Below are 288,358 nucleotides of genomic sequence, written 5' to 3' on the forward strand. Positions count from 1 at the left end.
TTTTGTATGATTCATATAAATTATAACTTATTTAATGTAAGCTAATTTGGAGAGTGAATGCAAGCCTGACGTGCGTCCTGGCACATGTTTTTATCACTGGAATATCTGCTCCTTCTTTCTTGAAACAGCAGTTTTTGAGGGCAGCAAGGCTGTGCAATATTTTAAGAAAAATACACTTCCTTGATGAAAAGGAATTCAACACGGAATTACAACAACAGAAAAAAAGATAACTGCTAAACTAATTCTAGGTTGCTTCAAAAATTATACCTCTTTTACATCCCAATGTCTTCTTCAAAGCAACTGCTCCAGACTTTTCTGGCTGTGGTTTAAGGGGTTCTTGTGAATTCCTTTGGTCAATGAGAAATTGAAGTATTCAGTAGCTCCTCAAGCTGATCTGACTTTCAGCTTCTCAAGTGGGAGAATAATGGAAGATTGGTGAGGAATATTGTGAAAATGGTCAATTGGCTTGCAAGCTGAGGTGTCAAAAACCACATCCATACATCATACCAGTTGTTGTTTAGCCTCATGTGCTGGACAACACATGTGTTCAGATAACATAGTCCTGAGACTGATTTAGAGGTATCCTGCTGAGCACAGGTGAGATTCCTGTCCTGCAGTGAGAACAATCAAATGGTAGTAAACTACACACGCATGAATCTCCAATATAGAGGAAAAATAGAAGGTTTGGTGATCCCCCAGCACTCACAGAGCTCCATGGTGCCTGCATCCCTGCCTGTGTGCCTCTGCCTGGGTACTGCTTTGGGAATACCCCCACTGGCATAATGATTTAAACCAAGACAACAACCAAGCACCAAACAGCCAGTCATTCACTCCCCCAGCAGTAGGATCAGGGAGAGAATCAGAAGGGTAAAATCTAGAAAACTCATAGTTTGGTTTCAACAAAATGAAATTTTCTTTCCATTTCATCCATGCTGTTGTGGTTGCTCCTGTGTCCTGCCTGAGCTGGCTCACACACCAAGGAATACTGACAATAGAGAACTCAGGGAAAGGTAAAAACACCAGAGGATCACCCCACAGATTAAAGTCCAGTTCTGAACACTGTGGAGAAAATACTGACTGGAGTGCAGAATCACAAACTGGTGGAAACCATCACTGTCACCCAAGAGGGCCCTGCAAGGGTGGCTCAAGCACTCCTGCCCAAACTCCTGTGGCACCATGGTCCTCACCACTCAGCCTGGGCCAGTCCTCTCTTGCTGGGGTAGCAGCTCTCCGTGGATGGCTGGACCCCATAACCAGATTAACCACCAGATTAACCACCAGACCCCATAACTGATTGATATGCAGTGTATAGAACAGAAGCAACCAGCCCTTGCTGCTGGGCTCTGGACTCCTGTAGCCTGAGGATGATGAAGCAAGTCTGCAGGGGCCTCTTCTTTTTCATACTGACCTCATGTTTTGCAGATGAAAAGACCCAGTATAAGCCCCTAAGTATGCTTCCACTTTGTGAACAAAAAAAACCACAGATGAACAGTTTGAATAACTTGGATATGGATTTCCTCTTTTTCTTTTTATTTTTTTTTAATATATATTGTTCTATATGCAAGTATTTTTGTTTACTGCTGTAGCTGTTAATTTTCTAACCTCAGTTAAACCCCTGCTAATGGGGTTGCAGGGATGCAGTTGAGGGGAGAAAAGAAAGTACAAGGTCTGTGGCACTATGCCTCAGCTAATGTAATCAAATACTTCAGCAATCAATACTCATCTGCCTTGCCAGGGTCACAAACACCACAAGGTTATACCAGGACAATTCTTTCTGCTGCCTCTCCTAAAAGCAGGACTTGTAAGGACTTAAGACAGGAAAACAAAGAAAAATAATACTAAAGCCATAAGAGCAATTAGAAATGTATTGGGCAGATCCAGGCTGGTAGCAAGCAGGCAGCCTCTACTGTGGGTTATTTCACATTATATATACCCTACTGTGAGTATTTCACATTATATACTTACTATTTAAAATGCATGGAGAGGTACGGGCAGAAGAGGAGCCACAACCTCAGCCTCTAGGATAGCTCAGGTATTTTTCTCAGGGAATTTGTAATGTGCTTTCTCAAAAAAAACCAAACAAAAAAAAAAAAAAAAGGCAAAAAAGCGCAACAGACTCAACAGGATGATTTGCATGACTCCCTGACAGTGCCCTTAGAGCCAAAGTGTTCTCTTAGTCGAGAGGAGATTCAATTTCAATTTCGGATTGCAGTCCCTGAGGAAGTTAGTGAGTTCAGTCTCCCCCACACCCCCAGGGGACAACTCTATGTTTGTGGTTGTCCTCTATAGGGTGAGTAAGAGCGAGGGATGACTCTTGAGGAGCACATAAGCGTAACACAGATTAGGCACACCAGGGAGATTAAATGTTCAGACTTTTTTGGACCCGGATGAGCTGGACATTGGGCCGGTCAGATGCCTCTGAACAGTGATTTGAGGATTAGGAGCAAGGCACAGCCGGCTGAGTGAGACCACATGGCTCATAATCCAGCAGAAGGAGGGTGAGCATTTTGGGTGAACAGACTGAACCTAGGCAGTGAAAATGTTCTAGAGATTTTTCAGGCTAAAAGAAATCTTTACTGATCATGGAGATCTTGGAAGCGACATGGTGACTTTACTAATGAAACATGACACCATGACAGAAAACAAGGCAGTTTTAAAATTCTGAAACCATGCTGGCCACAGCTCTTGTAACAGAGCTGAGTTCAGGCAACCACTCTTCAACATGTCAACAGTGGTTTTGAGCATAGATTTTTAAACCCTTCTTCAATTTTTTTGTATCTTACTGTAGGAATATCAGGATAAACTGGTATTTCTATTATGAGACCTCTTATGCAAGTTTCTGATGAAATAAAAGAGGAAGCAAAAAGAGGAAAAATCATGGGATAATTTTTCTGAAAGCATGAAATACATTTTAGAGATAACTGTTGCTTAGCTGATGATAGCATGCTTCAATTTGTTCATCGTCTTGGTCTAAACAGAGACCTGTGGCACCATAAATAGGTATTTGTCATTTTTGAACTGCACAGCGTGCTATATCTGAAAGTCAACAGGCTGAAGATTGGACCATGATCTTCTGATGCTCCTGCTCATTGCAGGGAATTGGACTAGATGACCTTCCAATCCAAACTATTCTGTGATTCTATGGTTCTATTATATGCTCTCATTTACACCAGTTCCACACAGCTAAAGAGCATACAGATGAAGCTTGATCATAATTATGTTTAGCTGCCTACAGGGATTTTGGTGGTAAAAGCAGTGATTGCCTCCTAATAACCTTAGAATTAAATAATAAAAAGGTTACATACTATTAACAGGAGCGCTATCAGTGTAAATACCCAGCTTGCTAACTCTTGTTTACTTTAATTTGTTTTCTGCCAAGACAGACAACTCTGTGGGAGACACATTTCAAATCAAATGATCTTCAGTGACCCATGAGTCATGAAGGGAAAGAGAGGTCACTTCAGAACAATTCACTAAAGAGCCATAGATTTTTCAAATAAAAAGTTTGTTATACTTAAATCACCTATAAATAAGATCCTGTGGGTTTCAATTATCTTTTTAAAAATAACAGTAATTACTAAAATTTGTCTCATTAGCTATCAGGATCCCATAGAAATTCTGAAAGATTAAAACACCTAGGCTGGCTGAATCTCTCTTGTTTTGAGAACTCTTTAGTGCAACTGGCCATGTAATTATTTCCCAGTAACATCCTTATAACAGTTGATTGGAAAAGGATTGAAAAAGGCCCCTGGTAATTGCCGACTTGAGACATAAAAACACCCAGAGGAAGAACATTAAATACCACAGGCTGGAAGAAGTCAAGCTAGAAGTCACTTCACCCTAGGTATGGAATCAACTCCCCTTTACCCAGGACAAGAACAAGCAGAACTTCCTTGGGATGCTTGGGATTTGGGCAAGGTTCCTGAGGGACAGACTTGCTCTCAGAGATGCTCAGCAGGTTTCAAAAAACCAGCTGGTTTTCTTTTGGGTTCTGGAGGGCTTTGGGAAGCCTCCCTCTCCATGTTAGCTGCAGGTAAGCACCCTGTGCAGAGTGCTGGCCAGCAGGAGCACAGGGTCAGTCCCTGCTGTCGGCCCCAGGATGTGCCTATGGCTCTGCCACCTGCTCTGGGACCAGAATCGTCTCTCCTTGGGTTTGGAGAGAGAGCAGTTCCAGACCCCACCTCATCCCAACCTGTGTTCCATATGGACAACTAGACTCTAAAGGTAACCCTGATCTTGCTTGTAAGGGAATTGGAGGCAGATACGAACATTTTGTGCCTGCAAAAAGCTCTGTTCCCCCCTTGCCGCAGCTTGCATATCTTGTTTGAAGCACAGGAACATTGTCCCAGGGGTTGAATCAGCAAGCAAGAGGGGAACTGGGTCTTGATGTCCTGCAGTGACCTCTGCTCTGCTCTTCTTTAATGATAATTGCTCCTTAGGCTGAGGGAAAGACTTCTCTGCTTTATGCAACATTTCAGCTCAACTGCACTGCCCAAGTAAGCAAAACCTTGGAAAGACAAATAGTTAAGGGGGCACTTTCTAAAAATACATCCTCCACATTGAACGGAGAATTTCATGGCTATTTTATTTCTTCGATGTAAGAACTTGGAACAAAGAATAATATCCTTATAAGAATTAAAAGCTGATGTTAAAAACAACAGGGAGAATCACTGATGATGCAATTACATGAGTTGTGTTCACTGTGCCTCATACTACTCTTGGTACCTTAACTTCTTACATGTATTATTTAGACACAGCAAACTTGGCTAAACAGACCAAAACAACTGTTGTCCATTGAAGTTCTATATCTGGACTTAGAAGAGATTCTCCTGTGCCTGGACAGAGATTACAGTAAGAGGACTGTCCTTAAAATCCTTTGATTTAATAATCCTGTGAATTTGCAGAAACCGTAGCCAGAGAATAGGGGTATTGGATGCAAATATAAGACACACACCACACTGCAGAGGTGTCTGCAGATGAGGTTCCTAGTGAAGGCACTGCAGTGCCAGAAGAGAGTTGCCTGGCTGCAATTCAGAAGATCCCAGCTTCCTGCTGAAGTTCCTGGCACAGGCAGAACAGAGGTGAGAGATGAAGGCCAGCACCATCTTGCCCCATGAATTATTTCTAAAGCTAAATGGTAGCAAAAATTACTTGCCTATTCATCAGCCTTCACTGCTAAGAATAGTTTTACCATCATTATTTATTACTAATATTATTTCCACACATATAAGGACTTGATATAAGAATTGTACAAACACAGAGCAAAAACCACCATGCTTTTCCCAGGGATGTCACCATCTAAGGAAAAGACAAGGTGAAACCATCCATCTGGAAGAGGGCAAGGAATGAATGAGGCAGCATTGCCAGAATGACAGCTAGTGGTCTGAAGAGATCAAGAGGTCGGTGAAGGTCAAGTATATCACTGACACCAAAGCATCTTGATCTGGTCAGATCTAAACCACTAGAACTAGGCAGCTAATACCAGATGACAGAGACATGAGGATTAAGGTACAAATCTCCTTGGAAGCAAGAAAGTTTATATTTGGTACTACAAAGAATTCAGGATAAGGTAGCAATGGAGGGGGGATGACAGCACAAATAAACACCCTTTGTGGCAAAAATACCAATGGATGAAGGAGAGGAGACGACAGCACTGGAAAATTACTGCAGCACAAGGAGGAAACACTTGGGTGAATGTTTTATTAGGAGAATGTCTATGGGAGACTATATCTTATCAATTATGCAGAAGGCAAGATAACATTTTAAGGAGTGCATGGACAGTGACAGAGATTGCTGATGGGTGACCAAGGGGGAGTGAGGATGGGGTACTGATTTTGAGTCTTGAGCCCAATAAAGACATTGTGAAGCAGCATCGCTTGAGTGAAGCAGGTATAAATTCACTTGATGGGGAGCCAGAATAACACTTCAAAGCAGTGCTCCACAATGTGATTTTTTTAATGTGCATTCAGCAAGCTGTGAAGCAAGAAAGGGACAGAACACGAACAGCACAGAAATAAGTTTGCACTAGGTAACAATGTTTAGGGAGGAACAAAAGGTTAAGGGAGGGTATGACAAGGTGGTTCTGAGGAGATACAATAGGATGGACTCAGAAGAGGAGGAGAAGAGGTCTGCAAGAGCATGGTTCTGTGGAAACCGTGAATCTCAATTTCCAGAGTAGACCTCAGACAGACCCTATTCCAAAAAATTACTCTGTAAATAAAATACAACAGGCTGAATCCACATGCATGTACTATGCAAATATTTGCCACGACTCTGATCAAAGTAATTAGGTGATAATGTCCAGCCTTGAAAGTGGCCTCGAACAGCGTTTATTAAGGTGTTCCACTACTACAGCTATTGCTAAAGATCAGTACATCAAAGTGTACCATCAATCAGCCTTGAACCTTGTGCAGAGGACTGCCACTGAAGCCATACAGAGTATAATGTATCTGGAGCCTGACAAATAAGACATTACCAGCACCATGGAACCACTATTACAATTTATGTTGTGTCAAAAATATGCTGGATAACAAGAGGTAGCTAAAGGAATACAGGATTTTACTGCTTCTTATGTTTATCTGGGGAATAATTCTAATATTTTTCAGGCAATTTTTTTTCATAACCTAAGAGTCTTTATTTCTAGTTCCTAGTTTCAGTGTAATAGTGATTTTTGTAATGAGTACGTGGTAAGAATATGTAATGAGTATGTGGTAAGAATACAAGAAAGAAAGGGAAATAATGGGTGCCACATATGAAACTATGCTGTAGTCTGAAAAAATATTAAGTTTGTGCCGCCAAAGACTACAGGAAAATAAGATTAAAAAATATTTAAAGTCCTCTTTTGAGAGTGACAGACACCCAAAGTAAGAGTCAGTTCACAGGTTATGAAACACGAATTAAATTTTAAAACTCATACAGATGGTGGAGATCTGGCCAGCACATGCAGGCAGCTGAACACCAGCAGCTGCCAATGTGGTGTTACTTTAGGGTAAACCAAATAAATCTCTAAATTGACATGATGGCACTCACAAGGGGTTTGACTCATTTGTCCCCACACAGGAAGTAGAGACATTTGAAATACCCTGTAGTAACCCATGTATCTCTGGGCTCCCTTCATACAGAGTTACAGTCCCAAAAGTCAGGTGTTGAGTCTGTTGACCTCATGGTGTCTTCAGAAACTGAAAAGCTCCAGGCATCTGGCTGTGGGATAGCTGCCTGATCAAGCCCTAAACCTCTACTGAACAGAATGGGAGCTGGGCATTTTGCTCATGCATAAATGTACACAAGTAGATACCTACATTTAAGTACCCTAATCTTTGAATTGAATCCCATTCTCAGAATTTTGAGGACCATCAAAGAAATGCAAGCTCTGAATTCAGTTTTGTCATCAGCTTTCAAAAGCAAATTTTTATTTCAACAAGAACAATAGCTATTAAGCATGTAAATAATAAAACTGCCTTGGAGATTTCTGCTCTTGATTACATTCTGAAAGGAGGTCCTGGAGAGACAGTGGTTTCGGTTCAGGAATTGTATCATGTAATTTTTGCATTAACTAGGCTAGTCAAGATTGCACCAATCTGAAAAATAGTTCGGCCAACAACTTCTGAGGGAAAAATGCAAATTGTAGTCACTCAAACCAGCTATACAGGGTTCATATTTCCTGAAATACAAATTTCAACTGGAAATCAGAAAATTAATTCTTTCCTTCCATTGTATTCAAAATGACACATTCTTGGTTTTCTTCCATTTAAAAAGTTTTCATTTCAAAATTACTTCAAGTTAAAAGATTAAAAGATGGAAAGCATATGATTTTATTTAATTTGATCTATACTGGCTTTCACAATGTTTTGGTTTACTGAAAACTCTGACATGCTTGACTTAGGTCAAATCTACTAAATGGCTATCATCCAATTCTTTCTGGAATTAATTATTTTCATAGCTTCCCTAGTAACTAAAACTTCTTTTCAATCTTACCCATAGAATTGTTAACTTTATCCTACCAGGATAAAGTTACATGATAATTTAATGTATTGAAATCTATGAAGAACTCATACAGCATTTGCTTTTGAAAATATTTACCAACCAATTCTTTGGAGTTCTTATACAGTAAAAGTTCCCCAAGACACTTAGCACAGGTTTGCTTCCTTTCTTTTCAATATCAGAAGAAACTTAATCTAAAACTTTCACCACAAGAAAAGAAATCATTGTGTACTGCTCTTGAAATTCTCCTCTATAACGTCGGGAATAAGAAAGTGACTTTGTATATTTCTATTAACTTGAATGAACAGAAGAGATGTATCTGAGCAGATTCCAAAAATTATTTTCTATCTATTGCCGTATGCACAAATACAGATCCATCAAACTAGAGAGATGTTTATCTCTGCTGACATTAAATTTTAGTATGCAGTGTCTCATGACTGTCACAGCCATAAGGCACAAAGCAGTTAGTGAGATGCATGTTGCACAAAACATTTAAAGTAAATATTCAGGTGCAGTACTGCATCTTGGTTTTCTACTTTAAAATATAACAGAAAAGACCAGTTCCCAAATTCCTAATCACAAGTCAAAGTCACTGACTGATACCTTACAATACTACATTTTTGGTTTTCTATTTATTTTGATATGCTTCTACACATTTACATTTCTGCTGCATGAAAATTTTATTAACTTGCTTGCTTATGCAGAGAGCAAAAGAAAACAGTCTCAGAAGGTAAAAAAACCCCAGAAGGTAAAAAAGAGAAAGTAAAAAAATCCTGTCCTGCTCAGCTCATAGATGCATGTCAAATCTACTTCCATTGTTACTTCCCCCTCTCCAACTCTGAAAGAAATTACATTCATTAATGACATAATTCAAATAAATAATTCTAAAGAAACCAGAAGAAAACTGGAAAATTCTTCTTGGTAAGAGTTCTACCCTAAATCTCACTAGTATACAATAAAAAACTAAGTCATATTTAAAAAGTTCCTAAAGTCATGATTCTAAGACCAAAGACTATGTTTTAGTCTTTGCAGCCATTCTCTTTCTTAATGCCTATTCCCAACATTTGTGAAATAAAGGGAAAGAAATCCTTCTTCAAAGAGTTGTCACTGGTGACAGTGGTCCCAACAGGTCCACACACATCTTTCCATTTGACATGTGCATCACATCTGTCTTTTTCCTCTGCCAGGCAATTCATAGACTCAGAACAGTTTGGGTTGGAAAGGACCTTGGAAGATTATCTAGTCCAGACCCTCCTCTGCAATGAGCTGGGACATTTTCAACTACATCAGAGCCTAGTCCAACCTGACCTTGAATGTCTCCAGGAATGAGGCATCCACCACTTCTCTGGGCATCCAGTTCTGGTGTCTCACAACCCAGACCATAAAAAATTTCTTCATCTCTAGTCTCCTCCTTTAGTTTAAAAACTTTACCCCTTGTTGTATTGCAACAGGCCCTGCTAAAAAGTCTGTGCCCATCTTTCTCACAGGCCCCCTTTAAGTACTGAAAGACTGCAAGAAGGTCTTCCTGGAACCTTGTCTTCTCCAGGCTGAACAACCCCAGCTCTCTCAGACTGCCTTCATAGGTGAACTGTTCTCCTTTACTCTTTTGTGGCCCTTCTTTGGACTCACTCCTCATTCCTGTGTGGAGGACCCCAGAGCTGGTCACAGCACTTCCAGGTGAGGTTTCATAAAAGCAGAGTGGAGGGGCAGAATCACCTCTTCCTTTGATGCAGCCCAAGACACGTTTGGGTTTCTGGGCTGCAAATGCACATTGTTGGATCATGCCTAGCTTTTCATCCACCAGCTCCCCTCAAGTCCTTCCCCACAGAGCTGCCCCCAATGCCTTCATTCCCCAGCCTCTGTTGATACCAAGGGTTGCCCTGACGCAGTTGCGGGACCCTGCGCTTGGCCTTGTTTAACCTCTGATGCAGTGTTCAGAGGAAGGTCATAAGAAGTCACTTGCTGCTCAAGATTTGCTTTGTTTTGTTTGCCTTTTAACTTCCTTATCTATAAAACTCATTGGATCACAGGATAAGAACAAATTCCTGCTGACTTCTACAACAATTTCATCTGTTCTGCTTTAGAACACAAAGGAACAAGAAAAAATAAAAGAAAAACTATAGAAAGGGGAAGTTCTCCCAGGTTGCATTATGCAGTTTTTAGCATGTCACGGGTTGACAGATCAGCTGCAATGATGGCTAAAATCACATTACAGGGGTAAAACTGGGATGGTAATACTGCCAAAGTGCCCTGAACTTAAGTTACACATGATAATTGTCCACTTGGTCAAAAAAGTCAAAAGTATTTGATATGAAAAATTTAGCTTAGCTATGGCGGAAAAAAAAGTGCAGAGTGTAAACAGCAGAATCCATTAGTAATGTTTACATGAAAAGTGACAATCTTTCATTACTGAGTTGAGGAAGAGTTGTTTTCTTTCCTTCTGTTTTAATATATTTCTTCCAAATAATTTCTTAAATATGGACAAAAATATAGTTCTCAGAAAGAAGAACTATCCTTGGAATACAAACTAACAGGATCAGCCACCGAAGCACCTCATTACTCAAGCAGAAGCACTAGCTGCAGAAGACCAAATAAAATGGATGAGGTGCAAAATAATAGATGAGATCCTGACAGTACAGAAGGAAATTTTGTTGTCAGAAGACTCCCTCAGTTCAGTGGCGTGTGTTTAAGAGGGCAAGAATAGAAAAAGAAGGAATGACATTTATCAGAGACGTGCAGCCGCCTTCATGGGAAGTATAGACTGAAAGCTCTGTGGGTGCTAAGATAGCTGGAGTAAGAAAGCAGTGTCTTTCATTGTCACTCACATCTGTTGGAACTTTTCTAGGAGAAATACCTGATATGAATTATAACCTATTCCTCCCTCAGAATGTGAAGATAAAGAGAGGAGAAAGAACCTCCGCCTAGTCATTTGGCAGGACCATAATTGTATAGTTATGGGGTTTTTAAACTCTGTGTTGCAAGAATTAAATATTCTTATAACTGTGAACAAGCTTTCTATAACAAAGCTACAGAATCTCAAGTTTAGTGAATATATTACAAAAATCCATATTATTGACTATCACATTGTTTCTCTACAGAAAAGAGACTGGTTTGTTCATCTAATAGTATCATGGAATCATGGAAGGGGATGGGTTGGAAGAAAACTCAAAAATCATATTGATTTCAAACCACCTGCCATGGGCAGGGACATCTTCTATAAGTCCCCATCCAACCTGACCTTGACCACTTCCAGGAATGGGGCATCCACAATTTCTCTGGGCATCCTGTTCCTGTGCCTCACCTCTCTCACAGAGAATGCTCTAACTTCTTCTACTATGCAATCTAAACCTACCTTCCATTTGAAGCCATTCCCCACATCCTGTCACTACCTGCTCTTATAATGAGTCCCTCTCCATCATTCCTGAAGGCTCCCTTTGGGTATTGGAAGGCTGCAATGAGGTCACCCCAAAGCCTTCTCTTTTCCAGGCTTAACAATCCCAATTCTCTGTGTCTTTCCTCATAGGAGAGGTGCTCTATCCCTCTGATCATCTTCTTAGCAAGTCTATTAGCTGAATGTATCTTTCTAAATAATAAAAACATCTCACTATTTTAACAGCACTTAATAAGTTGTTACTGTGCTTGTACAAAGCCAGCAGCAGTCTCTGAGCTTGGATACGCTACTGTTCTAAGAAAACTCATAAAATTAAGTGCGTGTTTGTTGGTGGCCTTGACTATGAGTAAAGGCCATTTGGAAATCACTGGCTTTGGGTCAGCTCTACCTTCTCTGCTTGCGCAGTCGGTTGGGTAATAACACCCACAGAGACAGCAAAGGTAAACAGACCTTGCCAGGTTGACATGTTCTGATACTAGATATCAGTCAAAGCAATAGGAGCTACAGCTGATGGGAACAAAAGCACAGTCACAAATCTGATTTTTTATTGTTTCGAAGTTTTATTGCAGTAGGACCTGAAGATTGTCAACCAGGCAACCACTATTTTTCAGAACTGCAGTCATGCTGAGAGACATGAAACCAGCCACAACAAAGCTAGGATGAAAGCACTGAACATAAAGTTCATTATTCTCATGGGTGCCTACAGGCAGGTCAATAGGAATTGCATAGCAAGACAGAATTTAAAGAGACTTTCTATACAGGCACAAAATAATGTTTAGATGAGTAAATAAATGAAAACCTCTGTGTGGAAGAGGTCAGTGCAGGTTAGAGAAGAAACATGAATAGTCAAAGTTCCTCCAAAATCCTTTCAAGGTTCTAGTTTTCTCACATTTATTTATTTGCTGACACTATGACTTACTCCACATCCTTATCATATATATGACCTGAGCTTCTTTCTTAACTTGGGCCATGAGATACTATTACAAACACACAAAACTCAGACAGAACTCTAGCTGGGTTTGCCAGGCTCTGCAACAACAGGAATACAGAAAATACTAGCTAAGTCAACCTTACATATTATTGAGTCCTATGGTGGCAAGGTGTGTGTGGTTTATCCAAATTTTTCCAGTCTTAGGATTTAAGAGAGAAGTGGGGAAAAAAGTGAACCTGAACCCTGAGCAAGTCTTTTTAAGGTCTAATTGTCTGATCTCTCCACTTCAGTCCTTTCAGCAAGCAAATCCTGGCTTACAGTTTTTTGTGTAGTGTCCAAGGTTACCAAACAGTTGCAACCTGGCTTAAGGTCTGTGTCTGTTTCCACAAAATACAGTTTTCAGGAATTGGCCTTAGAAAATGAAACAAATTACTGGACTATAAGAGCAGGAGCAAATAGTTTAGTAAAAAACTTTTTGACATAACTATTTGCCTATATCCTATATGCTCCGTCCTCCACTTTCAGTGATTCCTTTTAGACTACAGGATTTGAGGGCTGCTATGGGAAGAAGTCCCGCATTAATAACAATATGCAGAATATGATTTTATAGTTAAAAGAGGTGAAAGCATACATGGCAAAACATCAAAACAAGAGCACCAATACTAAAAAAGTGATAAATAAGTAAGTGGAAACTACTATTAACATGTATTGAGATACTAATTCATGGATAAAGAGTGGTAGCACTTTTCTGCATTCAGAGACAAAGTCATCTCTATTGAAAATTTCTCAGTTTCTTATACCAAGAATCAGTTTGCTAAGAAAAGAATTCAAATGCAAATAGAAGTAAATATGTTATCTGTGTTTTTCTCTATTAACTGCAAGCTTTCAAAAAAACTAGTACTTACACTTTCACATTCAGGCTGAGGTATTGGTTGGCAAAATCTAGTTTAAAACAGACTAAATTGTCATGAGAGACTGTAAGGACATTTACATTGTGAACATTTGATTAATGATGACTTAGTGTTATTTGATTAAGAACAGCCATAAGATAAACAAAAATTAATTCTTTGCACTGAAATGGAAATTTGTCTGTGGTTTATACAAGGCAAGCACTGAAGTTCTGAAGTTTTCATGGGTGTAAAACACAGTAGAAAGCTATTGCCATAAAAATATTCATGAAAACAAAAATTTAATTTGGAAATCAGAAAATTTATTTTGTCCTCAAAGTGCAATTAATTGGTAGGGTTAATGTTAGAGCTAGTAAACACTATGAATGTTTTTTCTTTTTCTTTTTCTAGAATAGACAATCAAAATTCTTATATCAGCACCCAGTATTCTATGAAACAAATACCAATTTCATGGCCCTGCATAAACAGTCCCTTCCATTCAAACTTCAGCTAGAAACATCAGATTAGAAAAATGACTCATGGCTATTCCCATTTGTGAATTCTTGCCTGCTAGTATTTAAATAGTCTAAGAGCTCACCAAATTAATTTGGACTGAAAAAGGTTTATAAATGCAAAACAGTAGGTCTTCCAGAATAATTCCCTGAAGGATTTTTTAAAATTTATTTTTAATACAGTTAAGATTTTCTCTCTTGGTTTATCTTAATGCAGTGTGGAATAAGAAATCTACCTTCTCATATACCTGAAAAAGAGCTAAACCACATAGCTTGTAGATCACATATTAACTCCAGAGCAGACAGCTCCCAGTGAACAGAAAAGAACTCTCCCCATTTCTCAGTTTTAGATGAAAAAGTTTTTAAACATAGTTTCTTTGCTTTAACCTTCAGATGTGCTGCCAGGGAGCTCTTTGATTATGGGCAGAACAAGACCATTACTAAAGGAGAATTACAACTAAGAAGTGTAAGAAGTTGAGTTCCAGTATCTGAGTTCTTTGATATTCAGCAGACTTTTTTTGGGAGGCTTGTAATGGAAATTTGAATACATACAGTGATATACGTAACATCTCCAGCCCTTTGAATATGAAACATACATCAGAATTTATTAATTATGACTAGAAAAGGGAAAAGCAAGTTTCTTGTCAAAAACTAAGCCATCTTTTTTTACTTTATTTTACATCAGTACCGAACCTAAATAAATTTGTTTTAATTAAAAAAACTTACAGAAAGCCAGCATAACAATGAGATTTTAACAAACAAACAAAACCCCAAATAAAACAAAAGAAACAAAAACCAACAACAAAAAAAAGAAAGTTGATTCTTAAGGCTGCTTCATTCCAATAGTTCAGCTATTGAAAACTGTGTTTGAATTTCCCTTTGAGAATACCTGAATTGAATTTCCAGCTTTGTACAAGCTTCTAATTAGTGCTATGCTTTCCTCCCTGTGAAGTAACTGCCCACTTTAAATCACCTCATCCCTTTTTTCTTCCTCATAAGCTACCTGTTTTGAGCTTTTTTAAGAGAAGAAATTTAACTTGGGACCAAAGACTCAATGGAAATGCTCTCTCAAAAGAGAGGTCGTTAAGAAGCAGAACCAGCACCATAAACTCAAACTTGATCAAACTCACTAAAACAAACACAGGGATTAAAATCATCTCCCAGTCACAAAGTCAATTCTGTAAACCTCAAATAGGTGTAGATGGTTGTGCTGCACTGTTTTCATCTAACCCCATTCCAGGACCAGAGCTTTCCAGGCTAAATAGAAGCAGCCCCACTTTTATTGTTTTCAGGAACCCGTTCCAATTATACCCATCGTACAGAAACAGCAGAATCTGACTGCTTTTGCCTTGCCATTGATTCAGCATTTACCCCAGACCCTTGCTGCTGTCTCACCTGCCCAGAGAACAGCACATGCCAACGCTGAGGCCTGCCAGCTTTAAGCAGTGTGAGCAAGGGGGAGATGCATCTGTCTCTTCTCCCTGCACAGAGTAAGACAATTTAAAGACAGTGGGAGCTGTAACTTCATGCAAGAAACTAAGCAGGGAGTTAGCAAATAGCACCTCAGAGTAATTGTGTGCTCTTCCTTGCTTCATTTAATATTGGACAGATTTTCACCAAAGAGCAAGAACAGCATGAGATAACTGCTAATGTATGCTAATTATACAAGTGTGTCCAGTAGTTTAATTAAAGCAGAATGTTTGCAAACATCTCAGTGGACTGCTGAGGGGAAAAAAAACCACAAAAAACCCAACAAAATAAAAAAAACTAACAAGGCTGTGTTTATCCAGAATAAATTATTACTGAGGAGTTTTCTTTAAGGAAAAAAAAAGCAGATTTTGATTATTTGGCTCTTTTGTGATAAAGAATTTCTAGGAAAGTCAAGCTGAGGTGAAGCCTGAGCTTTTCATAGGCTGTCTATAAAAGCACTGTTACCTGTATTTAATGGAAACTGAATGGAACCCCCAAACCTTGCAGCCTTACTGTGAGAGAAAGATCATCTTCTACCAAGTTCTTTCTCCCTTGTAGCCAGTCTTAACTGCATATCCACATAGGTCTGCACTCAAAGGACAGTCTTGTGCCAAAAAGGCCAAGATGTTAGCTATAAGTAACAATTTATAGTAATAAAAGCTATGACATAAAATTATGAGATGGAAGATTCCATAGGTTTTCAAGTACAGAGAAGCACTGAAATATTTAAACATAAACATTGACACATTTTCTTAGTGCTTGACAAAATAATTTCAACTTCTGGGATCCCCAGTTACTCTCAGCTGCCATTAAACACTGAAATTTAACAGGTATTTGAAACAAAGAGACTGTGATAATATGTAGTTGTAGGTTTTGGCATAAAAGGGAAAAAACAATTTAGTTAACACCCTTTCTTCATACATCACTGCTTAATCAATAATGGTCTTCAGAAGTAATAAGCAGTGTAACTTTACCTATATTCTGAACCTAAATATGCCCAAACCACAGACTGCCCAAAATCAATATCATGAACTTTGGCATTGCATTTATATAGAGAATTGTTAGTATATCGGATACAAAATACATGCATAGTACATGACAACTCCCTTATGTTTAGGCTTAAATATTTGCACCCAACACAATCACCACTTTATCACAATGTAAATTTGGAATAACACAAGAAGACTTGTCTGTGATCTTAAACATAAAACTTTAATTACTTAGCACATGAAATGAATTATGATTAAAAATCATGCAGATATTCAGACTGCAAAACAAAATACTTCAAATACAACTGCATGTTTAAAATCTACTCAGTCAAATGTCTACTTTGAGGTAAAAACGTAAGAATATACAAAGCAATTATAACCTTAACATAAATAAACAAGTATTGATATTTTCAGAACAAAATAAACATGGAAAACAACAATTTTTAGCACATATTGGTACAAGAGATACAGGCCACCTATTCTCCTTCAGAGTGTGATCCACTCATCTGATAGAAGTCCAAAAATACTAAAAAACTGCATACTACTAAAGCACAGCAGCCAGTTTCCCCCAGCATAAGACTCCTACCTGCTTACTGCAGTGTTGGGGCAAGTTTTTTTAAAAAATATGTAATTTCAAAGATGAAGGGGTTTAATTATACAGCTTCCAAACAAGCACTGTGAAAGCTGCACAACCAAATCCCCAGTGAATACTACAAAATACCTTTGGCCAAAATTCCAAATATAAACAACTGAAATTCAGGTCAAAAATATGTGACCAATTAACACATTTATGCTGTCACTTGCATGCACAAAATTAGTCCAGTTCTGTGTTTGTGCACCTCAGTGTATTTTTGTTTGGGGTTAAGTAACTGTTTGTGTAAGAAATCACGCTGTTGCACAGGGTCCAACTGCATACTCAGATTCATGATGACCAGAGGCCTCCTCTAAATCACATCATTTCCCCAGATGACAGTGGTTGCTCACATTTCTCTAACTTTCAAGAAGAAAAAAATTCATATTTATTTTCATCACAAGTAGTACAACTAGAATACAAATAAGAACATTCTATTATAGTGTGCAACAGCTGAGGTTTGCATCTCCTGAACTCATTCACAGCAACAATACAAGGAAAATGACATAAAAACTAGAATATAAATATTATACTACACCATGAAACACTACAAATAGAACGTACAAAAATTATATTAGGGCATTAATTATCTGTAAACCTATTAAAAGAACATCTTAATATTAATACAGTTTTCAAGGTAAACATAACCTACAGTCTAAGTTTTCAAATGGCTGTTTGTCAATGCAGCATAGAACATTTCCATAGTGCAAATCTTACCAACTCTAAGAAAGATACTGTCCCCTTCAGAAAAATGCTCCTTTTCCCAACCCCCTCAAAAAAATGAGTCACAAAGTCCTATCTCATTTCACATTTAGTATAAGATGTGGTTTGAAACATATTAACATACAGAACCTTCATTTTAACACTGAAAGTAACCTGAATAATATTGAGAAATCAAAATAAAAAAGTTAGATATGTTATAGCTGGAAGACATGAAATCCAAAAATATGATCCCTGGAAAAGAGGAAATAAAAAGACACTGATATCTCCCTTCTTTCATCTGTTGGAAACATATTGTATGACAGTAGAGCAGGGTCCCTATGTTGTACAACAATCACAAGATCACTTTAATTGCTGAAGAATCACAGTGTTAAGTATATCTGCTTCTTGTAGTGTCAAGCTTTCATCTGTTAGCTCTTTATTTGGAAAGGTAGTCACCAGAACAAAATCCGTTGTTGCAAAAGCTGGACGGGACTGGATAATGAAATCTCGAATATGCTTAATCCTGTGAAAATGATATGGACATGAAAACTCTGTATGATTCCATCTGACATACATCTCTGAACATTAACATGATCGGAGAACACAAAACCATTAAGCAGACTAAACCACTAAGTAAGTTCTAGATTTCATATTTCTTTTTGATCCAGATTACTAATGATTGTAGCTTACAATTATTTGGTTCTTGCATTAAAAAAATCCCCAGAAAAATTATAGTGAATGTTGCTTGTTTTCTCAAATAACAGAAACAGAATTTTTAACATGGAAGCATACTGTGAACTGATACCTAAACAGAGGAAGTCGAGTAATCTCAATATCACTGTCAAAAGTTTCATTATTAATTAGTATATTCCAAAAAGATGCAATTATTAATGGAAGAAAATCTTAAAATATATAATGACAGGGAGGAGGAAGCAGACAGGAATTATTAATGCACTTCAATAGCAAGAGCTTTCCCCTATTTTCACTTGGCAGTGAACTTCTTAACAACAGCTAATAAAACAGTCACATAAACAATATAACAAGGATAATTTAATTTTTAAGACATGGACAAAAAATAATATTTTAGAGATAAAATCCTGAAATTTGAGGTTTTTCTATTAAGACATTAAGCTGAGAATAAATCTGTGAAGATCTTTTGCAATTAATAAGCTGGCAAATTTACTGTAGCCAAATAAGCAGTGATTTCTGCTTTCTATCAGTCTTCAAGGCCTTTGACATAAGTAATGCACTTTGCCATATATATGATCAAAATCAGCTGCTAAAGATAATCACAAAGATTCACAGTCAAGAAAAAGTTAATAATAATTAAACAATCTCCTGTCAACACAATCTAGGTTGTTACAGATGTTACTGGCAAGCTTACCACTTCTATCCCTCCATGCAAACAGAAGAACACACAACTCAGCTACAGAGGCTCCCAATAAGCCCCATGGTCTGTATCAGTCACTTCTCAGCAGATGCAGAGAAGAAAGGATCTCGGCCTGCACTCTCATCATATATTATCAAAAATATAATAAACTATATTAAATAAACTATCAAAAAATACTGCTGTATCTTCCTCCATACTGGTATCTCAGCCAAAATGTCCTCACTGTGGTCTGTGTAAACTGTCAAGTAAAGAAAGCTACACTTTGTCCTTATTCTGAGCCAGGAGGAAAAAAGGAAACAGATGAGCTCTCCATGTAACAATATTAACATGGAATTGGGTCCATGTACACCACTTCCAAGTCCAGATTCAAGCTGCAGCCATGTTCTAACACAATAGTGCAGATTTCAAATTAAGGCTGGCTTTAACAGTGCTAAAGCATGGGTGGAACTGTCCTCTGCCCAAAGATCTCTCAGCAGTGGAGAGCAGAGCTTTGCAGAACCTTGCACTAACATAACCTCATGAGGTTGGCCAACACTGTTTGTGGCACTGCCCCAACATCAATAAAACTGGTGCCAAGCTCTAATAAGCAAAGCTACTAACAAATCTAAAATGTCCATCAAGCTCACACACTGCCAATTCTTAGGAGATGACCATCCAAAACAGAAGTTAGCTCTCAGTATTATGTCCAACCCACATGCTGAAATTGCAAATGAGCACAAAATGTCTATATAACCTTCTGCATATGGACTGCAGTCTACACTTACAGACCGTGTCATGTTTTGTCACAACCTTAAGTATAACAAGGTAGAAAGCTGAAATTCTTGATTATGGGCCACAGGATTTCTCTGCCCATAGTGTAGACTATATTCCAATTGAGACTATACTCCACACTTCACAATAAAGTGCTTTCACAGTGTTTCCCAAGTCATCCACCTGGTCCTCCCAAGGAGGGCCCAGGGCTGGGATGACTACATGGTGGGGCTATACAGATTTCAGTTGCCCTGGGAACAATTATGACCTCTCCTATGTCCTTAAAAAACAAAGGACATAATTGGTTATAAAAGTTTGAACAGAAATTGCAGTTATCAAATATATTGTGTTTCCAAGTACAGAATTTCTGATAGTCAGTTTATCATATATCCATGTAATGAAAGTGACACAGAATGATACATTTCAGCAAGGCTGGTATTTCCCCCTTTTTGATGTTTTGCTGAGACTCATTTAAGAACAAAACACAAACTTATTGAAAGTTACTGTTACCTGCATTGATGCAGAATCTATTTACCTGTGTGTTTGATTAAATCTTTGTATTAACCGGCTTCCATCTGCTAATCTAATTTGAATTTTAGTTGCTGGCATGGAATCATCAATCAGAACAGGTTCATTAAGAATGGATTTCTCCTCCTCCTCTGGGGAAGAAGGTGTGCTGACTATTTCAGGTGTAAGGCTATAGGATTGAAAAAAAAAAACCAAACCAGATGTTACTAATGGAACCATGACAAAGTAGTCTGAAATTTTCAGTCATAGGAATGAAACAGCATATGAATACAGAGCACAGAACATATTAGCTTTCTTCACCTTCCAAGTTTTTGCCCTTCACCACTGAAAGCTTTGAATCGCAGTCTGGGCTTCACATATTCCTGTTCTTGGTGATCTTCCATATCCAAATTTACCTGGCCACCATGAACAAGTCGCTGCAGTTCCAAAGGAATTTCCCTGAATTACAAAAATAATACATTACAATAATTACACTTTCAATTACATTCTGAACTGCAAAAAGAAATCATCCAAAAACTACACACACAGGAGGAGTCAATATTAATATTATGTATACTTTGAAAGTCATATTCAATTGTTTTATGAATTGATTTCATCCTAAAAGAAGAAAAAAAAAAACAGTGAACATACTGACATAGAATATACTGACAACTGAATCACAGAATGAGCTAGGAAAAAATTGTGAATATAAAAGCTGTTGTAACAAGTACCATTCAGAGTTAAACCACCAAAAGAACCAAAGTATTGCAAATTTTTAAGTGTCCCATGCATCTGGTGACAAATACAGACTATATTTTATGGGTTCAGGCAAAGAAGAAGTCTGAAGCTTTTGATAAGTATGTGGAGAAAGGATTTTTCTTCACTTCACTTCACAGACATACCTCAAAAAAGTTGTCATTTAAACTTACCCTCTTTTAACTGACTCAAGAAATTGAGCATTTGTTGGATCTGAATAGGATCTCAACTCGCCATCGTCTAAACTGAATCCATTCCTCCACAGTTTCAGCAAAATTTGAACCTATGAAGTAAAACAAGTTTAAAAAAAGTGAAGAAAGACAAATAAGGCAGCACAATTTTGCACAGACTAGTTATAGAAATTTTGATCTACACTAAACAGATTTTGTACAAGACCACAAAACAAGAAGGCAAATGACAAAAGAAGAACAATACCTTGCACTGTAACTGTCACTGTTAGATTATTTTTTAAAAAGCCCAATAGTTATAGACTACTTTCTTTTTCTAGACCACTTTCCTACCTTGGGAAAAAGAATCTCTTAATGTGCTATCCATGACAGTATGATACAGTGAGGGTGTAGTGATCTTCATAGTGTTCCAATTATTTCCAAAAGCAGTAAACATTTTTATTGAGAAATTAAGAAATAAACCCATAAAATTACAAATTACTGCTGATACATCAGTTACAGAAAAACCTACACTTTTCTCAAATTATTACATGCTGAGCTCCAACAAAGCTGAAAGTAGCTCCATTCAGATCAAAAGCTAAGAATCCTGGAAACCAGCCTCCTTTGCTCCCTTCTTATTTTGCTACATCCTACATGAAAGGTCCAGCCAGCGCCTTCCAGTTAAAAACCTGCATCCTCTCTTCCTTCTAAGTGCTTTACCATCTAGGAAAACTAGGCTTTCCCAGCAGTATAACTGGCCTTCCCTTAGAAAACTATTTATACTTCCAATTATGGAAAGCCCACTCCAAAAAGATTCTGGCTGGGTACAGCTGGCTGTTACTTGGAGTAGAAGGTTTCCTGGAGACTAGAAGGTTCCTTGTGTGGCACAACAGCACCCCCTAGCCAGGACCACATCCTCTGGCCTTAGTATTTGTTTCTAGACAAGCTGAAAATTTGCTTTAGCCATCCACAAAAATAGCGAAGTGCAGAGAACTTCTTTTCTCCTCACCCTCTCCTTCACATCCTGCTTTTTAAGTGATGGGAAAGAAAGGCCTCAAGCCTGCTGCTTCACCTTCCCTAGGACACATCCATGCCATTCAGTTTGAGATGGGCTACTTTGCAAGCCACAAGAAGAATCAATTTCTAAAAGCATTAAAATGTTAGCACAGCTAAGAGAATCCAGGACAACACTAGTGGAAAGTAACTGAAAAGAAGGTGTGCTAAGAATTTCAAAGTAATTTACATCTGACAGTTCGATCATGGAGGCCTTAGGGGTATCCAATAAACATCTCTTCAGAAACTTCAACAATTTCTACTGAACATGCAGCTAATATTTAGATATTATTTTCTCCTCATAAACATAGTTTCAGTAATACTGGCATTTCAAGCTGCAAACATGATTAAGCAGGCCTCTGTTGGAGGTTCTCTTTTCTGCTATGAATTTTACTTACATCCTGATTTTCTCCATATATGTATTCAGAGTGCTTTTGTGATGAGTCACCCAATCTATATCCACCACCAGAAAATGACTGAAAAAAATTACAAATAAAAGCTTATAAAATAATTATCTAAAACAGTTTATTAAAATTCTTACCTAGGCACAAAAAAAAAAAAAAAAAAAAAAAAAAAAAAAAAAAAAAAAAAATATAAAAAAAAAAAAAAAGCTATCTACAAGCTTGCTTCTGTGATAAAAAGCAAGTACTGTTCTATCATATATTTTCTAAGTGGAAAATTATATCTAGCAGCCACAGTCAAATTAAAAAAGCTTTGTGACACATTTCATCTTCTGTACTGTACAATTTTTCAAACATAAGAATGATAGAATACTTCAGGTTGGGAGAGACCTTTAAAGGTAACAAACTTGAATGTTTCCAGGAATGGGGCATGCATTACCACCCTGAGCAACCTGTTCCAGTGTCTTACCAGACTTACTGTAAAAAATGTCTCTTATACCTAGTGTGAATCTACCCTCTTTTAGTTTAAAACCTTTACCCCTTGTTCTACCAAAACAGGGCCCACTAAAAAGTCTATCCCCATCTTTCTTTAGGCTCCCTTTAAGTACTAGAAGGCTGCAATAAGGTCTTCTCAGATCCTTGTCTTCTCCAGGCTGAACAATCCCAACTCTCTCAGCCTTTCCTCATAGGAGAGATGCTCCATCCCTCTGATTATTTTTGCGGCTTTCCTCTGGACTCGCTCTGACAGCTTCCTTCTTGTCCTTCTTGTGCTGTGGATCCCAGAGCTGGATGAATCACTCCAGGTGTGCTCTCACCAGAGTGGAGTGGAAGAGCAGCATCCCCTTCCTCACCCTGGTGCCCATGCTTCTTGTGATGCAGCCCAGGACATGTTTGGCTCTCTGGGCTGTAAGTGCACATTGTTGGGTCATGTCCAGCTTTTCATCCACCACTGTCTCCATGTCCTTCCCCAGAATTGCTCTCAATCTTTTCATCCTCCAGCCTGATACTGGGGGTTGCCCTGATGCAGATGCAGAATCCTGCCTGTGGCATCGTTGACCTCATGAGGTTCCCATGAGCCCATTTCTTTCATCCCTCTGGATGGCATGCAAGACCTCAGGCACTTCAACTGCAATACTCAGCCTGTGTCACCTGCAGGCTTGCTGAGGGTGCACTTGACCCCACTGTCTGTGTTACTGATAAAGACATTGAACAGCACTGGTCCTTCTACAGATACCTTGTCACCAACCTGCATCTGGACACTGAACTGTTGACCACAACTCTCTAGGAGCAATTCTATAAGTAAGATTTGGGATGCAAATTTAGTCTGATTTCTTATTTAATCAATTGTAATTAAAAACAAAGCATATAATTCCAGTCCCTGATGATTTCTAATTATTCCCTACGAAATGGTGAGGTTCTTTCTCTTTATTTTCTAGAGCAAACTGTTTGAAAACAGACAATATAAAACTGTTTTGAACAAATCTGCTATTTGTAAATCACAGAAAGAGGCACATGCTCTCCTGTGGTTTGATGAATTTCAGAGACACAAATGTAAAGAGAGATCAACACGTTTCTTAACTTTTACCTTGGCTTTACTGAAATCACCAGATGCTCTTGAGGCTTCATCTAATGGGACAGCCCCATGTTCTTTTGCTTCCTTGAAGAGCTCAGCAACAATTTTACTCGGATTATTAGAAGCCCCAGAAATCTGTAATCCTCTATATTCTGAGTCACCTGTATAAAATCTTTAGAATAGTAATGCAAATAAGCAACAATGCTTTAAATAACAAGCACAATTTTTCTCTTTCCATCAAAAGAAAAAAAAAATTAACAAAGAGACAAAATAAATTAACAAAGAGATAAAACCTTTTCATTCTGATAAATGTTTCACTTGGTTCCAACCTTCTCAATAATCCCAGCAGCACTATACTAAAGACACTTGACTAACAAATTACCAAAGTGCCTTCTGGAACAGATGCCAAAAATCAGAGGACAAGCCATAAGTTTTAAGTGAACACAGTCCTGATGGAGCTGGGCATCTTATATGACTGTCACCCATTCCCAGAAAGATGGATTTCCTCAGGGGTTTTCTGTGCATGGGACTGTGCCTGGACTGGATAGAATATAAAGTCACAGCTAACACCACCTTAGCAGAACGAATATAAAACTGTTCAGGTTTTCCAGGTACAGTTGCCACAATTTGTTTTTTTAATTCAAAGATCTAGCATACTTCCATTCCCAACAGTATCAGAAACGGAAATTTTTAAATAAATATAATTAACTTTCAAGGCATTTTAAAACCTGCAGAAACTGTTGTGAAAGCTAGTTTGTGGGTTTTTTTTCCTTCACCGCACCATTACTAGCTATTGAAGACAAAATGCTGAACTACAAATAATCCTGTTCAAAACTGTATCTGTTTGATGATGAAGATCAAGATATTCCTTTGAGAATTATCTTGAGAAAGGCACTACAATCTCTAAATATCATTGGAATAGATGCTGTAAAAAAATCTGTACATAAATCAAAATCTGGCAAACCTGATTGTTTTGCCTTTGATTACAGGAAGCATTAATAACTAATAACTGCTTTCCACTTTCCTCAACTTTTACATTTAACCATCTGGGATAAGGCAAATCAATTAATCCATGTGAAACTGTCTCTCAGACCAATGCCTTCACAATGTGTTGATTCCATCATATTTTACAATTACCAGAAGAGAATATTTGGTATGAGGGTACTTTACAATAATACTGTTTTTATAATGCCACATAATTGTCAATCCCTGAGTAACATGTCTCCCTTGTACATAAATCAGTACTCATTACACCAACTACCATTTATATGGAAAATCTTTAATTATTAGATTTAAAAGAATTATAGTGGTAAGGATATGAAACAGGAATTCTTATCAGAATTTGTATTCAAGAAAGAAAGAAAGTATTCAAATATTTGAGCAATAGATACACAGAACAATTCAGGATATTCAGAAAGACAAAAAAGTTCTTGAGTACAAGTGTAAGTTATGACCTTTAAACCATACAGGTTAAGGCATCTACAGGTCCTACATCGCTCCAGCCAGATTCTGATAAATATAATTTTACAACAACAGTGTTCAGCTAACACTGTAGTAAGTCCCCTAGCTCTGTGCAGGACAAACCTAGCTCACATGCATTTTGAAAGAACATGAGGGAGCAAAGTGTGAACGTGACACAAACCCCAATTACTTTCACAATTGTTAAATTATTTTTTTGTTTTGTTTTGAAAATACCTTTGGTTTTCTTTGTCATCACTCATGCTTCTCTCTGGTTTTCTCAACCTTTTAAGAGAATCCAGTTTAAGACTGCCAAGAGAATAAAAGAAAACATTTGATGATGACTGGCACATAAACTTCATATCTAACTGCTAATTCTTTTTCAAAAACTAAGAATATTGAGTTGTGTTTTCTGGTTTTGGGGGTTTTATTTGGTGGCTTGGTGTTTTGGGTTTGTTTTGGTTTAGGTTTGTTTTGCCAAAGTACACAGCCATGAATGCTTCTCAGCAAACACGGAGGAAAGCGCACAAATATGGCAGAGTCATTTTGCATTAACTGTTGGACTGGATGGCCACTATAGGTCTATTCCAACTGTATTTTTTCTAGCATAGAAGAGCAGCACCGTTTCCATGCAATTAATGCACTGTTCTCATCTGAGAGTAAACTGAAGTCTACTAATTCATCTCTTCCTTCTCACACAGATTCCAGTATGAATGCCAGCAAGTAACAAGTATTTGCCAACTATCACACTGAAGTATTTGAGATACAGTACTGCAGCATCTCCTTTGCTTGGGAGTGGGAAGTTATAACTTCATGAGATGTACTGGCAAATGAAGCTGTTTGCTTTATTTGTTTGTAAACTTAGTTCTATGTAGCTGGTTAGTCAGCTTAGGTGGGTTCACCAAAAGAAATAAAAAAACCCTCAAAACCCCCTATACTTCCAAGTGTCACATACTCTGCTAAAGTCTCTCTTCCTGAAGAGATTTCTGCATTTACAGTGAACTTGAAGCATAACTGGTGACTAAGATCTTTTCTGTTGCTTGACGTCCTTTAACACTGAGATCCACACTGGCAGCAGTGATTCAAAAACAAGCCACATACAAGGCTTGTTATGGCATCACTGTCAGTAGTTTTAGAAATATTTCTCTTCTTTAAATTATTTTTTAAATTAATTAAAAACTAGCAAGATACTTTTATAAAAACCATCCAGGACTATGTTGAATCTTCAAATGTTATGTGAACAGGAAACACTGCAGTTTAGGAGTGTTTTAGGAAAAGCTGGACTGAAATATAGATATGCATCTTTCCTTCCACCTGCCCAACCCAGACAAATTCATTAAGAAGCCCGTCTTATTTCTGTCACCCCACAGGAATCTACTAATAACTTTTAGAATCACTGTTTGTCTCATCAGGCACTGCCATAAATACAACACTGAAAGCAGTTCACTTGGCAAGTTTCACACAAGCTGCTAGTTTACTGAATTTTGAAGAAACAAAGAACTGCAGTAATTTTCTGATACAGCAAATTTCCTAATTATGTCTGTGTAAAAAAAGAGCAACACAGCATTTTGCTTATAGCATCTCACATGAAATGGGTTTAAAGTGTTTTGGAATATCTGGAATACCAATTGGTAAAAATGCTCCTAAATAAATTTTAAAAGCATTCTGAGAAGACAGACAATGCCTTATTGCAGGGATTCACAATTTTTGTTTATGAATTGCCATAGATTGCTTTTAATACAAGGAGGGATCAAACAGGAATGACGAAGTTTTGTGAGCTAATAAGACACCTATCTAAGCATTTCTGAAAAAAAACCCCACATCTTACCTCTGTGACACCTTTGGGTTACTGATCTTTGTAGCTGTTGGCTTGTCAGAACACAATGACTGTCTTTTAGCTTCATCTTCATATAACTCTGCCAAGGCCAGCTGCAGGAAACAAAACTCTTTTTTGTAAGTCTATAACTCAAGAACTACATATAGAATAGAAATAAGACAAAAATTAATGTGAAATATCCATCTGTCCAGAAGAGTAGAAATATCAACATGAGGAGCCCCAGCTAAAATTCAACTTCCCTTGTGTTTTATTAAAAAAAACCCAAACTGCACAATGCTTAAATGCCATTATGACTTGGAACTTGCACTTTGCTATCCTTTAGTTTCTACTGCTTCACCAGCTACATAAAATCTGTATTAGATTCAGTCACGAGAGTAAATACACAAAGAGATATTAAGCATCAGTTCATTAATGGTAACAAATTGAAATAAAGCAGCAACCTAACCCTCTGACAGAAGCAAACAATAAATTTTACAAACATTTGACAGAGAAATGTAAAAAACATAATTCAAATAAGCTTGTACTGAGATGAAGAACAAATCCAGCCTTGCTGGCTTGAATTCAAGGCATCACTCCACAAAAACTTACACAAACCCCAATAACTTTTTCCCAAGGATTCCCAAAATATTGCCATATCACTGGCAAGCTCATTTCACTCTTAGAAATGTATGTAAGAGACCTGCAATGTCATTTCAGCAATCTTTCTTTTGTCCTGAATAAGAGTCTATTTTGTCAAATCATCCTTAGCTTTGTCCCCAAACCAGTCTGCTCACACTATGTGACTGACATTAATATTTTATCATATACACCAGAAAAGGTACTAGGCTACAATTTCATTATGTTTTTATGCAGAGGGGATACACATTAAAATGAAATGAAACATCATCTGTCCTTGAAAACACATTGCTTCAAACACAGGGTATTAAACCCAATTTTGTTGTTGTTTTTATAATATTATGAGGTATTTTCTGCAAGGGAAAAATAAATATGAGGAATTATATTCATTAGGAAAATTAAATTGAGAAAAGAGAGCCCAAAAAAATGTGCTGAAGGCCTCTATTCCATCTGAGGATAGAAGAAAATTCCTTTCAGATACGTAAAGCTGATGGGTAAGTCATAGACAACATACCCTGTACCATCCCTAATCCAAGGATTGAGGGATGCTGAGAGAGCACGGAAGGGCACGGCCAGGCTTCTGTGCTTTCCTCATACCCCATCTCATATTGTGGCACAGACGCAGGAGGGTACTTCCTTGGGGTTTAACACTTTATCAATAAGTATCTAGTCAGAATGCCAGCCTGCTTCAGCCGCCTAAACCTACCAACCAAAAGTGTTAACACAGACTTTGTTACTGTTACATATTGTAGCAACAAAAAAGCAATCCGGATAATAACACAACAGTAACACTGCAGAGGAGAAGGCTCCAGAGAGATCCCACTGGGGCCTTTTGTACTTAGAGGGGGTTTAGAAAAAAACAGGGAGAGCAACATTTCACATGGGCAGATAGCGATAGGACAAGGCAGAATGGTTTTAAACTACAAGAGGAGATTTTTAGATTAGATTTTAGGAAGAAATTCTTTACTCAGAGGGTAGTGAGGCATAAGAAAAGATTTCCCAGAGAAGCTGTGGATGCCCCATCCCTGGGAATGTTCAAGGCCAGGTTGGATGGGGCTCTGAGCAAGCTGGTCTAGTGAAAGGTGTCCCTGCCATGGCATGGGGGCTGGAACCAGATGGTCTTTAAGAACCTTCCCAACTCTAAGCATCCTATGATTGCAGCAAAATTAATCTTAAGAGGAACCTATGAAAATTCCAAACAGTAATCATGAAAAAAACTATACCCATCTTTTTCTGTCAATTATGTGTAATTAAACAGAACAGGGACAGTTTCAGTTACTAAGTTTCATCTGTTTTCCAATCAATTTCTTGCTAAAGGATTTTGAACTGTCATAAACTGTCAAATCACACAAAAAAAAAAAAAAAAAAAAAAAAAAAAAAACACAAACATAGAATACTGCTAAGAGGGTTTGTGATTAAGCATTTAAGTACTGATGCTGAATTACATTTGTGATCACACTCTACTTTTCCCACTTAGACCTGGGAAAAGATCTTGTCCTTAGTTTTACACCACATCTGCAGAGACTGACATTCTCATACGGGACAAGACATTCCTATAAAATAATCAGAAAATGCAATGGCACTTCAATAATTTCAAGGACAGTTAAAACCCAGCTATGAAGTGTCGGGAGAGCCCTTCCCGTTCCCTGTGGAACTGAGCACACACCGTTTACTAAAGGGCCTAGTGCTCTTCCAGAGGCGTCCTCCCCTCCCCAGCCCCAAAAGGGAGTGGGAGCTAAAGGAAGAAAGGCCGAGTGGGCTCAGAGGGCACATCGGGGCAGCCCCGGCGGGGGTCCCGCACACCGCCCGCTCCCCTCAGGGCCGGCCCGAGGGAAGGCCTGGGGCGGCCCCAAGACGACGCGGCGCTCCGCCCGGCCCGGCCCGGCCCTACCCCGCCCCCGGGAGCGGGAGCGGGAGCGGCACCTCCGCCATCTCACCTGCAAATCCCGGGCGCTGGGCGGGCGGCCGCTGCTCCGGGGCTGCCGATCCCTGCGGCCGGCGGCGGCCGGAGCGGCGGGCACATCCCCGTCCGGCTGCGCGGGCGCTGCCCCGCCGTCCGCCATCTTGTGGGGGCGGTGGCGAAGGCCGGGCGGGGCGGGGCCAGCGCCGCCGGCGCGGCCGCCATGGCAACGGGAGAGGCCGTGCCGGGCCCGCTGTACCGGGCCCAGGGCCGCTGCAGGCCGACGGTCCGGTCCTCAGTGCTTTACAGTGCTTATGTACCTCAGCAAACAAAGCCGTTAGCACTAATTGGTGGCGAATTGCATAGCTTGTCTATTCGTAGTCAAAGCCCTGTTTGCCCGTTGTATGTCTTGCTTCTCATGCTACTTAGTCTGCAGGTGCAGTTCTTCCCTCCATTGGAGTCTGGGGTCCATTTGGGTCAAATAGTTGGTGGTTGTGGTCGCCCACTGCCAGAATTACCTATCACAGAACCAAACAGGCTGGAACAGACCTCTGAAATCATCTTGTCCAACCTGTGACCAAACACCAACATGTCAACTAGACCAAGGCACCATCCAGCCCTCTGCCACCTCTGTGGGCTGCCTTCCAATGTCTTATCCCCCTTTCTGTGAAGAAATTCTTCCTAATGTCCAACTTAAACCTCCCCTGCCTCAGTTTAAGACTATGTTGTCTCATCCTGTTGCTGGGGAGAAGTTGCCAGCCCCACCTGGCTACAACCTCCTTTCAGGGAGCTGTAGAGAGTCATAAGGTCATCCCTGAGAGTTTTTTTCTTCAGTCTAAACAACCTCAGCTCCCTCAGCCACTCCTCACAGGACTTGTGCTCCAGACCCTTCACCAGCTTTGTGGCCCTCCTCTGGATCCTTCTCTTCCCCCAGTTACTGCTCACTTCTGCTGACTTCACTCCTGGTGGCTCTTGTCCAGACAGACCTTTCATCTTGGGAGTGTCCTCTCTTTTCCTTAAAACAGCTCATTTTCCTTAAAATTTAGCGTGATGCCATATTTTAAGGGGTGTCCCTGCAGTCGTTTGCGTTCAGCTGATTTGTCTGTGTGCCTCCCCAACTCCTTGTGTACCTCCAGCCTCTCACTGGTGGGGCAGGGTGAGAAGCAAAAAAGGCCTTGGTGCTGTATAAGCCCTGCTCAACAATAGTCAAAGCACCGTTGTGTTACCAACACTGGTTTTCAGTCACAAATCCAAAACACAGCATTTATGGAAAATTAACTCCAGCCTAGACAGGATGAAGAACTCGTGGCTGTGACCAGAAAGCTGAATTGCAGTACTGTGAAGCTGTAGCTGTAGCCAGCTAACCATCCACAGTTTTCTCTAGGGCTGCTCAGCTCAAACACCCGCTGCTTTCTAGTCAATCTTTCTAGACCCTATTGACGCTGGATTACAGTCCAGAAACACTGGTAATAGTGGCAAATGGAGCTGGGATCTCATAGAACTGTTTAAGCTGGACTATTAAACTCTGCACTTCATGCCTTCATAGTCAGCCAAACTCTCAGTGAGAATGCAGACAGAACATTCTGCCCCAGCCCACAAACAGTGCAGAAAAAGCATATGATCCGGTACCCAGATCCATGTCAAGGGTCGATGGTGACACTGGTGACACTGGTCTCTACACCAGTGACAATATTGTTCTTGTGGAGTATGTAGATATGAATGATTGGTTTTTTCCTACAGAACTATATTGTGTCCTTGACAAGGAAGAATGGCACCACTGAGGAGATAAAGTCTATGTGTACATATTTATATAACATTGCATATATAATACATTTCATGCAGCTCCCACATTCAGAAATTTATATGCTGGTGACGTGTTCTTGCAAAGAACTCTTTGCTTGATTTAGGAAAAAATGGGACCTGAATAGAAATAGGATCTTCCCTCAGCTGGCTCCTGTACTTGAAGCATTTGTATGAGGACTATGCCAAGCACAAAGCTTTAGTCGCGTTATTTCATTCAGCCTTCCTTGGGTTGATATGTGGTGTGCAGCTTCTGTCTAAGTCAAAATTTTCTGTGGTAATGCAGACTGAATTAGCAGAGAGAATGCCTAAACTGTAATCACTTTAAAAGCCAAATAACTTTATTATAAAATCTGTTTTTTATAATTGGTGTTCCATATTTTGACAGGCATATCTTCCCTAAACATTGGCATTATTCCTGTCTGTCTTTCTCTGTGATTGCCTTTTCTGCTTAAGGCTGTCAACAACATTTCACGAGATCACCTGAATATAGATCAGCACATAATTATTTTCTCAGTGAAATTTATATTGTCACAGATATCTGGAAATTTAAATTTGTACAATACAAGCAGCTATTTTAATTTGCACAACATTATTCTTATGACCAATGTTTTCTCACACAGCTGTAAATTTAAAACAGTTAATTATTACCTGGCAGCTCTAGTTCTTTAATTAAATTTGATACTGTATTTTTCTCTATGTCTAAAATGTGCTTCAACTATCCTAGGTATTTTCCTCCTAGAAGCTAAAACTAGCAGCATTTAAAACCTTCTTTTTTGACAGTCAGGTCTTTTTTTTCCCCAAAATTTCACTACAGTGTTGGTGCTGTCCAGAAACAAACATACAAACACAAGTAAAAATAAAATAATAAATAAAAAGTACGTACATAAAGTGAAAAAATTCTCCATGCTAGAGTGTGAAGAATGCAGACAAGTAAGACAAAAACTTTTAAATGCAGTTCTGAAGCCCCAGTGAACTAATATTTTCTTGATTAGTGAACTTGTGTCCCTCTTTCCCAAGAGGCAAATGAGTAAGTGCTGACATAGCATTTGTATTTAAATTATTTTTCTTTTTTTTTTTTTTTTGCCAAAAATGCATTGTCCTTTAAAACTGGTTTTGTGACTAGTGGGCAGCAGGGAATTCACTGATGCTATTGCTTCTCCATGAAGTTTGTGCTGGAAAGAGAGGAATGCAATAAAGAGGAGGGCATCTGTGCTTTGTGGTTGTGGAGTAAACTGTGTTAGAGGGAAATTTCCCACAGAAAATAATTTAGGAACAAGAAAAGGCTTGGGGTGAACACAATGGGTTGTCATGGCCTATGGTCACAATGTACCAGCTGTTTTGCAACTGATAACATTGTATGATAAATTAAAGGAAATTTCTTAGGGGCTGAGAGATTCACATTTGTATTAAAAAAATAAAATCACCACCAAGCACCAAAATAAATAGAACATAGTCTGTTAAAAATCTGCAGGTATTTCTAATTTCTAAAGCACTACAGTTCTTAAACTCAGTATGTTAAAATAGGGATTTTGTTGCTGTTGAGGTCCAATGTTCTGCTATTTCATCATCATTTCAACCTAGAATTACTTTGGCCTAATTTTGCAATTTCTATTGAATTTTGTTACAAACTTTGTATTACAGTAACTGTGAAAGAGCAACAGAGTCTTCATTTCCCTGCTCACTTTGGTTGTCTCCAAATGTTTCATCATGGACAGCATTTTGCTGGTTATATTTATCTAGGATGAGGAAAAGATTTAATAATGTATCATTCAGTTATGGGATCTATTAACGACAAGTATTTGGCTTTTACTTGATAAGAATTACACATGGCTAAGTTTTCTATCAAAGCCTAAACAGCAGAATAAAATTAAAGATTAAGACGGGAGAGAAAAAAGGGGGGAAAAAACCCCAAGCAAACAAAAAAAAACCCATCAAAACAAACAAACCTATGGCTTCAGGTGTAGCATACAAGAGCAGAACTGAACTGCTTCCAGTTACAGTGGACAAATGGGGCTGGTCACTTCAATACCTTTGAAAAGTACAAGTCATTAGAATCCCTGACAACCTTAACCTTGCAGATCACACAATGTGAGCAAAGGGTTCAAGAACACACAGGAGGCAACAGAGGGCTTTAAGGATATCAGACAAACCTTCCATATACAATACATATGAAATAAAAAGTAAGGTAGATATTTTATTGTATTTTTAAGGCTATTTTGAGATCAAGCCTTTCTGCTTTTCCTGCAGATACTCTGAAAATCAGGATATTTAAATTCATTCTGCCAATGCTAATGTATGTTTATTTCATTTCGATGCTCCAGTAGCCATGCCCTTGCCTCCCTCAGGGGAACTAATGGGTGCAGAGACATAGTACAGACAAAGATGAAGCTTTCAGAGGTTTGACAACTGGGCTGTAGTGCAGCAACTGCTGCAAACCAGATTTATGAGACTGCAGTAAGAAAGTATCTTGATGAGGAAAAGCAGTGAGGACATATTTACATCAATGTTAGAGCAAACCTACAGGCAATGGGTCTGCAAAAGACCTTCCACTGCTTCTGCTGTGGGGGAAGCAAGAAAAATAAACATATTGAACAGTTCAACAGAACTAAGGAAGCCAAGTACCTACAAATCTATATCCTGCATTCGTAATTTCCATTTCTCCTTGTATATGTCCTCCCATTGTATCTCTCTCCAGTTCCAAGACAAAATATCAGCTTCTTCCTTTGTGTCCTCCCTAAGGCCACTTTAGAACCTCCAGCCTCTCCTGTAAGTGCCATTAGCATTTTTATGTCCCCAGTATCTTTGCACTGCAATGGCCCATCTCCCCTGCCGTGTGCCTTAGATACCTATTTTGATCTCTCACTTGGATCATGGACATGATCTGTTGAGTCTTGTCCAGAGCTGAATGTACATCTGACTGCCTCCCAGAAGAATGAACAGACTTCATTGTCCTTATATTTCCCTTTTCCAATGAATGTATAAGATATCTCCACTTCACTTGGGCATCCATTTGGTAGATCTGACTATCTAGCAAAAGGAAGTAGAATTCAAGTTCAAAATGACATAAAAATAGTGATATATTTTGTCAGCTAAAAATAAAAGATGCACTCTGCTGGATTGGAAACATACTCCTGGGTGTGACTGTGTTAGGTGAGATGAACCCTCCCTTAGAAATGTCTCAACAGGTGAATCATACTGTGTGTGCAAATCTGTTCAGAATCATTCTCTGTGCTGATGAATCAAATTTTGTTTCAGTTCCAAAACATGATGAGCTAGATAACATGTGAAAAAATTATGCAAACCAGGAGTCAACTCCCTGGATCCTTTCCGTTGGTTTCAGAGCAGGGTTTGTCTAAGTTAGGATTTAAGAGATTTGGATAAACCTCTTTCTCTGTTCTCCTTAGATGAAATAATAACATCAGTATAAATTGTTCTGTGGGGTCTCCAAAGAAATTGGAGAAACAACAATCTTTCTTTTTGACACCTCCCCAAATATTTTTAGAGCTTAAATGAAATGTTAAGGGAAAACTTTCTGCCAGCATTATAATGGAAAAGATGTGACGTACCAGCAGGTGGTGCTAATACAACAAGTAAGCAGGATCCGCGGGATCAGCTTTAAAGCCATTTCAAGACTTTTCCTTCCAGCTGATACCATCACCACGTCACTTTCTAATTTTAAATATTGACATCTTATTGCTGTGAAGGCTAAGAGCTGTGGCTGTGTATCAGTGCCACACAGGTCTAAGTTCTATATACACAGAGAAGAAAAAGACAATATACAGCATTCTGTTCCTCTGCTGGTTCAGGAAAACAGGTTAAAAACATGTTACATGGCAGTCATGGAAAGTCTCAGAAGTTTTGACAAAATGCTACTGATGAACTATAGGTCAAGTTGAGGTGGTTTCTTTACCTTCAATTCATGCAGGTTCTCACCTGCATGAATACTTTTGTATTACTGCAAACATAAAGAGACATGCCTGAAATGTTGCATTGTATGGCAGGCACTTAAAAAAGAATTTGTGGAGAAATACTTTCTGCATAGAATAACGTCCCTACCACTTCAACTTTTTATCTGAAATGGGATAATTTACCCTGTAACTTATTTAAAGAAAAACATATTTCCCAGAAAGTCCACTTAATACAAGTGTCCCATGGTTATGCTGTTGGAGAAAGCATCACTTGTCCTTGTTATTTTTTTTTTCCTCCTTCTGTCAGAGCAGAACTTTACCGTAAGTTAAGGTCAAATTTTAGGAAACATCATTTAAAGTTCAGGTAACACGTTACAAGGAATTTAATCCCTGGAAATACTAATTTGTTCTTTAATTTGCTAGTGGTAATTGCAGTGCATGGATTTGTTAAATTTCTGTTTCTTGTAAGTAGAATTACACACAGTTCTCATGCTTACTTTCCCATTATTTGCACTGAGTGTTATAATATTTGATTAAGTCCCAAGTTCTTTTGGAAACCACAGCAATTCTGTCTTTTGTTAGTTGTTTTTTTTTGTTTAAATAAAGATCCTAGTTGCAGAGTAGTGCTCAGAAAGACACATCTAGTAAAAAATGTCCACATTCAACTGTGTTCTTCACTCTAAGGGATGCTTATTCCTTTTGGTCTTTGTGTCTTTTATCCTTTGTTATGTCTTAGAACATATTTTAACTTGATTTTTTTTTTTTTTTTGGAAAGTGAAATGAAGAATGTAGCTGGAAATAAGGGCAATACTTCGTCCCCATTCACTTAAGCTTCTGACCTTCAAAGCAATGCAAGCTCTAGAAAGTTATCTACAGGCATCCTGTCCGTGCAGCCTTTCCTTTCATTTCTGAATTTTGCATTTCTCATCTTTGGCAGTTCTTTAATCTTCCCTCATTGCTGAAAGAGTAAATGGAAGCAATGAGGAGGGAAAGAAGAATTAAAGGAGGTGAATAACAAGATACAGCTGTTGGCTGCTACTTCCCAGCAACAACAGTATCTTCTAGGCTCTTAGAGACAAATGACAGAAATCTGAATCTACAAATCACCCTCCCATTAATCTGCATTAGTGGGGGCAGCCCATGGTGGAGTCCTAGAACCTACCACACCTTGCAAGCTGAGAGGTGATGAACACCACCTGTGCCATTTTAGTGCATGTGAACTTTGGAAAAAGACATCACCTGAAAAATGTCTATAAGGAAAGAATCCTGGGAAAAAAGACATCTCTGCTGAGTCTTTGAAGTGCTCTGCACAAAGCAAAAGCAGAGGAGTTCAGGAAAGGTCACTTGTTATGGCATAAATTGGTAGATTGATGCTTGCAGGGTTCTGTAAGCTAGAGTAGCTGTGAGTCAACTGCAACTTATTTTTGGAAGTAAAATTCCATTAATTTACTTTTTTAATTTCAGGTTTGGCCCTTGCTCAAATTAAGATGAAAAACTGAAATCTTGAAATATATTAATGAATAAAATTATATAGGTCACTTTTTAAAAAAAGGATTTCTTCATTATTTAGTTTACATAGCTTGAAGTGTCTTGAATTTCCAAATAAGTAGCTTAGTAGATTTGGAGTATCCCAATTATTAATATGCTAATAGATATTTTGACATATTCAAAATTTACTGGTTTTCCCCAAAATATTTTTAGAGACAAATTTTGTGGAAACCAAGGCCCTTTCCTCACTAACATGTCAGCTGTGGCAATCTGGCACTGTGTAGTCAAAAAATCCCTGTAGTGAGAAATTTCTGCTCAACTGTATTTATAAAAGGGGAGGGTTAGGTAGTTCTGCAGTCCTGCTGCTTTGGTTTTCCCTGCAGATAACTCAGAAAATACTCCTGAGGTTCTCCAAGTTCTTCACCTAGTAAAGTCTCTCGCCTGAGTCCAGGCACTCTCTTGTTATGTGCCTTGCTGTGGCACTACATTTCAGACTGTCTGATGTGAAATCATATTAACAAATTGTTGTAGAGCTAGTGAAAGAGTTAGGTAAGAATGGTCCCAGATTTGCCAGTGAGGGAGGTTTGTGTGCATCCTGGTGATGCTGGATATCCTCCCATTCACCACGAATTAGGGAAAAAAACTCATGGTTGCTACAGCACTGAAAAGCAACATTAGCAGTACTTACATTATTAAAAGAATTTCTGAGAAGTTAATTCATACTTCTGTTGTGATTTGATACTTAGGAACCACAAGCTGTTCATGGGTCTGTCTGTCTTCAAAAAAGAGGTTGTTGGGAGTTTCCTCTAGTGTGTTTATGTAAACCTTGATTTCTCTCTCTGACTTGTTTTGTATTTAAGTGAAAAGCACTTTAAAAGAAAAGGGTCTTCAACACCCCTCTTTTTCATTTTACTGGGTAATTTTACATGATACACTAGTAAAGGTGAAATCTTCCCAAGATGGATATTTCAAGGTCACACAGTTATGATAGAGCCAAACTCCCTAGAAAGACTCTTCCACATGGAATGTTTTACAGAGTCCAAATCTCATAGGTGTCTGCACAAGTAGGCTGTTGGGCCTTTTGGTTCTTGTTTGAAATTACTTGGTGTTATGTGGTATCAGCTTCTTACTCTACTGGATTTTTATTCAATTTGCTATCAAAACTTTTCAGATTTGGTCACTATTAGGAGCTGTTGATTTGTTACGGGTTGCTCTTATGTTGCTTAACCCTTGTGACTGTAGAATTACATTCAGTATTGCTAGCTTCACCAAGTAGCTGTCATTGGCACAGGAGGCAAAGATACTAGCAAGGTGTAGCACTTTCAGATGTGCTGACATTAGTCTAGCAGAGCCAGAACAAATGCTGTGGGTGAGCTCTAATGGTATACCACTTCCAGGAGAGAAACAATAACACGATAAAGATCTTTGATCAACAGAGAGATTTCTTTTGTAGTGACATCTCTGGCATGGCACATCTGTGAGGCAATTATGCTGCATTTGTATTGGGAACCAAATGAACCTATTTTTATTGTGGAAGAAAAGCGAAAAAATACAGTGAATTGCTCAGCAGAATATTGTTGGATTAAGTGATTCAAAATAAGCATATTTTAAGCCATTGAGGGACTTTTCTATATTTCTCTTATTGGCAATGACATTTAGCTCAAATTTCTTGTCTAAATATACTCTGAATTTTCAAAATCCCTCTGCTTCTGAATGTGAGTGGAGTATTGGATTGCATAGCTGAACTTCTGGATCATTTCACTCATAAGAAGCTGCTTTCAGTGCTAAACCAAGGAGGCCACTGTGTGGAATTTGTATTGGAATCTGGAGGTTTGATTGTGTGGAAAGTGCTGGTTTAAGGTGAAATGTGGATTACAGGATTCACAATTGTGATCTGTGATTTGATGAGTTGCTACTTGTCAACCACATGGAGATAGCTGTTCATGTGTCTTTTTAGTGAGTGACAAAAATGAAGAAGCATTACTTAGATTACCCACCTTTGAGTGAATGTTGTAACCTTACAAAAAGTTCAAGTTAGAAAGTTGTGTGTTTTTATTTAGGTTATGATACCTTGGAAAGCATTAAAAATAAGAGTGTTGAAAGAGACATAATGTAACAGGAGCAGTTCAGTCATCAGAAAAATTATACTGATAGCAGAGTCCAAAACTTTTTCACATGTGGAAGAAGTTGGAGAGCCTTCAGGCTGTAATGTGATCTGTGCAGGTTAACTGTCCTGACATAGTCAATTATTGTACCTTCCATTACAACTGAAAGTGAAGTTTGCCAGAAATCAACCACTGAAGACTGCAGAAAGCAAAATTCAAAACCTGAAGCCTGTGAATGTTGGGAATTGAGATTTACAAGGAAACATTCTTTGTATCTTAACTTACCAAAATTGTCAGTTGAATGTGTATTTTATGTACTTCCACAGCACCTCTGAGCAAAGTCAACCTTCTCCACAATAGAATTTTATGACAGAGAGACTGCTTTTTTCTAAGTTACCAAAGTGGCTACAGACACAGAAAAAATGTTTAACAGGATTTGGCATTTAAATACTTTAAATAATCTGTTCATAAGGGATTTGCTTAGGATTACAGTGCAAACCTGTGAAGGAGACTTGAATTAAGGTTTTAGGAAAGGTCTCTCTGAAAAAGGTTTTTTCCAGAAGCATGCACTAATATTTGCCAGTTTTTTGCAATGACTTTATTTCCATCAACTTCTGACACAGTACAGATTCTCTTTTGTTTAGCTTTGCTGAAATTGGGGATGAAACAGCTTCCTTCCTGTTATAACAAACTACCTCTTTGCATCCTGGAACTCACTTCTAATATAGTGTTTCTAACTTTGTTCTTTTTCTGAATATACATTTAACTCATTTGTTCTTTGACTTTGAGAGACCATGGCATGAGGTCAATACTAAGAAGCGGTCAGAATTTTAAATATAGACTACAGACAGAGTTCCTGTTGACATTTGAAAAATCTGAGCTCTTCTATTAGCCGTATGCATTATAGGTCAGTTAAAAATTAAGGCAGGATAGAAGTAAATTACTTCCTTCTTCATGGTTTAAGAAAAGGAAAATGAATCTGAAATTGAAAGCTTTTTTAACAAACCAGTCTCATAGGGCTGAATAAATTAAACTGTCAGACTTTAGTCATTACACATCTTCCTGTGTGAAGCATGGAAATTGGAAGCACAGACTGTGCATATTATGCTAATACTGTTTACTCTACTTGGTATCCATGACGTATCCTGGCGAGTCTATGCTACAACAGAATTATGCCTTACAGAAAAGAAAGAGAAATAAGGTTAATGAAACAGCATCTTGGCACTATTGCTAAGTAAAACACATCTCTGACTAGAGTGCTGAGCAGTACTGGGGGTATTCATGAGCTATTCTGCAGATGCTATGGCTCACATTAGCATGTATAACACCAAATCATCCTGTCAAAGAACCCTTTTTCTGTTCAACAGCTTAACAAGGCATTGATTGTGATTGTGGGATTATAGAGTGTGTCTACTGAGATTTGTGCAAGATGTTAAAATGACACAAAGGACCATATTCTTCACTAGAATCTAGAAGTCCATCTTTCATAAAATACATTGTCCCCAAAATATAAGGAAAGACTGCATTTAGAGTGACTTTCTGTTTCATTATGCTTTAGTATTCTGGGTGTCTTACATGGTGTTTCAATTTCACAGTAAACAACTTCTCACTTCCACCAAAGAGATATTTATTTTAACATCATTTACAGAAAACCTATTGATTTTCCCCAGGATAAAGTTTTATTTTGTCATATTGAGTGACATCCTGAAACCTGGGGTATTATTTGAGAGTGGGCAATTTCTTTTCAGGTAAGATGAGAAAAAGTTGATGAGCATTTTAGTCTGCTCTACATTGCATTGACTTTGACAGAACAAACACCAAAGCACTGTTGAATATTCTTTTATGCTATGTTATGTAGATCCTATATAATGCAGAGCTGAAACTTTGGGAGTTACTGGCTATCTCTAGGGCTACAGGTAGCCTCCCATCCTCCATTATGCTGTCACTAACTAGTTTTATTTGGAAAATCTTAGCATTAGTTCACTAATACAACATGCATGCAAGCTGTGGTATGGATATGCAGGTGATGCTCATGCTCTGGCCTTAGCACTCCAGCATCTTGTGCAGCTACATGGTGATTTGCAGCTGGAACAAGAATGACCTTACTACATTTGCTTTGGGGTCAATTCCAAGAGTCATAGCCCATGGCAGCGAGGAGTTGGAGCTAGAGAATTCCTAAGGTTCCTTCCAACCCTTAATATTGTATGATTCTATGATTCTCTATGAGTGTTCTAGCAAGAGTGAAATGGTGAAAAAAAATATAATTTCAGAATGACAGAAATGTAATTTCTATTTTCATTGTATTTTTTTCTTCACAGTAAAGCACAACAACCATTTTCCACCACTTGGGTCCCCAGACGCATGGGCAGTCAAGGCTGTTGCATGTTAACTAGGAAAGTCCTTAGCTGGTGTTGCTGAGTGTGAGAGTTCCAGATACATCCATGGACTGGCCTAGAGATGTGCAAAAATAGGTAAAAGGTCAAAAGGTTAAAAAAAAGGTAGAAAAATATATATAGTGGCAGTAATTGTGGTGAATGGGAGATGAAGAAAGGAGGGAGACATTCTTGTGACTTAATATGGTCCAATATGTCCTTAAGAGGGGCTCAAAACTCAAGAATTTGGTTTGAGAGCAGTTGAAGTCATGCTCATATCTGCTAATAACATATTAGATGTCAAAGAAGTTTCTGAAAGAGGTTTTGAAGGCAAGTGCACTGACAATTTTCTTGCCCTTGGTATGCATCTTGAAGGTTGCACTATGATACAATTTGGAGGCAGATATTTCTGCTGAAAGACAGTAGAATTTTCTAAGCCATTGGTCACAGACACAAAATAATGTAACATGAAACCTGAATTATGGCTCTGGTGCAATAAAATATATAAGAATCTATTTAAAAGTGACATACAGCACAATTTTGAGAAGATTCTAATTTATTTTTTTAATTAGACAGGAAGTGACTGATGAAATTATTTGCATTTAACTCTGTGGAATGCAGTGAATTAATTTATACATCACATTAATATTTCTGTTTAAACCAGCATAACCTATTCTTAATTTGCTTTGCTGATGAAAATATACAGCTGTAATAAATTTGAGGATGAGAGGAAATTACCAAGTTCCAAAAGGCTGTTTCACAGCATGTTTTACCAAGTGAAAATTTGGGTAGAGTATCTAGAGAATCTATAATCCAATTTCTCTTTATTAACAGTACAGCTAAATATGTTACTTCATTCACTTTAGATTCAACAACAAGTAAGAAAAAGTTATGACTGGATAAATTTAGCATATGAAAAGAGGAAAAACCCAAGTATAATTAAATATAATATAGACCCCAGGATAATACCTTTGGTAAAAGACATGGAATGATAAACGAAGGTAGGTGTGGGAAAATGGAGGGAACCCTTTAGGGACACCCCAGATACTTTTGCTGTTGACTTGGTGGCAAATATATTTAATATACAGTTAGTTAATTTTGCTATTTCATTTTAAATTTTAGTTTGAACAGGTGGTAGGAAGTCATAAAATTCACTGGATAAGAAATATATTGCTGCAGAAGAAAAATATCTGAGAAAGTAAGATTTGCAAAATGTGTGCCACTTAGGAAGTTATACTCTAATTAAAAGAATTAATCCTAGGCAACTTTACATGAGAAAGGAAGAAGTAATGGAAGCTCAGTGTGGTTTTTTGTGCAATGTTAAATTTATTGGACTTTATGCTTTTGTCCAGATGACATAAGTGGGCTGTAGAACACAAAACAAGGCTGGAAAAGTGCGGTGTATCTGCTTCCCTTTGTTCTGAGGGAGTGACAAATATGCTTCCCACCAGACTTCAAAAGACCAATCCAAGTGGCTGAAAGATATGAAACCCTGGAACTGTATAAATACACATTAAGGATTAAAATAAAATCCAAATAACAGGACCTTTCTATAATCTACAAATATTGCAGTACATAAACAGACCCCCTCAGAGTGGTGGAGAATAAAAAGGGAATGAGCATCCCTTGAAGGAAGGCTTTTGCAGAAAACTGACATTTGAGTTAAAATTGCTCTTTGATTCAGACTGCACCAATCTGACAAACCTCACACACTGTGTAAGACACAACAACTCCTTATCGAGCAGGGAAAATGTCAAAAAACAACATGATTTATTTGCCAGCAATACAGGAAATGCACTCTACACTACAACAGGCTTGACCTAAGGCCCTTTAAATTTAACAAGAGAATTTTATAAGTCCTGAGCAACTACACCTTCAGGAAATCACAGGCAAGAAGAAGCCACTTCATCAAACTCTCCTGACTGCACTGGTGTGGTGATCTCCTTTATATTTTCTCTCTCATCTCCATCTGGTACTGGTAGTAGCCAAATGTTGATTTACTCATTTTCTTTCCTGCTGGAAAAAAACAACCAGTTTTACAGCCCCATGTCCTCCTTTTATAACAGCTCCATCAGCAGTGTTAAGAGTTCTCTGAAAGTGCTGGGCAAACCTCAGCATCTGCACACCACTGCAATCAAAATGGGCCACTTGTAGCCATTGCAGCCAGTTGTGCTCCAAAGGTGAGAGTTTTGGCAAACAGTTCTTGGGAAGAGAATGAATTTTTATGTTTCTTTTGCATGGGGGAGGTTTTTGATTTTTTTTTTTTTTTTGGTTTTTTTTTTGGGGGGTTTTTTTTTTTTTTTGTTTTTTTTTTGGGGGGTTTTTTTTTTTTTTTTTTTTTGTTTTGTTTTGTTTTGTTTTGCACAGGGATGTGAGGCTCTGCCTTTGAGAAAACACCCATGCACAGAAATGAAATACAGGAACATTTTTTATATCCTCACTTAAATAACAAGTTGCTGGACTTCATTCCCAAGGCAGTGGGAGCTAGTGGAGCTGAAGCAAATAGGCACGTGACAGAGGGAAAATTTTTAAAAATGCCAGATCTGGAGGTCTGGCCGTGCTATTGTCTGTGCTACATTTGAGAAATAAATATATGAGGTTAAAGTACAGTGAATGGCATTTTCCAAGCATTAAGGGATTTTGGATCCCATGTCTTGCAAATCCTCAGCAGCAGGTGTGATTTCCTGGCTGCCCTTGAAAACCCAACCACTGGAGATATGTGCTACTTTTGGAGAAGTAGGAAACATCCTACCTAGATTATAAATAGTATAGCTTTGAAAAGAGTACAATGAAATTTTTCAGGTGGTCCAGCCATGCCATCTCTTGTGTCTGGGTTGAGGTAGGGTTTGAGGCCTTGCACAATGTTTTGTGTTGATGTAACAGTTAAGTGTTGGGTCATGCAAATAGGTGTGGAGAAGAAACGTCTGCAGTCTCACTTTTCCCTAGGTACACACAATGCATAAATATTTCAGCTCCAAGTGCTTCATCAGACAGTACTGTCAGTGTTTCCTTTGTGAAATGTGGTAAGTCAGAGGGATTTCTCCCATGAAGCACCAAATGAACCCTGCTGCTGTAAGTGACCTTTTAGATATGATTGCTTGGATTTATTTTTCAAATATTATGATTATTTATTCTACAAGGCAAATTTATCTTGCCAGACTGAGGTTAGAGTCCAGGTAGGACTGAACCTTGACATTTTAACAATATTTTATTTTATAAATTTAAGGCTATGTTTGGTGAATTTTATTATGTTACAAAACTAGAAGGAAAAGAATGGATGACTTTTTTGCCTCTTCATGGAGATTTTTATATCGAGATTCATCAAAGGCAGCAGACCCTTAAAAGCCCATACAACAGCCTATTCTACTCAGTTCCAAGAATATGTCATGTGGTTACATACTGAACAGAGCTGTGTGCAACAGAGCAGACTTAGCTGAGCTGACTGAAGAAAATGTTATCATTAGCTTTGTAGGCAAACAACATTAGAAGACAGAAAACACTTGTGGAAGCCAATATGATTAAATCACTACTTGCTAGTCAAAATCATGTTGCCTGTCATGTCCAAAAATATCAATGCAGTTATTGAAGGTAGGACTAACAAAGAGTGCAAGTGTCAAATCTTTGAGGGGAGAAAAAGTACCAGGCTTATCCCTTCCTTTTTTTTCCAGGCTAAAAAAGAAAAAGTCTTGATTAAAGGAAATGATATCATGGGATTTTCTAAGCAACATTCAAGATACTGAATAGAAAGATCAGCAGTAGAAATGAATCAAAACGTCAAGTAGATATTGTTAGGAAGTCTAGCTTTTGCAAATGGTTCCTCATGATTTCCATACTAATTAACCAATAAAAGATGATCCTTTTTCTCTGGCAAATTACCATACTTCAACAACAATCACTGTGGGTTACGAGGTATCAGGCAGTGACTTGTAATGAGTCACCTTAGGACCAGAATTTATCTCACAGTGCAGTCAGCCCTGCCACCCTACACATCTGGGCTGCATCTGGCCACCTGCTGGGACAATCCACCAGTGCTGGGCAGCAGTGCTGCATGGACCCACTCAGGCATCTGAGTTCCCATGACTCTGAGTACCTCTGCAAGTCTCTCCTTTTTGTGATGTAGATGTACTGCCAGTTGCATGTAAATGGATGTATGAAAGAGGCCAAGTGGCACTGACTTGCTTGTATCCACGGTACTTAGCATTCCACCACTCTAGAGCAGGTTTTTCAAGGAGAGACCCCGTTGAAACAGGCCAAAAGAGAGCAGGCTAGCAATTAAGTAATACAGGCACTCAGGGCTTTGGTTTCTGAATTCACTTCTATGCCCTCTTTTGTTTAACATTATAGTCCTGACCATGCAGTGCAAAGACATTCAGTTAGGTTGTTCTAGCTCATATAATCTGCCGCCTTATCCCACTGCACTGTCCTACTTGGCGTGTTACACACAGATGTGTAAGTTATTGTTACTTGAAAGCAGCAATGATTAAAAAGGACTCATTCCTCCCTGCACTGCATGTTTTATATTAAAAATTTGGTATATAATTTGGTTCTCAGACAGTGAAAGTTATGTAAACGGATGTGTCAAAAACTTCAACCTATGAACAATATCAGCTATCAGAAAAAAAATATATGCAGGTTGTGTTATGAAGCTTGGAGAAACAAAATCAGTTACCAGGCAGTGCTTTTAAATGTATCCATTGGTAGTGATGAGACTTTAAAATCTTTCTGCCGCCACACAATGAAATGAACTGTATTGGAGCAAATGTAATAAACACCAGAAATATAATAAATATTGTAGCCTGCTGCAAAAGGAAATGGTTTCCCTAGCAATAAAAAATGATACCAGAAAAGCACTGTTTCTCTCCTATTTCTTTCTTGCTGAGAATTTTTAAATTCTTATGTTTATTGGCTGAGAACAAGAATCAAATATCTATTATCTAGCTTCAACTGATATAAACAGATGCATAGTGAATAGATTTCATGCTGATTAGTGACTGGTAAATTTTATTATTTCAGGCACTATTAAAAATATTTATGATTTTAACATTAGTGTGCATTTCCTGATGGATACTATGGGAAAACATTGCATTATATAACTGGCATGACATTTGAAATGGTGAACATTGGCATATCATCTACAGTGATTTCAGTTCTCGCACCATTAGGTCACATGAATATATTTAATGTTTAAATCAAACTCTCAGGTTTTGTACTTGGGGGAAATGGTTAAGAAAGGATTTATGCTCTCTCCCTATCCTAATATCTATTAGGAAATAAATACCTTTCAGGTACAATTAATTTTTGTATTCTTCTGTTGAAACTTCTTATGAAAAATCAAGCAGAGATTCTGAAAATCGGATTCCTGTAGGACCTGATTCTTCTTTACACTGATACCCAAACACTGTTCTGACAACATGAAAGGACTTGAAACCGTACACAGTTTATTCCCAAGATATAAGAAAAACTTACTTGTTATTCCTGAGCACAAAAAAGTATGTGTTTTGTAGATAGAATATATAAATCTGTAATTCAGATTTTTTAAAATTATATTCTCCAGTAAAACAACTACATACAAATTTTAAAACTCTGTATTGCTCTCCTTGAATGAAGTAAACAAAACCAATCCATTCCCTGCAAGTCTCTTGCCTATAACCTTTGTGACTTAGTTGTGAACTTTAGAGCACTGTGTTGTGGGACGTGCAGAGCTGGTTTTTGAAATAAAGATCATAAAATATTCTGAACAAAGATGAGATGTGCACAGCATACATTGCTACTGTTTTGAAAACATATTCAAAAATGTAACAGTCTGAAAGAATCTGTTCCTAGTGGGGTGGATAGGGCAAGGGGCTAAAGAATAGATAGGTGAGTGGATGCTGCACAAAGCAGTAGGACAGTCACACTGAATTAAAATGCTATGGGTGGTCTGTAGTGTTGATGGTCAGGAAGAATATTATGCTTCCACACTGCAGGTGTTCAATGGCAAATTGGTGGATCACACACAATGTCAGTGAGTGATCTAAGTATAACTTGAGTATGTGCAGTGCTGCTCAATGTTTAACCTCCACTAAATGCACATTTCAGTGTCACCAAAAAAGACTCCATACCTCAATAAACATGAGAAATCTTGACTGTAGTTTTGCTGAAATACTTACTATGGCTGAAAGTAAATCCAGCATTTAAGAGATTTACATTAGATTCTCATTTCTGCCATAATGTGTCTTTGTGTGGCTGAAAGACAGTACTTTAATTCCTTTTTGGGCAATGGATTGGATGGCAAACACGTAAAGTACATTGGCCCTTAAGCCTTTGAGACACTTGGGAAACGGTTTTGGTTTTGTGGTATGAAGTATAGATAATATAGTTTAATTTAAAAAGAAAACTTTCCCATGAAAAGCTGAGCCACAAAATATCCTAAGGGAAATGATCAGATGAATATTATCTGCTTGAATTTCCTATTTTCCTGTGTGCTCTGTCTTCCAGACTAGCTTGGAGCAGACTCCAAAATTTGATAAATTCACATGAAGTCATCAGTCCCAGAGCCTCTCAGAAGAGCTTGACACAGAACACCAGGCTGTTGATATTACCGTATTGCTTTTGAAAGGGTGAAGCTGACGACAGCTCAGCCATGTTTCAGGGGATGTGAATGTCTCTCATGTTACAGAGAGGTCATCAAAGCAATGTATTTCTAATATAATCTCTTTGCCATGAGTCTCTGGTTTCCCTCTCCTGAATATGGACTTCAGTTTCTCCAGCGCAACATTTTAAAATCATAACCATTGAATCTTACAAAGTTAGTTCACCTTCTTTTCCCAGACTCTTATTCCATGCGTTCAAGGCAGCTGTCACTGTTGTTGAGTCATGTCCACATATGGATATATATTCTTCATAGTAGAGGGAAAAAATGGTTTTATCTTAATGGTTTCATTCGATACAAAGCCAAAGCATTCTATGGCTCTTTAATCTCATTAAGACTTTATTTTTGTTCTAGCCATCTAAAATTACTGTGTAACTCTTCAGCTGATCTCTGAAAGGGAGAGTCTTGGTGCAAGAGATAGCACAAGCTATCTCTTATGTATATATGCTCTTAGGGATGCTTTCCCTCTATTCATTTATGGTGCCTTTTCATTTCCTAGTACTCCCATGCTCTTAGCTTTATTGTTGATAGTTTTTGATACTATGATATGTATTATTCTATGAATGCATTAAATATTAATCAAATAAACTTTTTTTTCTGAAGAACACTGAGAGTTGTACATCTAGTGATTTTTGATAAGTCATATAACACCAGCTTGCAGTGCTCCTTCTTTTTCCTGTGCTTCTTTTTTTTCACCACTGCCCTGCATTGGAGTTGGCCAAGGATTGCTATGTTGTTGTAAACCTACAAAATATGTGAGAATTGAATCACAAAAATAATTTCAGGCTGGAAAAGAAGTCCCAATTTTATATCACCTTTTCTTCTTCCAAATATCCCATCATAAATTATGGGATGTAATGTGTGTTCACAAGGTGTCCTAAAAGTGCTTTGGAAGGACTGGTCACACTGAGTGAAGAGTGGGGTAGGTTCACTCAGAGAGGCATTTCTGTCAGACAGTTAAAGGGTGAGGGGGCTATGCCTGGTATGTCACCCCAGAGCAGACACAAACACAGATGGCCAGTCCCAACACAGCTCGTCCCGTAGGAAATCTCCCCATACAGCTTCATAGACTTCCACACCTCCTCCTACTCCAAACTTCCAGTCATATGTTTTACCTGCTCCATAGGTATTTCTGAGAAGTAACTATCTCTTTTTGTCACCTCTCTTGCTTTATTACAGGCCTTGCTGACTTTATAGTTACTATCCCACCTCCAGCTCCAAAGCTGAGTGTCCTGTCCCAGATGGCAAGGAAGGAGGCCACCGGTCTCACTGTAGAGGATAGTGTGTTGGTAGCAGTGCTACGGCTCCACTCATCAGGGGAGGTTGCAGCAGCCTGGAAGGTGACCACACACAAAATAGTGGGTCCAGGCATGCCTTCAGAATCCTAGCAGATTTCACATATTCCCTTCCACAAAGGTCCTTGATAAGGTTTTTGGAAGGAAGTTGAGGAGAGAGGGTGATGTGTCAAGGCACTGCTGAGGTTGCTCTGGTGGCTGAAAAAACACATAATTTGCAAAATATCACAATCCATCTGTGGTGATGCATAAAATTTCCTTTGTGCCTTCTCAGACAGTTCACAGCATCATGGCAGAGCACTCAAAGGAAGTGTTCATCATTACTTGCAGTGGTGATAGTGCTTAGATTGGGCAGTGGCATTTTCAAGTTTTCCAATGAAACTTAAAATATCACAGCTGGCAGAATTTCCAGCATCAGTTGCTAAAACTACTGTGATAAACTGAGTTTTCACTTCTCCTTATTGCATTGAATAAATTGAACTCCCTTCAACTTGCTACATGCTGAATATTCAAGACCAGACTCCAAATGCTGTGTTTCTGTCAGAGCAGCACTGACATTAAAAAATCTCCTTGCTAATTTATGAAGTAACTTCACCTTTCTCTCCTCAGCAGCGAATTCTCTGTCTCCAAATACTGCATCTGTGAAGTACCACATGAACTACCACTAGTCTTTCACTCTTCAAGTAGCTTTAGGTTAGAAGTTGTGTATCATTAAATTACACTTTGGCATTCTTTTGTGTATGAGGACCTATGGACATGCATTATTCAAAAAAGAAAAAGCTTTTCCAAGACTTAGCTAGGTTTAGCTGACTGCTTGCTCTTCTGGAAAGGACTTGCAGAGTAACCATGACTCAAAGCAAGCATTCTCAGTGATGTTGTCTGATGCATTGCATTCAGCAGGCAAAACTAATGCAAAACTCTAGTTAGCATGAAGTCACAGAGCATTGCTGCCACACAGCTTCTAGAGTTTCTCTGTTGCCAAGGTCTTCAACATGTTTTCCACTTAGTAAATGTTTGGCTGTTTGTTTGGAGATTTGGGGAAAAGGGGTTAGCTTTTTTTAAAAAATACTTTCACTGCCTAGGCTGTGTTTAAATTCACTGAAAGTGGGTAGTACTGCAGTGAAGGCAATGGGAACACATTCTGATGTCATGTGAGGAAGTTCACTTTCAGGCCACATGAGTCTTTTCCTGAGTGCGATCTATAATATTTCCTGTGGAGTTATTCCTGCCTGGCAGAAGGACTCCATTAGGACATGATGCTATTACAAGCTCCTTTTTACCTTCACTATGGTCTCAGAGGGACATTCTCTTTTCTATTCTCCCAGACTTCCTTAGGAACTAATTTATCTTTGCAGAGCTTGTCCTGCTCTTTGGAAGGCAGAGGCTCTTATAATTAAAAATCTGGCTAAGAACTGTTCTGGGGAAAGAGATATGCCTCCAGAATACAATTTTTAAAAAGTGTATAGAATATGAGTTTTTTCTCCCTCTTTTTAAAAGCACTTATCATGGTGAATAATTAATATGATTTGGGAGCACATGGCAACTTCTATCTGAAGTCTTCTATTCCAGGCAGAGATAAGCATTCTGATGACAGAAGAAGGAATGAAGCACTAAGAAGCTTAATTTGGGACAGATAAAGCCATACAGGTCAGAAAAGATGCCACATGGAGTAAAAGCAGTTTTGGGGAAGGAAGTAGCCACTGAAAACAATGAATAGTTTCTTTTCTGAGTGTCTTTCACTAGGGAGAAAAAATTACAAGCAAAATGCTGAGTGAGATTAGAGCAATCCTCAGGTCCAGGACCTAGAAGTTCAGAGCCATATGTCAGCGTAGGCAGAAAGCAGTTATCTATCTGTGCAACACAGCTAGCTCTCTGTACGTGAGCTGGGTACTTCAGGTACAGCCAGGCATCCTAGAAGTGCCTGAGTTTATTCCTTTCCATATGCAAGAACATCATTTTGACAATGGAACTTAGAAATTGAACCATAAAATGTATTTGTTGAAATGCAGAAATGAGCTTTCTCCAAATTATATAAATTGCAAATGGTCATGAAGGGAAGCCGATTTTCTACATGACTGAATATCCAGTTTCAGGAGACTGAAGATGAGCTTTTGCAGGGTAATGGGATCCTGACAGAAGCCTGTAGTTCATGAACACTGTGGTGAACCTTATGGTTCATATGACCTTGTTGTCTATGAATCAGCACGTTACAATCTGCCAGGCCTTTTTTTTTTGGTTGGTTTCTAAAGTCATTGCAGCAAGTTAGCATTTACATCTAACACAGCTTCCTAATCAAAAGAGCAAAAAACTTGTCTCCTCTACCAGGGTTTTCCACAGAGATGAAACATGCCAACAAAGTAGATAAGCAGATGCTCTCACTGAAGTCCCAAGGCTATGGAAGGATTATCTCTCTCTACTTAAGTCAAACACACTGCAGTGAAATAGTGGGTTTTTTTTTTTTGTATAAATTCTGAAGTGTAAACTAAAGGCTTCTCTCATGTGCAAAGAGCCTAAGAGCAAAGCTAACTTTGCTCCATTCACTGAACAAGGAATCCTTAAGGATATGTTCTTACAGTACTAAACTAAAATTCTCTGGACCGCTTCCACAGTAGTGGCAGCTGGAACCAAATCTCCCATGTAATATTCAGCTATCTGGTAAAATCGGCAAGCTGCATGTTGGGAGTGGTCCTTGCCTTATACTATCTCCCACACAGTGCCCAAGAGCTGTGAGAAAAAGTGCAAATCAGTCAATGCCAAATACATTCTAGAGACCCTTCTGGTGTTTAAAAGTAAATATTATTTCAGTTCCTGTGCCTGTGAACACTCCTCAGTGTCATTTCGCTTTCTAGAAGAGAGGTTTATAAGGAGTTCATTTTTTATGATCTATAAATGTATATTTTTAAGAGAGGCTGGTGTTACACACAACATCTACACTGAAATTTAGAACAGCTTTTTTTCTCCTTGCTGGCTATTTAAATGGTTTAATACTGTCTCCAATGCCCAGCTCTTAGGCTGAACATTTTTGCAAGTGCAAACAGATGTAGAAAGAGAGGTAAATGCTTTTGTTAGCAAACAGGCTACCACTTCTGTAATGCCAGACAGTTTTTGAAAGGAATTTTATAGTACTCATGATTAAATGGATGGATATACACACTGGGATAGCTTCTTTTTCCTAACAAAGCTAATCCATGGATCACTTTCAGATGTTTCTGTTTATTTTTTCCACACTGTTTTGGCTTCCATGAAGATCTACTTTAGAAAATAACTGTGATCAAAAACAATTAAGTACTGATCTAACATTTCCTATAAATAGGTATAGGGAAAACAGGTGAACCTTGAGAAAAGCTAAAGAGGAATTGTAGTGAAATACAGGCTTTATCCATTAGATTCACACCCTTCCCATAGGAATGTACATATGTTAAAGTAGTCTCAGGAGAGCTGCTATTCCTTGCAAGCAGCAACATCATGCAGTGAATTACAAATAAAAACATACATGGCTCGCATAGGATTGTTGAACATAAAATATCAATCTGTCTCTGAACACACCTAGAAAAAATACCATTCCATTAATTTCACTAAGGGCCTTATACCAACCAGGGGATTGTTTGGAAATAGTAACAAGAATACAACTGAAATTATTAAATTTGGTTTGATTCACCTCATCCAGTACCTTCCACCTTATCTTATGGTAAAAGTTGGTAAAGATCAGGACTGTTCATTTTAATTAAAATAAACAGATCCACATAGCTAGAGGAACTGCTTTATTCGTAATTCTAAAGAGCTACCATTTCTGCTAGACTGGGTTTATAACTGCAGTAGGCAGAAACCAAATTAATGTTAGGTGATCATCCCTTTAAAAAACTTGGGTTTGGGCCTCTCTATGGAAATCAAACCAATTTGGATGAATTCAGATAACTCCAAATGCTCCAAGTCCAACATACATACCAGGTTCCAGGTTGGTAGCCAAATATCATTTTAGTATGGTGCAAAAAAGTACCATTTTATTTTGAGATCAGACAAAAGAGTGGTTCACAAACCTCTGAGGCATGTGGCAAATATCTAAAACATTAATGCAAGTACTACATGGGGAGAAAGTCTTTGTCAGATGACATAAAATCTTTAGGTTACAGTCTGATGGTTGAAAAACCTCAGCACTAGCCTTTCTAAGCAGTAAGTGAGAACTTCCTGTTCCCTCCTTGTTTTCCTGGGTCAAAAAAGGGACAACAGTCACAGAAATAAAGTTTTTGACACCCATGCATATGGGTGCATGTAATACAATGATAGCTTTGGCCATAGGGAGTTAACAGGTGGGGTCCAGATATTGTAGTAGAATAAATCTCAATGGTAAATTGTGAGTATGTGTGCAATTGTGGGCAGGATTGAAGCCAAAGTTAGAAAAAAAGCACAATTTCAGTGATGTTGCTGTGTCTGCATACAGTGCAGCGACAAAAGTAATTTAGACCATGGAAGTTAAGAAGTTTTATTGATGAGGTAGATCATGTTGTACTGTTCCCATGTGGTCCTCTAAGCACACCATCAGCCAGCTAACCCAGCTAGCAGCAAGTGTAACTCAGATGGATTTAATGAGATATGTTTAATAAGTACATTCACAATCAAGTTCAACAAGCAGGATTTTTTGTTTTCCCCAGGCTTCTGACAAAGCCTGTGACCAGCTGTGAAAGTTAATTGTATGTTATGCTGTAACTGTCTGGGGCTGGCAGAGAACCTGTATCCTATGGTATATTTTTGTCCCTTGGCAGCAACACAGAAGGAAGGAAGGAAGGAAGGTTGAATTTCATTTTCCCCTGGTTTGATGTATAGCTAGTATGGCAATGTGTTGGGACATGTTTTTATGCTGCAGTGAGTGCTAGATGTGCTCTTTTAAAATTTTGTCTTTTTGCTTCCGCAAAGTGGAACGTAGACTCTCAAGGTTCATTTTCATTGAGCACAGGTAAATCCTACAATAGTGCTTGCCTAGTTTGCCACTGGGTAAACACTGAAGGAAATTTTCTGTATTCTTTTTCATCCTTAAAAGGCTTTGTTTTTTTCATCCAGGACATCACTTGGTGGGTTTTTTCCTGCTTTGCCCTCTCACACCTTATAATTCCTTTATTAGTGATACTTTACAATTCCTTTATTAATACCACTGTGACATCCATCTACTCCAGTTGTGTGGCTGGTGGTATTTGCATTCTAAGCTATCCTATTTGGCTTTTACTGATTGAGTTATTTGAAGTCATAGCAGCCATTTTGAGTGGTCTGTTCCAACAGCAATTATTACAATAAAACTACTTATATCAGCCAGATGATTTTCAAAGCCTCCTTTTCTTCAGTTTTGTGAGTAGTCTCTACTGCATTTTCCTGTGGACTACACATTCACATCAAAACCAGAGAGCAGTAAATTATTTTTTCATGGGGTTTATATTAAGAATGTGCTCGGGCATTCCTTATCTCATGGTGGGTTATGGGTTTGTTTTTTGCTCCTGCCAACTCATAGATTGATGTCTTGCCAGAATGAGTGAAGAATTCTTATATGAAGAATTTTAAGATATTTTCTCCTGAATTTCTCTGTTTCAACCTGCTCCCTATAGATTTAGGTATCAGCTGAGGGGCTTTACAAAAAATAAGTTCAAAGTTATTAAAGACAGAATAAAAACAGCCTTCCCAAATTCACAGTTGCATGATTTATAATACAATAGAATCATAATTTGTTTAGGTTGGAAAAGATAACAAGATAATTGAGATAATTTTAAGATAATTGAGTGCATCTATTAATGTATTATTGACAAGGCCAGTGCTTAACCATGTCCTGCGTAGCACATCAACACATATTTTAAATATCTCCAGGGACAGTAACTCCACCTCTTCCCTGTGAAGTACATTCCATTGTCAGACCACCCCTGTGGAAAAGTAAGGTTTTTTTAATATCCAATCTAAGCCTCCCCTTGCACAACTTGAGACCATTTCCTGTTGCTTCCTCATTACCTGGGAGAAGAGGCTGACCCCCCCTGGCTCCAGCCTCCTCACAGGAAGTTGAAGAGGGTGATAATATACCCCTTGAGTCTCCTTTTCTCCAGGCTAAACAACCCCCAGCTTCCTCAGCTGCTCCTCATAAGATCTGTGCTCCAAACCCTTCACCAGCTTTGTTGCCCTTCTCTCTTTTGTTAGTCTTAAAAAAAAAAAAAAAAAAAAAAAAAAAAAAATAATCCCAGCAGGCTTTCTGGCTGCATTTTGAACCTAAACTGAACAATCATCAGTTTGATCTAAAGTGTATCCTCTTAGATTGACTTGTGGTTTGTTTGTCTGGCTTTAGCTCTTCTGCCTGCTCTCTCTGCAAACCTGTTTAAGCTGTGCTCTTGCTCCTGCTCTTGCTCTGGCAGCCCTGGAGCTGAGCTCAGGAGTTCCATGCAAAGGATGTCGCTCCTTGGTGAAACTTGGTTTCCAAATGTGTTTAATTAGCTGGTGAGGCTTTAGGAATAAAAAAGAGAAGGCACCTGGGAGAAACAGGAGTGCTGCCTGGAAGTAGTGACAGTAGTTTATAGGGTGTGGGGACTTCAGCTCACATTGGCTCCTTCAGCATGAAAATAGATGCATTGGGCTGGCATCACCAGCACAACAGGAACCTTGGTACCCCTCTGCAGTCCAAGTCCTGCAGGCAGCTCTACTGTGCTCTCAGGTGTAAACCTGCTGTGGCATGGGACCTGCTTGTCAGGCAAATGTCTTGCTGCTGATAAGGGGATGCTCTGTGCCTGCTGGCTCCTAGACTGGGAAAGTAATTCATCTTCAGCTGCAGGTGGGGATAATAAAAATCAGGCCTCGTAAGGGTGATAAATTACTCATTTAAAAGTTACACTGGTAGTCTAGTCCTAATAAACTTTATCAATTCTCACCCACTGTCATGTTGCTACTTTCCTATAGGAGGCTGATAGAAAGATAACACTGCACTTGGGGAAGTCATCCTCTCACACTAATTAAAATGCAACACTTCACCACAGATACCTTTTAGTATTTTCATATAAAAAATGTTATTGGATTGTACATTTCCTGTGACCAGTTTCACTTTTGCCAGTTGGCATTCCCTCAGTTCTTCTCTGAGCACATCCCCAGCTGCATCCTGACATGTATGTACTTAAGATATTTTCTCTTTTTCTGTGTGTTCCTTTTTTCCTGTTCTAAATATTTGCAGTTGATAATTTCCCAGATTGCCTCTCAGAGCCCTCTTGTTGATCAGCTTCTGCTATCCCTTCCTGACAATGACTGCTTCAGACCACATTCTGCATTCTGTATATCTGCTCTGTGGAAGTGCAGATTCTTCTTTAGCATCGCAGAAGATACCTTGAAAGGATCATTATCTCCTCTGGATAGGGATCAAGCACTTTACAGAGCTGCTTATCCTTGATGTCCACCTGGAAGCTTTGGCCAACATAAGACATGCTCAAATTCTTGTAGATAGAGTGAGCTTTTGTAAAATCACATCTGCACTGGCTGTGGACATAACCTCAATCTGGGTTCAACCTGCATACCTGATTGCCTCAGCTTCTTAGTTATAAAGTAGAAATCCAATGCTTATCAGGTAGTTTGGAGTAAATGTGTTCAAAATTCAGAGCTGGCCTAAAATGCTAAGTAATTTATATGGTCATGGAGTATTTAATCTCCAAATTAGCTTTAGAAACAGCTTTGAGCTAAGCAGAAACTGAAAAAAAAGAGGCCTCTTGGAAATTCTGCTGCTTAAATATTGTGAAATATATAAGTATGACCAAGAAATTACAGAAATGTTGTTTAACATAATAGCACTGTGACTGTAGTTAACACCCGAAGGAGAAACTACAAAGTGTTGTTAAAAATTTAATCATCAAGAAGAAAAAAATCACCCATTTTATTTCCTAATGAGGTCTTCCAAATAGAACCCTACATAACCTTTACTCAGTAGGTACCTAACTTGCAAAATGACCACTATACTGTACAAATATTATAAATAAGCAAATGTTACAGTGTATACCATAGAAAAATGCATTTCTTCCATTTATTTCCTATTACTAAATCTTTTCACAAAATTGCAAGTTCCAGAATGAAAGGTCAAATACTGTAAAATAAAGACTAAATACTCCTAAAGATTTCTCTCTAGAGCTACAGCTGCAGAGTGGGTTTCTTATAAATTCCATAAATGGAAAGATTTTTATTTTGCTGCTCTGTTTCCTGTATTAAATGAGGGAAGGAGTCACCATAACAACTGTTCTACCACCGAGAAAAGCAGCATTTTCTTAGAGCAGTACATCTATCATATAAATAGATCTATAAATATATATTTGGGGTGTATTGCCTAAGATTGACAGCAATTACATCACTGTTGACACAATTAAATGAAGAAGCACACCAACATCCTGTGTCCTAGCACCCACATAATTTGGCCTTTTTAGTTTCCTCTCCTTATATGCTTTTAACCAGGTATATTCAGGAATATTTTTACATTGCACCACACAGTTCTAATGCTTCTATTTTTCCTAGTGCAAAACCTATAAATATATATTACATGGCACTGACAAAGTTTAGCAGAGAGCAGGATCAGTTTCTTTTGTTCCAAGTGGACCTGGACTGCTTGGTCTATTTGCTTACATAGAGAACTTGTCCTACTGACCATGGCATTGGAGATAGGTGAGTAGTCCTAGAGGATGTCAAGGCCTGGAACTTCGAAGTAATGTTAGTGTTTAATACCACTACTGAGCTTCCTGTGTTAAAAGTGTCTTTACCTCGTTATCAACATCAGTTCTTTCTTCCCATTATAAAGAAAACAACATTTGATACAAACGAGAAAGCAATCAAATCACAGTTGGAGTATTCCCTAGTTCATTCTAAAATTTAAGTGTAGCTGGATAAAATAATTACAACACAGCAGTGTTGGTAAACAAAACTAATTTACATATAATATCTCACTCCATGCATCCAAAGAGCTCTCTTAATCCCAGATGGCATTTTCAGTCACAGGATTATGCATGTAATAGCAATAGACCTTTTTATCCCTCAAGTCTTCCGTTTAGCCTCTGGAGGCAGATAATATCTCATAGCTTGTCAGTGTGACAAGGAAAATGCTCTAATCAAACACTCCTGTGGACCATTATAGCACATAATAACAGAGGCTTTTGATGGCTTTATCAGACATGCATTGGAAGGTTCCCTTTCAAAAGACAAACAAATTATTTTAATGCAAGGCTTTGGGATATACATACATTAAGAAGGATAGAAACTGAGAGACAAAATGGAGGGACAAAACTATTACGTCTCCAGTGACACAGAATAATGTGGTTTGTAATATATTATGTTTAAATTGAAATGCTCTCATTCTGATTCCCAGGGTTTTCAGCATGATTTCCAGCTCTGGGAGCTGGTAGTGTGCAAAAATCTGCAAAAAAAACCTTTGAAGTTTAAACGCTGTCCAGAGCTGCCCACTTGAGGGGTGATTTTTTCAGGACTTGAAAGAAGGAAATCAAGCCAGCGTGGAGGGAGCCGGTGTGTCAGAGCCCTGCAAGGAAAGAAAGCCTGAGGGACCACATGGAGCAGTGTGGGTCACTTTCAAGCCATCCTGTAGAAGAAATAGCTGTGGAGGGTGTTAGACTGTCTAGCTGAGCTGTCTGTACCTGCAGAGGGAATCTGGTGAGTTCCAGCAGTCTCTGAGAATCTGTCATGAGCATGAGCAAATTTGCATGTGTACATTTGTACATGCTACAATTTTGCTTACAGGTGAAAAAAGGAGAAGGTGGAGCACACTGCTGGGGTATGGAAGAGCACAAATAATTATGCAAAGGAGTGAAATTATGTCAGGTTGAACCATGAATTAATGAACACTGTGTTGTTAAGCCTTTGTCCTTACTATTTTAAAGGACTTAAAATGTGTGTTTCTCTTTACTGTTTCTCAGCAGCTTGTCTGTATTTTCCTATACAAGAAAATGGTGCTATACTTCTTTAACCTTATGATATAATAATATATTTTAGGCTGGTTGATACACTCTCATTTTTTTAGTACCTCTTCATTTCTCAGAGAGGTTGAGGTTAGATGGGACCTCTGGAGACTGTAAAATTCAAACCATTTGCTTAAACATGATCAGCTAGAGCAAGTACCCAAGGTGGTTTGAATATTTTCAAGAATGGAGGCTTTACAGCTTCTCCCTGGAAGAGTTTGGCAATAAGCATCCAATTCCTTACAGCTTGTCTTCCTGCACTAAAGTATAGCTTTCCCTACACTGCCAAGTGATGATTTTTTTAATCTGCTCATAAAAATATTACAGACAACAATTGTTTCCAGCTCCACAGCACATGGTTGGTTTATTAAGAGTCAGAGACAACCACTTCCCAGAGACTGGGTAGTGCTGTTCTTGTTACAGTCCAGACCACCAGAAAATTTGCTAGCCAGCTTTTCCAGAGTGCAACTACAATGCAACTGTCTGCAAGGAAGCTAAGGAGCAATACTGTGAAACTCTGGCATGTGTTAAATTATCTTATTCTGAGAAGTTTCACCTGAGAATTCTGCTTCTAAATATGTCCCAAAAGACCAGGTTAATGTTGAGGAATGGGTGCACCTGCTTTAAACTCTTACAGGCAATGTGCAAATGGTACTTCATTTATATGATGCAAGCTTGCCATGCTGATAGTTTTAATAAATCCCTTTAAGGCAACAAAGACAACTTTTTTAGCAATTCATTCAACATAAGTCCTCATAAATAATGTCTTCATATTATGCACTGTCTCAAAAACTCTATGCCATCTGATATCAGCAGATATCTAAATTCTGGGACTGCGCCTACCAGCTGGTGCAGCTGTGGAGGCAATGGCAAGCTTGATGTCACAGCAAAGATGCCAGGCACTGCACTTAGTTAGAATGCCCAGCAGGTGGATTAAGTCACAATAAAGCAACCATCTCTTAGGAATCTATTCACCTTTTCCTCAGAGCTGAGGTAACCCAGGAAAGAAAAGTGATGGCTTCAACAAGTACAAATGCAGTCTTGAACAACTTAATTCAATAGGGAAGGTGTTATTCATTCCATTCACATAAGGCAATATTCACACTGTAATGAAAACAGTTATAATAAGCCATTGTATTCAACAGGACAAGCTAGTCATGAAAATACTCTCTCTATATCACATGTTGGCACTTTTGGAAACATAAATTGGTTATGATTAACTCTAGAAGTGTTGCCTTGTCTTTTGCAAAACAGATGAGTGGATTTAGGAATTCATCCAGCAAAAAGGCTGCCAAGGGCTTTGCTGCTGCCAACAAATACTCCACAATTTCCTCCACATCACTCTCACACTTGACCTCACCTCTGAACTGCAAGGACGTCTCGTGCTCCCCCTGCCTCTCTGTTGTTTCGGGGTTTTTACTTACCAGATACTCTCTAGGTTTATTAGAATTTGTTTTCTTGTTTCTGAAATATCAAGAAGTGTTGTCCAGGGATGACACTAAAACCAGCAGACTGATTTCTGTGGCACTGCAAGAGAGGGCTGTGCCTCCTGGCACAGCAGGCAGAAGTGGGCTTGCAGAGGCAGACTCTGACAAGACCTGCTCCATGCACTACTCTGCCTGCAGCTCGGTGCTATGGTTGGGATAAAACCCACAGCAGGATCTCCTGAAACCAAACAATGCCTCAGAGAAGGTAAAAGCAGAGGGAATTGACTAGTTAGCTTTTTATTCTGTATTTTTTTAATGATTAAAAGTGTAAGGCTAATACTACAACCAAATACTCTGACTTCTTTAATCATGACTCTGGCAGAACATGAAGACAAAACCTCACAGTTTGGCTCACTGTCACAGATTTCTCTCTTTATTTAAAGATTAATTTCTAAACCCTGTATCAGCTTCAAGCACAGCCAGTGATGCTTTTGGAAGGATCCCTTTTCCAGTAACACCATTTCTTCAGCACTTGTAGCTTAAGTCTTTTGCCACCACTGATGCCCATCTTCAATATTTTTCCATTCTCTTATTTGCCATTATCACAAATAAATATGCTTCAACATGTTTTTGTTCCCTGCCCATGAATTATTCTAACACAAAGTAACAATACTAAATCCTAACATTTCCTATCCTACTGCATAAGAAATCTAAATTATTCACATTCACCTCTGCTAATGTGACCTATGCCAAGGCAATAGAAGTTATAAAGATCTGTGATTTTCCCCAACTGTGATTGCAGTGCTTCAATTCTGTCAATAACACTTTCTTCTCCAAGGTAGTGCCTTTGATACACAATCTGATTTTTTTTCATGGCAACCTGTGATTAATCATCTTCCTGCTCATGCCAACATGGTTTCCAGGACATTTTCATGATGAGTTTTGAACATCTCAAGTTGGGGGCTAATTTTAAAATTAAAAAGGAAATTATTCTTTTAAAAATAACTCATATGTAGGAAACCGTAATATAATAGATTTGATAGACACAACCACAAAGGATGAAAAGGACAATTATGTCAACAGCACTTGCTTTTGTAGATTTTGTCAGCATCCGTGTTTCCCAGGGAAATGCTACTGGTTTAAGTGCAGGAATTCATAATTTTCTCAAATTTCTCTGATAAATATGACTATTGACACTTTAGGCATATGTATTACCAAACCCAAAGGAGCTATTTTTGTCCTGAAATTAACCATGTAACAAGTAAAATTTTATGTCTTCTAGTCATTAATCTATTTTTCACCTTCTCCTTCAGGGACAACAAATATAGCCTTATTACCAAGAGGAGCAGCACCACTTTCCTTGATGTGATAGATAAAGAATTTAATAATTTCCCTTAGGCTTTGTCAAACAGTCTTTTCTGCTGTGTTGATAAAGAAATATTTGGGTTCCCAGAGCACTAATTTTATTTTCCTTATTTGTTTGGATTGGTAAGGAATGACAATAAAAATAACTGGTTTTTAAACGAAAACATCAACTTAAGCAAATTAACTGCTCTTGTGTCATTGGGAGAGGAGCTGCTTCCAGAAGGCCTGTGTGTCAACAGGTGAGAAAGAGACAGAAATGAAGGTCATAGAGCCTGGTAATTTGCTCTTTGAAAAGGTCATAATTCATTCACTCCAGAGAATTACTTGCACTTCTCAAAGCTGGAATGGGCACCCAGTTCCTTTAATCAGTGCTTTGTGGGCAGCAGCACGTACACCACATGCACAGGGACTGGCCTGTGAGGCTGGATCTTGTCTCAGCTCTGTCTCTGCTATCCAACAGCATACAAAGGTAAAATTTATGAAACATCTCTGGAATAATGATACACAAGTGATGTATTTTGATTCCCAAGAGATGTGTATGAGCTACCCCACTGGCCTGCTGAGGAGGCTGGCACTGAATCAGACCCCATGGCCAGTTGTGCTCCTCCCAGCCTTTTCCTCCTTCCCCTCTCCTACTATTGTGCTTGGAGGCAAGGCAGAGTTTGCCAGCTTCTTGGGTGCTTGAATGTCTTACACCTGTATATTGCAAATTTGTGCAAAACACAGCAAAAGTGCGCAAATATTAAGCTCCATCTTCAGTCTGAGTTGAGTTTCCTGCAAGAAAGAGCCTTTCACTGGACTGTTTCTGTGGTTATTTGGGATGAAAGTGTTCACTGGGAGGGAGAGCTACTTCAAAAGGCATGAAGTCACTCCTTTGGGAGCACTGCTATCTGTAATAGCCTCTAAAGAGAACAACAGATCCTATTCAGGCAGGCTCTGGGCTCAGGGTCAGACATAAACCATAGCTTCAGACCAAACCAGAACACTGAGTCGGAACATAGTCAGTTCCAGGAAAAAAATCAGCTACAAATCTAGACCTGAGCATCATAGCTCAGAGCCTGTTTGAACTCATGGTCCAGTCCCTGTTCTTTGTTTCATTCTGAGCAGGCAGGATATAAGCAAGTGGCTGCAGGTTGCTGCTGAGCACACTGGGTCATGCTCTGGTAGAAGGATGATGGCAGCAGTGGGGGCACTACATGCACAGGCTCCTGTTAACCTGTACACATAGATACTCCCCACTTTTGGGATGGGGAGCCCTTGACACAGAGATTGCTGGAGACAATGCTGAGGGTGTGCCACAGGAGGTATTGCTTGTCTTTACTTTGGTCCAGTACCTCCCAAGCCATCTGCTACAAGTTGCTGCTGGAAATTAGAGACTGAGCCAGGTGAAGCTTTTGGCTCCTTTGGTATGGCCAGTCTTAAATGCTGAAACACAAAGGCATCATTTAATACATAAATGCTAAAGATCAGCACTGGCATTATGAAGAAGATAAGCCAGAGCCAGCTACTCAGGCTGAGAAATATCCTTTTGCACTGCTTTTATGGGGACTTGGGGGATTCTGAGTCTCAGAAGTTGCTCCTCTGCCAGCCTTTCTTGGTGGCCTCCTTCCCACCAATTCTCAATGCGAATTGAGAGTGGGCTGTGCCCTGGTTATCTTTAACTGCACCAGGGCCTGGTGGGAGCCCTGGCCAATGAGTATAAGTCAAAAAAGGCTTGGCAGGCTCAGCTCAGTACTGTCTCCTGCCCCCAGAGTGATCTCACAGGGAGAACTGAGGATTGCTGCTCTCAGCAAATTAAGATGGGATGCATTTTCACACAATCTGATTTTCCCAAGGAGCTACAACCTCAGTCTCCTCAGCAATGTGAATTAGTGCAGTAAGAGGGATGGTGCAGGTGGACAAACACTTCTGTCATTTAAAGTGCACTTGAAATTCTTCAGAAGACAGTAATAGCTCACTCTTTTTTCATTTTAGAAAGACAAGATACCATTTAGAAGCTGATAGGTCTCAGAACAGCAAACTGAATGGGATATTCTTTACCAAAAGTGTTGTTAAGCTAATCCTTATTCATCCCAGTGGAAGATTTTAACTGAGGTGGAAGCTGTGGGGCTAACCTCAACATCCAGATACAATTTGTAAAACAGTGACAGTGATGCTTCCTTCCAAATGGAGTTTTAGATTTACAGATGAATAGTGTTATGAAAGAGGATGGTGCTGCACAGACACTGTATTAATTACTACATACTCATGACTATGTATACCATTTGTGGAAGTCCAGGGAAATGCCTCAGGGAATGAAGAATGAGACAAGGTTTGCAGCACAGCAAAACTGAGAAGCAAAGTTCCAGGAGAGTCATCCTCAACAAACCCTTTTCTGAGATTACAGCTGAAATAACAGCAACAATTGGTAAACAGGCATTAATCAAGCCAGCAGATTTCCCTTAGTGAGAGTAATTAGCTACTCTGCCAGCTCCCAGTCTGCTCTGGATGGCTGATTGGCTGGTAGAAAATTTTCACAGCAGACATACGAATGTACACACCCGTACACAGATCCTGACCAGATTATAAATTAGCTTCACTGTGGAAGCTTCCATGCATAAATGCTATTTTGAGAAAGGGAAATGCTCTGTACAAAGCCACTTAGTGTGATGTCTTAGTTCCATGGATGGCAGTGGGACATTTTCTATTTATTTTTATGAAGCTAGGATTTTACTGTCGGTTTTACTCACATGTATTCTCTCTCCACAAGTGTAATCTTCAGGGGGTTTTGAACATCTGGCAGGCTGAAGTGGCAGAAGGAGCTGGGCTGGTTTCTGTGATGTGAATGTATTTTGGAATCCAATGAATTCAGATAAAGCATGAATTACCCTGACAGCAGATACACTTGGGTAACCACAACTGAAACAAGGGCTAACTCTAATTTTTGAGTCTAATCTGCCACCCACCTGTAACACAGAGGAAAACTCATGGTTGAACACTTCCTCCATAAATGAAGTTACTCATAGTCACCTTTACTTGATTAATCCCTTAGTTAATTCCATCCTAAAGCATACTCCTATGCTAAACTGCAACTGAAGAGTCCATTTGATAGAGTGGATTGGCAGCCTGGGACTAAATAATCATGGAAGCATTAAAAAAGTAAGGTAAAAGAGAATGAAAAGACAAATATTTACCTTCTGTGGGGTACATTCACAAAGAATAATGCTTCTGAAAAGCAGGTAACAATTCTGAGTTCTCAAACAAGTTGATGAAAGAGAGATCATATTTCCAGATGTCTGATGCTGTGTGCTCAGGAATGCTGCATCTCGGATCTGAAAAGTGAGGAATTCAAAATTGTTAGTCACACAACAGAAAGGTATTCTTGGACTTGGTAACATTCCTAATTTTCAAACCTTCACCTGGGTTTATTTTTTAAACAGTTGCTTTTCAGCTCAAGTGTTCCTCTTCTAATTTCTTGATCTCTTGCTCTTTCAGCTTCTTTCATTAAACAAAAAGATAGAGAGTTGAACAAGAGTTGAAGGAGCTCATGTCACCTGCAAGAAAACACAGTTTTTTTCAGCAACTTTAAATAACAGAGTTGAAGGAGCTCATGTCACCTGCAAGAAAACAGTTTTTTTCAGCAACTTCTGCATGTTTCTCTCTTCCTTTTGCTACTGCTGTTGTTTAACTGCTGACATGAGCAACCCATGTAACTGGAGGAGGTGTGTATGGTGCAATCTCTGAGATTACAAATCTCTGAGATTACACAATCTCTGAGATTGTGTGAGATCACAAAGGCAGCACATAACCCTGTAGAGGTGCCTTTTATTGCAGAGAGCCAGTAATATGCAGAATGCTATTTCCCAGCTGTTCCTTTCATGAATCAAAGAGTTTACAATTAAATTACTCAAATCCAAGGCCGTACAAGTCTTCTACCTCTCTTGTAGTCAGCAGTTTATATATGTATGTGAGTCAGACAGCAGAGCTGAAGTCAAAGGTCTGAGTCTTGCAAAACAAAGCTATTCAAGGATGTTAAATCTTCACAAGACTGAAACATGACTGGAAAACCAAATAGATAATAGACTCTGTGTTAACCAGTAATTTCTGCTGGAAGGATTTGTAACTCATCAAAGTAGAGGAAATCATCTGCATTACTGTTTTATACAAACTATTAGGCATGTCTGAGCTTTCAATTAAGTAGACTAGAAGAAGAATCAAGCACTGATTTCATTAGAATCTTTAATTTGTTTTTTCCCTTAAGGGTATATATAAATTTGTGGGCTTTTTATTTACAATCAAAAGTAAAATAATAAAACTACTTCTAGCCACTTCCTTGTGAAAAGCAAATATTGCATAGCAAGCCCTGCCTTCTTCAATATTTGTACAGATTGGTAAGGCAGGGATTTACGTGTATGTGTCTAACACCGCAGATGTGTATATACAACATACATATAAATATTTTCTATCCTAAAAAAGCATGAAGAGAAGGAAGGCTTTCTGGGATATGTCAGAATCACTAGGAGGGCCAGCTGGTCCAGAATTTGAGACAATCATTTGTGGCACAATGTTGTGCTGTGAGAGATGCCAAATCTAGCCCTGCATAAACCTGTTGCATTACCAGCAGTGTTTAAGGACACTGTGCCAAATGTAAAGATGAAGGACCAGTTTCTACAGGGCTCATCTGGCTATTTGGCTGCTCCTGACCAAACTTAAAGAGACATTTGTTCAGTTTAGAGCTCTCCATTTCTGGCTTCTTGAATATTGTTCACTTTCTGTATAGTAGCACAACATAAACCGAGGGACAGCACATTGCTTTTTCTCTATGTATCTCTCCTACAGCATCAAGATTGAGACATTTACTGGGAATGATCAATGTGTGCATGAACTTTTCTTCTCCAGAAGAACTCCAAATTCTGCTTTACTACTTCCATTAGCTATTGGCAAAAATTTCTGTTACTGTCCCATCTGACTATTTGCAAATTAGTGACATTGTTTGTCGTAGAACAAATGTAAGTTCCACATTTGGAGATGGGGAGCAAGTTCAAATGCTTGGTGTGGTATTACTGAGGAAATATTTATTTGGAGGAATCAATATATTTTGTTAGATCAGCTGATGAAAGTGGGAAATAAAAAACAACTAGGAGCCTTTCTGATCATCCTAGACACTATTTGTGTCAGTCTAGGACCCCAGTTCACAAATAGTCTGTATGCTAACTGTAGCATTTGTGTGGCTGAATAAGATAAGAGCTTAGCTTGTTTGTGCATAAATGTGTCCACATGGAACAGACACTCTTAAAATCAGAGAGGAAAAATCATGGAAACAGTGAATACACTAACCTTTAAATTTCTCATGTGAAAACAATTAGCACATTTTTATATTACTTTATTAGGAAGTAATAAAGTAATACAACTCAAAAACTCTAGGGTTTTTCTGGTAACTCTGCTGGCTATAACACTGCTGATAACAAGACACATCTGTTGATTATGCTGATTTGAGTGCTCCCTCTTTTCACCTTCTGCTCCCCTCCACACTCTCGTTTTGGCATCTGTAATTACCTGTGGCCCTCAATAATAACCACCATCTCCCAAGCCTATCTTCTTCCCAGGGTTTCAGTAGCAGTATCCATTTCAGGGCCTCAAATCAAGTAATGAAGGAAACTTGTCCTGTTCATAAAAAAATACAGATAAATACTAGGTGCAGAGAAAGGAAGAGAAAGATCAGAAAAAATACCTAAAAGGTAAACACTCAAAAAATGAAAGAATAGCCTGTGTCTAGAATCTAAGTGAGGAGGGCTGGGAGCATAGAAGGAGGTTTTTGGATCAATGATATCCAGGTAGGAGTGACACCCTTCCCATCCAATAAACCACAGCCTGTGCTCAACATCTCATCCATCATTGCATAAGAAACGCTGTTAATTTCCAGGGAGTGAGTAACAAGGACAATTCCTACACGTGCACACCCCCTGCACAGGCACACTTGAACAGCAGGAGCACCTCTTCCCCATAACTGCCCTGGAGGTGCTTCTTTTCACAGAGCCACACCACGGGACACGTGGCAGTCCCAGGTGCTACTGGGAATGTCCCATTGGATACAGTGCCCAAAGGGTCAGCTCCTGGTCACACAGAGGCCTCTTAGTAATTCACAGAGAGAAGAGAAAAAGAGGGGAAGGGAGTGAAGAAGCACAGAACCCATCCTAGATGCATCCATAGAGCTATGTGTTCCTGCTGTATCAGGGTACCTTCATGCAAATCCTTCCTGGCCCAAGTTTTGGGAAGTCACCCAGAGGCTGAGGGAGCTGCTGTGGTTGCACAAATCCTGCCGTGCCAAAGGCATGGGGGAGGACCTTTGGCAGCAAAGCCTTTACCCACGGTGGCTGCTGCTTGTCCCTGCAGCTGAACCCGTCTGCCAGCCCGGCTGGCACTGCTTGCCCGGGGCAGGAGCCAGCACAGCAGGGCAGAGGCCAAGCAGGCAGAGCTGCCCAGGGAGCTCAGCCTTTGGCAGACACATCTGGCACGGTTTCCTGTGGAATGGGATATCTGTGGCATCAGGGGGCCTGCCCGTGCTGCAGGGAAGCTAAGTTCACCTGGCTTTTGAGACCACACCAGTCTTCAGAGCTGACAGGATTAAAAGTCCATAGGGTTTAGGGCAATAAATTTGGCTGCTGCCAAGCATAAATGGGAAAAATCTCATAAACTTCTGGCACTTATTGATGAACAGGCTTCATCTTCCCATTTTAACTGGAGAATGCTCCCTTGGGAGTTGTGGCAGGTAGACAGATAGAGGTCTGAACAGCAGTCTGGGCTCTATTATGGCTGCAGATGATGGAGTGCAATCAGATGCATGCTCTGCCCTACTTGTGCAGCAAAATCAGTCAGGATGGGATGTAATCTATAGGCTGACTTCACTGTTTTGATCCAACTTCCCCAAATCAGTGCCATGCAAAGGAAAGTGATGACAGAAAAAAAGTTACAGAAAAATGGAACCATATTTCCTTTGAGGGTTCCCTCCTTTCCCTAAGAAGTATGTCAATTTAATGTTACCATTAGGTCCTGTGACTGGTACATGTCAAAATGCTGGTGCTCACTGTTATCTTTCTGTATTTCAGCAGAAGCTGCTTATAGAAGTGATAGTGATTCCTGTATGTGAGACAAATACTGATGTCTTGCTAGAGAGGTTAGCATTTTTCAGTCAGAAAAAAAAAAAAAATTAAAGGAAACTGGGTATTAAAAGGGCATTAGCAAAGTTTTCCCTCTCAAGACTGACAAAACCCCCTGAGAATACAAAGGACAACACAAGGCAAACATCTGTTCAAATAAAGGGAGCTAGAGAGCTGCCTTTTGTTGCACTGAAGTAATATTTCACCCATAAAAATTAACCACTCTCTGTTTCCCCACACTTTATACCATATTCAGTTCTTAGGATTATGTTTACTGGAAAGTTTTGATTGTGTCATTTCTTTTCACTGCAAGCTAGTTTATGGTTCCATGTAATTTAATCACATTTTCTTCAGCCTTCTATTAACAATTCAAGTCTGGGACAGATAAAAAGCCATCATTCAAACTAATAACATACATCCTTAACACAAACTGACATAGGCAAGCAGGCTAGGGCTCAGACAATCCCAGACCTGCTCCATTAAGAGATGAGATTTTTAACAAGAGATCTGTTGAACCCCACTGGATATAATGGGCCCTCATCTTGGCACGGCAGGTGATTATGTTCTGGAAATGTTCCAGTGCCAGCTGTGTTGCTGGGTGTTATTTGTAACCTCTGTAATTGCAGCTTTTCAAAACCATTTTTATTTGGAAAGCCAGTAGAGAGGACAAAAAAACCACCAAACCCTAAAAACAACCTACCATCATTTGTTCAGAGAAGAAAAAATCAGCATATCAAAGCCTGAATAGTAGTGGCCTGTTTTCTGAATAGCTGGCTTAGACACTCTTCTTCTAACTAACCCCCAAACCTTAATGTAATCATTGTTCCATGTTTTCCCCTTTCCTCATAGTCCAGTTACTGTTCCTGCTTACAAATGAATGGATCAACAAGCATCTGCTTAATGCCTGCGAGGGCAATTCCTTCTGAAATATTAAAAGGCTGAGAAGCTGAGCCTGTTCATGAGGGCTACTTGAGCAGTAAGCAGAGACTCTTCTGTGTGTCTGGGGTTAAACCAAAGAAGAGCAAGAGAAAGGAGCCATCTAAATTTCCTCCCAATTAAGCTTCATGTGTTTTTTTCAATTGCACTTGCTTTTAAAGACCCTGGCACCATCAGGTTGTGCCTAGAATGAGCCTGAGCAACCACACGACCCCACTACCACCAGCTCTGGACCCTGCTGCTCCTCTGGTGTGGTCACTAGTGCCACACCTAGTCGAAATTCATTCAAAATCACCTGTGGAGAGAGAACAATCATTTCCTTTGCTCTGAACAGAGCAGAGCAAACTTCTCACCTCCACATAAATTCTAATTCTTTCACACTGTTCATCTTGATTGCCTTGGAACTTAAGGAAAATTCTAGTCCTTTAATTTCTTTCCTTAGGTCACAGCTGAATATAGATTTAGAAATCAGTGGGAGAGGTTTACTCTGCCCCCCAGGTTACAAAAATTGCCTGCCTGTTATGCAAGTGATGGATTACTAAGGCAGTAATGTGGGTAGTTATATTCCTGGTGGAATAAATAATCTAGGCATGAATCACCTTTTCTCCGTTGCTGTATATTCAGATCAAATACTTTTATATCCATGATTTCTCAAACCATCTGAGAAAAAAGTATATAAAAAGAAGTCACATGAGAACGGAAGGAAGTTTAAAGAGCTTTCCTGGGATTTTTAGTTGCCAGGGTAACCATTTTACTCTGTAATCAATATGTTTGGCATGTTTCTATTGCTTTGTGACTGCTCCCACAGACGACATTGAAAGGTGTTCAGGGAAAACACTGGAAGCGAAGACAACTACTAATTTTGGGAAAAAATGATTCAGATATGAAAAAAGAAAATAACTTATCCTGAAAATATTCTAAAACTATATCTGATTATCTTGAGAAATAGTGGAGTAATTTTGTTCAATAGCTTTGCAGGATTTGAGAAGATCCTTTGGAGTATATGAGTTTCAGCTCAATGCCTACCAAGTTGCACAAAAACTACTTTATAAGCTTTTTCCCCATCTTAAACGTGCTGCATTGTGCACAGTATTCTGTGCCAATCAGTGAAAACTTACCTTTCGAGTGAGCACCTCCTAAGTTTAAAAAAACACATAGCAAGCCCACCACCAAACAGCTTTAGCAAAATAAGTGACCAATTACCAATTTAAATTTATTATTGATAAGACAACACCAATACTAGCCACTGAGCCAAAGCACATTTTTAAGAATTTTAGCAGTATCCCTATTTTTGCAGTGTTTTCTAACCAAGGCTTTCAGAGGGTTTTTGTAAATACAGGTAAGCATCGTTCTTAATCTAAAGGCAGATATATGCTGGCAAAAAGCAATCAAATATTTCCTCAACACTTTCACAGCAAAGCAGGACATGCCTTGTTGCTACAATTATGGTTTATTTCTTCTGCAGACATTTCCATTGTTCATGTGTCTCCAGCTGCATGGAGCAGAAGCTTATGCCCCAATGAATCCCTCTTACTCATCTCCTCCTGCCCTGTTTGTTCTCTTTCCTGGAGTGGTGCATCACAAGGCCTGCATCAGACATCTGTGATGGAGCTGACCTGGGTTAAGGAGGCTGCATGACCTAAAGCCCTGTGTTTCAGAAGAACAACTGCAAAGGAGCTTTAATACATTCACTGCTCCTACCCCCGCGTTCTGAACCCATGAGACATCAAAATGTTAGAATAACTATTTATTCAGTTTAGCCTATTTTTTATTCCAGTCTTTTTCAAACAGAGAATCTTCAAAAATTCACAGATCAAGATAAAATTAGAAACTGCTTTAAAGAACTTGCTGCAGAGATGACAAGATTGCCAGAGAGGAGACATAAGGAGATATGTCAGAACAGAAAAGGAAGAAGATTTTATTAAAATGAATGTCTGTATGGATGGGCATTTCCAATGGCTACGAGGCAAAGAGAAAAGGAAATTAAAAAAAATTAAATGAGCTATTAATTTTATACACTGGCATTTACTTAGATCATAAAGCATATTTCCATTTGTTTCTGGGTGTTGTTGTGCAGATTTTGTGGTGTCTGCCCCACGTGCAGATGCCCCATGTGAAAATTGCTCAGTTCAATCAGTTCTTACTGAACCAATCCAAATTTCCTTTCTCTGAAGAAATATCAGAGGCCTTGGTGGTGAATTTAGTGAAAGGTGACAGACGCTTCTGTCATTGATCATGCCCCTGTTAACTGCTGGTGTGATAAAGGCTGTTCCCCCTCCTGGGAAGTGTTGCAAGGCAATTCTGAGATATTCAAGTCAGGTATTTGCTTCATCTATGGCACTTGTCTTCCTTCACCTTACTTTAAATAATAACTACTATTGGTTTTGCTTTCTATTATAATTAAGGACTTATTTGGGGCCACACCAGTGGGACCAGGAGCTCAAGTACCATTGCCTGAGGAAAAATAAGCCTGTGGAGTACCAGCCTGTCATGCCAGTGTCTGTTGCTTCAGAAAAAAAAAAAAAAAAAAGGGGAAACATTATTTTTGCAAAACAAACTGTAAAGGCTTCCCATCTCTTATCAGGAAAAAGGATGGGCACCATGGTTCACTGTGAGCCACAGATGATGGTCTCAGTCAGCTCCCTCCAGGCAGGTCAACACTGCAGCTCCTGGATCTGCTGTGAGCCCAGCATGCATCCAGCTACAGGAAGTAATGGGTAATAGCACAGCTTTTGCAGGGTCTATTGCAAAATGCACCACTCCAGACTGCATTGAGACATTTGGCAATTCATCTGTGCTGTCCCCTTGGCTGTGATGCTTGGAACATCGGCAGTACAGAGCTGGGTGTTTCAGGGCTGGGTTGGATGCTCTCATAGTGTTTTCAGATACCATCAGTGTTAGCCTTCAAGTCCTTACCAAATGAGGTTATTTTTTCCTTAGACCTGTGAGATACTCATCCTGCATAAAGAAAAAAAAGGCAAAACCACTTTCTTATCCTCACACTTGCAAACACAAAAATCTCCGGCCCATTTCCCCATATTTATTTTCAACCGCCTGATCCTGATTATGGAAGCCTCATCTCATATTTTATTTGCTTCTTCAGGTTGACCACAATGTGTAAAAGTCTGTTTTACCAGCAGGAAGGAACCAGCAATGTGATGGTTCCAATTTTTTTGAGTCTAACCCCTCTTGGCCATTCTTACGGGAAGGATAGTAATGCGGACAGGGTACATCTCTCCCTCCTGATTTCTAATTTCTCTGCTGCACCACATGCTTGTCTAGGATACATATTAATTATTTAAAAATACATATTAAACTAGAGTTAGAGTTGAGAATATATGCCAGTGGGTTAAGGTAATAAAACCTTACAGGGATGTTATAATTATCCCATAAAGAAACATGACAATTCCAGTGACTTCTGATGAAGCATAAAAGAAATGAAATTGGGTTAGAGATAGGCAAAATGTCTCCATATAACCTTTATGAGGTTCTCTAGTGAGTTCTTGAGAATTAAAAAAGAGAAAAAAAAGATCAGTTTAAAGAAAAATATCTTGTTCATAAGCAAGCAATCATTGCTTTATGTTCCTATGTCTTATAAGAACACTATACCTAAACCAGACTAGCTGATGATGGTGTTTGAAATTTAATTAGTATTGCTGATTGCAATGTCTGGGTCAACTCTGTCTTGGTTTACAGTGCTCTTGAGAGATAGGTTGCAACACACTGGAGCTCCAGTGAGGACATAAACACGGTTTTTGTTTGGACAGAGCTTTCCCAGTCTTGCTGAGAGCGTGCTCTCTCTCTTAGAAGAAATTTCATTGTTCACTTGACAATGTTCTGTTGTCTGCAGATGTTTCTTAATTGCTTTCAGTTTAAGTGACACCCATATGAGACCTACAAAAAGAAAAATAAAAGAAAATTTGATTAAATGTTATGGAAAAGGGAGCTAAGCATAAACCATAAAGATTTCATGATTAAAGAAAAAAATAAATAAGCCATGTGGGATATAAGATGGCTTGATTATAGCAGTGCATCTTCATTTCTATATTGCATCTAAATTCAGTGGTATTGTGATACACTGACTGTACAGTCAAGATTATAACAATATCAAACTCAATCAGACTTCACAGGTTCCAACCTTTCCAAAGGCAGCTTGAGATGATCTAGTTATCCATGCAACTGCAAAGCAACCTGTCTGCACACAAAAGGTGGAGAAATGTCAACAAATACCTGTGGTGATTGCCACTGAGCTGTAATTACAGGCTGGTTGGAATGCTACAGTCATGCAGAAGAATTATATGTGGGAAAATGAAAGGAGGTGACTTAATCAAAGCAACTTTCTTCTCTGTGTGTGTTTATGTACTTAGGCCTGTGTGCCTGAAGTAATGAACATTGTGCTTGCCTGGAGGAGGAGGAACAGGCCAATGCCAAGCTGGTTTTGATGTTGTGTTTAGGTACTTTAGGTACCAGGCAGCAATCAGCTCAGGTTTAGCTGAGCTCAGGAACCAGCTTAGTTGTAGCCACAGTTCAGTATCCAAACCAATTTTGTGTTAATTCCCCCCTTGTGTATTAATTACCATCTGTTCTCACTGTTGTTTTTACATGTTTATATTCACCTTTTATTATTCCACATTGAAGTACTGTCATTTATTAGTAATGTCAGGACAAATGTCTCCACAAGGCTAGCACCAACTCCTGCTACCACTCTCTGGCAGTGCTGTTCCTCTGGTTCAGCCCCATTGCCACAGGCACATGTGTTTGGTATATAATTTCACTTGTTCCTCGATTAATTTTTTTCACAGATTGAAGCATCCACTGGACTTCCTGGTTTATGTGATATATTATATTCCATACATAGTTCTATGTTATCCCATATGATGAAGCAGGAAAGGGCTCATCTTGATTACCCTTCTGATAATTTTATCTTTTTGTTTTTTGTGTTAGTTTAACTTCTCATATCAACTCAAACATGGCAAGGGCATGATGGTTTTTACTTGTGTGCCCCCCATTTATGCTGTAGGTATCTATTTTGCTACAAGATTAGTCTGGACTGCTGCACTTGAGACAGTCAGAGCCCCGACTGGGAGGGAGGGAGAGAAGGTGGCAGCAGGGAGTGTTTGTGGATACAAGACTGGGCTACTCAAAGGCAGATGCTGCATCAGGAAGACTGCCATGCAGGTCTCTTCTGAGCAGGTCAGGAAACACAGAACTGCAGCCAGACCTCAAAGGGGATGGAAAGAAAGAGGTTTCCCCAACTGTGTAAAGTTTCTTGCAATTAAGAAGTCAGTAAAAGTTTCTGGTCTGTGAGCAAGACTGAAGGAAAGGACCTGCTGTGAAGGACAGGGGGTTGGGGTGTGGGGAGGAGAATATTTATTTACAAGATGTTATTTTCTAATCTGTTTCACATGCAACTGGTTCAGGTTTCCTTGGCTGCAGCAGTGACTAAACCCTAGCCTGTCTTTTAGTGAAATGGATCTGCAGAGACTAAAACTGTTTTCATGTGCTCGGCAGAAGGAGAAGGTGTAAGGAGATCTACCTCACAGCTCTGCCTCACATCGGGCTGTGTCACATTAATTTGAGTAGAAGCCCTTTTTCACCTTTTCATATCTAATTCAAAGCCCCTCTATTATGCTTTTCTTAAACAGAGCAGACAAAATCCAGCCAGGCTTTTAGCACAAGAGCAGCCCTCTGCTCCGGAAACCAGCATTAGTCCTTGCACTGTTCTTGGTGGCTTGTGCATACATCTAAGTACTTAAATCATCCTCAGCTCCCTTCTGAGGACCCTCACAGAGAGAGAAAGTCACTTCAATAAATCATTCTCTATTGAACAGATGAGGATTCTCTACAAAGCCAGACTTTCTACTGCAATTAATTGCTAAAGGTGTTGCCCGTGCAGTTTACCTCACATCCGTCTTAGTCTGATAGCAGCATCCATACTGATCCTTCATGATTTTCAGTCACAAGTGCTGCTATTATAGTTACAATCTGTGCCCGTGGATATTTTAATAATCATGTTTTACAGTAGTAGTTGCATTTTTTATAGTACCTCTCCCACCTTCTTGTCACATGTAAATGTCAGTGCTGCTTCAGGGATTCAACAATCTTCTTGTCCTCTCTCCTTGGTTCGGTTTTTTGATCCAAGTGTAGTCCAGACTCTTTCTGTTTGTGCTTACAGCCATTGCCTTTAGGACATGACTGTCCTTTGTGTGCCTTTAAATGGGAGGCTGTTAGAGCCATCGATCAAAATGCATGGTAAATGAAAAGTATGACTCTCCCTTCTTTTAGATATTATTGTTTGCCGCTCTCTACTTTGCCCTCAGCCATTTCCCTGTACCTTTTAATCTCGGCCAGCTTCATTCTGTTCAGGTGGTACGTCACACCGAGGTGCTAATGAGCTCGCAGCTCAAACAATGACACATATGTTGCTAATATAAATGCTAAGCACTTGCGTTTGCATGCAAAGTATGTTTTGAAAAATGGGCCGATTATCATGAAGAGAATCAGGAACGTGCAGATGGCAACTCCATCCCCATCCTGCTCTCCGAGAGTGACCCCTGCTCTGTTGTGCCACGAGAGTCCATTATCCCGGCTCACAATGCTGATACAGCCGGAGTCCCTTCATGCATACGTAGCATGCGAGAATTTTTCCTCAGTGTGTCAATATCCCTGTCTCCTTGATTTCAGAGGTCACTGTGGCTCAGATAACAGGATTTTTATTTACAGAACGTGAATGAAATTTGGCAAATCCTTGCACAGCGTTACAAACTCATTTGGTTTAAAGTTTTTTCTTTGTGTTGTTTTCAAAGATTGTCAAGACACTGGGCTTGGTATGAGGCTCCTGGACATCTATAGCAGGACACAGCACACTAGAGATCATTTTTCATTAATGTTACTATGCATTTCTAAGACATGGCAGTGTATAATTCCTTCTCCAGCATAGCTGAAGAGCAGAAGGACTTGGAACACCTAACCAAATTCCCACATAAGAAATGTGAGATTTCCCACCTTCCCATCCCATTCTTCTGCAGATCTTTCACCTGCAGCATTCTTGCCTTTGTGGCTTATGTGCTGTTCCCCTGCCATAGGTGTGTAATATCACAGAAGGACAAGCTCTTTCCCTTTCAGCCTTTCTGACTTAAGTATTGTGGCTACCTATCTCCAGGCACGTTTCCTTTTTTTTCTCAAGGTTTTGTGTTATCTAAGGCTCTTGTTCCAGTTTTCCCACATAATTCTGACCTCTTGAATCTGTGAGGATGCTAAGTCTGCCTTCTCTCACTTGCTACATATCTTGCTTGAGATGATATCTCTACTTCCTCTGCCAAAATTCACTTTTCTTCTCATCTTGAAGATTTACAGATTCAGGTTCTGAACTCCCACTTTCTTCAAAGTCTTTGGTCAAAGCTGGAAACAAGAGGGGTGCACCTTCTGCCTATGGTGTTGCCACCTTTCTCCTATCCAGATCTGGTAGGACCCAGAAACACACCTCTGTTGCACATGAGCTTCCCAGAGCTGCCCTGCCTACCTCCAACCTCCTGATATCACCTTCCCTCGCAAAATTTTTACTCACCCTCTTTACCCTCCTCACATGATTATTCTTCTGTATTCAGCACGAGAATCTTCTGCACATTCTTCAGAACATGAGCTCCAGCCTGAAGTGTTTCCCTTGCACGCTCCCATTGCAAAGGCTGGGCTGTACCTTGCCATGGCCTGGGAGAGGTCTTGGCACCAGCACAGCTCCTCCTGCCATGGAGTGGGGCAGGTGCTGCTCCAGGGAGCATTGATACTTCACACCACTGGTGAAGCTGTGCTGATGAAACCCCACCTCTCTGCTCATATGGGCACCAGCTATAACTTTTCTCTGCACTGCCTGTGCTGGTGGGAATGAGTGTACAAACCAGGAGAGCATGTCCAGTTTAATTTAAATTTTATACATATTCCCTGTAATAATGAGATTGCAGGTACAGGCATACTAACCATTATGTTATATGAAAATTATATTTCCATATTTTCCCAGATGAAACATCATACAGATTTCATCTCTTTTTTTTTCTCCTGGAAAGGTCTGGAGGAGAATAATTTTTTTAATCTACTTTCAATTACTGCAATTGCACAACCATAAAAACCCTACTAAGATAAAAAAACCTCTGGAAACTATTATAGAACCACAGAAATGAACTCTTAAATTGCTGTGCTACATTTATTACCTAGCTCAGTAGGCTCTCAATGGTTTATTATAATTTTAAACTCAATAAAGAGTGTGTTCCTCAAAGGGCAGAAAACTCTTCCTACCATTATTTTGTTGTTTATCAAGTTAATGCAAAATCATTTCATAATGAATACACTTTTAGTTTCTAGAATTTTTCTATTTTAAAGCAATTTTCTGGGAAAATAAATGCTGGTGAAATTGAAAATCTCTACTTTTTGTCAGTTTCATTTTATATTATTATTGTTTGGGTTTTTTCTTCCCTGGTGAGATACTGATCTGTAGAAATACTATCCAAGTTATAAGAACTTTTAATTTAGGTATTCCTATCACCATTTCTGTATACTCAGTTTTTAAGTGACTATTGAAAAAATGATGATTGGTTTGCTGAACATTTAATTTACTAAAAAAACCTGTTTACATTATCCCTCCACAATTAAGTATTTTAATAGAATATTTTATTGGATCTGAAATAAGCATTTCTTTCACACAGGAATAAAGAAAGAGCTCATTTTCTTTTCATTTAAATTCTTTTTTCCCAAGCCAGCCTCATTTAAGTTCTGTACTGATGGCTCCATCCTTTACAGTTTTATTTACAAGTGGTGCTCCAGCCTTGGTAGAGAAAATTTGTGTGGGCACAGTGGTCACAATCTTGCATGAATTGTACAGATGCAATTTAGGGATCCTAGTGTCCACCATCTATTTTCAAGTGTTTGGCACATATACATAAATACAAATAAACAAAATATTAATGCAAGATACAAAATAAAATACAATTCCTAAACACCTTTGTGATTATCCCACTGCCACTAAATAAAGAACAGTTTAGAGTCTGGTAACTGCACTGAGAAATTTCCTACCAAGTTTCTGAATCAAATGAATTTGATACCAACTGAGAACACTGTTTTGTGAGAAGTATTGCTCAGTCAATGGAAAATGGTTTAATCTGCCAGTGTCAGGACATACATGGAAAGATGGAGATGTTTCACATTTTGGGCGTGTTCAGCATAGTGCTGGACTGACTGTATGGGCAGAGCCATCTCCTCTTCCACTGGTGGACTTTCTGAGTTTGTAATCTCTTAAGAGCAGACAGAAGTTTTATTGTTTAATATTGTTCAATTTTTTTGGTAATACTTTACTTTAGTAAATACTTTACCTATCAAATAAATAGATTTTTTCCACTTAAAAAAAAAAATAATCCCAAACCAGTTAAAAAAAGAACCACGTAAATCTACTTTCTAAAAAAACCCCTTTAAAAATTTTGTCCTAAATTTGCCCTAAACCAAGACAGACCTCCAGCTATCCAAGTGCTCACCCTGGCTTGGAAGGGAAGGCTTGACAGATGGAGAACCTTCTCACCAAAATAATAGATCCGCTGTAGACAAAATTTCAGTACACAATGTTCCATGAATACGTCAAAAAAATTGTGTGGTTGATAGCTCAAAACATCTTTTGAAAAAAGAACTAGCAAGGACAACTGTCCAAACAGCATATTTGCCTTGCTTTTGTCCTCAACCAGTGCTGTGAGACCAGCAATCCCTCCCTACAGGGAATTCTCCATGATTCAATCAGTAGGTTAAAAGCCAGACATTCTTCAGAGTGCAAATGACTGTAGTCTGGTCCTCGCTCCAAAAGCCAGTTCAAACCATCATCCCAAGGCCTAAAATGTTCTGCAAGCACATGTGCTTACACCTCTGAGATTTTGTGGACACATACCCAGCACTGGTGTCAGAACCCAGGACATCCCTCTGGGTGCCCTGGATGGCTCAAAATCCTGGCAGGGGCTCGGAGACCCTGGCAGGAAGCCAAAGATGGGATTTCGATCTTAACCCATGGAGCAAATGACCAACTTTCTATGAAGAATTAGAGGTCACAAAAGTTTAGATAGCATAATAGTAGTTGTCACCGGGTGAAAAGTGGAATTTGGAAGATTTTTTACTATGGGGGTCTAGGAGGCAAGATGGAGGGATTTGGGCATTGTCCTGTTCTTCTTCCTTTTTCCTAGCCTCCATCTTCTTGGTGATGGTGGCACTTTGGGATTGGTGTAAAGTAGAAAGTCACTGTCTAACATAGGTGATAGGTATTGGGATATTAACTGTAAATATTGAATACATAGTTTATAGTATAAAAGACAACACCATCCCAAGGGTGGGCAGAGTGTGCCTCAGACTGACCTGCTGAACAGAACTCGGCAGGCCAGACAGAAAATGTTTTAGATAAGAAATAATAAACAACCTTGAGAACGTGAGCCGAAGACTTCTGACTCCTTCTTCAACAGCTGGGTTGGGGAAAAGAGACTTTTAACACACCTCGGGGTCATCTTGACCAGAGATCCTGAGACACTGGCAGTAGGGAGATAGGGATGAGTGCCTTCTCAGGAGCCTCATCCCCTCCTGCAGGATTGCTGATGGGGCCAGAATTGGCACTTGTGAGATAGCCACAATAGTTTCACCATTACCCTGGGGTGTGAGCTGTGTTTTAGCCACTTGTAGCCCTTTGGTGTGCAGCCAGTCCTGGTATTGCCTGTGAAGAGTGACTTGCAGTGTGTGCCTAGAGCCTCACCCCAGCCCTGTGGTGCCCCTGTGATCGCAGCAAACAGCCCTGAGTCTCTAACAGGAGCACACCATGCACTGGCATAAGGTACAGGGGCTCAGAGGGCAAGTGCAGAACCCTCCTGGAGGTAGTTCTCCAAAGGCAAATATGCAATAATAGAGAAGAAACTTTGTTCAGTCAGTCAGCACAAATGTGGATGGCAGGAACTTAACAGTGCTTGCTACCTGTGAGCAGCTTTGAAGGCCTACAGACCATCAGATGCCTCGCCTACGTGTTGAAAGGCTTGCCATTGAAAAACACAAAGCAACAGACCTCCTTTGTACTGCAAGTTTGCTTTTCTTGCAGTACAACAAAGGAGAAAATATATGTAGAGGGCATGGGAAAAAGAATATGAGAGTGCTTTTAAAGAAAAAATGAGGCAATATTGGGGGAAAACTGCAGAGAAGGATAAGAGCTGCACTCTTCCTTCTGCAGAATAGAAGAGTGCAAGAACATACATAGTGAAAAATGATTACCCCGGGACAGCTGACTTTATGAAGTGAATTGCTAAGGATTCTCTACCCTGTAGTGACAATGCTCTGAAGACATCAGCCATTACAACCTCATATTTAACATTTCTAATGATGGAGGAGCCTCACCCTGCTATCTCTTTATCCTTAGGTAGAATAAATTGCTGTCCTCTTTTAGCCCAGTAATAAGTTTCTAAAATGTTATCTTGAGTTGTACCTTCACTGCATTGTTCACTTGTGCTAAGCAGTTTTTCACAGTTTCCTGTAGGTCAGTAAAAGAAGGGCTCAGTTGGTTGGTCAGGCCACCAGACCTCACCAGACCGGGTTCCCTTGGTGTGGGCTCTAAATCTTTGTCCAATCTAGCTTGTAAAGGTGAAAAGTAGCTTGGTACAAAGTAATTGGACAAAGTGCATCCTCTCGTAGCCACAACCCCTGTGCAGCAATGTGTTATGCAGAAGGAGCAGTGGAATCTCCCTGGCTTGTGCCAAGAAGTGGCTCCCTTAGTTGTAGGAAGCAATTTAAAATTTTAAAAAGGTTTGTTACTTTGGAAAGAATTTGAAGTCACAGGCCGTGAAACTGGAGGTGTCAGGTTTGGTGTTTCTGTCATGCTGGGGAACACTGGAGATGAGAGGCAAGAGAACTTTTTGGGTGCAACTGCTTTTTCTACAGGAGGAGGTGTTTCTCACCTGCTTTTTTGTAGATAAATAATTTTAACAGAACAGAATGTGATTAATAACTCCAGGTGTGTTTTGGCTTTATCTGTTTGTTATGTTAGCTCCACCAAAAAAAGATGTTAAAATAAACCTTTTATTTAAAGGAAGATTTTTTTATAAGGTGGGATGTGAGTACTCTTCCTGTCTTGCTGCATACATCTCAGTCTTTCATCTGCTCTTTGACTTCCCCTTGTAATTATCACAGAGCAAATAAATCAAATATTAGTGTTTGCTAGTAAGAAAAGTAATTCAGATCCAGAGAAGCCTTGTGGATGATTCTGCTTTACACTACCTCTTATTATTCCATCAGGCTTTTCTTTGCCTTTTACAGATTCATTCTCAACAGCTGAGAAGTGTTGTATTCTGCAGACCACGGATTCAATATCCTCAGACAGTGTGGAAGCTGAATGATTTTAGAAAGTCTACATGTCATATAAGGCAAATACCATTGTTTTCTTTCAAACCAAAAATGTCAAACACAAAAGGTCAGCTCAACCCTAGCAAAACCAATACTACCATGGCCTGTGTATGCATAAGGTGCCCTGCTCATATTCCCCAGGTCTTAGCAGCTAAACCGAGTGGTGAAAAGTGAAGACAGACAGAGCAGTGGCCCCTGGGATGCTGTGACAGTGTTCCAGTGGCCTCTTCGAGGGAGACAATGCCTTAGCTCACCCCAGGGACACCTAGGTTGTAACCTGTCTGGCTGTACTTCCTTAAACTGGGTGTACCTGGTGTGTTCCTGCACTGCTGTAACTTCTTTCTTTGGCCCTAAAAGTTTTCAAGGGGGAGGTCACCACTGCTGCTGCAGCAGCAATCACAGACTTTGAAATGTCAGAGAGCTCAAATGCCCTGTGGAATGCACTCAAGTTCCCAGGGACCGGTTTCATAACTAATAATAATAAGAATAAAGAAGATACTGTAATAATTAGAAGAACCTTGTGATTATAATCACAAGATATTACCAGATAAGAGATGAGTGTGTGCTGGGATATGATTTCAAACAAAGAACATCTGCTTACTTGCTGTGGAACGTTTTACTATTCTGGATGGAGTCTCTACCTTTTTGCAGTCTAAAGTTAAAACAGAGAAGAGGGGAAAAGTGAAATCAAATGCTACGTTGATGCAAGATGGAAAAAAATTGTCAAAAGAGACACTTGGCCATTTTCAGATAAATTTGCCTCTAGAGTGAAGAAATGTGTAGCAGATAGCTAGTGTTATGCTTCAATATGTCTATTCTGGTGAAACGTCCAGCAGGTCTTCCAAAATTTAGAGCAGGCAAGGCAAAAATCACTGCAATATGCAAAGAGTTTCACAGAGTTATCAAAGGAGCCTGGCCAATACTTAGAGGCAAGTTCCTTAGAAGAGATTTGTAGAATGCAGAATGCAAGCTGGGGTGTACATGTATGTGTCTGTGTGTGTGTGTCTGTGTGTGTGTCTGTGTGTCTCTCTGTGTGTGTGTGTGTGTGTGTGTGTGTGTGTGTGTGTGTTCAAGAAGTCAGGAACAGGCTGTTATCCCAAGTCTTGACTCTTGCCACTGGCAACACTGCAGGCTGAGAGTTCTCTCTGCAGAGATGGTGAGAGTAGCACAGCATCCCCTGCTCTTGTGGGATTTGGCATCTTGTTATCCCTTCCACAGAGGATAATGGGAACACAGTCTCCCAGAAATAGCAGGATTTACAGGGTGGCTTGCTAAGGGAGAGGGCATTCAGCTTGCCTGTGGTGCTCCTGCCCTCAGACAGCTCAGCATTACAGTGTAAGAAGAGCTCATCTTTTGCCTCTGTTCAGGATCCATGTATTTATGCAGGTTCTATGCTCAGAATAGAGATGAATACAAAATGAAATTAAGAGTATTCGAAGGCTCAGTTATAAAACTGATCTTTTCCCCCTCTGGTGGTGTCTGATTCCACTTCCTTCCCGTATTTCTTCAGCCATCACCTTCTCTCATCATAGAGGTGGCGCCTCGGTGTGTGTGGTGAATTAAGGGCTTTTTTCCAGTGTTAATAAGCTGAGGTGCTTTTCCTGCTGTGAACACTTGGTGTGTTTCTATATAAGAACCTTGCAAAACCTCAGCACTTTTACTAAGCTGCTTGGTGTTATTGATTCCTCCAGGTTCTGCTGCGAGGGGTTTATGGTAAAAAGCAGTGACTCAGCTGATGTGCTCAGTGGAGCTGTTTTACAGGTTCAGACTGTGCTGCTGTTGCTGCTGAGTGGTTAAAAAAAAATCACAGTAAAACCTTCCAATTTGTTTGAAGTAAAGTGTAGGCAGCAGCAAGGTTTTCTGGCAACTTTGCAGAGATTATTGCAAATACTCTTAATGGGGGGGGATAAGCCCATGCACAGCACCAGAAGGGGAGACAGATATCAAGACTCCAACTTCCCTCTTGGATGGAGCATGATACATTGAAGCTAAGAACAATCCCACCTGAGGTATTTGGGAGGGGAGATGCCTGGAAGTGCTGGCTCAGCTACTGAAACAGTCCCATGAATATTGGGGCAGGTTTGTGCTGGTGATCTCAGGTCTCTATCTGCATCTGCCAGCCTGGCTATGACAGTGATTTACTCATGGTGGCAACTTCCTTAATGTGGTCCCATGGAAACCCATGAAATGCTTGCCATCTCAACACAGAACAAAGTTTAAACCTCTCTGAAATTCTCACATACAGGAAATTCAGCAAGTATGCAACCTGAGGAAGGAGAAGGAAAAAGTACAGCTGTTCTGGGGGAAAAGTGCAGATTGTTTATCTGTTTCTGAAAGATAAATAAGCTGTTCCTGCCTGTGATCTTGCTTATCTGAAGAGCAGGACTCCTAGAAGTTTTCAAATCACCATAGATTCATGGAAGTGTAGGTCAGAAGGCACCATGTGGAGCTGTCTAGTTCAAACTCCTGCTAAAAGTATGTTTATCATCAACACTGCATGAACCCATGGCTTTGTCTAATTCTTCTAAATATCAAAAAGCTTGAAGGATGGAGATTCTACAACCTCAATGGATATCATGCTTTGGTGCTGTGCTGTCACCTCAGTAAAGAGGTCTTGTCTAAGGCCTGTCCTGAACCACTGAGCACAGAGCTTGTGGCTATTGCCCTTCATCACATGGTCTGCCACTACAAAGGATTTGCATAATCTTTGCAACACTGGTTACATTAAATAACCTGTGTTATTTATTATCTTCATTATTGACATAGATGAAGGGATCAAGTGCACCCTCAGCAAATATGCAGATGACACCGAGCTGAGTGGTGCAGTTCACTGTGCAAATGTAGACAGGTTCAAGAAGTGAACCCTCATGAGGTTTAACAAGACCAAATGCTGGAGCTGCACCTGGCTCAGGGCAACCCCCTGTCCCAGCACAGGCTGAGGATGAACAGATCCAGAGCAGCCCTGCAAGAAGGACTTGGGGGTGTTGGTGGATGAGAGGCTGCACATGACCCAGCAATAGCACTCACAGCCCAGAGAGCCAAACGTGTCCTGGGCTGCATCCAAACAGCATGGGCAGCAGGGAGAGGGAGGGGGCTCTGCCCCTCTACTCCACTCTGCTGAGACCCCACCTGCAGTGCTGCATCCAGATCTGGGGTCCCCAGCACAAGAAGGACATGGACCTGCTGGAGCAAGTCCAGAGGAGGGCCACCAAGCTGATTAGAGGGATGGAGCACCTCTCTGATGAAGAAGGGCTATGACAATTGGAATTGCTCAGCCTGGAAAAGGCTTCAGGGTGGCCTCATTGTGGCCTTCCAGTACCTGAATGGAACTTACAAGAAATATGGAGAGGCACTATTTACAAGAGCATGTAGTGACAGGAAAAAGGGGAATGGCTGCAAACTCAGAATAGGTTTAGATTAGATGTTAAGAAGAAATTCTTTACTGTGAGGATGGCGAGGCAGTACAACAGGTTGCCTGGAGCACCTGTGGATGTCTGGTCCCTGGAAGTGTTCAAGGCCAGATTAGATTGGGACTAGTGGAAGATGTCACTGCCTATGGCAGGGTGGTTGGAACTGGATGATCTTTAAGGTCCCTTGCAACCCAAACCATTGCATGATTCTGTAATTCTAAAAATCTGTAGGCTCCTATTGGATTCCCCCCAGCCTTCTCTTCACCAGACTAAAGAAGCCCAGCCTTTCATTACAGGATTCATCCTGCTGGACTTTCACTCTCCTGTTAACCTTCCACTGCATATTCTCCAGTTCCTCCAAGAACAAACAACTTGGAAAGCCTGAGAGCCCCACCAATGGAGCAAGGCCAGAACTTCTACATTTCTCAGGATATGGAGCTGAAAGACTCAGGCTTCCCACCACAGTGCTGAAAGCCCATGCTGTGACACCACATCTTTCATCTCCAAATGTTTACTTGGGATTCAGGAGTCTATAGCAGGTAGCCAGATGTACCAAGAGGCACTTAGGCTGTTGCACTCAGGAGGCAACATGGGTACATTGAAACAGAACTTTCTTTTTCACTGAGCATTTGTGTTTTGATACCCTGATGTTCTTCAATTCCAGTAAAACTTCTGAAATCATATGGGTTATTTCAGGAGAAGGGTGTTGGCTGGAGGAAGGGACTTTTGAGGGGCTTAACCCATGCAAATGCTCTGAATTGCTCAATTGCACTGCCTTGCAAAGCAGAAATGGAAAAAAACAGAGAACAGACTGACCTGAATTCAAAGAACCTGAAAACAAGCCCAGTTGTTGAAAGACTGTGACACAAAAACCTCACAGTGGGATCTCTGAAGGAAGGAGACCTTGGGAAAGAAACGTGGGCATACTGACTTGTTGTCCATAGAAATCTCTTGGGTATCAGTAGATCCATTACATGTTGTTGAGATCTCAAACTGCCAAAAGCAGGAAAAATATTTTCAGTGGTATTTAACAGTTTTGCAATGTCAAGAAAACTCTCTCACCCTTCTGAGTCCTAAGAGAGCTGCTGTGGGGAAACAGCTGAGCTGCTTTCAAAGTCTGTACTCTCCCTGGATTTATGCATTCAATGACCTTGGCAGATGTACAGAAGAAACCCTTTACCAATGGATTGTTTTTCTGTCCAGATTAGGCTCAACATTTTTTCTCTCATCAGATACACAGATTTTGAAATTCTACTTTTTTCCTCCCTCTTCAATAAAAGGATTTTTAAGTGCAGAGAAAAACCACGTACTCCAGCTGTATGGTTTCTCTTGCCCTCCTACAGCATCCCAAGATAGTAGATAAAAAGATTCTGTTTGAATTCTCTTTTTTGAGTCCAGCATTTAAATTGCAGTTGAAGTTACTATCTACATTGGCAATTTTAGCTCTGTCATGATTGAAACCAATTCTTATTATCTAGACATGTGAAGATGTGGTATGTTTTCCTTCATCTGAGAATATGCAGGAATAGTGCTGAGAGACAGATGAAGGGAATTTGGAGGAATCCCAACTTCAACAGAGTATTTGCTGTGCTGGATCAAACAGGTTTCCTATTCCACCCCTCTTCCCCCCAGCCAGGACTGCTGCATTTGGTAATGACTGGGATTCACGTGAGGAAAATGAAAGAACCTATCCATGACTGATACTCCATGACAGCAGTGCGACACTGAAGGTGAAGAGAAGGCAATTTCCTTCTGACCCTGGAAAAGAGCAGCTTAAGGAAAGAAGTTACTGTTATTGGGTCCAACAAATGCTGTAGTTAATTGTAAAAATCTATCCCTGCTTATGGAAAAATAAGGTAATACTGGATGTGAAGGGTATAGTACAATCAAGAGACAACAGCCAGCTCTATTATTGATATTCAGCAGATTTTGTTTAATGAAATGTCCGGACACTTACATATTGTAGAAGCTCTTCTTATAAAATGCAAATCTTTTTCAAAGTTTCTTGACCTTCATTCTAGCCCAATGCCCCCCCCCCCCCCCACATTTCTAATTAGAATTATTCATTCTTGCTGGGAAGCTGCCTGCAGAATGTACTCCTACAAGCATAGCAAGAGCCATTTCTGGGTACAATGAGTTCTCTTCTTAGAAACTTCCTCTCTGGAGTTATTCTAAAAATCCTTGCAGGCTTAGCCTTCAGTTATACAGAAAGAAAGAGAAATGCTTACATTTTCAAAGGCATGCTTGTGTGTCTTGCTCTTATCATGATATGAGTTAAAGCCAGCAGATTACAAAATGTCTCAATCTGGGACAAGCTGTTATGGTGATTGTCTGTATATATGTATTCTAGAAAACTGGGCTCATTTAATCCCTTAGCCCCACCACTTTATTTATTTTTTTTAGTCGAGCATTACAGTTAGTGTTAGTAATGAAAATACTTGATGAAGCCTTTAGATTAGATATTAGGTGTCTTTGCTAAATTGTCTGGTCTGTACTCATAGCCCTGAAAATGATATAATTCCTTTTGTATAATCCTGAAAGTGTGATTACCGCAAGTTCTTTGGTTGTAAAACAAAATATTTATGTTACACATTTTAGCAACATCAGTTTTTACTCCTGACCTGCATGCATGGCTCTTTATAGACAGTGGCATCAGCAGCCACTCTAAAGAGGTTTGTTCACAGAAACACATGACTGATGCCAAATATTTGCCCAGCTCCAAAAGATTTCCTTTTTGTTAAATAGTGATACCTTTTTGTTAAATAGTGATAATGGGATTTTCATTAGCCCCTCTTGAAAAGCTAATCAGCACAATTTACCTGAGCACACATCACACCGAGGGACTTCTCAATAGATCAAGTCAGTACATTGACAAAAGGGACGTTCCAGTGCTGCCATTATGACAACACACATTTACAGGGACGTGTGGTGTGATACACAAACAGGCAAAGCCTTTTGAATCGTAGTATAGCTCTTCTGGCTCAGCTGCTCAGTGGTTTATCTTCAGAAGGGGTTGCCTTTCCTTGCAAACAGTGTAGCAACATGAAGGCAAAATGGAAGCAGACACATTTCCCCCAGAGATAAACATCAGTGATCTCCAGCTGTTCGGTGCTGCAGCAGTTCTCATGAGTGCAGCCCACTGTTTTTGTTCCAAGTCTGGCTGCCCCTTTTATCATGACCTGGCTATTGTCATGTGTGGGAGAAGGAAAGCAGGTCGTGCTGCCAGCAGCTTCACCCGCCATCCTATCCCTGGACAGGCTCCAGGGGCTTCACACACACCACCATGCCAGCTGGGCTGGCCAGGCTCCAGCTGTGGCTGTTTCCCTGCCTTTCTTCATGTCTGGTGTATTCTCACAAGAATTTCTGGCAAGCAAGAGGCACAGAGGGTCTAAATTCGTCACAGAAGTTGTTTGCAGAGAGCAGCTTGGAGATCTACATCTTCCCATGCAACTCAGCTGCTGAGAAGAAACGCAGACCTCTGAGGAAGACCTGGCTTTAGCCATTCTCCCTCTTTCTTGTCTGGTATTACACATTCATTCCCAAAATGCTGTCTGCCCTCCCACATGGTGGGGAAGAGAGCCATAGCAGTCAGTGCCATGCAAGGATGTGGGTACAGGTGACACAGCTGGGGAGAGACATCCATGCTAACCCAGACATGCTGCTCCCCAAGGCTGTCAGCAGAGCAAGGACCTGCAGGCAATGGCACTTGGAGACATCTTCAGAAGGAGAGGAGGCTGTCATTTATAAAGGTTGTGGGCCTTAGTGAGAGGAGGGGGAGATTCAGCTTACACCATCCTTCCCCAGGAAAGTAGTTCACAAGTAAATTTATAACGTAATAGTGCACTTAATGTTTCCTGTCTTGACTGGGCCATAAAAAAGAATAAATACAAGATAGAAGAAGGTGTGTATTTTGTCTGTCAGGCCTTCACTTTACAAGCTATATATTGGTCTCAGGCAGCCACTATTCAATTTCAACTCAGAATTCAATTGATAAGAAACAACCTTTTAAAATCTTGTCATCTGCAGAGGCATTTTTTACCTTAGGAAAAATATTCTGTGGTGTCTTTAAGCCATCTGCAGGCAGACAAGAAAGCAAGATGAAGGACTTCCTCCTGAAATGAGAGGTCTGCTCAAACCTTGCAGTGGGAGTGAGACCTGTTCTTCTGAGCTTGCAGAGGCATACCATATTCCACCTCAATTTAAAACCTCAACACAATATCCACCTAATAAAAATCTCTTGGACATTACACAGATGTGACTCTGTTAAATCTTCTAAGCACTGATGCAGCTCTCTCATCCTCTGAAGCCACAGCAAATTAGCACTACCTCAGCCTCTTACAGGTGAAAATGGTCCTCCCCAATTCAGATATAAAGCACAGAGGCAATGAGTGGCTTCACATCCACAAAATAATCTCTGTCATACACCTAGACTTTGAACCCAAACTGAAGGTGTCCCAGGTGAAAGCCTCTCCCCAGAACGAGATACTGGTGAAATAGTTCTATGCACACATCCTGAAGCTGGATGCTGTGCTATTAAGGGCAGTTCATTGCTGAGAGGGATGGCAAAGACTGCCTGAAGTGAGCATAATACTCTCCTGGGGCTCAGAATAACCAGACTAACACCTATTACTTTCTACACTAGAGTTGTTCAAGAGTAAGGGACCCTGAGGCCAAACCCATTAAAAACTTGGAAAAAGGAAAACAAAGACCTGGGAAGAGCTATTTGCATTCATACTAAATATCATGAAGGTGTCTCAAATTCTTGGGGTTTGTATATGCTGAAGAAACTTTGAAGTTCTTACTCCCTTCTCCCCCTTAGTAGAAGACCAATGTAAAAATATAAATGAGAGATTAAAAAGACCTCACCTTACATTTTTTCATCATCTGTACTAGGCCTTGACTAATTTAAGCTGGCTCTTAACAAGTATCTTGTTAGCTCCAGCTGATCAGAGGCTCTCTGTGAGCTCAGTGGGCTGGCAGAACAATGCTTTTCCTTAAGAACAAAAACTTTTCACAGCTGGATGCTGGCTTTAGTGTGAAGCCTTTCAAGCAGGTTTACAGCTGTGCCATGGCACTTCTGCTCTGAGAGGTTTGTGCTCATTTGACAGCAATCTGGTAGGTTTGGTACCTGTGCCCAAGGCTGACCTCTCCTTGTTTAATTTAGAACACATGCTGGCATGCATGGAGGGTCCATAGTCACTTGGACCACGTGGTTTTTTTTGGGAATAAGGCTGTCTGCCTCTCCTAAACAACCTTTTGGAAAAGAAGAACTTATCTGTCCTCAGCTCTGGTGTCTTAAGTCCTCAGTGGTCTCCATTCCACTTTCTTCACAATCACCAGTGTGGAGTAAAAGGTGATTGAAGGAGCAGTAGTTCAGCTTCTCTGCTTTCCCGTCTTTGGAAATCCTAGTTTTGTTCTCTAGGACATAGTTATTCATCAATCTAGCTGTGAAAAGATGTGAGGATTAATTTAGATGTGTTCTCTTTCACATACCAAAAGCAAAGTTATGGGGATTTTGTTATTTCACAGTTAGTTTCCCAGACAAAATTATGATTGAAATATTTTGGGTTTATTACAGTTATGATAACAATGTAGTGTATTTCTTTAAAGAAAGAATTCTTTTAAACAAATAATTTTCTGCCAACACTGTAATTCTAGAAGTGGTACACTGCTATTAATCTTATCCTCATGCTACCAAGCTTTGGTTAATTCAGACTTCTTTGCTTTAGAAAAAGGTTTTCTTTTGATGAGTCATTATCCCTGGAGGTATTTAGAAGATGTGTAGTCATGGCACTTAGAGACATGATTTAGTGGTGACTTGGCAGTGCTGGGTTTATGGTTGGACTCAAGGATTTTAAAGGTCTTTTCCAACATGAATGATTGTATGATTTTATGGGTCTTATGATGCTGCTTCACTTCAACTGCCACATTGTGTGAGCTGCAGTGACCTGAATACACCTAATTCCCAGGGTCAGCCAGCAGGTTTTCTCTGCGTGTTTCTTCTAGCTCTTTTCCTTCCCAATACAGCTTAGAAGTCTAACTACAGACAAGGCTTGAGTAAGAAGTGGATAAAGGGACTGGAAGAGGGCAGAGCTGAGCTGGCATTGCCTTGTGGCAGAGCTCAGCAGGGGAAGAGCACTGCAGTCTCTCCATCCATCTTCTACTTTGCTGCCTTCACAGCAGTTTTGGGAAACTATCCTGGAGGAGGTCAGAAAGTTTCTGCAGTAGGAAGAAATAAAAATATTTATAAATTTCACTTCATAAAGATGTACTTTCTTTCTCTTTCTCTCCCTCTTTTTTTTTTTTTTTTTTTTTTTTTTTTTTTTTTTTTTTTAATGTAATCTGTTGCCTAAACATTTCTGTGCCTTTGTCTCCGGTTTCTATTCTCTTACTTGAAGGCAGCAATTCTGCTCTAGAGATTCATAACAATGGAAAATAAAAGACAGAAATCTCATTGATATTTTAGACAACAAAGGAAAAACTGAACAAGAAGGTAATTAAAGTAAAATCATGAAAGCTCTTCATTCTACAAAGTAAAAAAAGTGTCTCTAAATCCCAGTTTAATTTTTCTTGTCATGTTGACTATCCAGCTCCAATGAACAGACAAAATGTTCTAGTGTATCTTTCTTTATGTACATATTTTAAATTCTTTTTCCTGTACTTATATTACAAAAGGTTGAGAAGCTGGAAGTGGTTATGTGCACAAAGGAAGAGTATTTGCTCTGCAGTCTGATGCTTATTAGGTTTTAAATCTGTTTGAAATAATGAATTGCAATCTACTGTAATTAAATATAAAACATTGAGTGTTATTAACTAAGCAAACCAAGAAGAATTTGCAAAGTTTGTATTTTCTTCCACAGATATTTCCCTGCATATGAGAACTCTAACCCTTAAACACTCTATGTCAATCACAAAAGACACTTTTCATTTTCAGATGGGAGAATTTCATTTTTTAGTTCAATGTAACATTACATTATTTGAAGTTCAGAATTATTGTATGAAAAGCTTATGCAAGAATTTTAGCAGTAAGCCCTGTATTTCTCTCATTGGAGATATTTTGCTATGCATCAGTTCCAGCAGAAAGATTAATATTGATGGTATCACTGAATTACTCAAATACACAGAATATACATTGCTTGATAATTGGGCTCTGAAAAGCCACACCACAAACTATTATCTTGAGCACAGTGACACTAAGGAGATTGCTACTTACAGCAAATATTCCATCCAAGAGCAAGTAGTTGAATTTATTTCATGTAGCTCAGATTCTAATCCTTAAGAGTTAATTGATTCTGTCCCATATATTACTTTGAAGGGCAGTTGATGAAAATTCCTTTGGGGAAGAAGATGCTGTCTTTGGGAGACCTTAATGAACCTAAAGGCTTCTTCAATTTGGAGAAGCACAACATTGCCCAGGATAGGGGTATGGTAGCAGATGATTACAGAAACAAGACATCTTTGGTTGCATGGCATTGTGTACCACTTATTTTCTTTTTTTTTTTTTTTTCTTTCTATCTCCCTGTTGCAAGGAACCTGCTCACTCCAATATATCACTGAGTTGCATGATGTGCCTTGCAGGATCCAGCAAGGTACAAACCCAGGTAAAATTGCTCTTTCCCCTTTTATGCACATTAAAGGCAGACAGTTTCCCAGCACACCAAAGGAAATAAAACAGTTCCTGAAAACTCAGTAGCTGCTGGGCTTTTGAAAGAAAAACATTGTGAGGGAAAATTTTCCTTCCAGGCTCTGAGGGGAGAGAGACCAAAGAATGGCTGCAGTGTACAATGGGGATTTGCCTTCAGCCGCATCCAGATGCCAGTATTTCACCATCAGTGCAAACCTTTCCTGCAACTTGAGTCAAGCCCAAGCCTAATTGTTAAAGTAGATGTTTTTATCAGGACATGTGACAGCGCACCCAGCAAAAGTAAGGAGGCTCCACAGCCTCCACCTTGCTGAGAGAGCAGCACCAGCTGTACTCTACCTAGCTGTATGCAGAATGATGTCCTTTACTCTCTCCCAAGGAGGGTTTTTACAGGATTTCCTCACCTTGTTAGTTTTAATTCTGTGACATGGATTAGGAGTAAAGCTGAAGCTCTGCAATCCCTTTAGCCCATTACCCCCCAGCTTCTCAAGACCCAGTGTCAGTAAAAGATAGATGGGTTCAGGTTTATGTCTTCAGCTCCCTGTCCTCCTAAGTGCAGGGGAGTGTTTGCATGGGTTTTGTATAGCTATCCTTAACCAAACCTCAGTGTTCAACCTGGTTAATCCTCATGACTTCTCTGTGCACACATAATCCAAACAGCCATCTTTCCCAATATTTTACTTTCTTATTTTCTGTTTGTATAACTCCTGTGAGGTTTGCAGGCTGCATCTAGTTCCCTCGGGGAGGTGGCAAAATCACAGCAAATCAGGCTCTTTGCTCTAAAATTTCCCAAAGATCAAAGTTTAGTTATCATTAGAATGTAAATGTCACAATATTATGGAACTGGTGCATCAGGAAAGAACATATCTTTCTCTTTGAAAGTGTTTCTGTGATGTGACATTTTGGTAACATTTGAGGTAGGACTTTTTTTGTTTTTTAATGATCTTTTCCTTTTATTTTTTTTTGGCCATTATAAGTATGCTGCTCCCACCTGCTAAAATAACATTTAAAATACAGTATTTCACAAAATCTTTTTCAAACTGGCTCCAACATCCACCTTATTGTTTTATTTAATGACTTTTTCAGGGCTAGAGAAATGCAAATGAATTCATAAATATTAAGAAAGCATGGCTCCTAATCTCTTCATAAATATACTCAGCTTATCAATATACCACAGCAAGAAATGAGTTGCTGGGTGTTTGGGAGCAGGGCACCCACTTGAAAAAATATTGATGAAGAAACAGAAAACATGAGATGATAACATGCTACATCTCACACTGGAGATGCTCTATGCCAGTCAGGATTGAAGCATCTCACAAAAGCAGCCATCAAAGTGACTAAACTAATGGGACAGAAATTCCAAGGATGTATTGCATAAAGCAATAATACATGTGTACCTGTAGGAACTGTGTGGTGATTATATAAGGAAATGTTGATACATCACCTTATGCCAGCCGCCTGAAGATATTCATCCCCACAGCAGCCAGCTTTAATAAATTACTAGTGATGTTAGTCAGTTCAGCCTGAAATCAGTATTTATTACTAATATTATTTTATCTCAGGCCCTGGAGGTGCTGGCCAGCCAGTGCTGGGCTGCAGATGGACATGTCACCTGCCAGTCCCTTTGTGGTGCCATGGGTCCCCCTGCAGAGCACAGCCAGACACCTCTCACCTAGCATGGCCTTCATGTGTGCAGGGAGAGGAGGAAGCAGCTCCTAAGTACTTTCTAGTGCATTGAGTTCAAGTTAATGATTGTTAGCTGGTGGATTTCTCCAGCCATAATAAATATGAAAGCAAAAATGGAGAAGGTCAGTGCAAGTGGTTTGGTTGACGGATGATTTTCTTTATTCCACAAGCATTAAAAACCATCTCTATTTTGAATTATACCCTTTTGAAGATCAAAACTTGCAACTGTTGAATCTTGGCCTGGAAGTTTAGTGGAGTTGCCCTTGAAAGATTCTAATTCCTGAAGACCAACAGCACATTTTGGTTTTTAACTTTACTGCTCAGAGACTTCTGCAAGTCAGGAGACATTCCGTAGCTGTTTTAATACAAAAACCTTTAATGGAAGTGGTAACGGCTATTAAAGAGAAATATATTAGAGAGTGGATCTTGTAAAGAAGAAAACAAGTCCAGACGATATTTATTTGCACATTTCAGCTTGGACATCTTAAGGAATACTTGCACTCTTAACTGGCTTAGGTGTTTCGTTGTTTGATTTGGGTTTTTTTTTTTATTTTAGTGCAGCCAGAATTATACCCTGTAACAACTCTGATAAGACTTGGAAGGGAAACATATATTCAAAGAGTTTTATCTTGGCTTGCTTCATTTTCCCTTTTCAAAAATAGCATTTTTCAGATTATGCTTATATTTCTAGGGGTTTTTTCCCCTCTCTAGATAAATACTATCAGCTTACACCATCATATCATTGTTAGTGTGCAGCAGGCTACTTAAGTAAATTCTGGTTTTCAGCCTCTGTGGTTACAAACCCATTTTTGTTTTAATATGACTAAATTGGCGTGCAAAGGTAGGAATATTGCCTGTAATTGTAATGCTGTAAATACATTGTGTATGGAAAACTTAAGTGATAAAGAGCTTAATTAACTGTGATTTATATGGATCTATATGATCATGAAATCACCAGAGTTTGCAGCAACATAATTTGTTTTTAATAAGTGTTGCCTGAAAGACTAGTAATTACAGTCATAAACCAATTACTGAACTAAAGCATAGTAAATTTAAAAACAAAAGCAGTCACAAGATATTTCATTAGGAATCCTACTAAGTTAAAACAAAAGTTACTTCATGTTTATATGACACTGGAACTGCAGTAGTACCTGTGACAGGTGAATTTTCAAGCAGTTTCCCACTCTAAATTTACGTTTTTGAGGTTTACAGAAGTATTTATGCTTTGACTTAATAGTTGTAAGCATAGTCCCAAAGCTGTCTTGTTGATTTAAGTGGATGCTGTCAATATTATTTCTGTGCTGTGAGTAAGAAGCCCTGAGTAGATCCAGAAGTTGGCAGGCTGGGTGAGGCCACAGTGAAGGACTCTGGAGAGCAAGCTTGTGGATTAACAGAGCAAGAGTCGCCCTTGGCAAAGCCAATTGTTGAATGATATATATAAGCTAGACTAGTAAGAAGCAAAACCATTATTTTCACTCTTCCAAGTCAAATACAGTTCAGCAGGAATAAGCCAACATGCAGAGGTCAGGATGTCTGAGAGATGGTGGGAGCCCCACCCTCAGCAACTGGACGCTTACACGCATGTAGCACTGTGTTTCATCTCTCTTCTGCTGAAAATAACTTCTTTTTTTAATTAACATATTTCTAAGGAACCTGAGAGGAAGCTTAAAGTGTGATGGCAAAAGGATAATGAAGACACAGCCGTTCTAAAATTCCACTGTGGTGACACTTCATGGTGCCTGTTGTAAGAATCAGTTGCTAGAGGAGACATAAGTCCTTCTGAAAGTTTGTGCTCCAGGCACCACGACACTGGGGCTCCATGTCTGAGGGAATGGAAGAGAAAAGGGAGTCACCAGGAGACAATAACTGGTGAATGGAGACTGATGAACACTGCAGCTGTCTTTATGTGATCTCTGAACACAACATTGAGGGTTATGTGTCTGCAACCCTCACAAGTTCCCAAAAGTGTGGCAGTAGGGTTCCTCATTAAAATTTGGCAAGGACTTACAACAATAACTCACTGAAAGAGAAAACTATAAAACATTATTAGTAATAGATCATCAATCTTGAGAACTGCAATTGCTTAAGAACTTTGAAGAACCATAGGCTTTTGTTTTACAGATAAAAGAATTAATGAAATCTGAAAGTGGATCAAAATTGTTTTGCCAGAGCAAAGCAAAGAGCCTGGCAAATGCTGCACACTCTAACACAGTGAGGTGCCTGCTCAGAATGATGTCTGGTGAACTTAACCATCAGCAAATACAAGGCCATGGGTATTGAAGGGACAGTGCACAGCTGGGAACTAAGTTAGGTGTAAATATTCCAGAAAGAGGGGATCCTGAGAAGGGCTGGTCAATGGAATGTGCAGGTGAGCCAGGGCAGCTGCTGACGCAATTGCTCCCCAACCCCGTTCTGTCAGTGGGATCTGGGTTAGCCTCAGCACTTAGAGCAATGTGTTGCTGTTTTCCTGTTGGTTTGTGAATTGTTTCTTTGACATGGATCATTGCAGCTGAAGTGGGTTAGGGAGAAATGGCATGAGGTGTTGTGCTAGCAGGTCTGGTGACTTTCTGCCTTGTGAATGGCAGGAAGGGGCAAGGCTCTGGTCAGGCAGGGAGGGGTAACTTCAGACACGGCCTGTGAAACTCAGCCATCGCTCCAACGTGCAAAGAATGCACAAAGACAAGAGAATATCATTACACTACACCCTTGGTGCATGCAGGGTTATCTTGGCTGTGCTAGTCACTTCTGCTAAGACACCTTGGAATAGGTAGGTTGAAAATGTCTTCATCTGACAGCTGTTTAGTGTACCCAAGAAAAAGTTAAAGGCAGACACACTCACAATCTCTGTGCAGTGAGCAAAGCTGTGGTAGTGGGTTCTTCAACCTTAGCAGCAAATGTACTGCACTGTCTTGGGGCTGCTCTTTGGAGCTGGACAAATTCAGACTGCAAAGGAGATTACAATTTATCTAAGCAGGTCGTTATTAAACACTGAAATGATTTAGTAAAAGCTGTTGTGGGTTCTCCATCACTGCCTTTGTTCAAATCAAAATAGGATTTCTCAACTAAAATACTGTGTAATTCGAATGGGAAATAATTCATGCCTGGATATAATTGGTAGTAGAGAGAAAGGCAAAACAATTAAAGTGATCGCATCTGGCCTAAAAATTGATGAGTCTATTTAAAAGAGGAAAAAAACAAAACAAACCAAGTGCAGCAAAACTGACTCACGGGGAATTAATTTCTAGAGGCTGCATTTCACAATGGAGTGTCTCTTTCCACTAGCACAAATCCATACCTTGGGTGATAGTGCGGCATTTATTAAAAAAATTGTTTAAGGAGACAAGTTACTTTTTAAAGGAAGTCACAGTTGCAATTCTTGAGTGAAATGAGAGCCTCAGTGACAGAAATAACAGGAGTTTCATTTCTACAGGAGGTCAGAATTTTATCTGCTTTTCCCCTCCTTTCACAGCCATAAGCGTGTCTCATTCTGAAGGATTTTATAGAAGGATACAGGGGATTTTCTGCTCTGCAAGTTGTGGTATTTCTTTTGGAAATGAAGAAAACCCAGCATACACTGGCTGAGTGGTTGGCTTTGATCTGATGATGTCTTGAAGTCAAGGATTAGATGCACAGAGGAATGTCACTGGTATTTTTCAGCTATAGAGGGCTGCATTTATATCAGTGTGGATCCTTAGAAATAATGATCTGGTGGTTTTTCTAGTTTATTGTTAGGAAGGTCTCAAAATCAAAGTGAAAATGCAGCGTACATGCCAAGAATCACTGCTTAGCAGCCCAGAAATTTAACTACAAATGAAAACGTACATGATGCATTTTAAACACATTGAAAAAAAAACCAGATTAGGTAAAAGAGATAATGGGCAAAGTTTCCAAAACAAAGGAAAGACAATAACCCTCTTAAGAGCAAGGTTACCAGGAGAGGAGAGGTCGGGAAAATGTTGGATCCTCAATGCAAAACCTGTTGCCTTTTGATACGCTGACATGTTATCTCTGTGCACAATACTGAATTGTCAGAGGCATTTCACTCTGTGTCCAAGGACCCCAAAGAAGCCTCCTGTTCACATTCTGACCAGGGCTGACTGCCAAGCTGAAATGCAGCATTTTGTTCCTCACATTTTCATTCTGAGGTGGCACTTTGTTTGAGAAGGCAGCCAATCCAATCCCACCTCTCAGTGGTTGCCAACTTGCAGCTGTTTTTCAGTCTGTAACCTAATCTGCATAAAGAAAAATCTGTAGCCTCTGTTTATTTAGGTTTTCCGTGGTTTACGTGTGACAAATGAACATATTTTAGAATATTTGGTATGAGCACAGACCCTTTTCATGAACACTCTTGGAAAGCCTCAGAAAAGGAGGTTTTATTCCTACATTTTCCTACAGAGAACACATCTCTATGTTTTTCAGATTTTTTTTTTGAAAGAACTGGAAAAAGGAGGGACTGTAATTGCCATAAATGCCTGCTTCACCTTAGAGATTAGCCTGAAGAAACACCTGGCAGATGTGCTGACAAAAGCAACCCTGTCTCAGGGAAGAATTCTCTCCAGAAAAGACTGAGATCTCAAAATTCAATTTCCAAATAATTTTAAAAGCTCACAAAGAGCAGAAAACATCCGCCTTTGTGGTACAGAAGTGTAGGGTCTCAGAGCAGAGGTGACTTGACCACGGGACATACTGATTTTGATGTCTGTGAATTCTCCAGACCCCAAAGATCCACCCAGTTTAGACACAAGTTGCCAGATGTGAGCTGGTACATCATGGGACACCAGCTGCCTCGCTGTCCATCACCAGCTGTGGTGTGATGTTGTGAAAATACCTTCACACCGTGCCAAGCGTGTGCTCTTACAGGGCACATTAAACAATCCATGGTGCTGCAAGTCCACACATCCCTGGGAGCAGAGGTTTACTGCTCTTTCATGGCTCACCTGTCAATCAAATTCTTTGCTAGAAATAATGCAGAACTGTTTCAACTGAATTATTTGATTTGGAGTTCCTATAACTTGAAGGTGGCTTTTTTATTTCCCCTGTTCCACATAAAATTTTCTCAATGTCAGCTCTATTATGCACTTTCGAAAAATAAGCAGGGCTCAAAATGAGCTATTTCTTATGGGAAAATGGTCTGCTGGGAACACATTACACATTCCATTTACTAATCAGAATCTTCTGATAATTTTTACTGTGCATTGCAAATGCAGGCAGCCTGCATTACATCTGCAGTGCTCAGATAGACTGGAACTGCTCCAAACTGCTCCTCAAAAATTTATTTTAAAAATTTTCCATGAACTTACTGTTCCTTCATCCTGGTCACAAATGCATATTTATGCAATGGAGTAACTACATGCATGCAATAGTTTAGCAGAGTAACATGTACCATAGTGTTAAAAAATAGACTCTCTCTCAAAGAATGTAGAAACTATTGCCTAAAGAAATAAATGCTTCAGCCTGAGGAAGCTGAAAGACTGAAAACATGAGCAAGGAAGATAAATGGCCTTATCTCAAAGTAAAAAAAAAAAAGCAACAGGAAAACTAAAATTTTAGTGATATCTTCAAGAAACAGTTTCATATGGCTGGTCATAAATAAAGTGGAAAGAAAAATTTCAAGGATAAGCCAAACAGCTGCAGCCCTGGCTTCTGGTTTTACCACTCAACATCAGAATAATAAGGTCCAGGAGAAAGGATTCAGCTCCTGAGCAGAACCAAGATGTTCAGTTTCCTGATGTGGAAATATGGGGCTGGGAAAGAAAGAGCAGTGGTGAAATGCAGGGCAAACACAGAGACAAGAAGCATTGCTCTGCAGAGGTATGACTTCCTACACCATGGTGGGCAGGGACATGTGAGCCTGAGTGTGTCATTTCTCCCCACACCTACTAAATCACTGTAGAAATGCTGCTTATTTGTGGCAGCAAAAATGCGGCAGCTTGCAGGGCAGGACTGAAAACAGTTGCAATTTGTTTTCAGCAGAAGCTCTGAGGGTGCCTGGATTTAGCACCTTGTTCAACGAGGTGGGCAATTCCTTTCCCAAACCTTTCAGGGCTGCAGCTCCTGCCTCCACTGTTGCAGTGCCTCCCCCAAAGGGGGCGGGTTCTGAAGGGAACCAACTGAGGAAAATGTCCTGGAGCTTTCCTATTGCTCTCATCTCTCTGTGCTTCCCTGCTGAGAGTATGAAGATCTCCAGTATTCTTATCCTGGCATTCCCCACTTAGAGGAATGAGAGAAGCATTACAAATGAGTCTGTAGGGATGTATTGTGAAAGCAGTAATAAAAACTAAAAAGCTGGCACCGGTGGCCAGTCAGATCCTTTGGGAGCCCCGGGCAGTGAAACTGTTCCACCTCCCTGCTCTGAAATGCCTGGCATTTAAACCTGGTGACAAGCTCTGCTCCTGCAGACTGTTCATGAGGAAGATCTTATGGTCAGATTGTCACAGTTAATATTATTTTCAGGTCACATTTCTGTTCTTCCTTCTACTCTCCTGCAGTCCATGTGCTAAAGCAGCCATCTCTTCCCTTGCTGTCCCCCCATACCAGACACGACATGATCAGCATACACTAACATCAAGGTTGCTCTAAAAATTCATGCTCTCTTTCCTGCTTTCTCATTTAATGGTTTTAAAGACAGCAAGACAATCTACATTTTTGGAGCTTTACAACTTGTAGCTGTTTGGAAAGACACATGCAATAGTCAGCATCAATCAGGAAAATCGTCTCTATGTTTTATTTTTAACATTTTTCTGAAGAGGTTTATCTTTATAACTTAGCTGTTCATAACCTACTAACAACCCCATATTATTATCTACATGACCTGCTCTCATCTGGCCCAGTAAAAAAAAGGGTGCTGTGTGTCAATAACTGCCAGGGGTTCATATTGAACTACTTCTTTTACTTAATAAAAAAAAAAAAAAAAAAAAAAAAAAAAAAAAAAAAAAAAAACAAAAATAACCTAAAAAAAAAAAAAAAAAAAAAAAAAAAAACCCAAAAAAACCAAAAACCACCACTATTCACAAACACATTTAGAAAATGGATTGGATTTACTGCATGTTAATGTGAGCCTATAAATTATTCTTTAAAATACTGTATTAAAACATAATTAATTGCCTAAGCCTGGCTGGTGGCATGGCTTTGTAGAGATAATCCCTCCTTCCAGTGCACTCTGTCTTCCCCATACCAAGCATGTTGTGCTGCATCACAGAAGCGGGTGATGCATCACAGAAGGGGGTGATTCATTGCTCCTGAAGTCACATGAGCTCTGCCCTTCAGTAAGCCCATCAGACCACTGACTTTTGCCCAGTATCTGCTGGAGGAGTGCTCTGCTAAGATTTCAGCCATGGGAAATGCCATTTTTTACTCAGCAAAACATGGTCAGGAAACCCCTTTCCATAAGTTTTCAACACATTGCACAATTTCATGGCATTACACATCTGCTCACTCAGCACCCCCTGAACACAGCATGACCCTGAACATCAGGTCTGTGTGGAACTGGTGTGGGAATGAGCCCACGAGAAAAATCTTCAATTTCACACCACAGCTGCCTTTGGGTATCACACCATCCATGTCTCTGAGCGATGACAGCACATGGATGTCCTGCACATGGTGGGGGAATAGCCAGAACAGAGCTCTGCTTGCTTGCTGTTGTGTAGCAGAGCTGGAAATAGGATAATGACAGAAGTAAATGCTTTTCCATGGTGACCTCCAAGGAGCAGGGTCCATCCCAAAAAATTCATAAATTATCTCTCAAATAAGTAATGGCCCATAAAGGTTTTTGACATCACAGCTGACTACATAAATGTGGTTTGGAGTAGAGCAAATTTGTTTTTAAATAGCAGTGGTCATACACTGATCCTGTAAGACCTCTTTGGTGGTTAGAGATGAGCAGCAGAGGCACCCCTGAGACTTGATATGAATATTCATGATGGCTCATTAGTTCGTAGGTTTTCCATAATCTGCTCATTAGCTTTTCAGTAAAAATTCAGAAAACAAATACGTGCTCCTTATGTGTAGAGACACACCCTGTGCTGGGCAGGTAGGTCCTGACCTTCTCCTCACACCAGTACTGTGCTTCACCAAACCTGTGTGCTTCACCAAACCTATTCTTTGCCGCATTTCTGCAAGGTTTTGCTCCTCTCATGGCTCCTACCTGCAGTGTCTGGAGGGATTTCCCCCTTGTACTTTTTGAGACAACAGAAAAATAGGTGAGAAAGTGGTAGAAAATTAGTGCATGATATTCACATTACAGAGAAAGAAACCCCATTCCCAAATACCCAAAATATGAAGTTCTCACAGTGGGTGAAATGCTGTCTGCCCCACTACAGATCAGTAGTAAAGTTCCATTGACTTTGGTGGGGCTAGAATTTGGGTATTCATTTTTCCATGGTCTTCCCAGATGAAATGTCCAGAGATGTTTCAAGGGTTTCTTATGGCAAACAAGTTTTAAGATTTCCTGTGGGGAAAACCCAGAATCATGGAATGACTTGGGTTAGAATAGACCTTTAGAGGCCATCTAGTCCAATCCCCCTGCAATGAGCATCTTCAACTAGACCAGGCTGCTCACAGCCTTGTCCAGCCTGACTTTGAATGTCTCCAGGGATGGGGCATACACAGCCTCTCTGAGCAACCTGTTCCAGCATTTTAGCACGCTCATAGCAAAAAAATTCTTCCAAATATCTAGTCTGACTCTACCTTCTTTCAGCTTAAACACTTTATTAGCTTCAAATCTGTTTTATGCTATGGCTCCATACCTGGTCTCTGCCTCCTGAATTCAATACCAGAGAATATATATACTGATAAAAAGCTCCTTTTTTCACTCCATCTGTAGGAGAGGAGGAGGATGAACATGCTAGAAACAAAACCAGGTGAAATTGAAAACATTTTGATAGCTCTTTGTTCAGAGTCATTAAACACAAAACAATCACAGAATCTGTTAGGTTGGAAAAGACCTTTAGGATCACCAAGTGCAACCATTAACTCAGCTCTGCCAAGTTCACCACACAAGAACAAAAAACGGTGCCCCCAAGTGCCACATGTTCACATCTTTCAAATACCTCCAGGGATGGTGACTCTACCATACAAGGCCTTTTCCCCTTATCCTGTCACTTGTTATTTAGGAGAAGATACTGACTCCCACCTGGCTACAACCTCCTTTCAGGTAGTCCTAGAGAGCAATAAGGTCTCTCCCTAAGCCTCCTTTTCTCCAGGCTAAACAGCCCCAGCTCCCTCAGCTGCTCCTCGTGAGACTTGTGCTCCAGACCCTTCACCAGCCCCATTGCCCTTCTCTGGAAATGTTCCAGCACCTCAGAGGCTGTCTTGCAGAAAATACACCAGGCGGACACAAACCCATAAGTCTGCAGAAAGCATTTTCAGATGGGATGATTGAGTTTTGTGCCAATTTTGTGTAAGCTGATATGCTGCGAGGTATGAAAAACAATGAAGAAAATCAAGTCTCTGCCAAAACCTAATACTGTAATTTTCATGCAGACACATTAATCTGTACTTCCCAGGCTTATTTGCAGAAGGTTAATAAATAAGACTGTGTTAGTTTTCTATTGCCCCTACAATCATTTTAAAATTAAGAACAAAACCCCCACCATCCAAAATTTTAGTAAAATAAGCTTCACATTCAGCTAAGCACCCTGTTATTTAAGTCACTCCAAATCACTGCTGGTACATTTCTAAATGCTGTGTGCTGAGAGTAGCAAAGCTTTTGCAGTTCAGAATGGCAAGACAGACTTCATAAAAAATTAATATACTTGAAAAGCAGGTCATTTATTAAAAGATCTTTTAAAAGCTTCCTTTCTTAAAAAGCAAAACTATCTGCCCACCTCCGCATCTCGTCTGAAAGCATTTGCATACACAGCTGTTCTCCAAATTTCAACCATGCTCCTTTTTCATCTTCATGTTTTAAGACACGAATAGCAGGAATTTAGTGAAACAGTAGCATGCTTCAGCAAGTGCCTTCTGCTTCCACACACTGATTTATCCTGTCTCCCAGACACTCAGGTACCCTTCTCTCATACACAGGATTGAATTCTCAGACCTTTAGCCCCAGGGCTGCATGAGATGGCAGTTTGGGGACTTCAGCTTCTAAACCTTCTCTTACCACAGCTGAAAGCTTTCCATCATAGTCAGGGTGAGGAGAGAACTTTGTCCCTCATGGATCTTCCACTGTCCTTTGGTTTTACAAGTCCTTTTAGGCAGTGCTCTCTGACCAGCTGCCTGGGAACTGCACATGCAGCACAAGTGCAGTCTGGATGCCAAAGGTGCAAGACACACAGGTACCCTGTTACCAAACAGCAGAAGGCAAACAATAAATATTTCTTGGACAGTGGGCCCATAGCATTCTGGAAATTGTACCACCTTTGCACACTGCTGTCCTCAAGCCAGCATTTTATTTGGAGACAAAGAAACAGCAGGACTATGCATGGAGTGAGATATGAGAGAGAAAAAAACACAGAAAATTTTGGACCAAGAAGTTGATACTTCTGAGATATGTTTGACATCCTGCTCTTCATGAGTGTTTTGAATCCCTGCATCTGCCTGAAGAGGCACTTCTCGCTGTTTCATCTTGCCTGCAAATAACACCCCAGAAAATTAAAAATAATCCATTAAAAAGATTACTATCTTTTCAGGACATGGCAGCTCAACTGTAGCCACAGAGTTACTCTCTTGGGAACAGGCTGTCATAAACACGGTGGTTATAAAAGACAGAACAAGTTGTGGGAAAGTTGCTTTGAAAGGAGGTTAAGCGAGGAGAATATGATGACCTTGGTCGTAAGTTTCAAAGGAGAGATGATGTAAAAGTCAGACACCACAAGGGAAGGAAGACACAGAAAAGAAGAAGAAAGCTGAGAAAACTCAGAAAGGGCAAGACACCAAGAAGGTGGAGACGACTTGCTGTGCCAAAAGCAAGAAACAGTAATAGCACAGATACTAACACTCTCTTACTCTTGTCATAAGATCATCAGGAAAATGACTTTAAATTTAGAAGAATGACATTCAAGAGACTACGTTTTTGATCTAATCTATAAATGACTGTTTTTCATGATTTTTTTTTTTAAGTCACTGCTTATTATTAATCGGTTTTGATGGGCAGCCACAACCAAGTTCCTAAGTAAACAAATGTAGAATATGCTTGAAGGCTGTTCATACCTACCAGGGCAAGACAGATGGTGTAGTGTAGGTGTCTCCACTTTAGATTGCACTGCAGCCCAAGGGATATCAACTGAGCAATAATGTAGTAACTGTAACAAATGGTAGGACTCAGCTATTGATCATGATTTGGGCTTTCAGGGAGAAAAATAAAAGGCATTTATGGGTTAATACTTCTGACTGAAATGTGCTTATTTAGAGGTTCACTTAATAGATGCCATCATCAGGAGATAAAAGTCCTTACACAGAACAGACAATTTTAATGGCCTTTCCCATTAAGCTATGGATGACATATTTCGAAGGGCAGATTATTGCAGTCTTTCTGCTGACAGCAAGGAATGTCAAATGAATTCAGAATATCAGTGAATATTTAAGCCTTGGTAACAAGGATTTTAATATAGAGCTATCTTATAATTCAGGACAAAACACCTTGACCAATTTATTCTCCTGTATGGCACATTTATACCCACATTTATATTAAATAAGCAATGGACCCTTACTGTTCATGGGAACAAAACTCCAGATGCTCTTATATTCTAAGCTTAATGTGTTCAGTTAGTGGTCTAGCAGCATTAATCACAATGAAGAAGAGTTTTATGGCCTTGGAAAAATGGAACCTCCCAGATTTGTTAAGACTACTTTGCTCAATAAAATGTTCCCTATAAACAAATGAGCTCCGAATATAATGTACTAAACATTATCACCCCATAATCAATAGGTATCAGGAAGACTGTTTTTAAGGTTTAGTTTGCTTTCCATTCTCCTGCAGACTGCAATTATTCAGCTCTGTACTGCAGAGCACCATTAAGCACTTTGTTTTTCATTCAATGACTGGAATCAAGTGCGTACGGCCTCCACGGATGGATAAACTGCTGTAAAAAGAGATAAGTCAGCACTACTGATTGGCTCTGTTGCCTGAGCGTGCCTTTTGATTTTTGAATTACTGCCAAAAGCATCATCATTCTGTGTTTCCCCTTCAAAAGCCCTCGGTCACTTAGATGGCACATACACTCACAGCACAGAGCTCTCCTTTGCAGAAACAGTATTCATAAAAAACAAGACAATTTCAGTACTTGTATTTGTTGAATGTAAATTTGTGGCACAGATGTTTTATCTCTGATCTTTCATGACATTGTTACTATATAATATGAAGTGATCTAAAGACCAGTTTTACTTTGATGCCCACCTCTTTGACTCAGATAAATAGTTTACCTCTGTGCAAAAGCTGTAGGTAGCTTTCAAAGTGTAATTGGTCACACGGTTTTCCTCTTCCCTTCCCTCTCTGGCAAGTCAAAGTAACAGAACCACCATAAACCTCTGTGGTGGTTTCTTTTGTCTGTCTGTATGTGTGTATGTATGAGTTCACACCAATCACTGAAGACACATTGCATTTTTCTTCACTGCTGTGGCCAGTGCTGTCAGTACAGGCTTTCACAGGACAGGCTTGCATTTCCCTCCAAAGCTGCAACAAGTTCTGTTGTTTAGCTGTGAACACCTGCTGTGCACTTTGTACCAGGGTAAATCCCTGCTGGACACAGCAGGAACATGACCAGAACAGGTCCCTGATGAAGCATTTCAGCTGGTTACAACTCTTTGTGAATTCAGCACTCACGAATCTAAGGCAGAGACAAGTAATGCACTCTTGACATGACAGGATTACCTGTCTGCAAAGGCATATAATATATAATATTATATTGTATAGAATGGTTATTCCCATTTGAATACAAAACCAATCAGACACCAATGATTTGGATTTTATGCACGTGTACAGGTAAAAACAAGACCATTGTCCTGGAGTGACTAATATTTAAATAATATCTGCATAAATGGCAATAAAGCGACAAATAAAAGCAACTGTTACCTGCTTGTTCAAAGCCTTGTGAACATTCTGCAATCCCATGATTTCTATTACTGCAATCTCACCAGAGCTGCAAGTGCAGCTGACTGTGAAGGTCTAGGTCCTGTAAAGTCTTACCCATGTACACAGTGGACATGGAAGGAACAGTGAAGGCACCTTTGTGCCTGCTTAGGAAGCAGGGACAGCGAAGGCACCTTTGTGCTGTTCCAAGGGTGCTGGCTAAGATTTTGGGTGAGGAAATCCCCTCTTACAGATAGCTCACGACCCCTTTTGTGATTAAAAGGCAAGAAATTTGATTTCTCAAGAGCCTATGGCTTCCCAACAAACCTTGGGAAACAAATTCAGAATACTAGCATATGCTCTAATCCATTTTCTAGTTATAAAAGCTTCTTTATTACTGTTTTTGGCTGACAACACTTGAGATAGCATGTTTATCATCATTCTTAAAACACTTGAGAGAGAACAATGTAGGTGCATTTTTTATTTCGGTTTTAACTTCTTTATTTCATTGCTGTACAGCTGCATTACACTTGGCTTTAATCCCTCAAGCATTATTTTCCTTGGCAAAACAGTCACTGAACTGAGTAGAACTTACTATTGGAAAAATATGCTTGAAAAACCAGTGTGATGTCAATGCCAACTGAAATCCATGGAGCTTAAAATGTCACAAATGGGCCTGTAGCTGAAATACAGAGCTCCTCTTTTTTTTTTTTTTTTGTCTGAGCTAGGAATGTTGTAAGTCTTAGGTTGTGAAGTCAACTGTAAAAATCACAGAGTAGCCTCCTGAAGCTGAATGTGTGCTGAAACTGAATGTGTGCTTCCCTCCCTCCCTCCATAAACAAACATTTAGAGAACAATTATATAAAACTGGATGTAGGATAATTCCATAGGAAACAAATGACTGCATGGCTCCGCTTCCAGTCTTGCCTGCTTTAACTGTAGCTATCTGTTATAAGTTGGGCTACAGGCTTCTCAGAGAAAAGAGAGAACCCGGCTTTGTAAAACATCTTTAATATTCAAATATATAAATAAGCACTACTGAAGAATAATTCAGAAGACTGCGGTGATTCATTACGAACAGATGCTATAAACGGGAACAGTAACATTGCTAGGTAAGGAAGAAGCAAGCTATTTTAGGAGTCTTGAAAATCTCTTCTAGTTCTTCAGACAGATCATGCTGCTATAGTTATTTTATAAAAAATTATATTCTGAAAAGCACTTTAGTAAAAGAAACCTTTTACTGGAACTATTATTTAACCAAGACCTTCTACAGCACTAAAACACACTGCAATTGAGTTCCTGATACAGTTTTAAGAATGGGAGGGGTGAAAATAAGAACGAAAAAACCCTACCATACCTGCACCAGGAGCTATTTATTAGCATAACACTCTTCCTTTTAAAGATTTTGTAACAACTGAAGTATATACAAAGTCTTACAGCATTTACACAATAAAAAAATTTCCTATTAGCTGATGTAGTATAAGGTAGTGCTGCAATTTACTTCAAAGCATGAATACAATAATAATGAAGCAGACCACTGTACTTTCAACTTCTCCACGACCACACCACCACTGTCAGTTGAAATGACAGTTAATTAAACCACTGGGAAGACAGACTGTTGAAAGATTTGTAACAGGTTGATTCGCAGCACTAACCATCTTGAGGAAAAAAAAAAAAAAAAAGAAAATAAAAGCTACATACTGTCATGTTTCTACACTTTCCTAGAGCTGGAACAAACTTTCACAGCCTTAGATATAACATATGCAAGACAACATAATCACATTTTTTCAGATATAGTTTAGCTACTGAGTGTATTTACTTCTGAATAGGAGGCGTTATATTGATATGGCTGTGTGTTTCCATTTTTGTTCATTAATTCTTCAAATAGGTCTACAAAAAAATTAAGACAGCATGGGGTTTGTAGTCATGGTGTGTTTTGACTAATCAAGGCATTCAATATCAGCTATAGGATCTAATTATTCCTGTCAAAAGTTTAAGACCAGGAATCTTTGAGTAAAAATCAAACCCATGAAATCCTGCACCTGTGCCATTTTCATCTGTTGACTCCAACCTTCTTTAAGCTTTTCCAACTGGTATAATACAAAATCATTAAAATGCTTACACCAACCCAAATGCAAGACTCATTTAGTTTATGAGAGGTCAAGCAGATTCACTAGACTACTTCTGCTGTAAAACAGAGGGAGCTTACCTAGGAAAAATAAAACTTTTACTGAACAGTGCCTTACTACAAGTAGGGATATATAGTTTAACAATGATACATAATTTAAGAACATAGCATTCTTTGCCTTTTAGAAACAGCTTTCATGTGCCAATAATGCACTTTCTACAAGAGATAAGGCTGCTTTGCCTATCGTTGTATGCCTAAACATCATATTTCGGCCAATTCCACTTTTCTTCCCCCCAAAGGGATTCTGTTTCACCTTGGAAACAAGTAACATCAGTTGACAATATCTGTATTAAGACAAAAAGTGACATATATAAAATCCACAAGGAACCACATAAATACCAAAGAAGTCATATAACCTTTCCATGTAAACACTCTGATTATACTGAAGCCCTAATCAGATTCTTGTCTTAAACTTTTGGCAGATAATGTGTATGCTCAGCCAGGCTTTGTAGTTAGTTACTGTTCAAGTGGAAGCCAGGTCAGCTCACATGTTGACAGGCATGCAACTTGGAAACATTGCACAACAAGCAACACAAAGAGATTTGAGAAGGGTACAAGACTTCAAGTAGACTTCACAACCCTTCACAAACTGAATATTCACAGACAAAGATACAGTCCTTGCTTTTTTCTACGGTGGATTTCTCTCTCACACATGGGACACTTTCTGTGACTCTCTAGCTTGCTTGATGCTATATAACCACTTGATGATTCTGGCATTCCTTTCAATGGCAGAAATGCCGTATGGCACACGGTCATTGGCACTGTCATCATTTCTAAGGTCACTGTTGCTGTCCTGAGACTGTTCACAGTCTGAGCTAATCATGCTTGCACTGCGAAAGTTGAGGGATATAATATCAGAGTTAGCCCTTGCAAAGTTTTCCATCCCAAGATTTTCAAGCTCTTCAGGATCCAGTCCGCAGTAGTTAAAGAATCGTTCAACATCTGCGTCAACACGAAAGTATCTGTCGCTTAAGTCTGATTTTGATCGCTGTAGGGAGGGTCTTCTACTAACTCCACATCCAGACTCGACTGCCTCAATCTCTGGGGATTTCAGGGTGGCAATGGCAGCGATTTTGGGCTTTGGAGGCAGAGGTGGGGCTGAACTACTGCAGGGTATTGCTTTTAAGGGCTTTGCGCTAGTTACTTTCCTAATGTCTGAAGAGCTGTGAGAGACATGCAAGAAAGTCTCTGCTGACTGATCTAGGAGCCTTCTGCTGACATTGGAGCTGCTCTCCTGTGGGCTGCTCCGGCCCTGCGTGGGGTAAACCTTCAAGGATTCGGCGAACGAGTGTCGGTTCAGCTCTGTCGAATCGGCCCTGTGGGGTGGCCAGTTTCGGGGACCGTGCTTATGCCCTGAACCTGAGCTAGAGCCTTCAGAGCTGTTGATGATGTTCTTCAAAATCTCAAGTTTCAGATTTTCTCTCTGGACTCCACTCTCAGTCTTTGCATTGTTGCTGAAGACTTTCAAGGTGGGGCTCCCCAAAGCTCGCTTGGCTGCAGGACAGACCGGCGGCTTTGCCAGCACCGCCGGCTTCACAGGCTCCTGCTTGGCATTGATGACCTCCTGGCTCTTGACGTATTTCGCCTTGTCGGCTTCGAGCCTCTCCACTGCACTCAGTCTTTTTGGATTAGGCTCCGCCTGCCTGCGAAAATAGTCAGGTCCTTTGTTCAGGATGCGGAGAGGAACGGCAGATGTGAAAGTCACGGCAGGGCTGACCGGCTTCACCATGCTACCTGTCGGTAATGTTTCTGTAGGCATGTTTGGTGGTCTTTCCCCCGCAGCCGTTTTGGATTCTTCTCTGGGATCTCCTAAATGCACGGTGCAGAAACATGTACATTAAGCACAATGAATAGCCGATGAATCCTGGGATCTGAGCGTTAGCAGCAGTGCCTCATCTCACAGCTCATTAAATAACACTGCGTTTCTCTTTTAAAGGCAGCCTTTGTAGGGCAAGGGCACCCGACACAAGTCCCTATTAGTCTGCTCTGCTGGCTCCTTTCTTCTCGCTGAAAGATGTGGGAGTCTCGCCGTCCCCTCTGCGCTCCACGAGCGAGCGGCAGCGATCTGAAAGGCAGAATAACCAACCACACGTTAGCGGGAGCGCCTGACATCAGAGCGATAGCAACAGCCACCATCCGGCCCTCCTCTCCACCGCCGCCCGGGAGGCTGCCGCTCACGGTGCCACTGCCCCGCTCCTGCCCAGCGCCCCTCTGCGTCTCACAAGATGTGTATTGTTTGATATTTACACTCTGAGCTTGGATTTAACAAAATTACTTTGGGGAAAAAAAAAAAATTCTAAAAAAATTAAGCCTCATCACAATACAGCCATGCATTTCTAGACGGAGAAAGGGAAGCAGAATGAGACAATTCAGAGACTTGAAGCCACATATCTCCCAGTAAAAAAGCACTTCTTATTAGTATATTTGGCTTAGTTAGGTAGATTTGTGAACACGTTTGAGCTCTAACCCCCAAAGATTTTTCTCCTTATAGGCAACATACTGTATAAATCTCAGCAATCAAGTGTATTTTCCTTGCTCATTAAATCGTCCAGAAAACAGTCTGGTCTAAAAAGCAGAGAGTAAACAGAGACATGTAGTGTTTTAAGTGCAACGCACATCTTTCATTGCTAATCAAATATAGAATCAACAAATAAAACCAGGAGATGTCACTAAATCCACCAATTCCAGTTCCTAGTCTGTTTGAATATTAGTACCCATAGCACTGGCGCTCCAGCAATAATAGAAGGCCTTCCAAGCTCTCATGATCACCTTACAGGCTTAACAGAACAACAGAAAATGTCTGGTTTTTTATTTAAGATTTTGGGAACATGAAAAACCGTTGTGACTGGGTTTGAAAAAGAAGAACTTGTCTTCAACATGTAGATAAAATAACTCAGGTTTTCTATCAAGCAGTAAGTACAAATAAAAATTATCTTCATCTAAATTATTTTAAGGTTTTATTACTGAGATTGTCACAACAGTCTAAAATCCAACACCATGGATGATATTACAAGTGCTGAAACAATTTTTCCTAAACGAGGCACTGAAGGGCACTTACCATGGAATCTACTTTTCAAGCAGTGATTTCGCTAATGGGTCTCATTTGTTTTATTACTGCCCCATTAATCTATGCTGCCCTCTTTAATATCCCATTTCTATTATCACTGTGATCTTCAGGGAGAGAAAGAAAAGAAGCTACTGCTTCTTCACTCTATCCTAAAGAACACAGAGCAGCATCCTTCCCTGGGATGATTTGCTTTCATGTTGCTGTCATCCTATGTGTCCTCATCCAAAAATACTCAACTTGAAATTTCAGCTGAAGTTACATTAACAGTAAAAACAAAACAACCTCAATCACTGATGACCAGAAACATGTGATCTATATACATTAAATACTTTCTGCATATTATCCAAGGTCAAAGCAAGTAAATAAAATATACAAATGCTATAATGAGATTACAGGAAAAAGCTGAGCTTTCTCCTGAAGGCTCACTGTCACAAGCATTCTTCAAATACAAACTAACATATTTAGGTGGGTGATAAACCAGACACAGATTCAGTGCAATTGAAAGGGTAGTGAAATGTTAATTAAGCTTCTCTTTCAATGCTGTTTTATAAATCCTAGTGTTAACTCCTCAGCAGTTTACTTCCTGAATTTAAACTAAGTCTCCCTGAAAGAGAAAAAGCTTTCCTCATTTCAATCAACATATTTATTGGTACTGTTTGGAAATTAAGTATGAAACTTCTAAATGCACAGAAGGCAATTCCAACTTGCATCTGCACACACGTTTCTCTTCCGTACACACAAAGCAAAGCTTTCCACATTGCCAGCTCAGAGCTGGATGGCTAAGTGCCCGAATAAATACCCCGTTGATGCATATATTTAATACTTGTGTGCAGAAATCAAATCTGTGTGAGAGCAGGGGGTTTGTCAAGAGGAAGAAAACCCCACAAACAACCGAGCTCTTTGTACTTAACACTGTCACCAACTGAGTTAATACTACTTGAGTAAGCAAGACAACTCTCCTGCTTGACCACTGTCATTAAAGGTGACCATGGTCCTGCCCCTGAGGACAGCTGCCAACTCCATTCTCCTCCTGGTGAGGGACTCTGCACACTGCTACAGATCAGAGCGTGGGGAACTGAGGCCTCCAGCTCGAGGCTGCTGTGGGAAGTCTTTTCCCAGAATTTAACAACTTCCTCACTTTGGATAGCCTTCATCAACATCAGCAAGAATTGCCCAGTAGGCTGAGCATCCACATTAGCTTCAACACTGCACTTAAAAGGAAAAACAAAGAAGAAAAATAAATCCCACCATGCATGTGTGTTTATCTGAGAGAACAAGTGTGCTTATTTGCAAGCACGTGTGGAGCCAAGTGCCCTGGAGTCAATGGGAATATGCTACAACTGGCAACGTGCTTCAGGCATGTCTAGAAACAAAAGCAAGGACCTGCTGAGGAGCCAGGACAGAAACATCTACCTGAGCCAGCACAGGGAGGCTGGGGGGTAACAGCCAAGTGGTTATGTGGTCAGACATGGAGGCTTTGTACCTGTGGGGCTGCTGCTATAAATTAAGGAACACTATGAAAAGGGACCAACTTTTCGTGTATTGTTTAAATTGTTCCATTTCACTGAAGCGCTGCATTTGAGTATCACCCGAAAGCTTATTCAGTATTCTCATCTCAGAGAGATAAAAATTACAGATTTAGCCAGATACAGTTAAAAAAGAAAGTGTGATGAAAGAAAGGTGGATGAATGTAAAATCTAATGAAACTTCTGCCTGTGCTGATGATGGCTGCAGCCTGATCCTACTGCTAACTGGGAAAATGAGTTCAATTCCTACCAGCCTCTCTCCTGTCCATGGGCACCTGAAGCACCACAGTGACACTACAGAACCTTGCTACTTATTAATTTTATTGTTAATGATACAGGCTGAGAGCAGCAGTACAGTGCAGTCTCAGGAAGACTTAGATTCCACTTGTGAAAATCATCATTGCAGCAACCAGGGCATAGAGATGGCTTTTTTCTGGCTTAAACTCCAAAGAAACTCATGGCTTAGGCATCTGAATTCCTTGTTGGGTACATCTCTGGTACCAGTAACACCCTGCAGAAACTCAAAAGCCAATAGGTTTTCTTCACCCACTCCCAGAAAATGTGTGGAATATACCTAGGAACCCAAGAAATGTTCCTCTCTCTCCATTTACATCCAGAGGTCTGCTCTATAGGTGTAATCCTTCTATGGACTGAACTGTGTTTTTCAGGATTTACTTTGGATTGCCATTACTGCTCTTCCTTACAAAACTACTAGACTTCAAAAATTATTTCAAGAAAAACAAAGACAAAAACTTTATGCATGCATTCAAACATAGTTCTATTTAATATCATTTATACATTAATCAAACTTTTCTGAAAGGTCTTACTGAGCTCCTCTAATATCCCGCAACTATTGCATACCTGCTGAATAGGATACAAAATGCACAAAGTTTTGGGTTTTTAAAGCTGCATTTTCAGCCAGACACTTCAATCCAGGATTCCTTTGTGGCAGAGGCAGAGATTCAAAGCACTTAATTCATTCTAGGCATCATAGTTTAATCACTCTTGAGTCCATAATATGTTTGCCAGATATTCATATTTAAATAACCAATGCACTATCTGCATGACTTAGGGGAACACAACACAGCCTAGAGCAGCAATAGCTACATGACTAACATTAACTACAAATAAATCTCCTATAAAATATTCTTTCCTTACTTTAAAACCAAAGCAGTAGGAAGAGATAAACTATGCAGAAACTTTGAAATCCCAGGTTCACATATTCTAAAAATGCAGTTTCTTGAAATGTATGAGAAATTTATGAACAGACCCCATTGTGGCAAGTATTTATTTCTAGCACTATTATGGATACAATAGTATTGTACAATAATAGAGCTCATTTTTTCCTCTCATACCTAAAACTGCATTCTAAACACAGACTGAATGGTGCTAACTGACAGCAAATGACACACTTCCCTCCTCGGTTCTGTGGTGTCCTGTAGCTCCTACGCATTTGGCCACGTTTCACCCAGTCTTTGTCTAAAAGTATCCACAGAAAGGCATGACATATTTTAGCAGTGTTCAAGTTACAGAAAAAGCAGCAAAAAAGCCATGTGAAAATGTGGTCCAAATGAAGTGAGTGAAATTTCTGTCCTTGACTTTGGTGAGGACATTGCTTCACCTGACAAAGTTACAATGAAGCTCATTCTCCTAATTCATCCCTCTGGGACAGCAGATGAAGGGATTGCACAGAAGGGAGGATGATGTACAGTGGATAAATATAATGAAGGATGACAGCCTTTACTCTGCCTTCCTTGATATTTAAAGGCCTGTGTCAATTTTATTTTCCAGGTGATAAAATATAACTACCACTACCTCAAGATGAACCATAAACATGACATAAATTCCAGTATAAGTAATAAAGAAGGGGCTGCAACAGGACTCACTCAAAGAGATCACAAAACAAAACCTATGCAGGAACACAGAACACAGAAAATGTCCAGGAAAAATGTCAGGTTCCTCTAACACCTGGGTGCACTTCAGAGCTGCAGACCCCATTATGAAGATACTGTTTATTTAACAGTCACTGCAAAGCCTATAAATGACAGCTTCACTGAGAATGACCTGCTACAGGTCTGTGTGCTAAGTTACACTAATATGTATGCCTAAAACTCATACAAGTTATTCTGTGGATAATTGCCATTGTAAACCTCACATATATATGTTACTAAGTTTAAAAAAACAGGCAAAGCCTAAGTAAACTTGGCTGAAATTGATAAAAAGGTCATCCATATCCAGAATGGCAGCAGTATTTCATTTTTTAAACCAATTTTAGATAAAGATGTGCATGCTGTGTAGTCTTGGTCTCATATAATATTAACTGTCAAGATAAAGCATGAGGAGATGAAATAGTCTTTCAGATCTACCATGACTCAAAATACTAATGAAAATGCCTATTTTCTACTCTGTTCTTCCCTAAAATGTGGTACAGTGAACATTAAGAGCAATATGCATCTGTTCAAGTATACATTTAAACCTTCAAAAGGTCATGAATAATGTGAACTACAGTGACCTGAAACTAAGAGTGGCAGAATTATGTAGGCAAGAGACATTTCCACCAAGTGGGAAGGTACCAACTTTGGCAAAGGCAGTCACTTTTCACTGCTGATGTGTTACTTCCAACCAGAAAAACTCAAACTACAAGTAGCACTGTTTGCAATAGCTTGCATAGCTGAGCATAATATAGGCTGATATATTTATGCTAATTCTGCTTTGCCTTACATCAAAGGCTTTTAAGACAAAACTCTCCATAAATACAACAGTGTCACCACTGAGCATTCTTTCTTTTTCCATGTGCAGTGAAAATGGTGAGGCTTAAAGCAGGATGTTGCCATAACCAGAAATGCTAACACTGTTAAGCTGAAATAGCTGCTGGGAAATCCGTGGAGGTATAAACATCTGGAAAGCAACCTAGCAGCTGTACTTACATACTAACCCTGTAATGTATGACTTACATACTAACCCTGTAATGTATGCCTAGATCTCACTGGGAGCTGGATAGAGATGCCTCTTTGAAAGAAAAACCTTTAGAAAGTATTCTCCTTCTTTTTAGTTCTGAAATCCATCACTGTTACATCTCCTACCCAGTAGCAGTAATCCACTCTCTGATGCTTCTGGGTTAAATACTGGGTTAAATTTCAGTTAAATACTGCCCTATAGACAACTCACAATGACAAAAACTCTGATTTCTTTCAACAAGCTGCATAGATGCAGAAGAAAGCCCAGAAATGAAATTCCCCTTTCTTCCAATGAGACAGTACAAACCAAAATAAAATGTCTTATTATTTGGAGCAATACTACAGGCTGTGTTTGTAAAAGCTGTGTTTGTAAATCAGTTTTGTTTTCTTTGGACCTCTATGTTGTTTAGACAGCATTGTGTTCTTTGCAATAATTTCAGTCACTCACTTAAAAAAAAATAAACAAAACAGAGAAGGGTCTAAAAAATTATAAGGAATATAATGTTTTACTGGATTTATAGCCTTATGTGAATATTTCTATTTCAGTGTGCATTTTATGAGAATGATACTCTAAACACTTCAAAAAGTTTTAGAAAACACTCTTAGTGCTTGTTCATCAGCCAGTGTCAATGGTTTCAAATCTAAACTGCTTTTATACTTTTAATTCTATATTTATCCATAACCATCATGTTTTAAATATACAGCCTCCTCCTTACAACAAGGCCACATTTCCCAGTTTATCCTGTGGTCTTCTGAGCCTACACAGTTTTCCTAGGATCTTTTATGCACTTTTAGAGATCAACACAATCCCCTTCTTCAGTACAGGATACTTGGCTCTGGTGTTCAGTTACATTTCAGAGGTCCATCAAACCCTGATATAGGTCCCTGCTGTACCAAGTCCCACCTGCTTGGTCCCTCTTCTCTGGAAAAAGGGAGCTTTTACTTCTCTCCTACTTCTGCAAGATGCAGTAACTTCTTCTCTGCTCTGATGGAAGGAGCAGTGCTATCTGCACTACACTTTTCCTTTTTTCTACTGATAGGAAAAGGTAGCATCTCATCTTCTTGTTCCTGGTAGATGTCTTTCACAGCCATGTTTAGATTTGGCATCCTGGTAAACCACCTTTTTCACTTTTTATTTCCTGGTGGTAGTGCTTCCAGTGTGTGTGGAGGGAAAAAAAAGTTAATTGGGGGTTCACTGCTGCAAAGAGGGGAAAAACAGAGGGAGGCAGAACAACAAAGTAATTTCAATTATGAAGCTTAGCAAAAATGTTTTAAATGGAAAGCTTTTCATTTTAGTTCCCATCTCAAGTCCATGGCAATTCTTAACAAGCCCACTTTCAGAGTGAGACATATATTAAGCCACCAAAATCTTTATGGCAATAAGTTCTGTAGAAATCATATGCGCTTGCAAAGAAGGAAATCAAAATCTATCTGCAAAAATGTGGAGATACATCTGCAAAACACCCTCCTTCTAGTATTACCACAGACACATCACCTCACTAGCAGGATCTCAGGCTCCATCACCTATGTGGTCCCCCCAACAACACTGCCAAGTCTGGTCCTCAACAATAGAAGCACAAGTTTCATCAGTAATCAGGCAGCTGGGAAACTGCTCAGTAACTTCTGCAGCATCCCTCACCAAAAAAATTATAGTTATTAACTCACCTACAGAACATACATCTTGATAGCAGTATTTTCAAAATGCCAGTTCTGAGCAATTTGTCACACTGGGATAAATTAAACATAGTCCTAAATCCTTTAAATGTTTGAAAACTTGTATGAATGTTAAAGCACTCTACTGCGGCATAGCAGTGCAGCTATGGGATTAGAGTTGGCCTATGGAGCAAGCCCTAAAACATAAACCACTTTGGCTTAGAAGAACTTTTCTCTTGGAAATACCAACAAATCAAGCCAGATTTAAATGGGTAAAGTGCAAGCACAGATTTTCAAAATGTATGTTTATATTAAATGTGCAGTGTGCCTATGAACACAGCCTTGTAGTCAAAGACTTAAGGACCCATGACCAGAAGACTTCTGTAGGTTCATCTCCTTCATAGCTACTGCTGCACAACAACATCAGGCTGAGCACTGAAACACACACACCTAAAATGGCATATTCTGTGGGGAAACAGTCTATTCACCATTTAAGTGACAGCAGTACTCATAAAATCTTGGGTAGCTGATATTTAAGCTTGGATCTCACCACAAAGCATGTGTTCCTCTGCCAGTACTTTTCTCCCTCAACTAATACATTGAGAATCACTTCTGAGCTCTTCTGCCTGCATACAAAGCCTCAGCTACATCCTGAATATCAAACCAAGTCAAAACCTGGACACTTTCCCCATCTCCCATATGACTTCTATGGCTGCCCATCTCTCCTACTTCACCTCTATGGAAAGGAGCTGTGAAAAATCTGGAATGATCATGAGCATGTAGGATAGAAGGCATGTTCAGGGAAAGAGGCCCCATGGACATGCCCTGAGCACCCATGCCACCTAGCATAAGTGAAGTTCTTATTTCTACTAAAAAACATGCAAGCAACTAAACCTAATGATAATTCCCAAACTCCAGAAAAACCAGGGATCTCCTCTCCTTAGTCATCCACACTGTCTCATCCAGCAGGTACCTGCCAGACCTCAAAACACAGTCAAGAGCTGGGGAGGATGACAAAGAAAACACTTCCTCCACTAGATCTGGAGTCCAGACTGGAAGCAGCCTACCAGGGCAGATACTCAAAGTACCAGGCTACACCTTGTATTATACAAATGTCTCAAATGTGGCTGTCAAGGGTGCCAGACTCTTTCCAGTGGTGCCAGTGACAGGATAAGAAGCAATGGCCATAAACAAAAACAGAAGAACTTCCTTACACTGAGGGTGGCAGAGCACTGGAACAGGCTGCCCAGGGAAGTTGTGGAGTCTCCCTCTCTGGAGGTATTCAAAAGCCATCTGGATACCTTCCTGTGTCACCTGCTCCAGGTGACCCTGCCTTAGCAGGTGGGTTGGATGAGGTGATCTCCAGGTGCCTTCCAACCCTAACAATTTTGTGATTCAGTATGTAGAGATACGTCCTTTGCCAGCACTTTCTTTCAAAGGCTTCCACTTTAAAACAAACAAAAAAAAAGTACTTACAAGTTTTCTTTAAACAAAGAAAAGAGCAAAAAAAGACCACATATGGCACTTGACAATGAAATTGGGTTATTAACCCTGCTCCAGTGCAATTAAATAATTTCTAGCAAGTAGGACATTTCAGCTGAAATAGGAAGATCAACTTGGTTCTTCCTCAGGAGGTCAGAAACTTGCCCCAGTTTGGGGACTGGGGATTTGATCCAATCTCTCATTTCTCAAAAGAGTTCAGCAATCTCTGATTTTATGTACATAAACACTGCTGCCAGCTTGTTCATGTGGGAACGGCAAAAATCTACCCGACTGTCATAAAAGGCCTGAGGCCCTGAAATATCAAGTTGCCATGTTTAGACTCTTAGTTATTGATGACAGTTCTCTAAAACTGTTTACAATGAGAAATACATTAAAGGAACATAGTATCATAGGTATGAACAGATTTTATGTGAGAAATAACCATAAACCCACAATGAAAACAGCTTCAGTTAGACACTCCCTTGCAGTTACTCATCCTGCAAAACTCCAGAAATGTTCAAATACACGAAAACCCAAAGTAAACAAATACAGCCCAGAAAAGAAAAACAATCCAACAATTTATGCAGTGAAAAAACCAGAAACCATAAAGAGCTATTATAAATGGAAAAAGACACCATACTTAAAATTTCCTGTCCTTTAGAGATGTACATAGTAAAAGAATATTTTGAAAATGCCTATTTTCAAAGTTTCAAAACAAAGCTTAATAACACCTTCCTGAAGTTCCTTACATGTTGTGAAAATATATTTGAAAGAAACAGTGCCTAAGCATACAGAATACTTCTTATAATACTTGTCAAGATTTTAAAAGCAAGAACCCAGAAAGCCACCTAATTATTTATATTTAAATATTTTCTTACTTTAACAGGTTGTTACATGGAAAATTCATTTTAATAAATTCTATACATGAACACAAGCATTTAATCTTTAGAAATAATTATTAAAATAAAGCTAATTAACGTCTGTTACTGATATTAAAAACTTACAAGACCACCTTTAAGAGGTAATACAGTAGGCAAAATTAAAAATGAGCATGGTAACACCAGTACCATTAGAAAAATGATAATGTTCAGCCAGGGGGATACAATAGAGCGGCCTAATTCTGACAAATGCGGACTTTGAGCTGCTCTTCTGATTAGCTGTGGGGTCTTGTTTGTCAAAACTCTTTGCATTAAACAGCCTTTTCTGTAACATGAGACATTACTGCAGCAAGGTCAGCATGGCTATTTAAAAAGAATGTCTACAAATGAATTGCCCTGAGTTAACCATTTCAACAAGTTCACCACTGCAACTCTACACACATGAAATATTGCATATTTTTTTTTCTTAAATAAACACACTATAAAAGTTTTGACTATGTAAAAACAAATAGAGTCTTTTTAAAATTACATTTGTAAAAAAAACCCAACCAGCTAAAACACACCATACATGACTTACAGCAGTGTTCAAGGGCACTGCAACGTTCAGAGCAACTCCATGAATATTTTCTTTCATTTTTGAGCGGTAAAATTATGTTTTTCTCTAGCTAAGAGAACATTTTCCCATACCACAGCACAATTCATTCCCCTTTTCTCCAACTTCATGTCTAAAGGTACATGCTGTTAGAAGTCAAGAAAGCAAACTGAAGGCGTGCGTAACATTATGTCTTGAAGATGTATCTGTATATTACAGAGTTCTTCAAGCAGACGGTTAAACATATCAGTTTTGGCACTGGAACACAATGCAATTTAAGTCTTTATTGTTATGATGATGTTGCAATTAATGATTACAGCTGTATAACTGAACACAAGTGCTACACTTGTGCATGGTCACACACTTGTGTGTGTAACCCCTCAGACTATACCAGCATTGGCTGCAGCTGTTGAGATGTTTACTGTTGGAATACACTGAGTATATTTTCTTCTTGGTTGCTGTATAAGCACAGCACAGATCTTCACAAACTGTTTACAACCTATTTAACTGGAGATGAACATCCAGCTAGCTACTTGTCAATGAGCATCCAAACTTTTGTTTAATATGCAAATTTGACACTCCAAGTGGGGCTTTGTATTACTGTTTAATTTAATGACCTTTCGCTAAAACAATACTCTTGAAAAGCCTCATTTTAGAAATCAGACTGTCCAGATTCTTTTGAATGGTTTTTGCCTATCTGAGGGTTTAGGTGAAGTTATGATGATGATGCTGGAAATTCTTCCTGACCTCTGATTTTAAGAAACCATAAAATCCTCACCATCTTAAAGAAAACAAAAGCTGTATTGAGTCATGACCATTGCATTTAATTAAATGGAGAGAGGAAGGCAGTGTAGGGACTCCAAGAAAACAAACAGAACAAACAAAGAAACCCACAACCTGGAATTGTGAGTGTGGGGACAGACAAAAGAAAAGTGAGAAATGTTAAGACACAGAGAGGTAGAAGAGAAATGCTATTAACCCGGCAAAGAGAGGAGAAGGTGTTGGGAATAGAGAAGGAGGCACTGAAGAATGAGTTGGGAAGGAGTAGATTGCAAGGAGAGAGAAGGATTATAGGCAAAAGGCAGAGACAGCTCAAGTTCTCTTCCTCATCTCCTCTCTCGCAGCCCCTACATCCTGCAGAAGGAACAGAGCTGGCATAAGGGCAATGTGGAGAAAGGTGAAGCTCTCAATGAAGCTCCTCCTGAAGCAAAGCTCCTGCTAACCCAGACCATTTTTGGTTTGCAGGAGAGACATACATCTTCTCTGTCCTGCAGCCTCTGTGCCTGGGGCACACTGTCTGCTGAGCGTAGAATGCTGGGGGCAAAGGAGCTGGCACGGGGTGGTTGGCAGGAGCATATCACAGAGGGATACCAGGCTCAGAGCACCACGCACCTTCAGGATGAAAATGCATAGTGGAGTAAATCCAGCAACCAGAAATACTGACCAGTCAATTGAATGAGTGCTGAGGTTTGCTGCAGACTCCTCAGTAAATCCAGTTGTTCTTTTTGGCAATGCTTCAGACCCCATTCACATGCTGATTGCACGACCAGATACACAACAGGCTTTGTCCCTGGGGAGTCCTGAACTAGGGATGCTCTCCACCCTGTTCTCACAGGTGCATAGACTATTGCTTAGAAAGTCTGCTTAAACTACTCCCCCATTCCTGCTCTCCCTGAGAGTATCAGACTACCCCAAGATTGCTACATATCCACTCTCCTCTAAGATATGAGATACACAGCCACACTAACAGATCTCCCCTCTTCTGTAAACAAAAGTAAATCTTCAAACTGGAAGTTAAATACAGGATTGATATTGGCTGCCCAAAGTAACATTAGAAATTTATCCCAAACCCAGAATTTGGATGTAGGTATGTCAATCTCGTAACTACTGCTTTATCTTCATTAAGAGATGAGTATCAGTGAAGTTTTTAATAGTTGACTGAAACTACTTAACCCTGCATGGCAGAGTTAAGATACCTAAAGCAGACAAATAATGGGACATGGAAACCAAGGTGCCAAACCTCAAATGAGGACACATGGTGTCTCTTTTTTCATCTGCTCATGCCTGCTTCATAAAGGTAACCTCTCCTGCCCAGCTGCTCTGCCACCACACCATCCCCACCACTGCTGGGGAACTGAGTCCCTCCACTGAAGGTGTTCCTCAGTCCCAGCTCCAGCTCATCACTGATCTGGACTGGTTTCAAGGCAGTCTTTGAAAGTTAATGTGAAGGGAAGGCTGGCTGTGTCACCCCAGCCAGGATTGAATGCTGCTTTCATCATAAATCACAAATCCAATTTTTTCTGTTGACAAAATGAGCAATATATTTCCAGCAAAACTACAGACCTACTGGGGCATCTGTATGAACACAAAACATTGAATCCCATTTCTAAAATGGCAGAAATAAATCCCATGCAGCACGACATGAGGGAGGTAAAAATATGAAATGTGACTGTAAAATTAGTGTAGGTTAACTTGTGATCACAAAAATTAACACAGAATGTTCCTGGTGTCAGTCCATGGCACAGCTAAAATGGTTTTGCTGCCTTAATTTCATACTATGTCTGAAACGTATCTGGAATTTCAAGTTCCCAATTCCTCAGCTGATAGAAATGGCTTCTGATATGATTTTCACATTCTGGGAACAGATTTTTACCCTTAAATTAGCCATGTGTACTCTCAGACTTAACATTTTGTCTTGAAATAAAACAGCAGTGATAATTGTTAATTTAAGACCCCACACAATGCAAATTTATGTTGTGGAGCCAAATATGCTGATTGGAAACAGATGAACATGAAATGCCTTTTACTGAGCAGAATTAAAACTAAGTATTAGTGAAGTGTGTTGCTAATTTGACACATGACACATCAGACATTGATTACTGACTTTTTTCTTTGCTACAATGAAATACCAGAAGTACCCTATTAATCTTTCAAAAATTTTACAACCGCTGTTACAAAGTGCCACATGTTCAGCTCCTGTCCCCTCCTGTCCTCATGGGTTTCAGCTGGTTTACTAGTACTCACCAAGGATGAAGCTACTCTTTCCATTATTCCTGACACCTTTTGTTTTGGAGCTTTAGTGACAAAAATAAAGATATTAAGCTTTAATGCTCATCTTCTGCTCAGACCCTGAGATCAAGATCAGAGTGTTGTGGATGGACTTGTGCCTGAGGACTGGAAAAAAGCACTCCAGCTTTCAAAATGGGCAGGAAAGGGGATACAGGGAACTACCAGCCAGCCAGCCTCACCTTCCTCCCTGGAAAGGTGATGGAGTGGCTCATTCTGGAGGCCATCTCTATCCACATGGATGACAATAAGGTGCTCAGGAGTACCAGTTTATTACCTCACTAGTATCAGTTCAATACCTCACTAAAAGCAAATCATGCTTGACCAACTTGATTGCCTCCTGTGATGAAACAACTACTGGGATGCATGGAGGGAAAGCATTGGATATTGCCTACCTTGACTTCAGTATTCCATACGGCTTTTAACCCTGTCTCTCACAAAATCCTCATAGGCAAACTCAGGAAATGTGGGCTGCATGCCTAGACATGAGGTGGATTTAGAAGAGGTTAAACAGCAGATCCCAAGGTCATAATCAGTGGCACAGGGTTTAGTCAGAGGCCTGTCTCTAGTGGTGTCCCCCAGAGTCCTATACTGGGCCCAGTACTGCTTAACTTGTTCATCAGTGGTTTGGATGAAAGGGCAGATGCCTCCTCAGCAAGTTCACTGATGACACCAAGCTGGGAGCAGTGGTCGATCCCGCAGAGGGCTGTGTGGGCCTCCAGAGGGACCTCGACAGTCTGGAGAGACGGGCAGAGAAGAATCTTCTGAAGTTTAACAAGGGCAAATGTAGAGTCCTGCACCTGGGGAGGAACAACTGCATGCACCAGCACAGGCTGGGCACTGACCTGCTGGAAAGCTGCTCTGCAGAGAAGGACCTGGGGGTGCTGGTGGACAACATCTGTCCATGAGCCAGCAGTGCCCTGGCGGCCAGGAAGACCAAAGGTGTCCTGGGCTGCATTAGGAAGGACATTGCCAGCAGGTTGAGGGAGGCGATTCTGCCCCTCTCCTTAGCCCTGGTGAGGCCACATCTGGAGTGCTGTGTCAGTTCTGAGCTCCTCAGCACCAGAGAGACATGGAGCTCCTGGAGCAGGTCCAGCAAAGGGCAATAAAGATGATTAAGGGACTGGAGCATCTCTCTCATGAGGAAAGACTGAGAGAATTGTGCCTGTTCAGCCTTGAGAAGAAATGACTGAGAGGGGACCTCATCAATGTCTATCAGTATCTGAAGGGAGGGTGCCAAGAGGATGGATCCAGGCTCTTCTCAGAGGTGCGAAGCAACTGAACAAGAGGCAACAGGCAGAATCTGATCCACAGCAAGTTCTACCTGAATATGAGGAAGAATACCAGCAGAACTTCTTTACCGAGCACTGGAACAGATTGTCAGAATGGATGTAGAGTCTTCCTCACTGGAGATATTCAAGAACTGTCTGGACAAAATTCTGTACCATGTACTTTAGGATGATGCTGCTTAAGCTTGGAGGTTGGATCAGATGACCCACTGTGGTCCCTTCCAACCTCACCCATTCCCTGATTCTGTGTGACTCAATATTTGGAAAGCACTAGTAATAACCAAATAAGTAGGAGAAAGCTCTGAAGTGCTGAGGATACCAGTACTTGTTTGCACTGAAGGTCTCTGTTACAAAAAGCTAACACAATCTACTGAATGGAAAAACAGTAACCAAAGTACAGGCTGGGAATAAAGGATGGTAAAAAGCCTGGAACTACTGGAATACTTCCAAAAAGAAGTCAGGTAAGTAACAGAAATAAATAGAAAGCTCTGGAGGACTAAGGCAAGAAGTGTTCACTTGCACTGGAGGTCTCCATTGTAAAAGCTAAAACAAATTTACTGAATGGAGTGAGTGTAACCAAAGTACAGGTTGGGAATAAAGGGTGAGAAAAAGCCTGGAACTACTGGAGTACTTCGAAAAAGGATTCTGCAGCACATACATAACTGCGTGACTGAGGCAAGCAAGAGAAGAGAAAGCCTCAATCTTTCTGAAATGGCATTCAACTATATACTTGCAACTATTGAATCTGCCAACCCAATGGACTAGTAAAGGTGGAGGAAGAGAAACTCATTATCACAACATACCTCCCAAGACAGCAGAGGAGGACATAGTAAAATCATTCTGGAATTTCTCTGCTTTTATCAACCCCCGGGAAAAAAAGAGGTGCATTTTAATTCAAAAAGGTACCTGTAAAAGCAGAATGCCAAACTCTTGTCTGCACTCCAAACAGGGGAATGTAATGCTCCAGAGGATTCTGAAAAAAAAAAAAAAAAAGACAAAACAAGAATATATGAAAAAGGCATTAAAAACCCCAAAACACAACAAAGCAGTAACACTGCAGTGTTATATGTCAGTGCTGAAGGTCATGGAAACAGGACACCAAGGCCAGTCCATGCCAGGAGAAGGGAGGAGAAGTGCAAGACAGCCACAGCAGCAACTGGGACTATTTCACATAGTCATTTATCATGAAAGGTGAGATAAATGATGACATCAACATGGCTGAAGCCTGTGAGCTGTGTAATAATAACAACTAATTAAAAAGTCATTAGGAAAGCCTTAGAACACAAGCTTGCACACAACGCAGTATCTGATGTATGAGATGAAATGCATCTGTGCTGGAGATCAATGAATAAATGCAAACAGGGTCAACATGCAATTTTTAATTCACTGATGAAGGACCAAAAAAAAATTTTGTGCCTTTTAAGTTCTTGTTATAGCAAAACAATCCCTTTTGTTGTGTTTTTGGCTATTTCCAAATAAAGAAGGGAGAAAATACTGCAAAGAAGAAACCACAACTCTGTTTCCATGATAAAAATTTAGCAGGTCATGGAATCAACGCCAGCTACTTTACAAGTAACTGAGGGAAAAATATCAATATGTAAATGTTAGTGTTATTTCAGTGCAGCTGCTGGTTGATTTTGACATGAAAATATGGAATCTGCAGTGATGATCTGTTTTCCCATACTCAAAGTCAAGGTCAAAGAGCAAAATATTTGTGTGCTCAAAAATTCCTTCCACACCTCCCTGGCTGGGAGGGATAACAGGATATGTCCCAAGCTAGCAACAAAAAAGCACAAAAATCCACTCTAATTTTTATATGTCTACATGTAAAAATTTTGGGGGTTTTTTTCAGTCTCTTTCCCTTTTCTAAAACATTTATTTTAGACAATGCTTTTTAAAACCATGGCAGTATTGTATTTAGAAAACACTACTCCTGTCTAGTCAATCAATACATCTTTCATTTCATATGCAACACCTTCTCCTTTTTCTCTACAAAATTATTACCTACTTTTTAGAGATTTAAACCAGTTACTACAGTCCACACAGAAAAAAAATTCCTAACCTTTGTATTTTGTGTCACCTGCTAAAAATGATTGTGAATATCTTCACAATAAATTGGCTGATAGAAAAGCACATAATTTTAAAACTTTGATAAAATTTTCCTGTAATTAAGCATTTGTGTATGCAATAGGTAAGGGAAAAATAAGTCAAGTGTATTTTTTAGGGAGGAAAACACCACTGCTGTTGGATGCAGCTTTCTACACATCTTTTTATGTGGACAAAAGGCAGTGATGGAGGAAGGGGGGAGCAGTTTTCCTCTCTGCTGTGAGGCTGGTGACATCCAGCAGAAGTGGAGAAATGCCAAGCTGAGGAAAACCCATTATCATAATGGCTTTTAAGAGAACTCCAGAACACAGTTACCACGTAAGTGCATGCACAAAGGAGTTCTTATCTTCCTGTACCAACAAGAATACACTTTTACTTTCTAAATGATGCAAGTATATAGACATAATGAATAACATACATGTGGCTTATTCCAATAGTAGTAATTCAAACAGACCCATTTATGATATGAATGTCAGTGTGAACTATATAGTGAAATACGTTGTTTAGTGAACACCAATGTACACTGTGTTAAGAATGTATAGCCTATTTTATCTTCTAAGTGTTTATAAAGAGGTCACAGTAATAAAAAGTGGAAGTATGAATACTGGAGTAGTTACTGTACAGCGAGTTACTAGAATCCTCAGGTAGGTGCCACAATAAACATAGTGCCCCAGGTATCAAGGATTTCCCAAGAGGGTCTCCATTAAATTGTGAAACCACCAGGAAAGCACAAAACACACGGGCTTCACTGAGCTTGGCTCTGGGCCCAGGACAGAAATGACTGAAGATATACATACAAAACTCAAACAGATAAATGTTCTGTGGAACTTTTAGCACATGACTGCTTTCATCATTCATGCCATGGAATAAAACCCCAACGATGCTATTTAGCATCTGCAACAGCAGTGTGCACTGACAAAACTGTCAATGGCTAAAGCTTATAGAGTAATGTGGAGGCAGACCAAGTTCTGAACTAGGTTACAGACTGTGTAAGTTCTTCAGTGTAACACACAATATTCTCATGCATGGAACTGTGAAGCAGCAGTGTGGACAACCCTCTGTTTGGACTCATGTCTCTGCCAGCAGGACAGCAAATCCTCAGACAGGCAGCAGTGCTAGGTGCGGGATGAACAGCCCAAGGCAGAACTATGTACTAATTGCCCTGTTTGAGCAGAGGAACTGCTCTGGTAATAGATGTCCAGTAGCACTTTATCAGTCCAAAATAGTGCCCTTCAGCAACACATTTCAGACAAATCTCTTCATCAACACAGCACCCTTAACACAGCTGAGAAGGGCCACATACACCATAGTGAGTATTTTTAATCACTAACATGTAACTGCAAGAAAAAGTGGAGAAAATGAAGAATACAGCACAAATTTCAGTAGAATTTATGAACAAGGACTTATCAGGATAGCTAAAAGCACCAGATCCTCCTTTCCCAATTGAATATACTGTTTAGCATAAGACGTCTCACATGAATATTTTTCAAGTTCCAATTACTCAAGCAAGTGCAATTCTTATGTGTTTAGCAAGCACCATGACAGACCCCTGTCACCAAATTTTGGTTACTCCAGCTACCTCCCTGAATGGCCCAGTTCTAATGCAGAAGAAACCAGAAAGGCCACCAACAAGTTACATGCACTTGTTTTCCACCATGAAAATATGAAAAGAAGATTATAAATAGACAAGAAATAAACAGACTACTTGTCTCACTCCTTCCATGGAATTTGCAGTAGAATACCAGGCCAGCCCTGCATTGGAAGAACCAACCTACTTAGGATAAACCAATACCAAATGCTTGGCCTCCAAGAAGGAAACTTATGTCTGACAGCTACTATAGTTATTTCTTAGGCACTTTTTAATTCTTTCTTACATTCTTCCTGGATCTAGAGGCCCAGGATTTCATTTCTCCTGCAGTTGTATGACTCAGATGAAAATACAGCAGTGTATGTTGCTGTACAGCTTTACACTGGATGCACAGTAGAATTTGAAAATGTTTGTTAGCATTGAGAGCTCCTGGTGATGGACAGACCTGCTTCCTGCAGGCAGGCACAGTGGGGCACAGCTGCCATGGTGTGCAGTCACCATTCCATTCCTTCCTCACTGACAATCTTTCTTAGGTATTTTTTTTTTCCTTTAAGTAACTTAACAAGGCCTGTACAAGCAGATTTGTATCATAGAATGAGAGAAGGGTTTGGGTTCGAAGGGACCTTAAAGCTCATTTGGTTCCATCATCCCCACCATGGCCAGGGACACCTTCCACTAGACCAAGTTGGCTCAAAGCCCCATCCAGCCTGGTTCACTCCAACAGGAAAGACTGATCTCTGCAATACTTTCTCCTAGGAACATTAGGTGCCCCCAGAGTACTTATCTTAAAAATCAATAATAGATATGCTGATGTAGTGCCAAACACACAGTAGCTGAGATATGTGCAGAGAACTGATTGGTCACCAGCTCCTACTAGACTGGTGTAAATGGCCTCAACATGAATATTTAAAGCAACTGTCCTTATCTTTTCAGTTCTTTTTGGACAGAAAAAAAAAGAGACAGAAAAGAGAGAGAAAGAAAAACCAAAAAATTCTCTAAACCATCTGAGATCCAGAACAACATAAGGACAGTTAATATCAGACTTCTCAAAATCACAAAAAAATCACACACAAAGTGAGTGGCACACACAAAGCTGGTTTCCCTTCTGTGCTTCAGCTGAGATTTAATCTCCTCTGTAAGGGCAGAAAATGCCTCACCTAGACAGGGAGTACCCAAACCAAGATAAGAAATTCTGGGCTAGACTCAGACTGCAAAAAAATATTAACTAATTTAATTATATGGGTGTGAGCTACCACTTTCACCTCTGAACTGATATTTTTCTGTAGCTTTTTTCTCTATAAAATCCCACACTCATTCAAATTTCTTTCCAAAAAAAATCCTCCTGGAATGCCTAGAAAAACAGTCCACAATGGCTGGGCAGCTGGCATACTGCAATGGCTCATTATCCTGATTTCAACAGGAAATCTCTTCGCTGCTGAAATCAAAGTCAAGTGGAAAATTTTAACAACCAATATATGAGGAGATCTGTGCATCTAAAGTTAAGTTTGTAACTAGATAAATTCTAATCATTTTTACCATTTTTTAGAAATTTTTTTGACCATTTGGTAAGCAAAAGGATATGCAAATTGTTCAGGCAGGAGTGATGCTCCTTTTCAAGACAGACTGACTGACCTGGGGACAGCCACACCCAGGCTGGGTACTGGCAGAACAGAAACTTTCCTGTCACTTGTGGTGCCAGGCCACTCCAGTAATACAACACATTTAGAAGACTCATTAAATAATCTCTTCACAATGAGGTTGAGACCTTTAGAACTAAGAGTCATTGAAACATGAACATAACATACAGAACTACAGAAAACTCCACCTTGTTCCACCAGTGATCCCTTTAGCTGGTCCCTTGCCAGTTCAATATTCTTGCAATAAAAAGCACCCATGATATGAGAAAAACAAAACTCAGAGTCCTGTGACTGGCATTGCATATTCAAAATTGAAAAACCCCAAAGGAAGGAATGACCAAAGTGTTTGCCACGTAAGCAAGAGCCCAGTGAGGATTTTAAAATGGAGAAAGAGGCCAGCCTAACATCTGGATTTCTTATTTGAGATACATCTGAAGAATGGAAGAGACATCTGTCCCTGGATATTATCAGCAGAGGGACACATCTCATAACAAATTCTCAAAGGCATTGTCAAGGATGTATCTTCTTCAGCATCTCTTAACTCAAAAGCATGGTGTGCCCCGTGCCTGGGGTAGGCATGCAGGCACTGTAGTGAGGACTCAAGGAGTATAGTTGATTTTTCCTATTTTTCCTTGCTGGAAAACAGGGAGTTTTATTCCTCAGCCTGGCTCCTCTTTAGAAAACCACAACCTGAGAATTGCTAAAACTTATCTCAGTTTAATCTCAGAGATATAAATCTTAATGAAGAATAATTAAAGCAAAGACTGTTTTGCCTTGCTGATGGAAAATGAAAAAAATGGGATGAAATTATAATAAAACAATTTTCAGATAGGCAACGTCATGCCAACTAAATGCATCTTATGAAAAGCTAAAAAATTACCTAAATATACTTTCTATAGCTGCTCTCCTTTTTGCCTTCATACAAGTTCAGAGAAGTCTCATCCTTGAACACTAAAATCATAGAAATACCACAACAGGAAAAGTGAAAACCACACATGAAACTTTATTTGAACTACCTGGATGACAACAAATCTTAATTAGGACACCACACACCAACATGTGCAGACACACAGAGAAGAATGCTCTGTGCCCAAGCTGGCCAAGCTGTAAATGAGTGGAGAGGGAGCTCAAAGCTGCTGCCCATGCTCTGCTGAGGAGCACACAGTGCATTAAATACATCAGGAGGTGAGAACCACAAGTTGCACAACACAGAAAAGCTTACTTCCAACATGTTTCCCATGAGTAAAAAAAAAAAAAAAAAAAAAAAAAAAAAAAAAAAAAGTTAAAAGATCTCCTAAATATCTTTCTTTGCAAAAATATTAATCTCACTGCTTTTTTGGGGGGGGGGAAAAGTAAAAGAGGGGAAAAACAAAACAAAACAAACCTCAAACAATCAAGGCAGTGACACAGTGACAAAAAAGAAATGAAAACATTTAAGAGAATGAAATTCATTTCATTACTGACCTTTGCCTGAATGAAACATTGGGAAATTTTGCTGGCTTTGGTAACTGCCAGCAAAAGATGATTTTAAAAGTGTGATGATTTATATGAAATATTCATATTTGGATGTGTCAGTGATCTTACTCAGAAAAAGTACCTGGTGTTTCCCTTAGTGGAATCTTCTATTTCCACCACTGCATGATGGTTTTTTGTGTTGATCTCAAAAGTCTTTTCCAACCTAGTTTATTCTGTGATTCTGTGTTTTTTTGGTTTTTTTTTTTTTTTTTTTATGAGTCTCACATAATTATGATTCACAAATATTGCAGGTAGCATCTCATTCTGAGAGTTAACATTGAACAGATTTTTTAACAAACATAATTTTATTCCGTATTGCCTGATCTACCAAAAAAGAAAACCAATTTTTGAAATAAATAACTTAAATTGGAGAGATGTAACTGGAGCACATTTGAAGCTTACTATCTTTCCCAATGGTTAGTTCACATTATAGATATAAAAAGGTTTTTAGAAACAGATATACTTTTTTTTTGTAATTTTTACCAAAAAAAAAGAAAGATGGATTCAGGTACTGAAAAAGCTAGGCTTGTATCTTTCATGGAAATGCTAAAATAAGCCTGAATTCAGAAATACTGTGTATACTTTCAAGAGGTACTTAGCATTCAAAAGTCAAACTGTGTCCATTAAATAGGTGCTTGGTGTTTGTGGAGACCAAATTTAGCAAATCAAATTGGAATGTACAAAGATGTACAAAGATGAAGACTGCCTTTTGAAATATTAGACTTTATGCACTTTAGCTACATGAAGAAGGCACCATGCAAGTGGAAGGAATATAGTCCATTCCTCCTCACATCCCTGGCCCATCACCCTTGGCAGCAGATCATACACATCTATTATTAACACCTCTTGCTGAAGAGGAGGAGATGAAAACAGGACTTAGCTGCATAATGTGCTGAAAGTACCAAAAGGGGATTCTTGCTTCCTGTCTACAAAAGAATCCCTTTGATTTTATGCAGTTGCCTAATTAAATTTCACTGTGCATATTAAGTTTTCGGATGTCTAGCTATTTTAAGCTCAGCCCCAAATCAAAAGAGCACATATTCATAACTGACCCTTTCACTAAAAGAAACAAAACCAAAAACTCAGATAAGGTTTGTTGTATGTAAAGATATCCCCCACTCCAGATGATTCCTAAGTTCAACCAAGGAAAAGAGATCATGCACATAACTTTTAACTAGGTCACAAACTCTACCTGTCTAATATTTTATTCATGCACCTTGTAAAGGGATGTACATTATTTCAAGTTCCAAGAGGAGCATCATGCTATGAGCAACAGCTCTTCACAAGTGCTTCAACATTGCATTGGGATTACTTTATTTTAGGGATGGAGAGACATATCCAATTTCTTCAGTCAGTGAGAAATAACAACGTAAAATCAAGTTGTCAATCTATGTCAATAGTATGTCTCTTGATATACTATTTGCTTTAACTTATACTCAATAGTTGCTTGATGAGTTGGTGGATTACTCTAGAGGAATTCTCAAATATACTTGTAAGAAGAAATGAATCGTCCAAAGTCTAAATTAGCCATGCAGAATTTATACACATATTAGACAATATTTAATGGTCATAATGTTTTTAGAATATATATACAGAATAATTGTGTGAATTTTCAGCTGGGAGATAGTAGATATCTTTAAAAATTACATGAGAATTCATCAAGTGCCATAGCTCTCTGCTCATTAACCCGGGTGTTTAAGCATGCCTGATCCTGCTTCTTAGGATCTTTACAATCTGATCATCTTTGGGCCAGTATTTGTTACACCCAAATCACTAAGATTCAGAAATTCTATCTTGAAATTTTCTTTTTTCTCCTGTAGCTAGGAAATGTTGGATATCTCAGTGAGAAAGACAAGGGCTTTTGCAGAGGTTAAAAGCAGGCTCTGGGCACTGAGCCAGTCTCCAAATGTTCTTTGCCCTGCTAAACTGTATTTGGATTTGATGTGAGAGTATACAATACCTGGATAGAAACTCTTGAAATACCAGGGGCAACCTAATATAAAAAAAAATAGGGAAGCAGCAGAAGAAACTATTTAAGAGCCATTTTTCCACTTCATTTGCTAACATAACATGACTTACACATAGATACTGGACCTGGAGTAGCATCTGTCTTTTTAGGTTGGATGTTTGCATTTGACTGCAGAATATTTAATTTCACACTGGAAAACATATTTTATGTCCTTCAAGAAAAAAAGTCAGGATCAAGTCTTGCTGGATGGGTATAGTTGTGAAAATGAACATGATGAGAGATAAAAGCAGCTGAGTTAAGACTTAACAGTAGCATTTTTCTTTTCTACTATCATACATAGAGTTTGGTGACATCATACCACACTATAATGAAAGCTATAGCTCAAAAATGCTACTGTTTTGGAGATGTCATGCAAAAAGGTTGAAAAAGGAAAGAAATTAAGATCAGATGACATGAAAAGAGAAACCAGTCTCAGGGTACTTATGGGATGCAGCACAGAAAAGAGTTTTTCCTGTAGACATGCTGTCAGGAGCAGCACAGGCTCCATTCCAGAGCCAGTTGAGGAGCTGGAGCACAGGAGGAGAGGGTGAGTGCACTGTGTTTGCTCAGTCATGAGAAGAGAGGGCTACAGGGAGACCTACCCACTACCTGCTACTGCCTGATGGGAGGGGACACAGACTGTCCTCAAAGGTACACAGGGAGCAAGGGGAGCATCAACCAGTGCTGCAACATGGGATATTACAGCCTTATACAGGGGAGAAAACTATTTACTTTATTTTATTTATTTTATTTTTAAGTGAAACACTGATACAGAAGTCCAGAGAGTCTGCTTGACTTTCATCCTTGGAGATACTGAAAAGTGTCCTGTGCATGGCCTTGAGCAACCTGGTCAGATGGGATTCAGGTTGGTCAGCAGGATGGACTAGGTGACCTCTGCAAGTCCTATCCAACCTATACAATTCTCTGATCTCATCTTGCCACTTCATTTCAGTGGTGCCAAAAATCAAGTGTTTCTTTGTCTCATCCTCTCCTCAGCAGCCAGAGATCCAGACATGGAAGACAGAGTAATAAATAAGTACATGTTTAAATTCATCACCATCTATATCCACCTCTTTCCATTTATCCATGCTTGAAAGACTGGAATATTTGCTTCTCAGTATGCACTGGGAATTTCCTCTGCTCTTGCTTTTTGCATCTCTCAGTGATTTACTTGCCAACAGCAAACAAAACAGGATGTCTTGAGAAAATCAGCAAAACATGAGGAAGAGAACAAGAACCATGTAGAGAAAGAAAAGCATCATCTCTTCCTTTTTAGCAGCAGGCACCTGTAATTTATTCAGCAAGGCAGCGACTTAATGGCAGCGCTGTGCAGGACTGCTTTGTGTACGGCATTAAGGAATCAGCTCAGGAAAGGGGGTGAGAAGAATAAAAAGCTGCTAATGCCAGTGTTTAACTGTGAGTAGAGGCTAAACAGAGGGCTGATGGGCTGTGCCATTTTGTGCAAGCCTGGCTGCCATGCTGAAAACATGCCCCAAATTCCCTGTATTGGTGATACAGATATGCAGGGATACACAGGGACACACATGATATACTGGGACAAAAATCAAGTGACAGGTATAACAAATGCTGCTATTTAGAAACTGTCTAATCAAAGATGTTCTGATGCTCCAAAACATGTATTAGGCAGGGAAACTGCCGGAAGTACTCCATAAAGTTCTGTGGCACATATCACACAGACTGAGCTAGCCAGTTCAACAATGACGTGATCTGCTCCTTGCAGCTCACAGAAGACCACGTTGAGGCAGAACCATGCAATGACTTTGTCAAAAGAAAATAGAAGATATGTAAGCAATATTGAGTTAGGCTGTTTGACTCTCCCCAGTGTTTCTGCCAACAGTACAAGCAAGAACATACCAATATTTGCAGTGATACAACTCAGTACCATTATTCCCAGCAGACACTGAGCAACAGAGATCACTGAATTAATTTTTTCTGTTTAGTGAAAGTAAATAATAGCATTAGTAGAGACTGACAGAGGACAAACAAACTAAAGCAACTCAGCAAACCCACACAAAACCTGGGTAATTAAACTCTCATTTTTCACAGCAAGGATGTCTGGAATCTCAACACTGCAAAACATGTGACACTTCCCCCATTCAATTTTCCTTAAATCAGCTCTTTTTCTTCACTATCCCCACCAAACACAAACTACATTTTGAAAGGATCCATTTTAAGAGATAAGCACAACTCCATAATGAAGATACTGCAATCAAAGCCCAACCCTCTGGTACTTTGTCACATGGATCCCGGGAAATGCTGCTGGGAGTCATTAAAAAAGCAAGTACTCAGTGCATTCCCATCTTAAGGATGTTCAGAGTGAATCCAGAGCCTGGATTCAAGATATCTTATCTGCTAGTATCTAATGCAGAGAGCAAACTTTGTGCTCACCACCAGTGAGCCTCCAGGTGGCTTTGCACTGCAGGTGCTGTCCACACTGGATGTAAGCCATGATACTACAAATGTGGTTTATGGTTGGTGAGGTTTCCAGCCAGTGTCTCTGCACTGCCAACAGTCTCTTCTTCAGTTCATTTTCTCATCTTATTGTCTATGCTGTCATTATCCAATCTGACTATTACACCAGCAAACCAGGAACCTGCTGCAAAGCAGTACTTATGAGGGTAGAAAAGTTTTACTTTAAATAATTCCTATGAAAGAATAAATGCATACAGCTCCCACTTCTGCATCTTTGCTTTCCAGGATCCAAGCATTATTAACAACTCTGTTGATAAGGAAACTATTATTGTTTTTACACAATAAGAGGTGGTGCTAAGGATTAGTAATATACATGTAATGTTTATTAATTTCATAATGAACAACTTATTTGCACTTATAACCTATACCTCAGATACAAAGTACAGCTTTGTACCTGTACAGCTGCCCTGTTTGTCACCACAGTCACATTGGTTTCATCCCACAATCCCTCCACCAAAGAAATGCACAACCAATATAAACTCCATCACTTCTGTATCACTGCTTTGTGAGTTATGGGAATGCCATAGCAGCCACAATGTATTAACTGCAAAACACTACACCTATCCCAAATTCTCCTTCAGCAAACTTCTGGGACCAAGCACCAGAGCAGAGATAGGTGGGGGGCAGCCAAAGAAGTGCCAGCCCTTTCCATCCCTTTCAGCTGGCCAAGATAGCTCACCTGTTGGATGAAAGCAGCTTAGAGTAGGATCATCCTGGGAAGGGGCTGTGTTACAACAGCTCTCAGCAGAGCCAACTGCTGCAGTGCTTGCTTTGCAGAGGTGCTCGCAGCTGTGTCAGACTCTGGAGCAGGTTCCTGGAAGCAGGAGCAGAGAGGGGCAGGACACCCAGCCCAGCCCAGCGGAAGCGGAGGGCACTGTTTGCACTGCAGGCCAGCTCCTGTTCCCCTGTCTGACAATGGCAAATCTTTGTGCCTCGGCAGTTCTGGGAACAGAATATTGTCTTGTGAAATTCCAACACTGTTTTAATGCTATCATTATTAGCATTGTCTTCAGACAATAAAATGTTCTGTCGCAGTCGCTGTGGGCTCGCAGCAGTGAATACACACTGAGTCACCCCACATTAACTTAAATAGCACAACTGTGTGAATACATGTTCTTCAGTTAAATCTACACACACTCGAAAGTAAAAATAAGCAGATCTCCAAGGAAGAACTCACTTTCTACATAATGCAAAAGAACCCTCACTGTGTGCTTCCACAACCTCAACAAACATGTGGCGAAAGGCTTGGTAAGACTGCTCCTATTTTCTATCTGGTAGTAGGTGAGTATACAAAGCCACCCCCAAAGGGTTATGTAATTAAAAAATGTGCATGTCTAAACCTGGCTTTATCTGTCCCGCGACCTCCACAACACCAGCAGAGGTGGTACCCACAAGCAGCCACTTGCACCACAATGCCAACACAAAGCAGCTTCTGCCCCCCTCCTTTCCCTTCAAATCAGCACCTCTGAAGAAGAATAACTGCTCAGATGCTTTCTCACCATCTGTAAGAACGCACCCCTCATGTTATGTTCAACCTCATTCAGAGCAGGAGATACCCAGAAGATTTCAAGGTGCACAGGGACAGTCTAAGGCCCAGACATTCACTCTTGTCACAGGCTGTGCTGCCAATTCACCATGCCCTGCTGACACCAAAGCACATAAAAGCAAAGCAAACAACTGATCTGTGCTCAGACTTGTCTGTGCTTCTGTCCCTTAACTAAACCCTCACCAGGAATAGAAACTGCATGAAGTAAGAGATTCCGTACTTTGAAATGAAACTACAGGAGGCACCAAGGGATAAAATGAGTGCACTTTTTTTTTGTTTTACACCTCTGAAACCATCCAGCACAGTCCCCCTCACACCAAAGCTGCACAGCTACCTGCAGACACATTATTTTCAACTTCCTAAAACAAAACCTCCTATGTCTAACAGTTCTAACACACAACCAGATATACTCCAACCAGGTATCGTCATTTCAAAATTATTTTGCTATTGTGTGTGCTCAAAATATTGGGCACTTGAACAACTGTCATGATAGAGCATGACTTCAGTACGATATGAATTCAAAGGATGCAAATTGAGGCAAATAAAGCATTCATACCACCAAAGATCCTCAATTCTCTTTCTCCAGGAAGAGTTCTGATGTGCTCACCTGAAGCTCCTGTCCTTGCCTTACTTCTTGCAGGAACTTCTCTCTCTCCCTGTCCAGTAATTCCTTGTGGACCAGAACGAGGGAAAGGAAGTCCCCAGCTGCCTGGAAGTTTTAAGCCCAAGTTAGAAAACACGAGTAATTAATACAGCATACAAAAGTGCTCAAGTGAAAATCTAGCTATAGGAAAAATACTAATGAAAAGCCTTTGTTTTTTCACCTCACAACTCCCCTAAATTTTCAATTTCTCCCTCTCTATCCTGAAGCAACAGTGTCTAACGTAAAGAAAAGCTACTTTCTTGCCTAACTGTGAGGAAAGCTGTGGACCATAGCTTCTTACATATGCAAAATGAAGGCAATACATAAAAATCTGAAGAAACAAATTTTTTTGCCCCCATATATGAATCCTTAATTTCTGCAATTGTCTGTACAGAACAATGAACAATATTAGATAAACAGCCAGCAGTCTTAAACTTCATTTAAGCTCACGTTGAAGCTGTCTGGGAGGAGCTGGCAGCTGGCCACCTTGCCAGGGACCAAGGTGACAGGACACATTATCTTTTGGAGCTGCTTTTATCCTACACTGATTTCCCCTTTTATCCCTGACAGGTCTCTTGTGCACCTGTGCAATGCAAGCCTGGTTATCCCTGCCAGCCCAAAAGAGCCCACCCCAGCCCACAGGGTCCCTCCCAGTGGCTGAATTACAGACAAATCAACAGTGTGCCCTTGCCCAAAGCATACACTGTGTGTGCCACAGGTTTTGTGACTCCTGGGGCTCCCTTGGGTCTCCGCAGCACAGTTTATGTGGAGTCAACAGCTCCCCAGTTCTCTCCCCTTCACCCAACAGCAACAAAATGCCCTGTGCATGGAAACCACTGGAACAGCTGGAAACAGCTGTAACAGCAATGCCAGAGATACTTGGGACACCACAATGTGGTGAAGAAGGGTAGCACGCTACTGTCACCAAACACTGACGAAAGCTTACCATACCAATGGAAAACCAATACAGGAAACCAATGACTTGAAGCCCACTGACACAGGGAAAGGAGTGGGGATGTGAGAAATTTGTAGGTGTTTGCTCCCAGGCCCCTCCTGGTCTTAGGTTTATGCTCTTGCATGGATTTCCTTTCCCCAGATGAGGCCATTGAAAGCCTTGCAGGTCATGGTTGGGCTGGTGTCACCCTTGCATGTGACAGTCCTCTCCTTCCAGATTAGACAAGGCAGCCAGAAACAACCCCAGTACTGAATACAACTGGCATAAATGACAAAGTAGCACTGGGATTGAGGGAAATGTTAACACAGTATTCCTGACCTAAAGTTTTCACTGTTCTCACATCACTACCACCAGGGGAAGGGAACGAGGTTTCTGGGGCAGGTTGTTATGGCAGCCCTGCACCGCCTTGCACCAAGATTGCCTAAATGGCAAAGTGCAGCACGTTTGGCTGAGGGCTAGCTCCTCCTGTGAGCCACTGCTGCTCATGTGGAATCGAGATGGATATTTGTAACCACGATTCCTAACTGTTGGCATTTTCATAGTATTTGCCAAGCAGGTGAATCCTTCAAACAATACCATGCAAAAGCTACATAAACCCTCAGAATTTCAGGTCAGACAATTTCCTGTCCTTCTTAGCACCCCAGAGGTTTCAAACGAGGAGAGATGTGCAGTGCACAAGGGTAGTCTTCCAGAAAAGCTGACTTTCTGGGGCTTACAGCTTATCCTCTGTCCTGGAAGGCTTATATTTCAACAATGTGAAAATGCTATCACTTATTATTACACTATATTTCATACTCAATATTTATGCCCTTTTCTCCAGTGCCAAAAGCTCACATTGATACCTTAAACTTTACTGTGCAAATGCAAGACTTCTATTTTTGGGATGCTTTTTTTTTTTTTTTTCCTTTTCTTTCTTGCCTCTCCTCCCTCAGACATGAAGGTAAGCTTTAAGATTTATTCAAAAATCCAAGAGCAATGCCATCTTGGTGAAAAACAATCAAAGATGACAAAATACCCAGAGCATTAAAAAATATTAAAAACACCACTTTTTTTTATTTCACACATTCAATCCTAGAGTGATTTTTATTAGCCTACAGAACATTAAAGCCTTGTAAAGTCAGATTTACAACAGAACTTGAAACAGCCCCATCTATAGCCTATGAAGTGCTGTTATAACACAAATTCTAAGTGTCAAACTTTAGTGAATTATGTAACTCAGCACTTCCCCTCTTTTTTAGCTGTAATCTTATATGAAAAGCTGCTATCACAAAAACTGCCTGACCTTGTGCTGTAAATATCTCATTATTTTATTTATCTTACAGCTGTTACGAAAGTAAAAGTGACAAAACATGCATTAAATTGCTGATTTTGTGAACTGCTTTGAAAGCTTGAATTTCATTATGAGTTCTGGATTAAAATACATGGATAAAAGCAAAAGGATAAGATAAAACAGGAATGAGTAGGTAGATCAAAAAATCAGGTTTTTAAGCTTTATCTGGTAAAATGTATGGGAGGCAACAGTCAACAAGAAATATCTGTCAAAACCACCAATTTGGGCAGTATTTAAAATAAAGAACTGCATATTCCTTCTTCTTAGATTCTCTTTGTTTCTTGTAATTGCTCTAGGACTTCGGTACAAACACAGAGTATTCTGATTTCTGGGCACAATCTTTGGGTAAATCTTTTTTGTTTTCTTCTCAGTAGCAAAAAGTAAAATTTAACAAGTATGAACATTTACCTAATTTCCACAGTTCACAAAGTGAACTACTGCTCTTTCTTAAGAAATTTATGTCAGTAAATATGTAAGACCTACATGAATACATATGTGCATTTCTCTTGAAATACATAAAAGCACAATAACTTGGAGTAAAAACCACACAAAATTGCTAAATAAATCTGAAAGTGCTGCATTCTCACAGTGAAGCACATTCTATCAATGTTACACCTTTTTCATGTGATGCCATGCATGCACTGAAAAGATAAATACATATCATGCTGATAGTGAAGACTTCTATACCAGATCATGATTTTTTTACATTACCCTACTAATAAATAAAACTGCTTTTTTTCCCCACACTTGAATTCAGTTATACACTTCCATTCATCATCAGCAGAAAACAAGTAACTGAAATGCCAAATGTCACCATTAATACCAGTGTTGCAAGAGAAAGCTTGAAACCTGAAGAGATAATTAGGATTATAGAATCATTAAGGTTAGAAAAGGCCTTTAAGATCATTGAGCCAACCTTTAACCCAGCACCATCATCTTTATCACTAAGCCATATCTCCATGTGCCACATCTACAGACCACACTACCAGGAATGGTGATCCCACCACTGCCCTGGGCAGCCTAGATTAAAATACTGAAGAAGAAGAAGAATAGATGATCACCATTCCCCCAGATCACTCAGATTAAGAGAGAGGAGAAAAAAAAATCACTTCTAGACTAACAAAAACTACAAGATATCAAATGTAGTCATCACATCTTGTGAAAACTCTTCATATTTTCCTCATGATGGAAATTCAATCTCCTTCTTGGTTGCCCCCCCCCCCCCCCCCCCCCCCCCCCCCCCAACCTTCTCTTTCAAGATATTTTCTGGATTAGCTCCAGGGGAAGGGAGAAGCACAGATGAGCTAAAACAAGTAACCCAACTTATCAAACACACTGCAAGGCTGGATGCATATGGAAATGAAATATATTCACAAGCAGATAGACTAGATATGTCAGTATGTTTTTGCCATCTCTGATATAAAAATAGGTGTCAGCAGAAACCCAGTATAAATTCTTGCAAGCCCCTGCAGGAAGGCTGCTGTTTTCCCCTAGATGGTTCAACCAGCACAATCACTCAGAAACTTCTCATTATTAAGGAAAAAAAAGGGCTGGGAGGGGATCCACCCCAAACCCTCTCTCCTGTTGTGTTCAAAACCCCTACCAAAAACCCCCAGATTTTTCACATTAATTGTAGAAAGTACTCCTGGGTCATCACCACTCACCCAGGGTTTGTCCCTTGTCCAAGAGGGAACGACAAGATTCCCTTCCTGTGATACTGGTGCCATCACTGGAGGTTAGGAAAGAAGTCAGGAGCATTTAGTGGCCTAGAAGCAAACCAACAAAAATGCATGTGCTTTTAAGAGCAAAAGCAATGCAAGGCGTGCTCCCACAAGCTTCACCTCACAGAGGAAAACCTCCCTGGCTTTTTCTGTTCTGTGTTTTTCTGTGAGCAGGCATCGCAGCCGGCATGTGCGGGGGCTGATGCCAAGCACTCCTCAAACTCGCACTCCCACATCTTGGATGTGTTTGCCCGTGCTCATGCACGCATAAAAGAGCGTGGCAAACCGTGGCAGCCGTGACCTGAAGGAAGCACCAAGCACGGTCAGCCACCCTCCCAATCAATTTATGCAGACTGCACACATGCTCTCCTCCAGCACCAGTGTGGGCAACAGCAGTGCACACAATGAAAAAGGAGCTCTCTCAAAAAAAAATTAAAACAAAAAGAAATTAAAAAAGGGAATTAGAAATGTTTCGCCTTCAGGCAGCTCTTGGTTTCTCCTCCCACCCAAAAAAAGCTAATGTGTTGCTTTTGTAAGCTATTATTAATTCCTACGTACATAAATATAGCGATTTCATGCCTGTTCTAGAAAATTAACAAATTGAACTGCCAAAACACACCCCACTGTATGACCAAAATGTGGTGTTTCACTCAAGCTTCTCAATTACAACTTGTCTTTTTCTGCATTTTTTTTCTCTTGCTTTCTCTTTTCCCCTCCATTTTGCCCCAGATTTCCAGACTTCAAATTTCAGTAGATTAAATTGGTGGAAATCTTGCTCCTGAACAAAAATCACTTCTTGGTCTGCAACTGCAGCAGACAGGCAGGCTGCAGCCTGAGGATGCTGGATCAGCCACGGAGTATGGAGCATTTCAAATTTAGGTCACTTGTGCTGCTCTGACCCCAGTGAACAGTGACGGTGTGTTTTTCCACACTTGACTGTTCTCCTGCTGACCTGCGTCTTGAACAAGACAAGTGCCAATGCAATTCAAAGAACAAGGTCAGCACAGGAGATATTGAATGCTAAATATGCTAGGAAAGGGGCAAAGTGACTGGGAAGAAGAGTTCACTTCCCCAAAGTTTGCTGATGGAGACTGAAGGCGCAAACACTAGAACTGCAAGGACACACATCCTTCGGCCATGTTTGCCGCCTGCACGACTGGGATCCAAAGGGGAGACCGATGGCAGGCAGAAATTGTCACCATGTGAGGCAAAGCGGAGCTGAGCCAGCAGCACACACGATAAGAATTATCTCTGCTGGAGGCTGCTGGCTGCCGCGCCAGCACCTCGACTCAGCGCTGCTGACAAATGCCGGAGGGGAGCCGGCGCCGAGGCCAGATGATAAATGCGGCACCTCGGGCGCTGGGGCTGTCAAACCAGCAGAGTACCCACCTCGCTGCAAATGAGCCAACCCCGCCACATTCAAGAGAAAAACTCTTTGAGCAAAACTCCTGGAGGAAGTAGCTGCTTGCTGCAGGAAGGTGGGAAATATAGCCAAGTCCCATGGTAGTGAAGGTGAAAGGGAGAAAACCCCAACTCTCTTCCCCTGGGGCTCTGCTGTTTGCTGGAGGGTTGGAGCAGGAGGCAGGGCAAGCTGCAACTGCACCTTTGTAACAACACCTACTCAAACTGCTTTCCAGTTGTTGGACTGAACATTTGTGTTTATTCTTCTGTAGTCCTTAAAAAACAAACCAAAACTATACACTTTGCACAACACAACAACTGTTGATGCAGAAGAATGGCTCCTGCACAACTGTGGTGTTTAACTACACCTAAATCCAAAGAGGAAAAGCTTAATGGACAGCAATATGAGACATTTTAGCTTGCCCCTAACTCCCTGCTGGTCCAAAACTGCAACACGCCCCTGTGGACATCCTCAACCACAAGCAGCACGGGCCGTCCAAAGGAAGGTAACCTGGAAGGAACTTTGCCCAGTGGCCATAGGCTTAAACAAAGATTAATAGAGGGATCAACCAGAGAAGCAACACCTTCTGAATACTCACTAGCAAATAAAGCAGCCAAGCTTGTCACTGGGCACTGCAAAAGACTCACTCCAAAAGGGGAAAACCAATCTGGACAGGCTCTAGTAGGAGGAGGAACATTGTTTTAATGAGTTTTGAATAAATGCATGGGTTATTGATGTTTTACCCGTGTTTACTGATGTTTTAGGATGAAATAGTGTGGCCAGCAAGACTAGAACAGTATCTCATGCCCTTGGCACTAGTGAGGCTGAATCTTGAATCCCGTGTCCAGTTTTGGGGCGCTTCACTACAAGAAAGACTCTGAGATGTTGGAGTGTGTCCAGAGAAGGGCAAAGGAGCTGGTGAAGGGTGTGGAACACAAGTATTTTGAGGAACAGCTGAGGGAGGTAGGGCTGTTCATTCTGGAGAAAAAGAGACTCAGGGGAGACCTTATCCTTCTCTACAACCACCTGAAAGGATCTTGTAGTGAGGTGGGGTCAGTCTCTTCTCCCAGGTAACAAGCAATAGGACAAGAGCAAATGGCCTCAAGTTGTGCCACGGAAAGTTGAGATTGGACAGTAGGAAAAAAAAATTCATGGAAAGCACTGGAACAGGCTGCCCACAGAAAGGGTTGAGTGGAGTTATGTAAAATGTGAAGATGTCCTGTTCATTCTGGAGAAAAAGAGACTCAGGGGAGACCTTATCCTTCTCTACAACCACCTGAAAGGATCTTGTAGTGAGGTGGGGTCAGTCTCTTCTCCCAGGTAACAAGCAATAGGACAAGAGCAAATGGCCTCAAGTTGTGCCACGGAAAGTTGAGATTGGACAGTAGGAAAAAAAAATTCATGGAAAGCACTGGAACAGGCTGTCCACAGAAAGGATGTAAAACGTGAAGATGTGGTGCTTAGGGACATGATTTAATGGTGGCCTTGGCAGTGCTGGGTTAATGATTGAACTTGGTGACACTGTATGTTCCTTTCCAACCTAAACAATTATTTGATTCTCAGTTTTAAAGAATAGAACAAGAAGACGTGCCAGAATAGATCCAACTTGGGGGAAAGAAACCCCCACACTTTATGTAGATGGAGATAGGTTACATGAAAGAGCTGAGAATGAAATTATAAAGGGATGAAAAGTCAGTATCATCTCTGTATTATGACAACAGAAAGCAGATCTGTCATAATAAGTAAAGTTCATATTGCCTAATTTAGTTAACATGTTTTTAGAGAAACAGCAAAGTTCATTCACAGGGTACAATTTTTTTTTTTTTTCACTGGTGGGAGATTTGCAGGAGAATCAGAGACAGGCATTGTTCTTATAACTTTCACACATCTAAAAGACTAATAAGCAATTAGGAATTATAGACGTTAGGAAAAGGGACTGATCTTTTCTCCAATCCTACCAATTGAAGATTATTCTCTACCATCTCTTAGCTAATGGCTCGTAAGACCTAGAACTAGAAACCACAGGTGATAGAACTTTTTCGCAGTTTCTGTAGCAGACCATTCTCTGGATATATGCATCTACAAAATAAGCACTTTTACGTTATTCTCTGTTAATTCCTGATTATTGTTACATCACCTATATTGACAGTTTCTTTTGTACTTCAATTTTATTTCGCCCTCAATTTTATTTCACACATTTGTTCTTCTCTTTCTTGAAATACTTCAGATTTTGTTGGCAGTATCCCCCAAGGTATAAAGCATCTACAACTGACTGCCTAGATGAGGTGTCCACACAGGAGAAACAGAGTTTGATGCAATGCCAACCAACATCAACAGGGATCCAACTTCAGTGGCATGAGAATCAAACCTTCAGAGCCACTACTCTCCCTGCAGTTGAGCATCTTTAAATGGCCAACCATTGTGACGCTCCTTCCCACTGTATTTCAGGCCCTTCATGGTATTATTCCCAAGTATTTTATGGCATTACCCTTTTTGAAGTTTCTCCACAACATGCAATAGTTTCATTTGGGATACACTTTTATAAAGTTAATTGCAGTTTTGCATTTTGTTTTATGTTTCTGACCTCTTTAGGTTCTTTTGAACTTTGAATATTTGTCCAGACACGTATTTTCAGCTTTTCATAATTCGAATGTCATTCATACAGCATCTGAATCCTCTTCATATGATTAGTTTAGTTTAGAAAGGACAAAAATTAAGCCTTTTGGAGAGACAAAGCAGGACAAAGTTTCTAAAGAAATGCACAGATAAATCCTATTTTATCACACTGACCATCAGATTATTTTGCTGAAGTAATTTAGACTGGAAGTCCTAAAATACTGGCAGAAATGACACAGAATCTATTTTGAAGGAAAAAAACACAGACAACCCAGAATTAAAGTTATATAAGCTTAGACTGAATTCTTTAGTAAAGCAATGGGAAGCTGCAAACTGAGGAGAAGACAACAGCAACAGACCCCTGGATCAGAGATTATATTGCTGTATTAGAGAAAAACAGACATGACAGAGATGCCCACCTACTGGGAATACTAAATAACATTGCTGCTTAAAATGTAAGAAACTGCAGAAAATAATTCTTTATAGAGTTACAGCTAGGTTATTTTTAGCACCTGAGGAGTTTTTTTATTTGCTACTCTAAGAACAACAACAGTGCCTCTGCAAACAAAACTCAGGAAGCTGAGGAAGAAAAAGAAACAGTTTGAAGACTTGAGTTTGGAAATGGACGACTGTTTTCAATAATTTTTCTGCAGTAGACAAATACAGAAAAGAGAGGTGATGTAGGGACCATATGGTGTGTTAATTCCAGTTGTGACAACAGCTCTGTTGTCTATCCCTTTGCTAGACTGTGAGAAAATGTGCAACTTCTGTCACTGACACCAGGAGCAAAGCCCAGTTTCATCAGGCATGGCAAATATTAATGTATAGGCAAATAAAAGCTTGGAACTGGGAAAAAAAATTGAATGACCAGCCCTGCAAGCCATCTATTTCCCGATGGGAAACATTGCTGAGTGCACAAAGAAGTAACAACTTCTAAGGTGTTCAGGGAAGGTAGGATAAACCAGACAAAAATAACCCTGGAGTGAGGATGAAGCATGCAGCTTTTGAAAAAGAGCATACAACAACAAAAACCAAACATAAAATGTGCTTGGAAAAGAAGTGTGGAACACTCTCCTATAAATCCAACCAGTCTGCACTGTACTAGCACAAAACCTAAGTGTCAAACAGGACACTGGCACAGGCACTGTGGGTAAGAGCACCCCACCTTTGTGGAAGGAACAGCCCCAAGAGCTGGGTGGTGATGCACCCACATCTTCCTTCCAGGTGAGGGAATGAGGAGAGGACAGGGCTGTCTTGTACTGCCAGTCCACAAGCTGGCCCACAAACAGCCTGCATCAGGATGCTGGAAGCGGGTGTTTGGATTTGGGGCATGGAAAGAAACAGAACAGCCTCTTCTTTCACATTCTGTACCACAGCATGGCAGCGGGTGGCTGCTGCTGTTGGAGGGATTCGGTTTGTCCTCCCTGCATTAGTCTCCTCATCTGGCAAGCAGGCAAATAGTACACTTAGAGAAAACAAAACAAGACAAACAAATAAAATAACTAACCCTCCAAAACCCTCCCAAACCAAAACCACAGCCCAAACAAAAATCCCCAAACCAAACCCAACGACTCAACATAATAAAAGAATAAAAGAAGGAAACCACCACCACTGTACCTCCCCCACCCCCCCACAAGTCCTCTGAAGTCAATTAAATTATGGGTATTAAAAAATCACCCTCATCTATTTCAAGCTTGGAAAGCTACAAATGCTGATTTTCCAGCAACTGGAGATGAGAAAAGCCTCTCAGACATCCAGAAAAAAACATTTAGTAGCAAAGGGATATGGAACCGGACGAACTAAACAGGGTGCTCAGACAGGACACAAATTCTTAAACTAAATGACTGTTGTCAAAATGTATTTTTAGTAGGTAAATCCAGACAGATTTACAAATTTTTTTTTGTCTCTAGATAATTCCCCAATGTCATTGCTGCTGCTAGTAAGCTCTAAGGAGCAAAGCACATGAAAAAAGCACATGAAAAAAGGAAATTGTTCTTGCTTGATAATGTAATTCAAACTCTAAATATTTATTTACTCTCGCAGGGGAAAGGGAGCAGCTGAAGCACAGCTGGGATAACTCAGCAGCATGAGCCGCCACGCGCTCCCCCACGCCATGGCCTCTGGCTGGGCCAGGAGGCTGCAGGGGAAGGGGAGCAGAGCCAGGCTGGAACACACAGCTGTGGTCTCAGCAGTTCCAGCTTGCACTCTCCACCCAGCACGCAAACTCAGCCTTAAGACATGCTCTACCTTTCAACCATACCGATGAGAAGAGGCTGGGTTCCCACCCACTCCACCCCCACCAGTGCTCCTCTCTGTGCTACATCCAGCACCAGTGTCCTTGGAAGGCTCCCACGGATGTGTGCCCCAACCTCATCCTGAGATCTGGTCAGGAGCCCATCCCACTCTGAGACCAGCTTCCTTAGGTATCATTCCAGCCCTGGTAAGTTATCTCTCTGACCTAAAACGAGACTATTTGGGCCCAGCAGCACATCACCAGGATGCTGAAGACTGTGTGTCTGGGCATGGACAGGCTACCAGGAGAAGAAGCTTGGTGATGAGGACGGCTGCAGACACTCTCTGAAATTGAATAAGGCTGCTGGGATCTGTACTCCAGCCACGGGAACATGGCTTTGCCTGCCTCTTGTGCGGCAGCAAGACCTTTCTCTCTCCTCTGAAAAACCCTTGAGTTACACTGGCACAACTGCTTGTAGAGGGGCAGCAAAATTAAAATAAAGAAGTAATCCAGGATAAAAATAATGTCATGTCCTCAAAAGGAGGTAGGGAAGACAGGGAGGAAAAGCATACTTTGTAGACGAGCTCAATTGTGAATAGATTTATAACTGTGAGAAACATGCATGACTTCTGTTAGCTTAGTTCAGTTTTTCTTTAAAAATCTTAACTTTAACTACTTTGTTAAACACATATGACATGCCCTGTTCATAGCACCGGTTACTCCTTAAAAATTCATACCTGCAAGGCATTAATCATGATGGGAAAGCCTGAAATCCTGGCATGAGCACAGCACCACCTTGTTTTGGTGTGCGTGTTCCTCCCCTGAAGCTGCAGAGGAGCCCTGCACACAGGAGCACTCCCTGCATGTTCAGGTGAGAAGACACAGCAGACACAGGCCGACGCTGTTCTGCTTCAGAGTCAACATCTCTTGGGCTGGTGTGGCACATGTACCATCTCCATAGCACAGAGACATCTGAGAATCTGTCAGCTGCATTCTGCTCACAGATTTAACAGTAATCATTGTGACCAGAAGGACTCAAAATGCCTTTCACTTTTTTCCTTTTATTATTTTAAATAAAAGCTCAGAATCCAGAACAACCTCATTTTGCCCAAGCTGATGTTACAACCTAATCCTGCCTGTTGATTTTCAGATTTGTCAATTTAGTATCACTGAAAAATTAAGATTAAAACCTACCTCCACTTCCAAAAAGAGATTTAAGAAATTATCATGAAACAAGAAGTACAGCAAGTTGCTACAAAGCAGACTTGGTAAAGGAGATTACTGTTTAGCCAATTCTGTTTTAACTCTACTTCTTGATATTCCAATCTTTCTGTCACTTATTTTCAGGCAAAAATCTTCTTTAGTTAGACTGCAGAATCAGTTCAATTGAGATCTAATAAATAATGCCTGTTTCCCATGCTAAGATTTGTTTTGCTTAACTTAACTGAGGTAGGTAAAGAAGTGACAAATCCACTTGTGTGCATGTATATATTGATATGAAACAGAAAAAACATGGTACTTTCTACTGTGAGTGAAGAATTGTCGCCAAAAATCCCCTGTAATGAAAAACACCATAGCTTAGCAGACCCCAGGCACGTTCAGGCCTTGCTAATCCCACATAACTCCAGTTTTTGCCAACCTCAGCCAGAAACAAGGGCTCATGGCAGCCTTTGTTATAAGCACAGGTTCATGGAACTGAGCCTACAAATTTCTCTACCACATAGGAAGCCACGCACAACAGGAAGTGTAACAGGCATGATCCCTACTTCTGGCAACTTTTTTGGTTGTTTATAAATTGAGTATCACAGTACTAGTTACACAGCACTTCAACAGAACTATTCTTTTTCAAATATGCAGTTAAATGGCAGCAAACTCACTGGTCCAGCTGACACAATTCAATGCCACTGCAAAAAATCTGTGACCACGCACAAGTAAGATGATGCAGGACCCGTTAACACCCAGGACTTGAAGCAAATACTCTTACTAATAGCCCCCTGCAGCTGGGGGACAAAGGAGCTGCACCTAACATGGCCTTCACAATGGGACCCCAAGGTCCAATTCCAAGAAGAAAACAAAAGGATTTAATAAGGAACATTGTAAAATCATTAAGATAAATCTGGTTCAGATATTTTTAACAGTATAAGCAAATGTGGATCCTAATAGAAATTTTGAGGGGAGGAAAAAGTTCACATGTATCTAAAAGGCTCATCCTAAACATTTAGCAGCTACTTTCACAATAAGTCTTTTCATGTTTTGGTATACTAGTGCAATGTTCATGTTCTCAAAGCTAGCCTGAAGGGTTTCTAAATCAGTATGTCAATGTTACCATGGTAACATAATGTACTACCAAAATGGACCACTTTTTATACAGCCACTATAATCGAGTTAGTGACCAAGCGAGTTATAAAAACTCTTGCTTTTTGGGAGGTTGGGGTTTTATTGGGCTTTTTCCTTTGTTTGTATTTCATTCTTTTAACTTAATTTTTTTTTATTATTCCTACACCTTTTTAGAATATTGTTAAGAATTTGTTTTGTTTATCAAGCAGGAATAAATAACAGAAATAATATCACCACCACCAGCAAAAAAATCAGTTCTCAGGACTTGCTAAAGGTACTCATAGTTTCAGTTCCCAGGCATGCAAAGTTTTAACACCCCACCTCTGGTTTAGCTTTTGCAGACTGCTCACAAACAGAAGACATTCTTTCCTTGTCACAATACTATTTAAAACAGCAGCATCTCCCTCTCAGAGCTCCTTACACACCAGGATCCTGCCCAACACACTGTCTCTGATACCCTGGGGTATGTTAAATGGCACTGGATGCCCTAAAAGTCAACCTGCCATCCTTGATCAGACAATCTTCAAACTGAGTATACTCAAGTTAAAAACATTCTCATGTAAAGTTCAGTGTTCAAAAGACATCATCTTCACGGTCATCACATCCACACAGACCAGAGTATCTGTCCTACATTTACACAAATTTGTTAAACACATGAGTTTCTTTATATCTCCAAAAGAAAACCAACACCATAAATGCTCTCTGTGTACAGCCAGCCCTCACCAACAAGGGGCACTACAGGATCCCATGCGGACAAGGAGCCACATCTATCCAGCAAGTCTTCATGCAATGGTCTTTACTCAAACAGCATCAAGTATTTGAATTAAAATCCTGAAGACTAGTTTTTGGATATTTTCTATTAAGAGATACTATCTAATTATATATTTTTGGTATCACAAGACTACTGCAACAACCTCCTTGGGTCATTCCTGTGGTCTTGCTCTTTATAAAGCGAAAAATTTAAAAAATATTGAGATTATATGAATTTATTTCTGACTCTTGTTGTGTTGAAACAAAAGAGGAAAATAAAAGTCATTGATTTATGGTTGTGTCAATAAGAGCTTGATGTATTGGTTTACAGTATCACTTGCCAATAAGCACTGACGCTCTAAGTCGATCTCTCAGTTCAATAATTTGACAAGTTAGATACATTTTTGTTATGCAAATTAATAAGAATGCTTACTCCCTTTATTAGTATGAGAATATATCAAATATCGAACTTCCCTACTTTTGGTCTGACTGACTAGTTTTTATTCTCCTAGAAGATACTGCCGTTTATAGTTGAGAGATAATGCCTAAGCATATCTGATTAATCTACTAAGGAAACTTGATGTAATTTATATTCCTTTCAGAAAGCTGAAGGAAAAGGAAGAAACAGTGTACAAAGACACTGTGCAAGTCCTTCCAAGAAGACTTATAAGAGCCCACAATTGCTTCTCATCTTCTTTGCCCCATGAAACATCAGTAAAGGAGAGGGTACCATGGGATTCCCATCCCACTCCACCTCCAGCTTTCCAAAAAATCACATCTGGAAGATATAAAGGAAAACAACAGTCAAAACACACTACATGTATGTGTGTAGTGGCATATATACACATGTACATACACACAATCTCTCTGTGTATGTATATACAGTGCAACAGTTTAACTCGTGTGATTACCAGTGTGGATGCACTTACTTAGGTATAAGTGACTTTCTGCTGTATGGGTGGAGTTTGGGGAAAGGGTGTACTACAATCTTTTCAAAAAACAAACATGCATGAATGAGCCACCAAAGAGAAATTACACATAAAGCTCAAATCATTGTTCACCTTCAGCCTGCTTGACTTCCTAACTTGAAATGGCTTGTTTAACAGAATTGTCCAGTCTGCAATACACTGCAATGATTTGTGTGTGTGGCTTCCTCTTCTGCTGATTACAGCTTTTAGCTAAAACAAAAGGCGGCTCAGGGATTTTTCATATACAGCGCTGAACACATACCTGAGCAAAAAAGTTAAAAATACCACAATCTCATTTTTACTCCCTAAAAAGTACAAAAGCGCTATACCTGCAAATGCTCCAAATGTCACAAAAAAAAACAAGTTCAAAGGCATTAGCAATTGTACATTCCCCTATTATGTTGTAAAAGATGCAGTGTGGAAAATCCTTTAGGATAATCTTCTCCAAATCATTAATTCCCTTCCATTTACATGAGAAAAGAAACACCAGATCTTTTTATGCAGTTTGTCACAAAAATCACAGCCTGGGGTACTTCTCACTAAACACTGAGGCCTCACAACCTGGTCTTTTCCCAACTGTTTTGAAGGACAGATCCTTACTTTAGGATTTTTCTATTTGCATCATTACATAAAATAATCCTCCCTCACTCCAGAAGTCATAACAGCTGCATCTTAATTGGAAAGAAAAACCAATAAAGACCAGAACTAACAACTGTTACTGCAAACTAGTGGCTCTGAATGCCAAGCAGCTGCCTTTCTGCCAAAAAACAATACATGACTTGTAAAAGTAAGGTGCTTGAAAATAAATCAAATACCAAAACTAAGCTACTGCCAACGAGGACATTGTATTTTGGTGATAAAAATGCATGAGACACCAGCCAATTTCAAGCTGCAATCACTTGAACATAATCCTTACACGTAAGGCATCATTTATAGGAAATAATTGGAAATACCAACTGTAGAACTTATGACTTAATAGATGGGATGCCAACTGCTAAAACAATTCACACACCTGGTTGTTTTTATAGTGTGTGAACTGACGGGGTCGTGTAAAACTTGCAGTTATTTTCAATGATGACTGCACTGAGAGCATTCCCATCCTTTAAGGGTGGAGAGCACTTCTGGACCATCATCATCATACCTCTCATGTTATGTCCCTTCGCTGCACAACTGTCTTCCTTAAAGCACCAAACTTTTACTGGAAAATTTCGCTGTTCATCAGAGGAATGTTTAAAATACAGCATTTTCTCTTGTTGAGAGCAATATTTATATACATGGCAAAAAATAAAAAAAAAAGAAACTGCTGTAACAGAGTGGAAGAGTTGCGAATTTGCAAGGGCAGCACAGTACAAGCCTGGGTCCTTCTCCATCACCTGGGCCATCACATGTGGAAAGAAGGAGAGGGGCTTCTGGGCAGCCACAGCGCTCCTCACTCCCCCTCTCCTCTACCTGCTGCAAAAACAGCCTGTGGGTGAGGAAAAAAAATCCCGTTTTGAAGCGGTTTGCAGTTGCTTAGCAACTAGCACCAAACCTTACGAGATTTCAGTCAATGGACTGGCACACCCACCTCTCAACACACAGACAGGCACACGCGGAACACACCGGCTCAGCCCCGGGATGGCCCCAGCCCCAACAGCAGCGTGTCCCTCCTGCTTCCTTACACATTCCAAAACCCCCAGAACCACAGAGAGGCACAGCAAAGCACCCAGGTGCTGGCAATGGGATGATTTTAAATTGTGAAGATGCCAGCTACGCCCTTTCCTCAGTTACCACACACGTACAAACCACGACTGCCTTAAAAAGCAATTGAGATTGAAAAGCTGTCCCTGAACTTGCCCTCCCGTGGTAGAGACCAGGTTTCTTCCCAAGCCATGAATTGCATAGGCAGTGACCATTGCAGGCAATTCCCACACCTGTTACCAGTTTCGGTGGGAAGCGCTGGCCAAATTGCACAAAACTTTGGCCTCTGTGATCAGACACCACTGTCATGCCAAATGCTTTCATATTTTAAAACTTTATATATAGATAGATACAGATATATGTATGTGAGGATACACAGATTTTGATGTGGAACAAAGGTTCTTCCATCACTCCTTTGTAAACTGACACTAGATGCATACAACCTATACAAACTATTCTGGAAAAACATTTTATTTTTAAAAAAAAACATTTTCTTTTTTAAAAATGCTTCACTCCACGGAAGAGTACATATGAAGGAAAAAGAAAAAGCAAACAAAAAAACCACACCACACTGCAGTGCAACAAGTTTGACATTATCAGTATAGGAAACACTGCTAACTAAAATTAAAAATTTATGCTGGAAACTAAACCATTTGTAACCAGTACAGGAGTTGGATTCAGAAACAGCTTTCCAAGTACAGCAATGGAGTCAACAAACTGCAGCCACATAAAAGCCATGCATCCTGTCCCATCCACAGCTGGCAGGGGAGAAGGACCCTCTCCACCACCCAAGGTGTTGGAGAAGCCATACCCACACCTGCCCCTTTCTCTTCACTGACAGCACTGGCACTGTGGCAAGGGGATTGGCTTAGCCCAGTCAAAGGGATTCCACCCTGGAGGTGAGCGGTCCCAGGGAAAGGGGCTGCAAGAGCCATTCAGGGATCCCTGCTTGTTCCAGCTTCCCCCACTGCAGTCCAGGCCAGAGCTGGGAATTGCCCAGCCCCAATGATTTTGTTTGTTTTTGTGATCCTTGGTGGCAACTGTGAGCTTCTCTCACGTGTTACCTTTACACTGAAATAACTTCAACAAAATGCTGACCCTGTAGTAAACCCAGAAGAAACAGACCACCATGTTTCTAAGACAGAGAAAGGTTCAGAGTCCATCTGAATTTCAGCGTGCATCTTGTTTCCTGTACTTCAATCCTTAAACCAGGAAATTCCTCCATTTTATTCTGCTCATTCCCTTCTTTAAACTAGCACCCAGTTCTTTTTGAAACTTATCTGCACAAATTTATCACCAGTACATTTCACTTATGAAAGTGTGGTGCTACCAAGTGGAACTTTGTGATGGCATTTCACAAACAACTCACTTGGCATCTCCAGGAGACCTGTTACAGTCTTTATGCTTGTAATTCTCAGTATAACAAAATCAAATAATACTTTCTTAATTCTTAAGAAAGGCACTGTTTGCAAAAAATATCTCCTAAATATCAGTAACAGGAAATGTGCAGAAGCTTTTTTGAGTCCTTTCAACAGTGCCCCAGTGATTGTAATAGCTCTGCACTTCCAGGTGTTTTTCCAGGTGAACACTGGAAACAGAGGTAAAGACCTCAATAAATAGGTTTGATTGTGGGTTCTTTAGTGGTGGGTGGTTTTCTTTTTCCCTTTGGTTATTGTTCTCTTTTTGTTAACACAGTGACCTCACATTAGCATTGCCAATTGGCTCCACTGGGAGCAAGTGCATGCAGCACAGTTTTGAATAATCTGGCAAACAAAACTGGCCTTAAGACTTTCAGGCATCTTTCAAAAAACCCCACCACCAAACCTGAAAGGACAACAATAAAACCTCCACTGGTTTTCCAGAACAGTATTAAAGAGAGTTAATTAATGCTTGGAACCATGACATGGGTTTGGCCATGTCACCTCTGTTTTGTACATAAAGAAAAGCACTCAGTCAGTGGAAGAGAAGTGCAATAATTATTGCAATTCCTAGCTCCTGAAGGTAGGTTGCATCCCCTCTGCCTGGCCACAATGCAACCCTCAAGTCTTCCAAAATGACATGTCTCCCTTTGCTCCCACAGCCACCAGACATGCACAAATCATTTTAGGAAGCCCCAGAAAACACATACTGAGTTTCTTTAGTACCTTCAATACCAAATAGCTCCATGTAGAACTGTATTTTATTTCATTATTTTTTAATATTTAATTTCTCTTGTATTAACATTATACTTTATCTTCCTTCCCCGGACAATTTGCTTTTGTAACTGATGATATTTCTCATTGCAGACAAATCCATTCACCTAGAAATGCCACTAGACTAGACTTGTTCTCTGTAATCAGTGACACCACAGCAAGTTTCTGTTGCATTACAAGCCTTTGCCTATCGTCTGCACAGAAAACTCTTCCTGGCAGATATGATTCTGCAGATTCAATGCAAACACAAACAAAGGTCCTTCTGAAAAGATCTTTTTCTAGGTCTTAATTGAAATGTTACTAATACTCATTTTGCAAGATTGCCTGTTGATAATAGGTAAATTAAAAGAACAGTGGAGCACACTGAATTTATTTAAACAGTATTAGCTCTTCCCAGGTGGAAAGGATGTAAAACAAAGGATGTAAAACAAAGCACAAAGATTAGTGTTTGAAAGTGTAACAACGAGGTGACTTAGGATGGCATTATGGAGACAAGAAACCAAAAACTTTGGTAATTAATAGAAGATGACGGATAAGGTTAGGATATCTTACCAAGAGTTTCAATATTGGGTACAACAGAGAAGAAGGAACCAACAAAAGATGTAAAGCCAGATGATATGATCAAAGCCACCGGCTCTGGGAAATGCTTTTTCAAGCAATATTCAGAATTGATGTAAGTGGGACAAGGCTGCTTTCATCCAGTTAGGAAAGTGACAACAGAGTACTTCAGTAGTAGGATAAGACACACGGATGGCAGATTTCATAGCATGGGCAGATAGAGAAGCCTGCATCTCAGACATGTGGCAACAGGATTTTCCTAGTACACTACATCCTGGTGTACCAGGAAAATCTTCAATATATGGGCTTTCCCTGCTTGTGAGGGCCTTTGAAAAAATAAAATAGGGGTAGGAAGGACTGGTCAGTTTTTATTCCACCGTTCTGGTATGTGGTGATGACTGCTTTTGTTTACATCTCCATCTTTCATTATTATTATTATAGAAGATTAACATGCTTGAGACAGGAAGAAAATCTATCTTGAATATTCTGCAATCCTCTTGAATATTTCTGATTCAAGAGGATTGCAGAATTTTTACTTTATGGAAAAATTATGGAAGTGGTTTAAGTGCTGCTTTGTCTGGAAAGATCATCACAAAGGCTCCTTTAAGGCACAAGGCTCTCCTGTAGACTAACTTGACAGAAATTGCACTTCCTACACAAGATAAGTGATCTTTATTGACAAGAAATATTGGGACACTTCAGGGGTTTAAAAGGCTCTGAAAGCAAATTAAAGATTCCAGCTGAGCAGAGGACAACTTAGAAGGGAGATTAATGCTAACCCCTGTTCTCATGTACTTAAAAATTGTACAGACAAACCCCACATCTATACAGAAATAAAAGTTTTAATCTAACTATATCAAAGGCAATACAAGCATTCAAAATTTAGGTAGAATATTTAAGGACTTCAGTTTCAAGGGAGAGTACATATAAAGAAGTACAAATCACCTCAGGTGACAGCTTATGTGAAATAAGGAAATCCCCCTGGATCCCAAAACCAAGCTAAAATCATGCTAGATACAATAGGGACTGAAGCAAAATTACACTTAGCATGGTTTTTCTCTTTGAGAAGGGAAAATGCAATGACTTTTTTTGAGGCTGTATCAGTTCTGCATTAGTAACTGGGCCATCTGACTTCTCCCACAAGTGTAAAAAATTGAAATAAACCAGTAAAAATTGAAATAAACTAGTAAAAATTAACCTCATCCACCTGCTTCTTAGTCTTAGCTACTTATTTTCTAAATGCAATAAACAATTTCATTTTGAAGACAAAACTCAAATGAAGTACCCAAAGGCATCACCATAGCTGTGTTTCTCTCCTCTTTACAAAAACACTCAGAGCTTCCAAATTTTTCCATAGCAGAGCAAGGGCACTGATGCAGCAGCGCAAGGTACAGAGCCATGGCTGAAAGAAACCAAATATTGCAACAATCTCAAGAAGTCCCACCTCTGTCACACTGCTCTACACAAAAGCCCCTGGTGCAAGTCTAGCTTGGTGGAACTTGCAATTGTTTCACCACCACTGGGCTTGGTGTGACAGAATCCTCAAACTGGCAGGCTTTGGGAAGAAACATCCTAAAAGCAGGGCTCATCCAACACCTCCACACTTAATGAAAAGTCTTTTCCAGCTGTGAGGAAAAGCAGGAAACTCACACCCTGGTACATGTTGAAGGCTCTATTGCTAATCCCATTTTGAAGGTCTGATACCAAGCTCCTAAAGAAAACCCAGTAAAATCCAAGCAAACCCTTCCTCAGGGAACACCATGGAAATGCTCCAAGCAGCTGAACAGGACCTTCTGACAATTCCATTGTCTCTTCCCTGTGGAGTTTGGAAGGGCAGAACCATGCAAAAAGGCAAGAGTCACACTGCTGACAGCCTGTGCCCATTCACTGCTGGCAGCCACCTCTGACTTGCAGGACAGCTTCAATCACAGGCAGGTCCCTGAAGGATGTCACATCATACGTGTGAACATTTCCAGATATATCATGAAAAGGAAATGAAAAGCGAGTTTCACACTTTAAAATATGAACAGGACTTTTTCTTGCTTCAAATGGCCTAACAGTCCTTGAAACTGAAAAATCATAGCAAACATGAGCACTAGAGATTTGGGAAGAAAAGGGGCTGGGGGACAGAGAGAGGAAGGGATGATCAAAAACACACAGGCAAGGAGGTAAAGAAAAGCAAGGAAGGGAGACTGGAGCTGTCAGTGAAAACCCATTCATTCTTCCTGCATGTATGATACCTGACAAGACAACTTCACTACCAATGGAGTTGAATCTAAATGATTTTCAAAAGACAACTGCACTGACCTAAGAAAGTAATCTATTCAAATGTAAAACACATAACTGCTAAACTAAAATTAATGGTACTGTTCATAAGGATTAAAAAGGTTTATCAGATTAATTTTTGAAAATTCAACAGCAAAAAAAGAGTTCCAAACTTTCTAGTGGCTGTGATTGAAGCTGGTGATTAAACATGGAGCTAAGCAAGCTCTTAGTACTAGAGTTTGGTTTTCTTTCATCTTCAAAAGAGATTTTATTATTACTGTTGTTATTTTTGCAAGTGCATTTCTAAGAAGTTATTTCAAGACCTATGAACAAGCAGGAAAAACTAAACCCCACACTACATTTGACCAGAAGGAGTCAGAAGGAAGAACTTGGCATTGCCATTTACTTAAATAAAAATCCAAATCCTTATGGGAAGAAAGAGAATATTTTTCTCAACTTATATATAAAATCTCATGTCTGAATGCTTTGTCACCTATCTTGGCCAAGATACACACAAAAACAACATATTGGTCATCATTTAAAGGGGAAGATTGACTTTAATGTGGGTTGAAAAGGAGAAAGAAAATGCATCAATAGTATAAGGCAAGATTCACAGTTTTGAAGGGACATGATGAAGAACTGTGCAAGTGTCTCCTTTCCCCCACAAAGTATCCAATTCATGCTACAAAGGATGCTCTCAGACAGCTTCATCCGACATTACCCCCCAGGATCACCTATATGCCAAGATACTACATGTAATTTTAGCAGCCTTGTCCAGCTTTCTAGTTTTCAAGAGCACCATAAGACACCGACACAGCTGTGGGCTGCAGAAATAGGACTGAATACCAGCAACGCCGTAATTATGCACATGTAGGACTCCAAAAAATATTTTAAAAAATCCAAAGTATTGAGTACTCTATATAGACACATAAACTCAGGCCAATTTTATGGCTTAATTTGGAGCTACCTTTTCGAGAAAGAGACGTCTAGCTGAGGGTGAACCTCCCTCTTCTGACCCAGAGCCTTTTGCTCTCTGCTTTCTCTCCTCCAGATCTCTTCCTGGACAATTTGTGCCTACTTACACTCAATGTGCACCAGAACAAAGATGCAATTACATATAAGTAGTGCCCAAGAGAAATCATCAAATAAAAATAAAGCTTTCTTTAAAGCAATTTTATCCAGCATTTTTTCAAAAAAACAACAATAACTGCATAAAGCATGTGTGGCCTGTATGAAATTACATTAGATTACATTAGATTATTAAAATATATATATATATATATATATATATATATATATATATATAAACATTCTACTCCTCTCTTTTCCATCTCTGATATTCTCCAGCTTGTCCTAGTTTTCAAGTATGTTTGCACTGGAGAGAGAAATAGGTAGGTGTATATACACATATACATGTGTACACTCATACCTAGGGTATACCCAGCTATAAAATGTTATACTATTTGGATTGCAGAATTAATATATTTTTAAAAAAACCCAACAACTTGCCTAGAGTTCCAAGGCCTGCTTGGTCTGCTGTTTGGACACTTCTAGTTGCAGAACCACAGAACAGCTGCGGCTGGAAGGCACCTCTGGAGCCTGTCCAGTTCAAGCCCCTGCTGACAACAGGGCCACCTGGAACAGGTTGCCCAGGACCACATCTCTGTTGAGTTCTGAAAATCTCCAAGGGTGAAGACTTCACCACCTCTTGGGTAACCTGTGCCAGCATTTGATCATCCTCAGAGTATAAAAGCGTTTGCTTACTTTTAAATGGAATTGCCTGTATTTCAGGCAAATATTTATGCCTGTATTTCAGGCAAATGTTTGTACCTGTTGCTTCCTGTCCTATCATGGAAAACCACTGAGAAGGCTCCATGTTCTTTACTCCTCCCAATCAGGTACTGATACACACTGAAAATTCCATAATTAATTTTAGTGAAAAGCACAGAAAGAAAAAAAAAAAAAAAGCACTGTGTAGGATTCTAATGCTTCCAGAACTATTTTTCCACAAAGCTAAAAGAGTAGTCATAAAAAAAATCAATGGTAATTCAACACCAGATGGATTTAGTATCTGTAATGTTTTCTAAGAATGGATGTGTTTTAAGAGTTAGTTATAGACATGTTTTTGTTGCAAATTTAGGCTTCATAGTTGCAAATTTAGGCTTCAGTACCTCATGCTGAAATAAAATACGAAAGTATAGGTTGTTTTGTAGCAAAAGGAAAGAGAAAATACTTGCAAAAACTCTGTCTCTTTAGGGAGCTCAAAATCAGAGTTGATAGTAAAAAAGCATCCCAGTTTTTCTACACATACCATGGTTCTCATCAAGTCACACTACAGATGAAGAACCCAAATCCTGCATACTTTACCACAGGATAGCAGCATCATCTGCTTGTCTGTTTTTCTGTGAGGATTTAATGAAGGCAGTCTGAAAACCCTCTTCCCAGTGGACAGCCTGTGGCAGTATCCTTTAGGCACCCAGTGTGGCAAACATGCCAAGTGCCAGCAAAAGAAGAAGAGCAAAATAAATGTGACTTTAAGGCAGTTAAGTACCCACGCATCTTGGAGACCTGCAGGCACCAGTAAAGCTGTCAAAATTCAGGTCAGTAACGTGCCACAACTGTCTGAGACACCTTTGAAGAGCAGGAGGAGCAGAAGCAGCTCCTTGGGTCAAGCTCTTGCAGAAACACAGCTGGTGGGAGGTACCTGCATGAAGGCATGACAAAAAAAGAGCCCTGTTTGCAGAAAGTGGTCAGCAAAGCTCATAAATCACTCGAGAAAGGCCTGATCTGGAGATGACAGGAAGATGAACAGAGATGCTTGCTTTCAGTAAAGAGGTAGCTGGCTGAGAGAAAAAAAGCAGATCTGTCAGACTTGAAAAGGTCAGGGGCACAATTTGTATTGTCAGAACGAGCTTTCCAAGCAGGAGTCAAGGACATCTTGCTCCAACAAATAAATACATAATAACTTAAAAAATAAAGGATCTTTGGTAAGACAACTTACATTCTTCACCTGTGCGCCGTCCTTGGGCACCTCTGCATAAGTGATATTTTTGGATATTGTTGTGGTTTGACTCCAGTCAGCAGCCACTTTCTCACTCTCCCAATCAGCAGGATCAGGGAGAGAATAGGAAGGGTAAAAGCTAGAAAACTCATGGGTTGAGGTAAGGACAGTTAAATAGGGAAAACAAACCAAGGAATTACTCTGCTGTTTCCCATGCGCAGGCAGGTGTTCAGCCAACTCCTGGCAGAGCAGGGCCCCATCATATCCAACAGTGACTTGGAAAGCTCCAACATCCACCCTTCCTGCTTCTTCCCTGCCTTTCTATACTGAACATGATGCCATAAGATCTGGAATATCCCTTTGGTCAGTTGGGATCACCTGTCCTGGCTGTGTCTCCTCCCACCCTGCCATGCACCCCCAGCCCCTCACCAGTGGGGCAGCACAAAAAGCAGGAAAGGCCTTGGCTCTGTGCATGCCCTGCTCAGTGATAACAAAAACATCTCCATGTTATCAGCTCTGTGTTCAGCACAAATCCAAAACACAGCCCCATACCAGCCACTGGGAAGAAATTCAACTACCCCAGCTGACAGCAGCACAGATATTCACCTCCCAAAAAGGGGGAGGTGGCTGCAAAGATGTCAAAGAGCCCAAGGTTGGATGACAGGTAAAAACTGAAGTGCAGAAAGAGGAATTGGAGAAAGTGGGAAAAAGAGAAGAGTAGATTTAAATGGGAAAATGGAGCAGACAAATTTAGAAAGGTGATGGCAGCAAGGAGAGGAGAATTGTGGTGAAGAGAAAGAAGAAGCAGCAAAACACTGGAGGGTAATGACATCATCATATTCCTCTTCTGCTGCACCCTACATGGTACCTGTGTTTCACAGCAAATTTACAGCAGTTGCACAACTCCTGCCAGACTTTACCCAGTCCCTGGAGAGCTAGGGGCCAAAATAGCAACCTCTGCACTCCACAATACAGTAAAGAGGGGACACCACATGGCACAGAACCATGGATTACAGTAGGGCTGATGTAACAGAAATGGAAGAGGAAGGGATATAATTTATCACATCCCTCATACATCTTCTGACTAGACTGCTGTTGTAATGTCACAGTAGAAATACAAAGCTGCACACTCATTTCCAGATGACTGCAATGCCCAAAATATCCAATGACAATTATGACATTGAGACAGAAGGAAATCATCCTTATCCCAGGAAGTTTGTACTGTATAGACAGGAATAGTTACACTGATCTTATATTTTTCACTCTTTGTAAAGACATTTGCAGTGATGGTTTATAATCCTGAAGCACGGACTGTTCAGTCTACCTTGCAACTCCACAGTTTGTGGTCACATAAAAGATAATTCATCTTTATTTTCTCTGTTTCTCCCTTCCACTCTAGCCTTTTTCTGCCTAGATTATCCAGGCAGGAAACATTTTGGCATAGACACTGTATCATCACATTGTGCTTTTGTATTAAAGGCCAACACACCACATTGTATTAACAGCTCTCCTTCAGTAAGATTATATACAAAACCAGATCTTAAAAAAAACCACTTATATCCATGGACTCTAGAGAACCCAAAATAGATGAAAGAGCCAAATGTTCACAAACTTGTGAAAATGTGCATACCACTGCAAATCTAGGTATTCACATTTCTCTCCAGTTAAACAGCACTAATAACATGTACAAGTCTTCTCACACATTGCATCACTTTCTTAAGCATTGTTTTTATAGACTTCCTAATCAGGAAGTAGAAAAACCTTTGGTTTACTCTACCAACTTTCACAATGTTAAGCTTTCTTAAAAAAAACCCCATGAATTTAATATCCTTCTTTGCCATTAATTGAGATTTTTCTATTACACACATTCAGGAAAGTATGGATGACACAGTAAAATTATTCTACAACAGCCAACAGATAAGCAGCCAAATATGTAGACGGCCACAGGATCATCATCAATGTATATATATTATTTCAATTAATAAACCAGTATAGTACAGAAATATGCAACAGCTACACAACAGGGCACAAACCCAAATAACAACTGTTATGGCACAGACAATTAATGCTTAAAAATGACGTATATACAAAGTGAGGATTGGGGTTGGAAGCCCCAGGTGCTTCATGGAAAGATGCAGCAAATATTTGTGTCTACAAGTGGCTGAAGCACATCCATTAAAGACAACGTGAAATTAAGACAGGAATCTCATTACCAGGATTATGCAGACAATAGCATCCAGGATTACTATTTGCTGGCTGTATTCTGCATTTAATCTATCAAGTCACACTTAATACTGCAGGTAATGCATTTAAGAACAATTTAAATTAACCACAACAGGAGATTAATTGTAAAAACAAAAATCCATTTTGCTTTTAATTCACCATACCATTGAGAGAACTGCAAAATAGAGCCACTTTCACTTCCTGCTCTATAAAACACAATTCTACTCTTAACATTGCAAATGTCTGACACACAGCTGCCCAAAGCTAGACATATTTCATTCATCCAGTTTCTAAATCCACATGGTTGGTCCCCAGGGTAACTTGTGCTAGGCAAAGAGCCCTGCAGGAGGGGAAGGCAGGGCAGGGCAGACATTCCCTGCCACCGGCTCTCCTGTGCCCAGTCCCAGGGCACGGGAGGACACATGTCCCTGAACTGGAGCAACAGCTGTCTGCATACAAGGAACATTTTGGATCCCATAAAACAGTGCTGGTGCATCAGTGTGGGAAGAGTGTCACAACAATAAGGCCTTCCCAAGCTGATGCACTGAGAGGACTCATCCTGCATCTTCACCCAGCCCAAAGTCTTCAGATTTGAAGAATTAAATGATCTTCACTCAACAAAATACAGAAAACAGGCTATTGATTTCCTGTGAACTCTCAAAGTGTTATAATAAGCATTTATAGATGAGCATTTATAGAATGTCTCGACCATTTAAGCAGACAGTCATTTCATCAGCAAAGTAATAACTGGAGTTGGCTCCAAAAACAGAGGAAAATCATAAAGGAGCTTTAGGGGACAATGTCCCTTTTCTTAGTCTAATATAAACCTTTATGCATATATCACTGGCTGCTACTCAACTTAAAAACTGTAAGGCATGTAAGTACAAATCCTGCAAAATAAACACTGTGGTAATACTTTAAATCCTTACGACTTTTTCTCGAGTATCTCTTTCATTGCTAACGGGCTACAAAAAAAATGCATTAACCTTAAGTATCATCTTTCCCCTTTAGACTTGGTAAGGGTTTAAGTAATGCAAAATTCACTTATATGCATAGCAGTAAAAGGACATAATATCTTAAAAGGGAAGAGCTAGTGCAGCACTGTTTATTACAGCCACTCTGTTTACTGCATATATCCCATCTCCAGCCAGCAGCCAAATCTGGTACTTCTAACATTACTCTTCCAGGAGTATTTCTGCTGGCTTATTATGACAATACTGGTATGACATTGAAAGTGTTTTCTACACAAACATATGTTAGAGTTATATGGTAGAAAATATATATGTATTTATACATGTTTACGTGCATATATAAATTAAACACTTGAGATCTTGATTTTCACAACATACTTTCGTGTCTTTACCAAACATCTATATATACACATACATACTGTATTCCTGTTAGGAAAAAAGTATCCTTTTCACATAACAAAGGAAGAGATTTAACTACAGGTAACACATCAAAAATGAGAACAGCTCACAGATGCACATAACAAACATGCAATGCATACATCTCCTAACAAAAGAGTAATTAAAAACTTTTACATGAAGAAAATCCCTGACAAAGCTTGAATACAAAATCTCATTAATAATAATCTGAAGTGTGTTGAAATTTCCTGGAGCAATACACTGGTTATAGTTAAAATATGCTTATAGCAACAAGGATGTCAACTTTTTATAGAGTAATCACACAAACTGTTGCTTCAATTTTTTTTTTCTTAGTTTACCGAGAAGAAAAATGAGGTTGTTACAAAATGAAGCAATAACAAAGTGGCATATTCCTTGCTGTTAAGCTATTGCAAAATTAAATTACAAGGTCACCAGTTCTAGTTTCACTTCTGTCCTGTTAAATTGTGATGCTTGTATAGATCATCACAGCTCTTTCTGGAGGCAAAATAGCTGAATAGCTGCTGGTGCATCACTTCGGTTCCTGTGGGTGGTGGTATTACCTGTATCCAACACCAAAAAATATGATAACTTTTATGGTGTTTTTCCAGACATACTTTATGCTGCTTACAAATGAGAATAGCCTAATACATGGAGTAGGAAACATCAGCCTCTCCTCTCTCAGAAACCCACTCATCTGGATATGGTAAATGTGGTTCAGATGAGGATATTTACCTTCTACATTTTACTACTAACATTGATTTCAGTCACTCCTTCATGGGATGCTGTTGCAAAGGTTACAAAAACATAGAAAAATTACTTAAGGCGATCCTCTGTAAAATAAGGCAGAAGGCATAAATCACCTTAGAGCATCTTTAAAACACTTTTGGTTGGTAACTTGGGGCAATGAGGGAATATGGAACAGATCAAGAATAACATGCCTTCACATCCTGAGTCCTCCCTGTCCAGGCTTAACTGTCACAATGCAAAAATGCCATTTTCCAAGTCTGCCTAAAGGAAAACAACTTCAAAAACAGCTCCTGGAATATAAAAAAACAACTTGCTCTTGACTAAAATAGATACCAAGTTACCTGTTTTAGTCAACAGCAAAACTTCAACTGTTACGCATCAGCTGTAATTAAACCTCCCAAATACTCTTCTATCTGAATATACAATCACAAATAATAAAGAATGTGTCTTTGCTGTACCCACTGCCATATAAAGTTGGCAACTGAATAAATGCTCACAGTTGAGGGTATCTACTCAGAAGGCAACACAGTTTCACACCACATGCTTTAAAAGGGAACAACTAAAATTTTACTTTGGCGTATACAGTAGAAAAAAACCTCTTCAAGGATAATAGCAGAGGGAAGAATGAAGACTAGTACCAAAATAGCTCCTGTTCCTAACACCTTTCTGATCCTGGCTGAGACAATCTACTCGTACCTCGGACGCATGGTGGCAGCCAGCCAGCCAGATGACTGGTGACTTAATACACAAGTTCATGTGGGCTCTGGAGTCTGACACAGACAAGGGCATTAACTCTGAAGTCTCACCAGTCAGCCTTAATATTCAAAACTCATCAAATGAGTCATGCCTACATTATGAGACTTTTAAAAAATACTTTATGCTTGCTTTCCTTTGTTCTGAACAGCTTTCACTGTAGAATGTTTTCGTTAAATATGCATGCTTTTTATAGGAAAAGTTGTGATCAATTGATGCGTAGGTCAAGTATGAAAAAAACTCAAATGAGTATGACGCTATGATAAATACTGTAATAGTCTCAGAATCACAGATTAAAAGATTGGCATATATATATCTTGTTTCTTTCTACTGCTGAAGGCAGTTCTCACAATAAACAAGGCTTTGGGCCAAAATTCAGCCTTTGAGAACAATAAATACGTACAAAATACATGTATGTGCAAGCAAAGGATATATTGAAATCTACCAGGCTGAAGAGCTTCACTTTCATTTTGAAAGCCACTTAAAATAAAAGCCAGTAGATGAAACAAAGAATCCACCCAAACATGAAGGCTCCAGCATCTTTGTTGAAAGAACAATAGCATAATACTCCTCATCCCTCTACCTTGTTGCAAGAGAACCATCAAGATAGTTATTGCTGTGATCACATTAAAGAATACTTCACAAAATTATTCTTTAAACTGATCAATATTTACAGATTTATCTTCATATGCTAATAGTTATAAATGCTCTAATTCAGTTGCTCGGCAGAAAACATTCCAATAAAAGAAATATTTCTATTAGCATAACAAAAGGCAACCAGTAAAATCACTCTCATGCACAGGCTCAAAATTTCAAATGAAAGCAGTATTCTCATATAAATACGCTCTATTTTTGAACTGAATCCACTCCAATGATATGTTTTGTAATCTGATGGCTCTCCCACCGGAGTATACATGACATTAACGAAAGCAAGATCAAATTAAACAGATGACATGATTAACAGTATTCATTTCATGCATGACTGTTTTACCGGAGAGATAAAGACCTGAAAGTAATTACCACCAAGTAAAACTCCTTCACTGACCTCTCCGCTCCCAGCTAGCAGTCCTTAAGTACTGACGCTTTGCAACAAAGACCAGTGCCTTTCATCTGTGGGCTTTCTTTTGCGCTACAAGCTGAGCACCTCTCCCGTTGCATGCACGCAGTACCTCTGTATCTATGTCTGTAATGCAGCATAAAGATTACTGGGGAAACCTATCAAACCGGCAGGCAGCAACGCCGGCCGCCAATAAGCGGGAGGCACATGCAGAATCCAGCACATGCTCGCTGAGGCTCGCAGGCTGGCACCGCTGCCGAGCAGGCTGCTAATCTAATTATAGCCCTTCGCCGAGCACAGGGCTGCCGAGGCACCCAAGGAAACACAGCCCGGCCGATCACACCTTGCAGCCCGCAGCATCAGTGTCTGGGACTGCTGTTTGTCTGCGTGCGGCACCATGAAATCCCTGGCTGGCGTTTTGTGGTGCTGTTGTTGTTTTGCTGAGTGATTCACCTATGAGGGGGCTTGTCTCCATCTCTGAAAAGCAGGATCTATTTAGGAGCGCCCGTTGAGAAGCTGACCGCTTGTAGTTTGCTAGGTCTGTTTTAAGGAGACCATAAAACGAAGCTGTTTGTTCAGCCAGCAGGAATTCTTGTTTTGAATGTACACATTGCCAGCACCACGCAGAGCAGATCTCAGCTTTTGTGCATTACTGCACAGGCTACAACGGGGACCTCAGATCAGCGAGGCACCACACACACACTTTCAGTGCACAGCAGCCCCACAGAAGTCAACAGGACCCCCTCTGTCCTTTACATTTACCCGTGGGCGGACACCCAGATGATCAGACGGCTTCTGTGTGCCTTGGCACATAAAGTCCTAACTAAGCTTTCACGAGGCTAGGGTGCAAATGCCAAGGAAATTTTTGCCGTTATCCAAAACAACTTAAGTCATTTGGGAAACGCTTATCATGAGCAAAGACTACTTAGATGTATGGGGAACTAACACAACCAAGTCCTTACTTATGCTTATTTTATAAATAAGTTCACAAAACCAAGGAATGTTATGATCCAAGAAAACATTGTGTATTTGAAAGATGCTGGGAACTTTTACAACATCAGGTAAATAATCACGACAAAAAGATACGGACGCTTGTTTAGTCTTCCTTGGTAGTACACTTCAATTAATCCTCACTCTGTTTAGTACAAACAGAAAAAAAACACTCCTCAGATGTTTCCTGCTCCCACATGGTTCATATAATCACCTAAGCTCTACACTGACCAAACAGTTTTCAAACATCAGTGACAAGATGGAAATACACAGCCTGACTATCAGAAAAACCAGCTGTGGTGCCAGCTCTCTCTTGTGAGATACAGTACATTTTTCATGACTGGTATTACAAAATTATCATAATGCTACAGCATTATGCATATACAAACTACAATGCATTTTTAAGATGTTTCACTAAGTTACACATAAACCATATCCATAAACATTATACTAGCAAGATCTTGAACCCCACTGCAATAATGAATTCCACTGTGCCCACACTGGCATTTTTCCTAATTCTTTACTCTTATCACCAGCACCATACAGTATCAGGCACAGTCCAAGAGCATGATGTTAAAGGCTGTCTATAAACACTTTCTAGCTATTGTACTTATTTCAGTACAAAAATTATATTTGGTACTATATAAAATTTTGCTAATGAAAAAAGATCTCAATGTGATAACAGTGCAAGACCATATTTACTGGCAATATGTAAATAGCTATGTCATAGCTTTCTTAATCTGCCAGTGAAAATTGCTCATAAAGAGTTGCTCTGTGCTAGAAGTAGACTTCATTGCTGTAAGAATAATATTCTCAAAGCTATATATGGCTAGAAATAAAAAAAGAAATGCAGGAATAGTGACATTTTACTTTTTGATTCAATGTTCAGTCAACATTAAGTTTTGTGTTTCAATAAAAGAAGGTTGTTTTATTAAGTCTTTATTTTTAGATTACATCATCTAAGAAGCTCATCAATTTTTATAAACTGTGCTTCTTTAAAATACCATGGAATATTCCAAGTTTCTCAGCCATACTGCTTGAAACCAGGAAACTATGTATTTCATGAAGAAAGGCAGGAGAGGGGTTAAAAACTTAATTGGAAGAGTTCAAGAGGCATGTGAAAAACATGCACAATGATTTGATGATCAGATCCAAAATGTTATTTTTCTAATGACGTTTTGCCAAAGGTAGCAACAGGAGAATAAGACCAATAAAAGTCTTTACCCTAGTCCTCTGATTATTTGTAATGCTAAGAAAAAGATGCACAAACACAGACAAAAACTAAAGTCAAAGAGACTCAAACCATTCTTTTAACCTAATCCCCATTCACAAACCACCAGGGCACGTATGACACTTGAAAAAATGACCAAAAAAACTGAAACAGGAACTAACCAGGCTTCAGCTGCTATGGGACTCTCAGTTTTGGCTCCCTCCCATACAAGCTGCTAAGCTTATATGTGTGTCCCCCCTCTGCCCAGCAGCTCCCCAAGCCCTCACTGCTTCACCCTGTTCAGCTCCAGCACAGTTCCCTGGCAGCCAGCCTCTGCCTCCTCCTACAGAGCTGCTGGCTCCAAAGGCATTCACCCACAGCCCCAGTAAGGGCTGTCCTGGCAGCACACTCTCAACATACCATTGCAGCAGGGTTTTATTCCAAAAGTTGCTTCCTTTTTTAAAACATCATGGTAGCGGCGGTAGTCGAAGGACACAGAAACAGCTGCAAAGGTGCATTTCAAGAAACACCTATTTGTCTCTGCGGCAGAATCAATACTCACTAAACCTCTGTGCTTAGCTTTGCAGATCAGCCAGAAGAGTGCCGATGCCTGTGGCAATTCTTACACTCGCTTTTAACCATCGTGACAAGATGCTGGGTCAGGAAGATACAGGGAATTGCACAGCGGGGCTAACATTTAGAGTCAGTGGTCATTCACAAGAACCCACGTTTGGTAACGGCAGATGGCTACAGCTCCAACTGAGGACGATGCAGAGCTGCACCAGCTTGTCCTGCCACCCATGGTGATGGTACATGAGCACCTGGACCATGCACTGGACCTGTGACAGGATAGAGCCATCTATAGATGTGCCAGCAAGAGAAGCCAAGAGAGGTTTCATAAGGACACAGTCACAAGAGACTCATCAGATCCCAGAGAACACAGGTTTCGTGAGGACACAGTCACAAGAGACTCCAGCAAGTCTCTGTTGGAAATGAAGAAATTGTGAAAGGTACACAAGTTGGCCAATATTCGGCAGACTTTTCATCGAAAGCAAAAGCCTGTCCCTGGCACAAGCTACCCGCCTGTGCTAAGCTTCAAGCTCCTGCTCCTCCGCATGGAAACAGAAGGTCTCTACAACATTTTTAGCAATTATAAGCAACTTAAGCTTTCTCTAGCTCAGCTCCTTGACAGAAGAATTTCAATTAAAATTTTCTAAAACCATATGGTCAGAGGCAGATGCCCATCACAGAGGGGAGGAGAGAGGAAAACCTATGAGGGTATGATGAATTCATCATATGACACTAAAAGCAGCTTCCTACAGTGAAAACTGTCTAGCTAGCACATTAATGAATTTTACACTTCATTTAGGCATATCTAAGTGAATTAACAAACAGATTACTATTTTGGAACAAATAACTTTTTACTATATTATTATCACTTGTGTAAGTATTTCCATATCCAATTGTTTTAATACAAGAATATCTTAAAAATTTCTGATGCGTCTTGCAACTGAACAGGTTTTACTCTGGATACCACTTACACTTTGGCTTAAGAATGTATCAAATATTGCTTGCAAACTGCAACTTCAGTTACTTAATTAGATTTTGCAAAGTATAGTAAGCATATGGAATGAAAATGAGTTGAGCAAAATGGCTGGTGAATCAACATGCTGCATTTCTAAAGGCAATAGTGTGTGTATTTCCAAGCTGTAGCCTTGAGAGGTTGAACTAAACCAATTACTCTAATGAATATTTCACTTGGCTTGATGCATTCATTAGACTTTTAGAAGTAAGTTAAACCATCCCATGGTTATGTTTACATAACAACAAAATCTCAAGATTTTTGGATGGTACTTCTGACATTCACACAATTTAAAAGATAAGGGGACAATTTTTTCTTCCACTAATTTTTCTACATTCCAGTTTTCCTTCCCAAATAAATTTATCTAGCATTATTTTCTTTTTCTTTTGAAAATAACCTTTGATTTCACAATAGCTATTTGCTGAGCTCTTTCCTTTCCTAGCAAGTATATGGGAAGTCTGCCAATTGGTGGCAAACTCATCACTCATCATTTGTGGAGGAAAATAAAACATGGTCCTAGTGGTTGCTTCACAAACTTTCCTCTGGAAGTCACAAATGCCTTGAGGTTGGCACTCAGCGTGAACAAACTTATTTTTATTTTGTGTAGCACGAGGACATTTCTTGGACTGCCCCAATTGTGATTGGTAATCCAACAGTTACCTGTCCACATGTGTGCATTTGTCAATGCTATCAATCATGTTTTCAAGTTGGACAGATAACCTGGAACTTCAAGCTTTTTTTTTTTTTTTTCAAATATGCTCATTATATCCATAAAGGCCCCAGATATACAACTCCTCTGTAAGCTTAATAACAGGCAGAGATGTCTCTATATTAATGCCAGAGACTCACTGCAGGATAGCACAAAGATTGATCCCTACAAACTATTTGCTATAGCATTCTTACTCACTTTTATCTCAGAATCATAGTAAAACCAAACAAAAAAATCCCCCACGCCCACATTCCAAGGTGCATTACCATCCCTCGCCTCCACAGACCTACATGCTAGCAGTACCTTCACTGCAGCCCTGACTGAAATGATGACACCAGTCCATCACTGCCACCTTGGAGAGCCAGGGGAGGAGCAGGTCAGCTGTCAGCGAGATCTGTTTCATCCTACTGCTGATGCATGTGGCATAAAAGGATCTGAAGTGAAGCCTGCAAGACGTTTGCTATGCTGAGCTCTTGCACTTCAGACACAAAACCAAAAGGGTATTGAATAATAACGCAGTATTATTTCCTAAGAACACACAAGTCCCAAACAAAAGGTCATGTAAAAGACTTCACATCACCCTGAAACATGCCGCCCAACACGTCTCCATAACGAAGTTAACTTTTCATTCCTCCTCAAGTTCCATCCATTTTTCCTCCAGTGCAAGGTTTTCTTCAAATCTATACCATATTTCAGCAGTCACCTCAAACTACACCACTATGCTTTGTGCCCTCTTGTATTTCCACCTTACTTATTCTTCTCTCCACTTCCTTTCCTCACAGCTACTAGCAGAGATGCAGAATGAACTGTCCATTTCAAAGGGAGAAACACCTGTCAGCACAGCCAAGGTCTTCTCAAGACCAAAACATGTGTCCCTTGTAGCCACCCTTTCACAGCCTCTGGCTGACCAGCCAGATGGCCACAAAAGTTGGTGAGCCACAGAAAGGGACCACACTGTTTACAATAAGCACAGAAATAGCTTTAAACACTGGATCCAGAACACGGACCCCATATAATGCATGACAGACTCACACAGAACCAATTATCATGACCCTAGCGAGTCAAAGATTGGAAAATATATTATACAAAAACAGCCTCTGCTTCTAAATGGTTAAGTGAGAAAGACACATTTTCAGACCAGAACAAACAGGCTTAAAAAAAAGAGTGCAATAAAAAAAAAAACAAAAAAAACCCAAAAATAAACCAAAAAACCCAAACCAAAACAAAAACACACCCCATGACTGATGTAAGATGTTGAAGTCCTAACACAAGGTGTAACGGAAGCAAAAGTTAACTGTTTAAAATCAAGGACACAGAAGGTTAAAACTACACTGGAACAAGCCACAAAAGGGCTTCATAAGTGGAGACACAATTTTATAGTTGTTGGTGGAAAATAAGAGCCCTGAGAGCATCACTCAATCCTGAAAGCTGATAGACAAATACAGATTTCCCTAGTGGAAAAGCAGAAAAAGAGCTTGCAATATAGTAAGTAAACTTCCAGCACCTCCACATTATTAATCTTCATCACCCTGGTGGCATTTTCTTCTTCTCTATTTAGTAGCGTGCTCACTAGGACCACCTTGCTGAAATGGGTGACACAACCTGAAGCTGACTATATCCAGCTGAGATAAGATTGGCCTGGGAAAACTTTAAATACAAGTCTTCCATTAAAGGACAGGTAATTTTTCAAAAATGCTATGCTGCAAAGAGTGCAAAGGCTGAAAGATGAAGTATAGCATTCCTCCCTTTGAAGAAAAACTCTGTCAGACCTGCTCACTTCTGTAATTAAGAATGTTATTTCCAATTCTGAGTAGAAAGAGCAGCTCCAAGGTTTTCTTTGATCTTCTGTGATGACAATGAAGACCCATCAGGCTCTCTAAACCCCATTGTTTTTTAATTCTTCAAAGACTGTTTTTCACTCTCTTACATCTCTCTATGCAAGGAGGTGTTTATATTGAGCCATTGCAAGATGCAACTAGAAAGCAAGTCGAGGTGCGACTGTTGGAACATGAAGTGGTTCTTTGCAGACACTAATGCATACAGGCACTTGCACAAAACCCTCCTTGCTGCCAGGCAGCTCTCTGGGAGCTCAGAGATTGCAAACCTTTGAGACTTCAAGTCTCCAGTCCACACCCATAATTCAGGGTTTCAGAGCAACTCTAAGATCTTATTACTTTACACCAGAATTGAAGATATTTAGCACAATGAATCCCAGAAGAAAACTATGCAATGGCTTTGGTTACCTCAGAAATCAAGGCTAACAAGTTTGAAGACAGCCTATTAAATGTCAAGCCCTTTTAGCCAAAAGTAAAATAAATTTAGATTCTAATCTTAGAAAGATTATAATTAAATTTCTAGAAATTGTGTCCATATAAAACCAGCAGCCGTGCCTCACCATACTGGAACCCAGTCTCACAGTCTTCTTACAAGAAGCCAGAAGCATTTTGCTGGCACAGATGAAAAGCCTCTCCAGGAAGAGAGATTTAATTATTTAATAGAGCAAGCCAAAAGCTCCTTTATGAAAGAGTCATTAGGACTCTTATTCCATATAATGTTCCTAAAGAAGAGCATACTTTCATCTTGGTCAGCTTGTACACCTAGCAAGTTAAATTTTGCTGAGCTGATAAGATCCTCTTACCCTTCTTTCAAGAACTGCTTGATGCTTTTGTCCAATCTTCTAATGGAAAATGAGCACACAAGTCACATAAGAAGGGCTATAAAAACTTAGCATAAATGGAGACAAATGAGTGGCTATTCCTCAAGCCAAGTGGCTCCCACCCCTTCCTTTCCATCCTTCTCTGAACATCTGAGCAGACACTTCCCTCCCTGCATGGTGCTCCAACTAAGGTGAAGGGGAGAGTGACGATCCTATCAAAACTAGCATGAGCACTGAGAAGTGCTCTGAAGAAGACAGGAAACGTGCACTAGGGGAATTCTGCCACATTCTAGGGACAAATGGCTTACTGTTCTGCCTTTCTTGGGCAAAGTAGCAGGCCATTTCTTCATCCTCCTTTCCTAGTCCTGGGAGAGGAAAAAAAAGTGCCAAATTTCCCAGACGCACATGCCTGCATGGCAAAGTAGCCTCACATAAGCCACCACTTGTAATACTACTGGTGTCAATTACCAGAATTTCTTCAGGTGGCAATTCTTATGAAGCACCCAAACCGGCTGGAACCTTTCAGACCTTTGTCCCAGATGCAACTCCACTGCACTTCCAGAACAAGTTTCTAAAAGAACAAACATTAGAATTTTCAGTTTTAAATTAAGCAAATTGGAAATACGTAACAGCCTTCATCTCACAGGCACTGTAATTTAACACTGCTTGCACACACATCACGTTAGTGGGCATTTATTATTTTGTCAAGAATTTATATCAACATAAGATTAGGAAAAATCAGGGTAACAGTTAGAGGCCTGTATCTAGTCTTCATTGTAAACTCACATACAGTTTGTGAGCACCAACATACAGCAAGTATAACTCAGCTTTTCTAATAATGTACCCAGTGAAGCTCAGTGCATTTTTGAGGTCATTGTTTTCCCACTACATCAAGTGGATGACTCTCAGCAGTGAGTCTTAAAGTCCTAAACATATCAGAGGTAGGATGGGAAATCAGTAATCCCGTACAACATAACCTTAATAGCATTACAGGAACCCTTTTTGTCCCTACAGAAAGTAGGCATAAACAGGGGAAGGCAAGATCAAAAGGTGAACACTCAAAACTAAGTGAAGTCAGAACTGGACATTTCAGTCAGTCTCAAATATTTATCTCCTGAATGTTCTACAACAATGCGGTCTTTGCTGACATGACCCAAGAAAGTCTCTTCTTGCCTGAATCAGGATTTATAAAAGAAGCTGCTCCAAAAGTAATCCTCAAATACAACAGACACTGATATTTTCAAAGCAAATTCCAGTAGTCTGTAGTCAAAACAAAAGCAGCATAACCACAGTAAAAGGTCTGCTAGAAAAATGAAACATTAGCAAGTTTCAGAGTTACCTAAGTGTTTAACACAGACTTCACTGTAGGCATTATTTGTATTCTACAACAAAAACTGCGTAAGTATTAAAAATTGCAGAACTTGAAAAATGTCATAATTTCTATACTCGGACTGCTGCTGGCAATCCCACCATATCCCACTTACTAGCATGAATATTCCTTTTTGGAAGGAACGAGTGGAAGCAACGTGGATAACCCTGCACACAGGACTGAGTTCTCATGCTGATCAGTTCAGCACATGAGCTGCAGCATCTGCATGGCTAACTTGCAAAAATCTAATCATTTATCTCACTTACAGTATTCAAGCTGTTCAGAGTACATACAACTCTCCAATTTATATAATTCCATATCTGTTTCATTTAAAACAAACTTAAACAGCTTTGACATATTGATGTTGGGAAGAATTTGGAAGGCTCACTTTCTCTTGAGGTACTCCCCATATAATAAACTCTTGTGGTAAACTAGTACACTACATCAGGTAAAAGTAGCTTCTACTACTGTTTTGTGTCACATCAATGAAATGAGGCTAAAAACCAACCAAATTAGATGTACTATTTGTCTTTTAAAATCCTACACTCTATGTTGGAGCAAAAAACTATTTCAGAAGTCTGTATTCATTCAGAACTTGGGATTTAAATTGACTTTCTCAGACCTAAGAGTGCATAAAGGAAAAGTCTGAAAATTACCTATCATGTTTTGCAGTATTCACATCATTTTTTTGGGTTTCTGTATACTTACTATTTCAGTTCCCAAAACTAGTGGAAGAAAAAATTTGGAATAAAACCAGAGACTTGTTAAAGTCTTCCCAATTATATCATATATTAGAACAACTCATGTCTCCCAACCCATGACACTCCTCCAGCCTTACTGCAGCTGAGTCTGAGTTAATGTTTGGCAGAACTTACGGGTAACTTCCTCAAGTAAACAAAAATACATAACTAACTAACTGGGGATAAGTGATCTGGCCTTGATATTAAAAGTATAAACTCTAAAATCTGTAGAAGCTGCTGGTGGTGAAGGAGATGCATGTCTGCACTTCAGAAGTACAGAAAAAGCCTAAACACAACAAAACCAAAGGAAATCAGAAAAGCATGTATCAAAGAAGAAACAAAGCAACAAAAATACACATAAAAGGTATTAATAGGCAGAGAACTCCAGAAAACAAAGGATGCCTCCCAGGTGGCAATATATCTTGACTCACCTCATCAACTTGCAAAGCCTGCTGCAGGCAGATCTACAAACTTGTGAGGAAAACAGTAGAATTGTCATTGTTGTATAGATTATTTGCATCTCACTATTACAAAGCTCAGGGGAACTTACCAATAACTACTTTGAAAACAAAATTATCCAGGCAAGATCCTTCCCAGCAGCAACACAAGCAGCAGCTCATACTTGCCAACTGTATTTCTTGTAGTGTAGACATAACTTTTTTTACAGACAGACAGATTTAATTTACATAGTCTTCGAGGCAATCAGATGGAAAAAGAGTATTGATTTCTTGTCTGAACCCCTGCAATTCAGCTCTTTGATAGGATTTGCTGGAAGGGCTGACCCCCCCACTGTGGTTAAACATCACGCTCTGTGGCACACAGCAATCCCTCAGTGGAGGGAGAATGTAGCTAAGGCCAGGGTCACGCCTTGGCAAAGACCAACCACCAAAATGAAGGCACCACTGCAGGCAGCAGAGAGGAGACATCTCTTCTTAAAATATTATCACCTCCACTGCAAGAAGTGCAGCCTGTTGGCAGGTTGGGGTGAAGTTATGCAGTGTTTGAAGGTACTGTGTAAGGAGACCGCCACATGTCTTGACCATCCCAGGAGAAAGCCTGCAGAGGCTGTATTCGTGAGAACACTTGGGAACACTTCCCACATTGTTTTGGTTTTTTTTTTTCCTAAACATTAATTAAACTCACTGTAGCCTACCACTGAGAAAATGAAGATAGAAACAAGGATAAGAAGATAGAACAAAGCTAAAGATCGGTATAGTTACCTGATGCTTCAGATAGCTGGTGAGTCATTTGAGTACCTGCACTAGAATTAAAGCATTCAAAAATTAAAGGCTGCTGTCATGCAATCTATAAAATAATGAAAGACTACACTATGTGCATATCCAGGCTGCATCTCATAGATCCCTTCTGCCCTACTCCCCCTTGCCAAGATTACCTGTATTTTTTGGTTCAAGACAAACCAAATTCCTTTTTTATACAACATTCTTCAATACAAGGAGTACCATTAATTTGAGGAGACTCAAAATATTAAATTAATAAGATATGGAGCAAACATCATTTAGGACACCTTCTCCTGCTTCCCTTAACACTGATATTTAAAATGTTGACTGTGACTTAAATAGGTGAGTGCAGTAACTTAGTATAATCAAAAGCAATTGTCCAAGGAAATGTGATCTAATACTTGTAATTTAAAATTATCTTGCAATCTGATCTAGAGAATAAAGAAAACAGAGACATCATTCAGGTGAGTCAACATTTTCATTACAGGCTGCCTATTGCAGTGAAAAAAGTGAACGAGCAATGCAAAAGACGTTGTAGAAATGAGTTATTAAGATGCAACTTGAAACAGCCACAAAGTAAGCATTGTTTATATAGATTTATTAATTTCTTTGAACCTGTTCTTGTTAGTAGAACACAGAAAGAGAAGAGACATGACAAACAGAAAGCTCCAAAGAAGACAAAACCCTACAGGAATAATCCACAGGCAAGACAAGACTTCATTTACAACTGATGCGAATACAGCGAGCTTGGAAATCGGACTGATTACACTTTAATGTCAAACAGTTCCAGGTAAAGACAACTTAAATCACAGAGAAATTTTTTTTTTTTTTTGCTGAGGTCATGTATTTTGGTCTGTCTTTATTTGAGTGGTTCACTCTTGCGTGCTTCTGATCAAATACTGTTTATATGACATAAGAGTAAATACTTCACTTCTTTGAAAGCTTAGGGCACCTAACCTAGTATAAATTACAAATTGTGGCTGCAAGAGGCAGCAGCAATAAAAGAGACACAGCGATATTATTTTTAAACTTTTTTTTTGTTTAACAGTATTAAACAGATCTATGCAAAAACATGTTTCTTTCTTTACAGATCAGAAAACTATTTTGAAGATGTCAACACATACAAATCAGGGAAGGCTGACTTAGCTTCCAAATTGTGTATTTATCTAGCACAAGTATTTATACTTAAGTCTATTAAGAAGTCTGTTAATAAAAAACTTGTTAATTGTTGGGAGTAACAAGCTCTTCTCATTAAATCGTGTCAGTGCAGGAGGACTCAGGGACAACAGTGGAAAAATAGAATCAGCAGCAAAAGAGTTCACAGAGAATTTGTTTTCTATTCTTTGTACTCTTCGGACTTCAAGAGATCACAAAGCCTAGTACCAGTTCCTCTGGAAAAAAATAAATAGGGATTATTTTTATTCAACACAACTTCCAAGAAACAGGCCTAGGTGGAAACATTTAATTTTATTGCAGAGCAGGTAACCCACTATCACCACCATGACATTAGCTGCCCTTATGGAAGGATAAAGACTATCTTGAAAAGCTGCATTTGGCACCATGATGTAACTTCTGGTGAGCTGGGAGACAACTCCCAGCTCACCAGAACGGGCAATGACAGTGAGGAAATTCCAGGACTGAGGTCCTCCACTGGAAATTCACTTACGGCTCACTGCCTTGCAGATAAAGAGATTTGCTTCCTGAATGAAGAAGAGGTGCAGGAGTTCTTGGTGCAGAAAACACGTAGCCACTGCCTTCTGAACAACTCAATGCCCCATATCACTACTGGGCAGCACTGACCAGGCTTCAGTGAATAATCCACAGTGGGCACTCAACGCTCAAGATCAGCAATCAATTGATTAATTTGATCAACTGGCCACATTTGGTACATCAAGTCCCTTATGCCACCATATCTAGTGGATGCAATTGAAGCATTATCCCACCCAATGCCTCAATTCTGTAAACCTTCTCATGTGGCAGGGCCCCAAAAAACCTTTTGGTTAACTAAAAATTAGATTCACCAAAGGAGCTACATTTTTTTAAAATATAGAGAAGATCCATTGTAATTAGAACAAAGAAAACAACCTCTCTCATATATGGCATGTTTTTGGAATATCCTTCACAAATTTAAGTTTAATCTTCCTTATAAAAATTTTACAAGGCCAGAATTTGGTTGTTTTTAGGTTTTATGGCTCTTTCAGGAAAGTAATAAGATCACATACCTTGTATTTTGATGGTGTACCTCTGGTAATTAATACAGCTGAAAATGTCATTATCTCTGAATATGTGTCCACCAAAGAAATAGCAGGAACACCTAGTCAGTTCAGTTACTAGGGGTGAGGGTGGAAGAACAGAGCATCTCCTAGAAGAATAACTTTACAATTGTCACAGCTGAAGGAAAAGCTTCCAAAAGAACAAAGCTTGCAACTCATACCAAGTCACTTCTGCTTATCAACACTGACTAGGAGCTGGGATCTTATTGAACTGTTTGCTTCGGTTTTTTGTAAGCATTTAACAATAAAAAATAATCAGAAGCAAAGGGAGAGGCAATCCATACACCTCTGCCCTTCAAGTCATCTCCTCTTGAGAAGCCAACTGCAGAACTCCGGGTTGACGTGAGACAATGCAAAAGCCACACGACTCCTTTAGGTATCAGTGTGGTTTCCAGCAGCGGCTGCCCAGAGCCACCTGGGAGACAAAGAACAGGGACCACACAGGTTGTGACAATGAGTGCTTCACTGGACACTGTATTGCAGTGTGAATGCCACTATTCTCCTGTGGGCAGCCAAACAAAACTTTGACTCTGATCCCTGGACACTCATAAATGTGCTCAAAGATTCTCCTTCCCATAAGCATTTTCTCCACCGTATTGCCTTGGAGAAGACTACTGTAAGGTGAGACCTGACTGCTTTTTTATCTTGATGAATACTCATCTTCCTTCTCTACTAGTCAGAAATTCAACATTATATGATGGAAAAGGCTAAATCATAAGGGGATCCTCCTAGCAGTTAGGGACATCTTAAGGTTTGAAGGCCACATACAATGCAGACAAAACAGTGCTGAAAAAGATACCTTACTTCTCTTTCTCCAGCTGATGACCTTCACATGACTAATTCTCTGAGAAAATGCAAAACACTGAACAGTACTCCAGCAAGGACCAAATAAAGCCCAGAAATATCTCAAGCAGCAGCAAGAAATGGTGATTTGCTATTTATAAAGTTTGTGTAAAGGACAGAGTTCCCTGTGTATGACTTCATGGTAAAGAGACTTTCTTGGAGTCTTTGGAGTGCAACTCTATAGCGCTATGCATAGGGATGTGATTCTCATCCAATGACCTCTCTCACTGTCACAGCAAGTTTTGTGGTCCTCTTTTTCCCCTTCATCAATTTCAGATATTGTTCACCAGAATCACAATAATATGGCTGGGTTTGAAATACTCTGAGAAGTGTGAAATGAGCTGACATCAAACAAAAGAAAGAAGGAGATCACTCTAGTGGTGAAAGAACGATTCATCTTACAAGATCTCATCCCCTCTTCTCTCTGCCTCTTGCAACTTTACAATTCTTCACATGTTGGCACACCGACTCTTGGTGGGACCGACAACTTGGGGTGATTCTTTCGTGGCCAGAAATACCCTGACAGACTCTCTCATTCATTGCTTCTCTCATAAGCAGTCTGCAGATCTGTATCCTTCTTCTTTTCTGGACTTTGCAACACTAACCCTACTTCAAAGACACAGCTCACAGGGCCATATCTCCCTCCTCAGCTTTCCATCCACATGCAGTCCATGCTAGGCCCTCCATCTCTACTTCTGCCTCTCCACCAGTGTGTCTGCAAAGCTTTCTTCTGGGCAAGCTTTGTGTCCCTCCTTCATTTCTGGGAATATCAGTGACCCCTTCCCTCCCCACCTATCCTGTGCCTGTTCCTCCTTCCCCAAGACTTCCCACGTACACCAACCCACTTGCCCCAGCCTCTCACTAACAAAAATCTTTCCACTAAGCAGCTTTCAAACACGGCTCAGCGATGCTGCTGGGCAGCACAGCAACTTCAGTCTCACCACTGGCCACCTTCTACCTCCACTGAGCCTCATTTTTCTAGACAGTGGCAGTGCATTTACCTAATCTCTAAACTCTGCTATTCTAATTCTTATGAACTAGAGCAGCAGAAATAGAAGGAGTAGTAGCAGCATAAAGTGCAAATTCAATAATAAAAAACTTCTAAAAATGCAGTCATCAGCCAAAAACAAGGGAAGAATAAAGACCATAGTCTTAACTATGAGCTGCTGTTATGAAACCACCTGTGATGGGGTTCTTGAGCAAAAGGTATCCCTGGAAGTGAAAAACCTACTACAAATTATGAGCTTTCGCTAAGCTGGAGATGTGCAGCCTTGTCATCTGAGAAACTGACTTAAAAGAACAGCAGAACACTTGAACCAATTGAAGAAAGAAAACCACATTTTCAGCTACTTCAGCAGGCAAAAATGAGATCTTGCATTTTCCAGAGGTGTGCACTGGAAAACCACAATGGCGAGAAAATGTATTTTGTTCACTCACATTTCCCTTTGAACCACCAGGGACATAACTGTTCAAGATACATATTGGAGGAAACAACCATTCCTTTAGAGGAACAAGGTTTCTACAGCTCGTGAAAAGCAGACATCAGGCCTATCACACGGAACACGTGATGTCCCATGTATTACCTGCGGCATAACCAGTAAGATGAGAACACTCCCATGAATTCATGCATCACTGTTCTTTCATACTGGAGTACAGTTGTATTTTTATATCATGTAACAGAGCTGTAGCACAGCGTAAGAAAAGCTGGTGCCAGCAGAGGGAGGCAGTTGCTCTCCAGGACATGCATCTTCACATTCCCCGATGCACAGTAGGAAGCCAACAAGTTTGTTTTTGTGGAAGTGAACTCACCCCTCAGCCATTGTGTAAATGTGGCTTTAAATCAAGCTGTAATTAGATTTTGCTGTATTTAACAAAACCCCTCTTGTGCTCCTCTTTTCCAGCTCTAGACAGGAAAGAAATGTATTTGTGAAAGAAAAAAGGAAAAAAGTTTATGCCTCTTCCCAGAGCATGTCCTGGCATGCATGCAAAAGCAAGTACAAAACATATAACAATAAGCTTACAGGACATTCAATCTTCACATTACGTAGGAACACAAAGATCTCCCAGCTGGTCCACTGTTAAATGTCAGCTCATTATTACCAATATTCTGCTTCACCACCTTAACCTTGTCAAAAGATACTAACAGTCCAATCCTTGGAGTTCAGCTTCTCTTCATAAATTTAATTTGCTTGGCAGAAACAGAAGTGGAAAACCTCTGCTAAAGACTCAGGCAAATTAAGACTGCCACGTAGCCCTTCTAGGATAGATTTTTTTTTTTCCCCTCTCATCTTTTATAGTCATAGCATTCCCATTTTTAACCAAACAGCTTTATTCCCCACTAGCAGTATTTCTATGCTCTGGTAAATCCAAAATAAAACTCAGTGTGTTTTGGTTTCTGTGTTTTCTTTGTTTTTTTTTTTTCAAATCTACTTTACTATAATACAGGTTGCACAAGGTGGTTTTATTTTGTGTAAGTACTTTATAGACTAAACTGCATAATTTCACTGTGCTTTACACTGCCATATGCGGAACTGCATAGCAAATGAAGTTGAGTACACCGAGAATAACAAACAGCTTCAACTGCATTTTGATTACAGGCTTACAAAGAACTTTATGGTGGTGACAACAGCAGTGGATACAATGGCAAACTGGTGCAAGGAAGTCGAGAGGACATGCCCAAGGGCACACAGCAAGTCAGCTGCTGTTTTAACAACAAAAAGTTTCTGCGCTTAATCTAGATCTTCTAGGTGAGTCAAAACCTACAGATAACTATCTGGTCTTATAAAAGTTTCAGGTCCTTTAAAAGAAAGGAGCAGAGACAACTGCTAATTACCCACACACAGACATCTAACCACTGCCTAAGATTAAATGATTTACAGAGTAACTAATTTTTAGGAGAGCCTGAAAAGTGTGCCTTTTCTAAACCAACTTATTTCAAAGAACATACACTCTAGCAGCCTAATTCTCTACAAATCATCTGTTATGCTGCAAGTTTTAAGAAACCTAAGGTTGATTTAGACAAATCAATAAATAACCTCATTCTGAAGTAATTTTGCAGTTTAATCTCCAAATGCAAAAGATCAAGGTAAGAAGAAATATTGGAAGTAGGTCATCCTGCTACACCTGTAGGAGAATTATTATATTTGTTTGTTGTCGGTTGGTTTTTTGTTTCTTGGTTTGTTTTTTTTTTTTTTTAATAGCCAATACTACCTCTTCCTGGAGCAGGATAATGAAGTTTGGTTCAGCACCAATCCAAAATGACAACACAAAAATTCTTACTATGTGCAAAGTGTTTCTGGTTTTGAAACTTATAAATCATATCAGCAAAAGCCCACAGGTATTAAGTATCCTAATCTGTACTCTACTGATACATAAATAAAACAATTTAAACATCCTGTATAAAAGAAACCTAAATTTGACACAATCAAAGAGACTATAGGTAAATTTATTTTCTCTCACCTTCTTTGCCTTATAGAAAACAAGAGCTGGTTTATTTTTCTGTAAGTTTGAAAGTAGGCACAGTATAATGCCATCTACAACTGTGTGAAACATTTTCAATATTAATGTCCAGCCAAGCCAGCAATTCAGAAAAAAAAGGGAGAGAAACCCCATAACACAGGTAGTGAATGGTGCGGTGCTCTAACTAGGAATGGCAAGTTTCTACACTACCTCCGAAAGTAGAAGCATACAATAGGATTAGCCTTATCTTACTTAAGTTTCTTAACAGCAAGACTGCAGCCTCCTGACAATACTGTTTCCAGTAGGACTCAAATTCCAAGTAAGAGCAATTCTTAAAATAAAGTAGCTATGTCTGGCAGAGCTGGAACCATGAGGACAACGCAAACACTCAAACCAGTTTATTCAGGTTTGACTCAAGAGGAAAAACTACATTTCAGGCTAGACAAAAATAAGACCCAACATACCTAAAGAAGCTTCCAGACTACCATTTTTAGGTCATGCCCTGTACTTTTTCCTGCTTTTCAATTCATATGTAGGAAGGTCAGATCATAAAGTGGATTCCACTGTGGCATTTCAAATCAGATTATTCTCTACATAATAATTAGTGCTGTTCTTCTCATCATTTGCATACTGTTTTGCTAGTCTGAGAATGTTATTTGTGTTTATTTCTGAGAAGGTTTTTTAATCCCTTCAAAGTATCGGCATCCTAAGCGCAGCTATCTCATGCTCCATGAACTTTAGTGCAAATGCTGTAAGTGTTTCCTTTCTTCTTAACAACTTCATTACAGTGTTTACACAGGAATACACTGCTTGTACTGTAACCATGCAAAGCAAATATTCTGTAGTAAATGTAAGCTTTATTCAAAGTGTAGCTTTAGAAGTCTTTATGGCATACTCCAGCCTGGATTGCCAGTGCTAGTGCAGGGAAGATGGCAAAAGGAAAACTATAATGACAGACCTTTCATGCTCACAAGAACTTTGGAACAGTCAAACAGAAAACCTATGGGTCAAATGTATTTCCAAAATGTGTCTGTATCTCTTTGCTAACCCATGACATCCCGAGCCATCCCTGCAAAAAGGACCTCAATTCCTCTACACTGTCTCCTCAAGCTGTTTACTCACAAGCTGTTTACATGGGTTTGTTAAGTATATGAGAAAAAAATGGATGGAGAACTAAAAAAACCTGGATCACAGTTGCATGAGAAATGGAAGTAGAAATTTTCTTCTTAAAAAGAAGATGAAATATCCTTTTGGCAAACTAGCAATCAAATTGTGATTTTCCTTCTGATAGAACTGTGTCTGGTATGACCAGGACGCAGACCACCAGGGACAGACTTCCCAAAGAAACACAGCATTCAGGGAGAAAAGCAGTGTCAAGGATCCCAAAGGGCCATTCTAGAGAAGACCTTCTGCCAGAGGTAAAGCTTTTAAGCAAGACTGAAATCCCATTAAGGAAAAAAAAATAAGGAGAGGAACATCAACAGCCTCTTATGGTGGAGAGTTTAAATAAAGTCAAAGCTATTAGTGGAGACAGTGAGGAATCAGAAAGGAAACAAAGGCAAAATAGTTGGTGTACTATGAAAATATGCACTGTTGGTTTCACTTATGAAACCATGATTCTCCTCTGAAAACTTTTTTTGGGCTCACAAAGAACTCTTGCATTTTACCTCTTCTAGCAGGAGAGAAATCAAACAACATTTAATATTCAGGGCTTATTCTGTGCAAAGTAGAAAATGCTTATGCTAGCCCTTAATGCTCACACTGAATGAGGGCCTGCTTTTTGGTGTTGCCCCTTCTTTTGTTTGATTTTAAGGTGGGGGGCTGGGGGGAAACACTCCACTGAAAGGCACACCTGGCCATGTATGGAGATCTGCTTTTGCTGATATCACTACCACAGACCTAAGTACTGCAATTCAGGAAACATAGAAAATCACTGAATGATTTCATGAAAAAAAATCATAAGCCCACTGAACTTGCTATTTTGAAATCCAATCTAGTATTAACTTCAATAAAGCAAAGAATAAAATCCAACACCACAATCTCAGAGATACGGTGATGCCTGAGTAAATCAAAATCACCAGTTCTGGTTTGTGGTACAGAAGTTTACATTTGAATGCAGCTGGACTGCAGTCAGCTAGCCAGCTCCCACAGCAGCCCCTCCAAGCCGTATTGATTTCCAGGGAAGAAAAGGCACTGTAAATCTGCCGGAGCAGCATTGCGTCATACTTTTGGTTGGCTTGAAAAAAGCAAATTAAATGTTTTCCATTAGCATGGTAAAGAAGCTATACAATTTTGTTTTTATTTCAAATAGAGTCTCAAGTTACAGAACACTTTAGCTAACTCTGTGGCAAGGACTACATGCTCCGTGTTTGTGAAGCCAGCAATTCATGCTTATGTGAAACCAGATGTGTGCACTGCACTGTTCCCAGGGCTGGGAAGGGCTTTTAAAATGTGTTGCTGTCTATTAAAAAGGACTCTGCTTTTCACTTAGATCACAGAATACACTGAAGCAGAAACAACATATTTTTGCAGAGAAGGGGAAAGATGGGAAGAGCAAAGGGTCAGAAGCAGAAGAAAACTTTAAGGCTATAAAAACCACACACACAGAACAGCATAGGGGCAATGCTGTAGTACAACAAAGAGCAGCAGTTTTAAAAAGCAATAACCATAACATGATTTGAGGTAACAAGAACTCCTTGATCAATTATTCATATAATTTACAACACTTACAGCTGCATCAATGAGGAAAAGGAAAGAAAAAAAATCTAGGGCAAATATAAAATCTTCACAGCTATGAAGTGTCCTTGATTTTCACCAGAACATTTGGCTGTCTCATATCATGTGTTTCTAGTTAGCAACAAAGGGAAACGAGACAGAGAGGCACAGAACAAACTGCCTTGTTGGAAGCAGTGAGAGTGTTCAAGGCTGCATTTCACTCATGGATGCTGTGCATCACCAAAACCCAGCACTACACTAACACTGCTGTGTTTGAAACCCAACCACCATCCCACCTAGACACATCCATGCATCCCATGGGGTTATGAGGATACCTTCTGTGAAGTCTTTACTCTCTCAAAGCATAAAACTGCACTTCAAAAATAAATAAATGTTTAACTCCCAGAAGAAATGCTGTGTCTTTGTAATGTATGGTTATCTCAACTTGTACTGCTTTGTGTACTCCTAAGGCAAATGTAACAAAGAGAAATGTTACAGAGATAAGTATTTCTGGATGGGTTTTTTTCCTTCAGTTTGAAATAACTTTGCAATCATCAGCAGCAGCTTTTCTGCTCTGTCAGGGTTTGAATACAGTGTCCTCAGTTGTTCAAGATGACCTTGCTAGTGGACTGGAGAAACATGAGTGCAGCTGAAATCCAAGAAATGTGAAGCAAAGAGAGAGGGCATGGTGCAGCAAAGGGGGCCTAACTGTGCCTACTACACTCACCCCCTGATGTGTACAGCAGATCATGAGGGAAGATTATGAGTTGAAGCACTGACTCTGCTAATGGGAGAACTTAACAGCAATTTTGATTTTACTCCATGGATGGAAGGACAACAAACTTCGGTCTAGTTCAGAACTCTAATTTCAGTTTAAATTAAGATCAATAAAGGATTAACTAGAAAAACCTGCAATTCTTCTCAGGTGAATCAAGAAATATTCATTTAGGAAGCTTTCCAACAACAAAGTTAGCACCTTGCAACAGGTAGTTTTCAAAAATGGAGAAGCTGACAGAACTTTAGAAGCACCTACCTTCAATCCCAAATAAACATTCCACTACTATTCACTTTTTTCAGCCAACTCTCTACACTTAGTTCAATTAATCTTGTCAGTATGAAGGAAAGATCCTGCATATATCATCACTACCTTCAAAACTCTGGCAAACAAAACCATAGCATAGTCAAATCTCCCCAAGTGTGTGCAACTGTAACATGGAAAATTTCAACAATGTTCTTGGGGTGACATGTCCTTTTCTTTCATCAGTATTTATCCTGTACAAGCAAGAATGGGCTGTGGATGCTAAAAAATTACCACAGTGATGATAAACAGATAATCATCGTATACAAACCTCATTCTTCTCCCATTGCTGAAGATACCAGAGAGTGTTTCCATATTTTTGTGGCCACTCAAAGCGAGCTCTGAATATGGCACTTAAAGTGGGATATGTTTCTAAAAACAGAGCATGTTGTAGAGCTCAGAAACAGCCTGTTCCCTTGCCAACAAAGAACTGTAGATGTATCTTCCTACTAATAATCTAAGGAATTACTTCTGGCTCTAACCTACAATGCATATTATGTTGTTTTCCTCTCCCCTCCCCCAGAATTTGCTATTACAACATTTGTATCAGGTAGCAAGGAGCTATACACACAAAAGAAGGAGAATGCTCAGAGATGCACTTGAGTGTTTATTACACAAGAAGAAAAATACTTATTTCGAGAATTGTATCAGACAATTCAATTTGCTTGAAAAATGAACCACTTTACCTTGGTGTAAGACTTCTGAACTCCTGCTAAGGCTGTCTGGCGCGTTAGGAGGTCTTCACCTTTAGCAGAGGCCTCCAGATGAAGGCAGATTTCTTCACCTTGGAACTCCCAGAGGCTCCCTGCAGCAATGCCTGAAGACACAGCAACAGGGAAGGCATTTAGCTTCATCATCAAAGCCACAGTTTGAGAATGGATAAGAGAACAGTGTCCTTAAAGGCTGCATCTTGGTTAAAACAACGTAAATTTCCAAAATTAGAACCCTACATCTTCTTTTGGAGTTAAAGGTTTCAAAAAGGTGTTTAGCAATACCGGACAAGCATTCAGTCAGCTATAGATGGTCTCTAGCCTTCATATGGGCTAGAGTAACAGCATAATCTCCAAGCTCTGAAATTTAACAGGTGACCTACAGGTATCAATTCTAAATTTCTTTCATGTCATTATTTTCCCCACACTGAAACTGCTCAGAGACACGCAATGGAAATGATTCAGGGCGAAGAGCACGAGTGTGACACATCATCTTCTTAAGGGACTCATACAGTCCTGTGCCCCTGCAGGCAAGAAACACCACCTAGCCCCCCTGCAGATGACCTCCACACAGCTGACAAAGCAGTCCTTGTTAAAAGTCCACTCTAAAACACTGTCTTATGCTCAGAAAAAATAAAAATCCTTAAATTCCACCATCAGAAGGGGAGGATAACAACATTGCCTTCCTGAAATGAATGTGTTTCACCACTGCTTTTTACATGCAAAACAACCATACAGAATTTGGTAGTTTACAAGCTATGACCTAAATCCCTGCTTATATTCTTTTTCTCAAAATGCCACCTGAGGTAAGACCAGCTCTAATCACACAGAAAAGTACTTGGGTACATGAGATTTCTGTGGTTTGGTTTTATTTGACAGTATGTGGTCCAGCACCCTTACTAGCACAAGCAGATGGCACAGCAGCTTCCTTTAAGCTAACAATTCTGAGTGGGTTCAAATTACTTTAATTTTCTAATCAGCTATTCAGTCTAGAAAGAGGACAGCAGTCAGGTAACAGACCATGAGATGAAACACAGGGCTCCTTTAACAAAAATCTCAAAAATACATGCAGAAACAGCTTAAGCACAAGTTCAAGAAAACCGTTTTTGGTCTCATACTGTTAACAAACCAAACAGGCAGCAATATTCGTCAGATTCCAATTACTTTGGGCTTCTTCACTCAGTCTTTGGATCTTGACATCAAATCTGACTGAGTTGGGTCTTGACAATAGTACACCAAAGATAAGAGTTTGTTTGTGTTGGGTGGGTGGATGAAGTCTCATCTTGGGAGACTGCCTTTGAAACAGTTGTACAACAGAAAAAAGTAACAACGGGGATTTCAGACAGACTGGTATCTGCATGTAAATAATTAAAATTAGAAAAAATAACAAGAAAAAGATGAAGGCATAAGCATATTCAGAGTGGCATAGCATTAGAGCTACTCAGCTATTATGAGGCTGCTGTAGTAGTGTTATTCTGGTATTTGGTAAAAGATAAAAAATTTAAAACATGGCAATAAAAATAAGTTTTTCAACCTTTCCTTGTTCAGTACAACAAAGCACAACAACAGATAATCAGCCAGAAACACACTCTTGTACTGTTACAAATTATTCTGATATCCAAATTATTGTATTTTAAGCAGCAATTCTGAATTATGGTCATTTCAGTCTAAAACCCAAAGCAACTGTGTAAGCAAAAGCATCTCTTTAAGTTCACACTTGACAAGTCAAAGGGAAAAAAGCGAACATGGTCATTAGCTGCAGCTAGTAAATCTGTTCCAGCCATGTTGCTTGGCCAACAGCCTGAGCAAGTTCAAGTACAAACACTTCTATTTTCAAGATGAGTGACAGATTTTAACAGCTATCAGCTGGTCAGGATAGAAGACATTCCCAAAATCCCCAGAAGACTGCTAGATGTGCTGCTTAAAAACAAAAACTTGTGACAAAATACTGTAGGGGAAAAAAGGTTGTGACTTTTTGTGCAGGTAAATATTCAGCTTCACAAATTCCTTCCCTTCTGCCTGTTGAAATTAGAGTCCATTTCTTTCTGTTTCTCCAATAAATTGCTGTTTTAGAATCTGCAAAAAATATGGTCCCAAATTTATATCTGGTGTTACCAATACCAGTCTCATAAGGGAAATAAACATCAATCTTTCATGTTTAAAGATTAAAGTATTGTATTGAGTGTGTGTGTATGCATCTGCACAAATATATTTATATTAAATAGCTGAACAGTTATCAGTCAGCTTCTCTAAAGTGCTCAGAACTGCACCTTTAAAATATTTTTATGAACCTGTTTTGTATTTATAGACTACATCCTGAGTTTCAGCCTTTATCCAACAAGCTGGAGCCTTTTATGACACATGTAGTTTCCTGCTTTGCTGTCCAGTATCAACAAGTCTTTAGGCTTTTTTTTCTGGAAGGACTTTTCATCCTCAATTGCTATGTTCTTCCTCTCTTGCTAAGTATAAAATCAAAGTTTTAATACTTACAAAAATACACATCTCATGGAAGAGAAGCCAAATGTAATTTAGAAGGATTCATGAATCACTGAATGAATGAATGGCACTCTTATTCTAATAATCCCAAAGGCATCAATCTAAACCGTCAAACCTGACTCAAGTCTACCATAATCCAAACTAAAGTCTTTAAAAATGTAGGATTTCCTTAGAAAGAAATAAGCTGATATGGAAGCTCAGCAGCATGTGATTAATAAGCATTTGATAACTTGCTGCTTTGATAAGGCGTTACCTTAACCTCTGTCACGGAGGAGAAGCATAAGTCAGGGAACTGAAACTAGGCAGCTGGAGGAACCTAGCTACTCAAAGAAGTAAGGTATACTTTGTGTCAAAAAAAAGATATGCGGCCAAACATCTGTGAGAGAATAAAGTTATTTAACAAAGCAGAAGAGGTGGAGAAGACCTCAGCTCTGTACATAATTAGAAACAAGGAAATATCTAGCAATGTGTATTGTTGAAAACCATTCAACCTTTTAAATGCAGACCCTACATTTTCACAGGCTGCAGGTACAGACTCCCTACTCTCACATCTCTCTATAATTTTCAAGTAAAAATCTCACATCAAGCATAAATTAAAAGGTATAGTCAATTTAGAGAACACAATTTTCAGAAACATTAGTGGAGTTTTGTTAGAAAGGGTCCATACCCTCTAACTCTGGCAGTTTCTACTCATGCAGACAGACTTATTTTCATTTACATCAATAATAAAACTAAGTTGCAATCTGTTCCCATATTCAACATTAAACCCCAAAAAGATGGAGGAATCAAATCTAAGATACACAGAAAAACCTCAGGTCAGCCACTTCCCACAATTAATATTAATATATTCATACTTCACACACCACTACTTTAATTATTACTCTATATTACTTTTGTTGGCTAGTAAAAAGTATCTTCAGTACTGAAGGTTTTACTTCTGAGGTAGAAAAACATTCATTTTTTTCTGACGTGATACCCAGCTGTTAGAAGTATTCGCCCCAATTCAGATCAAGACTAATAAATTTCATTGCAAAGTAAGACACCTATAAGATACTAAGAGGAGCTTTACTCCCTGCAAATTTTGATGAAAATACTGCTAATTTTCCCTAGCAGAAGTTACATCCACTGGACAACTGGAAGGTAGCAACATCTTTAAAAGTTTCAAGGTTCTGCTACCACCATTCTTGCAGCCATGAGTATCTCACTAGGAGACTCTGGTTCAGCACAGCTATCTAGCCACTGTCAGGGAAAGGCACAGTACATTTGCAGAAGTATAAAAGTGCACTAATCTCCTAAACGTTAATTATACTGAAACAAAGCTTCAATTAGAAGCAGATCTCCAAGTCCAACACACTTATACTTTGATTTTGAGAAAAGTATTTGCAAGAAGACACAAAAAGCAGATATTAATTTTACCTTTATTAGTCTTCTGCCCACATTCTCAGCTACTCTCTTTTCTACTCTCCAACACCAAGGGTTTCATTTACAGTTTGTATCAGTTATTAAAACATAATAGGAACAAAAAAAAAAGAACACAGAAAAACAGGTTTTCTGGCCAGCCCATTACCTGGTTTTGCAGGATAGGATTTGTTTTTCTAAAGTTAAAAAATAAATGAAAATATGTACAGGCATCATGACAGAGTAATTAGAGTGCTTGAGCATCAGTAGGCAGCCTAGTAAAACAGGGCTCCAAAGATGAGCAAAAAGAGATGGTGTGTTTTTTGAGGAAAGAATTGTTGTGGAGGGGAATGAAGGGCAAGGAAATTACTGTACTTGAACAAAGCAGCAGCACGGATGGACCTGATGGATTTCCATGCTGTCACTTTCTTTGTGCACCTGAGAAACAACAGTCAGATGCCAAACAAACAAATTACAACAAAAAAGGAATCAGAATTAGGTCTGCTAAGACAGGTGGCTATCACGAGGATAAACACAATTCCTACAGAAAACCATTCCTTCAAGAAACTGCACAGAAAAGCAGCAGATGATGGAAAGTACAGGTGGGGACCTGAAAGCACAGTTCAAGGGGTACCAACTAAAAACTGCAACTGGGAATTTCTGAACTGTGTTTATATGCTAATGTACCACTTCCTACCCTCTTCAGTCTTTGTGAACATACACCTCTTGCCAAAGCACTTGAAAGAAGAAAGCCTGTAAGCTTGTGAACGTTCCTGGGTTTGGTGGCAACAGCCAACTAAGAGTTCAAAGAAAGGTTCCAAAAAGAGGAAAATGAGGCACATGATGAAAAGCAAGTGTAATGATTCAAGAGTGGGGTGTTGTGAGAAGCAGAAAAGGCCTTGACACTGTGCAAGCTCTGCTTCAGAATAAGAAAAACATCTCTGTATTATCAACACTGATTTCAGCACAAATCCAAAACATGTCTCCAGACCAGCCATTATGAAGAAAATTTACTCTGTCCCAGCCAAAACCAGCACAAAGTGACACCAGAAGACAGGCTTAAGAAGGGTCCTGGTACCATGATTAATTGTAAGTAAATAAGACCAGGAAATGTATTCAAAACAATTAGGTTTCTTAAGTTTTCACTGTGAAAGGGAATAGGAAAATGCCTCAGTGCCTTATTACTGCAAACATTACAGAGAACCATAAAATGGGGAATAGAAGCTGAAATTAAGACAAAATAAGACCTTTTGTAAGAGCTTTCGGTGAATTCTCTATCAGTTAAAAAAAAAGTCAATGAAGCTACTAAAAAGAATATCATTAAAGTAGTTAATTTTGAAATTTTCAAAAAATAATATACTTCTGAGACATTACTGATGATCCAGGGAAGATGTCGGTATACTGTCTCAAAGTTATTTCCTAAATATAATGGTTTCTGAATGACAGCCTGGGTATAACCCCACAAATAATCCAAATTCTGAACTGTCCTGCTTTTCAGTTTGCCATTTACCTTTATTCATTTTTCATAGTCCTCATGAAATCATAACCACTTTGTTGTTCATAAGATGCAAGCTAAGTAATTAGTTTGACTTTGGAACAAACATTAGAAGCAACCATATGCTATCACCATCTTTGCCTGCTATTTGGAAAAACCTGAAGACAAGACATTGATGCAAATATACATGAGAGCAATTAATTATTTGCAGCTCAAAGGGGAAACCCGTATGTTACACTGCCTGCCTGAATTCTAACAAACAACAAGCTTTCTGAAAATCAGCAGCATTTAATGGGCAGAACTGGAACTCTACTAAACATAAGAAAAGCATGGAAATATAAGCAAAACTATGCATGAGACAGACTTTAGATCTAACATGGGTGACACCTCTCTCTAGCTTTTAATAGTGATGCCATTATCATCTTAAGAATGATAGTCTGGAATACATACACACTTTCAAAAGTCTTTGCAACATCAAAGTTACATAAATGTTCCTTAATGACTTCAGATTTGGACTCATGATTGTTTTTGTTGCAAATCCAGCCATAGTAGGAGAAGTAGGATTTTTATACAAACTATAAAACAAATTTGCTGTAGCCCCTAATCTTTCCATCATCTTGGCAGATCTGCAGAAGATAAGCTGTGCAAGAGACATGAGAATCCTAACCCTTCCTGGTAGTGAAGCCCCATCTGAGATGTATTACTTCTTCCTTGGGTGTGTCCAAGCGACAATGACCAACATTCAAAGCAATAAAAGTGACACCCAATTCCATTAAATAATCAGATCAATGCAGCTCTCAGGTTTTCAACTCACAGTCAGATGCTGAAGCAAAACCTGCCCAAGCAATTTTGCCAGGGAACGATGCCAGGGAACTGCAAGAGTGGTTCTCCAAAGTACCTGAATGACTAAAGGCAGTACGACACTTCCATCAGGCCTACGGGAAATCATAAAGTAAGAAAGTGCCAAATGGCTACAGAAAACCAAGCCATGCACATATTTGGGAAGAGTTTTAGGTCACCTTTATTTGCTCACTGGCCAACACAACAAGAGCTGAATTTATTACATAAGCTTCAGAACTAGAACAAGCACAATTTTTAATAATGAGACAGCTGCAAATGCAGAGGAAACCCCAACAGCCCATCCCCTAGCCACCCAAAAAATTCCCACCAAAAAAAATCCTAAACAAAACACTTCAGAAGTGTTAGGCCCAAAAAAGTTAGGCACTTCATAAGAAGTAAGACACAACTAGCGGGAGGAACCAGCTGAGGTAAACAGTCATTGATTTATCAATTCATTACACATGACTGAAACACAGATGGACATTACAGCCTGTAAAGACGAATTTTCATCTGGCATGAAAGATTCTCCAGCCCACATTTCTACATTCAAGTTTCCAAGAAAAGACTTTTCATCAGCAAGTTATTAAAACCCCAAAGCAGCAAGAATTCACTTTAATCTATCTCTGCTTGAGGACATCCACTTGCTTACCCTGCTTCATACTCAGACTGTCAGTTTTCTCTTCACAACTCAGTACAACCAGGAAGAATAACTTGGTTCCTGATTATTCAACTGTAATTGTTTCTCTTTGGATGTTTTACAGCTGGAGGAGGAAAAGATACAAACAGGTGACCTCAGTTTTGACTTTAAATCAATCAACAAATGAAATGTTAGTAATAAGAGACATGAAACAGACATTACCCATGATAGGAAATACTAAATCTACAGCTGGGCTTCAAAACAAAACCCTACAGTCCACTTTGCTGGGAATGAGAAGATATACAAAGCTTTGACTTGGGGTCAGGCCACAGGGTCAAAAATACAAAGAGGATATAAATCAGACATTATTTCTAAAACTTACTTGCCAAAGGACAAGACGGTGAATACGGAAGTATTTATGAAAACATATCAACACTGAAAAAAAGGCAAGTACAAGGGCATGCAGATGTCAGCCAGTCACAGATGTGCTGCCTGCTTTAGCAGCCAGACCTAATCCCTGTCCCCAGCCAAGCTGCGGGACCCGGCTCTCACATCCAGGTTTTAAAGCAGGACAGTGTATAACGGGGGAGTACCCCAGGACCCACACTACTGACCAAGCTGGGAATTCAGGAAGGCTCAAGTCAAGACACCTCAGAGAACACACATTAAAAACTCTTCCTAGAAACTACATTAAACCATTACTGTTGTTTATTAAATATACCTAATACTGGACTACAACAAAGTACAAGGAGTTTGCTGCTTCTCTTTGTTGCTTCCCTTTGTGATCTGTTCCAATACTACACTATCATCATTGACAGGAACAGTAAAACAGCACCACACTTGCAGGAAAGAGTGCTGGCTATAGGATATTGATGATTTAACTTTAATGAGGCTGTGGAAAGAGTCCTTGCATCCCTTTTCCATGGTATGCCAGTCCTTGCCTGGCATACCATGGAAAAGGGATGTCTTACCAAAAGCCTTCCTCCCTGGACAGCAAGAAGTGGAGCCCATCTCCAGGCCATGGGCTCAGCATGTAGGATTACTCAGCAGATGGTCACGAAAGCAGGAATTAAGTGTAACGTGCCAGCTCTGCAAAAGCCTACCTTCATCAGAGGTATTTCATAACAACATTTCTGTCCTGCGCACCACAATTTTGAGAAACAGAGAAGCAAACAGCAATGTAGTTACTGATGCAACTCCAGCTTAGAGACAGGCCCTTTGAGGTAATTCTGTACAGAAGAAAAAAAATATATATAAGATGCCACAAATGATTACTTTTCTTTGTTTAAAGCTAGTTACAAAAAAAAAAAAAAATTGTTTCTTGTTTATGAAAATTACTACTAACCAGAATTTCGGTGCAATGGCAAAGCATTTCCATACCCCAGAGAAAGCAAATCCAGGACCCTGTTCATCTCCAAGTAGCAGGAAGCTGGCAAACAAGCAAGGGGCAAGCGGCCAAACCAGCCACTACTGCTAAGAGCAGCATAAATCAGCAGTTTGAATCGGGAGGCTTTATGCTTCCTTTCTGAGGACTCGACCACTTATTGCTTCTTTTAGAAACATTTATCAACCTTGTATCAGGGCACTATGGAAAAGCATGAAAGGGGCAACAGTTGCAGAGTACCTCCATGGGTTTGAGCTTGATTTGAGCCTCTCGACTGTCAAATGTCAAAACAGGAGTAAAAATTAAGAGACTACAATCTCATACTGTTCTGACACAAACAAAACTCAGCATAGCATTAGATAACATAGAACTTTGACACTTTTCTCATACTTTAAAAAGATCAAGCAGTCACATCATGTCACCAGATGCAGGACAAAAAGCCATGGACAGCCACAGGCATAGTCTTCCTCTGACAACTCGCCCTCATTTAACAGCACAGAGTCCGGGGAAGAAGAAAAGAGTAGAGAGCATTTTAAAAAAAAGCCTCAACTTTACAAAATGGAAACATAATTCACAAAGCAGATAGCTACTTCAAAGCACCAGTCATAAAAGGAAAGGTGCATGGGAGTTTGCAGCTAGTGAGTCCACGTCATCGGCCCGTAAGGCGAGGATGCTGCTCTACCCTGAAGCCAAAGGGCAACTGAGACTGTCCTATCCTGTCACTCTCACCCTGAAACTACCCCACAATTCTTTTTAAGTAATGAGATGGACTGCTAACACTTACACTGGTTAACCTTTGGAATCTTGAACCCACAGCTAAGAAAATTATGTTGGTCATTAGGGTAACAAAAAATATCTCCAAAAAACCCCAACACTTTTCTATATCAAAACAGGTATTTTTCACTGCAGACACCCACATATCCCTAAAGATGTTTATTTTGATGATTTCAACAGGCTAATAAAGTGTTGACGTGGCATTCTTCCTTGTGAAAGTTGACAATATGATGATCCTGCAGAAAATTCTGTGCAAGTTATTTACGAAGACAGGCACCCAAGAAAGTACTAAATCCCAAACATCCAATTTGAACATTCTGAAGGACAGTATGAGGCATCTAAGCAGAAGTTTGTGCAACACACAAAATTAATCAAAATTTTCAAAAGCACTATAAACAGAAGGAACAAATTTTAAAAATAAGTCAAACATCTAAAGAGGTATCTATCTTAATTTTTATTGCAGTACTATAATTTCTACTCCTACATTCACATAGTGTACAAACACTGCATTTAAATGACCAGTTATCACCAGAGAATCAGAAGAATTTGCACTGGAAGAGACCTTCAAAGGCCACCCAGTTCCACCCCTCTGCAATGAGCAAAGGCATTTTCAACTAGATCAGATTGCTCAGACATTCAACCTGACCTTGAATGCTTCCAGAGATGTGGTATCTACTACTGCTCTATGATCATAAAAAGGAGATAAATTTTCAGAAGCATGCTTTCTCAGACCCTGCTGAGAAAATGTTTCATATGATGCAATTCAAGCAGAATATGTTTCAATCTGCTTTACACAAACCAGAGAATTATTTTATTATATTTTCAAGAAAAAGCAGTGTATCAAAAGTCACCATTTGATCACGAACTAAAAAAAAAAATTAACTAAAATATGTGGGATGTGAACAGAGTTTGACAGGTATTCCTAAAATACATTTGACATTATTCTTTTATGTGTTTTATGTTTTTAATGATCCTGATAATCTTTGCTCATTTTACATGCAAATAACCTAACTATGCAAGTTAACTTTTTAATCCAGCAAATTTCAAGTGAATTTCAACACTTTAAGAGTTGTTGGGAACAAACTTTCTTTGTATTGACAATACTTGAGCATTTACACTGCATAGCAATTTAATCAGGATGTTATAATTTGGTTCTGTGTGGGTGTCAACTGACTTGCTTCAAAGTCTGCCTCACATCTACAGAAGTTATTCACAAAGAAGATGCAATTATATTAATCACATGGTCTGACTACAATGTCTGAGGCTTCAGCACATCTCCCTTTGGGAAGTCAGGACCTGCAGCTCCACATATGGAAAGATTTCCCATGAAAGCAGTAAATCTATTTCTTGACTTATTGCACAAACCCAGTTTGTGGGTCCTGTAGCAGCACATAAACAGTTTCCTGTCCAATCTCTCCTATATCCACAAGATCTTAAGCAGGAACAGAAGAAAAGGATTCCTATATTGGCTTTCCCTAACACAAACATTTTAACTAAAAATTACCTTTTTTTCCCTCAAGTCTGCCCTCTTTCATACAGTGCCAGACATCAAAACACAAACTAAAGTTCTAAATCCTAATATTTGAAGGAACTAAACCAGAAACAATATTAAAATGCCAACACAAAGGGCATCTAAATTAACCTATTTTTTTTGTCCATAGCTTGCAAACAGAATGTTTATGAGAAGACTCTTATCTTGATTTACATAACTAGCAAACTGATGGAAAATTCATTACATTCCCCTGTGCAAATTCTTCCATGATTAATTATCCTAATTTAACTACCTTTGCTTTCAGGTCTAGGGTGACACAAAAGATTAAGATAAAATTAAAGGCTTCATACAATTATTTTCCAAGTTCGTTTAAACCTCTAATACAGTAGATTATCCGTAAGAGCCAAGAATTCATCTATCCTTCCAGTTTAAGAGCACTCTTCCCAGTGTTTCCAGTTTAGATATGTAATACCAGGCCAAGCCACTGGTGCTGTGCAGCTGAACACACAGGGCAGTAGCTGCTGAGGAAGAGGACCAGGAAAGCCAGACAAGGCCAAGTGAGAGATTTCACGTTTTACCATCTCCCAATGAACTACAACAAAAATTGACAAGCTTCCATATTGATTTGTTTATTTTGCTGATGGGGATGTATGTTTTCAGGAAAGCAAAACAATTCAGTCCTGAGGCCCATTTTGTTCTATCAATACCATAAGACCTCTTTTGGGTAGAGTGTGGTCACACATGGGTCAGGAGGCTGGGGACATGGCATGGAGCTGGAGAGCAGGAAACGGGAAATGCCAAGGATCCCCAGCCCCAAGCTTGGCCCTACACTGACAGACCCACAAAGAACAGGCTCCTGTGAGGTTCTGTGATGGTGTTCAACATTACACTGGGGAAGGATGATATTGGGGTGCTGGAGCACATCCAGAGGAAGGCAACAAGGCTGGTGAAGGGTCTGGAGCACAAGTCTTGTGAGGAGCTGCTGAGGGAGCTGGGGGTGTTTAGTCTGGAGAAAATAACGCTCATGGGGGACCTTACTGCTGCCTACAACTACTGAGAAGAGTTGTAGCCAGGTGGGGGTCAGTCTCCTCTACCAAGTAACAGGACAAGAGGAAACGGCCTCAACCTGTGTGAAGGAAGGTTTAGATTGGATAATAGAAAAAAATCTTCACCAAAAGAGCTGTCAAGCATTGGAACAGTCTGCCCAAAGAAGCGATGGAGTCACAATACCTCTGTGTAGAGGTGGTGCTCAGGGACATGGTTTAGCATTGGATTTGGAAGTCAGTGTTGGGTTAACGGCTGGACTCAATGACCTTGGAGGTCTTTTCAAAACTACATGACTATGATTCTCAGGTGAACATCTTACCACCCTGATGGAAAGGAAAATGCTCCCATCTATGTTTGAGAGCAACAGTGCTCCCCCAGCGAGGAAGCTTTCTAGCCATGCAGGATAATTTTTGAGGAATAAAGCTTTAAGTTATTAATAAGAATGAAATCTCTTGACCTAGATTTTCTCCAGCTTAAAAAAAAAGCATATACACACACACATAACACAGCCTTCCTCTACAAACACAAACATATTACACTCATCATACAGCACAGCACTTCAAATACTTCACAGTGAAAACAAGAAAAGGCTTTTTGTGCTTCTCCCAAACCCAGCTTTGTCTTAAGAACATGAATACAGATGATGTTTGATTAAAACAGAAACCTGAACCCGAAGTAGCATGTACTTACTTTTCAAAAGCATTTTACAATTTGATTTTCTTCTTGCCTGCTGTGATAATTGATGAAAACTACACAAGGATTAAAACGAGCACAGGTGCGTGTCTACATAGTTCAAAGGAATTTGATCTCAAATGAAAATAATAATAAATATATAAAAAAGCTTGAGTATTTTTAGGAGTGGATTTAACATAGCCTAACCAAATAAGCCTAGATTAAAAGTAGGATTTTACAGTCCAGATTTTATGTTATTGAAATTTAAAATGTGTATTTCATAATGTATCAGAAACTTTTGTGAGCAGTACCTGATTTACTTGCATTTACAGCCCTCCATATCATAAGTGTCAGAGCAGATCCAGAGAAAAAATAAAGGCACTACAAACAGTAAAGAGCACTAAAATACAGTACAAGAGCATGTGTTACAAAAGACATTTGGCACTAAATCAACCTTATTTTTAAATTTGTGAGAGGTAAAAGGAAAGTCTACGAGCTGAGAATATCTTTCTGCCAATACACAAATCAGCACAAAACCCATGCTTATTTTCTTTGCCAAATTTATCCTGCTACAGCTGAATCACAACTTCCTTGCACCCATGAGGTCAGGAACCATTTGAAAAGAAATGCACGATACAGCTAATCTTTGTGTCAGCTCATCTACCTAATGCAAAAAGCCTGATTTTCCCCATTTTTCGGTCCCAGCTTCCTCCAGCAAAGCTAACTAGCATGTTGCTAATCCCAAATTTGTAGCACTACTTTGTTAAACAGATTTAAAAGACAAATGTACACAAATCACACAGGATAAAGAATTTATTCTGTGGTCAAGGCTTACTGCTGAGCCTCTATTAAGAATTGAAAAAAAAAACCAACAAATCAACAGCACTCAATTGTATAGAAAACATATTTATTTGTCTCAAAGGAAGACTCTACACTTATATAGACATTTTTACATAACAGCTGCTTTCTTGCCTAAACTATCTAAAACACTGTTCCTACAATAACATGTATTCAATCTTCTTTCTGAAGCAGAATCCAATATATTTTTAGGCCTCTGAAAAAAAATAACAGCAGGAGATTACAAATATATGGATCAGAGATGTAAAAATTCCCTATCCTCCCTTCCCTCCCCACGCAGGGGGGCAAGCTCCTGACGCCATCGTATGGGACACAAGAGCTAATCAGCACTTCCTCCCAACAGGCTTAATTTTTACTTAAGCACCTTTTTGAGTCGTGAGAATGAGGGAACACAGGCAATCATTGCACAGAAACACATCAGTGAAATTGTCAACATCTGAAATTTTCCCCAGTGGCCCTCCTGGCAACTTTATTTACCTCCATACACTTTCCTGTACACCTTTGCCACGGATTTATACTTCTGTAGCACCCAAATATAAATTAACTCCATGTCAAACACCTTATTGACTTAGTGGTTTTGAAACCCCTGAAATTTTGACTTTAGATTTTCACACAACCCTCAGAGGACTCACCAGGGCACCAAGCCCAGTTTTGCAATAGACCGGTAAAGAAACAAATTAAGACATGAAAACCTAGGAAAAAAAATTAACCCACCACAAACACATACTTCTAGTATGTTTTCTTTAATCAAAAACCCATCCTATGCCATTACTACACAATTCAAAAATATTTCTTTTAAATCTGTTATAACAGCAAGAAACTAATTTTCCTGTTGCTCAAGCCATCTTGTAGGCTTGCTGTTGATTTAACTAATAAAGACAAATGATTTAAATAGCTCCCTAAATGCAAAACTTTCAAGGATAAACAAAAGACTGCATAACAAGAAAACAGTCTTTTACCAACTTCTTGTCAATTAAACATATTGCTAAACAAATTTAGTTGCAAGATCTCGTCCTGGCCAATATTAAATCTTAGATGCAGTTCAATTTCTGCACATCATATTTAAAACTGCAAAGATCATAAAACTACAAAAAGCAAGGCCACTAAAAAAACTGAACAATTATTTTTCACATTTCACAAAATTCTGCAGGTCAGGTCAAGCCCTGAAGAAGACAAACACTGCTTTGTTTTTTTGTTTTTTGGTTTTTTTTTAATTATGGCATATAATTCTGTACATAAGAAACCATATATATTTACTATAGAGTTTGAAAGTAACAAAGAGGGGACTAAGGCATGCATTGAAAAACACTTAAGCCTTCAAATCCAAAATAATTTAGGCACTTTAAAGCAACCTAAATATAAAATTGCTGTCATTTTGTTTTAATTAACACATAACCAATTTGTTTTCTGCATGAATTTGCATAGCACATGGCTAATTACTACCTTGTGAAGAGTCTGAGTGGGGGGAAGGCATAAATCTTTACACAGTTCATCAACAATAAAAACCAAAATACCACAGTGAGAGCCTTTTTTTTTTTTTTTTGTGACAGCAAGTATAAATAAAAACATGCTTTTTAACACATAGGCAACTAAACAGGAATAAGGCTGTAAAGAGAATCAGTGCAGGAAACCCAGGATTAAGGCTGAAACTTTATTCTAATCCTGTTCACAGAAGTAGCGGTCACCAGGCAGCATGTGGTCTGGGCATGCACCTGCAATACACAGGCAGGATTTAAAAGTACTTACAAAGAGATCAAGTTTTCTCTGCGAAAAGTTTCTCTTTGGCTTAGGAAGTGGAGTATCTGCCTTCTCTAAAAAACAAACAATAACCACACACATCAGTTTGTCAGTGATTTTGCCAGAATGATACCCTGGATGTGACACATGCACAATCCATCATTCCTGGGGATTGACTTGACAGTAGGAAAAAGCTCAAGAGAAGTCAAAAAAAAAACCCAAAACAAAAATCCCCTTGCTGTGAACATATTAAGCAATTCAAACTAACAGCCATACCACACTACTACTCCGTGAACTTTGCATCACCTTTATGTAAATTCCTATATTAACTGATGAAGTCTACCCACTTGGTAAAGGTCTCAACAAACTGAGGAGCAGAGGAAGAATCCTTCAAACACAGTGGAATTCCCCTTACAACTAAATAAAATTATCATTTATCTGGTGCTGCAAAATGACTAGTAGAAGAACAAGGCTAATCTTTAAATATCATCTCCTTTTGCCTCCCACAACCTTTTCTGATACTTCTGTACTACCACATTAGGTGCTGCAGGAGGAACCTTCCAGCTGGGCTTGGCACCTCAGGAATTCCAGCTGTCTCTATCTGGGAGCTCTTCTGCTACACCTGGGAGCTAAATGAGCACTCTCAGGTCCACAGATTCATTTTGTATCATGGAAAGATTGGGTCATTACTAAAAAGTGCATGGGGAGAGGTTTCTAAATCCTGTGATTATAAGTTTAGCATACACTTATAGTTTAGAGTACAATAAAAAGAGAGCCGGAGACAAATATACTTTCCAGTGCAGCAGCTTTGGGAAGCATCGGTTTGCCTCTGAGATTGAAACTACTTTCAGTCCTACTTAGCTTTCAGTCCTAAGTAATTTTGTTACAAAAGTTGAAATACTAACAGAGCAAGAGACATTTTGCTTACATTTGATGCTGTTTTCTCTTAAAGTGGAGGAGAACTGAATTTGGTGAACTATACCCATAAACTGGGTTCAACTCCTACCCCATTATTAGCCAAATACTAACAATAATAAACTACAATTCAACACTGTGAAGTGGAAATTCTTGGAGGCTACTTTCTGACCCTTTCCCACAAGCTGATTGCCATCAGGAGTGGTTTCATACCACTTCATACTCTACCACTAGGCTCTTCTATTGCCTGAAGAGTCAGCTGCAGTCCAGCAACAGGTATCATCACACCGCAAGGGACAACTCACTTACTCCCGTACACCATATGGATGCTTGTTCATTTGAAATCAAGCTACAGGATCCCATCACTAAGTAAACAAAGAATTTTATGGCATTCATTATTATTTTAAAGCTCTCAGACATCAGCTGCCATATCTGACTATGAAGAAACTGTCAGAGGCAAGCTAACAAGCTCCTAAACACTGGAAGTCGCTGAGCCGATACTAAAAGATACTTGGAGAAATAAAATAGCAGTTTCAAACTGTAAACAGTCATGTTTACGTAATTAAGATATGCAAATAAGGATAAACAAAAAGGAAGAGGAAAAAAATCTTGAAAAGCTCTGACTGTATCTGCAACTATTTTCCTACTTACAAAGCCACAGCCTTGACTGACAATCAAGTACTAATACTAATTGTTATTTAAAAGTTCATGGTAATTATATAACTTATCCTTTTAAACAGTTTACTGTATTAAATACTAAACAGCTTTATCCAGCATAAAATCAAGCCAAGATACTACAGAGCCCCTTCACTGCAATTCTCAGTCTTTCTTTTGAAAAGCAAACTCATTATGTTCTATAAAGAGAATAAAGTCTCTAAAAGAAGACTAAATTCTTTCTCAAAGGCAGGCTCTGAAGTGATTGCATAAAAAGAGATTTTATTCTTGGCTCCAAATATGAACATTTGGGAATCACTACTTTTGAGAAAGGACTCACCCACTTAAAGGCAGAAGAATTTATTTTGAAAAGTGGTGTGAAATTTCAGGGGAAAAAAAAAAAAAACACATGTATTTTGCACTTCCCAGCTTTTGGTATTTTTCCAGTTAAGACAAAAATCTCAAAACAACCTCTTCCCCATATAACTGTTTTCTCATAGATGCTGCCAAGCTATCTTATACCACCAGCAAGAACTTCTACAAGAAAGTAACTATTTCCAGACAATCCAACTAAGAGGACTGATAGGAAGATAAGAGTATTTCAGATATTTTAGGAGAGAACCTGGAAGAGGGACCTGGGGAATACATTTCACTGGGTGCCCACCTCAGTCGGCCTTGTCACCAGTCTATTCAGCATCCTTCAGAAGATGTGGGGAAGCAACACTGTAGCTCAGAATTCATGGACAACCTCTCAAAGCACAGGGCAGGGCAAGAGTTTGAGCCCAGCCCTCTTGCTAAGGACTATGTTCCTACCATAGCTAACAGTCCTCAGAGGGGCAATGCTTTCCTTTGGATGCAGATCATGTACTGGAACTGCTTCCCCAGATTCAGTCCAAACCAGCTGCAGAAAGGGAAAGCTCATCTAGAAGATTAGATCAGGTCCCTACAGAAAAATTTAAGACTTTTAAACAAAGAATATTATTTGTGTGCGGACACATGTGGACACCATAATGTTACAGAAAGAATACCGAGGGATTGAGAGGAGGAGTCAGTCTCCTGTCTCCAAGATGACTCAAGATCACCTGCAGACATCCACAAAACGTTTCTTTACTGTTGAGGAACGTTGCGGATCCCACAGCTAACGGCACAAATCAGAAACCAACTCCTTTTCCCCATCTCATGCATGCATGCTTTCCTGGAAATGTTTTTGGTTTTTTTTGTGTTTTTTTGTGGGGTTTTTTTTTCTCTTTTTTTTTTTTTGGTTTTTTTTTTTTGTATTCTCATACTGTCTAATGTGAAGGATTTGTTATTTCTCTCTATGTAAGATGCAAAATCTCAGCTATGACCTGCAAGTGCTCTGTAAGGCTGAATTCCTGGCACAGCATCCAAGGAATCATCTGTCATTCTCCTGTTAAGTGCCTGTCACAGAACTAGAGACACCAAAGGATTCAGGAGGGATGGCCAGGTAGATTCCATGGTCCAACCCAGAGGCTAGCCATGTCCTAATCCAGAGGAGAGACAGCGCAGGCCATGTCCCATGGGCTCCTGCAGGAAGCCTGAACTTGGGGCACAGCAGGGAGGCTCTGTGCTTTCCAGGAGCTGCCTCTTCCCAAGATGATTGGGAAGCACAGCTGCAAGGTGCACCCTGCTGCCAGGACAAGCCCAGCACGTGCATCCTGCCTTCAAGATGGAACAGAGGACTGAGGAATGACTGCCCCAGCAGGCCCTCGGCCTCTGCCTGACTGCAGATGTGTCTCCATGAGCTGCCTTTACAGCAGGAATAGGAAAAAATGGCATCAGATGGTGGCTATTTTGATAACTGCCCTCCTATCACAAGTATCAGTCTCTAGCTAGAATTACTGTACCATGCACCAGCTCATCTTTTCTTTCCCCTTTTTTATTTAAATACCCACACCCTGGAATGTACATAGGAGTAAATTAAGGCACTTGTATTATATAGGTCAAATCCTGGCCTGTTCATCTACATACATTGGCATACAGGTAAAAGTACTACAGTCATCAAAAATGAAGCATTAATGGTTAGCTCAAATGCACATCCTAGGCACTGTTAGAAGGGAAAAAAAAAAAATAACTAAAAAAAATTAAGACAACAGAAAAGTAACAACAAAGACAGTAAGGCGGTACTTCATTTGAATCTTTTTCCCGATAAAGTTTTCCCTTGTGAACACTTAGATGTATTTTATGAGTAGACAACATAATGAACCAGACATCTTAATTTTATTTCACTTTACATTTTGTTCATGGTCAGGCTGAAGACCAAATATATAAATCAAGATAACTCTGATCTGTCTTGAAATGTGCTTTTAAATCATCTGAAAACTATGTACATGATTTCCATGTAGAATACATCTCTTTTCATCAGAACATATCCCCTTTCTTCCCAAGTCAGAAAAGAATTGGTTAAAACAAAACCATCATGTAATTCAGAACACGTAAGCCGGTATGTTCTGTGATTTCCCATCAAGGAAAGTTCTCCTATACTTTAAGCTCCCAAAGTCTGTGAATTTATGATCAGCGATATCACAATATTTAAAAAAAAAAAAAGAGAAACTGGGCAAGAAGCCAATGGCACACTTCTTTCACTGTCAGAAGCCTTAAGACGTAAAAGGCGCAGAAGCCACAATTAATTCGGCCATACTCTAGCTCTGTAAATCCCCCCTCCATATCCAAGCTCTGCCTCTTCTTTACCTTTGGAGAACACTTACTATAGCTGCCAGTGAAACTTGTAGGGGAATGACCACAGAGTTTCTGACATTCTCATTTACACTTTTATTAACTGCCATGTCAATGAGTTAGTTGATCATGTAAAAAAATTGTAAGAGCTGTTCAACGTGGTGAACAAGATATACCTCACCTCAGCTCTGTTTATCTTGTTGTCAGAGACCGCAATCTTTGGGATTATGAAAAAGTGAGTTCTGATATTGACTTGAGAAAAATCCCAGCCTAGGAAAAATCTCTGCATTTCTGTGTAACTCTGCAAAACAACTTCAAAGAAAGAAAGAAAAAAAGAATTTGTGCCCATGTGACTGCTCTACAGAAGAACAGGAGGCCATTATCTCCACCCCAACACATCAGTTAGTCTAATAACACTTAAAGTGATTTTTTAGGAGTTTGATATTCTATATATTGCCTATTAAGAAGAGAAAGGCATTAAGGAAACAATAGGAAATGCACAGTTGCAACTCCAGAACTATAATGCAAAAAGGACTACATGGAGGACTGTTTTATTGCTTCTATCAGCTCAGGATATTATGGTACTAAATTACACTTCATTGAAGCCAGACTTCATGGGGATGGTCAGCACTCTTCTGCCTGGTTCAATGTCAAGTACAGCTGACATAATTTTCAAATATAAAAACATGACTTTCAGAATTTGCACTAAGCTGAATGAAGTATTCCATGAAAGCAAATCACACTGATTAAGGAACAGGTTTTTTTGCTTCTCATTAGAAGTTCAGCTTTAAATTAGTAAAAGTTGAAGACATGGGAAAGACGTAGGAGAAAGACTGAAACCTCACAGCAGGCAACTTCACATTAGACAGTGTCCCAACTAGCATAATACAAGCTGCCTCCTTCCTTCATGTCCAACTCAACCAGCAATTCCTTCAGGCTTGAACCTGTAGCAGCATGTGACAGCCTCTGGCCTACAGAGCTGCAGTACTAACCACATCCACTGCAAGGGCTTTTTGGATAGCAGTCTCTGTCCTTCCAGTCTGCACCTTGTTGCCCAGCTCAGCTGCAGCACCTACAGGGAGCAGCATTTTCAGGGAAACTGTTCTGGGCACACAGCAAACTGAAACAAAGGGTACTGCAAGAGTGAGCATGGGTCTGTTGGGTGGGCACCTCTTCTACTCAGCATCTGTGCTGATCCCCTCTGAGCAAAATATACAATACCATCAGTAAAGCAAGCCTTACTGTCACTAGTAGCATTTGATTAGCCTTAGCAAATCTACCACAACAGCACAGGAGGCAAATACTCCTCTCTGCTCCCTGGCTCAGTAGCACAGCCCACACAATCTAGTAATGTATACGTAGGAGGTGGAGTGTGAGGATCTGATTTCATACTGGGGCAAGGCACCTTGTAAAAAAATCTTTTCAGCAACAGTCACCCAGAAGTAATATGGAAATCAAATTAGTTGATTGCAACAATCTAAACAGCATCATTTGATATGTTCATAGATGTTCTTGGATAATGAAAGTTTAGAAGGAGAAATCCTATATTTTATTAAATTCAGCATAGCTGGGGGACAGGGCCTCTCCCTACAGCTTTAGCCTACTGCATTTTAGGGCAAGTAATGAAAACATTAATGCAGCTTAGCCAGCAAAGCACAAGTTAATTCAGCTTCTATCTCTCCAAAGCCTATAATTCTCTGGTCTAGTCTTCATGAGGAGCACTTTAGAATGTTTCAGATATAAGATGAACATCCATATAATCATCTCTGCACATGCCTGTTTATGAGAGGTATGGATGCTACTCCAGAAGGCACTGCAGAGCACACAGTTCTCTTCCCAGGCACTGGAAGCACAAGCAGGTGTACCTGCAAGGTTAGGATACAAAAAGTAAGCCCAGGAAATGGCATGCAGGTTTCACCAGGACACTATGGATAAGCCGGTCATGAGGACACAGCTGTTTCACAGCTGCACACACATGGAAGCCCAGCATGAGCGATAAAGTTGACACAGCATGGGCTTTGGGGACAGAAGGGGCACAGTAGGAATGCAGGACACCAGCAGAGGGAATGTCAAGCAAAATTCAAGAGCTGCTTAAGATGCAAGGTGCCACTGGAACCCAGGGAAGCCTAATACTCCTAATTCTCCATATAATGCTTACAAAGGGGTCCTCTAGGACAGTCCTGTACCAATTCTTTCAGCCCAGTGTCTGATTTCTCACTCTTCAGCAGATAAACCCTTACCTCCTGGTGTTAAGGGAGGCCTCCTAATTTTTTCATTCATCTTCAGCATTTACTCAGAAAATTCTTCTTCATCCTTGATCCCTCCAGCCTGCATAATAACACGGGTGATCAAGAACAGTAGGCCACTGACTCAATTTTGCATTTTTATTACATTTGGGAAAAAGTCTGCTGCAATAATCTTGTTCTAGCTCATAAGCACCTCTGTTCTTTAGTATATATTCTGGAAAAAGCCCATGTAGGCAAACTAGCAGGGTGATATTTCACAGAATTCTTTGTCTTCCTGGTCCAATCTCTCATTTAACTCATGTTTGCTGCCAGTTTCCAGGTTCCTAGGTCAGGAGACAGTGTTTCACGCAACTGCCTAGTCTGCCAGGATGGATGGCTTCATAGCTGGGGCCACAGCATCAGAACAGCATGAAGGTGTACAACCAAGAGACTTCTAGGAATAAATAGTATCAAAAAATAAAATCAGAAAGGCCAAAGAACAATCGATGGTCCCACCTCTCAGAACTACAAAATACCCATTTAAAATTCCACTCCCCAATGCAAAGAAGCTCCCAGAAGGGTGTGCAGCAAATTATTGCCCTGAACACTACCAATTTTACATTTGCCAAGTGAAAACCATTTGTCTATTTGTGTGCATTTCTGCAATTGCACTTTTCATTCATTAAGATGAGAAATTGCTTTTTTAATGCAATCTGCTACTATTCAGATAGCAAAACAAAGTAATGTCTGGAAGCAGGCTTGCTGTTTTTGGCTTTAGAAGGGTGGGGGGGTTTTTCCCCTCTCTTCCTGTGAGAGGAAAGCTTTTCCCAAAGGAATCAAGCAATTTCATAAAACAAATGTAAAAACAAAGACACTTTTGTTTAAGGACTGAAGCGTTTGTTTTGGTTTAAGGGAGATTGAGAGGGAAGGAAGAGAGAAATGATACTGATCATCTTTCAATTAAACGGGGGGGGGGGAAAAGTTCTCAGTCCTAAAAGAAATTTGTGTGATAGCACAAACTTGCTATAATCAACAGGTCATCAGAAAAAAAATCAAAACTTATTTTTAAAATAAATTAATTTTAGTCACAAGTGAACACCTCAAATTACTACAGCAAAGATCAGAGGAAAACAACATTTCTCTTCAAATAAAGAGAACATTGTGCGCTCCTATATGGTGTGTTTCACTGGAGTCAGTGTCTCTTTTTCCTCACAGTCTATCAAACAGAAAGAAAGGGGCACGAGGGGGAAAGATCTGAAATCTGTGGTTTTAAATACACAAAGATTTGGGTGATTCACTTCAGCTAGAAGTTCTGAAGCTCAACCTAATAAGCATCATTTCATTTGCAGGGAATAGGACCCAATATTACAACAGGAGTAAACCCCAAACTTGCACAGCAAGCAGTGCAAGATGGAGACAGCACAGCAGCAATAAATAAAGACAAAATTAACTAGAACACCTGAAACCCTTCAGTAAAGCATGTATGGAGGCCTTGCAGGAAATCTGAATAAGCGGGCATTCCCATCTGCAGTGCTCCCCAAGCCTTTGTACAAACATGCTGCAAAAATCACACACTATGGAACTGCAATTCTAGTTTCTGATTAGCAGATACTGATTAATAAAATTAACTGATTTATCAGTAAGTCCCCACATATTGTATCAAGTTTTACTATGTAGAGAGAGAATCACAAGTGATCTTCAGAGACAAAATAACACCTATCCAAATGGAGCAAAAGCAAACCATGAAGCTCCATTCACACTGCCTACCATTTAAATTCATTCAGGATTGACACTCACTGCAATTATCATTGAACACCCAAACTAACACACTGGGACAACCCAACAGTAATAAAATTCAGCAATACTGCAGCTCAAAAAGGTAAAACTACACAGATAATAAAAATCTTAATATTAAATGCAATTAAATATAACATGCACATGGAATGTATCATGTTAATTACTTGTACTTACATGAGCAATTTACAAATGTTAGTAATAAATATGACTTTTTCAAAATATAATCTTGAAATATGTGGCTGCATGTGACAAAAGTGACAAACGGTTCTTAAGTAAGATTTAAAAAATGGTCTAAACCCACTGGAGTTAGACAGGAAGACAAATAACAGATTGACAAACATATCATAGCAACCTTAAGTTTTATACATATGAAATAAAGTACAAATAAAATTAATATTATCATCATCACCATCATCTCAAAAGTGTTCTACCCAAGCATTACTCAAATTATTATTCTCCATCCTAATTTAAACTGCATATATCTATATATGCACATGCATACATGAGAAACAGTTTCCTTGTGGTTGCCTGACCTCCCAAGTAGTAGCATGCACAGATTAACTTGTCAAATAGAGAGAGACAACATACAAAGGTCATTACAAATCCAAAGGTCTGGGTCCACTCATGAATTTGGGTAGTTACTTAAAACAGACTTGTCTGGTACTGTGGAGAGGCACTAGAGGGAGAAGACAACTCAGACAATGCTTGACTCAATTATTATCTTCCCTGTCCAGTAAAGTCTTAAAACATTCCCTTCCATTTCTTAATGCAGACTTTTCCAAGACGTCAAATTGTAACAGGAAATTATTTGAGTGTTTTTTGTTTTTAAAGAATACAGCAAAGCATCAAGAGACAAGTGCTCTGCTCTTTGATTTGCTAAAGACGCTTTGAATTTAGGTTGAATCTCTCCCTTGTAAACATGAAATAACTTATCCACCACATCCATTATTGTTTGGGACTTGAAGGATGTCAAGTGAAAGAAGTTACAATGCCCACCACAACCCTAGTCCCATCTTTTTAAACAATAGACCCAACATTTGTATAATAGGGCAATAGCAGTAAATGAAAAATAACAGTAATCAAACAGTCTATTAATGCATGCTAAAAGCTACCAGGACAATACATTCAATTTTCCCTGGGATTGTTTAATTATTCTTCTGATGGCTCAACACAATCTTTTCACAATTACTTCCGACAGGGCATGCTGACATATTGAGTTCATTACATAGCTCCTCTTTAAAGCAGAAAATACACAGGCATTTAGAGCAAACACCTAAAATTCAATAGTTCAGATTTTTAATAAACTACACTGGAAGGGACTTTGCAACTGGATTATTTCTAAGGAAGTAAGACACCTGCCTTATAAATTCAAAACAAACAGTCATAAAGCAATATCAAGATATTCATCTTGTTTTGATGTACAAACACATTTAAAGCACCTTATTTTTTCAATGGTTCTTCTCAGAATACATTCACACAGGTGACAAATTGTTTTTTTCTTTTTCAAGTCATCTCAAAACTTGCAGAAGTTTCACTGGGCATACCCAGACCATCCACAGGACAGCTTATAAACCAAGAGAGACTGACGCTATGGCAAAGATCACACAAAGTAAACACGGCATAGCCTTCAAACCCATGTGCCATCTTTACACTCTCACTGGGGCACACGTCCCTTCACTGTGAGCTAGTCAAGTCTTCAACACTGTCACTAGAGGAAGTGTGTCTCAAATGGCACACCTCATACCCCAATTTCTTCCCAGTGGTCAGGCTGCATTGGCCTTTGCATAGCTCAGCACCAACATCTGGGTCAGGTGCTGCAAAACGAAGCCACAGACAAGCCCAGGTCTCCACAGCTCAGAGACCCCACCATGGTTTTTCAGCAGCTCTGCACTTCATCTACCCCACAAGGCTCTTCCCAGGTCTCTCCCAGGCAGCCTCCTACTCCCAGGAGCACAGTCCCCAACAACAGGATGCAGCCAGTGCCATGAAACAGTCATAAGAACAGAGAGTATGAAATCAGGCAGAGGATAAACACAGGCACTCATTCGACAGGAGAACCCTTTTATTTATTTATGGGTACAAGTCAGCCAACCTGACCTCCAGCCTGCATGTCCATTTATGCATTTTCTGTCCCACACATATTAATTTGTGGTTATCTTAAATATTTTATGAGTTAAGCTTCATTCCACTCCATTATGCACTAAAAAGAGAACAAAATAGCTACTAATGTCATAGATAAGTGTTTTTACTTGTTATAAATTCCATCCACCATCATGTGACTAGACAACACATGCTCCCCAAAAATAAGTGCTTCTGCTCATCACACCTCCTTTACTGAAGTGACTTCTATTTCTGTTGATTAACTCTGAACACCAAAGCATAAAATATGGCAATTTCAGTTACCTGAACTGCTCCATTCCTGAACAGTCACATGCAAACTTCGATACTTAGCTGGAACTCAGGATACATAAAGCTAGGAAGGCATCCAAAATCTGACAGTAAGGAAACTCCTTTCAAATTCCCCACATGCATTATTCCTGTATTCATCCATCAAATTACCCTTCTGTACATCAAGTGTTTAACCCAAAATCACAGACGAATCTTCAGTTAATGACCCTTCCTTTCCTCCAAGAATTTGCCCCAGGGAATTTCTAAGCAGCTGCTATCTCCCATCTCTGCCATTACTAAGACACATAAGCCGGAGTAGTTCAAGTTTTGGTCTCTCATCTAACTCCAGACTGTTCACAGTACATGATCTTTGTAGTTTGGATGCCCATCTACATGTTCCACTAGGATTTAATATTTTCTGTACATAAGTGCCCAGAACTATGTACAGTATTTGACACAAAGTCACCCTAATGCCTTGCCTAATAACTTGTCTATCTTCACTGAAGAGCTCTTCCAGAGCATCACGTTTGCTCCCATTTCATGGTCAGTATCAAATAGGAGTCATCCCCATTTGACTATGACCGTCAGGCCTTTCCCTCCAAACCTGTTTTAAGGGATGACTTGCCAGTTGATAGCAGATGTGTTGTTAATAATCAGACAGTAGATAACTTTGCTTTTAGAGCTATTCAACTTCCTGACATTCCTATTGTTTCAGTCATCACAGACATTCAATTCTTCCTGTGCAATAATCCAACCCACTTAGGTGCTGACTGCATTTCCCAACTTTGCCTCATCAGCAATTTTCCTTCTCACACAGTTATTTCAGCCAGTATGGTGAAGTAAAGAGACCAGTTCCCCACTAATACGGGATGCAGGGCATGAATAATTCCTTTGTTCAGGCAGGCAAACTCATAATTTCTCCTTCAGGAGACACCTTTAGCTAAGCCACACACTTTCAGTTTAGTTATTTTTGGTGTATTACATGGAACTGAAGTCTTCCACTCCTATTGTGTAGGACATTCAGTATTTTACCAGTAATAATATGACTTTAGTCTCCCATGACCTAATTGTGGCAAATACATGAAGCTGTTTATCCTGTTTTCCACTTAGCTTTGTATACTTAATTATTTTTTCCATTCCAAATTTATTCTAAATCCTTAAATTCTATTGTCACCAGAGTGACAAAAGGTGTGAAGATACCCTTCTCCTCTCCTTTTAAAATAAATGGAACTATACATATTTTGCTATCTTGCTATCACAACTGCTACCTTCAGCCTAACCGAAAACACATAATTCTATTTTTTAACCTGGCTCCAGTGCCCTGCCCCAGCTCTTTCAGAGAACAAAAGCAGAGACCCTTAGACTCAGTTTGACTGGGAGCAGACATAAGACATTTATTCCAGTCATTTCCATTTGGCACCCTATCTTTCTCCCATATTCAAATCCTCATGCATATCTAAAACTAAACAACTAAAACAAGAAGTGCTAATTTTAGAGGCATCAAGCATTTTTCATACTGCCTGGTCCTCACAACATCACAGCCAAATTCTCTTCTGCTCTTTTTCCTTTTTTCCCCCTCCCCTTCATCTTAAATTTCTTCATCCTCTAGCTTTTGGCAGTTCACATGCTATCCCTGCAGTTTCTGCTCTCCAACAATCAATTCCCTCCTTTACTTCATTCCTTTTAGATTTTCTGGTAACTTGCAGTATCTTATTCTCACAGCAAGGTCCACAGCCCAACTTGGCAAGCTTTTCTTTCTCCTTAAAATGCAGTTTCCAAGCAGCTATTGTACCTTACACTTAAGACAGTCCAAGCTTTTTTTTTTTTTTTAATTTAAACCTCCAACTCCTACAGGCCTTTAGCTCCATGGACAACACAAACTAGTTCTTCTAACTTCTCAGAATTTGCCCTACTAAAATAAAGCTTCCTTGAAAGAAAAACACTTTGTAGTTGGCATGTACTTACTCTTCAGTTTAATTCAAAATTATTAACTTGTGGCTGATCAGCACATGTGCTTAAGGCCTTATGAAAGGGAGACATAATCTAGCAGCAGAAAACAAGACATACTGTTAGCCAGTGAGAGACCAGAGATGTTCCAGAATTTAAAGATACACCCTCTAGTTCTGGGCAGGCTGTAAACAGAAGCCTTCATTTACTCTGCATTCCACTACAATTAATGGCCAAAATCTACCCTATGATAATTCAGTGTACTGACTTCTAACTTAACTAGTCAGCACTGGGAAACATACTTACAAAAGCACATTTGAGAAACACCTTCCCTTTATACACTAGCACTATCCAAAATGAGCTCTGTAGCTCTGAGCAATCAAAACATATTTCCAAAGTTGCATCCTACAATTTGATTCCGTTCTGCCTCAGTAAATCAACCTCAGACCTCCAGATTTTGAAACAGAAGCATGAACCTTTAGCCGAACACCATCTCCTATCCAGTGGAAGACTGCACCTATATTAAGTGCAGCAACAACTGGATCTTTGGCATGGTCACCACAAGCCTAAGAGGGGCAGACAAGGAGGGTGCAGGTGGCCAACCACTACAACACAACACAGAAAGAGCCTCTTTAGCAAACTGACAGTAAATGATCTCCACAAGAACCTGGAAAACATGTTTTCCCTCTGCTTGTGATACAATTTGCTTAACACGGATGCACTGGCACAAAGGCAGTCCAGGCCTTCTGTGCAGCAGAGTGAACTTGCTGGCACAGGCTATCAGTCCCATCGAGGCAGTAAATCACACTTAGCACCACGCTCCCGGTATGCCTGCACCTACACGGCAGCGCACAGGCACCTGCCTGCTGCCTCCTGAGAGCCAGAGGGGAAACTCGGTACCACAGCACGAAACATCAACTGACATGCTAAGTTACCAACAACCCACACAAACAGGGGCCCTGAGAGGGCACACAGCTCTGCCAGCTCCAACAGCCTGGCAACGGCTGCCCAGCGTCCATGCAGGATTGATGATGGTCCCTGCATCCACCTCCCTTGGTCACCAACACCATCATGTTCATGTCCCTGAGGAGCACCTCCAGGCTGCTGCTGCCTTCTGCTCTCAGGACCAGTGTCATCAGTTTAAGCCAAGCAGCAGGGTGGGTGTTCTGCCATCCTCCAAATGGGGGAGCATGGCACTGGACACCTTGAAAAAGCACATCATTGTTAGCCATGCACGAGGAAACAGCATCCTACCTTTCACTCCAGAAGCGCTTAAAAGTGTTTTATCCTGTTAATTCTAGGTCAGTTGAGCACACGTGTGGTATGGATTACACTGACCCTTTTAGAGCTCTCAACATTTTTAAATAAGTAGGACACTTAACATTAGATGCCCATAAAGCTGCATACCTCCTGTACACCACACACCAAGATGTGCCAGTAGGCTTTAAGGAACAACTAAGGAATAGTTGCTTTATAAAGCATAGCTCTTATAGCACACAAGAACAAATGTGAACTAATTTATAAATGCCAAGTCTGACCCTGTACCACATTAAATCAATACAGGCGTTTTACAAAAAATGCCTGTATTGGATGAACTGAAACGACCTTTGCAAAGCCACCCAACAAATCAGCACCAGATTTACAAACACTACAAGTGTTTAGTACAGTTCAGTACAGCTGAGCGATAAAAGGATCTACATTAAAGATAAAAGTTGTCCTGATGTTTACAAAATGCAAAAACATTGTCATTGCAAGCACAAAGAATATGTTTCATCCTTAAATACCTGAGTATCTAGAGACTTTAAACACGAGGGACAATCAACATGCAAAGGATCATAAAATTCAAGCTTAAAAAGTTAACACTACGATTCACTGGAGATGTTAATTTGCCAGTACCAAGTCTTTGCAAGTTTTAACCTTCTCTGCACTATCAGCGGCCATACGTATTGGACCCTTAGACACAGATAATCCCATTGCTTTCCCCCCTTTTTCAGGCCAGATGCCTGGCCTGAGCGAGGGAAGGAAGACGAGCAGGGAAAAAACCCAACACGTTTAAGTAAATTACCTTTTGGAGCAGCCTCCTTCCCTCGCCCAGCTAAAGTTTTCTTGGGGTCAGATTAGCACTTCGAAAGGAGAGCAGGCGCCGGCAGGCCCCTTGGCAGGCGGTGCTGTGACAGACGCGGGGCAGACCCAGGGGAGGCAGCCATGTGCTCAGCCCCGCATCCCCCCGAAAGGGCATCCCGGGAGGAAGTTCTCACTACGCACCGACTCGGGGAAATAACTCGGAGGAGTCCAACAGCTATCACTTCCAGCGGCTTTCTCCTGGGCCGTATGCTTTCCCCTGCCATTTAGCGAGGCATTTCAGACAAGCCAAACCGCCCTACCCGCTCCGCCGCGAACCCGCTCGCGGGCTGGGGGTCGGAGCCGCCGCGCCGCAGGCGGGGGCGAAGCCGGCTCGGCCGCTGGGGCACCACCCGCGGCACCCACCCCGCGGGGCTGCGCTCCGTCCCCGCCGGGAGCCGCCCGCCCGCCGACCCCCGGCAGCGTGGCTGGGCTGGGCGGCTCCTGCTGCAGCCCCCGGCTGGGGCGAGCCCCCCGCCCGGCCCCGGGGCAGCGCGGCGCCCCAGTCCCGCTGCAGCCCCTTCGCCAGACACCCGCCGGGGCAGGCAGTGCGGGGTCCCGCCCGCCCCCGCTCCCGGGGCCGCCCCAAGCCAGCGGGGGAGCCGCGGGACAGAGCCACTTTCGGCCCCGAGCCGGCACCGCGCCTCGCCCTTACCGTCCTGGGCAGCGCGGCGCGGGAGCCCCCGGAGAGGAGCGAGGCGAAGCCGCGGAGAACAGCGAGGAGCCGGGGCCGAGGGAGCCGCCGCCGCCGCCGCCGCGAGGAGAAGGCGGAGGGGGCGGAGGATCGGCGGCGGAGGGGAGGAGACGGGGGCGGGGAGGGCCCGGGCCGCTGGCAGCCGCCCGCCCGCCGCGCAGCCAGCGCTTCCTCCCGAGCCGCTGCCGTGCCGAACCGGGCCGGGTCGGGCTGGCCGGGCGGGGAGCCCGGGGCGGGCGCTGGGCTCGCCCCTTGCCCGGCCCGCGGAGCACAAAGGGGACCCGCCGCTGCTGCCGCCTTTGTTCGGCCGAGCGGCGCCGGGAGGGGAGGGCGGCGGGCGGCGCGCTGGGCGCTTCTCCCACACGGAGATTGTTCCTCCGGCTCTGGCAGGCGCGGAACAACTTCACCGGAGTTAATTTGGGTCTGTGATGAAAACTCCTCCACCTGTGCCAAACGCCGCTCGGCATCCAGCACTAAAGTCAGCCTACGCGCGGTGCTTCAGCTGCCTGTTTGTGCCTCAGGAGCTGACTGGTGACTCGCGTTAAATTAAGGGTGGGTTTTTTATTGCTCAGGGTAGATGGCATCGCGAAGATTGGTATCTTAGTATTCTGTGCTTGGCAGCAACCAAGAAGCATTGGAAAACGAATTTCAGATATACCTTTGCCCCATTGTCTGTGGTAGGTCACAGATCTTTCAAACGTAGCTACTTATATTGATCTACATGTCCAATTAACATGGACATGTATATCAATATGTACCTACCATATGTAGATCAAAGAGTACCTTTCTCAAAGCTTTTTTTTCTTTCTTTCTTTTTCACCGTATTTTAGTGCTCATCCTATAAATCTCCTTCAAGCTTACTGATTTAGTCATTCCGTTCAGGTACCTGAGGTTAACACATGCAGTCCTGTCACTCCAGTTAAAACAGTAGAAGTGGGAGAATTTCCCCTCATTTGCATCTAACTTAGAAGAAACGGACAGAAATACACTTCTCTGAAGTCTTTCTGAAGGATAGTTAGACTTTAGTCCTTTGCATAGAGGTGGAATGAGCAGTCATTGTATATCCACAAGTGGACTCTTAAGAAGGCAGCAACAAAAGTAGACTACCCTAAGGTTGTTACAACCAGGAGTAAAGTCTAAGCAGCCTCTTTTAAAAGCTCTTTTCACATAATGTTCATTAAGCCCCAGCAGTTAAAAGATCCCACCTGGGAGTTCTCACTATGTAGAGTTCTGCTTCCCAGACTGAGGGGCAGAGTAGCACAGGGCTTTAGACGCTCAGCCAGCTCCTCAGGTTTAGTACTAGGCCATGTTGCATTTTTGTGCTTCAAAGAAGCAGATCATTTATCAGTTCCCTAGCTAATTAGCTAGAAGATTTTCTGCATGGTGCATGGTATGTGAGGAAGGAGGGGAACCCATGGCATGTGAGCTTTTCTGCATTACCCACACAGACCTTCTGCTTCCTGCACGTGTTAGCATAGCTGCATCAGAAAAAGGGAATGAAAAGTATGTGAATTTGAACCTTTACTCCTGTAGCTGTGTTGTGGAGGGAATAATTTTTTGTTTTATCTTAAAATTTAAAAATCATGTGTTTGGGGGTAAAAAGTCTGAAAATGCAAAACAGTGTAGTAAGCATGAAGAAGCCTGCCTAAGACATCAGTCAGCCTTAAATTCAGCCAGTGTGCTAGAGGTGTAAGATACATCCTAGGTGCTGCTGAGATCTGCTTGCTGCATTATGCACTAGGGCCAGAAGCCAACCATCAGCCCTGCAGCGTGTGCTGAATGGAGCCTCTGCCACACAATGGCATAGTCATTTGTCACATGTCCAATCCACAGGCATCCCACCTCTTGTGGCCAACTTTTACAGGATGTGCATTGTGCCCTTCATTCTTTAGGCTGGATGTACGTAGTAAGGGGAGGAGTAAGTAAATGCAACTGTCATGTGAAATTAGATGACCTGTTCTGTCCAGAAAATGTCCCAATTCCTAGTCAAAACAGAGGCTTATTAATATTTTAACTTCAGATCAATATGCAGACATTTGCTAAAGCCTAGGCGTGTATATAGCAGTTCTGTTGTGCCCTTTCTCACAAAACAAGAACTATGGAGTTGTTCCTTACACTACTACCTGGTAAGTTTTTCACACCTAGGAATCAGTTGATGAACAGCTTTATTAAATTATGCCACACTGTGCAGCTGCTGCCTCTGGGAAGAAGTATGGAATAATACAATTAATGCCTCACCTTTTAATATAGCTACTAAAATAGGATCTTTGTTCTCACTGTCAAGACTAGTGCCTCAGACAGATGACCAACCCCTTGAAGCAGTGGTGAGAGGTCCTCCCACTGCAAGGCGAGCTGCAGCCTTGAGCTCATCACGAACACCCATGGACTTTGTCACATGCCAGATCCCTTTAATGAAACCAGCACCCTGGCCCTAAGATGACACTTAACGGTGCATTAAATTATTGTCCTCCTACACAAACCTTTGTATTTTAAAACACTATAACCCTGGATTTATAAATCATATCTAAGACAGGAAACTAATTTTTTAAACATGCATGTACCCAATTAAACTTGTTCAGTAAGGCTGCTAAATAGGAGTAAAAATTGTGCATAAGAAATTGTGTTGTCTGGAACTAAGTCAAGAACCCCTGGAAATGAACATAAAATTATCACATTCCAGACTGATTTCTTCTTTGTGCTTTCCAAATAACAGATTATTAAAAAATGCATTAATCCTCTCAGTCCATAAAAATATTTCACAACTTTCAAAAGGTTTTGAGACAAAAAAAATTAAAACCCTGCCTATTGATCATAACTCTCTTCCTAAATCCATATTCTTGTAAGACCAAAAATAAAGCATGTATTGCTCTAATCAATTAGTTTACTCAAAAACAGCTGACAGCACTTAAAATTGTGTTAATTAATGCAGGTTCTCAGGGTCCAGTTCTAATGCAGACAAGCTGTGTCCACCTTAAACAGAGCCTCGTTATTGTTCACGCTGCTTGAATCTGCCATTAATAGTAAGTCTCCATCTCACAGCTGCTGCTAAACCTAAGGCCCGCTTGCATTCAAAGAGGATTTCAGTTCTAGTTTGGCACAGTATATGCTATTCACAAAAGTCACCTGTAACTGTAAGAATGACTGAGAACAAAGCCACTCATTTTCCACTTGTTAGCTCTAAAATCCCTGCTGTGGAAAGTTTGGGGTTTTGATATGTCTTCCTTGTGTAGACTTATGTGCAATGCTCAAATACATTAAAAAATGCAAACTGCTGCCTGAATTGCTGCAGCGTTCAGGCTGAATAAGCCACAGCAACTCAAGTACTGAGTGGTGCAGCCTTCCTAGCTGCCCCTACCCCTGAAAGAGTGTATAATATTTACCCTTGTAAATATTCTCTCCAGTCTCCTGACCAGGAGGTGTGAATTGGGGTCAACCACAAGCTCAGCTTGTTACAACAACAGGTTACAAGCTGTAACCTGCAGCAGCTACCCCCTGACACCCCTCACCAAGTATTTTAGTGTACCCGGCATTGGTTAAATCCATTAGTGAGGCATGTGCACGACCTCTGATGGTCAGCCTGGCCTGCCTGCTCAGACTACCCAGCCATCACCTCAGCTGTGCCTGCTGAAGTGGGAGTGAGCTGGCCAGATAAAACACTACTTTAGCCATCACAGCTGGATCAGCCCTTGTGTGCACATTACTGAGTTGCATGCACACATTCAACAAAGTTCAGTGAGCAATATTTCACAAAAAAACATGGCTGGGTTCTCTAGTCCTGTATTTGCTCTGAATAGTGTTATATAAGTTTGAGGGTTTTTTACTTTGATCATAAGCTTTGTAAGAAAACATGTGAGCAACATGTTACTCAGGCTATAAATGGTGCAGGTATTTAGGAGTGCTGGGAAAAGTGTTTTCTCAGTATTGTTTGAAGCAGGGGGCTGATGACAAAGGAAAGGTGTTAGTCATGCTGACCCATTCTTCTGGTGCTCAGTAAGAGGGAGAAACAAGAGAGAAACCTCCTCCTCAGCTTCTTGAAGGTCTCAGCACTACTTGGAATCATATAATGGTTTATGTTGGAAGAGACCCTTAAGGTCAACCAGTTCCAGTCCCACTGCCATAAGCAGGGACACCTTCCAGTAGACGAGGTTGCTCAGAGCCCAGTCCGACCTGGCCTTGAAAATTTTCAGGGATAGGTACCTGTTCCAGTGTTTCACCACCCTCATAGTGAAGAATTTCTTCCTTATCTAATCTAAACCTACCCTCTTTCAGTTTAAAGCCATTACCCTTGTCCTATTTTTAGGACTGTTTATTTTCCAGTTTTGGAAGGTGTGTGGAGGTAACACCAGCCAAAATGAAGGAACTGAAAGATGTGAGGCCGTGACTGTGTCACTTGACATCCTGCCTCAACCCATGCAAGCAGAGAAATAAAGACACGTCTGCTCCTGTTTCCTACATACACCTACTTAGAGAACACAGACCCATTAAAGCTGAGCCAGACAGATATCTTTTCTTTAATTAGCTTGTCCTTTTAAGAGTCCCAGGAAAATTATTATAAGAAATGCCATATGATTGCCTAAGAACAAATGAGATATGCTTTTAAACACCCTTTATTACTAACATTGCATAAGCATTCCAACAATCAAATCTAACAGTTTGTTATCACAGTTGCAATCCCTTTGGCTTAGTAGCAGCAAGATGAATAGCATGTCATATCTCTTATCAGCAAATAGCTGCCTGCCTTTGTAAACAAAACTGTCAAGACTGATTCTCCATACACATTTGCAAATTATACTCATTGGTTATGTGTCTTGCGGCATATTTAGTGTGCTGCCAAGGGAATGCTACGCTCTCATCAGTTTTATATGTTACCAAAATCATAATATTGTCAAGGAACAGGTAGGTACCTTGCCAACTGTGGCTTGGTTTCACCAATGTATCCTACAGATCCCTGATGAAAAATCTACTTATTATCTCATTTAGAAATATTCAAACCTAGCATGTAAATGAGAAATAAATGTGATATCCTGATATTCAGCCTGCTCCAAAGAGCCCTGTGTCCTCATCCCAGCACCAGCATTTTACTTACTGCCTGGCCAGAAGGAATTCAATACAGTTTAATTGTATGCAATGTGATAATAACATCACTTATTCAGTGGTGGAAGAGAGTAAATTAGTTGTAGTGTGTACCCTCTGCTCTAAGGATATGAACAAAATATTAACTTATAGTATAAGTTCAACCTCCCCCCCTTTGACATTTAATGTTTTTTGAATTTTATTTAATCTGCATAATAAATGCAGAGGACAAAATTGATAGTCACTGACATTTTTTAAAGGGAGGATTTCCTTTTTGTGATTTTTATATGGGAAAACCTCTGACCATGCTACCTAAATTATAATATATATTAAAACACTGATACTAAAATTGCTGTAATTTTGTTGCTTTCACTTACAGAAGTAGGCTCATTTTTTATGTGAAAGCAACTATCATGCTAGTTTTGACATTTTATGTTAATGATGTATAATAAAGTAATGTCATTTCAACAGAGAATTCTAATTAGTTGCCAGTAACACGATATAGTCTTGTATAATTACAAATTTTGTGTGTGAGTAGAACTGCCTTGTTCTCATTACAGGAACTAAAACCACAGAGCATCACATTTCTCAGTATTGTACCAGAGGAATGTAGGAACACACTCATGACCACATTAGGAATGGCACTAACAAGAGAATCAGTAACAGATAGTAAATGTGATGACACTAAGCTGCGGATCATAATTCATCCATGGAAAAAGCCCCCACCCTACCCCTGTGCTCACATCAGCCTGCAGCACTCTGGCTGTTGCACAGCTCTCAGACACTGGGGCAGGCGTTTCTTCTCTTCAGCTCATCAAGCCAGCATGGGAAGCGATGCTATCAGGGAAGTCTGGATCAGCAGGGGAGATGAGAAAGATCTAGCAGATCTTATAGCACACAGCAAACACCAGGGGAAAGTGATTCCAGGAGCCATTACATGTTGCATAACTTTCTCCCTTAAATCCCAGGAGCTAGAAAAGTTGAGGGGTCAAAATTGCTGAGTGTGACTGAGTATCATCCCAGCCAGATGACTTACATTGTAGATGTTTGAGTGTGAATAAATCAAAAAAGCAGTGAGGTCTGATTTCAGGGTCTCTCCATTACTTGAGTGTTGTGTGAAGTACAGAACCAGCTCAGAATAGCAGGAGGAAAATGGCAAAGCAACATACCAAGTTCTCAAGAACTAAACAGAATTTGGATTGGTAAATCATTAATCCAGAAAGTGGTGTTTGAAAGAAAGCTTGATTTAGCCTTTTTTAAAGATGTAGTTACTTGTTGTTTTCCTCAGAAAAGAGGGTTAGCTCAAGGATCTTGAGAACAGTTAAAGAAAAAAGAATAAATATTAAAAGATGAGCATGAAATGAGCTATATGTAGAAATTAATAACTTGTTGTTTAAACAACTATAATATATCAAAATAAAGATAAATTAATGAAAATGTTTATTTCATGGTATCTATTCTATCTGTACAATTTTGTAAGTATAAGGGCAGTCTGCTTGCAATGAAGTACTTTGCTAACACACTAACACACTAATGTGACAAGCAAACATCTTAGCCAAAGTCTGATATATAAGGTTAGCACATGAAACCTTGTATGCCTTTACTGTTATGTGCATGTTTTTTCCCTCTTCAGTAAAGCTCTCTGCTTGAAGGAGCAGATGCCTCTTTCTCAAGAATTTCAGCTGCAAGAATTGCTGCCCTGAACCAGCTCTTTCCCATTTTTTTCCCAGTCTTCATCCAAAGGGATCCAGAAGACTGATGGCTAAGTTGCATGAGAGGTTTCACTTCCCCTTTGGCTTAGAGCTGGCAGCAATGCTCTCTCCCTACCTCTGCAGCTCAGCTGTTGTGGGATCCTAGCAGAGCACAGGCTGAGTTGCATCAGTGTCCCTCTGTGGTGTGGTGTCAGAGAGGGATTATTTAAAGCAGCTCTGCAGAGCATGAAACTACCCCACTTTCCAAGCCTTGCTTGTTCTTTCTCTCGTGGCTTCAGCAAGCAGCACAACAGGCAGCTCACCATGGCCTTATGCATTGTCTGACCCCAAATGTGCAGTGCCACCCTGGCACTCACCTGCAGTGTTCCTCCAGCAGAGCTGCAGCTGCATCCCAGGCCCTGCTTTGATGAATGCATCAAATACCCTGGCAAGGGCAGATTGGAAAAAAAAAAAAGGAAAAAAAATATCAATCCATGTTGCTGCATTTGAGGTGCTCAGAAAGGGCTTTCCACCCCCCAGAGTTATCAGCTCTTGCTGCTAATAGGTATTTGATCATACTTATATTGTGTGTGGGGGTAGTGACTGTGTCTATGCTGGCTATTCCAAGAGCTTCTTTTGACAGCTCAGACATGAAAAGATTTGTTATTTTTTGAAATGTAATGGTAGAGGTTTTATACTTTGGGCCAGTGTGTCAGTGGAGGCTCTTTGGTGATGTGTGCACTGGAAGTGACAAGCAGTGAATAACTGACATCAGGCATAAGTAATATTTGTAGTCTGACTTTGATATGTTATTCTTTAAAAAATCCAGTCTGTAAATACAGTCTACATTTGTTAGCTTGAAAGGAAGGAAAGGGGATGAGTGCAAATACAGAGGAGAGAAATGAATAACCATGACAAGGAGAAAAAGCAAACAGAAATAAGCTGATAAAGATAAAAAGGAGTGGGAATATTAAAAGAGAGAATATATGGATCAAATGGATCAAAACTAATATAAAATTTCTAAAAAGGAGGAGAAAAATTTAAGATGAAAGGAATCACAGTGTTACAAGTCCTTCTTTTTTTTGGAAAGAAAAAAAGAAGGAAGTATTTATAAACTCCTATCTGAATTCCTATACACAGCCAATAATTACTTCAGTACCCTATTAAATAAATGTGGTTTTTGTAAAACAGATAGGTAAAGAAGTCCCATTGGTTGTGAGACACTGGTTTGCAAGTAAGAAAAGATTCTGTAAAGGTATTCAAAATATATAGCAGGATCAGGAGGTATGATGTTATGTGGTTATGTGTAGTGTAGAAGCAATTTGGATGGTGATGAAGTCACACCATAAAACAAATATTATTATTAACCCCAGTAAGAACAATGCAGTTTTTCAGCAAGGAATTATTTATTTCAGGGAAGACATTTGAATGAACTTGTGGGGCGCTTTCAGAGACTCCAGTGAAGGCCATGACTGTCTTTTCATTCAACTTTTTGCTCTTCTTTGATAATTATCTGTAGACTGGAAATGGCAATGAGACCAATAAGCTATAAGATGGTATGTACTTCTCCTGAGTTTTTTATTCAACACTGCCAATTATTTTCTTTGAAAGCAGGAGCAGGTAAAATCTAGCAAGGAATCTTTGAATCTTTAAATCTTTGAAGTCATTGAAGTATCTTCCAAAAGGATACATTTTACATTAGAAAAACAGAAGAAAGAGACATGCAGAGCTTCCAGAACGGGTCAATGGCTGAAGCAGAGTATCAGCTCCCATGTGCCGGTGCTCTCATTATCACTCCCAAACAACATTTTAACATAGAAGAGTTGTCAGATAAAACTTCACATCAGTCAGCACACTTTTTCAATTTACTGAACCCAATAACAGGAAAAGTATGCAAATGAGCATGGTTAATGGCATAACTCCTGGAAGAGACACATTGTATATCCACATAAAGAAAAATAACAACAACAGGATTTTGATATTGTATTAAGAAGGTGGAGCTTTAACTGCATCTTTTCTGTACTTGGCTGTTTATAAGACATAGTTGCAGCAGAAAAGCCATGCATTAAGCTTTTAAAAAGGGATGGAGGCAAGACTGGGTATGGCAGGGTAGGGACTGCACTCAGCTCTACTTCCAGAGCAGCTGCTGGTGCTAAACAGCCTCCAAATGTTTGCTTTTCCATAGCTGGGAACAGAGATGCCACTTTTGAAAACATCCTTTCTGTGTTTCTGTTCCAGGAACTGAATGAATATTTGTTATTTCCTCATTTCACAGGCCCTCTGCAAAATGATATTATAAAGTGTATAAATTGTCAGGAAATCTTGGCTGGAAGGCACTACACAAAGCCAGGCATGTAGTACCTTATTATTTAATAGATTAACTAAAGGAGTTATATATTGCTTACTTGATTGTTGAGTGCAGCAAAGCAGGTATTTATTTCACACCAAACAGATCTGTTGTAGATATTTGAAAAAATGGCAATGTCTTCTAAATTTATCTTTAAAAGGGTGTGTAAAATAACTATAAAAGATTGGGGTACTTTGTGAGGAAAACAGGACTCTGCAAAAATACGGTAACATTACAGAAAATATAATTTGCAACAAAAACTTGTCCATAAAATTTTTATTTATTCTTCAAATAAATTTATTTATTTTTTTTAAAAAAAATTACTTATTTTTTCTTTTACAGAATTTCTGAAATTACTCCTGAAGTCATTCCCAGTTGTTCAAATGACAATTGTTTTATTAAAGGTACCATATACTGGGATATATCCTACTTATCAGCCATTTTTCACTAGCAACAAGGAGATTTTATGTGAATGAAGTGATGGAAACTGTTGGTGCATGTGAAGAAAGATTGGATTCTTGTGTTTTATATCCCATTAAAAGAGGCCTAATACATTTCACAGCTGCAGGAAAACCATTGTGTGATATTTAATGGTATATTGTCACAAACTATATGTGGAATTTTAGTTGCAATCATAATTCCTAATTTTACAATGTTTAATAAAGATAAAAAGCACAACCTGAGCTCAGAAAGATAAAGCACCCTTTTTGAGGCATGCCTCCAAATTAATTTGAGCTTAGTTCACATTTTCAGTAATAGACTTCAACTACCACTCAAGCCTTTTCCTGATTTTTGACCAGGTGAATTTAATATTCATAATCTATTAAAGAAACCTGGAGAGAACACTATTAATCTTTAGAGAAATATTTCTTTGTTTTTAATGCTTCAGATTTAAATTTAAGCATATATTCAAGATGTACATTCAGCTTCAAATAGATTGAGTTCCACATTAAATGAAGTTTCTTCAGAGATATGTAAAATAGTTAAGAAGGCTGCATACAGCTGATTACAAGGAGAAACATAAATGAATATTCTTGTCTACTAAAAGTTTCCAACTTTTATTAATTGTCTGCCTCAGAATATTATGCTCCACCTTACTTGGTTTTGCAAAGCTATTATTAATGTGTTTTATTCATAAAAGAAAGTGACAAAGCCATGTTGCTAATCCTCTTGACTCCGTAATAAATCATTGCTTGTTTGCTGTACTCTAATATGTACTTTCAATAATGCAGAAGCAAGCTTAGGTCCTTAGGTAACAAAAATATCCACGTAAAGCAAGTGCTCTTTCACAAAAAAACCCCAAAACTCATGTCTCTAAAATCCCTTGCACTTTGAAATCTTTTGGGACTTTCATGTGTGAAGTTTTCAGGTGTCAAGCTGTTTCCCTTCATACTCTGTGCCTTGCTGTGCAGGGTCATTAAACCAGCCAGGGACAACTTGGTTATGTACCCACAGAGTGAAGGATGGAGGAGGCAATACATGCTGTCCTTTGCCTTTTTGCTAAATTTGATTTGATAAATTTGATAAATTTGTTGATTTGTAGCAACATTTACTTCCTTTTGCTGCAAGTACTTTAAATATACCAGGCAGGGAAGATTGTATTGTTGAGTATATTGTGCTTAGTCCCCTTTGCAAGAAGCATGAAACATATTTGAATAGATGGATAATAGGCTAAGACTTCCTCTTTCTTAAAATTTTATTATTTCTTTTTGTTGGTGTTGTTGTTTTTTGTTTGTTCGGTTTTTTGTTTGGGTTTTTTGGTGGTTTTTTTTGTTTTGTTTTGTTTTTTTTTTTTCTTTTTGTTATTGTACATATGGAGCATTTTTTTTTTTTTTTTTTTTTTTTTTTTTTTTTTTTTTTTTTTTTTTTTTTTTTTTTGTTATTGTACATATGGAGCGTGTTAAATTCAGTGTGTACCCTTGCTAAAAATACCCAATGTTCAAAATACCATCTCAAGTTAGAACTGCTCATGTCTGAATCACTGTCCTATGTTATGCTACAAATTGCTACTGTTCATAAGAAATCTTGTATTATAAACAACTATCTTCCTAGGCCTCAGGTGACTTTTAATGAAAGCATGTATTCCCTTTGTGTATTCCCTCAAATTTCTTGCCAGGTGTTAATCTTGACATTTTGAAAGATTTTGTTTTTTAAAACTTCAAAGTATTTTGCAACAATGGCTGTACGAGAATGCTTGCTAACTTTAAATATTCCCTATTTCTAATATTAAGTCTTTGTCATTACATGTGCCACTAGTAGAAGGAGCAATGGAAACTCTCTCCACCTGAATTAAGTTCAATCATAAGAAGGTGCTAAATCTCACTTGACCAAAATGTGCTGCAGAGTACATTTTCCTGCACGGGTCCAGGTCTGCCTTGGCATATCACCTGAGTTTTTCTTGAGGAAAGGAACAGAACAAACACCTCTAGGAATACAGTGAATCAGGTATAAACTGACTCTGCCCTCAAGGGAGTCACGTTCTGTAGTTACCAGCAAGATTCCCAATGCTAAAAAGACTTTTACAGCTGAAACTGTTGTCATTTTGCATTTTACCCCGGCGGCACCGGGTGTTGCAATATGGATGAAACAGTTTCTACCCCTTTAGTCAAGTCCACTAGAAACACTGTAGATACTTTGATTTCCTCTTCTTTGTTTCCTCTCTCTTAAGAGTGATCCCCTTAAGAAAACCCACAAGGAGCTTCCCACGTTCCCCCAGGAGCAGAGCGCATCTGCACTGGCTAAACCTGTGTCCTCAAGAATCTGCTTGCACCAGTCCTTTGAAATTTATGGTGTGGTTGAACAAAGTGACACTTCAAAACCAGCTGCTGGCCCCACCAGAGAGCTTACTGCTGTAACACCCCAAAAGAAAGATAAACAATGAAAGGGAAAAAAAGAGTTTTCATCCGCCATTCCTAAACAGAGATACTGGGAAGGTGACACCTGTGGTTAAGGCAAGAGAAACCACCAAAACAATACATTTTTCCTTCTGAAAAATCACTACTGTACCATGGCAGAAAAATCAGAGAATGAGAGAAGTGCTCCATTGTCTATCTTTTCTCCATACAGAATTTATTGTCTTTCAAAACTTGAAGAATTTTTTTTTGTTTTGTCTTAGGAGCTGCCATGTGAACCCAAGTCTCACCAACTTCTTGGTGCTTAAGCTACTTTTGAAAAGGAGACTACGTAATAAATCTTTTACTAGGGGATTAAAAAATGGTTATTAGGAGATATGCATCTGAGTAACATAACAACTTCTGGAAAATTTACCATGAAACAAAGAATACATATTTATGAGATTAGTTCAGTTCTCTTAACATACCATAGTGGTCCTGGAATATCATAAGAAATATGAATGCCATAAGGTTGTAAACAACAGAAACTGCAATTACTGTAGAACTTAATAAATTCTTCATATATGTGTTTACTTCCAACATAATATGCAGTATAGCTGGTTTGTAAGTAAACAAAAGTGATGCATGTGCATCTGCATATGCGTGCAGTGATTCATATCTACAGCTATATTAAAAGAAACATGAAATATGCTAATACTGCAGGAAAATATTTGCCAACAGGAATTATTTTTTTTTCTTGTCTATGGAATAAATGTATTGTATATTGATCATCATTAATCATTCACTGTTAAATAATGTAAAACAAAAGCACCCAAAACAAGCAAAAAAACCCCAAGAAAAATCAACATATCATAACGAAACCATACTTGCATGTTTCATTTGAGGCTTTTATTTCAATAGACAAGCCTGGGAGTTAATGAATATACTTTCTTCTTATCTGAAACCTAAATCTGATACTTGTTTTAGAAGTATTTGGGGGGAAATTACTATATAATAATAAAGCTGTTGCTAGGAGGCCTGGAGAAACCTAAACCAATTTGGCTTGGAGAAACAGATAATCAGTGTCTTAGTGCTTTCTTTCTAACGTGCCCCTCGTGCTTTTACCCGAGAGCAGGAAATCAGTGAGTGGAGAATAAATCTCCATTCTGATTGTTTACAGAGCATAATGAGGGCCTCGAGCAAAGAAATGCATCATTTGCTTTGTACCTGCAGCTGAACTGCAACGCGTCCCATTTAATACCCGCGGATACCATGCCGGACGTGGAACAAAAGGCCATCATTTTAGATGAACACATCATGACTCTGCAAGGGTATAATTATTTGGTGGAAAGTTTAAAATAGCCTATTCCAGAAAGTGGTTCTGGTCCTTTCAGATTTTATAGCAGTGGCCTCAAGTTTCAGTTCTCTCGTTTTCTTCCTTGTTAACATCTGATCCTGACATAATTTGCTGTCTTTATTTCTCTTTTCTCCCCCTTTTCCCAAATCCTGCTTCTTTTACTTTTTCTTCAATGCACGTCTCATTCTGGAGAGGAAGACTGAGATTTTGACAACATTCCCCTCCTTCCCCACTCCATAAAAAATATACTTCTTGTGTTTTCAGCTGTGATCACTCAATGGCTGCATTTTCCAAGATGAAGCCTCTCCGGGATCCTCAGTCACTCCCTGAGCATCTCCAGATCCCCACCCTGCATTGCTCACCATGTTTTGCCTGTAGCATGGCTTATTCTCATTCTCTTTCTCGCCTCAGTACCTCTGACCCTCAAATCCAAAACCTCTTTTTTCTCTCTGAGCATGCTGTGTCTGTTTCTCTAGTACTCTCTCTTGGATCTCCTGTGGTTTCTTAAGGTCAAGCAGCTCTAAAATGGAACTTCTCTTACTTCCCCGCTGCCCTATCGCCAGTATTAGGTTCCATCTTTCTCACTTTTTTCTCTTCACATTAAGACTTTCACTAATTCTTTTTGCTTAATCTGCAATATTCATAACAGCAGCCCTTTTTTAGTGGGTGTGTCATAAAAAATAACTGTTATTTTTCTCTCATAGTTAGCATTAATTTCTTCCTATTACCCTTCTTTATCAATCTTTATAATGGATGCCATTTCAAATAAACTTTACCCAGCCTAAGGCTCACACACCACAGCCCCCATAGATCTTGCTCATAGAATTCAGACTTCCTCACACTCATTTTTAAGATTCTTTGCAGCTTCTATCTGACAATATCTCATCTGGCAATACCTCATTCCCTCTACTGTCCTCATCTCTCTCTAGATAATACTTAAGATTTCTCTTCATCCCTTTTTTTCATGGTAGTCTTCCCTCTCCAAGCAAGTTTACTTCTCCTTCCTTTCTTGTTGTATTCCTTTTTCCACCTCAATCCTCTAAAGATATTAAAAATACTTTTATATTAGAAACAACTATTAAGAACAAAATCCCCCAAAACTGGTCAGAGCATGTTTTTGACTTCTGATATTTGCAAGTCAAAAGGAGGGCAAGAAGGACAATTGTTGCATTTCAAAGCAAGAAGAAAATACATTGCTGTTTGTCTGTCATTGTATGAGGTACCACAAAGGGTTTCTGTAAGTGGTATTACCTATGCTAAATTTCCTGCAGTCAAACCCCAACAGTGAGGCTTTAATTTTTCTGTTGCAACAGTAATTTACTGAAAGACTTGATCCAACAAAGTACTTAAACACTTGTTTGTGTTCAGACTTGTGAGTGACCTCACTGTAGATACTGGAATTGCACACCTCATATATTGCAATTAAGGAGACAAACAATTGTTCTACTCAAATTGTGCTTTAAGATACCTTAGTGGTTTATTACATTCATTTTGCTCTCAGGAGACAAAAGAAATCATTTAAAAAAAACATATCTTGCAAGATGCTGTATTTAAGCAGATTTTTCAGGTTTTAAAACAATTTTAGCTGAGGCATTAACTTTATTGTACAGGCAGTCTTCTGACTTTTATGGAAGTTCACAGATAAAATAAATAGTATGTTAAAAAAAAATGAAATCTCCTTATACTAACACCTGGGAATGAAGATTATTGTAATTTCTTCTCTACCTCACATGAAAAATGCCTTACCATAATGATACATTTTAACAGTGCATTCCTTTTAAGGACTACTGATTTCCTCAGAAATAAAGATATGGATAAATGGATATTGAAATGTAGAAACATATGCCATCAAGCATTTATTGACAAAAAAAAAGTTTGGTGCTCTTTCACAGAAAATACTGCAAGATATTATAGCATTAACAGTGGTTCAAACCCTTCAAAGTCTAATTGCATTGTGTCTGGTGCCAAACCTAAAGGTTCAACTGCATGCAGAAGAGAAAATAAGACATAATATATGTTTGGTACTAAAAAATTGATATATCCTTAAAATACCAGACAGCATAGGAGGAGTACTTGGAATATTGAGTAGCATTTATATAACACATAATAAATTTTAAGCTTCCAATGGAAAGAAACTTTTCTTTATAGTTAAAAGCAACTTTTTTAGTCTTTGAAACATTTGCAAGTCAATATTTCCCCTAATAGTGAATAAACCTTCAAAATTTTGCTGTGATGATAAATACTTATCCCTTCCTTAGGGAAGGGAAGTTTCATGAGTTGATCATAAAATGAGTATTCAAGAAACTCACAAAGAAGCTGTGAATGCAGCTGAAGCAGCTTGGCTCAGTCTTGTGGATTTTAGCCATGTTTTTTCTTCCCAGAAGTTACCCCATTTTGGACACCTTCCTCCAACAAATGCCACCCTTTCAGATCTTCACTACCCTTCCACATATCCTTTTCCAGAAATTACTGCATTAAAGCATCAGAATCACCCACTGCTTCCAAATATATATCACACTGAGACAATAGCTCTCAAGGTCACTTCCCAGAATCTTTTCTATTGATTAGCATTAAAAACTATTAGATGTCTGGATGGGTGAATGCCTGTTAGGCTGCTGCTAGCAGCTTCTGAGGTTTTAGTCTGTTTTATGGAAGAGCATATATAAGTTTGGATCTTTTTCTTCCAGGTATCCCATTGCTACATTTAAATATTACATAAGGTGTGGGCTGGGAGCAAGTCAGGGTATTTTCTCTTGTGGTGCACTGTTGATGAAGAGCACAAAGAGCTGAGCTCTGCATACCCTGAGTGTGCTGGATGGGAGTGAGCACAGCTCTGTGCAGCAGAGATTGTCCCTTTCATCTGTGAGATCAGAGGTTCAGCCTCTGCACCGACCAGACCACTGCAGCTTTTAGCAGGGAACTTTGGATTTACGTGCCCATTTTAAAATATCTTGATCTGTGCTTGCTGCCAGCTCAGGAGCATCTCTGGGCATTGGGAGGATGACTGTTAAGGAAAGGTGTTGATTTCTCACACCTGTGGGGAGAGTTGCTGGTGTATCTTCTGCCCCATGCCGGGGAAAGCACTGAGCACAGTGCTCTGAGATCAGCCTCCTGGGAGCAGGCTCCCTGGCCAAGTGCCATCTGCCTAGAGATCCTCTTCTTCCAAAACTGTTATGAAACCATTTTCCCTTTTGCTGTGGTGGTGGAGAGTGTGCTGCTTGGAATTTCTCAGTTTTTGTCACAGCAAAAAAACACATTTGTGGTGTTACTCTATTCAGGCTTTGGGTAGCTCATATTTCTGAAGAAGAACTGTGTATGATTCCAAAGTTCTTCTCTGTTCCTGTCACATAGGGAGGAAAAAATACCATGCAGCTAGTTTTTCAATGCAAGGGTTAAAAGCTGCTGACTCTGTTTTCAGAGCTGGGGCCCCTGTTCCATCCATACACGTGCAAGTGACACTCATACTCACGAAATTCACTTAATTGAGGACTGAGTCATTCCCTCCTACATTCAAACCCATGCTCCCAACAGCTGGTACACAAAGTCTTTTGCAGCTTTTAGAGTTTTGGGAGGGTTTTGGTGGAATTTTCTTGTGTATATGCTATATATTTCTTGTTAAATCATGGTCACAGTCTTCCCTAACCCTGACATTTCCAGTTTCTACTGGCAGAGCATCGATAGCTTTCTTTCCTGTTGTCAGTTCTGCTACTGTTGCTCTTACAAAGATGCTTCTGGGAGTTTTGAGAGGTTTGATTCCTTTAGACAAAGACGCCAGCATCAGCCTGGTTCCCATGGCTACTGCTCCTCAATCTCTACTCAATACAGACTTTTCAGCCACTCTCATTAAAAAAAAAAAAAAACAATAAATAAAAAAAAAATAATTCCCTTATCTCTGGACACCGTTCTTGTTGTCAGTTCTGCTACTGTTGCTCTTACAAAGATGTTTCTGGGAGTTTTGAGAGGTTTGATTCCTTTAGACAAAGACGCCAGCATCAGCCTGGTTCCCATGGCTACTGCTCCTCAATCTCTACTCAATACAGACTTTTCAGCCACTCTCATTAAAAAAAAAAAAAAAAAAAAAAAACCAAAAAAAAAATCATTCCCTTATCTCTGGACACCACAAGCTGAATAAGTTGAATTGCAGCTTCCTCCTGTTATTCACACTGGCAGCAAGAAACCCTAAAGAGAAACCTTAAAGAAACACGTGAGTGTGAAGACTCACTGTGACTGTTCCTTTCAAGGCTACTGCTGTCACAAACACATCATACAATCCTGTACATAAATCAGGATCATATATAAATCAGGATCATAAATCAGGATCATGAAATAATTCCTAGGGGTTTTTTTTCTCATTTTTTTTCAGCTAGAGGATTGAGTGAATAACTAATTTTTCTGGTTTCCTTGAATAAATTTGGTTAAATTTTTTGCATTCTCAAATCAAATGAGTAAAATGAACTGTTTTAACCAAAATGAGAGCATTTTGTTCCCTGTTTTCACACTGAAGAACAAGGCAAGCCAAAATAAAAACATTTCATTTTCAATGAGGGCAATTTTAACAAATGTAAGTAATAGAAAACACTAAAAAATAGAAAAATAGATATAGCTTTGAGAATCATATACAGAATAAAGTGAGAAATTTGGTTCTTGTTCTCTCTTTTTCATGCAAGCCAAGGTCCACTTCCCTGACTGAACAAGAGTTTTTGCCTTATTTCAATAAGTCTTTAAGGACTTTGCACAAAACCTCACTTAGCTTTAACAGTTTTCTTCCTGCATCATATCATATGCTCTAGTGGAGTAGTTAAAGCAGTCTCCTGAAGTGCCCTTAGACTGGGAGAAAATATCAGATTCAGGCTTTTCAGGTCTAGAAAGTGTCCTAACCCATTAGCTGGTCAGCAAGGTTTTCTTTAATTCTCATTTCTAAGTCTAGCCATACACATGGGCAAAATTCACTGAAGTGTACAATTGTCTTTAGGATAAAGAAGCTTGCACTGCTTTAATATAATATATATATATTATATTAATATATAATAATTTAATAAACTGTTTTTAAAACTCTCTAGTCTGCTAGAGTTTTGCCAAAACAGCATGTAGAATTTCAGAGGAGAACCAATTAATATCTTACAGTCATACATTAACATGCTGTACAACATCTGATGGCCCAAAATACTTGATTTGGATATAATTTAAGCAAGAACAAGTCTAGAATGTCTGAAGGTTTCACATCATTGTATACATTGTCCAAACTGCACAAAACTCTAGAAAACAGAAAATCTTCTGGCAGCACAATGTTAGTGACAGCTGGTTGAAACATTGCTTGAAATAGTAGCGCTGTATATAAAATATCGTGCCTTGATTTATTTTTCTCAGAACTGATGAAAAATATTAGCTGAACCAAGGAAAAGCAGCCAGATTTAGAAACTAAAAATTGATTAGCTAACAGAAAATACATTTTAATTCAATTATACTGGCAGACCTTTCTAAAGACATGGTTGCTTTTGGGACAAATATGAGGTGAAATTTCAGTGTGTAGGATTCCTATACAATTTTCAGTTTGTTCTTTGCTGAGAGCCTGGATTAAATTGACCCTCAAAGTACTTCTCCTGCAATGACACAGCTCTGCTCCACCAAGTGTCTGCCCTCATGGTGGTTTAGCTCACTGATCCCTCTGAGGGACTGTTCTCCTGGTGACAGGAATGGTAGGGCTGTCTAGTGTCTGGGTTCCCCCAGATGCCTCCCCTTGGCTCGTGGCATGTAAGGAATGTATACATTTGACTGGGATTTACAGAAAACAAAGGACCAAGCTGGAATAGTTTCTTCCTCACAGGTTCCTGCTATGTAAGGATCAACTTTTCACCATGTGAGTGACAAGGCTGATGTTTTTCAAATCTCCTGCATATGTGTGGTACAAGTGGTCTCTGTGCACATTAAATACACAATCGGGGTCACTTTGGACCATCTGTGCACCACACATGGGGAACCTGACACTTTCTATCATCATTAAGCATGATATTCATGCAATACAAAGCACAGGCTTAAATAATGATCAGAGCAACTAAAATGAAATCAACCCACAGCCATCCACATTCCTTCCATGCTGGGATCCACCTCAGAAATCTCTTCTTCCCAAAGCTGTGAATAAAAGTAGGTTTCATTTGACCGTTTGACAAATTTATCTGACCAGAAATATGCACTTCTGAGCAATTCAACCCCTCCTCAGCAGCACATTAAAATAGGTCAGATGAACTGCTGCTTAAGACTGCCTATTTCTTTCTCTTTTTTGACAGAGAGCCTAAAATGAAAACCTAAGCACTGAACACCCACCTGCCAAGGGCTGTTACAGCTGGGTGAGAGGCATCAAACTAAGTGTCTTTCAAAAAGCTTTTAGCTGAATCTATGCCCTTTTAAAATGCCCTGTGCCTTTCCAGGGCTGCCTGCCACTGCATCTGTCCTGCCTTCCATCTGCTTGCCACTTGCAGCAGCACCTTCAGGCAAGCCCGAAGCCAACAGCAGGAGCTAGCTCCACTTCCACAGTTTTCCTACACATCCACCGTCTGGCTCATGGACTTCTGTGGGTATATACCCAGACCTTGTGTACCTCTGCAAGGTCTCCTCATCAAGTCTTCCCTCTCTAGATCTAATTGCTTAATTAGCAGTTCACTTCCAAGCCCTGTTACCAGCATCTTGAACTGACTGCTTGGGCACTGGCATTAAAGGAGAGTGAATGCAGTAAGAAGTCAGATGAGACGATAAGACTGCATTTTGCACTTGAAACAGGGAAACCAAAGACTGTACCTTCTAATGAAATATATCCTGCATTCATTTTAAACTACCACTGGTGATGCTATTATTTTTTCCTCAAATTCAAAGGAATTTTTCTTGGGGAAACTATTTTGCCTACTGTCAACTCATGGATCTGGACCTTGGCTTGAGACTAAAAATTGTGCCAGGGGCTCCTCCACCAGCTTTTCATCTGCTAGAAGTGGAAGTGAAATTTCTCTCAAAAGTCAAGATTGCATTTATATGCAACTTAGAACTTAACTACTCTCTCAAAATGAGCATTTGCACTTTTCAAATCATTAACATCCCCTTGGATACCAATTGCAGTAAACATTTAAAATTACAGCTTTTCTCAGAATTTTCATTGCTATAAGATGTAACTCAAAGTGAAACTGCCTATAATTTCAGGCAGATCAATGAAATCCACCTTATGCCAATCTATTCAAGAATGTACTCATTAAGTACAATTTCGGAAAAAACCTGTTAATTCCTCCAGAATTAGGCTTCTTAAATACTTCCAGGTACTGCAAGTTAAATGTTGTTTCATGCTGAAGATCAGACCTGTTTCCTGCTACATTTTTGAAACTCTACAATAGCCTTTCATCTCACATCTGTGTAACTGAAGATTCAGGTAGGGCTATTATGCATGGCCTAATCTCTGTACAACACAACAGGAACTTTTCAATGATCTCCATGGCAAAAGAAATACTAAGAAATCAGCACAAGAACTACTCCCTACATTTCTGAAGAATCTTTTGCTATCAAAGGTATGTTAAGCATAGTCTGTTAAATCTGTTAACAACTTACTTCCCATTTAATTGTCCCCTCGAGAGTCATTGTTCTTTCAAATGGTCTCTTTATAAAAATAATATACCAATAAAGTAATTAACATGTGTAATATAATATTTATGCATAAAATGTTCTCCCTACTGCAAGCCTGTACATATTCTGACATACTCCCCTCTCTGAAGGTCTATGAATTAGTAATCAAGGAGGACCTATTTTTGGAGTTTTTCATTTGAACAAAACTTTCAGACATGTAGTGTGATTCTTGGTGTGTTTTACACAGCACCAGGAGTTGGATTTGATGATTCTGATGGGTCCCTTCCAACTCCGTATATTCTATGGTTCTGCACTGATAATTTTCCCTCATCTCACGAGCTTGAGAAACTCAGCCTACAAAGCTGCCAGCTTCAAGGGGAGAATTCTCCCACTGACAAATGGGATGTCAAGGCTGCTCCCCATCATGACCAGCAAAGCTGAACACACATGCATGAAGAGCAAAGAGAACAATCCGAGGGGGTAGCTCTCCATGATCTTCAGTAGATCCAGATGCTCTAGGAGACATTTTGTTTTGCGTCTTCCAGCTGCCTCTATCTTTCATGGGGACAAGTAATCCTTGCTTATTCCTGAATCCTGTTCAAGCACTGGACATCACGTCACTTTGGCTGGAGTGAACACTTTCCTTCTGTGACAGCCTTGGGTGAAAATGGAAGGGCTCATAAGAGCTTGGTTGGTACTCTGATATTTTTCTGGTTCCTGATCTATTCCTCTGTACAATATTGAGGGCACTCATAAATATTCAGAAACCATTTATGCACTCAAAATTTTAGTCTTCTTCAACTAAGTGAGCCACATCATCAAGTTTAGTATGCTATCTTTGGAGAATCCACTTTTTTCCCCAAATCTTTTTCTTTATAAACCTGGCATATGTCACTCATCTATATTACCCTACAGGCTGGCATATATCACTCATCTATATTACCCCCCAACTCCATGGTGTTTTGTACATTTAATATATCACATGCTAATTCAAGATCAACGTCCTGTGTTGAAGTTTTGCCTTAGAAGAGAACTCACACAAAATTGTTAAACCTCCCTACTACCTGGATTGCAAACACCAGAATTTATGGGGTGTCTTTGGTATAGATATTGACTCTTTCTCCATTGGATAGTATGTGCCCATTTGTGCTCTGATAGCTTGAAAAAAAAAAAAAAAGTGGGATTGCTCAAGAGATTTGTAAATGACAGGTAACACCTTCAGAACTGAGCTTACCTTGCTGACCACCACCACCACACAGCTCTAGCATTGTTCTACAGGCATTCACACCTTTTTCTTTCTCTATTCACCATGATTCCATGCTGGCCTATTGTCTTGTTTAGCCAATGAAAAACATGTTCAATTTCAAAACTGAAAAAATTCAGGGTGGACAACTCTTGTTTTGATCAAACTTTTCCTGACTCCAAGAATACAAGAGATTAAATTGGTTAAGGTAGTGGTGGGAAAGGATTTTGAATCTCTCACATTTTGAAGATTTTTGTGATTGTTACTTTTTATTAGAATTCAAGTGTTATAAAAATGTTGTTGAAAAAGCATTTTGCCTTCTGCCTCATTGCTCTGATAGTACCTTCCACTGTGTAAAGTTGCATTATATCCACTGAAAGACCTAAATGGAGCATAAAGTAATATAGCAATGGTTAAAGAGCCAGGATGTGGGTGTTTGAGGGATCCCATCACATATGCCCTTCTAGAGTCACTGACACGGTCACAGTCAGGCAGATGCTGATATTTGGCCTCCATTTCATAGGACAGGCTGAACTGCTGACAGATGTTGACCTTGCAGGCTTGCACGTCTGCACTGCTTCCCTGCCTTTTGTGCACAATAGCTTTGATTAACTCATTTTCAGATTTTACTTCAGTGCCCATTTGTTTTGCCTCGTTCCTGACAAAACACAGTACAGTCAATCTGAGTACAAGAAATGTGGTCAGTTTTTGGTTAAAGAATTGGGAAACTATTGGATTTTACACAATTTTTAACATAGTATGTCAGAATAAGAAAAACAAACACATCACAATGTTATTTTGCATATATTCTGCATTTTTAATAATCTCTGAAATGGAGGCTCCCTTTTTTTATTCCACGATTGTAATCTGGATTTATTTTGTTCCTGGTAATGAAAGGAAATTGTGTGCAAATTCTATTCCCAGACCAGCCAGATTAACAACTGTAAAACCCTTCAACCCTCTAGTTGGCAAATGATTTATTGACATGACATTCAAATGTGTTTTGCTTCAGCATTAATGACAGGAGTTCCAGAACTTGTCACTAAGGTGATAAATGGATCCTTATAAGTACAGCCTTGAAAAGCTGGGAATGGTGCCATTTCCCCCTTCAATTTATTGAGAATCACCTCTCTTTACATTTACAGGAAGTATCAACATTTTTTTTTCCATGCTGTAGTTATAATAGATCACCATTTTGTTTTTGAACAGTTAATTACTTTATTCGACCTCGTGTTATTGGGTGGGAATCGGTTAGTACACAGGAAAAACACTCTGAAAACAGCTGTTGCTGGACAGATTTTTTTTTTTTTTGACCTTGAAGAAGATAATTGGAATGAATAAAGCAGCCTAATGAAATATAGTAGTAGTAAAACTGCTATGGTCATGAAGTGCACTGACGGCACATGTCCTAATGTGTCTGGTTTAAGCATATCTATACAAGCTTATAAAAATGAGGAAAAGAGGTTCCTCTATTTAAGGAAAAGTTGTTTCTCTACTGAGAAAAAACATTGACACTGCAACCTACAGCAGTTGCTGAAATATTTATGCAGATATAAAATAACAGTTTTAAACATGTTTTTCTAAAAGTTGGAGCTCTCTGATATTTGCAAAAGAAGGATGTGAGAAGTGGCAAGTTTCACTCTTACTCAAAGTGCAGAGAGGAATTCCATTTATTTTCTATCAAAAGCTTTTACTCTGAAGATTCATATGTATTTGTGAAAAAGAACCGATTTTAGTGAATTTCTTATTTGGGATTTGGTTTCACAAAAATATTGTGAATCCAAAAAAATAAGTTCAAATTCCAAACCAAAGAATTCAGAATGTTCATTCTATGATGGCTGTTATTTCAGCAAATTGATTTAACTTGTAGAAAAGAGAAAAGAATTTGACAATGTTCAAAACAAAAAGAAACACTTTTGTGCTGAAAGGTTTCAATCATTTCCATTCTTTCTTATTAGTAACAGTGACCAAGTTGAGAAAATTTTCCTGATTGAGTGTTTCACCTGGTTTGGGTGATAAAAATTACTTTAAAAAAAACCCTCAGCAGTTTCCTGGGACACGGAAACCATTTTCATCCTTGTGTATTAACAAAATTTTGTAATAAACGCAATCTGTTCATATGGGTCATTTGGTATTTTGAAAATGCTCTGCATTCAGATGTCCCTGATAGGTTCATACTCTGCTGGTGTGGGTAGGCAGCATGACACCGATTGGGTATTTCACAGCTCAGACACTGCACAGCTATCCAGGCATGCTGGACAGACCCAGGTGCCAGACTGCAAGGGAGGGAGAAGGCAGGAGTGAGAATCAGTGCTGAATGCCCCAAATTCACTTCCTTGCCTCAGGGACCATGCCAGCCTCCTCAACTCGCTGCCTTAAGGTGCCTAAACTGTTATTCAGATGAAAATTAGTGCATCTCTGCCAAAGAAAGCAGGAGTAAGCTCAGTGAGAGTGGATCAATTGCTCTGATGTAAAGCTCAGCACAAAATGCCGCCCTGACTAGGAACAGCTTCTGCATCTCTAGCACAGACCATCCATTACAAACCCAACAGCCCAGGCACTGTAATTAATGCAGTGCCAGTAGCCTTTAAATGCAACTGTGCTTTGTCAGAACTTTAATGTGAAAAATTGGATTGAAACTCCTGGGAGAACAAGCTTCCCTTCTCCAGTGAATCTGCAGCTCTTGTGCATAGCAATCCTCCAAAATTCATGCATCTGGAAAAAGGCTAAGATGAAAGCAGAAAGTGACCTTGTATGTAAAAAGCTTAAAAGTAACAGGGAATTTACTGAACTTTGATGTACACTGAAAATGTTTAAATATTTAAATGTCTTAGAACATTTTTATTAAACTTTTTTCCCCATCCGTCATAACAGTAGTACAGCAATAGCTCTAATATTGACTGTTCTATAAAGATATATCTTCATCTTGGACAAACTCAATCAGATTCATAGCTGGTTATATTTCTGAATGTTGTTTGTTCTGGAAAATGAGGCCTGTCCCTTAGTCAATTGGATTTCCATGTAAAACTATCTGCTACGATTCCCAGAAGCTTTATTCCATGTGAAAGGTTAAAGGTAGGTTTCCCAAGTCTTATAGGAAACGCTCCTACTGTTCAATAGTGCAGGATGCAATTCAAGGTCAGCATTAGTTAAGAGGAAAATATGAGCTGTTTCATAGAGAACAGAAACCACAGGCCTTGCAAAATACCAGTATAGTTTCAGTACTGTGAGAAAAATAGTGATGCATTTTTTATTGTTATGAAATTCCTGATAAAGGTTGAAATAGCTTTCGCAGCAGAGATTTAAATAAAGTTTCTATTACACTACTTCCTGGCATTTTATCAAATCAGATGGATGCGACAACATATAATATTATCAACATCAATCCCACATTCTGACTCTCCAAAGCATCTGAAGACATCTTTAGGAGTGCATGGGGTTTTTTTTGCTTATTTGTCAATACCTGTGGTGTGAACTGGAGACATAATGGTGCTGTGAAGTAGCTCATTCTGATAACAGGTAACACCTTACATTGCTTTTAGTCTGTGTTGCTCATTGTTGGCTCCTTTCAGGCTGACTTGCATTGAGGTGTCTGTGAAGTGCTGGTGACTCGGTGTGGTCCCCAGCAAAGTTGGCTGTTGCCTTCTGTAGCCTCCTGTGACCTGTTTTCAGAAAGAAGGGCAGGTGGAGAAGCTGTGATAAAGAGAATGGTTAAGATTAGGATATGATACATCAGCTTGTTTAGGTATGTAGTGCTTATTATATGCACTCATATATGACTTGGAAGGAAGGGTGATCGCTGTGGAAAAGATGAGTCAAGGTGACTTAGAAGAACCAGAGGGCTGAGGAGGAATTCAGACCTCAGTTACCCAGATGAATGATGGTAAGTGAATTTCATGCCTGTTGATGAGAAAAGTATGAGCTACCAAAACATTAGAGAATTCTCAATTAACCTTATCAGGCCAGCAGAGAGTACAGGTTCTCACCACAGCGCCATTAGGGCTCTGCTGAAAGCAGTCAATAAAAGACAGGATATGCTGCAGAGATAAGAGTGGGATGATAAACTCTGCAGAAGGTATAATGCTGTAACCAAGTGTGCCCCCTCATCTAAAACAAAAAAAAAAAAAACCAAAAAAAAACAGCACCGGAGAGAGGAAAACAGCAAGTTCAGGAAAGAAGGGTGGAAAAATCGCCCTGCAAAGCGGAACTCCCTACAAGAGAAAGTCAATGGAATCAGGAATTTAAAAATAATTTTAATGTGATTATAAATAATGACAACAATTTTAGGAAATAGCTAGAAAATCTCTTGCATGGGCTAATCTTTACCAGAGCAGGAGGAGACACTATGATGAGGGATAACTAACCCACTTGCACTTACTGAGAAGTTCTTAAATCCTACATTGAAACATCTACTGGGCACAGGTTGAGAGTACAGGTTGAGGATGGCATTTTTAGTGTAACAATTCCTGAACTCATATATTGCTTGAACATTAAAAAGGAAAGAATGATACAGAGTCAGTAATATAGTTGCTCATAACTTTACCCCTAAAACACCTGAAATTTATTTTTCAGCATTCCCTTGAATTTCTATGAAAAGTTACTCTTAACATGACTTCTTTGTGCTTGTTAAGACATAAATCAAAAAAGAATCTTTCAATCGAAAGATCAGCATGAGACCAACCTCTGAATGCTGACCTCAGAAAAGTAGTCTTGTGCTGCTACAAAATTAGACACTTCTGTGTCTCTGCTTTGAATAAGTTGTTAACCTTCACCCTTTTCCCAGCATTAGCAGAAATAATCATTGCTACTTATCATTGTTACTCATTTTTTTCAAAACACATGTGTTTTGAAATCTTCGCCTTGAGAAGATTTTGCAAAAATTGCATATGTACAATTAAAACTAATGGGATATGAATAAACTGTAGTTAACAAGCCACAAAGAGCCATTTGAAACAGGACTTTAAAGATGTGATTTGAACACTATGATAGATAGTGCCTGATGAGTGAAAATCCTAGGCCGAAGAAAGGGCATGAAATGATAGATGATTAGAGAAGAAGGACAGATGCATTTGTTCTATAGATGTACTTTTATAATTACTTATCTTTTAATTCTATTCCCATGGTAAGCCAAAGTCAAACTTCAGATATTTCAAATTCATTTTCCTTTTCATAGTCCACTAGACTTGTCACACCTGGTATTCAGTGCAGATTTTGGAAAGTGCTCACATTCACAATGTTATCTATTGTCTAAATCAGTCTGAGTTTGACCCCATGTTCCAGGGTATGGATACCTGTTCTTGGCCAAGTGTCCTCTGACACGGAATTACTGAAGGTGAGCAGAATTGACAGTTTCTTTGAGTTTAAGGGCCGGGATGGCCCTAGCTTTCTAGTTTAAGAGCAGGTTTTGTTCTCTGAGTCCAGAGGTAACACTGCTTACTCCCTTGCGCCTCAAAACTAGACTGAACAGAGGGAAAAATAAACATGTCTTTCACCATTTTCTAAGAGCAAGCTTAGATCTCTGCTCACTTGATGTGCTGCCTGCTCTGAATCTCACCTGAGGCAGCTGGCACTTCTTGTGCACTGCAGGGTGAGCTGCAGTGTCCAAACCAGGGCAGCAGATTCCTCCTGAGGAGGCAGGGGACACTGGGCATTGCAACACCCCCTGGGAGCCACAGTTGCATTCCACCCTCTAACTCAGCTGTGGAGAGCCTTGAGGGCATTCTGGCACTTACTCAGACTTTTGAGAACCCTCTTAATAAATAGCAACAAAAGTAGAACAAAGAGTCAACATAGCATCACTTGCATGTTTTTACCAATCTGGTATACAAAGATCATGTAGTCCATAAATAGCCTGATAGAACAGAAGGAATTATAAAAGTCATGTGGTCCAACGTTGAGGACAACACATGTCAGAAAAACCTCAGTCATTTCTGCATAGAGATCAAAACTTGTGTTTGGAGAGAGGAGACAGATCTGACCTTGCTGTGAAGACTTAATGTCTTCACCACATACAGTGGCACACTGTTCCAGTGTCGAATTGTCCACACTTGCTGCTGGGAATGTGCTATTTCTGGTTTGATTTTGTTTAGCTTCTGCTCTTTTTTTTTTTTTTTTTCTTTCTTCTCTTATTTTTTCTTTGCAAAATTAAAAAGACAGCCACAGCCAGTAATCTTTTTCTTGTATTGGCACTATTACACTGTAACTGAATCACTGCTTAGCTAAATTCAGGCTGAGCACCTCAGATTTCACGTTATCTACTTTAGACTTTCCAGAGCACAAATTATTTCTGTTGTTCTTTCTGATTCTCCTTTTGTTTGCCCTTTTCTCTTTGACATCAGGATCAAACTGTTCCTGTGCCAGACTTTATTGTCTTGTACACAGAGGTCATACCTCTCTTTCTGCTCTAGCTGCCTATCAAACAAAAGATACCACTAGGCAGGATGAATATTTCTCTTTAGCCTATGCTGAGTTTGTTGGACTGGTGCAGCTGTGGAAAGGGAGGGAAGGGATGGAAATTTCTTCAGAGCAGTACAGAAGAATGAGCTGCTGCTCCTTCTGGAATAAGGTTGGGGGTAGTCTTCTATATGCATGGTACAAGGTTATTGCCAGTGTGGCTGGGCACTTAATGTTACAGTGCCACAGGATCTGCTGCCTGTAGAAACCTGGGGCAGGAGATCAAGACAGCACTGAGGCTGCAGCCAGCCAGCTTTTCACTGGACAAATGTCAGCGAACTTTGATAATTCTACTGAATTGTGAATGTCAGGGTTGTAAAATACGTACAGTGTTTTAAGTATGTGCCTCTGGGCTTGTACCTAAAACGGTTTTCTATCAGAATTGAGAGCCTTTATGGTTATAGTCCTTTCACTTTCTGTGCATTATGCAAGCTATATTTTTAAACAAGTGTATTCAAAATTGTTCAACAGACATTTTCTTCACATATATTTCAAACTAATGCTTATCTAAAAGAGAATTTTAAAAATGAGATATGTGCTGTCACTTATCTGCAGGTTACTTAAGTAACCTACTATTACTTCTATTTCAGGAGTGAATGAATCACATTTTTATAAGCAGAAGGAAACATAACCAAAAGATTTCCAGATAGTCTCTGTGGTCATTAGATCTAAGTACCTGGTAGCATTAGTAATTTCACTGTGTGTTATCTGAATCTTTAGGCTTTGAATCATGTCTCAGTTTGGCTGTATGTTCCTAAGCCAATTTTGAAAAAGGAAATTAGGCTCCTAATTTTGAAAGCTGGGTGGCATCAGAGTGAATTAGGCTCTAAAATCTGGCACTATCTGTGCCATAACTGCAAGGCACTATAAGGCAGCCATGCCTTTGCAAGAATTTGTGGTTTCTTATTTTACACTGAAATGTTATCCTAAATACACAATATATTCCACCATGAAATTTGCTAATGTATTTATATGCTATTATGACTAACACAGGCATCCTTAATTAATAAGTCACAATTTCTTATTAGGTCCCTACTCACTAAGTGGCATGTGACTCAGTTAAAGGAAATCATCAGGCAAAGCTCTGGTGAGTGCTTTAGAAATACTGTAATGGCTGCACTGCAATTAATGAAGTGTTAGAGATAATCCATTGCCATCTGTCTTTATTTTGCTAAGCCACTCAAGCAGAGACCATATTTGAAGGGAGAAAAGAAAATCCAGATCTAGAAGAATACTGCAAATGCGTATTCACCAACATTTGTTCCAGCTCTGAGCAGCTGTTCAGTGTGATCGTGTTCATACCTCCTTTTATTCTCTATTCATGATCATTCTCACAAATGAGGTTTTTCTTCACACAAATACCTAATTGCGAAGGAGCACGTTGCTATTCTTCTATTCACAGTGCTTTTGCCTCTCAGCCAGGGACCCAAATCAAACTGTCTGACTCTGCTGGTCGACAGCCGGCTGCTCACAACGACCGGGGAGCAGTTCTGAGGTGAGACTTGCACAAAGGGCTCTGGTACAAAAGTCCCCAGGACTCCCCGTTTCTGAACCTCGAGTGAAAGAGAGAACAAATGCAGAAATGACTGAGACTGTCAGGAATATGGCTCACTAAACCTTTGGGCCAGCTGCAGAGTTTCCTAAGCTCTAAGCTGGGCTGTAGCCCCAGGGGTTTGGAATGGCTGGTCTGAAGTTAGGAAGCTCTTTTTCTTCTTTTTAACAGTGAGATACAATGAGAGAAACAATCCTTTCAAATGGCCATACTCATATGCATACTTATATGAACATATGTGGTGGCAGTACTGCATGGGGATACAGATGGTATTCCCTTGTATCTGCACATCTCAGGAATCTTAAATGAATTTTTTCCTGGTTCTGGTTCTGCTTTCCCCCTTTGTCATGGAGACTCACCTCTCTGTCCTACTTACCCACCTAGTGTTCATCAAACACAGATACATTTCAGTCATTAGTATACTTGCACCACTCTGAAGACAAGTCTCTTTTTAAAAAGTTTAATTAGGCTTTGTCTGGAACACTGACCTACCAGTTGGTCCTATTAAAACAAACAGAAATTCATTCTGGTAATTATAAATAATACAATGCTCTAAATAATTATAAAGCTCTCTCCAGGCTATGATTTTTGTGATAATGAAGGCAAAAGCTGTGGTAAAATCAGAAAATGGTTGGTGAGCACCTTTAAAACAGTGTGAAAAGCACTGGCCTTTATGACTGTTTATTCCACTCAGTAAAATTGTCCAAATGAAACACTGACAGTTTTATTACCTAGTGGACTGTAATAAACCAAAATTCAATATTCTTTTTTCACTGCAACTATTATTTTGGAGCATCTTGAAAGATTATGTTCTTCATGTCCAGAAACATAAAATGCAGTAATTCAAGATACACCAAGCAGTTTGCCAAATAGATTTTGACAAAGGTTCTTCATCAATATTTTACTGAGAATGAAAAATGAACATTTCCTTTTTATTTATTCTCTCAGGAACCTAGCAACCTCTCACTGTGGTTCAAGGGAAAACTCAGTGCTTCTGAAATGATAAAGTCTTTCATGCAATCTTTTAAGAAGGCTACAGTGCCACATGTCCAGAACTTTTAATTTACTTTTTAATGGGATCTTTTTCTCAAATTCGTATCTGGCATATTTTTGAGTAGTATTCACAACAAAGCAACACCTTGTCTGCATAGGTATTTATTCCTGCAGAGATCTGTGTTTTGATTTTATCTGTGTGTGAAATGAATTCTGACAGCTCAGCTTATCAATAAAAATGAAGGCTGCTTTTACAAAATCAGTCTGCTCATGCAGACTGCTAAACATGCCTTGCTAAACAGGCTACAAAAGTCTAGCAGTTTCATCAGGGTGAGGAAGCCTCTGAGCCTGTTGGTTTCCACTTCATGACTTAATTATAGTGGTTTGTAGGGTGAAGTAGTTCAAAAAGCTGAACAAAGAATGAAGACCTCTCCTTACTTGTTGATAGCCAAATATTCCCAGCTTTACCATTCATGAGCATTTTATCCATGTTTGATTCCACTAATGGAAATATGCACACCTGGCTGGGGGACAGACATCACCTTTTACAGGCCATTGCAGAATTGTAACCTAAGTGCTCTGATGGCTCCTTGGTAACTCCTGCCTCCTTTTGATGAGAACCTGGGGGAGAGGACTCATCTCTCATTTTATTGAAATTGGGGGTTCCTAAAGGAGACGGGGTGGAAACTTTCTGCAGCACCATGAAATGGGCCCTTCTTTGGAAAACCCATGCCTGCCTACAGAGAGAATGCTGGGGCAATGAGTTCTTCTCTTCCTTACTGGCATGGCTCTCTTGGAGAAGGTACCAGTGTGGACAGACAATCACACTTTCTCAGCTGATGCATGCCTTGGCTGTCAAGTGACCCAAGTCACTGCCTGGGGTGCCAGCTAGAACTGGTTATGCTATTTTGGGCTCTGTGATGGTAGAAAGTAGAACTTACAGTGTATCTTCCTTTCTGATGGCCAGAAAATATCCTTTGACTGGCCTCAGTCCAGTTACTGTGAGTGATTTGAATTACAATGATATGTCTAATATTCTTCATAGAAAAATGTGCAGTATGCCATGGACCTCTGGAAAGAATGAACAAATCCGTGGCTCATAATGATCAAAAGCAGCTTTTGGTGCATCATTCTGCAATGTAGATTTGCCTGAGCCTCTCTTTCTGCAGAATTTCTCTTTAAACATTTTCTAAGCATCAATCTGTTGGTCATTCCATTACAGAAAAGAATCCTCCTTTGCAACATGTGATAAAGCTGCAAGCACACATAAAACATCTTAGATCATAGAGATTTTCTCAGAAATGACTGATAATCAGAGAGATAAAATGACAGGGAGATAGTTGATATAGAAGTAAGGCCTTGACATAAATCTTTCAAAGGAAAGGGAATAGCTGGTAAAGAAAATGAAAAATAGAATTTCAAATATTCAGGAGCTTGGATAGAAGTCTAGGGCACAGTGCACTTGCACATCCACAATACCTACTCTGAGAGGAAAGTAAAAGTAAATCAGAGCATCTGTTCTCCCAGCATTCATGTTTCAGTATTGTTTTGGTGTATGTCCCTGGTTTGACAGGGTCAGCAGTTCATTGCATCTAAATGCATGTTTGTCCCCTTAAATGATCTTTCAGATCATGTTTACTTGTTTACTTCAGTCCTCAGATGGGGATGTACCCAGTGAAAACTGGCTGCTGTGCATTTTGATGTTACAAGATGCAGAGCACATCCCTGTATCTGAGGGCACAGTTAAGCCCTCAGAACAGCTGAATTGTGTCTTTGTACAACAGGGGATTTGATAATTGGGCAGATGAAGCATGAAGGAATGAAGCTCGAGAGCTGGTGGCCCAAATTCCAGGCTGAATCCAATAAATTGCCTTGTAAGAATGATTTTTTGTTTTTAGAACATCTTTATAGCAGGGCTGTAATGGAGATAAAGCAAATGTTATTTACTGCTGTAGTATCATTCAAATGTCATTCTTTCAGAAGCAGGCTATGCTGCTCATAAGCAGGCACAGGGCTGCAGTCGAGTCATCGTGCTGTCTGCATTTGTAACTGTTCCCACTGAGCAAAATCCTAAGGCCATTCAGTGCCTACATGACATGGAGCAGGGGCATGTCAGAAACATATCCTGTTATGTTTGGGGTGAAGTTAGAGATAATAATACGTTGGCTTATAGTTTTAATCAAAAATTATTAGATGCATCTATACCAGATATGTAGAAAAAACATCTGTAATGTTCACATCAGTGTTGCATCCAGATTCCTTAGTCAGTTGTGCCTAAGAAAAGGAAATATTTTGAAATATTGCCAACACATGGCTATTAGGTTATTACTTTAATTGACTACATCAGCAAATGCACAGAGGTATCACTTACCAGACAAGTTTCTCTTGGTTAGTCTCTGATAGTGGATTTCTGATCACATAAACGGAGTTTTCTAGAGCTTCCTAAGGAAAGAAATATGAGGAACAGACATCCCATTTATCATACTCAGGCCAGTGGGGACACTGAATATTTTAACTGTTTTGACAAATTGTGTGTAAGTTGGTGATCTAGGAATGAAGTTCTGGAAACTATTGGCTATACATTTGTAAAAACAAGTAAGAAATTTAATATGTTAGGAGCCAGAGGGAAGGAATATGCCAGCGTCATGCAGAGAGAAACTTACACTTGAGACAGGGAATAAGCTATAGTTATAATTACCGAAAAAAGTTTGGCTGCACTGAAGGATGTTTTGTCATTGATTTCAGAAAGAATAGAATTTCATCCAGAGCATGTAGGAGTGAACAGTATTTGTTAGGATCATATCTTTAAGACAGATGCAGGTATAAACTAAAGTACAGATGCCCCAGGGAGAGCAGTAACAGTTAGGAATAAAATTACTTTTGTCCCTGAACAATGAACTTTGTGTATGGTTTTGTAATGGCATTTTTTTGCTCTGCAGGGCAATTTGAGAAAATATGTTTTGTTCCTTCTCCTTCTTTAAATTTGATGCTTTCAAGCTGGTCTATGTGCAAGGGAAAAAGAATGCAATCCTTAGGTAAGCACTCTCTGTTCCAGGAGAAAAGCTTTTGACATTTGCCTTATGCATGAATGTAGAGGCACTGAGTGCCAATCCCTAGAAAAGAAGTTTCCCATCAGCACAGGGATTGACAATACTGTGTATGTTGATGCCAGCTTTGTGCAGGGCTATGATCTCTCGCTGGCTCTGTACAAGTGCCACACTGCCCCTTCTTTCCAGACATGTCAGCAGGTCCTAAGAGCACATTTCTGTTAGCTGAGCATTCCCATGGCACACTGCTAAAAAAAGCTGCTATTAGTTCCTGACCTGAGATCTCAATGCAATACAAAATGCTCTCTCACAATACCTCTGATTTAAAACCTGTAGGAAGCATTCTTATTTTACTTCTTGTGCAGAGCTATTGTGCAGAAAGCAAGGCTGCAAGAGAAACTATGTGGACACAGAACATATTCTGCCAGTGGCAAAACAGGCGTTATGAACTTCACTGAAGTATAAACCAAAGTTTGTTTTTAGCAGTAGGGAAAGCACTAAGGGTACATTCTATTCATTCCAGATCTACCTGGGGTCCCAAACCTTCACAGAGATGAAATTACAACTGTTCTGTGATGCCAGTGCTTAAGGGACTGTCTTTGCCCTGGGTGAAGAGGATGTTAGCTGGACATTATCAGCCGTGTAAACTCAAGGCTTGAAAAACTCCCTCTTCTAAGTGCATAATTAAAAATTTAAGAAATCTGGCGTCTCCTGAAACACTTTGGCAAGCCTGCAAAGTTTTTATCTTCCCTGCTTCCATTTCCATGCTGGAAAATCAACAGTAGGGAAAAGATTTTTGCCTTTTTTTTCACTTGATATTCCAGTGTTTTGAATGCAGAGTTCAAGGACCATGGAATATAAATGTGCAATGAAAGAACTGATCTGACTGCCAGAACCTCAGCCAAGATTCAGTGCAGCTGTGGCTCAGCAAGGGGAGATAGGTCAGGAAGTGTCTGTATCATCCATATTGGTCTGGCTGTTCAGAATATCAATTCTGCTCATTGCTGTTGGATTATACACTGAGGAGAAGACGAAAATTAACTTGCTCTCTGGAATGCAAGACGAGAAATAGTTTTGCTGCCCAGCCTCACATTTTTGAACTATGATTCTGCTGATATCAGCAGCTGTCTGCTGAATCATCTTTCTCTTTTGCTGTTGCCTTGGTCCTTTTAAAGGAAGAATAACCATGGTGAAATAAGATGGAGTAAAATACAGCTGAACTTCAAAGGGATTACTGCAGCAGGGACTGGAGATCCACAAAAAGGCACAGTAAATATAAAATGAACATAAACAGATTCTGCTGTTTCCAAATGTGAGTTTCAATTGTTTTGATACAAATATTCCAACCAAATATAGAAAGGGAAGCTCCAGAATGGCACAAAAATGATAACACACATGCAAAGACACACACATAAATACTTCCAAGCTTTCTGTTACAGTGCCAGACCTTGGCAGCAGGAGATTATTAGCCTGCTTTTCAGAATTTCAGGTCTAATTGTTGTCTCTTTTCTAAAGGAATAATTTCACTGACTTCAAGAGATACATTCCTCACTTTTCCAAGGATATAGGCTGGAGAAATACATGTAACTTAACTAGACAAATAAATTTCCAGATGCTTTTCTGTCTTCAGTGAAAAACTGGGGGCTTAATCTTGCCTATCTAAACATAACAGTAAAGATTTGTTTGCTTTCACAAATGAATAATATTCCAGATTATCTTCTGTGCATTTCAGTTGCTATTTCTGCAAATATATGCATATTTTCATTTGTCCTAAATTTTCTACTTTTTCAATAAATAGCAAACTACAATAAATATTACTGGCAGTGTTTATTAAAGTATCAACAACAGGGTTTAATCCATATAATAGTTTTAATACAAATTTTCCATTTAGAATTAGTATATACAACTGAAAACTCATAATAAAGTATAACGTCTAGAGCTGCTATGTATTTATCACAAATGAGGAAGTGCACTTCCATATGAGCCCTTCAATGAATTACCACTTCTCCTAATGGAAAATTTAATTTAAAAAAAAAAGTCTTCTCTCAGCTTGTTTTTTGTTTGAATGCTTTGCTTCATTTTGGTTTGTGTTTTGCTTGGTTGGGTTTTTTGTTGTTGTTTTTGTTGGGGTTTTTTTGGTGGGTTATTTTAGAGTTTGTGTTTTGTTTGGTTGGGATTTTTGTTGTTGTTTTTTTGGGATTTTTTTGGTGGGTTATTTTAGATATCTCTAAAATATCTCTGTTTTAGGATTTTAGGTCCAATCATCTTCCTCAGCCTTTGATAGTACCACTTGGGTGGCAGGAGAAGTGCTCATAACTGGGGTTTGTTTAGTGCTGTGCATGAGCACTTAGCCCTGAGCCCCCTGGGACGTATGTTTCTCCAAAAGCTGATTGAGGAAGGCAAAGTTGGACTTCTGCTCTCAATCCCTCTCCCATCGTCCTCTGCTGATTCCAAGATAATTTTAGCTGCACTTTCCAGGGGAATATTACCAAATGGATAAGGAAATGGAGAAGCAGTTTAATATTCATGTGCTTTAGGGTGGTGTCTTGGTCAGCTTCTGGAATGTAATAAGGTAGTGTACAAAAAGCTCCAGAAAGCCCTGGCTGATGACTGCAGGACTGAGAGGAACAATTCTAGTGGGATGGCCCCAGAGCGACCCAGGGCAGCTCACTAAGCCAGCAAAACCCTACCCTGTTTTTTCCCTTAGTCTTCTGCTGATTCAGGGAGTTGAATCATCTCCCTGAGAGGTCAGAGCAAGGTGAGAACGGAGAGGAGAAGGAAGAAGAGGAAGCGCCTGGCCCCTTCAACAACACCAGTCTTCCAAAGGAGCTCAGCCCAGTTCAGATGAACACTTTTTGGCTCAATTTACATGAAATATTGAGATAAATTTAGAAAAACTGCTTGACACTCAAGACCTACTCATCCACAACCTCCACATATCAGTGAAGAGCAGTTTATGCATGCAGAATTTGCAGTAATTTTGTATGCATTTCAACAGTAATATTCACATGTCTGCATCTTGGGTTTAGACCTGCTCAACAAGAAACAGATTCTCAGTCCCTGTCAGGTATGCAATTTTCTGTGTGGGTATGCTGTTCAGTGTGGTCCATTCAGCAGGAACTAGTTAATTTACTTGTGAGTTAATCCGGAAAACCTCTGTGGCAGTCTGAAACAAAGAGGGATTGATGAAAAAACAGACACAGTAGTCATTTATTTGGTGATGTGGTCTGAATAAGAGATGAACAGTAATGGGTTATTTAAACAAGCCTGCTTTATTGTCTTTGTGCTAACAAGATTCTGTGACATTACAGAAGGGGATCATCAAAAGGTCCAGTAAAGTTCCCTGCCCTTTAGTGTAAAATTTCTCTAATTTCCTCCAGGCAGAAACAATCTGCTGACTAGTGGCATCTGCTCTGTTCTGCCCAGGCTCTTTTAGGGTGAATGAAGTTGTGCTTCCTTCCACATTTAACTAGGGGAAGTGAAGGAAGAATTGCTTGCCGGATGTATACGCATGTGCTTATATATAACACTACATATACATGCACGTACATATACTGGGATATGTGTGTGTGTGTGTGTGTGTGTGTGTGTGTGTGTGTGTGATTTTGTGCATTATATATACAGAGAGAGAGATGCTTATAAGTACATATAGGCCAAAAAAGGCCTAAAATTTTAAACTAGACCTGCAAAAATATGACTTAGAGTTGATCAATACAGCAAGGCAGGAAGTGAGTTGGTATATTTTTGCTCCTGTAATCTCTCTTTAGATCAAGTACGCTGGCAGTAGGAAAAGCAATCCCCTTGTCAGCCTGTATTTGCAAAAAACAAATGCATTCTGGTCAATGCCATCTGCCCCTTTAACGTGATTTAGGCACATAGGGTGGGTAATGCCAGAATGTTTTAGAGGGGCTGCCCAGTCTAAGGCAAGTGAAGATGTTCAGCATTTGATATGTGGAACAGTTGGATATATGGCAGACTGGACCAGCAGAGATCCAGAAAACATGACCTATGAGGAAAGGTTAAAAGACTTGAACTTGTATATCCTAATGAAGAAAAGATTAAGGAGAAGACAGAATAATAGCTTTCAAGTAAAGATGAAAAGACAAAAGGAATAAATTGTCTCTAGAACCATGATGAATCAGATAAGGGGGAATAAAATCAGATTGTATCAAGGAAGATTTAGGTCAGAGACTATGAAAAGTGTCTGCAGGGAGCAAGTACCTATGTACACACAGAGGAGATGTGACTGCCAGCACAGAGGTCTCCAAGAATACAGCAGAATAGAAACTATGTTGAGGGGCCTGGATTATTGTTTTCTGCAGGTTGCTGGAATTCTTAAGGCTCCTGCCAGGCTCATTTTCTGACTTTTTGGTAATTTTCAAGCTATTTTATCTGGTCCAGTGATTTCTGACTAGAAAATTGAATCAGTATGTATCAGGGACCCTTGGGATATGCTAGGGAAAGATTGAGACATCTGAAGATCATGCATCTGCTACACAAGTGTGATATGCCCAGAAAAGGAGAACACAGACCGCGAATGAATCTTTTTGGTATATTAGATATGATAGCTGGAGACACTGAAATTGGCTTTGTGTGCACATGCAAGGGAGACAAATGCTCCTTTATTTCCCAAAACACAGAGAAACGCATTAAAACAAATGTTCTGGGTTAGGATTAAGCTTGACAAATCCAGGAAACTGAGAGTTAAACTTCTCACTCTTTCCCACAACTGAAAGCTGTTGTGCTTGGTCCTTGATGCATAGCTTGAATTTTTGCATAGTTTAGTTAATTTAGAGGATTTAGGAAGGCTTGCTATAAATATTACATAACAGTAACATTCTGTTGTATTAAGAATGAATACCAAGGACTTTATCAGAGACAGGAGATGAAGTTTGAATCATGGCAAGGGAGTATGTAGAAAATGATGTTAAAATAGATGTAGAAGCAGTTCAAGCATACTAATATATGCTAATTTTTTTTATCTTCAATTCAGCTTGCTTTCTCCTGACCCCATTTTCCAAAGGACCAAACTATGTTGCAAAACCAGAAAACCAAGTACTGCATAATACTTTTTGGACTTTCTTGGATGCATTAACTCTAGGACTGCTTATGACTTCAGTGGATTTGAATCTTATGAATGCCTGATTGCAGTGTGTGGTGATAATATAACCAGCAACATAATTTATGTTCATAGTTTTGGAGGAGGCAGTGAAATCATAGAATATGCTACTTTGTATAGCAGTACACTATTATATCATAGCATTTCACCCTTTCAGCACCGCCATCTGTCATGTTTTGAAAAACCCAGATAAAGGAGAGCAGGGGATGAGGCTTATACACACAAATGACAATATCCATCAACTCTTCTCCCCAGCATGCCCACAGATCACTCATGAGATTGAGCTGCTACCTCTGCAACTTTCCAGTCAGAAATTTTGCAGAAAAAAAATCATTAGAAATAAAAACAAGTAAGGAATGTGAACAGACAGAAAGGGAGCGAGGGAGAAAGTGATTCTTTAAGAGCAAGACTGCTAGCAGCAGGACAGGTGGAAGGCAGAGAGCATTTGAAATGTTCTCCACACACAGAGCAGTTTTTGCAGATTATCAGTGGTATTGATTGTGTGACTCAGGCTCGAGATGCTACAGGTGTTAACCTGTAGGGAAGGAATGGTTTCCCATCAGCAGAGGGATCAGCCAGAAGCTGAGACCAATGCCAAAGTACACAGTGTCCTCACTGACTGTCCTCTAGCAAGCTCTAGCAGGCAGAGCTGGGTGCTGGTAACAGGGTCCATCAGCAGCATCCACCCCGCTCAATAAATGAAAATCCAGGATCCACCCAGGGACACCAGTTGGGAGCAGTAGAAGAAGGGACCAAAGACAGGACTGGAAACAAGGCTGGTGTACAGATCCAAGGCCTGTCCATGAGTCTGGGTGAAAGGCAAGACCAAGCCTGAGCTGAAATAGGGTTCCTGGGCCCAAGGAAGGAGGCGGGATAGTACCTTAATGGTCACAAATCCACAGTACTGTGAGATGATGACCAAAATGTAGGAGTTCATACAGCATTGTCCTGCACAACCAGATGGATTTTTAGCCCAGTCTTGAGGAAAGTTAGCAAAATGGAAAATGGCCAATTTGGAATAATACAATTTCCAGGTGGACTTTATTAGTTATTTGATTATCCATCATTTAAAACCACTTCCTTTCCTAAGGAGCACACTTTCAATGGTCATATTAGATAATGTCACTTACTGGATCCTCCTGGAACTCAAATCTTGCCCAATTACCAAAACAGACAAGTTTGTATTGGCAGAAGCCTGTTACTGTGCATTGTAGAAAGGGAGGGCATGGAATACTGGAAAGGTTAATAAGTAAGTAAGAAGCAGTCCCTGCTGCTTCAAATTGCTTGCCCCAGTTCTGACCTGACAGAATGGCAGAGAAAGGAAAATATCATTAAAAAGCTACAGGTACTGGATTTTGAATTGCATCTGGACTAAACATAGCCAGACAATGTTTTCTTAGCTCTTTCCACTTGTTTGAAGCAATCTGTGTTCCTGTGAACTTTTCTGAGCATCAAATGTCAAGCCAAATCCAAGATTGTTAAGTGATATGCATATCCTTTAACTTGACAGAGCAAAATTAGGTTTGGATTGGCTACTTAACACTGTGAATCAAGCTAAAACAAGCATTGCTTTGTTTCCTAGTCTCAGAAGTCAGATGGTAGCACATGTCCTTGCACAGAAAGTCTAGAGAGGGCTTTGCACCAGTCCTGCCTTTGTGTTTGTGGAGCCAGCTGATGCTAAGCAGACACTGGCCCTTACCCTTGAAAAATTCATATCTTGGTGAAAATCCGTAAAATATTTCAAGAGCCATTCTCCTGTGGTTGCAAGAATAACAAAAGTGATTCTCCAAATTATGGATGAGTTGGTGGAAAAGAGGTCATCTGAATTGTGAGTAAAAAGAGCTGAGCTTGGGTTTGTACATCCTATACAATAAATATTTACATAGCTCATTTTGTTTCCATCCAGGAAGTTGAATGCTGTGGTCCAAGTTGTTGGCTTTTGGGGTTTTTTACAGCAACAAAACACCAGCAGAGTGGGTTTGATGACAATTTTGGGCACTGCTGAGACCCCAGCAATCTGCCGAAGTTCTTGCTGAAGGCGTGAGTTCAGCAGTTGGAAATTCCAAAGAATTCTATATATTATAGCTCTGGCTGGTATAAACCTTCTATCTCCTGTGTAATGTGGCTAACAATATAAAATTAGATGGGAAATCTTGTGCTGTCGACATTCCATGGAGAAGGCTTAGCGGGGCTGTAGCTCCTGGTCTGCAATCTCCTTGTGTCTCTACTACCATAGTAGAAACCTTCTGCCATGTCACAGAGCCTAACTGTGGTCATCACAGCCTTGAGGACCATGAAGAGACACAGGTAAGGGAATTATAGGGGATCTAGCACCCTCAGGCATTCCCTTCTAGTGGAATTCCCCAAAGGGCCAAATGGGAACAGCAGACAAGAATCTGGTCCTCCTCCACATCCAAGCCTTTCTCTACTTTAGTCAGAAGGCGGAACAATGGAGTACTGTTGTAGTATAAAAACAATATTTCAGGAATAGCTGAGCCCTTTTTATTTCAAAGGAAGATCTGTATGGAGGAAAGTTTCTTTCAACATGCAGGATGGGATGTTGCATTTCTGGCATTTACGGATAAATATTTCTGATTCAGCTAAAAGGGTCCGGTACATATTTCATCAGAATTCCGCCTTAAATAAATCACAGGAAGAAAACCTCGGAAGAGCAAGCATAAACTGTCAGCACATCTCTAACACTGAGACACTACTACATGTTCCACACTTTCCTGTCCATAGTAGACTGTGAATGGATAAGGAGCAAGCATTTGGAGCAGGTTCAGAAGCAAGCCTTACAAAATAAGGTCCCTGTAAAATCACAGGGCTCTTGTTCGTTTGTGCTGAAGCAGATGGAAAAAACACTTCTCTCTAAGAAAGCAAGAAATCTGTTTCACACCAGTGGCAACAGCTGTCACCTTCCCAAGTAGGTGAGAGCACCTAGTGATGTTGCAGCACAGCAGCCTGTTCACACCTCCTGGGCTGGACCTCTATGCAAGTGACAGAGTGCTTGCTGGAAAATTCAGCAGCCCCCACTGTCTGTTTTCGTGCTGATTTTCCTCACTGCTTGTTCCTTGGCTTTTCAGCATGCTCCATGGACATCAGAGCACATGCTTGCCTGGCACTCACCAACAGCGTCTGCAAACAGGGCACTGACCTATGACCTGTTTGCTGGCTGGCTCCTGGGCTCGGTTGCCACTGCCACTGTACTCCAAGCTTCCTGGCCCTCAATCCTCACCTGGATGGGATTATGCACAGTCGTCCCAGTACTTCACTTATTGCTCTCTGGGTTGTGTCTCTAGGTCTTCTGATAGCCGCTGAAGAATTTACAGGAAGGTCACCTGTCTGCGGTGACAGAAAGGGCAGGGAGAAATGGTGTTTATTTCCAGTGTCCCAGGCCATTCTCCTCTTTCTTCCTTAACCTCTTGCTCAGCATACATTTTGTGGCCACATGTAGTAGTTTTTTATTATCCTTTTTTTTAATTTCATATAGGGCTGGGCTTGAAGTCACCTCCTCCCCAGACATTTTCTATTCCTGCATTTCTGCTGTGGCTCTGAGCAGGCACCTATTGCTATTACCACCATCAGATACCCTGGGGAAAACTTTCAAGTCTTAAAATTCTTGAGGCAAGGATGATTATTTTATAATTAGAGAGTAAGTGGTGCAGTCCAGAGTATAAAGTATTGACAGAGACTATGACTCAAGGCTTAAATTTGAAGCTTACTTTGATGACCTGGAGCAAGTCTCTGGCCTCATTTTTTTAACCTCTTGAGATGTGTAAACTTAATAGTCTCTTACAGTGTGTTTGCCCAGACAGACTCTACCAGATCCTTTTTTTCTCTTTGGGAAACAATCTAAGTATCTTTGTAATGCAAAACCAAATAGTTTTATAAAGCCAGAAGAGACCCTAGCAAACAACAGGTTACCATACACAGTAATAAAGAAAAGAATAAATATTTGAAGAAGGTGAAAAATGTTAAGTTTCATTTGCCTCCATTTGTACTTCTCCCTTTGGACTGTGTGAGACAAAACTCCTGTTCCTTTCTTAAAGAGGTAGAATACTTTAGGAGTTTGAATGCAAAAAGCTGACTTACTGGTACTATACTTCAAATGTCACCTCAGAATCTGACACTGTGCAGTCATGAGTAGTTACAGCTGGAATATTTCACAGCACAGCAGCCATAAAATTATTCCTTAATGCTGGAAAGTTGGATGAATGAAAACATTTAAAAATATTAATGTGCCTGCATATTGTGGATCCCTCTCTCTTATGGCTGAAGGCAAGGTGAGAACAAATAAGAACATATGCTAGTATTTCTCCTTTGTATTTATTTTAGATATTTAAAAAAAAAAAAAAAAAAAATATATATATATATATATATATAAAAAGAAATAAGGTGAAATCAAATGGCAACCGTACAGAGTTTAGCAAGGATTCTGCAAAGACTGCTTAAAGTCTCTTGGGTACACTCCAAAAGCCCTTGAAATACCCCCAAGTTCCCCCGCTCCATCTTAATAGCCTGCTGTAGTGCTCTTTGTGTGCATATCTTATGATAGCCTCTATTTGGCTGACTTTTCAGGAAACTATTGTGGATCCCTCTCTCTTATGGCTGAAGGCAAGGTGAGAACAAATAAGAACATATGCTAGTATTTCTCCTTTGTATTTATTTTACCAATGTCCTTTAAAAATCCTAGTCATTTCCAAGAAGGTCTTAGATGGAACTCAGGACAGAAATCAAAATTGCTTTGGCATTTTAGAAAAATCCTTTTGAAGTATCCAATTTTCCCTATGTTTTTAATGCTGTTTTCACAGTTCTTTACAAGCCTTATAACCTCGTGGTACCTTGATGACCTCTCCATCAGTGGATAATTAAAAGACCGTCAAGTTCTCATTGGCTGTGACTGACAGATGTCCTTTTAAACACACGGTTGCTGGGTAACAAGACCTTACACTGCATTCCTTCCTTGAAATATTTGTCCTATTTTTTATATATTCCTGCCAGTAAGTGTGTCAGCATTCAGCCAGTGTGCTGGAGGGCAAAATGCTAGCTTGAGCTTTTTTTGTATCATGTGGTGCTTCCTAAAAGGAAAAATAGCCAGAACAACAGAAGAGCTTGCATACATTGTGTGGTGACGGGTTGTATCAACCTGACTTCTATTTTCATACCATATTTTGCTGGCTGAATTGTTCTTTGAATGGAAGTGCTTAAGGACTTCACTCCCATTTAGCAGTTTGTGCTCTTGAAAAGCCACTGAAATCTAAAGCACAATTGGGTATACAATGATGTGGCCCAACATGTCTGAATGACCTTTTGGATCATAATGAAAGATATTTAAAAGTTCCAATTTCTTGTGATGGTGACCAATGTATGGTAAAAAAAGAAAAAAAAAAAATAACAACAAACAAGCACAGAGAAAACTGAGAAAGCCCAGAGAGTAAAAGGCATATGGGGACAGACTCTGGACTTTTTCAAATAATCAGGAATTAAAAAAAAATAAAAAGAGGTAGAGCTTTGTCATGAGATGCTGCACTTACAAGGATTAAGCAGCTGACTGTACATCTTTATACCAGCAAAGAAGAGAGAAAGAAGCACAGTATTTGTTCCAGTAATTCCCCCAGGACTTTGTCTTTTTCATAGTTGTTTTGCTCTCAAGGACTGTTTTTCTGTTTTTTGCTCTACCACTCAGCCACTAAATGAATTTGTGAGAACAAAAAGTCAACAGTGAATAAAGGCTGAGTATTGAATCTGTTAAAGCATCTAGCAGATAACAGGATGGGATAGAGTTTCAGTTTCAACTACATCATGAAAAGCCTAGCAAAGTGGCAGCTTATTTCTGGCATTTTCTGTTTTAGAGGAGCTCAGCTTTGTGACTTTGATGTTAACAGTCTATTTGATTTAAATAATAACATGGAAATAAACATCATATTGAGAGGGAGAATGGGTAGGAGATCAAATGCATTTGCATACAAGACCTATCTAGTGTACCCATCATCATTTAATATATACTGTGAGCTAAATTCTCCCATCTGATACAATGGCACAAAAGCAGATCAATTTTATTGACTCTGATAGAAGTAATCTGGATTCACCATAACAAACGAGGGGAGGGAGGATATTTCTACGCAACAGCTTCTTATGAAAATTGCTGCTAAGTTTGTGTTATATAATCAAGATCTTCAGTGAATGAACAAATTTCAAGCCATTTCTGTCAAAAGCCTTTAAAAGACTTGTTGCTTATTTGCTTGTAATCAAATAATTTGTCAGGAAAGCAGCAGATAATGAGAAAACCTACTGCAGGAGGAAAACATGTTTTACAGCATTAATTAATAGATTTGGGGAATATATCTTACTGATGACTGCTACCCTGCTCCTGCTCTGAAGAATACTTGCCATGACCCTCAGGGGCTGTTGCTCTAGAGCTGGGTATTGTGTACCACTCTGAGGAACATCTTCCTCCATATTTACAGGTTTTTTTTTTCTCTCCCTCCCCATGAAGCTGGTCTCAGATATCAGTTGTGACAGGTTTTTTTTTTTTTCTCTCCCTCCCCATGAATCTGGTCTCAGATATCAGTTGTGATGCTTCAAGTGCTTCAAACACAGCTCAGGCCCTTTCTCTGACCTTTCAGGGAAGGCTCTTCCAACATATGGCAATAATTTTAGTCCTCCAGATGTTCTCAGGCCCAGATGAACATGCAGGCAGCTCTTGCCTAGTATTGGCTGATGGGGGCTGCAGAATGGCTGTCTGGAGTAGGGAGAGCAGATACCAACCTTCACAGCTGCTCTCCAGATCCAGGGTGAGGAAAGTGAGGGATGAACAAGGCAGATGAGATGAGGGAGGTGCTGAAACCAACCATCCTGCTCTGATCTTGATGATGATATGTTGCAGTCTGAATTCAAACACTGATTGTCTTTCATAATTTCTGCATGTCTTGGTCACTACAGAAAAGCTTGCACATCAAAATGCAGTTTACTAGGATTTGCAAAGGACTTCAGATTAGTAAATGAACTCTGAACGGGTTTATTTAATTAATGTCACAAACATGAACTAAGAGATTATGTTTAGAAAAACAGTAATTAGTGTTGTGGGTTTAAGGGCAAATGATGTGATTGATTCCAGATTAAGTTTTTCAAGTGAAAATTTCAGTGTTTATGAACAAACCCTCTGATTCCTCGTGTACCTCTGGTAAGGAAAAGATTGGATGAGGGAACAAACTAGCTTTGTAGTTACAAAGACTGAGCTGATTTTACCTTCTGCTGACCCAGGATGAAAAGAAACCAATTTAAATTCTCTCTCAGCTTTAAGGGAAGTGAGTTTGTATCTCTTATAAAAGTGACCTAATCCCAGAATTACTGGTGTTTTGCCGAGAAATTCCCTGCACTGTCATAATTTCTGTTCCTAAGGCTACTCAAATAACCTGAGAATTGTGCTACTATTGTAACCCAGCAAAAAGAGAAGCAGAATGAGAAGTAAGGTTGCAGAGTAGAATTTGATGATGGTCCACCATTGAAGCAGTGGTTTGGGGTTTTTTTGACTAAAGAAGTAACAATCTTCAGGACACTAGATGATTTCTTCGTATTAAAAAGGCCAGACTTTAAGTTCTTAGTCTAAGCTACAGAGATGGAGGTTGTAATGTTCCCTGTTTATATATCCAGGCTTCGTTAAGAGTTGAAGGCTGGCTGCAACCTGAAAAAAACGCTAATTGTTTTGCAAGTTTTAGCTTGCCTTTTTTTTTTTTTTTTTTTTTTTCCTGTGAGAAATGACCCTTCTAAGAAAAAGATTTTCAATCTTTTTCTTCCTGGATTTACTTTGCCAATTAACTGAACAAAAAGTTCTAAAATCACCAGGATACACAGCCAAAATATCGCCTCTGGTAACTGGTTTTTTCCCTTCTGCTGGCAAGGAAGACCAATTTTCCCCTTTCATTCTTACTTGTCCTTACTTGCCCTCTTTTACCCCTTTTTTGGTTCTTCCCTTCATCTCTTATTTGAGGGTTATTCACCCTCTATTTTCCTTGCTCAGTAAGAGTCTTCATGCTTTCTGGGCTGCCAACATCAAAGAGGTTGTAGCAGCTCAGCAGAGCCTCGGGAGAGCAGAACAAAGACATTAGGGCTGCAAGGATCCCACATGCAATGATCTTGAGCCAGCTCCATTGCAGCAAGCATGGGAGCAGGGATGAAAAGGGCAGTTGCTTCCCAGGGACCAACCAGGGCTCAGTTTGCACCTGAGTAAAACATTAAATTATTCTGAGAATAAAATATTTACAGAATTTTCTTACTTTTGTTTTCCTTCTTGTTCTTCCCCTTATAGATTATTTTCCAATTACTGCCTTGAAAGCTTTTCTCATGTTCTATTTCTACCATCAGTGGAAAACAAGATAATAAACATTTGTTATTGGATAACAAAATAAACTGTTAGTTTTACTCCATTGTGTTTATTTAATGATGTGACTCCAAATGATCTGGTCCTTTGGGGTGGGTTTTAAGGGATTCATGTCTGCAGAAAAATTACTGACTTCTTTTTCTGCCCTTCCTATGGAGAAATGGGGACGGCTTCCACAGGAATCGAGCTGTGTCCCACATAATGGTGTGTAACAGAAGAATGCCTTAAGGACAATGCCTTCTACTCTGCATCAGGCATAAGAAGACCCTGGGTGGTTCTTTAAGATTTACCATGAGCTGCAGAAGTACAGGCTCATCAATATGAAAAGCTTCAAAAGGGGACAGATAGCAGGGATTTCATAACTCTCTGTGTCTCTCTTTTTCCATGTTGCTGTAGCTGTGGCTGGTCCTTGGGGGGAAAAAAATCACTGAAATTTCATTGTCTCCCATATGTATAATGGCAATAGGCCTACAAGAGCCAAAAGGAGCTCCTGCTTTCTCCTCAGACTCTCTGTTTGACTCAACAGCTTGTAGTTCTCCAAGGTGGGTGTGCCAAGACCTCAGTGGGAGCAGGCAAAGGAAATGAAGTGCTGTGTCCCACATTCTCCTTGTTAGGGGCCATGGGAAGGATTTGTCCCTAGAAGCTTTATATGAGAGAAGGAGTAGAAGGTGGGAATCCAGTCAGATAAAACAGAGAAGAACTGTATTTTAAAGAACTCCTTATTCGACCATCGTCCAGCATAAATCTTGGGTATAACCTGGGGTAAATGCCATCATGTTGTGGAATAAACAACATTGAAAACATTGCTTCTGCAGAGAAAACGAGATTAAATATTTCTTCTTTTAAGAATTAATAGAAAAAAAAAAAAGCATTTTCAGAGATTTAGTGAACTTGACAAAATTGAGGAACCTTTATGCAATTACAATATTCCTTCAGTGTATGCTGTTCTTCTGCAACTTTCCTTTCTCATATTTGACCCAGAAAACCTTAGAGATACATAATTCAGTGGGTGTTTCCTGTGGTGCTCTAGATGCAAACACAACGCAGAACTGTGGCAAAGTAAGAGGCTGTAGGGTTTAATAGAAGTTAAGAGATTCATTTAAGTTGACAAGGATACAAGTAACCCAGATTCGATCTGGCCTGTATACAGATTCAGCCTCTCAGAAGATAAGATATCTACATTTTTTCAGATAATAATCACTAAAAAAACAACAGTTAATGGCCGTATTCCTCACTCTTTCTGACAAGAGAATGCAGTGAAATCCACCATAAGTCAGAGAGTATAAAACATGTACAGATATAATAAAAAAATACTAAAGATAACAGGAAAAATTCATATTTCTGATTATTAGGTAATAATAGTTTATTTGGTATACAGATAGAGGTGTGTTCAGCTGTGGTCACATCCAGCCCTTCGCTGGATTCTCTCCAGTATATAACTCTTGTATAAGAGATATATACTGGAGAGAATCCAGTGAAGGGCTGCAAAGTTTTTTAAGGGACTGAAGCATCTCCCCTGTGAGGAAAGGTTGAGAGAGCTGGGACTGTTCAGCCTTGAGAAGAGACGGGTCAGGGGGATCTCATCAATGTCTGTAATCCCTGACAAAGGGATGAAAGGAGGATGGAGCCAGACTCTTCTCAGTGGTACCCAGTGACAGGACCAGAGGTGATGGGCACAAATGGAAGCTCATGAGAGTCTCTCTGAATGCCAGGAAATGCTTTTTCACTCTGAGTGTGACTGAGCACTGGCACAGGTTGTCCAGACAGACTGTGGAACCTCTACCCTTGGAGAGAAACCTGCATGAACATGGTCCTGGGAACTGCCTGTAGGTGCCCCTGCTTGATCAGAGAGATTGGACCAGATGCCTCCAGAGGTCCCATCCAACCTGAACCCTTCTGTGGTTCTGTAAAGGGAATTATAGCCCTGCAGCTCATTGGAGCTGAACTGCAGAACCAGAGTGCTGGTTCAATGAATGAGTGGAATGCTGTGAAAAATACACAGCTCTTTTTCCAGTGAAGTCAAGCACGTCTTTTCCAGCCTTTTCTTCAATGGAACTAAGATTGTTTAGTAAAGAGCAATCTGTAGAGCACTTTTTTCCCCAAAGCTGAAGAGTAACGTGACAGATGAGAATCGCACTACTTGTAGAAGATTATAGTTCATACAGATGACAAATTTTCCACCCTGGAAAATCATATTTTGTCTTGTAAGTAATTTCTATCATTGCTTTCATAGTGAAGGATTTGAAAGGGAAATGTCAAAGCCGAACACTTACCATTTTGCAATGTATCCTGAAAAAAGATCCCGAGCTGTTGGGCAATGACTCCCAGATCTGCTTTTGCACATGGACAGCACTTCAACCATTCTTCCTGCTCTCAGGGGTGTCATTTGCATAACCATTGGTTTCACTGCATTAACTTACTCTTGCAATCTACAGATGATAAAAGTCTGTAAGTGGAGGTGGAAACCCTGTAGATAAGGGAAAATGGTGGGATTTTCTTTAGAAGCATTGATTCCGCTATGCAGGCTGTAAAAAGGCCATACATAATCTAAGCTGTCTGAGGGTCATGATCCAGTCTTCTCTGAGCTTCTGCTGGGAAAGCACCATCCAAACAACCCATAAACTGTACTGAGTTTTCCTCCTATTTTTGGATACTTGTTTATTGTGCAGGAGAGCACTTCAAAGATTTCCTCAGTCTCCATGTGCTGTATTCCTGCAGCAATATAAAAGACAATTATTCCAAACCCAGGATGGGACAGGGGCCTGGGTAAAGGGGCCTAGATGAATGTTGGAGATGCACTCTCTACAGGAAAAAGAAGAAACTTCTGTTCACTCTGATCATCTAACCACACTATGTGGGTGCCAGGATCTCTGTCTGCTAGTACCTTCTTCATGGGTTTCATAAAGAATGCCAGAATACTCAAGACAATTATATTTGTTAAGTACTGTATAATCACAGCAAGGAGGAAGAACAAGCTGAAATTTTAAACACAAGATTCCCAAGTTCTTTAAAAATCAGATTTTTCTTTTTATCCAGCTGTCTTCTGGATTTTTCCTTTATTTGAATTGGAAGCAGCAGAAGTGTGATTCCCTACACTGTGGGATTGCAGTTGTGGGATGCTGTGGAATGAAACCCTATGGCCAAGAACAGACTGTGCTGTGTGAAGGACTGAGGATGTTGGCAGCTCTCACAAATGAAGAAATTGTGACTGGATTTCAATCAGGTAGTGCACGGCTTTGGTAATAATTTTAAAGTGTGATGCTTTAAACAGAAACCCACAGGCTTTTACCCGGCGTGAACTAAAAATTTGTACATTGAAAAACAAATAATTTGTCTTGTACCAAGACAAATGACAAAAAGAAACAGTGTCAAACCTTTGACATTTTGGGTAATATTTTGCCCTTAAATTACTGTCCAAGGGTGTTTCTCCTGCATCTACAAGAGCACCAACTGGCACATTAGAAAGTGCATATTACTGATTTTTGTTTCACAGAAGGCTTTTTTCAACTAGATCACAAAAGGAGGTTTAAGAAGCATAATACCACACAAGAGAAAATGGCATCTTATGAGAAGCCCCTGGAAACTGAGCATAGGCAAGGGAGAGTAGGCACACAAGGATATTGAGTGGAATATATATAATTCCTGATGATGTACAGCCTAAATATTAATCTTATGTTCTGAACATAAGCTGTTTTGAAATACATGAATTAAAATGACATAAACAATCCGAAATTTAAAAAAAACAAAAAACCAAAACAAATAAAAAAAACCACCCCAAAACAAATAAACCGAAACAAACCCCCCTAGTTTAATAATGGTCAGATAACAGATTTTGTTACCAATGTGATTAAATAAAATGTTGCTTTCATGCAATTTCTCTGTCTGGTTTCCACCTGACATACCACCACATTTGCCACAGAAGCTCTGATAGCACAAGTTGGTCTTATTTGATGTATTGGCTTGGATTATGGCAGACTTCAAATCAGTTCTTGATACAGTTCTAGTTTTCCACAGTCAGTGCATGCTTGAGTTTTCCAAAGGATACTTTGAAGTGATAGTACAATAACACTGCCTTTGTCTGATGTGTCTGACAGTATCTGGCACTCTTCTCTATCTCACACAGTCTGGTCTTGTAATAAAAATAACAGCAAACAATTCTTTCATGTTCTTAATGCTGATGAAGAAAATCTCTAAGATGCCATTGTAACTGAAGATAAATTATGATCATTATAAACAAGTGGAACAGAATTCCCACCTGCTTCCCCTGCTCCCAACAAAATGCATTTAAAATTCACCACAGCTTCATTTCAGTGGATCACAATATAGGGTCCATTCAGCCTGGAATGATGTTTGCTGCACATCCTCTAAAGCTCCAGAGTGACATTTACCCTGCAGGCAAAGTCTGTGGACTTCAGAGACAGTGCAGGCCCTATAGTGGCATTTGCTAAAATAATAGGCTATCTATCAGAACAGTAATTTTCCTCACTCCAGGGTCCCAAGCAGAGAAAAGGTTAGTCCTACAGGCCTAAGGGAAACTGCAGAGCACAATAGAGCTCACACCGCCGCATGATTGTTATAATTCCATGAGCTGATAAACACTGTTGTTGTTGATAACCATCTCGGTTTCTGAAGAAATATTATAAAGTGAGCTCAAGGCTTGGCGCTGAAAAAGTTATTTATTTTTGCAGAGGTACTACATAGCTTTATCTGTTTTGCTTGTGCAAGTGCTAAATTAAACATGATAAAGGCAGAATCTTGAACCCTCAGGCATCTATGACAAAATGCAAATTTCCTGCTGCTTAGCTACAGCACCACAAACTCTTTGTTGGGAGCTCTTCATTCTGTAGAGAATACAAAACATTTGATCCTCCTTCCCTTGATGTCAATAGGGCTTTAACTTCACAGACAGCAGAGGCAGGCCCATAATAACCTTGTTTGATCAAGTTATTCCTAACAAATTTTAGCATGGTGTGATGAGGTTTCTCTGCCCCTGGAATATCTCAGATGTTCAGGAGCTCTCCCCAAGGGCCAAGACAGTGGTTATGGACAGAACTGCAAGGCTGGTCAGTGAGATGCATAACAAACAGCTTAAACTCCAGGAGCAGCACACTAAATTACTCTTGCACTCCAAGCGCCTCATCATCACTGCTTCTTGCCTTTGCTCTATCTAGCTGCTTTTTCTCTGTCCTCAGGAGAGAACAGAGGGTAAAAGCAGTGAGTTTGGCAATGAAGTCCCAGATTCATACTCTTAGGTACAGAAAGATAAGAGCAATTTCCTTCCTTTCTATCAAAACTGAATGTTCAGGTCATGTCTTTCATCATGGCCAAGCGGCACTACAGAATATGAAGCCCATGGATTTTTGGTTTATTTTTTTCCAAAATTTATTTATGATTTTTACGCACGTTTAAATCACTTACCTTACTTTTTGAGCTGCATGAATTCTGGGCATTTTTCTAATTACTCATGTACTGAAACATTTGGAATTGCAGCTTTTTTTGTTTTGTTTTGTTTTGTTTTGTCTTGTTTTTTTTCTTTGGGTTTAAAAATTATATTTGGGCAGTATTCCAATAACAGCATTTACTAATAAAACCCATAACTCTTTGAGTTCCAAAATAATTTGTCTATCATTATCTGCTGCGTTGACATCAGTTTGCAAAAACTCTAGCTCCAGTGAGACAGGCTCCTTGCTTGTTTGGAATGACTGTGGCTTGTATATTAGTTCTATTTTCTGAAAGTTTTGACCCAATAGATTTATATTGATCTATTTGGTAAAGCTGGTGAAATGAAAAATATGCATTTTTTGTTCAAATGTTTTTTTATTTTTTGCTCCAGTTTCTTGCTTCTTGGATGACTCTTATTATGTGGTTTACAAGCTCATTAGCATCATATGGCCATAAATGTCTTCAGCAAATCCATGTCTTCTGTGTTTTGTGGTTGCTGAACTGTGGCAGATGTTTATGCAAAGCAAATACTGAGAACATGAAGAAGACATATCACAAACACGAAGTTATTTGTGCTGCAGAAGGTGTCATTTTTATTTTACTCCAACACATTGGAGGAGGTACAGACATGCTAAACCAGAATGTACTTGATCAGCAAAGGTGATGCAAACATTTGTTGTCCATTCCTGTTTAGCTCCAGAACAGTTTACACCACATTAAGTGCATTAAAGAACATCTGTTTCAGTGTTCATTGGAATTCCAGTGCATGTTGGTTATCCATGATTGTATAGGCTTTCCAATAATAATTCAGTAGACTGATTTTTTTTTTTCTTTTTGTTTGTTTTATGTCTTTCTATTTGCCAATACTTTGATGAAAACAAATTTTGGGTGAACAATTATTTGGATTAGTCTAGTTTGCTTTCCAAACTTAGCAGTTATTTTCCAATGTGTGCATCCAGGATAAATACTCTTTGTATTTAGGAGCAGTGCAGAATGCAACCACTGCAAAAGCAAGAAACTGTACCTAAACCTCATATATGAGCATTTACTGTACATGCTGTTAGGGCAGGGGCTGAATATTCAGATCTGCCCTTGATAATGATGTCACCTTTTGCAGAAGGGGAAGGGGAGCACGACTTACACAGCTGAGGTGGCTTCTTCCTGTGACCTCCTGTGGTCAACCCCCATGGGTTCACAGCCAAGTTTTCCACAGCAAGTCCTGCCAATCAAATCCCAGCTTATTCAATTGTGTATTCAAGAGGCCTTCATCTTTCTTTGAAAACTTTGAAAACTTTGAAAATATTTCTAGTCTGGCCTGCTAAAATGAAATTCAAAGCCCAATACTGCTTGAATTGTTGATTTAAAGGTGGAAAGCAAGTTTAAAAAGAGTACCAAAGAATTTGCCTCATGGTTATAGGTGTTTGGAATTGGTAGTATTTACAGCTTTTTACTATTCTTTTGAGAAAAATGATGTCTAAAGAAATAGCCGAACACCTCAAGATTCTGGAACTAGAAAGATTTGCACAACTATGTGCCCCCTTTGGCTGCGTAGATTTCAATGCCTTCAGCTTCAGCCTGGAGACTCATCTACATTTCTAGTTGCTCCTTGGTCCCCTGCCACATTGTCCTAACCCACAAGTCCTAACCTACTGCAGTTATGAATGTTCACATAAATGCCACTGATCTCCTCCTGCTAAGAGGACAAGGAAGGCAATATGCAAACATAGGAACTGCCTCAAAATAACCACTTGGACTCCTACAGTTTCCTTTCAGTATCTAAAAGCTCTTGGCCAAGCATAGATTGAAGACCAGTAGGAGTGTGGCTATTGCAACATAAAATGTGCTTTCTGGCCTATTTCTCCTATTTAGCCTACCAATCCCAAGAAGGCTTGAAATTATTCTTGCCTTTCTTGTTCACACTTTCAGTTTTTAAAGAGGAATTCAGTGGCATCTTTCTTACAAGGAGTCAAAAGGACAAGGGAGGGAATGCAAGTGATGCCAGCAAAGGAGCCACCAATAATCAGGGGAAATGATCTTGCAAAGAGATTGTCTCCTGTCTATCACCACTATCTGTGAGGAAGAAAGCAGCACCAGCAGAAAATGACCTGCTAGATTGTTTCTGCTTCTAGATCAATAAATAAAGACTCTGCAGTTCCCCTAGAAGATATCCTGCTGTCGTTGTGGTCTGACTCTAACACATTCAAGTCAAAGTGAGATTAATATCTAACAGCAGCTACTTAATCGTGGGCAACAACAACAGTCACCCTGGCTACCTTTGCATCAGGTTTTTAAATCACAGAGCAGGTAGAGCTGCTGAGCTTTTCACCCAGAATGCAAATTAAAGGTAATTTATGAACATGAAGTTAGATCTAGAAAAACAAAGAGTTATCTGATTTTTTCCATTGTAGTGTAGAAGATATCCGCTTAACAGAGATTCTTCATTGCACAAGGTAGGGAAGGGCAATTGTTCAATGCCCTGAACATAGAATCAAATGCAGTAAAATCCACAATTAAAAGAAATCCTAAAACTCTTCACACAACTGATGATTTCTGTTGACATTGGTTGCTTACTCCCTCAAAGAACTTCCTGTGCAGCAAATCTTGTCTTGATGGAAAACCCTCTCTTTCCACTGCATTGGAAGGTCACCAATAGAGAATAACCTAATTTTTGCTTCCAAGTTATGTGCCCAACATAAGGACATTCAGATGATACACTTCTTCTTCTCTTTCTTAATGTCCATTAATTTATTGTTTTAAATCTTAACCTTCGTAATGGCTGGGTGATATTGTAACCACTTTTCAATCAGATAATGGGTGGCCTATTTGAACTTGTCCTGTTGCCCAGTAATCTACCTTTATTTTCATTGGGAAAATGACAGTTTGCACACATGGGAGCATCTGGACCATCACTGCATCAAGTAGAGACATCAGGGAAAGGCTGTAGAATAATTTACCAAATAAGTGATTGCTAAGGATACTGTCATTTTTCAAAGTGATGTAAATGATCTGGAAAGTTGTTTGGGGTTTTTTTGTTTGTTTGTTTTGTTTGTTTGTTTTTTGTTTGTTTGGTTTTTTGTTTGTTTGTTTGTTTGGGTTTTTTTTTGGTTTTTTTTTTTGTGTCTTCACTCTGAGGAAGTTGTTGTTTTGGAATATTTATGTGGCAATGAATTGTTTAGCATATTCTTTCACATCTTATTCTGTTTTTGTAGTTCTTTGGCAAGTGATTAAGCCCTTTTTACACCCAGCACAAGTCTCAGTTGCCACCTACCCCATCAGCTGAGTTTATGGAAACAATAGCTGGAGAATTTGGTAAGATACTCATAGGCTGTAAAAAGCATTACATCAAGCTGGCAGTTAAGCACTAAATCAAGAAATGTGAGATGCTTTCACAGACTGAGGGGAATTAAAAACTGAAAAGAAAGAGCTGATTAGGGAGCAAATCACAATCAGAATGTTCTAAGACTAATGCTAGCATTAAAATTCACTATGGGGTAGACTCAAATTTAGAATTGATCCCAGACAGGGCAAGATGATTCATAATTATTTTCTAATATAGAGTTCTCTCTAAATCTGGACAGATTCCATGAATTGTTGCAACCCCAGAAATCCAAGTAATAAAAGATGCACAATGTTTAATTGGAGTTGGCAGTTAAACAAAACGTAGCAATGCTGTCACATTTAAATTGATGCCACCTTAAATGATTACATGGTAAAAGATTTCCCACTGTTTGTCTGCAGATATTCTGCAAAAAGAAAGAAAAATAATTACTCCCATGACCATGGGGCATAGATTGCTATTTTTTTCTTCTATTTACAGCACAGACCATGGGAGGGAAATTATGCAAGAAAAGCAGCTCATCAGTTTTCAAACCAGGGGTTTCAATTGCAAATGCAGTGTGACAGCAGACATTTTCCTCTGTCAAAAAGTAACAAAGTAACTGAAGGGGAAGGAAAATGGGGCCTGCAAACAAATTGGTGATTCAGGAAATAAAAACAAATGACAGAAGGAGGAGTCAGTGATCAGGAAGCCTGAGGTGCTGCTTTGTGAGATGAACACATACAAAATAAGAGGGCTTGGCCAATGCCATGCTTCTGGTTTTAATTTGTTGACCAAATGGATGTTTGGGGAGTAGTACAGATTTCTAATGGTCTGCATCCATCCACTCCACATCCCTTCTAATTGCTCTTACAGGTGATACAGGCTTTTAGAGACACAAGAGCTTCAAACTATCAGGGTGCCAGAAGGGAAGGGCAGCTCCTCATCTACATTGACATGCTGGGATTGTGTATATGGCACTTGCCTGGCAGAAGGACTGTCTGGGAATAATACTCTGAACTTTGATCTTCTATCTCAAATTACTCCTCAAGGGTTTCTTAAAATGTTTTCATGAAGTTCTAGAATCTCCTCAGTAATGCTTGCAGTCTCTCAAGTTGCTTTCTCATTTGTGAATAATACATGGCTCACCAGCAGTATAAGTAATTACCTGGGAGTCTGAAACATCTATTTCTACCCAGACGATCTATTAGTTTCATTGTTTCTTTTTGTTAGCATCCTGCATTCATCTGAGATGTTTATATGTAGGCAGAAAAACTTACTCTTGAGACAATTATGATGCAAATGATTGTTACTGGGTTGAGCAAACTCATGATCCAGACAGCCACAGGAAAAAAGGGAAATATCTTCCCTATTATTCATTTACGTATAGTGAGTTATAGCATCATAATGACTTTTCAATGAAGATAATTAACGTTCTAAGTTCTCCTTCAACAACACGCAGTCAAAATGTCCCTCTGAAACATAATTCTCATCAGGAAGCTTGAATGCATCAGAGAGTAACTAGATTTAAGTCCAGGTAAACAACAGCATTTCTAGAACACCTAATGCCCAGCTGATTTGTACTTCAAAACATTTGTACTTCAAAACATTGCACTGGCAATGCCAAACATCTGATGAACTCCGTGGCTTTTTTCAATCACAGAACTAAAAAAAAGCTTATCAAGAGCTGCTTCTCCTTGCCAATGGGCAAGTTACTCAGTTGCCAGATTTTTTGAAAGAGCTGGTTATTCCCAAAGATCTGAGGGGGGGAAAGTCATCAAGGAAGAGGTCACAGTTTTATCTTTATCTACCTAGACAGGGCTGTGGATGGGTAAGTAAGCTCCCTGCCTTGCTCTGTTGCCCTGACTACCTGGTACAGGACAACATTCAACAAGCATATATTCGACATTCAACAAACTTATGTTGTAACATCACACTCTAATATTCCAGCTGGTCTTTTAACAAGTTACACAGGAAGAAGGTAAACGTCAAGCCTTTCCCCTGTCTGTGACAAAATTAGAGTGTTCTGTAAGGGTTTACAAACAAAGTGTGTTGACCTAGTTCTCGCCTTGCTCACTGTGAGACTGCAGTGGCTTAGTTTACCTGAATATGTGAAAAGAAAAAGAAAAAAAAAACACCAAAAAAAAAAAACCAAGCAAAAAGACAAGAATGGACTGAGATAAGCCACTTCTCCACAAACACTTAACAGTTGTTAAAAGACAATGCCAGGACAGGAAAATGCCTGGGGATTCAAAGATCTAAAAAATAAAGTTTAAAAAAAAAATCTGGCAGACTTTAAAAGAAAGGGTTTTTTCCAAAATAAATAATCCTTGGTTTTAAAAAAGCTTTTTAGTTATTGAATACCCCTTACTTCTAACTTTCAAAAGAAGAATGGCCAGGGCAAACATGGTCCAATGTGCTGTGTAAACACAACAGATAAACAGGACACTGAAGTAGAAAGAGATTTGAGAACCTCATCTTGGCTTCAAATGTAAGTGCCTGGTAAAAGAGAGTCTAATAAGAAAGCAGAAAAGGTGCAAGTGAACAACAATGACCTGTAAAAAACTGGATTTGTTGGTAAAGTACTTACTGTTTTTCTAAGGAAGGCTCAGACATCTGTGTTAGTCAATAGAGTGAAAAAGAATGATCTTTTACCTCATGATTTGTATCTGAAAAACTGGTATATACAAAGCAATAAAAATATTTTAGTGTCTAACAAAGAAATCTTTCGTACATTTAGCTTCTTCACTTCCTCACCAAAATTAGTTATTTTATTCTTATTTTTTTCTTATAAATAAGAATAAAAATAATACAACTTATTTTATTCTAGTACACAAGTATAGAACACTTGCAACAAATTGAAAACATAGCTAAGTCTCAAATAGTAGCAAGTAGCTAAGTCTCAAATAGTAACAAAACAATTGTTTTTCTTTCACAATAGCCTTCCGACAAAGAATAATCATAGTCACAACCTTCATCTCCTACCCAAGCAACCTCAAGGATGACTCAGTCCAGTTTAACCCTCCTCCTCCTCTCCATTGTCTGCTCAAACAAAGGAGATTTACAGTGGGCAGTCATAAGAGCCTGAAATAACCTGATATCCCCCCTTTGCTGTCTATCTTCTCCTTGTACTCTATCTTGAAATGAAGTCATAGCGCTACATTTGTGACATCCCATTCATTTCCATGGAAACAGATTACCAGTTCACAGGCGTTTATGGCTTCACTGCCACATAAAGAGAAGGAACCGATCTCTGTGAAAGAAAGCTCCCCCTGAAAACAGCGGCAATAGACATGGTTTCTGATAGAAATAGACGTATTATCACATTTCTCATTTCCTTTTAAATTCCAATTGACATGCCTGAGACTGGATGCATGGCTGCACTTACATCCTTGTAATTAGTGATGCATTATTCATAGCGATTCATACTCGCTCTGAAAGATGTTATTTCAAGGCTCCATTCTACCTTACTTCCTCTTACTTCTGGATTTTCATTTTTTCCTCTTACACAAGATATTCAAGTCAGAAAGCAAGCATCCTTCCCCACCTTCCATCTTAATTTTTCTACCATCTTAGCTCAGTCATCCATCTTAGCTTCCAGAATCCACTCCAGCTTTATTCATCCTTCATGTCTTTCAAGGATCCTTCACAGGTGTCTGTTTTAACTTTGCATCTTATGTCATTTATCTTAGTTTACTAAAAAGCAGTAAGATATTCAGAAGGAGATAAAGGCCTGCCACAGCAACCAAAATTATCTAGATTCTGCCTAGTTCAGTAGTTTGGAGTTTGACCTAAATCTTTTAGTCCTGGGGATTATCACCAGCATTTTCCTTGGATTTCTCTTTCCATTGCTTGGTTACATTGCTGTAAATTAGGGCTGCCCTCAGGCTGTTCTGATTTGCACTCAAGCTGCCACTTGCCCATTGAGCTGTTTGGAATCGTTGATGTTGGCTGCAGCACAGGCTCACTCCAACTGTTCATCCACATCTTTTCATCTAGAAGCCACAGGACACTGAATGGGAACAAATGTGAGGTCATTTGTCTTCATAATTGCTTATAAAGGGTCTTGGTGGTCCTGTGCAATAGTTTCAAAAATATCTCCCCTTCCTGCGTGACTCCGAACCAAATGGCCTGGTGTGAGCTACACCTGTGCTCTCCTTGTGTACTTCTGGGCTATAATAAGGTTTTTTCCCCCCCCATTTTCCTTGCTACAGCTGTTCGTGCTGCTGCTGAGAAGTTCAGCAGGGCAGGACCTGCAGTTGTTTAAGGAGACCCTAAGTGACCTACCCTCACAGTCAGGCTGTAGACAGGATGAACACTTTTTCTGAGATCTGACAGAGACTGCAGAAGCAAGGGAAAAGAAAGCATTGATCTAATGAGTCTTTCATCCGAGGAAAGCTGCCCGGTGGGGAGACAGCGTGGGATGACACAGAATCAAACGAGTGTCTGAGCTCCCGTCGAAGGCAAGGGAAAGGGGATGTTTATAAACCAGGAGAAGCTGCACAGCAGTCCCTCTGTCCTGGAGCTGAGCACACCTGCCCCTGAGTCATTCAGCAGGATGTAAAGCCAGGGTGATACTCTGGGATACTAAGTTCAAGGCAAGAGTGAAGTCTGGCTGTTGTGCTACCTGCCTTTCAGATGGCAACCTGCAAGCAGCTCACAGACACAGTGAATGCATCCAAAGGAAAGCAGCGAAGTGGACGAGGGGTCTGGAGCACAGGTCATATGAGGAGTGGCTGGGTGAGCTGGGGTTGTTTTATCTGGAGATAAAGAGACTCAGGTAGGACCTTATTGCTCTCTGCAACTATCTGAAAGAGGGTTGCACTGAAGTGGGGATTGCTTTCTTCTCCCAGGTAAAAAGAAATGGTCTGTAGTTGTGCAAGGAAGGTTTAGATTGGATATTAGGATAAAATTCTTCGCTGAAAGAGTGGTCAAGTATTGGAACAGGCTGCCCAGGGAAGTGGTTGGGTCATTATCCCCAGAGGTATTCAAAAATCATGTATGCGTGGTGCTTAAGGACATGGTTGAGTGGTGACCTTGGCAGTGCTAGTTTAACTGCTGGGTTCAGTGGTCTTAAAGATCCTTTCCACCTGAATGATTCTCTGATTGTATGAGATAGACTCAAGGGTAGGAGTTAGAACAGAAAAAGTAGAAGAGCAAAGAAAGTCAGATATGAATGATCCATGTAGCTGCATTTGTTTCTCTCAGGAACATGTATTTTAATGCATTCCGTACCAAAGATATGAAGATCTGCTCTAAGTCAGAACACATGAAAATATTACCATCTATAAATTTTGGAAAACAACTTTAAACAGAAGATAAAACATATACTAAATTAATATATAGACAGAAAATATGATAAAAAATAAAAGACCATTTTGTTGGTATAGTATTTATTAATATACTGTCAAGTGGTCTTCAGTGTGAAAGAGTGGCCTCTGATCAAAAATATGTTCCCAGGGAAGGCCATGGCAATCCTTATCTGTGTAATGGTAGTAGGCTTGTGCTGTACTTTGGTAGCAGACTATCAGGAGCTTGTGTTTGTTTTATCAATTAAATCATTATGATTTATTATCATAAATAATTAATGGATGTAACATGAAAAGTACATTTTTGTTTTTCTGGGCATTATGGAAGCTTCTCATGACACCTTTCACTTTGTATCTTTCATTAGATATTTCCATCAGCTGGTTTCACAAATATAATAAATAATATATGTGGCATTGGTTCACCATAAAGTACGATTTTGAGGTTGCATGCCCATGCTATATCCTATATACTTGTAGTTTCCTTATCTGAGGGGTTAGGTGAGTAGGGCAGGGTTTACACCACACTTAAAGGTGCCTAACACACAGGTTACACCAGTGTTCAGACCACTGCTGAAAGTCTCCTGGCACACATAACTTTTGGCATTATCTTATTTCTGAGAAAAAAATTCAGAGCTGTTGATGCTGTTAAGCAATTCCTTTACTGAATTTGCCTGGGGCAAACATTAACAATGACACTACACTACACATTGACAGAAACACAAAGGTGTACATTTTAAAATAAATAATTGTCTAGTCTAAATTTGTCTCTTAACAGCAGCCTACAACAGCATCAGAAAGTAATATAGAGTGAGTTAGCACTTGGCTCGCCTGTGCAGACAAGTTGGGCATTGCCATGCTCTTTTTAAAGCCAGGAGAAACAAAGAGATCAACACTAATGTTCTCAGTCAGTGTTAGCTCATGCACTTGCATTAGAAAAGGCTAAACAAAGGTTGAACTCCACATCTCTCCTACTGTACCTGCGTTACTTTTCCAGAAACATGTTCCTGAGAACTTCTTGCAACTCAAAACACCTTGACTGTCCATCATAAATTATGGAAGACATCTGCTGTCACTAGAAACACCCTCTAAATGCTCTAAATGTAAGCAGAAGGGCTGGATTTGCTGTCTTGTCTGTATTCTTGCAACTCAAAACACCTTGACTGTCCATCATAAATTATGGAAGACATCTGCTGTCACTAGAAACACCCTCTAAATGCTCTTCTGTAAGCAGAAGGGCTTGATTTGCTGTCTTGTCTGTACCACTCATTCAAGTGATCTTTCATGACCCAGATTTTTTTTAACCCAGATTTTTTTTTAATCCCTACTGTTCACTTCCTTGAACAAAAGCACCAACATAAATTACCTGCTTTAGGAAAGTGTTGAACACCTGTGATACCTTGTTTACCTTGGGTCTGCCTGAACAATCCCCTTTTCATCACTGGCGTCCCAGCTGAGGATGTTTAGGAGTAAAGAGATGTCATAAAGGTGACTGAAACTACACAGAAGAAAAGAAACATGTGACCAGACACAGCAGGGGATCCCTGGTAGGTGGAAGCCTTGCTGAAACAGGATTCTCTGGACAAACAGCAAAGTCTGCTTTCTGCTGCCTACTGCAGTTTTGTTCTCCAAATCACACTGTCAATTCAAACTGGGAGATAAGTGCAACAGGCAAAATATGGGACCAGGACTTTTCCCTTTAAGGGAAGCATTACACTTAATAAAGTGTCTTTTTCATCAACATAAACACCTAAACAACAAAGACCCTTATGTTGGTAGGAATTAAGCTGTTCTAGCTGCAATCTCTGCCACTCTGTTGCTGTGGAACTAATCCTCACACAGGAGAAAAGATCCTGTCTTTTTGCTTTATTCCCCGGACAACCATCCTATATAAACAAACTGCTACCTCATTCCCATTGATATAAAGTGGCCCTTACCAGTTGTGCCAGAAGGATACAATTGAGCCTGTGCCAAAAGAACAAATGGTGTCAGCACATTTCTTAAGAATCTGGATGACAACATCACAACAACACATTAGCCTTGATATAGAAACACAAAAACTTCATTATAATTGTCTGACAGAAATGTGCACAGAGGCGGATTTGGTTTCTGGGTCATGAGGGGCACAATACAACATGTCCATAGCACAGGCTGTTTTTAACCTGCTTGTCCTCTGCCCACTGCTTTCCTTCCCTTTGACCGAAGTATTTGTCTTCCTGCTATTTTATCCTTTCCTCTCTGATCTCGTCTCTTTTACAGTTACCTGCAGTTTCACCAACCCTTCAGTTATTTGCAAGATCTCCCTTTCCTTTAACTTGGATAAATCTAATTGCCAGGTGAACAATATCTTTCTGCTTCTTTTCATATTTATTATGACACTTATCTTTGTCTTCTTTCTTTTTTTCTATCTTTCATTTTTTCTCAAAACTACTGCTCTTCTTTTTATAAAGTATCCCAACACCAAGAGAAAAAATAGCAATACAACCTGATCTTTCTCATCTTACTTCCATTCCTATTCACAACTCTTTCTTCCCTCCCATCCCAAGTTTCTCTTCTGTTGTTTTCCCCTCAGAACTGTGCTGTTCCACGCATTGTCACGATCTCCTCAAAGTAGTTTTTCCCCTTTTTTTATCATCAAATATGTTCACTTTCTTAGTGATTTCCCCCACTCCTATGACAAGGTTTATTGCCTTTCCCATATGAAAAGTACTCTTGATGCCCTCTTGCTCCTTCAGATACTGTTCTATCTTTCTTCCTTTCATCTCCAAGCTCCCTGAATAATCTCAGGTCACACATTTCAGTTCCATTGAAGATGCCTTCTTCTCCTTGCATTCATCTTCAGACACACTTAAGGTGCAATGTCGTCTAATCAAAATTTGAAGGAAAATACTCCATCCTTAGACATGCTCCTCACTTTCAGTTTTAGTCTTTTTCTTAAAATTGCAGTTCCTCTCACCAGCTGTTACTCTGGTGTTCCCTGGTCTTCCTACTCTCTTCAGCATCTCTGTTAGAAGCATGTCCTGGCCTTCCCTTAGCTCTCAGTGGGAATCCCAAATGTGTCTGTCCTTGCTTCCATTCTCACTCATCTTTATAACTTACCTCTGTTTAATCTCATCAGCAGAGCACAAATTCAATTATCCTCTCAATACAGATGACCTACAAATCTCTTCCCCTGCCCAAGACCTCTCCTTTAAAGTCTTACCTGAGTATCATTGTTGCACCAAAGTCTCATTAGCTGCAATACTGTTAATCCTGTTTGTGAGTTCTTCTCTGCCTCAGACATTAACTCTGTCCCCTGAAATCTCATCATGAGGTAGCACTTCCCCTTTTTTTCTTCAGTCAGTGTGATGTCTGCTAGTTCCCACTTCCAGCTGGTTCCTGGTATCACTCTGCAGCATTCATTTATTATTGGTTACACACATTGCAATTTAATTTTGCTAGGAATGAAAAATCTGAGTATTTTAAGAACTAGATTAAAACTTGAACATGCTTAAGAGCTTACTTCCCAACTGAGCTGCAAGCTGTAGCATTCCAAAATAAATATGGTCTATTTATTATAAGAGATATATTAAAAATATACATCCTCTGTCCTTTCAGATGCTACATCTTACCAGCTATCCAGTACAATCACTTATCATCATATCTCAGCTAGTTCAATAAAACTTTCTTTAGCAAATGCTTAACATTGTGCAACCAGATCAGATGTCCATTTACCAAGTACAGAGCCCTTCCTTTGCAAACCCTTACCTTGCTGCCACCTCTGTCTTCCTCTTCAGATTCTCTCAGCCTACTGCTGTCCTACCTGGTTTTGATTCTAATCATCCCTGAGCACTTTCCCTTTCATCATCTCCTTGTTCAAATTTGAAATGAACATTTCTAGGCTGTCTTCTACACAGC

The 288,358-nt window shown here is 39.8% G+C and overlaps 3 protein-coding genes across 3 annotated transcripts; all 3 read right to left on the reverse strand.

Moving 5' to 3' along the window:
* Nucleotides 1-16,362: 16,362 nt before the first annotated feature.
* Nucleotides 16,363-30,071, reverse strand: UBXN2B (UBX domain protein 2B). Its single transcript, XM_041473788.1, has 9 exons — nt 29,938-30,071; nt 27,377-27,477; nt 25,786-25,857; nt 24,103-24,262; nt 22,515-22,592; nt 21,070-21,179; nt 20,462-20,599; nt 20,169-20,330; nt 16,363-18,016 (listed from the first exon to the last, which is right to left on the reverse strand). Exons 1-9 carry the CDS (start codon nt 30,061-30,063, stop codon nt 17,854-17,856), a joined length of 1,110 nt encoding a protein of 369 aa, XP_041329722.1. The 5' UTR covers nt 30,064-30,071; the 3' UTR covers nt 16,363-17,853.
* Nucleotides 30,072-109,181: 79,110 nt separating this feature from the next.
* FAM110B (family with sequence similarity 110 member B) lies at nt 109,182-112,628 on the reverse strand. The gene has a single exon (XM_041473786.1). It carries the CDS (start codon nt 112,407-112,409, stop codon nt 111,297-111,299), a length of 1,113 nt encoding a protein of 370 aa, XP_041329720.1. The 5' UTR covers nt 112,410-112,628; the 3' UTR covers nt 109,182-111,296.
* LOC121356827 lies at nt 112,588-223,582 on the reverse strand. The gene is made up of 6 exons (XM_041473643.1): nt 223,530-223,582; nt 222,671-223,092; nt 192,421-192,551; nt 140,661-140,762; nt 128,067-128,133; nt 112,588-112,715 (listed from the first exon to the last, which is right to left on the reverse strand). The coding sequence occupies exons 1-6, from the start codon at nt 223,580-223,582 to the stop codon at nt 112,627-112,629; spliced, it is 864 nt and encodes a 287-aa protein (XP_041329577.1). The 3' UTR covers nt 112,588-112,626.
* Nucleotides 223,583-288,358: the final 64,776 nt, after the last annotated feature.

This window comes from Pyrgilauda ruficollis, unplaced genomic scaffold, assembly GCF_017590135.1.
Source record: "Pyrgilauda ruficollis isolate IOZ18807 unplaced genomic scaffold, ASM1759013v1 scaffold30, whole genome shotgun sequence".
NCBI classification, from domain to species: Eukaryota; Metazoa; Chordata; class Aves; order Passeriformes; family Passeridae; genus Pyrgilauda; species Pyrgilauda ruficollis.

What these genes read in the sequence shown, in the direction of transcription:
- LOC121356827 (XM_041473643.1), bottom strand. Translation starts at nt 223,582, where the DNA reads ATGACTAAATCAGTAAGCTTGAAGGAGATTTATAGGATGAGCACTAAA. An exon ending in TTCAGAAGTCTTACACCAAG is followed by an intron (nt 140,763 to 192,420) that starts GTAAAGTGGTTC and finishes TAAAACTTCCAG; the next exon opens with GCAGCTGGGGACTTCCTTTC. An exon ending in GGCAAGGACAGGAGCTTCAG is followed by an intron (nt 128,134 to 140,660) that starts GTGAGCACATCA and finishes TTTTTTTTTCAG; the next exon opens with AATCCTCTGGAGCATTACAT.
- FAM110B (XM_041473786.1), bottom strand. Translation starts at nt 112,409, where the DNA reads ATGCCTACAGAAACATTACCGACAGGTAGCATGGTGAAGCCGGTCAGC.
- UBXN2B (XM_041473788.1), bottom strand. Translation starts at nt 30,063, where the DNA reads ATGGCGGACGGCGGGGCAGCGCCCGCGCAGCCGGACGGGGATGTGCCC. An exon ending in TATATGGAGAAAATCAGGAT is followed by an intron (nt 21,180 to 22,514) that starts GTAAGTAAAATT and finishes TTTACTTCATAG; the next exon opens with GTTCAAATTTTGCTGAAACT. An exon ending in AGATTTAATCAAACACACAG is followed by an intron (nt 18,017 to 20,168) that starts GTAAATAGATTC and finishes TCATTTTCACAG; the next exon opens with GATTAAGCATATTCGAGATT.